General features: G+C 37.3%; 1 protein-coding gene and 1 pseudogene across 1 annotated transcript; one reads left to right on the top strand and one right to left on the bottom strand.

The window, feature by feature from the left end:
• Positions 1-9,072: 9,072 nt before the first annotated feature.
• CSRNP3 (cysteine and serine rich nuclear protein 3) lies at positions 9,073-194,760 on the bottom strand. The gene is made up of 7 exons (XM_033412594.2): positions 194,664-194,760; positions 186,428-186,598; positions 160,638-160,726; positions 87,843-88,013; positions 36,872-37,131; positions 22,042-22,338; positions 9,073-20,021 (listed from the first exon to the last, which is right to left on the bottom strand). The coding sequence occupies exons 4-7, from the start codon at positions 87,988-87,990 to the stop codon at positions 18,984-18,986; spliced, it is 1,743 nt and encodes a 580-aa protein (XP_033268485.1). The 5' UTR covers positions 87,991-88,013; positions 160,638-160,726; positions 186,428-186,598; positions 194,664-194,760; the 3' UTR covers positions 9,073-18,983.
• On the top strand, positions 112,130-112,914 carry LOC101288026 (40S ribosomal protein S4-like; annotated as a pseudogene).
• Positions 194,761-246,030: the final 51,270 nt, after the last annotated feature.

Genomic DNA, 246,030 nt, shown 5'->3' with positions numbered 1-246,030 from the left:
AAAGTATTTTTGTTGGGAGTCAACTAAGACAATAGGAAGTAACATGCAATTCTATTTCTGCCCATCTGACTTATTTTGGTCACTGCAATTGTAGTGGAAGTGACATGTTACTTCCAGTCAAAAATCCTTAAGAAAGAGTGAACGATTAACCACCTTCCTCCCACTGCCTGCAATGTTTCAGATGCTGGAAGTTTCCATCAGTCTCAATACTTGTGTGAGGACGGCTTGGAGCAGAGTGCCCCTCTCATTTAAGATGGACCTGATGTGAGACCAGGTTTCAAACCATTGAGATTTAGAGCTTGTTTGCCCCTAAACATAAGTTCAAATCTCTTGACTAACACAGTGGATATAGTAAAATAAAAAGAAAAGAGTGAAAAATCTAATGAGAATGAATAATTTCAATGTAAACTGTTAATCTCAAGAGTATCCTATCTCTTGCTGGTCAGCTTAAATTAAAAAAAAATCAGTTTAATAGTGTGATTACTTCCATGCCAATATCATTTGTCTTGCAAGCAAAATTTACTAGTCTTGGTTTAAAGGAAAAAATTAGTCTTGTAGTAGCAACTGAATTTTTCTACTCAGACTTCTTGACAGCAGAGTGCATATGAAGATATCTGACCATACCTATATATAGATTTTAAATTTTTAAATAAAATATTCCTGTCCTTACGTTTAAATTAAAAAAACACGTACACAACCTGTGGGAAAGGTGGATGATATATATAGCACCTAATGTGCTAAGTTAGCACATTATTTGACATTTTAAAGATTATTTGGGGGGAAATCCTGGGGAACATTGTGGAAGACATATATTTTATTTTTATTATTTTAGATACAATTGTTTAACTTTACTAGTTCATTCACAATTCAACATAGTTGATTCTGAATGATTTTTGGATGTTACAAAATGCCAAATAGATTTTTAAAGTATTAATACTTGCCACAAAGTTATAGTCCAAACAATAGAATAAAAAAGAAATTCAAGATTGCTTTGAACAATGAGTCTCCTTATTGTAAGCATATAGTCTTCAAAAAATGCAGCTCATTTATATATATCAATCCTGATGTGTGTGTGTGTGTGTGTGCTTGTGTGTACCTCATCCATCACCTCAAGTAGTTTTTGAAATTAGATGTAACTATAAAAGTTTAAAGAATTAAAACATTTAAAGCAATCATATTACTTTATAAATCACAAATCCTATCATTGGACTCTACCAACCACTGGGGATAATTAATATAAAGATCAAAGAATAAGTCTGGTGGATTTTATAAATGCCATGGCTGAAATTTCCCTTCTTTTACTTTGATATTCAGAAAATAAAATCTACTTTAGCAACTTTTTTTTTTTTTTTTTTAACGCAGGAGACTTAGAAGTTAAGCAGGACGCCTCGGTGTTATGTATGTCCTCCCACTTGTCTTCAGAATGGGATCTAGGACGTTCTGCCTGTCGGCCAGTAAGGGGAGCCATCACGAAGTAATTATGAACACATTTCCATGACAACCTTTCCTCCTAGAATGAAAGTTTGTGAGGGTTTTTCTAATGTACGTCTTGCTCTTCCGCGAATTTTCTAGGTCATCACTGACCATGCTTTGTCTGTGCGCTCGCAGGCTGTCATAGCAGTGGGCCAGCAGATAGTAAATGCTGTGGAAAAGCTCAGACGCTGTGCTGTTTCTTTGGAGTCCTTTTTTCCCCATGTCCCACGCTTTTTGAAAAAGCCTCTATAACATAGGATCCAGGCCAAAGGCTCTGATCTGAGTCCTGCTGTTGCTTTAATGTGTGCCCCTACTCAGGTCTCTTTATTAACTCCTCTCACCCCTCCAATAATAAATGTAAATTACATGTTTCTTTCAAGTCCACCTACCCACTTCTTTCAGGAAAAGCCATTTGTTTCCATGCACCTGGAGCTAATTCTCACTTCTCGCATCTTATCCACTGAGCCAACCTCCTGCCCTGCCGCCTCCCCCCCAGACTCCCCTAGATGCCATTTTACCTCTTCTGGTGGCCTGAGCACCTCTGTTTTCAGGCTGGCCCAGAATGAAAGAATTCAAACACTGAGTTTTCCCAGGGATGGTATTTCTCTGCATTGTTAGTGATACCTCAAGAGACGAGGTATAGCGTTTGGGTGTGGCACCTAGCCAAGCATAGACGTTTCAGGAGAAGTCAATAATGCATATTACAAACATGTTTTGGTGATCAAACGCAGCCTCCCAGCTATAGGTCTCCCCTAGAAAAGTGAGGCAATTATCTCAATCAGTCAAGTGAAAAGGTCCATTTATGCTTCAATTCTCTGGCTAATTCAGGCAAAAGTAAAATTTTCATCTGAATGATCTCAGTAATTGGCTTGCTGCTTTGCTTTACCAGTGAAAGCTTGACAAAGAGGCAGAGGCTGTTCCATACCGATAGGGAGGTGCTGATCATCGAGAACTCGTGCATACAAAACGGCTATGAGAAAGCGCGTTAGCAGCGGAGACTTGGTTGAGAAATTTCAACAAAGGCAGCTCTTAACCATAGATTATTAGGTGAACCTTAGAATTCAGTCTTTCTTTCCTTCTTTCCCTTCCCTTGTCCACCGTTACTCCTCTTCTAGTGTTTCTGGTCTAGAGCAAGTGTACCTCTACGTGCAAATCAGGGAATCTCTGCATTACCCTTCAATCCTTCCTCTCCCTTCCTCTGCATTCAGCCTTTGACATATGTTTTGAACAGGTTGCCCCCTCGATGTTCCCATGGCCCTTGTCTTGGTTCAGGTGAGCGTTGGTACTTGGCTTGAGGATACACTCATTTAATGGTGATTTATGGAGGCTCTTCCATGTCCAGCCACCATGCTAGGTACTGCAAATACAATGATGAGCAAGGCAGAACTGCTTCCATCGATCACGGCTACTCTTTTTTTTTAAATAAATTTATTTATTTTATTTATTTACTTTTGGTTGCGTTGGGTCTTCGTTGCTGTGAGCGGGCTTTCTCTAGTTGCGGTGAGTGGGGCCTACTCTTCGTTGCGGTGCATGGGCTTCTCATTGCGGTGGCTTCTGTTGTTGCGGAGCACGGGTTCTAGGGGCGCGGGCTGCAGTAGTTGTGGCGTGTGGGCTCAGTAGTTGTGGCTCACGGGCTCTAGAGCGCGGGATCAGTAGTTGTGGTGCACAGACTTATTTGTTCCGCGTCATGTGAGATCTTCCCGGACCAGGGCTCAAACCTGTGTCTCCTGCATTGGCAGGCAATTCTTAACCACTGCACCACCAGGGAAGCCCCCGATCATGGCTACTCTTAATCGGTTTCTCTGCTTCCTGTCTTGTACACCTCTCTTAATCCATTCTATTTTGCTGTCAGACGTACCCTTTTAAAACTCTGAGTGGAATAAAACTCGCCACTGCTTAATAGCCAAAGTCCTAAATATGACATACAAAGACCTTGATGATTTGATGATATTATATATGGAGGACAGATACTTCCTGGCCCAAGGTGGCAGTCCAATGGGGATGGTAGAACTCTAAAACAATAGAGGACAGGTAGTGGCACATAACTGCTAAAAACCGGGAGGTTGCAATTATCATAATTAGTGGCAGAGTCAGAGTGGCAGTGAAGGGTCCTGAGACAAAAAATAGGTGGGCAGCCAACACAAGTACTACTCAGTTTATACCATCACAAGAAATTAGGATGGATGTCTAGGAGCCTGAAGGCAATCACCCCAATAAAAGATCAAATATCTCTTGCCCATTTTCTAGACCTGGGTTAGTTTTCAGACTCAGGCTGATTGACCCAAGAGGAGGCCAGATCCCTAGGAGGAAGGACCCAGCTATATCATACAAGTATACATGGTAATGGTTCCCCCAGTCCTCCTGAAAAGGGACCTACAACCATTTACTCAGATGCCTGTGCACCAGGGAAAGGGGACTATCCCAACATTTAAGGACTATTTGACACTGGATTAGACTTGACAATGACCTGGAGAACTGAAGCCTCACTATGAGCCCCCTGTTCAAGAGGGGGCCTATAAGAACCAGGAAATAAACAGTGACCTAGTTAAGGTCCGGCTTAAGTCCACTGGGTCTGTAGACCCATCCAGTGGCCAGTTCCCCTGTCTCCGACTACATAATTGAGATTGGCGTATTTGGTATGTATGCAATCCCCACATAGGACCTTTGGCTTGTGGGATAAAGGCTATAATAGTGAGGAAGGCCAAGAGGAAATCTCTGAAACCGTTCCTGTGCCCTCCCCCTAATCAAGGTAAAATTAAAAAACAAGTTTGCATTCCAGGGAGGATAGTGGAAATTAGTGGTACCCTTAAAGACCTAAGGATGCAGGGGTGGAGGTCCCATCACATCTCCATTTAAGTCACCTGAGCCCCTGCAGAATGCAGATGAATCCTGGAGAATGAGAGTATTTTACTGCAAATTCAACCAAGTGGTAACCACAATTGCAGTTGCTGTGCCAGATGTAATATCTTTGCTAGAGAAGGCTAACCAACCTCAGGTACATGGGTGAGACCATTGATTTGGCAAATGTATTCCTTTCGATTCCAATTAGAAAAGAGGATTGAAATTATTTGCCTTCACATGGAATGGGTGACAATATGTATTTAGTTTTGTACTCTGTCATAATACAGTACAAAGAAATCTTGACTCTCTGGATATCCTGCAGAATACCACCCCATTTATGATACTATGCTAATCAGGCCAGATGAGTAATAAATGGTCATCATGAATGCTGAAGGCCTTGGTAAAACACAGGAGCTCTAAAGGGCAGGAGATAAACACTCTGAAGATTCAGAAGCCTGCCACATCAGTATAATCGTTGGGGACCCTGTGGTCTGGGGCATTCCAGGACATCTCCTTCACAGTAGAGATAAATGATTGCACTTCCCACCATGAAGAGGGATAAGTACTGGTGTAGGCAGAAGAACTCGGCCAGCTGACAGCAGCCAGCCTCAGCCATTGGCTACTCCAGTGCTGCCGTGATAGGCACACGAATTGGGTGGCAGTGGGAGATAGGAAGGCTAGGCCCATGAGCATGGCCTCCAACTTACCAAGGTTGATGAAGCTACAACTACTGCCGAATCTATAGAAGGCCAGCAACAGAGCCTCATGCTGGGCCCTCGATATGGCACTGTTCTTCCGAAATCTAACCAGACACTTGCTGGCAAATTGATTACATTGGACTTTCTTACATCCTGGATGGAGAGAGGTTGCTTTTTGCTATTGTTGTTGTTTGTTTGCTTTTAATTAAAAAAATATATATTCTAAGTCTGATTTTGCCTTTCTTAGCTGCAGGGCTTACAGTATATATGATCTGCCCATATGGGGTCCCATTTAACATCGTATCAGAGCCGTGAACTCACTTATAGGAAAGGAGGTATGGAGTGGGCCCATGACCACAAGATCCACTGGTCATATCATGGACTCAGTAGCCGCCAGCCTGACAGAGTGTTGACTGACCTGCTAAAGTTTGGAGGTGATACTCTATAGCAGGGGTCCCCAACCCCCGGGTCGCAGGCCACTTCCGGCCTGTGGCCTGTTAGGAACAGGGCTGCCCAGCAGGAGGTGAGTGCTGGGCGAGCGAGTGAAGCTTCATCTGCTGCTCCCCATGGCTCGCGTTACTGACAGAACACCCCTTGGACCCCACCTCACCCCCCCTGTCAGTGGAAAAACTGTCTTTCACGAAACAGGTCCCTGGTGCCAAAAAGGTTGGTGACCGCTGCTCTATAGGATGGGGTACCGTGCTTCAGGATGCAGTATACACATTGGATCAAAAACCTTTATATACTATTACATCCCCAGGAGAAAGAACACACGGGTCTAGGAACCCAAGTGTTCCTTCCATGGGGTGAAGGAAGTGGCCCCACTTAACATGACCCACTGGGGAAAACTGTGCATCCTATTCCACAACTCTATAGGCTCTTCTGGGTTAAAGGCCCTAGTTCCCAAAGGAGGCACACTTTGTTTTGTTTGTTTGTTTTTTGTGGTACGCGGGCCTCTCACTGTTGTGGCCTCTCCCGTTGCGGAGCAACAGGCTCCGGACGCACAGGCTCAGCGGCCATGGCTCACGGGCGCAGCCGCTCCGCGGCATGTGGGATCTTCCCGGACCGGGGCACGAACCCGTGTCCCCTGCACCGGCAGGCGGACTCTCAACCACTGCGCCACCAGGGAAGCCCTAAGAGTCGTCATCTTGATCATCAGGAAGAGATGGGTCTACTATTACACGATGGGGGCCAGGAAGGAGTATCAGTGCACTAAGATGCCTCTTGGGTCTGAGTCATACCACCAAGTAAGCCACTGAGATTAGCAGAAGTGGTTGCTGAAGATGAGGAGAATGTAGAAATTATAGTGAACTGGGGAGATGATGAATATCAGTGGTGGTACTAAGGCCAATTGCAGTGGCAAGAGCTGTAGTTTATTCTACTAACGAAGCTCTTCTAAGTATTCCTGAATCCTGGAGGGCCTGCTCCTTGAAATTCAAATGAAGAAGTGGGTCTGAATTATGGACTGTGGAAGACACAGAGCCGTGCCACCTTCAAGGATTCCCCTTCAAGGAAGGACTTTCCCAGCTTCTGAGAGTGTTCCTAGCAAACAGCCTCCAGTCTTTGGCTCTTTTTGGACATTTCTTCTATTACAGAGTACCAACTCGCCCCAGAGCACTCCCATCCCAGGGGACCACATCCAATAACTGACTGTGGGATGACTATAAAAGCCCAGCCATTTTCAGCCCCCAGGCTTGGAGGAGCCCTTTATGCTTCAGAGCACCCAGGTGGGAATGGCTGGTCGGGGCTTTGTTGCATCTGTTTTGTAGCTTGAGTTCTCCCTCTTCCTCACCTGCGTCCTCCTCCAGCTTCCATGAGTATTGGTCCCTGACGAAAATCCTGCTTGCTAAACTCCGTCTCAGCACCGCTGCCTGAGAGCACAACCTGCAACCCCAGCCTTTGAAAGGTTCAGTCCTCTCCTCTGTACATTTCTCATTCTCTCTCTCTGGTTTCCTCTTAAAACACCCATTCATTCCCAATCTCACATCTTCATCTAAGCTCTAGATTCATATTTCCTTCTGTCCATTTGGTATTTTCACTGAGTATTCCAGCCACAATTCAATGTCCAAAATGAACACACCTCTTCCTCCTTGTAACATCGTCATTTCTGTTAACGATATAGCCATTCTCTTAAGTCCTTCCCTGTACTCCACCTGTCGTATTTTAAGCTCATCATCTTTTTGCTGCTCTTAATCTCTCACACCTAAGTAGGCTTTCAAATAAGCAACATTTTCTTTGTCATCATCATCAGGACCCCTATCTTTGTTCGTCTGGAGGGGATCTGCCTGTCTTGCTCAGCTCTGCCCCCTTGTAATCTAGCAAAGTGTCCTAAACAGAGTAGGTCCTTGACAATGATTTTCTGAGTGAGTAATGACTGCAATACCTACAAGGATGATTTTTACTCTGGTGTTCCCATCTTCCCAAACTGTCTGTGTCCTGCAACCACAGTGATTCCACTCTGCTAAACATCACTCTTCTTTGGTTGAACTTCCTCTTCTAATCCCTTCAAGATTTCCCTGTTTCCCTAAGGATACAAGTCAGACTCTCTAGACTGGTCTTCAAAGCTTTGCAATATCTGAATCGATTCTCCTCACCTGATGCTCGTTTGTTCCTGAATGTAAATCATCTGCTCTTAGCAACTTCCTTCTACCCTACACAGAAGTGGGTGATTTGGTCCTGACTCAGCCCTTCCTCAAGCTGTTCCACAACGTGGAACCTAGAATGTCCCCTACCAGCCGAATTTCTTCCTCCTCCTGAATCTGACACCCTCTCCACACTTTCAGCCACCCATCCTTCCCTCATCTGAACTCCTACAAATGCACCACTCAGTTTTGTACTGCACATCCGTCAGTAAACATACTTTAAGCATCTACTATGGTCTGGGCGCTAAGCTGGATGCCAAGGACATGGCGAGTAAGAAGACACATTTTCTGTTCTCAGGGAGTTCTGTAGAGGGACTAGGTACCTAAATAAGTGCAGTGAGACCTGAAGGGAGGGGTGCTAATAAACGTCTGCATTAGGCATAAAAGAGCAGGTAATCAATCTTCAGGAAAATCAGAAGGGCAACATAAAGGAAGGGGCATTTGTGTTTTCTCTTGAAAAATAAGAAGTCATTATAATTGTGTTGTCAGGATGGGGTGTGGAGTGTATACTCTGGGCAAAAAGGGAGGCAGGAAAAAAATAGGGTCGTAGGCAAAGTCTAAGTGGTCTGTCTGTGGGCAAGGGAAGCAAAGAGAGAGCCTGATGAGCAAAATGGCTGGGGAGGTTTGCTGTACCCAGATCTTAGGTGATCTCGTGGGGGCATTCCAAAGAGTTTGGGTGTTATCTTGTTGGCAATGAGGAAGGAAGCGTACAGAAGAGTTGTTAAGTGAGCAACACGATCCAATTTGCCTTTGGGGATGATCACACAATCACATATTATTATTTAACTTTCAAAAATGTAGACCAGTGTCCAGATGTAAGAAAAACAAGTTGTTTGAAGACAGTGACCTGCACATAGTAGGAGATTAGGAAGGATCCATTTTCTTTTCTCTTCATTCTACTGCCAATAAAAAGGAGTTTGGTTACCTTAAGTCGGCATTATCAAATAGGTAGGCATATATATGTACTTATGTGTACATATATATTCTAAACCCCAAATCACACAGATTCTGCTTTAAGCAAAGCAAAACACAAATACTACTGAACAGGTGAATTGCAGGATACTACTTGCAAAGGATTGGATTTGTCTTGGTAAAAATATCCTCCCCAGTTTCCTTGGGATAAGATGCTCCTCTCTGGCCCTCATCTTTGTTTACATGTCATTACGTGATGACAGGGTTGAAAGGTTGAGGAGGAAACATTTTATTAAGCATGTCCACTTAGAGACCAATCATAATAAAGTTAGCACATCTTTGAGATGATAAGGTAATGAGCCATTTCACAGGAACTGGCTTCACACACAACTTTTCAGGAATGTATCTTTTGTACCAGGGGAGGGAGGTATTCTTGTGTGTGTGTGACGGCTCAGAAGGTAAAAACAAAGGATTTACACAAAATGCAACAAAAATGCAACAGTAGATACAACTTAGAAACCGGTTTTACTCTGCTGCAAACAAATGGACAAGATATTGTACAATATATAATAAAAAGTACAGCATAATACAAGTGCCACTAATAAAAGAAACTTAAGGATCAGACTTAAAAATGCTTATTTGTAATAGATATATATATATATACACACTGCAATAAAAAGCCACAATAAATACACGAATTTCCATGTCATTCATAATAAATACTGAAAATATAAATACAGAAGACTACAGCTAATATGAATAAATTATTACAACATAAGGTCCAGGTTAAGTTCTGTTGAATATTATTGTAGCTTATTTTATATACCCTTTGGCATCTTTGATGTTGTAACTTATACACAAGAGAAATCAATCTAGAAACTGCGTGACATAGAACATGACAACTTAGTGTAAAGTGAAGTTATGTATGAACTGTAGTTTGATTCTCTTCCCTTTAAACCTTTCTAAATGATTATATTGAACATAACAGTAATAAAACATCTATTGAAATACTGTTGAAATTGAGTAAAACTCATAATAGGAATCAACTAAAAGATAAAACCAATCACAATGTTGAAAATGTTACGGTGGATTGACCTCACTGGTTTTAGATTACTTTTTTTTGGCCAGCGAAATCCAAAAGACACAAAACAAAACAAAACAACCCCCCCCCCACAAATACTCTCAAAAGACTTCCCTTGTGTAAAAACCATTCCCAATGTCCGAATGGTTCAATGTAGACTGAAAGATAACACCCAAGTGCTTTGGATCATTTGATCTACCATTACATTCAGCTCACTAGATTTCACCAGAATTTGCAAATGTACCAAATTTCTATGGCAGCTGGAAAGTGGGCACACAGTTGATGTCTAAGACTATGATGGAGATAAAGATACTGCAAAAGGTGACATCTGTCTATGCAACCAATTATACATATACATTTTAAATGGGGAGAATGCATTTTTGACCAATGTCAAATGACCTTTTCCTATCAAATTGTTATACCCTGTGACACTGAGGGAAACACATTGAAATAACAAAGTGCATTTTCTGCATTAACAGGCATTAACCAGTACATATGTATTAATAGTTCTATCTTAAGAGGCTATTACACCAGAAATGCAATAAACTAAAATGAAAGCAGATCAACTTTACTAAGACACAATAAAGGCTGAGGTTCTCAGGAACGGAGTTGTAATCTACAGGTTTTTTTTTTTTTTTTTAAACTATTTCTGTACTGTAAATGTCTAGCGTTTATTTTACATCAAACACTTTTGAAACATGTTTCACAAACTACGCCTCGGACTTATTTCCAAAGAGGTGTCTAGAGTCAATTAAAACATGGGCCAAATGATTCAACATTCTTTACATAAGCATTCTATAGCTTTTTTTTTTTTTTTAAAGCAAAAAAGGTTATTTCCCCTAATGTTATTTGTGGGGAGCAACAACGCACTGATGTGGCTGTCATTTCACAAGAGCATCTGAGTTGGGGGGCATAAGCAACTGTACCTAGATTGGAAAAAATCCCATGGAGAAAGGAAACATCGATTTTGAGGGTGTTCTTCATTTTCCGGTTAGTTCTGACTCTGAGTTGGAGGCAACTCTGAACAAACAGAAGAAGCTCTCTGCAGGGGGTGCTTGGGTCAAGTGATGTAATCAGGAAAAAATCACCACCCTCCCGGATTCCTTTCGTTTTCAGGCCTTGTCAAGATGACAAATATTTAAATCATTTTGCTGATCCCTGAGAAGGCAAGCAGCCACTGTTTTAACAACATGGGGACAAAGGCTGGGATCAAATGGTAGCTGAGTAATTTTCTGGAGTCGTTTCATTCCACACCAGACTCGCCACAACCAGTCACTTCCCCAGAAAAAGTGGAAAAATTTGAGATTCTCATTTGTCATTTTTAGGGTATAGAAAGATGAATAAGAAGGTACTTATTTAGAAGCAAGAAGGTGGAAAATGCTCACTTTTTGTAATTGTAACTTCTCAGAAAATTGAACAGTTAAAAAGTTGAGTCACTCGATCCTAGTGTTGATGTCTGTCACCGGGGATCTGAAACAGTCACTTTCCCTGACATCATAGCAATGGTAAAACAGAAGAGAAAATAAAAACGAACAAACAAAAACTACAGCCATATTTGTTGAGAGCAGGTCACGTTACTGAACACTGTCCCAATACCCACATCTTTATTTTTAAAACTCTGATTTCTTAGGAGACTTATGGAATCATCAAATGTAACAAACATCAAAGGTAGGGGAAACCTAACTTTCCAATTCTCCCAGTACAATGGCTCAAATCACCACAACTGTTGCCAGGTGCCTAACTCACAAAGATTGGCCAAGATATTTTCGTACTGTGAGAAAAACCTAGGAGGACTGGATTGTGTTGCCAAGGAAACTGCCTTCCCTAGAGATGTTAAGAATAGATGGGTGTCTATCCTGTAGAGCATGCCTGAGTGACTGTCCTCCCTGGAGGTAGATGGATGAGCCAGATGACCTCTGGAGATCTCTTCTAGTCTCAGGGCTATAAAATTTGAAGAATACAGAAGAATCTCAAACTTTCCATTATTCACACACAGTTGGCCATTGTGAGTATCTTTGAAAAGATGAAACTATTCTGAGATACCCGTTTGGCATGACTAGTGCCTAATGAATCAAGATTCAGACAGTAACCTTTGGCGGTGGACCCTATTTGATTATGGTACAAAGGAAATGACTTTGCCAACTACTAAAATTTAAAATCAATTATATTCAGATATAATTTGGCTATCATTAAACCATCCAAGGATCAACACTAGATTAAAAACAAAACCAACAAATCTCAGGCAATTTATTTTCTAGGTTTAAGTATTTAGATTTTTCCTCTTCAGGAGAATTCAGATTTGGATTTTATTTTATTTCTTCCTTCTCTTTCATATTTAAGTATCATTTCAAAATGGTATATAGATCTTTGAATTTTTTTAAAAGATGGGCACTTTATATATGGCTAAGGAGGAAAGCTTGGTGGCCAACATAAAAAGGAAGAGCAAAACAAAATTGGATAAATTATGCTACAAAGTTAGAAATTTCAACCTTATTTTTTTTTAATAAATTTATTTTATTTGTTTACTTTTGGCTGTGTTGGGTCTTCGTTGCTGCATGCGGGCTTTCTCTAGTTGCAGCCAGTGGGGGCCACTCTTCACTGTGGTGTGCGGGCTTCTCACTGTGATGGCTTCTCTTGTTGCGGAGCACAGGCTCTAGGCATGCGGGCTTCAGTAGTTGTGGCACGTGGGCTCAGTAGTTGTGGCTTGAGGGCTCTAGAGTGCAGGCTCAGTAGTTGTGGTGCACGGGCTTTGTTGCTCCACGTCATGTGGGATCTTCCCAGACCAGGGCTTGAACCCGTGTCCCTGGCATTGGCAGGCGGATTCTTAACCACTGCGTCACCAGGGAAGCCCCTCAACCGTATTTTTTATAGGTTCCCTATTTAGAGACAACAGCAAAATCATATTAGGAGGCCACATCCCTGACAAGGTCGTTTCAGGTCTTACCCAGTGTGGCAGGAGGGCTTGATGAAGATCTCTGCTGATAGAAGCTCCCAGACAATTTTTAAAGAGATATTTTCTATATCAATTTCCTTCCTAATACTCATCAATAAATAACTTTTAAGATACTGCTAAGCCAGATAAAAATATTGGGAGAAAGCCACAAGAGAAAGGAGAGGAATACCTAGCAAAGCAGTATTCCAAAATTGCAACTAAAACCATTCAAACAAGGTCACATAAATTAACTTAGACAAAGGCAAGGCTAATTTCTACCATAAATTTGTCTTTTCCTAAATGCTTCTAATCAATATACATTATCTTAAAAATATTTAAGTGGCCTCACACATGTCACTAAAATGAGAGTCATTGAACTGACTTGACTATCACCATGGTAACAAGAAATGCAAAGAAAGGAATGCCACCATTGGCATGTTGAATACAAATATTGTCCAAAATACATTCTATCATACTCTTTTGAAACTTCACTTCTGCCAGAAACTTTTATGAGATGAAATAAAATGACACACCAGAGTTGGCTTTTCTTGAATTATAAGCAAGTGTCGAGTATCAAGTGAAAACAACTACCTTGTATAGTGGTATATTTATCACAAGTGAGAGAAAGTAGTCAACAACCTGACTTAAATCTTTGAGATTCATTTTCCATGAATGTAACAAGTACCTGTATTTACTAAAATCCCAGGCTATAAGTTAGATTACAAAAATTGCATATAATAGATGAACTGGTTTAGGCTTTGAATCTGGTTGTATAGACCTTCCTGCTTCCCATCATTCTGTCTGAATCACCACTGTCAGGATACAGAAATCAAGGCATTATTACACTTACTATCCAGACAGCACAAAGTTAGACTAACACCAGGACTGCTCACCAGGTAAAACCCAGTTCATATCAAACTTTTGAATTTGAATTTCTGGTAAGAAAGAAAAAAACCAAAACACTTGCATTGGTTAGAAAGGGGGAGGGGAGCCTCATGCTCCCCTTTCTATGAGAGGAGTTGAAATAAAACTTAGAAGTGACTGTTTTAAACAGTCACATTGAATATACAGATTTGGCAGGTAAAATATTAAAGAGCTCTTTTATTTCCGTATTCATTACTTTTGACAAGAGTCTATCAGTCTTTTTAATATAAAATGTGTTTAAATCTTTAAAACAGTTTCTTTAGCATGCTGTAGCTCTGTGTTTTTATTTTTTTTAAGCATCAGATGATTTTTAGATCGGAAGGTGAAATTGATGGGGATAGTAGGTCACAGATGGGAACACCAACTGGGCTGTGAGTGTCCACATTGTAATTGACCCTTCTAGGTTTTGGGCTGCCATTTATGAATCTAGTTTTTCCAGTATAATAAAATTCTAGTTTGTCAGCTCTGTTGAAACTTTATGGTTCCTAGGAGACACCACCACTTACTAAGCTTATATTCTATCCTCAACCCCCCGACATGTCTATAATTCTAGTGAGTTTTCAAATTGCTGATATTCAGTTAAATTGTCAATTACATTCTTTAATGCTACAGAAAACATCTGATGAGCTGCGCTGTCTGTGCAAAGCTGTGGCATTTGGCTTAGGCATTTAAGTCACTCAAGTTAGCAGATCTCAGAAAGAATAATGTAATCAGTAGTTGCAAATTTGTGTTAGAACTAAGAGTGATCAAGGCTTTAAGCTTTTGGTGTTGGTTGTGGTAAGAATACATAGATTTGTTCCAGTTTTGAATTACAGTTAAGTCTTGCCTAAGAAAGCATGAAGGTACTTCCCATTTAAGGTTGGTATTTCATACACTGACTACAATAATATACTCTAAACTGTCTTGGAGACAAGGAGCAGATGCCATTTTAAAGAGAAAGATTAAGTCTGTATTTGGAGAAATGGAAGGCTCATGGCACCTTTTAAAAAGGCTTTCTCAACTTCTGAGGATGTTAATTTTCTACCTACTAATTCAATGGTTTGTATCCCTGGCTAAAAGTGAGGGCGCTGAACGACCAATGTGTTTTCTACAAGCTGCAAGGCAATGCCTTTGGAACTAGGAACTCAGGCTTAGCTATTTTGATAGGCTGTTTATAAACAGAAGGAAGAGTGATGGTGTTCTACATTGTTGTTTCAAAGGTTTCCTGAAATGTTTCCTGGGTTATGTGTGAGTCAACCTGCCTTTGAAACTGTCGGGTAGGAGTTTGTTGGTATAAATTTAGCATCACTTACATAGGTCTAACAGGGAAGAAGCAATTATCTGACAATCTCTTTTTCATTGGATTACAGTTCTTCTAGCTGAGTCCAGATTTAATTCATAAATTTCAGATGGGGAGAGAGGGGAGAAGGAGGGTCCATTGAGTTCCATTAATTTAGGCAAAAGAAGTTCTCTCTTTAGTCGCAGTTTGAATGTAATTAGACAAGAATTGATGTCATTATTTCTAATATCACTTTATAAAATCACAGATTAAAACGATTAGAATGGGGCTTGATTATTTCATTCCATTTTTCATCATTATCATAATCCCTTAGAATTTGTAGTGTTTTCCCCCTCTTTTTTAACCACCTGGGACAGTTCCTCTAACATAGTAGGTGTTCAATAAATATTTGTTAAAAGAAAGAAGTGATACTTAGTACATTCTAAATATCAAGAACAAAGGATTTTAACTTGTACAACAATCTCAGAAGTTTAAATAAAGAATCAGTGATATATGTTTATAGAAAATAAATCATATATTTTCCTGTTTAATGATAACCAAACCAGAATGTTGCCTAGAAGTCATCTGTTGGAGTATAAAAATTTAAAGAGCACAATCACTTATAATCCTCTTTTTTCTTGATTAATTTGCGGCCAGTGTTTCTGTAATTCAGCTTTTATTGGGGGAGGTATTGCTGGGCCATATACGATTGTGAAGATTTTAATAATAAAATTTAATTAGTAAGTATTAATTTCACATTTTATATGTGATTGGCACTCTGGGAAAAATATAGTTTCATCACAAAGAAAAGACTGGCTTTCAAAAAGTAACCATATTCTTCAATTAACCAAAAGACATGAGACAAATGGATTTTACTAACGTCTTTATAATCAATGATCAAGAGATGGGAAAAACTTAATTCTCTTTCATTGACTCCTTTCTCCCAGAAGAAACCTAAAATGACAAAGGAAATGCAAGCTGCTCCAGCCACTTGACTTGCAAATCAATTTGGCCTGGATTATAAACTGGGAATTAAGCCCTAATAAAAAGTACAGGGCTGGTGCTAAAACAACAGGGACCAAAGCACGAAGCTTTGCCATTGACAGTGAATGACTAAAAAGCTGTGTGTCAAAAAAGACTATAATTTGGTTAGCTATACTACGGGGGCAATACAACAGCTGCAGGTCAGGTTACTGTGTCTTGGTATAAAGATCTGAAGAATCCACTGGCTGCATCCAGCTTGATCCCCATTTAAAAACCTTAGAAAAACTGTAGCGCTTTCCTGGCATGTGGGCAGTTTTTGTTGAATAGAAGGTCTATTAATGGAAAAAAAAAAGTCCATTGGCACACAGTGCTCTCTCAGCTTTTCTGGGAAAGGAAGTGATAATGAAATGATTCCCTCATTAGTATTACTTGCAACTTTGAACCAATATTTTTAAACTATAGCTTTAAAAATTATCTTTATTTTTAAACCACATTTTTAGATCATAAAACCCAACCAGATGCTAGGGTGGGAAAAATTCAGTACTCATTACTGGCCATTGCCTAAAATCTGTCACTCGCCAATGTGTGGTATACACCTACTATGTATGTGTGTGTGTGTGTACGTGTGTGTGTGTGTGTGTGTGTGCATGCATGTGCAACGTCCCGGGGTGATTTAATAGGTAATCTGTGTGTGTAGTTTGTGGGAGACGTTTAGGGGTTAGGTTATGCATATGAACATTTGGAATAGAAGCTGTTGTGGCTGGAAGGTTAATCCTTCTGTGTAGCAGTGACTTTCCACCCCAGTTGGACAGATAGGGGCAAAAGCTCTGTTTTTGTTTGTTTGTTTGCCTGTTTCTAGGTTAAACATCTTTTTGGAAATGAAGCTACAAAACAGAGACCCAGCCAAACATAAACAAGTAGGTGTCAACCTTCTTGTGAAAATAAAGTTGAACTAAATTAAATATCTATCATTTCAGAATCTGGACTGGCATTCTACCCTTCAACTCTGCCCAGCCAGAGTCACCTCTGCCCCACTCTGCCACACTGTGTTCCAAGAATAAGCTGAATACTTCACACGTAGCTGCTTCCAAGGCTTGTAATGGCCCAGCCAATATGGCACACGTGATTCTTTCACGTGCTCAAATGAAGGAACAATAGCCTCCTGTCATTTTCTCTTTGGGCCTGTGCTCTTTAGATTATATAATAGGGGGAAAATTTGGAGATCAAGCACTAAAAACTGTAACTTTGTAGACAACATGGGATATACTATCAAGATTTGAGCAAAACCCCAATCTGATTAGCCCAAAGGGCTTGTCATTCAAAAGGAACATCCCTGCCCTCATTACTGCTACCTCCATAAGGACCAACCCAAAGCTGCTGTACTGTTAATACTAATGGTTCTAGTTTGGCCCAGTGGTGGGGTAGAGTAGGGGCAGGAACCAACTGCACAGTGGAAGAGCTGCCAAGTAAACATGTTTTCCCCAAATCAAGTCTTAGTAGAAACTTTTCCATTGGAGGACTTTCTCTAGATCAAACATTTTTTAAGTTCAGTGAAATAAAATAGTATTTTTTAAGGACTTGAGATCTACAATATATTTATATCCATATTTCCAAACATCCAAGTCTAAAAGACATAAAAAATAAGTAGCAATGCAGTCACTGAATAGCAAGGCATGTCCACATTTCAAAGAGGCATAAAATGTGAAATGATATAATAGAAGGTCAAAAATATGAAACAGATTTAGCATAGTCATATTGCATTGGAAAAAAAAAAAAGTAGAACACACTATTTAGTTACCTAAATTAATTTACAGGAAAACGGGATCTTAGAAGTCCTCCGACGAACCAAGCGCAGATAATCTAAAGGTGGGGAGTGCATGTTTTATTTCTATCTGTCCCCTTTAATAAGAGAACATGAGGTAATTAGAAAGTATTCAATGCATTCTGGACTGTTCTGCTAATTGTCCCAGGCAAGAGAAATCAAAATGCTTCAGAAAAGTAAGGCCTAGTTGAGTATTTGGGTAGAGGCCCCCCCTTCAATCAGCTAGTCACTAAATGGAAATTTCATTATACGCTCATTGTGTAGAGATGGATTGATCACGCTGTAGAAAAAGGCTGGTTGCTGAGGTTCTGTCTCTTCCGTGTTTTCTCGGCCTCCTCTGCTTTTACCGAGTTAGGTCTTGAGAGTGGTGAAGGAAAACAGGTCATTTTTCCTTCATAAAGTATCACTGGGTGATTCCTCTATTTAATTATATGAACCTTATAATAGTTACAGATTAAAAAATGTTTTTTTTTAAATTTTTCATCTCAAAGAGTTCTTAGTCCCCACCCCTCACAAGGTACCATGAAGGGGCACTAAAGTGCATTTTGATGCAGGGGAGTAGAGTTTGAAGGTGCTGTCCAAGCTAAGAACCAAGATGATGCTGTTTAAAAAAGAAAGGCAATTCCTTCTACCTCCATCTCTGGAGTCAACTGAGGGAGGGCAAAGAACTAGACCCTCACCAGAGGATTGTCCTAACTGTTAACTTTAGAGAAAACTGTGTAAGGACCTGCACATATAGACTCATTTATTTGTCCAAAATAGCAAAAATAGGCCTATTTCACCCTTAAGAAAGTATTTGCAAATTTGATCAGACACGATCATAAAAATGTGAATGGATTCCAGAGGCAATCCATGTGGGCATGCTCGGTGGTACTAACTATGTGTCTTCAGCTTAAAAGAACATGCTGCTGTTCGTTTTCATCAAAACATGACTTCTAACTACCATAAATAAAATACGCATGGAACAATTAAATCTTTTTCTTACAATAATTACTTTTACATTAAAAAGTCACCATCATCTTCAGATATATCGAAAATTAGGACTCTAAATCTTATTATTTCCCAGTCTTAGTTAACAATCTTGCACAGGCCCGATAATCCAAAACTTGGAGCTCTGATCTACACAGCTTGGCAGGTTTCACACAGTTTCACAGGTAGGCAACTGTGAGATATGCTTTTTTAAAATTAGCATTTTCTATCAAAACAGTCTGAAATCGTTTAAAACCCTCATAGAGACTGCATTTGTGCAACGGCACAGTCACGTAGCTAGAAGGGAGAAAACAAAATACAGTCTGGAAGATTCACCACGGTCCAAGTTTTCTTGGTCCTCAGCTGAAACCACGATGAGCCCAGGAAATCCAATTAAATACAGTGCTTTACACAGGAGAAGAGTTGGTCCAAGAATAACTTAAGCTACTAAACAGGGACAGTCTCCACCACGGGCGATTTGATGCACTCTTCGTGCAATCTGCTCTTTTCTGCGAGGCTCAAAGAATCTTCAGCAGGATGCTCTGAAATGTGACTGTCCCCATTCAATGCAGAGCCAAACCCTTCCTGGGAGGGGCCTTTCAAGTATGAGTGAAATTCCACTTGAGGATGATTGGACCTGTGTTCGGGATATAAGCTATTGCAGGGCACACCGCTGTCGTTTTCCGAAGAGGAGCAGCAAACGATGACAGAGGGGTTGGCAGCTGGGTAGTGGGAGGCGCCGTACGCCTCTTCCGCTTGTCGGGCATAGTCCACGAATTGCTCCGGGGTCATGGTGTAAGGCACCAGCGAGAGGGCACCGCTTTTCACAGTCTCTCTTTCCGAGTAGTTCTCGGGGATCTGGTTGGGATTTCCTGGAATGTGGCTGTCTATTTGGTAGTAGAGGGTAGAAGAGTTGGCATAAAAGGGAGCGCTTTTCGCGTGGCTTTCGTGGACGGCCGTGCCATCGGAGTAACAAAGGACGGAAGGAAGAGGGACCCCTTCGGCATGGGGACCCAAAGCTTCCACGAAACTGTCCCCTTTCTCGTCGTCGTCCTCCTCTTCCTCCTCGTCGTCCTCGTCTTCCTCCTCGTCTGACTCGCTGGGGGCCAAGCTTTGGGTGCTGGAGTCCGTGACTCCGCTGCAGAAGCTGCTACCGTCCTCCTCTTCCTCTCCTTGGCAATCTAATTCCTCCGCCGACTGCAGGTGCAGCACTGCAGCCTGGGGTTCCGTTTCAATCTCAAAATTGTCTGCGATGGAATATCCGACGGAGTGAGCCACAGGGCCCATGGAACTACTGTGGGCACTTATCTCCCCGTGGCAGCCGTTCAGCGTGGGGATTTGCTGCTCTCGGTTTCTCTCCAGTTCAAGTTTCATTATTGTGTGCAAAAAGTGAGTCCGGACACGGATAGGATTAAATTCAATTCTACCTGCTGTGTTACTACATCCTTCTTTAGTGCAGCCACATGGGAAAGACATTCGATCCACCTTGGAGGGAAGAACACGGATTAGCCCCCTGGAACTCTTACAAATCAAATAAAAATCCAGTACCTCAGGGCAAAGCCTTTGAAATCTGGGATGACTTAAACCCACTTACGCCAGAACAAACGACAGTCAAACTGCAGACAGAAACAAAAAGGGAAGTGAAGGCTTAGAACATGAGTTAACCTAATTTTAAACCCATACTCAAAATAAAAATGAGTTACGGTGTGTAGTTTTGTTCATTTATCCCTCCTGTGCTTTCTTTACTTCTGTCGCCATTCTCCGTTTCCCTCTTCTCTCCATCCCATTAATTTTGCTCCCATTTTTTTCAATGCTTCTGTCCTTTCCCCAAGCTCCCTTTTTTTCTGCTGCATGCCAGCTCACAGGCTCAGTTTGAAACAAACTTACTGCCCTCATCCCCACCTGCTATTTTTAGTCTAAATGACATGACATTCCTCATTCTAGCCAGGAGTTTTTTTTTGCTTATTATAAAATGAACTTCTCTGCCCAAGGTGTCCAGATTGACACCACCTTAGTATCAAGCAGTGTGATAACTCACTCTCATTGGTGTACCTTCTCATTCTTTTGGATCCTTGGTAGGTGACGCACGTATGCAACTGCAGGCTGCGATGCGTACGCACATTCATGACGGTGACTGGTGGATTTCTGTTTAGTTGCTGGCTCCCCGGCCTTCCCTACCCCTCCCTTAGACTACAAGCTTCTGGAGAGAAGGAGATGTTCATTTAATCAATATCCCATGATTATTCGAGTGGTTGGACTCTGTAGATAGAGTGATTAGGTTCAGCAAGTGTTGTTGGACTGAGCTCTTTACTCAGGTGATGAGTGGAATTCTGGGCAATCTAAGGGACTCCGAAGATATTTGCTGGCTTAGATTCCACCTTTATGCAGACCAGAGCACAGGCAACCAGAAAGAACTTGCCCTTCTTTCCACCTTATCCAAGCATGGGGTATTTCCCATGCAAGAGAGGAGAAAGTGGGTTCTAGCACAGTCATCCCGGTCCCCACAAAAAGTAGTAGCAGATGTCGAGCCAGAATCTATAGCTACTTTCTTACCTGTGATTCCACTTTCTGTGAATCTACCTCAAGCAACTGTTCAGCTGATAAGAACTGTCCTCTCCTTTTGTCTGCCTGAGAGGCTCTTATTGAAAAAGTTCAGTTTCTGCATACAATAAAAACCCCTAACTAACCATGGCGCACCAATGATATAGATGGATAGGAACCTGAGAGGCATCTAGTTCAGGGGTTGGTAAGCTCTTTTTTTGTAAAAAGGCCAGAGAATAATTATTTTAGCCTTTGTGGGCCATACAGTCTCTGCGACAACTACTCAAGCTCTGCTGTAGAAGTATGAAAGCAGTTATAGGCAACATGTAAACACACACAAAAAATACATGGCTGTGCTTCAATAAAACTTTACTTACAAAAACAGGGTGGCAGGCTAGATTTGACCTGTGAGTTATCATTTCCCAACCCCTGACCTAGCCCAGCCCATTCATTTTAGAAGTGGGAAAACTGAACCCAGTAAGTTTACCTGACTTGCCAATTTCACATCGTGGCAAAAGGCAGAGCCAGGAGGAAAACTCAGTTTTCTTAAGTCCCAGTCTAGTAATTTTCCCACTAATCTACACTACCTGTAAGCAATCATCATTTTATACCCCATGGATGGATCAGAGAATACAAACTTTAAATGTCAGGGATGTCATGATCTCCCTGAATGCTTGTAAGAAGACAAAATAAGTTTGCATAATAAATGAATCCAAGAGCAAACAATTTCAACTGACAACTGCAGCTTGGATTGCCTTTCACACTATACCATATATATATAAATATTACATACACCCCTAAATGTCATTGAATTAGTATTTCTCTCTTCTTGAATCATGTGTCTTGCCTTACCCCAGAATTTTCCTCCACGTGTGGGAAACTTCATTACATGGAACACAACTGCCTCTTTAGGGGTTGGTGTATAATGTCATGCCTTCGGATTCCTTGAAATCCCAATCCTTACCTGACACTTAATGCCTGCCAGGCTGCAGGTACACGTTTCTGGATCACAGAACACCCGGCAGTCACAGCCACAGTCCTCTCGAGATAGGCGGATGGCTCGTAGCTCATGCTTTTCCTCCACATCAATCTTTTTCACCCCAGAGGCCCGCAGCAGTGCTCTCCGTTTTTTTGTTGGCAGGGGTTGGAGAAAGAAGTACTCGTCTACCTCGGTGTTGTCTAAATCGATATCATCATCAGAAATGTCATCCACTGTAAGAGTGCTAGCTTCTTCAGATTCCACGGTGCCATTCTTCGTCATCTAGAAATACAAAGCAGCAAAAAAGAGACTTAGCATGGACAGGGTCTAAAATCCCTACTTCTGCACTTGGTAAGAATGAAGCTATTATATAACATTATGTCCCCATAATCCATAAGTGTTTGTGGATAGGTGTGGGAGATTAAGAGGCATAAACTTCCAGTTACAAAATAAATGATTCATAGGGATGAAGAAAATGTTTGTGAGTCAAATCATTTCCTTTTACTTTTCTCTTTAGAGAAATTACAGGAAGGAAAATGAATGCATCAAAATGATAGGCTTTTAAATGGACACAAGACTTGTTAATTGGAACTCTTAACCTCTTAATGTTAGGAGGTATAGTTGCTGGAGCTTTCAGCCTGCGCGATGTGAAAAAGGCCAGAGGTTACAGATGCCCATCAGTGAGAGCTATTGTTAGACTCAGTTTGTGATGGGCAGATTTGATGTTGGAATAAATGTGTCCTGTTCAGAGGTGATAGCATCTTAGCGGAAGCTACTGCCACCTAAATAAGCAAACATGTCCTTGAAATAACAATCCTGTCTTTTGGGCTCCAGAGAAACTATGTACTAGGAAGTAAAGTTTTGCTGTCCTGTGCTGTTGGGATTACAAACACGGTTTCCCTACAGAATGTTCCATGAACGAGAGCTTGATGTGACGCACTTAGTCAGGTCACTGTGCTCTCAGTAAGACAAGGAGCAGAGGGCAGCGTGGCAGGCTCTTGCCAACAGGCAACCCAAACAATGAACTCCTCCCTCGAAGGAGTTCATAGGAAACTGCCCAGAGCAATACCTTCCACATAATAGCACCTGTGGACGACTGTGTCTCATACCCATAACTTTTCTGCTTCTGTGTATATTTCTTTTCTAAATTAATTTCATCCATCGGGAAACCCTGAGTCAGTATTTCACTTCTTACTGCCATATCACCACATAATATATTTACTTCATAAAAAAACATTTAGAAAGAGACATTTCCTCTGAATATAAGCAAGAGCTATATTCTGGGAAGCAGCACAGGAATAAATGAAGAAACTCAGAGATTATTCAAGGAAGTTCTAGATAGGGAAGCTATTTGGATTCTTTAACTTTTATATGTATCACTTCATGAACTTCATTAACTGCAATTATTACTATGCCTTTTGATCTTAATAACAATTCAGTTATTACACAGTTAAAATACCCTGGTGACACCAGACATCAGTTTCTTATCTTCCTAGGAAAAATCCTATATTTAGATAAGAATATTTATTACTGACCAAAAATCCCAACCTGGACAACTCTGAATGTACTGAAAAACAAACAGAAGACTGATTTTTGCCCTCAGGTAGAGGAAACAACACAGTAGCAAGTGTATATTAAAATATATTGCAAAGGGTCCCTGAAATGCATTGTCAAAAGCTACTAATTTATGTATTTTTTTAATATTTCAGAGCTTAAATCTGTGTTCCTATAAAGTTGGGCATTTCCTTTTATTGGGTTTTGTTTCTTGGTGTGATCTGTAATTTATTTCCTTCCTTGGAATTTCTTTATAAATGTATTGGTTAAGCTGTTTTCATTTTTCTGTGATGTCCACTAACAGTAACTGGTAACATCACAAAAACAACAAAAAACTTCATTTCATATCAACAGGGTTTGATTTTTTAAAAAATAATGGTTGCTGTCATATAATACATGAAATCTAAAAATCAACAAAAAGTAAGACTTCAGCAAACATTTAAAAACATGACAATTTTTAAGGCAACATGACTAACCAAATGGCATCTAAGAATGAAAAAGAAACAACTGTATCTCAAATAAACTACAGATGATGCTTATTCCAATACCGTATGATCCCACTCCTGGGTATATATCTGGAGAAAACTCTAATTCGAAAAGATACATGCACCCCAGTGTTCACAGCAGCACTATTTACAATAGCCAAGACATGGAAGCGACCTAAGTGTCATCGACAGATGAATTGATAAAGAAGATATATATAAACACACACACACACACATATATATACATACACATATATGTGATGAAATATTACTCAGCCATGAAAAAGGATGAAATAATGCCATTTGTAGCAATGTGGATAGACCTAGAGATTATCATACTAAGTGAAGTCAAAGACAAACATCATATGAAATTGCTTATATGTGGAATCTAAAACATGATACAAATGAACTTATTTACAAAAGAGAAACAGACTCACAGACAGAAAGGAAATTTATGATTACCAAAGGGGAAAGGGGAGGGGAGGGATAAATTAGGAGTTTGGGATTAAAATATACACACTACTATATACAAAATAGATAACCAACAAGGACCTACTATATAGCACAGGGAACTATACTCAATATCTTGTAATAACCTATAATGGAAAAGAATCTGAAAAAGATATATCTATATATACATATATATATATGAAGATATATATACATATTCAGTTACATATATATATGTATGTGTGTGTGTGTATATATATATATATATATAAACTGAATCACTTTGCTGTATACCTGAAACTAACACATTGTAAATCAACCATATTTCAATAAAAATTAAAAAAATACAATAAAACAATTCTTCACTCATAAAAAAACAAATATAAGAGCCCTTAGAAATAAAATCTGCATTTCTTATTCCCACACTTAAATTACAATAAACAGTTTCATTTTTAAATAAAAATTCAATTAAGAATCTAAAAGTCCTTGATACACAGCTAGCTACATACTGTTCTTACTCTTGTTCAAGAACCCACAAGGGCCCTAATTTAGATTTTCAAAAAAATCTCACATTATCATTGAAGTGATCTGGCAAGGTTTTCTCCTCATCTATCCAATATCATCTCTGCCATTTCTAGTGAAGACTGGAAATATTCTAGTTCAACCCGGTTAATTGGCTTATCTCTTTGTCCTCACGGTTTCTGGTTTGGTTACATAACCACTGACAGATACTATTCTCTGCTGTCCCCTTGGAAGTCCTTCCCCAGCCCTCTCCTCCAGGATATGCCCATTTGCCCCTTTAAAACGCAGACCAAACCTATCGAGTTTAAATGCTCCTTTAAATCAGAGTATTACATACGTTATTTTCAAATGCATTTTTCTATATTAGAGCAACGGGGCAATAAGTCAATGAGCTCTCTATTTCTGTCCATCAACTCATGTTCATCATGCTTTCAAGATCTTGTACAACAAACTCTAGGGAGTCTTCCATGATTTCCTCATCTGTTTTTGCTGACTCCTTTACCCCACTGGCCCATCTTCACAAGAATATTTATTTTGTACATTTTGTCTCTTTGACATGAGTGATACCTATAAATGTCTTCTTCCTATCTCAAAATAGAATCATTGAATTTTCAGATGTTAGTTCATCAAATACAGCCTCCTTATTTTATGCATTACTGAGGCTCAGATTAATTGTGTCCCCTCCAAGACATGCTTATAGAACCTAATTCCCTGACCCCTATTTTAGCATGCTTTTCCCTGTGTAAAACAGATAGATTCCAAGTTTTCAATGGTACCTAATGCAGTACAGGGACTGTAATGTGGAGTTAAACCTCAATGTGTCTAACAAGCTATTTTGTTTACAAAATAAATACATACAGAGTAACCAGCATATTCAAAGGAATGCTCTCTTTTGAAGTAGATTCCTTAGAAGCCAGTCTGGGATTTGGACCATTTCTATCTCAGTGTTCTTTTCCCAAAGAACACTGCCTTTCCAAGAGCTCAAACAAAGCTTGCCAAAAATGTGGTTTAAGGAGACCACCAAAGGATCCTGACCTTCAAGCCTGCTTGTGTGTGTGTGTGTGTGTGTGTGTGTGTGTGTGTGTGTGTGAGAGAGAGAGAGAGAGAGAGAGAGAGAGAAAGAGAAAAGAAGAGAGATTGGAGCTGGAGGTGAAAGAAAGGTGAGAGAATCAGACATGAGACGATAATAGTAACAGTTCTGAATCTGTGTGTCACTGCTGCAAGCACTTTACCTGCGTTTACTCATTGACCATCACAAAAATCTCATGAAGTAGATATTAGCATTCTACCCATTTAACTGATGGGGAAACTGAGGCACAGGAATGCTAAATAACTTGTCCAAGATCATAAGCAGTGAGGTGTGTACCACATCAGAATCCTAAATATTTAACTCTACAGCTTGGGTTCTTAACTGTCTTGATAATTATATAGACATACTTTTTATATATTGAATATATATTCAGTAATCTTTTGTGCTTATTTTACACTAGGCTCTAAGTGTGTTGGTGCACAAGACATGGGTCTTGAAATCAATGGATTAGAGTAAAGAGAAGAGGAATCTAGTAATTTCAATCCAATTTGTAAGGATTTCCTAGCTGAGCTTGAACACAAGGCATTGAAACCATGCAGGAGGGCCACCTTGAGGTGGGGCTGGTGATGGGGTGAGGAGGGTAGACTTTCACACCTAAGCTTGAATCTGAAGGTGGAGTAGCAGTTAGCTGAACAGGTGGAGGCAGAAGGTATTCCCCACTGAGCAACAACAGCTTCAAAGGCCTGAGATGGGACAGAGCATGCATTCATTGGTTTGCAAATTGGCCAGACTGGCTGAACTTTTGTGGCATCCCTTCCTGTCTTGATCCAGAAGCAAAAAACAAAAAAGTAAATAAACATTAGGTTTTCAGAAAGTAGCATCTCCCTTCCCCTGCCTTAGCCATTTTACAGGTGAAAAGTAATGACTTAACTCATAATTTGATTTAGTGATCCTTATCTTATTTTATATTTATCTCACATATATGTGCATTTATTTATACTGTATTGGAAGTATCTTAAGGTGTGTGTGTGTGTGTGTGTGTGTGTGTGTGTGTACTTGCTTTGTTCCAACGATGCTACTTAAGATAGGACTTAGTTCTTGAGCCACTGTGTAAACTTGTCCAGACTCACTCTACAAATGAAAGGACTATAACTTTTCTTAAACAGAATTGAAACATCTTACTTTTGCAAATCTGTCTGATATGTACTGTTACGTATGAGTAAACAGTTCCCAAAGCGCAACAGAGTAAAACCTTTGCCCATCTAAATACATTTGCGGGATGGGACACATTACACATTACTGTCAGAATCGGCGGAGTGATTCTCAGACTATCCTGAATCAAGTACCAGGTCAGGCGGGGGAGTGAGTGAGTGGGGGGGGAGGGGATTATCAACTCAGCATTCAATCTTTTGTGGGTTTTTTTGGCTATAGCATGTAGTGGATATATTCCACTGTAAATTCCTACAAGATGAACTTTTTGATGAATTAAGTGCTTGAAGAAACTAATTTAGTGCAAAATGATTATGGAGAGGGAAACACTGAAAATGTGGATGGACTATAATGCTGAAAACAAAACAAAACAAAATAAAACCCACAGAAATAAAAACACTTCCCTTCAGTGGTTAAAAGGTGTTCTTAGTAATAAAATCTCCTGGTTATTACAAAGTTCTTAACACATGTAACAATGACAGTGGAAACAAGAATGTGAAAGAATAATTCAATTCCACAAACACTGATTCCTGCCTATTATAATGATGATGATCTGTATAATGAGTGGGCCAAGCTATCATATACTGAAAACCAGGTACTGAACTCCCTCCATACTTTATATAAATTATCTCACCTGATTTGCAAACAATCTTAGGAAGTATTTTTACAGTTGAGAAAACTGGAGCTTTTGTTTTTGGTTTTGCTTTGCAACAGTGCTTTTTTCTTTTTTTAAAAATTGATCTTTATTGGAGTATAATTGCCTCACAATACCGTGTTAGTTTCTGTTGTACACCAAAGTGAATCAGCCACATGCATACATATGTCCCCATATCCCCTCCCCTTTGAGCCTCCCTCCCATTCTCCCTATCCCACACCCCTAGGCCATCGCAAAGCATGGAGCTGACCTCCCTGTGCTATGCTGCTGCTTCCCACTAGCTAACTATTTTACATTCGGTAGTGTATATATGTCGATGCTACTGTCACTTGGCCCCAGCTTCCCCCTCCCACCCCATGTCCTCAAGTCCATTCTCTATATGCCTTAGAATATGGTATTTGGAGAAAACTGGAGCCTTGAGAAGATAATTTGCCAAAGTCTAGTTACATAGATAATTAGTGATTGCACTGAGAATCAAACTCAGGTCTATTTGACTCCAAAGCTTGAGCCAGGCTCACGAGACCAGTTTGGAGTGAAAATTCTTAGAGTAACAGGAAACCTGTATGGAAGAAAAGGATATGGTTGCAGCCACGCTCTAAGAGCTGATCTCAGCACTGCAGGGCAGGAGGCAAAGAGCAGACAAGCTTCCTTATAATTAGCTCATTCAGAAATAAAAAAATATATGACTCATATACAGAGAACAGGAGCTCAAAAAAGAAGACAGGAAGCCAGCTGAAGATATGACATTCTCACCAGTTAGCATTTCCTTTGAGTTTTTATTTTGTGGGCTTGCGGAGGTGTTCTTTCTAATAGATATGCCAGCAAAAGAAGCTGGTCCAAGTGACAGCTACCACTGTTGAAATAATGTTACTTTTGATTTCCTCAGCTGACTTTTAACTCTTTTACCCTGGCCTGCGTTTAATCAGCATAGTATGCTGCCTAATTTTGTAGTAATATATTAGTGTTGGTAATTGGTTTTATGTATACCTCCCTCATTCATTCTACTGTGAATACATTGAGAACAAGGACCATATCTGTCTTGCTCATAATTCTGTCTCCAGCACTGTGTTAACTGCAACCTCATACTAATTGATGAATAAATATTTTTGAATGAATGAATGAATATCCTTAATCACTATGCTATGCTGCCAGCCGCTGTATTAGGTATCAGGGTTTACACATGTATAACAGTGCTTCCATCTAAGTAGCTTCTAGTCTGCTGGGGAGATGACCATGTAACAAATATGATACAGTGTGGTAAGTTAAATAAAATATATGAGCAAGTTATAGAAGCAGTGGGAAGGAGGAAATGATTGACAAATAAAATGGGAGGGGAGGTACAAAGACACAAAGTAGAATTATTTACTTCTTATTCTGATTCCACAGTCTCTATCAAGGAGAAAAACCTTTAAACAAGAAATGGGAAAACAGCTAGGAAGGATTTCATGTAAAAACAAGAGGTGGGAGAGAGTGAAAGAGTACTCAGCTGTTTTATGTAAGAATACCCAGGCCCAGGGTATTCATGTTTTAGAGCAATGAAAAAGCTTAAAGTTATGATTGCTCAGTCAAATATCTGTGAAGAGTCATAGGGAAAGGAATTAAAAGGTAATCAAAATGCAAGTGAATTATTATTTTAAAAAGTGCTAATTCTAGGGCTTCCCTGGTGGTGCAGTGGTTGAGAGTCTGCCTGCCAATGCAGGGGTCACGGGTTCGTGCCCCGGTGCGGGAAGATCCCACATGCCACGGAGCGGCTGGGCCCGTGAGCCATGGCTGCTGAGCCTGTGCGTCCGGAGCCTGTGCTCCGCAATGGGAGAGGCCACAACAGTGAGATGCCCGTGTATCGCAAGAAAAAAAGAAAACTAAAAAAAATAAATAAATAAAAATAAAAAGTGCTAATTCTAGATAAAATTCCAGAAAAGATGATTTAAACAGATGGTCTGTACATGTGAAAAGAGGGAACAGTGACTGTTGCCTGGGCCCACTAGGGAGAAAATGTCCATTTGTCAAATTAAAGCCCATGAAGAATCTTAACCTCTAAAACAGACAAAAGCAAGAGTGAGGCACCCAGAGCCCTGACCCCACGGAACATAATTAGAAAACCAGTGATCTAGTCTTGAGATTCTCTGACAAAATTTCTTATGTTCTGTACATGGAAGGATGGAATACAAGATGATTAATGAGGGTATGGTTGAATGCATGGATTTTTAGTTAGTTGAAACGTTGAAAATGTTTCAAAGAACAGCGATGCTCGGCTCCTTTGCACCACCAATGAGGGATGTGGCACCTACACATCCTATCGGCAGCAGTGACCCACCTGGCAAGGAATCTCCAGGGAGGTCGCTGTGGGGTGGTGACAGGAAAGTCTCCCCCTTTTCCTCTTGAGGGCCACTACTCTGAGAGGGTATCCTGAACTTGGCCCTGTCTTGTTAAATATAGTTTTTAAATAATATATTGGATGGATAACTAAAAGGCAGACTAATCACATCTTCAGATGACAAGATTAGGTTCATTAAAATAGAAAACAAAACTTTATTGATCCTTCTCTGTACACCATGTCTAGCGCTGAAGAGGATTCTTGTCCAGGAGATGTTAAAATGTTTTAATTTATGTAATGATGCAGACCTGATTTACCTGGGTTTTATGTGTTTGTTTGCTTGTTTTTTGTTTGTTGTTGTTTTACTTACCACCAGCATAATATGAACAAAAAAATTGATTAAGGTCCAGAAAGCTACTGTACCTTTAGTGTATACTGTGGATAGAGTATCCACAACTTGGGAGAATGTAATGTAACATACTGAACAAATCTCACTAGGAGTACAATGTCCAGATCAAGTACCATATTTTGAGGTGGACATAAATAAATAGCATTATATCCACAAGAAGGTAACCAAGGCCATAAAGTGTCTGAAAAACAGCAGCATTAGTGAAAAGAACTAGGGATGTTTAATCTTATAGAACAGAGACACATGGAGCCCATCCATATAGCCTATTATCAAATAGTTGTGTGTCCATCAACACTGCTTTCAAACACTTGGGAGTTTGGAGAACTGGGACAAGATTTATTCTACGTCCTTAGAGGCCAGAATTAGGGTCAAAAGGTATAATTAGATGATAGCAGTTTGATCAACAGAAAGAAGAGCTTTCTAACAATTTACAGCTACAAAATGGAATTGGCTTTCTCAAAAAGCAGTGTGCTTTTATATATAGTAGTGTATATATGTTAATCCCAACCTCCTAATTTATCCCTCCCCCCTTTTCCTCTTTGGTAACCATAATCAACTATGCTACAATAAAATTTTTTAAAAATCAGTGTGCTTTGGGTTGCCAGAGATGTATAGTAAGGGGCTGGATATACAAATCTGCATATGTATTTGATGAAAGGAATTCCTGGTTACATGCTACGAGCTGGATAGATAACCTGGTCATTAAGGTCTCTGGCAAACTGAAGTAAAACATTCATATCATTTTGACATTCAGTCAAATCTTATAGTATAATTCTTTGGCTCATTAGTTGTTAATTGCAGGTGGCAAATTGGAACCAGATTAATCATGTCCTTGAAATGTTAGGTTGTTTTGTCAGCTAGTAAATATTTCAACAACCTGAATTTACAATGAGTCTTTGGTTTACATATGGCCCCAAAAGTCACCAGAAAAGATGATAATATCAACAATAAGACATATAAATTTTTCATACATTCCTTTATCCTCCCTTCTGGTTCAGACAAACTTTGTCTCTTTTAGCAGCAGCTAATAAGCTAAATGAATCCAAGAGTGTGGCTGATAAATATTTAACAACTGGGTCTCTGAAAAAAAAAGGGAGGGGTGTTTCTAATTTGTTGTCGAATTTGTTTGTCTAATTGTGCTGTTAGTTTTGTGTTTGGCAAGTCGCACGGTGTGAATACTCCCATCGTGGGTGATTTTGAGCTACCACGGGGAAGAGATGAGACAATCCTCTTTAGTGAAGAATTTTTACAAGCTGGCTACAGCACACCGCTGCATGAACCTCATATTTTAACCAGGAGAATCAGTTCAACAGATTTCTCCTCAATGAGAAGATCAATGTTTACTGTACAGGAAGAATGTAGAGATGTGATTACATATGCTTAAGTTTTCCATTTAAATGAAAATGCCAGCAATATTTTGAAAGAACCTATTCTTAAATATATTGCATTTGCTCAGGGCTGAAGCCCAGTCTCTCAGGATGCATCACTTTGGTTAGGTGTGTCTTCTCTGTTCTTGTCAAAATAGGCTGTACATGTGACATGGCAAATGGAAATCAGAGTTTTGCATTCAGTGTTGGAGCAGGCCTCCACTGAGGGTTGCATTCTGGAAGCACTGGTGCTACGTATGCTCCTGAGTAATCTCTACAGAGGCTGACAAAGAAGTTCTGTAGGAATAAGTGGAGCTTAAGACTACCAAGATCAGCAGATTCTGACCCGTCTGATAAGAACTGTGGTATAAGGAAATAGTTAAAACCACATCCCCAAATTTTGAAACTATAGGTTAGAGATATTCGGTGTCAACCACCTCTCACAAACCTCTAATCCCTCCTATCTCCTAGGTATTTAAGAACTTTACCTGTAGGTTAGTTAAATCACAAGACTCTTAAGAGGATACAAGGGGCAGGGCTGGGGGTGAAGAGGAAGAATTATAATATTGTACAGGTAAATTTCTAAATGAATAACACACAGTCATAAATCTAAGATTTGGGGCGAAGGATATTTAGATAGAGATATTTTCAAGGTTGCTCCTTAAAGGAAGAGTCACCATCTGGTAACTTTTTTTTATGAAGAAAGACAGCAAACAACCAAGCATTAGTCAAGGGACACATGAGAAAACTGTATAACTTTGGAAAGCCTCTGGAAATGGTACAAGAGTAGAGAAAGGCTTGATCTTAGAAAGGAGAGGAAAAACAATCAATGTTGAAAAAACATTGAGAAAGGGAGTCCAGTGAAAGCTGTGAAAACTAAGGTACATTTCCTACACCAAGGTAGTAGAATCCAGTAAGATATAACCCCAGAGGCAATTCGAATGCCAAGGCTCTTTTGAAACATATAAATAGCCCCCTAATGCATTTTATAGACCCATGTGAAATGGGAATAAAGTCTAATGTAATTGTTCAACAATGTGGTGCAGATGATGAAATCTAAGTACTTAATTTGGAAAAAAGTATAGTATTAAGATGACTGCATTGATTACTGTGAAGAGTACAACATGTCTGAATGGGCTTGACAGGGAAAAAGTACTGTGCGCTGTAATTTAGAAATCTAAAGCTAGTTATTTCTTCTAGAAACATGCACTTTATTCAATAAGCTTTCTCTATTAATTTTTTCTAGGCAATGTTTGGAACACCAATGCCAACAACAAAAAAGACACACTTGAACCCCCCAAATAAAATTGGATTTGTTCTACAAATCTAATTGCATATATTATTTCTTAATATATTTAACTCATAATTTGATTAAGAGATGAATCACTAAATAAGAAGACATTTTACAATGAAGAGCTAAATTTCTATCTTATTTTGTTTCCAAAGAAACATCAAGAAACATCAAGATGCGTGTCTGTGTTCTTTTTACTAACCTTTCACTATGAAGGCCCCATGGGAGGAGGTGTTGTTGTATAAATGGGCTCACTATTTAGAACCTAGAGAGACACCCTGGAAAGACGCACAGGTAGAATGGAAAGAGAAACTTCTTACTCTTCTGGGGCTGTTGATTCTGAAGTAAGTAGGAAGGAAACTACCCAGTTCCAAGTCCAATGAGTTTCCTAGCAAGGGCTTAGGAAAAAGTTTGGTGCTGAGAGCTTTGGAAAGTGTTTTTTGTCAGATGCTGCCTTCTCTTTCCTTACTCAATGGGCAGCTCGCTGTCACCCACAGAGGGCCACCTCCAGGCAAAACCAAAGTGGCAAAGTTTGTCTTTAATAATCCTCCCTTTCCTCTTTGGACCCCTCTCTCAGCTACTGACCCTCTCTTGCTGCTCCAGCCAAAAAATGGAATCAATTTACTCACATTTCGTTGCTTATGCCAGAGGTATATTTCAAAACAAACGTCACATTAAAAGTGAAATTTCAAGTATCAGAGTGAAATTTTTGGATAGGTAATGTTTTTGGATAGCTAATGTTAGATTTGGGGTAGTTAAACCTTAGACAAGCATAGTCAATGATATTTAAAAACTCATAAAAGTTAATATACTAGAGGAATCACAATTAAAATATATGTTTTCCTTCATTAATTTCCCTCAGCTTTTTTTAGCCAGTGAGTCCACATTGCCGTGATCTTTCATTCGTTTTATGTGACATGTGTTTCCGAGTTTTTGAATACTTTCAGTATAGGGAGGCTTAGATCAGATCACCTTAGAATCCCATTATCTTTTTGCTTGATATTCATTTGGAAGGAGTGATGATGTCCTAATGCCTTTTGTTTATATCTTCACCAAAAGGGAAAGCTGCATGTTTTCGGTTATCAATGACAAACCAAGACATGACACCCACTCGGATGAATGTCTTCCCAACTTCCAAAACTAAGCACAATGACAAAAGTAAATCAATAATAGAAGCCTCTTTTTTGCTTCTTCTTTAGCTTGTTAAAAATAAAAGGGTAGAAGTAACTGAATACAAATTATAGTATCAGAATATATCATTGCCTGGTATGGAGGAAGGACCCTGCAAGTGTGTAGCTCCCCTTAATAGTCATGGAATGTACAATGTGCTTCAAAGGTCACCACAATAAATCTTCTCTCAGATAGAATTACAGTCCCCCAGCTGTTAAAAAACCACTGCACACAGTACCAAACCCCAGAAAGGGACAACTCCCTATAGGTACAGAGATTGTCTTTCCCAATGCCTATAGGGAATAATCAATTAATTTTAGAATAGTAAGGAACAGGATAACAAAACCAGTTTTCTATTGAGTGAGCCAGTTACTTAACATCTTTGTGCTTCTTCTTCTTTGGCTGTACACATGGTCTCATAATTTACCTACCAGTGGGGTTTTGTTAGGGTTAAATAATGTTTATAAAATGCCTGGCAAATAAAAATCACTTAATGAAGAGCAGCCATCACTATTGTTCTGCCAATATTTGAATCTGGAGAATGACTTCACCCTTTGGGTAGGGGGTAGAGTTGGTTTGCAGCGGGTTAGAAAGGCAGAGGGTGGATTTCAGAAGCAAATCTGAGCATTATCATTAAATTAGGCTACATGCAAAGCAATCATGGAGAACAACAGTAACAGTGTCTGGCTACCAAAAAATCTGAAGAGACTTTCATTGAAATCTGTCAAAAATACCACCAAAGAAAATATAAGGCACACTTTAGGCTAGGTTGTGTCTAGCTTCATTTAAGCAACTGCCTTCTTGTAAATTGGGAACAAAGCACATGCATACATTGCAAAATACATAAAAACAAGGTGTTTTGAAACACACATCACACCTCTGCCAACTGACTTCATACTGGAAACTAAAGGTACAGGTAACACAGATGTGCTTATGGTGCTTCTGCTATTTAACCAGTGATCCCTTATGTTTAGCACTCTGGATTTCCTAAGAAAGATTTCCTTTTTCATTAGATAATGATGGGAGAGCACTTTCTACATGTTGATAGGCTGATGGCTCAATACAAACATAAAGAGTGTCTCCGGTTGAGGAAAAGGTTTTCTGAGCTGTGTTTCTCTCCACTTAATCTCTAAGGTGGCACAACAATAGTTATCTCCACCTGGACCTCTCCCAGACATCACTTTGATAACTCAAAAGCCTCTCAAAAGCAGTATCTCCAAAAATGATCTCATTATATAACCACCATGGCACTGCCCGCCCGCACCCCCCGGCCTGAACCTGCTTCTCTTCCTGGATTCCTTGTCATATCCTTGTTATTGAGAAAAGTAATATCACCCACAACCCATTTAGTTTTGCAAGCCAGAAATTCAGGAGTCATTCTTGACAGTCCCCCTCTTTCCCTTCCTAATCCAACCCATCATCAAGGACTGTCGATTTTATTTCCTAAATTACTCCCTCTGTCCATCTCTCTTCCTCTCTCTACCATCAGTCTAATCTAACCTACCATCATCTCTCTCCTGGACCACTGTAACAGCCTCTTACCTGGTCTGACTCCATAAGCTCCCCCAACATGGCTGCCCCTGCCCCGAAACTATCCTCACATCATAGCATGAACTGAATCACATTACCCTGCCACCCCCAACCCCATGCTTAGGACTCCTGTATGACTTCTGATGGCATCAGGATGAAGAGGAAACAAATGCCTCAACCAGACTTACAAAGCCCAACCACCACCACCACCCCCCGCATTATTCTACTTTCTTCAACTCTGCTCCAGCCATGCTAGCTCTGTGTGCTCACCGTGATTCCTCCTGCCATGAGGCAGCTCCAGCTCTCCCTGCCGCCTGAACCACTCTCGCCAACACTTCCTGTCTATCTGTGCAGATTTCAGTTCAACCATCACTTCCTTGAGGAAACCTTCCTTGACCTCTGGACCACATCAATTCCCTGTTACTTACTTTCATAGCACCTTGCAACTCCCCTTCACAGCACTTCACGAAGATGTGGTTTTATTTTGTCTACATGATTAATATTTATCTTTCCTATTGATACGTAAGTCCCAGGAGAAAAGGAATCACATCTATGTTTCATACTACATAGTCCCAGCCCAAGCACAGGGTCTAGGATCTAAAGAAATATTCATAGGATGAATAAGTAAACCATGTCAGGTAAGTTTTCCACCCTGTTTTCAGGCGACCATACTGTTTTTGCTTTTAAAAAGCTTCAGCAGACAGTCTGTTGTGGAAAATGCCCAGTTTAATCTGTGGATCTAAATATGAAAATGGTTAATGCAACCAAAGTGAGGTAAGGATGGGGGTTTGGCAAAAAAAAAAAGTGAGCGTCTAAGGTTTTTTTTTACCTTTAGCTTTAAAGAATTCAGTTTTTCCTCCCTGAGGTGTTCTCTCAGCATCTCGCGGTGGAGCCTCTCCTGCTCTCTGGCAAATTCGCCCAGGGTGTACTGGCGCACGCTGTTGTGACGGCTAGACATGCCCAGGGTGCTGCCGCCTTGGCTGGGCACGCTCGTGAAGCCCTGCCTCCTGGTGAAGTAGTACACGGTGACACAACTGAAATGTACATTCTTCGTCCTCAGCCGCTTCTCCCTTTTAAGGATGGAGGAAGCTGAAAGGGAAAGAGACAGTTCAGTGAACAGCCAGGGCAGCAGTCTTCAGAAGAGGCGAAGAATTAGAAATTGCCACTCGATGATCTTCAATCTATGGTCAACCTTTTCTGGCTGGGAGACACTAAAAATGTGGTCTCTCAGAGTTGGCACCGATTTCTCTTTCCTTTCCTCTATTTTCTTCCAGCTGTGGCAGAGTAGACTTTTAAGTCCTTCTATAATGGTAGTCTAAGCAAACTTTTAGGAAAGTTGCCAGTAGTCTGTGGATCAGTGGCACAATTTAATTTCTCATTTCCCCTAACTTTTTAAGTTTTACTTTTATGGTTTTCACATGAGCCGTAGCATACTATAATCAGAAAAGACACATACTACAAACGCTTTGGCTCTTATTTTGATATGGAAGGCATCTGGCATGAAAAACATGTCTGTTTCTAAATTTTAGAAAATTCCAAAAAGCAGTAAAAATGTACACCAAAAAAGGCTCAAAGGCACCATTTAGGTATTTTTATAACCTAAATCTAACCAAGCTTTCATTTGATGAAAACTCGAATAAATAACATTACAGACAGTGGGATTTTAATCCAAGTATACATTGAGAAAATTGAAAACGTCATGAGATATATCAGAACCTTTATTACTAGTTACAGGGAAATCAAGAGGCACAGAGCACCATGGAAGGCTGAGATACACATTGTATTTGAGGGAAAAGAGAGCTACACATTATAATCCTGACCTTTTGGAGTTGGAAGACACGCTAGACATCATCTAGCCCAGTCTTTTTCTTTTGTAGTGAAGTAACCCAGTCTTACAGAATTGGAGCTATTTCTTTCATGAAGAAAGAAATGAATGAAACAGACAGAAAGAAACAATGGACTCCTTGGACGTAAAAAAATACACATATGAGCTAACATTTATGGACTATGCAGAGAACTTTACATGAATTATCTCATCTTATCCTTATAACTCCTTGTGTTGAAATTACCCATGTCTCCATTTGAGGAAACCAATCCACCAAAGGTTAAATAACATGGCCAAGGTCACATAACTAGTGGTGAAACTGGGATTCATTATTCAAGAGCCCAGTCTTTTAACCATCATTTCACAGTAGAGAGCTGAGGTCATGCTAAGGGAGCTGAACAACGCTAAGATTTGGTGTCACATTGCTTCTGGTAGATGTCAACTGCTGCAGACTCCAAAGATGACTTTTTTTGGGGGGGGGGGTTGTATATCTCTTTTTAAAAAATGTTTCATTTTTATACACTTTTTAAAGGTTTCTTCCCATTTACAGTTATTTCAAAATATTGGCTATATTCCCTGCGTTGTACAATACATCCTTGCACCCATTTTACACTCAATAGTTTATACCTCCCACTCTCCCATCCTTTTATTGTCCCTCCCCCCTTCCCCACTGGCAACCACTGGTTTGTTCTCTATATTTGTGAGTCTGCTTCTTTTATATTATATTCACTAATTTGCTGTATTTTTTAGATTCCACATACAAGTGAGATCATATGGTATTTGTCTTTCTCTGTCTGACTTATTTCACTTAGCATAACGCCCTCCAAGTCCATCCATGTTGCTGCAAATGGCAACATTTTGTTCTTTTTTATGGCTGACTAGTATTCCATCATATATATATACCACAGCTTTTTATCCATTCATCTGTTGATGGACACTTAGGATGTTTCCATACCTTGGCTATTATAAATAAAGCTGCTATAAACATTGGGGTGCATGTATCTTTACGAATTAGTGTTTTTGGTTTTTTTGGATATATACCCAGTTCATATGGTAGTTCTATTTTTAGTTTTTTTTTTTGAGAAACTTCCGTACTGTTTTCCATAGTAGCTGCACCAATTTACATTCCCACCAAAAGTGTACAAGGGTTCCCTTTTCTCCACATCCTCCCAAAATTTGTTATTTGTAGACCAAAGATGATTTCTATTTGGAAGGCTGTATAAGCAATGAAGGAAAAGTGAATACAGCATCACTTTGGATTTATATAAGAATATTCTTTCAAGGGGTTCAAGTTCATTTATCTCATTTTCCCCCCATAAAACTCTCAAGCCAAATACAGAGAGGTGCTATGATGCATCTCATTTCAAGGATTCACTTATTCGATAAATATAAACCAAGGGCCTACTATATGCCAGGCACTTTCTAAATGATTGGACATACTGGTGAAAAAAACAGATGGTGATCCCTGCCTGTACGGAACTTCCACTTCCAGTGATGAGAAACTCAGACAGAAGAAACAGACTCAAAGATTACAGAGCAAGAGAGGAGGACATTTGGGCAAGAATTTAGCTTTCCCAACTTTCTCTCCTCTTTATTGCTTTACCTCTCCAGAAGAGATTGCCAGGAAGCAAATGCTTTCAAGCATGTACATAGTTCTCCCATTTATTTATGTACACGTTCACAGCAAAATACTTGTACTCCTGGCAGCAGTGACAATTTTCAACTTAGATTTAGAAGCTCTGATCTGCTTCATAACTGTATGTTTAAATCATCTCAAAACAGAGAAGAATTTGTCAAAATGTAAAAGATCACTGTAAAAAGCAAAATTCTATAATCTGCCCAGTAATCTGCTACCCTATCTGACAGCCTCATCCGTCACCACCTTACAGCAGGCTAGAGACTCTGCTTTTTGGGTGATAACTTTCAACCTAATTTACTCTTAGTATCATACAAATGATGCCCTGAAGACATTATCTTTCAAGGCCATAATTTACAAATGAAATAAAAACATTTTAATGTACTCATTTAAAATAATTACTATAAACACCTCTGATAATTTTATTACTTATTTTTTAGACAATTCATAGTACTCTAGACAAATTTCCTTTTAAAAAAATTTACTTAGATTTTGTACCTGTATTTTTAGATTATAAGAATTCTTCATGGACTTCCCTGGAGCAGTGATTAAGAATCTGCCTACCAATGCAGGGGACATGGGTTTAAGCCCTGGTCCAGGAAGATCCCACATGCCACGGAGCAAATAAGGCTGGGCGCCACAACTACTGAGCCCACATGCCACAACTTATGAAGTCCGCACACCTAGAGCCCATGCTCCACAACAAGAGAAGCCACCACAATGAGAAGCCTGCGCACCGAACTGAAGAGTAGCCCCGGCTCGCCGCAACTAGAGAAAGCCTGCGCGCAGCAACGAAAACCCAACGCAGCCAAAAATAAATTTATTTAAAAAAAAAATTCTTCAACCTTCTGGATGAATCTATTGTACCATCCTTTCACAAAAAGCCAGATTACACTTTCCCCAAAAGACAGTTAAGAGATGTTTTTCCAAGGCTTGGAAGAAGACAATAGTTGCAGAGAGCAGAAGCCCTTTACCTGGGCTCTTGGCATTTCTAACACTGTCAAAGTGCACTAAGATTAGTGCTTCCTCCTATCCACTAGGGTTTATAATTCAAACATGTGCTTATACTTGTTTTAGCACTTGCATGTTATAAATAGCACTGTAGAAACAATGATCAAAAAGCCTATGGGATATATTTAAGAGGAAGGCTTTGAAATGCCACAAGATCAGCCTTATGAAGGATATATATTTTTTTTGTGTGTGGTACATGGGCCTCTCACTGTTGTGGCCTCTCCCGCTGCGGAGCACAGGCTCCGGACGCGCAGGCTCAGCCGCCATGGCTCACGGGCCCAGCCGCTCCGCGGCATGTGGGATCTTCCCGGACCGGGGCACGAACCCGTGTCCCCTGCATCGGCAGGCGGACTCTCAACCGCTGCGCCACCCGGGAAGCCCATGAAGGATATTTTAAGTGTGGCTTTCCTAAACTTAGGAGCCACTCACGTCTCTCTTCTGATGATTGAATTGGAGTCCCAGAATGGGCTCTTGTGGGCTATCTCCTGTCTCCAGGCCCCGATCTGACTAACATCACAGAATGAAGTTATCAAAAAGGAGTCTGTGTTCTTCAAGCCTGGGAAAAACAGATTAAATTCACTCAGCACAACTGCCTTAGGGAATCCCGAACCTCCCTGATATATCTACCTAGTAATTTGTGCCCTTTACAGAATGATTGAACTCAACTTTGTGTCTCTACAGAGTTCAGGGGTTCATTTTACTACCGTGAGGTCAAGAGCAAGAAGAAAGAAGAAGGAGAAGGTGGCTTTCATTACTGCTTTGAAAAAGAACTAGTCTGTTTTCATACACAAAGCTAAGTTTTTGTTGCCTCTCAGCTCCTCTTCTTTTATCCCATTCACCATTACCATCCTGAAGCAGAAGTGTCTAAATGCAACAGTACTATATATCCTGCCCAGGACACAGCTTTTGGGACCACCATTATGGTGGTCCAACAGGACATACTGGTGTTGCTGTAAAATGATCACATATTATGGAGATAATATTGACCCTTGTAAATTAAAGGAATAAAAAGCACAGAGTAACTGACATTAGCCATCTGAAGAAGCTACCCAACCTTAAAAAATGCTTTTAAAAATAAGTGAAGAAGAGAGTTGAGAAACTGTCTAATTCACAATGGCAGGGTCAGAATGTAAGTAGATAAAATAAAGTAAGCTGTACCATACATTATAATAAAGAGTTCATGATCAGAGTGGATTAAAAATGGAAGCCACTTGGGATTAGCAGATGCAAACTACTATATATAGAATGGATAAACAACAAGGTCCTACTGTAGAACACAGGGAACTATATTCAGTATCCTGCGATAAACCATAATGGAAAAGAATATGAAAAGGAATATATATATATATATATGTATAACTGAATCACTTTGTTGTATAGCAGAAATTAACACAGCATTGTAAATCAACTACACTTCAATAAAATAACTCAAGAAAAAATGGAAGCCATAGTGCAGCCACTCTGGGGCCAATGCTTGAGCAGCAATCTAGTTACCCTCCTAAGGCACACCTGGCTCATTTAGTGTCAACAGCTATCAGCAAAGCCCTGGTATAGCTGGAAAGGCAGAAAGCAGTAAACAGAACTATGTATTTTGGCACTAAAGTTGGCACGTGGAGGTTGAGAGTTTATGGTCCAGTCTGATGCTAAACAAGGGGTAAATTGTGGAAAATATTAACTCTACCACTTGGGTCTGAAGTTAATAGCATACTTCTATGCGCTATGCTCAAAAGGAAAATACCAGGTGATTTGTAAGTCAATATTTTGAGTCTATTTTTCATTTATTTGGAGGAAATTCCGTAGAAGCAAAGTAAGATTGCTGAAATTAATTTGTTTATCTTGGTAAATCCTGGGCAATAAAAACTTGTGTTTTTGCATCATACAGACCAAATTAGTCAGGGGCTCTGAAAGTATGCATGTTGTTTCTTACCTTTTGAAGAACAAATCAAGATCAAATCAGTTACGAAATCATGCATGAAAACTAGCTTTCAAACAGAAAATCCAGTTTCATCAGAAAATATTTTGCATAGAAATTAGCATAACAGCTTAGATATTAAATCAATTTCCAATGTTTAAAATTATTAAGACTAAAAAAAATGTCCTCAGTCTTCACAAGTGACTTCTGAAAATTTCCTGTGATCATATTTTCACATCTTCTCCAGCTTGACGTGATTGTCAAGGTTGGCCCCTCTTGATCATGGTGTCACACACACGGTCTCAAATCTTAACCACAAGTAAGGAGTGAAAATGGATCTAGTAACCAAGAAACATAGGAGTAGTTCCTTTGAATATGAAGGCAATTTTGCTATCAAAAGCAATCCCTCCTTGTTCTAATGGTCCCCTTTTATTCCTTTAGGTCACATTCTCAAGTTTCTCAAATATATTTGCCCCAGTTGTGTTTATTTTGTTACTTTGCTCAAGTAAGGTACTTAGGGCCGCAGTAAATCATTTTAGTGGGAGCAATTCCAAAAGACTGATAAGAAGGAAATATCTTAAGGCATGGGTAAATGAGAGGCAAAATGAAAGTAAAGACTAATTGGGAATATTTTCCTTCCAATCATGAACAAAATCCAAATTACCCTAAGTATGTAACATAAAGTGATGGCCAAATCAATGTTATGGTATTTTATACTCAGTATGTTACTTTATACTCAGTTATGAAGGATATAACGCAGGCAAAAACAATCACAAAGGAAAGAAAGAGACTTTCCCAAACACTGAACATGTTAGAGACAATATTGGGGTATTCCCAATATTTTGGAATTGAAGTGCTTTGCATTTCCCAAAATTTCATCAGAACTGAGACAGTAAGTGTAAGAAAATGTCAGAATCCATCAGAGCAAACCAGCGGCTTGTTTTTCTTTTACTACTGACTTTATTTCTATGAAAGCAGCATTCAAAAGCAAAAATCAAGGAAGAGTAGCTCCGACTTGAAGTGATGCTCAAGTTATCAAGTCTCAATTTGTATTTGGTTTCCTACAGTGTGAATGATAGCTCTAAATGCTTTTCAAATTGTAGCGCATCTGTCTCTCCAGCTCCTAAATGCCATTCTTCCCCATCTCGAACCAACCAACCAATTTATGTATTAGTAAAGCAGCAAATAGACTGGAGAATATAAAATATGATAGACATACATAAGAACCAGTCGTCTTCATTCTGATGTCAGTCCTTCTGTAGAGGACTAGGTTTATAATTTGTAGACAAGATTAGGTAGTTTAACCGTAAGTATTTTCCATCCTATAACAAGATGAAAATATTCACCAATGGATTACTTTTGAGACCAATAATGTCTTTTGTTCATTGCAGCTTCTGAGTGAAATAATTCAAGATGAGACCCTTTTGGTTAAATCCTTAGTTTATAAAAACAAAACAAAAAACCCTCTCACATAAGACTGTGTGATAATACATTTTCTATCAAGATATGTAAAAATATTGTATATGCATTTAAGCAAAAAAAAATTAACAAGAAGAGAAATAATATAAAAAGATGACCCTTGAGGCTAAAGCTTTGTTTTGGATCATGAATATTCATGTCACGTCGTCATCCACTGAGTCTGTCAGCTACGTCCACACAAGCAAGCACGAGATCTGCGTGGAGGGAACCAGCTCTCTCCTGAGTCTCTCCTGACAGCTACAGCCCAGGCCACTCAGCACACTGCAATTATAGGGGTGGTTTAATAGTGTAATCATCTACTTGCAATCCTCAGCTTGAAAAAAAATAAGGTTTATTGCCCAGGATTTTGATGTAAATTCAGAAAGCGGCATATAAAAATTAAGTGCAAGCTTCGACCTTCCAGCTTTGATGTCATAAATAATTAAGATGATTAACTCACAAGGAGTGGTTGGTCATTTCTCAGAACTAGCTGTTTTTCATTCACACATTTTTATTTATTAAAGGTGCCCCCTGCACTTTCCCCCTAATTCTTGTGAGTAATCTAAAAAAATAGGGAGGAGGTCATTTTGTTCTCATACTTGTTAGGACAAAAGGAATAAATACAATAGTTTGGAGTTATAAACTTGAAATTAAAAAATTGGGAGAAACTAGTAAGGACCTAGTGTATAGCACAGGGAACTCTACTCAATATTCTGTAATAACCTATATGGAAAAAGAATCTGAAAAAGAATGGATATATGTATATGTATAACTGATTCACTTTTCTGTATTCCTGAAACTAATACAACATTGTAAATCAACTATACTCCAATAAAATTGTTTTAAAAATGGAAAGAACAAAATTTTAAAAAGAAATCATGTTCTCTCTTTTATATAATCTTAATATATAGTTGACTTAGCACTGACCCTCTCCTGCTTACATTAAACGGCTGTTCCACTGAAAATGTGATGTGACTTAGAAAGCGCTAGCCATCAGCATCAAATGCAGTTAATACTGGGGATGGTGAATTGTTAAACTAAAACAAATTTAGATTAAACCGTAGATTAAAATAGCACCACTAACTGAGCGATCTACCGAGTTTCATTCTAATTTTCCTTTTTCATCAATTCATCCATCAAATAGTACTAGGCATCATGAATCTTGGAGTTTTAATTCTATATTTGACATGAAGTCTTCCTTCTGGTCTTTATATGATAAATTGTGTGTTTATATGATACATCACTTAAAGTTTGCACATTAAAATCCTTAAGCAAAATATTCGAAAGACAGTATAATATTAAAGTGTTTTGCTAAATCTGGGCCCTGCATTCTGTTCAGTTCTGCCCCAAACAGACTGGAAGTTGGGAAATTTCTTTCCTGTTCCATATATTCAACTCGCCATCTGACCTTATTACTAGTGAGAACAATTTCACAGAATTGTGATCAACATTATTATCACCTCTTTTCTCTGTTCACACTATGTATATTCTTTTAGATAACATTAAAATTTTACAAGGAACCTAAGATTTCAACAGAGCTGATATTAACATTTACATATGGAACATTCATTATTACTGAGGTCTTTACTGTCTTCTCATTTTTAAAGAATGCTTCTTTATTATAAGCATACAGTATTACTAATGAATTAGAGAAAACATTATCCTATCCTGATACCTGGAAAATAGTAAATTGTTAGATAATGTACTTAAATCAAAATCTGAATTCTAAACTTGCTGATCTCCATTATACAGATTAGATTAATGGGCACCTTCATTTCTCAGTCATTAGTATTTTCAGAATTATGTTTATCTACCTCACAGGAATATTATCAGAAATAATTACCTTTGTTAAAAGCCTTAGGAATCACAGATGGAAAGCATTACATATGCAGACTACTATCTTGGTATTGCTGTTAAACCAAGCAAAAAGTGTGTTTTTTTATTATCAGTGAGAAAATAAGTACCACCTACTTCCCAGCTTGTTCCTTTAATCTCTCATATGTGCAATTAAACCCTAAAACTTCATGCTTAAGAAATACATTTCTCTGCTACTAAAGTAATTTCCAAAATGTATAAACTTAAACTCTCACTTTATTAAAATCTCAACATGGATACCATCTTAAGACTATACCGTTTCTTTAATTGGGAAAAAAAGGTAGTCATTACTAAACATAAATATTCGCAGTTCTGGCTGCAGTCCAAGTTGTAAGCACTTTCCTCTGCTGTCTCAGCAATTCTCCCGATGTCAAAGACACATTAAAATAAATGGGAACCATATGGCTCCGCAGCAGAATACCCACGCTCTTACAACGGAGAGGGCAATGCAATTCATTACCACCATTGGAGAAATATTTGGGGGATATAGAATATCTCAATGCAAAATAAAGCTGCATGAGGCAGGTCATTTGATTAAAATGCTCACACAGTGACAGAAGGAGACATTTGCTATTCTTTGGCTCTACTAACCTGTTTTGCTGCTTTTTACATTTTCTCAGTACCACCATGAGCCTCTCCTGTTAGAAGGATTAAACAGCACTTCCCACCTGCTCAATGACTTTCCCACACAGTATCTCATCTGATCCAACAATATAGCCCCATCAAGCCTCACATATCTCGACAATCCAGGTCAGAACATCACTGAACAATAATAACAACAAAACAAAGCAAAATCCTCTAAAACAACAAGAGCAACAAAACTCTTCTAAGAGCAAGTCATTCTGCAGAACAACACTGGGTCAAAGATAGTACACTTGAACTTTGAACTTTCCCAGGAAGGATGAAATCTGGAATCACCTTTTTCTTTTTTACCCTTAGGCCTAAAAAGTCTTTATTATACTTACCCCCAATAAAAATTCAAATCGTTAAAAACATAAAAGGAAGAAATTCATCAATGCTGTATTATTGGCTCCATATGTTAGAAATGCTAAATTTCAAAAAGAGATCCAGGGCTGCAGAGTTGGGATTAAAGCAGAGGCTGGGAAGGCAGCTGGGAGGGGGGCAGCTGGGGTTACTGAGGTGCCTTCTGTTTCCTGGTTGTCAATGAGTGATTTGGGAGGCTTGTAAATGTCAAAAAAAAAAAAAAAAAGAAAAGAAAAACTTTATGATTTTTCTACAAACATATATATTTTTTGATTGAGCATATTCTTCAAGTTCTCATAATCTCCTCCTTGTCTGTTTTAACACTTTTTAAAACTTCGAATAAGGAAATCTCTGAAGTATCATGTCTGGCATAAAATTACTACCCAATATCTAACAATACTAGAAAAATAAATTGAGACTCAGCTCAAATGTCAACTTTAGGAAGACTTTCATAGAATCCTTAAGATGAGGTAAATGCTCTTTCTACACATTTCCAGAACATCGCTGCCTTGATACAGATGAGTGTGCGTTTCTCCTCCACTGTCTGGTAAGGACCTAGGGGGCAACGACTGCATTTTGCTCCCTGGGGAACCCTCAGCGTACAGCACAGAGCTGGGCATGGAGGACTCACTTGATAAATGTCTGCGTCACTAAATTCGATGAATGAATAACTGAACTATGGGCTAAATAAGTAAACATATACATTTCCTAAATATATTTTCCTTAATTTTAAATGATAACATGACATTTGACAGTTTTCCCCTAAAGCCTCATGGTCAGTGTCTTCCTTCCTCACTAATTTCTATTCACTTTATTTTCTAGAGACACCTTTCAATAAAAACCATTATATACTGAAGAGGGGACACATTGCCCTCATGGCTTGAGGGTACACATAACTTTTGTATTAACAAACCATTTGAAATATGCTATATTTTACATTTCACTAGACCTAACATAAAAAAAAAACCCTGGCACCATAATAAACCTCTAAATAATCCATTAATAATGAGTTGGTAAACCCATCTCTAAAAAGCAAGTAGCTGGCCAGGGAAAGAGTTATCTGAATATTATAAAACGGTTTTGAAGGAGAAATCCTGTTGATAAAATATCACTAATTGGACGGAGCTTCCCTGGTGGCGCAGCGGTTGAGAGTCCGCCTGCCGATGCAGGGGACACGGGTTCGTGCCCCGGTCTGGGAAGATCCCATATGCCGCGGAGCAGCTGGGCCCATGAGCCATGGCCGCTGAGCCTGTGCATCCGGAGACTGTGCTCCGCAATGGGAGAGGCCACAACAGTGAGAGGCCCGCGTACCCAAAAAAAAAAATATATATATATATATATATATATATCTCACTAACTGATATTGACCTCTGGCAAAAACAGGATTGAAATTCGTGCCTTTAGCAGTTCATTAGTGATAGATCTATAAAACAATTCTGTCTCTTAGTATTTAAATTATCTTCACCTTAAAGTAGTTACTTACCTTAAAATATCATATTGCACAAGATTTATAACTTCCTATGAAATTTTATAATAACATCCATATTCTAAGTCATCTAATTTTTCTCTTTTTGTTGATAGTGGTGATTAAACATAAGTAAAAACCATGGTTGATGAGCTCCTGAGAAAAGTTGCAGAAGCAAGCAAGGAGGATTTAAATTTTTTTTTGTGTGTGTGGTACGTGGGCCTCTCACTGTTGTGGCCTCTCCCGTTGCGGAGCACAGGCCCCGGACGCGCAGGCCCAGTGGCCATGGCTCATGGGCCCAGCTGCTCCACGGCATCTGGGATCTTCCCGGATCGGGGCACGAACCTGTGTCCCCTGCATCGGCAGGCGGACTCTCAACCACTGCACCACCAGGGAAGGCCGGATTTAAATTTTTATTGAAATATGAAAGAAGATAGAATTGATACAATATGGGCTAGAATGTAAATTGAATGAAGGCAGAGATTTGTCTTCTCTGGGACGATTTTACCTTGACACTAAAGAGTTATCTTGTTAACGTTTTGCAGATGGGGGCAAAAACATGAGTTTCTGGATCAGAAACAAACTACTTCATTGTTCACAGTACAGCAAGCAGCATGAGCATCTTGTTCATGTTGGTACTCCTTGTCCCCCAGATTCTATGGGGGCAATGTGGAGGGGTCAAATAGATGCTACATGCATAGTAGGTTTGCATTGTACCAAAAGCATAGTAAGTTTGGGAACCCACTGTTTTTTTAGTAAGCAGTAAGCAAGCCTGCTCTTCGTCTGGAAGGAAGGAGATATTACTTCATCCTTCAGGGCTGCTTGCTACAAATGCAACACTGAGAAATGGCCCAGGTATAGAGGGGACAGGGCAGTGCATTCTTGGCAAGGGTCTCCCAACAGATTTTTTATTTATTTTGTTCATTCATATATCCCAAGCACCTAGAATAGTGTGGGGATATATTTAATACATAGTTTTTTAATGAATGAGTGGAATTTATTGATAGGGTTCTCCTTTTATTAAACTCTGTAATTCTTGCAAAATAAAAATTTCATAAGCACCTACATCATAACTATTTATTACTTAGTATGTGAAAGCAATATTCAAAACACATAAAGAAACAATTTTCCCTATAAAGAGTCTATGAACTAAAGAGTTTCCTAGAGAATGCTTCGTGAGGTATTTTTATTCCTGTAAAGTATAGCATTGTTCCTCTCGGTCTCTTCATAGCTCACAGATACCTCCCTTTGCAAACATCTTGCCAAAGGTGAGAATAAGTCCAAAGTTCTTGGGAATGATTTTGGCAGCCCCCAGGAGTGGTACCAGTTACGATTTGCTATCACATCTATGGGGCATGTAAGGGAATACAGGTGTCCCTCAGTATCCATGGGAAATTGGTTCTAGGACCCCCCATGGAAACAAAGCCCATGGATACTCAAGTCCCTTATATAAATTAGTATAATATTTGCACATAACCTATGTACATCCTCCTGTATACTTTAAATCATCTCAAGCTTACTTATAATAGCTAATACAATGTAAATGCTATGTAGATTATTGCAAATACAATGTAAATATTATATAAATAGTTGCCAGAGTGTGGCAAATTCGTGTTTCTCTTTTTGAAACTTTCTGGAATTTTTTTCTGAATATTTTTGATCATTCATTGGTTTAATCCACAGATGCAGAATCCATGGATATGGGGGGCCAACTGTGTGTATCCATATATATTCTCAGGTACCTCTGGAGGTATAGAAACAGTCCTCCTTTTGGGATCTATGTTTTCCCTTTCCTATGCTACTCTTATGACATATGGGTTGTTACAAGAAATATTTTTTCCAAAGCTAAATGTGACCTCAGGTTCGGGCTATGTAAGGGAGAAGCAAAGGTGTAAAAAGGTTTCTTTTCCTTCTACATTTTAGGATTTTATATTCCTTGGGATGGAAGAGAAAAAATGAGCGGAATGAGTATACTGTGTTTATTAAAAGCAGGATTCAGCCTCTTCTATCTTCAAGAGCACCACTTCTCAATGATTTCTATGTTTCTTTTATTGTCTGGCGTGAACTCAAACTTGGAATCTTGGTTCTCAGCATCTTCCACTAACCAGTTCCCTGACCTCCCTCTCATGTATATGTGGTCTTCAATGTTGCTAAGTCCAAGTTTTAAGTGACTTACACAAGCAAAATACTCATCTCCAACCCCTGCCACAGACCAATTCATTCACCAAAGGGAGCTGGTGCTGGGAGTTGGCAAAAGAAAAAATGTGAGAAGCAGAATCAATTTGAGGTAGACCCTGCCTTGACCCCCAGACTTCTGGCCTTTGATCAAGAATTCAGTAGGGATAACGTAGGATGTTTTTTGAGTATGTGAATAATCTTGGAAGAGTTAAGGGACTATTATTGTTTCCAGATGGTAATGGATATAATTACTTTCCATCAACAGAAGAAGTTACCCCTTTTTCTTTTACAAGTCATTGAAATTAAGAAAGACTAGAGGAGGCCATAGGTAGCTTTGAGCAAAGAACTCTTTGGGGAGGGGAGGTCTGGGTACAAGGATCCAGGGTGCCCCAGGGCAGCTTAGGCATATTAGGGAAAGATAAACCAGGACTTGGTGAACTGTTGCTGTTACCTAGTTTAAAATTTCATGCAATCTGTTACTACAATCTATTGCTACACATTTCGATAATCTATACATAAAGTAAGGATGTTGGTACATATGCCAATTTTAATGATAAAGGTGTGTAATCACAAAGTTTGGAAACTTACTATTACATAAGAGGTGAAATTGTAAAAGACAAACTTGGATAATTTTAAAATGTTGCTTCTATTATTGAAGTTTTATTTGTGTATTCACCGTGTGCCAAGGACCTTTCTTATTGCTTTATAGGTAGTAATTCATTGAATCCTCACACCAATACAAGCATGGTTTGAATAGGTACAACTGTTCAATTTTGTGGCTGAAACTGAGGTCCAGAGAGGTGAAGTGGTTTACGAAAACCTTACAGCCGGTAGCAGGGAAGCCTGATCTGAATTCAGACAGTGTCAGTCCATAGCTCAAGCTGTTAATCTTGACAATATCCTGCCTCCCTTCCTTAGTTCCGGAATGGGCTAATACTCTTTTTTCTTCCTTCTTATATTCCATGAAAACCTGCTCTCAGGACTCAGAAAAAATCTAGAATTAGGGCAATGATAATCTAGCCGCATTATTAAGAAACCAGGAAGAGAGAAAGCAAGTTGTTTGTGTTTTAGAATCCGTTAGAAGCAACATAGGTAGTAAACCATTGTAAGCCTCTGCTGTTTTATCACCAGAATGCTAGTAGCCTTGAGCTATAAATCCTAACGACACAGGCTTTGGAGTCAGACACACCAGCAGGTTCATTGCTAACTTAGGTCAGTTACTTAACCCCTGTTTCCTTATCTCGAATCTCCCAGGGCCACTGTGACAAAGTAGAGGTTATAACCATGAACTCTGGAGCCAAAGCACTTAGTTCAAATCCTGGGTCTGCCATTTACTGGCTGTGTGACCTTGGACGAGTTACTTACTCCCTCTATGACTCATGTATAAAATAGTTTTAATAATAAAACCTACTGCATAGTGTTGTTACAAGGATTAAACAAATTAACATTTGTCAAGCATTAAACAAAGCTTGGCGCATAGTAAGTACTATATGTTTGTTAAATAAAAATAAAGAAATTAATAAATCATTCATATAATTTGAATTCACATAAATCATTTATATAGAGCAGTAGAGCGTCTGAAATGGAGTGATCGACGTTTGTTAACTATTCATTGGCAGGGACTAGTCCTGTATGACAAGTGTTTTACAATGAAAATGCTTTGTTCTGTACTTTAAATGTAGAATATTCTGAACTTTAAACATATTTCTTTTCATTTCTGGTACATTTTGGCCATTGAGTATCTGACATATATATATCTGACATAGCTGACATACATATTTTGGGAATTATGCAAAGTCCTAGGGCTGTAACTGAATAAAAGACAAAAGGTACCCCTAAGGGACATTTAGTCTAAGGAGGATATTTTAATCTTGATTTCGTGGAGGAGACAATGGAGGCTCAGAGTGGTTTTCATCCAAGGTCACAAGCTGGCAAACGAGCCTCACGTTCAGCTCCATCTGGCTTCTCGCTGGTGCCCTTTGCATTGCCCTGTTCTGCTCTTTCTCCTCAGGTGTCAACATACCTGCTTTGCCATTCTCAGTTTTGCTCTTTCCTTGCTGTGGGTATTGCAACTCCTGTCTATACTTCAAAATTATAGGATTTAAAGAACACTTTTCTTTTTACTTGTTCCCTTCAACATGAATTGATTTACATTAATCCGTCTATTCATTTCTTTACTCACCCATATTTATCACCATTTATCTGTGGCCAGATCACGAAGATATGAAGATACAGTCAGTCCTCATTATTCATGGATTCTGTATTTGTGAATTTGCCTACTTGCTGAAACTTATTTGTAACCTCCAATCAATACTCATGGCACGTTCATGGTCATTCACAGACATGCCCAGAGCAGTGAAAAGTTTGAGTAGCCTCATGTTCTCAGCTGAGACTGAACAAGGGGACTGCCTGCCTCTCTGTTTCAGCTCTCCTAGTGTAAACATGCATCCTTCTCGTAGTATGTTTAGTGCCACAGGATTTGCACTTTGGGGCTTCTTGTTGGTCATTTTGCTGTTTAAAATGGCCCCAAAGCGTAGCACTGAAATGTTCTCTAGTATTCCTAAGTGCAAGCTGTGATGTGCCTTACAGAGAAAATATACACGTGTTAGATGAGCTTTGTGCGGGCGTGAGTCACAGTGCTTTTGGCCATGAGTTTAATGTTAATCAATCAACAATAAATATTAAATAAGGTGTTTTGAAATAGAAACACACTAAACAAGGTATATATTGATCAGTGAATGAAAATCTTAGGACTAGAGGCTCCTAGAAACCTAGCCCTGTATTTCTCCTAGGAGCAGTGGTTCAGTATTTGCTCATTTGGTGTTTGCTGCAACTTTATAGAACACAACTACCATGAATAATGAGAATCAGCTGTATTTCTTCTTTGTTCATGGGCCATTTTCTAACAATTGACGGCTGAGCAAAGTTAATAAATAGAAAAGTGACAAAAATGGTATTTAAATGATTAAAATATATAAAAAGTGTTCAAACTCACTAATAATCAAATAAGTAAAAATCAAAACAATAACAAAATCCAATTTTCTCCCATTTAATTAGCAAATAATACAAAATTCTAATAATCTTAAATTGTGGCAACAGTACAAAGAGATGAGCACTTTTCTATACTACTGATTGGTATATAAATTATTGCAACATTTTCAGAAAGCAATTTCTCAATGTATACCAAGAACCTTAGAAAATCTTCATCTTGTTTTGAATAAAAATAATTCTGAATCTAGAAATTGATCTTAAAAAATTAAGAAATTTAAAAAATTATTTATGTCCAAACATGTTCAAGTTATGCATACTGCCAAACTGAAAACCCCTAAATGCTCAACACTATGGAAACGGTTGAGTTAAAACAAGCCTCTGTCCATATGAAGGGATAGTTCTGTAGCCAACAAGATTAATAAGATTGTGCAGATGTTTTAATAATACCAGAAAATGCCTGATATAGTGTTCAGTAAAAAACAGTAGCAGATTAGAAAAAAATGCTTAACAATACATAGCAGCTATATAATAATACATGAAAGAAATACTGGGAAAATATACAACAATGCTAATATTGATCATTTTGGAGTGATAGGGTTATAGTTTTTAAAAATCCATTTCTTTATGCTGTTTTGAATTTTCCAACTCTTCTACAATGAACATCACAAAAAGCTGAAAACTTAGAAAATCTCCGTTGTGCCCTTTAAGAACACTTCTATAGCTTTCTGAACATAAGACAATAAAATTGTTTAGTGCATTCATGAAGTGGCATTACTATAAATGAGTCATCTTATACCCCAGCACTTATGACCATATGTTTCACATTTTCTAAATTCCATTAAATATAAGCACAAGTACTTATACATAGAATTTCATATAGTATGTTTAAGAGCCTAAACTACTCCATAATGGTTATGAATATGTTATTCCTTGCCTGTCTCATCACAACCAGCTGTGAGTACTAATTTGGAGCCAGTGAGGATGAGCCTGGAAATATATTAATAACTTCATCTCCATTAGCATGCCAGGTATACAATTAGTCTGTTCTTCCTCACAGGGCATACCGACATCCACTGGAGAGTAGCGTTTCTGCCAGATCTCTCTATAAAGACCCAGACAGTTTAAAGCAGCCTCATTCTTGGTTCTGAATTCACATTCCATTTCCCTGTTAGAACTGAAGCTTTTCTAGCAGAGCCCTGGTCTCTTTTAGTTCTTTCCTCCTACTCAGGACTTGGTCTTATTCCTTCAATTCCAAGTTATTTTATGAGTTAGTGCTATATGGCCTTGTTGAATCTACTTAGAATCTTAGCTCTGTCACCTACCTATTTCCTTGATCCCACAATGTCTTCTGCCATACTTCTTTTCACCATATCAGACGTTTTAGCTAAAAACAAAAAATTGGCCTAGACCAGAACCATATGCCATGATACCTGTGGTATCGTGAACAGGACTGCTGATTTTCTTGCATAGGGGTCAACCCTACTGCCCAGTCACTGCCCTCAATCCCAATCTACCAATCATAAACCACATCTCTGTGTGCTCTGCTCCAGCACTGGTAAAAACCAGAAGAATTTGTAGGTAATGAGTCAACTGATGCTTAATTCTCTAATTATTTAAAAAATAATACAAGTGTAGGAGAATTAGCATGATGGAATTTTGGAATGGGTGGAAAAAATATCCATAGAGTCTAAGTTTTGCTAGAATTCAAATATACATGTGACTTACATATATTGGTTTGGCCAAAAAGTTTGTTCGGCGTTGTCCGTAACATCTTATGGAAAACCCAAACGAACTTTTTGGCTAACCCAATACAAGTAACATAGATGTATGTTTTTATAGTCATATATCCATTTGTGATTAGTATCTGGTTGATTTGCTAATTTGATTCTAGCGAAGCCAAGGTTGTACATGGTAACAGTAATCACCTGTCCTGTCTTGTACATCAATGCTGTCAGTTATGAGAACTAAATGGAAGAGATGAACTTGAGTAAGGCAAATACATCAACATTACTGGGAAAGCATCTCAAGACATGTCTTATCAATGAACTTAGAATGGTTTTCCTCATACACTGATCTCTAAAAACACACAGATCATCTTCTTATGTTATTCACTCCTTCAAGGAGTTCCTCACATATACGCTCCTAATTTATGCACGCAATTATGTAGGCATGCATTCATACTCATTCACTGAAGAAACATATATTAAGCACCTATAACCCTGGCAGTTTCTAAGTGGCTTCTGCATAAATTGCCAATCTGCTGACAAAACGAGTGCGCCACTGGCCACAGCCGATAAAGACAAGGAAGTTCATTTGACCCAACGGAAGACATTGTTTTTCTTAATGTCTATAGGAATACTATTAAAACAGTGTCAGGTGTTTACATAGATTCAGGAAACTGAGTTACAACAAAAACCAAGTTTCTTTAGTCTGCCACTCCCATGCTGTGTTTGAATGTTTGGGAGCAGAAACTGGAGGGAGCTAAATGGTTCTGCATAATGAAAGGATGTGCCTTGCAGCTCTCAGGGGAGCAATTCAGGGGGAAAAGAGAGGAGTATGGAGTGAGGAAGAGTAGAGCCAGGGAGAGGAGCAAGGTTACACATTTTGTTATACAATGATTACCTATGACTCTGAAACAGATTTTCATTTCTACAGAATCATGTCATTCTCATCTGCAATCCTGGTGAACTGCACTGGACCATGGCCACAACATCGAGATGACTACTGTCATCTGTCACAAAATCTAGACCAGTCCCGACCAGTCTCACCATTAAGTGAGATACTGTGTGCAGACAAGATAATACTGTCTCATATGTAAATAGTATAATATATATAGTATAGTATAATAAATAGTATAATAAATAAGATTAAGGATTCAAAATCCTGTCCTGGGTGTACCAATATTCTATGATGCCATGTTTCTACCTGCGTACAAATCACTCACTTGCACTTTCTCACTTGCTCTCTTTCTTTCTGCTTCAATGAACGCCAACCTCCTTGTTAAAGCCAACAATTATCCCAGAGAGTAAAGTCTCAGATGTGCCTCTGAGAATGAGGGTTAGGGTTTCTGAAGACTTTGGAATTTAGTTTCTATTTAAAATTCCTTCTTTTCCTGGGAGGAAAATAGAGGCAGGCTTTTACCAACCTGGATGAATCAAATTACCCCGTGTGGTACTGGGGTACATTTTTGATATCTATATATAGAGAGAAAAGAGTAAGAGTTTCTCCCAGTTCCACCCACTCACCTCCACTGTGATCACAGTAAGCTTTTCAAACAGAAAGCAAGAGGATGACCTCACAGGTGCCCCGGGGGCCCAGCCTGGCTGCACTGCTTTGGCAGCTCTCCCACTCATCAGATCCGCTGCCGAGGGCTTCTCAGTGTGGATGGTAATTCATAGGGGAGAGCAATCAGCTCCCTCTGCAGAGAACACCCAGACGGAGCTCCAGGCAGCTCCTCCCTCAGTTCCAGCCTCAGTGCCGGGAAGGCTCTGCTCGGGACTGCACTGGCCAAACCCACCAGTCTGCTGGGCCGGGAAGGCACCAGGCACTGTGAACATGCTGGGGGACACCAAGATGAACAACCCATGATTTCTTCCTAGACAAAAGGACAATATAATAAGGAACACAGAAGCATCTAAAATAGCAAGGCAAACACATCGGTGCTAGAATGGCTTTCGTCTACAGGTTGTGTTGGCATTGTTTCCAGACACTAGAGTGCAATTATTATCACCTAACAGGTAAGTTTCTTCATGTTGTTGAGAGCAAGGAGCATGCTTCATAGTCTTTATCTTCTCAGCCTCTAGCACAGAGCCTTGCACACTTCCTTGTGTAATCTAGGTCTCTGCTCACGTGCCTTTTCCTCAGGGAGGCCCATCCCTCATTCTCCATTCCTTTCCCTCCTTTATTTTTTGTCAGAGTCCACATCACCGCCTGATGTGATACATTTGTCTGTTTGTTTTCATTATGACCATCAGAATATAAACTTACAAGGCCCTTATCAGACTTTTCCCCACTGTATCTTCAGTGCCTGGAACATTGCAGAATAGGTGCTCAATACATATTTTATAAATAATATTTCACAACAAATAAATACTTGTAGAATGAACGAATTGCTTTAATACTGTAACAGATGTAGGGAATGCTATGAAAACTCAATGGAGAAATTAATCTTGGCTGCTGAAGGATCAGGAAAGGTTTAATGGAGCAGGGCCTTGAAAGTGTGGGTAGGATTTCAACGGTACTGAAAAGAACCCCAAGGGTGCCAGGGACAGAACACATTCAGGGATCCACAAAGAGTGGATGGTTGCAGTTCTGTTCATACTTCAGTTACTAGTTAAATTTAACAGATATTTACTGAGCACCTTACTATGTGCCAGGCACTATTCTCAGCACTGAAGAAACGAACAGAGGAATTAGACACAAGCCCTAGAATCCAACATACAATAGAATAGACCAGCTTGGTTTTAAACTCAAATCTTGTGATCAGGAGACCGGATTTTAGTCTGTTCCCAGTGGGGAGTCTTGGAAAGCTTGTAAGCTGGGGGATTGAAGTTATTATGTGGAAAACAAAGAAAGGCATTAGAATGTTGAATAAAGCAAGACTAAAGAAGCTTCAATTATCAGAAGAGATTTCTTTCTTTTTGTAATTAAAAAGTAAATATTTCCTGGTCAATTTCATAAGAAATCTTAGAAAAATAACAAGATCAAAATACAGTCGATGCCAGAAAGCTGAGGCTTGATGACAGACCATTACATTCTTCCTTAAAGATAGAAACTCAAGGACTTCCCTGGTGGTACAGTGGTTAAGAATCCACCTGCCAATGCAGGGGATGCGTGTTCGAGCCCTGGTCTGGGAAGATCTCACATGCTGCAGAGCAACTAAGTCCGTGCACCACAACTACTGAGCCTGTGCTCTAAAGCCCGTGAGCCACAACTACTGAGCCTGCGTGCCACAACTACTGAAGCCCGTGTGCCTAGAGCCTGTGCTGGCAACAAGAGGAGCCACTGCAATGAGAAGCCCGCGCACCACAACGAAGAGTAGCCCCCGCTCGCCACAACTAGAGAAAGCCGGCGCAGAGCAACAAAGACCCAACACAGCCAAAAATAAAATCAATAAATAAAATAAATTTATTAAAAAAAAATAGAAACTCAAAACCTGCTGACTCTGGGAGGTTAATGATCTATATTCCAACATAGTTACAGGTGATTTAAGTGATAGAAAGAAACAATAAAAGACAGTCCTGGCTGCCTTCTTTTTAACAATATTATTGCATTATTAGTCCTTTGGAGTTGAGCATCCCTAGGTTTCAATCAGCTGAAATGGTATTTATCAGGTAACGACGGAGATGAAGGCTTTCAGAGACAAGAAACCAGCTTCACCATTCCATCAGCATTTGGTTCACTCGGGTGGTCCTTTTGCTAAGTTTAAGGTGACAGGAACATTTGCATTAAGTATGACATGAAAGAATGGTCAAATATCACAGAATGTATCAAAAAAGGGAAGGAAAATAACATTTTTCACACATCTACCACAGTGCTCAATGTTTTTCAGGTTTTATATCATTAATTCTCGGCACAGCCCTACAGACAAGATAAAGGGCTTCTACTCTGCAGATAGGAAATGGAAATTGACAGCTGCTAAGTCGCTTGGTCCATGTGGTTCAGCTAGACTGGAGAGTGCAAATTCTGGTAAACACAGAAGCAAAGTAAAAATGTGGGTGAATCACGGGGTATGCCACAATTATATTTATTGGAACTATGCCATGAGGAGATATTCATTTAATCCAAGGTTTTTTTGTGAATCACAATGAAATATTCTGCTGGAGAATTTATTAAAACACAAATGGGTTTGATTTGTTGATTTCCTAGATTTAGATTTTTAAAATGTAAATGTAAGACTCTAAACTCCCATTGCAGGGAGAGACTGTTGAAGAGAGAGAAAACAACATTTGGTTCTTCTTATTTCACTTTTTTTTTTTCTTAATAGGATGTCAGACTTGTGACATTGATAAGAAAATAAAAAGAACATTTTCTCACTAAATTCAGAATTAGTACCTAGGCAGTATTCTAAGCACTTATACAATGCTTAATGGTTTTCTATCAACATTAGTGTGAGGATGGTCATATTTCATTATTGTTTCTAGGTTTGGCCACACAGCACAGGAAGTGTGAAAATATTGCAAACAATTCTTGAGTCAAATGCTTTAAATGCCAATAGTATTTGAACCCAACACTTTGAAATAGGTTCATACATATTTTATTGCAGGGGTCAACAAACCTTTCTCTGGAAAGGGCCAGATAGTAAAAATTTTGGTTTTGTGGGCCATTCCATCCCCCGCAACTATTCCACTCGCCATTACAGTGCGAAGGCAGCCACAGACAATGTGCGATGTGTAAATGGACCAGGGCGGTTGTACGCCAGTAAAACTTTACTTACGAAAGCTGGTGACAGGAGAGGCTTGGCTTGCAATGGCTGTAGTTTGCTGAACTCTGAATTATAAAATAGATTATTGCTGTAAAAATATCATTTAAAACAAGACATATTCTGATTGTCTAATTACCAGTTTGTGTAACTTATCTGTTTCCAATTCTGCTTCTTCTATTGGATTGAGGTATTTCAGAGCATGGAGTGCATCTAGCTTTTCCTTAATATCCCTGATATATTAAGGGCAGGACAGCTGGGCAGTTGCCAAGCGTTCCTATTAGGGCGTCCGTAACGGGATATTAGAATATCACTGGAATAAATAAAATATATGTGCCAATATAGCTGGATTTCCAAAGGAGACTGGCAACTTGTAAATTGGTCTCGTTCCCAACAAAGTATATAAAAAAGCCTTCACTGTCACCAGTCATCTTTGTTGAGGATATGCATGGCACACACACCAAGCTTCTCCTTGTAAGGACAGGAATGAGCCACATCCCTGCACGTGTGCTGCCCCCAGCACCTCGTCAGTTACCTGAAGTCATGGTCACCGGGAGATGAAATTCTGAAAGCACCTGATGCATGGCATAACTACTGTTTACCAGGAACACGTGATTTATTTTATCATTTAAATTTCAAACTCTCTTATATGCCTCCTCAGAAGTTATCTAGTTCAGAAAATTGCAGCAGCAAGGCAATTACGTTTAAGTTATAATGTTACAAAATGTTTAGTACAGGTAATAAATCTCTCATTTTGAACATAATGAAAAAGGTATACAAATAATTGAAAACCCTGGCCCTAGTAAGAGAATGTGGAACAAACGATTAGCCTCCCTGGGGCATCCACCTGTTCCTGTGTGTCCTGGGGTAGGCTTTCAATAAATGTTTGTTGAATGAATGAAGGCAATAGGCCTTTGCTCCACCAGTTTTGAAGAACTGAAGAGCTGACTCTGAACATGTTGAATATTAGCAATTTTATGATAAGAGAAATAAAAGAATTTCTGATAAAATTCCCACTAGAGGATAGCTGTACAAAGTCAATGTTTCCTGAAATGGTGTTGAAATTCACCATGAGGGAGATATCCATGTACAGGGTAAATATAAAATGTCTACCTTGTCTTTCATCTGATATCTGGGAAAAAAAAAGAGATGCAGTGTGAGAGCAGTTTTGGAGAGGATACTGGAGACCCAGGCTGCAGAAACTGTTGGCATCTAGCTGAAGGGACAACGCCCCATGGCAGGCTCTCACAGGTACCTGAAACGTGTCCACCACTCACTACAGATAATGCCCCGGGGAGATTGTGGGCTAACGAACAGGAGAAAATATGGTGGATTTCAAAGTGATTAAGGAGGAGGAATTACAAATGGGTAAAGCAAGAAAGGCAACAAAGCCGGGTGAATCAACACTGAAGGAAAAGGAGTCAGATAAAGCACCAGAAGAAATAAAACTCGCAATTCTAAATGTCATCTTAGTAAAAAGAGAAAAGACCAATCCAAAATATGTATGCATGATTAATACATTGTTCACTAGAATTTAATTTTTCAGGCAGAAAAGGAAACAAAAAGGAGCTTTCAAAAATTTCTTCAAAAATCAAAGAACAGGAACCCTCAGATGGTGCCCCCCCAGGTCTTATTTTAGTCTATATACAGATACGATGATTAAGCTTTTGTACAGTCTGTTGAGACTCTTTGAAAGAAAGCTTGTTTCAAACAATCAAACTCACCTGCGTACAAAAGAAAACGCTGCAACCTTTCTTTTAAGTGGTTGAGAACCGAACCACAGGAAATCAGCTCAGCGTCCTCTAGATCTGAGAGAAGGAAGAGTTTGCTGAATACACCAGGCAGGGCGTCCGGGATTAAAAGAGGGAATCAATGAATGGTAGAGTGCAAAATCAAGATAAATAAAGATGAAAACTTTTAAACGGAAGAAAGAGAGGGTGACTGAATAGGATTAATGCTCAGCTGATGCTTCAGGTTTTCACAAGCACAGAAATCTGATGGTTCTGGAGCTTACTGATTTGGTTTCTAAATCAAACAGGTAGAGACATCTTCATTTCTCACTTGGTAGACTAAATCACGGCGATCTGGAGGGAGAAGATTACACCCTACCTCTGACTCTGCCCTCTCTCCTGACTTGACAGGTAACCAAATGGCCTTATGATGCTTCAGCCGCTTCACAGAGCTAGACAGATCATAAGCGCACTCCTGAATTCAAAGCATTTTGGAGAAAAGTCATGGGAGCTTTACCTCTGTGAATGAGATGTACGAACCGGGGAAAGAGAAAGCATAGCTACTCCAAGTGAAATGGATATGGGAGCGTTCCAGGGTCATGGAATCTGCTGTTGTTGCACGTTATTTAATGAGTCAGCAGGAGGCAAACAGTGAGCACACACGGTAGTCCTCTATCTGTCCCTGGGCCCCCAAGCAGGAAGGAGGGAGGCATGTCAGAACAACTCGGTGAGGGCCTGAAGGAGCAGACTATGCCTCTAGCAGGGTCACATGTGATCTGTGAAAATGTTCTCAGGCTTTAATGCGTATCAAACTCTAATGTGTATTCATAAAGTTGAACAGGTTGAGGCTAAAAACTACCCATTCTCTTTTTCAAGAATTCTACAATGGCTCCAAGAAAGGGCACCAAAAGCATGGTTTGCATGTGGTTCAAGCAATCAGTACAATGTGAAGGGAGAAGAGGGGTTTCAAAAAGGAGAGACTATCAGTGAATTCTTTTAAAAGAGGGAGAAAACGCTATTTCTTGCAGATGGCCACAAATCATTTCTCAGTAAAGGTAGGCTATGCCTACTTCAAGGGTCTAGAATGAAAGAGAATAGAACTCAGGGAAGCTACCTGTGGCTATCATAGCATAGAAAGAGCAGCTAGTGCAAAAGGGCTTGCAGGGGAAATGGCAGAGGATTTCAGGCAATGGAAAGCAAAACAAACTAGCCCGGCTTGGACAATAGAGAAATCAAGAAAATGAAAGGGAAATAATTGCACCTGCTGAAGAGAGGCGATGGGTAGGCTTACATCAGAGGTAGAGGTCTCCTCAGGGTAGAAGGAGAAGATCGAGGGGAACATCCAGCCTAGTTAAATGGCTCCCACAAGCTCTCAATGTTGTCAACTAGTGGATGAGAAGAAGAGTCTTTAAGAGAATAGTTGAGATAACCAGCAGGGAGTAAAAGAGAAGAGTCAAATAAGGGGTGAAGGGGTTCAAAGGAAGCCATGAAGAACCTCTTCTCTAAAGTGCGTGAAAGCCTAAAGCCAGAATAAGCAACACATATCACACCAGAAACAAGGAAGCCAGAGATGCAGCCTGTGCAATGGTGAGGGGAGTGCCACTGGAGAAAGAAAAAAAGAATCAGTTCGTTGTGTTCGTGGGGAAGTGGGATGTGACTGGGGGTGTGGAAAACTAGAGGCAGGAGTAGGGATTTTCTCTGGTTTGGGGACAAATGTAAGTAACTTTAATCTTATGTTTAAAAGCATGGCAGAATCAAGAGCTTTCACACTGGGAGAGATTGGTCCACACTGGGGTGAAGTCACTTGGCCACTGGGTACAAAGAGGAGAGACCAGGGGTAGTGAAAGGTGGTGGCAGAAGGCACAAAGGAAGTGCACACCATAGCAGTGGAGCAAAACAGGAAGTCTTTGGATGTGTGCAGCTCTCACATATGATTTGGACAGGAAATATCGAGTGTTGGTAATACGTGAAAACTTTGAAGGGGAAAAGATGACATTTATGTGCCTGAAATATACCAATCCGTACACACTGTAAGGATTAACTTAATCATTAACAAGCTTTTGAGTTAGTTACTACTGAATCCTGCCTTTGGTCCTTTGCCCTTTCCTTTTGCCTGGAATATTCTTATAACAGATATCCATGTTGCTCCCTCCCTTTCTTATTATGAGTCTCTGCTTAAGTTTCACATTCTTGGAATGGTCTTTTCTTCCCCTCTTTTGTCTCACTCTCTCCTCTTCCCTGTTTTATTTTTCTTTAGAGTGCTTACAACTACATGATATGTGTATTCATTACCTGCCTTCCCACTAAAATGTTGGTTCCTTGAGAGCAGGGTAACGTCTGTCTTAGTCAGGGCCGTGTCCTCATGGCCTAGAACTGTGGCCGGCACATAGGAGGTGCTCCGTAAATATTTCTTGAATAAAAGAAAGGATCATTGGCCCCATGTTACAGGTGAGAAAATGAACTCAGAAGTTTAGTAACTTGGCTAGGACACAAACCAAATGGTGGAGTCAGGATTTGAAATTGGATTTTTGGACTGTCACGTAGTTTCAATGACTCTGTGCGACTTCTTTAAAAACAGAACGTGACAAGTATGTCTGAATGGCAGTGTGACACAGTGTTGGCTTCAGAGCCAGACTGGGATTTCGATCCTGACTCAGCCACTATTTAGTTTCCCACCTTCTTCCAGCTTTATAACCTCTCTTGCCTGTTTCCTCTTTGTAAAATGAGAATATCTACCTCACTGGGTTGTGGAGATTAACAAGTATAACGTCTGGCACCTAAGCGATTCCTAGTGAATGGTAGGTGAGACAACTGGAGTGGACAGAATAAACAAAGGAATGAGATGTTAGGAAGGAGGAGGAAATAGGGAGAGGCTGGGGGAGGAAAGGTGAGAATCTTGGTGTGTTTGGCTTTCCTTGAGGGTTGTAGGATGGAAAGAAGGCTTCTTAGTTAAGAAGAGGAAACCAGGGGCTTCCCTGGTGGCACAGTGGTTGAGAGTCCGCCTGCTAATGCAGGGGACACGGGTTTGAGCCCTGGTCTGGGAGGATCCCACATGCCGCAGAGCAACTGGGCCCGTGAACCACAACTACTGAGCCTGCGCGTCCGGAGCCTGTGCTCTGCAACAAGAGAGGCCGCGATAGTGAGAGCCCCACACACCGCGATGAAGAGTGGCCCCCGCTCGCCACAACTAGAGAAAGCCCTCGCACAGAAACGAAGACCCAACACAGCCAAAATAAATAAATTAATTAATAAACTCCTACCCCCAACATCTTCTAAAAAAAAAAAAAGAAGAGGAGACCAGGCAGCATTTGTGAAGAGGGAGGACCTCTAAGGGGAAATTTATGAGGCACCAGTTTGACAATGGATGAGAACAGCTAGCCAGCAAGGGACTCTGTAGGTACTATGGTACCTCGGAATGGATGAACCTTCACAAAGTTGCAGTGATACAGGATGAATAAGTCTGGAGAGCTAACGTACAGCATGATGACTCTATTAATAATACTGTATTGTAGACTGGAAATTTGTTAAAAGAGTAGATTTTAGGTGCTGTAACCACACACACACACACACACACACACACACACACACGGTAACTATATGAGGAGATGGAAATGTTAATTAGCTTCATTATAGTGATCATTTCACTATATATGTATACCAAAAGATCATGTCATATACCTTACATATATACAATTTTTATTTAAAAATTTAAAAAACAAAATGAAAGGTGTATCTTGACCCTTCAAGGGAAAAGCGAGAAAATCAAGGTGAAATTTTAAAAATGTATCCTGGGCTTCCCTGGTGGCGCAGTGGTTAAGAATCCACCTGCCAATGTAGGAGACACAGGTTCAAGCCCTGGTCCAGGAAGATCCCACATGCCGCGGAGCAACTAAGCCCGTGTGCCACAACTAGTGAACCTGCGTGCCACAACTACTGAAGCCTGCATGCCTAGAGCCTGTGCTCTGCAACAAGAGAAGCCAGGGCAATGAGAAGCCCACGCAAGGGAGAGTAGCCCCCGCTCGCCACAACTAGAGAAAGCCTGCGCACAGCAACAAAGACCCAACACAGCCAAAAATAAATAAATAAAATGAATAAATTCATTAAAAAAAATAAATAAAATAAAAATGTATCCTACATTGAATGTATACTTTAACATGATGATTTTATTTTATGTGAATTTCACCTCAATGGAAAAAAAAAATACACGGAGTAAAAAAAAATGGGTGAACCCCCAGAACATTTGTAGTAATTTAAATCCCTGAAAGTGAGAAAATTGTGAGCTTACATCAAAGGAAAAAAAACAAGAAAGACTGCCTTTGGAGGCCGGTTTAGGAAGAAGAAAGGACTGGCTTGATGGAAGCCCTCTATGTGATTCTGCAGAGCTGGCACGGAAGCCTTTGTTCATTCCCTCAGGAGGTCCCACAGAACCAGGCTGGGGCATATATACTCAGAATCCCAATACAGTTTTGATAAAGATTATTGTACCCTTTAGCTTCTGAATATATATGGAAAAGCTTAAGAAAAATAAAATATTTAATAAAATTTCTTTATTAAAAAGCCAAAATTATATAAAATAGAAACGATTCCCCTCCCCCCCCCCAAATTCCAGGATGGCTTTCCTGAATCATCTTTAGGGTCCAGGATGAAAGAAGAAACAAGATAACTGGGCTGGAGTAAGAGTGCAGGGTAGCTAGAACTCTTCTGCTATTGTTTGTAAGGAATGGGGATTGGCAAGAGGAAGCTCCAGAGAGGAATGGAGAAATGAGGCTGACAGACTTCCTGTGGAATCCCGGGAAAAGCCAGAGAAGGAGAGCATTGCGTTTGTGGAGAAAAGGAGACAGGAAGAGTCACTTCACTTGAGGTTGCTCTAAAAACGGAAAGGAAGAGTGTTAGAAAAAGTAATGGTAGGAGACAAAAAGCCAAGACAACAGCCACCTGAAAGAGAAATCAAAAGTAGGAATCAGAAGGGAGGGAGAGAGACAATCAGTGACCGCACACCATCACAATATCTGACGGCTGAAGGCTCTGATGGGCAGGGTTGTCAAAGAACAAATACATGAAACATCATACAAAAGCCTGGTATGTCAAAAGGCTTGGGCATGGAGACTCTTCAGAAAAGTGAGGGACAAGTGGATTTAAAGACAGTAGGTCTGGGTTGGAGGAGAAGAAAGTGGGATGTACAGGTGTAGATTAGCATAGAGACTGGTAGTTCTATCGCCAATATCTTGACTTTTTCTCTGCTAATATTTTCAATCTAGTCACCCAGCCTCCCTGGCAGTTAAGTGGGGTCATGAAGAGACTAGGTTCTGACCCATGGGTATGAGTAAAAATCATATGTGCAATTTCCGGGTCTTGTTTTTAAGAGAAGTGTCTTTCTCCCCACCATTCTTTTCTTACCCCCTACCCACGAGTGAGAATGTGAACATGGTGGCAGGAGACCAAATAGCCAACCTGGAAGTTGTATGTGAAGTATCAAAGGTCAACAAGATAGAAGTAACCTGAGTTCCCACAACCAGGGAGCTGCCATACGGGCAGTGGGCTTCTTATGCTTAGACCCTATGTTTAGAGATAAACTTTATTTTCTTTAAGCTACATAATAACCTTAATCATAAGCTATATTCTATAATGTAGCTAAAGCGGCTATTACTTTGTTACATCAGCCAAACTAATACATAGATACTAAAGAAAAGCTATTTAAATATATGCCTCTCTTTAGTATACTATTTTTAAAATACATATTTTGATTCTTACAAAAATATACAGACCCAGAACTAACCCATCAAAGATCTATAAAGCCAGATGAGAATTAAGGAGGCTTAGCTGGATAATAACATGGTGGAAAATACACGTATGAAAGAAGGGAAATAGGCTACTAGAATTAAAAATATTGATTTGCCAAGAAATAAGAACTTTTTGAATTCAATTGGAGACATACTCTCTTTTCTGACTGCCACAGTAACTTCAGAAATTATTTTTCAATGTGGAAAATATGGCAGAAATATATACAGTAAGATGCCTATTAGAAAGGAGACATTTCAGAATACAATAGAAAGACCAGCACAAAGAGGAAAGTTCTACCTGACCTTCAAGATCTGTAAGAGTAGGGGAGATTGTTAAATGATCTGAAGAAAATTCCCTACGTGGTAAAGCTGATGTCTCCAAAGAGCAAAATAAACATTCGAATCCCCTGTGAGAACATTTAATAGCACACCTAGGTAGAAATATCAAATGAGAAGTCAAAATAAGAAGAGGCAAGGAGTAAATGAGGCTAAGGCAATAGGGAAGCAAGATAAATCCTGTGTGGGTGTGTGTGCGCACGTGTGCACACTTTCAAGCATGCATAAAGACAAAATGTGTTGAGACTATTTAAAATAGATTGTTTTTCAATGGTACAAACTATTAAGAACAAGAAAAGATAGAGAATTTGATGAGAACATATGTTAAATTCTCTTTAATAAAGAAATGTTATTATTTTCAACTAAATAAAAACAAAACAGCTCAAATATCCCCTCATCTGTAAGACCTTCTTGGTCCATACCCCTTTCAACAGAAATATTCTGCTCTGTGCTGCTTCACACACTTTTCCTTACTTTTACCGATTCATTTTATGCTCTACTGAAAACTGCTTGCATCTTCTTTTCCCATCACTACAACTGGGAGTTCCTTGAGGGCCAAACCATGTTTTATTTCCTAGTGTCTTCCATTCTTAGCATATTGAATAAAAGAATACTTGAGGACAATTTTGCCTGCTGGGAGGAAAGGGAGATGAAAAGCCAGAAAAGAGCTGGCATCAATGGTATTTCAAAAAAAGGATTGAAGAAGGCAAGTGGAACACAAATAAAAATATTTTGGTAGGACGCCTGCAGTAAAAGCTGCCAAGAACAGCTGTGGTTGGAAAAGACTCAGCGTAACACCCAGGACTACAATGATCCACAATTGCTTACCAAGGACTGGTATTTGTTTAGTTTGGCTTCTGATTTCCAGCTTAAGATGTATCATAATGGGACCATACCCTTCCGTTCTTTCAAACATTGGGGAAATAAAGTAAGAAAACTGAGGTTACTATATAGTGGTCATTGCTCTCCTAAAAGTGTAAGTTTGAAGAAAAGCAGACTAGAAAGAGGTCAGCTAAAGAACTGATCATTACATATATTATACTATATATATAATATATATATAATTATATATAATACAATTATATAATATAATCATTATATATGAATCATTTTATATATATATGTATATATATACATATATATCACATACACACATGAAAGAGAAGATAAAATTAAGGGATGGTAAACAAAGCTTGAGGCCATTTAAGCCATAGGCAACACTGACATTTTGTTGTAGAAAAGGAATTATAATGTAACATCCTTCAGGTAAACTCCTTCTATGAAAATATGTGAGCATTCACTGAATGAAAAAGCACCTTACAAATACCAAACGTAAGATATCAGCCACCACATTTATGGGATACCAATACTACCCACTGTGAGCATATATCACAGAATATAATGGAAAATGAGTCACAATATATCAAGGGTGTGCTTGCAGTATTTTGCAAATTCTATAGCAATATTATTATTATTATTTTATTTTTATTTTTATTTTTTTTGCGATACGCGGGCCTCTCCCGTTGTGGAGCACAGGCTCCGGACGCACAAGCTCAGCGGCCATGGCTCACGGGCCCAGCCGCTCCGCAGCATGTGGGATCTTCCCAGACCGGGGCACGAACCTGTGTCCCCTGCATCGGCAGGCGGACTCTCAACCACTGCGCCACCAGGGAAACTCTCTATAGCAATATTTAAATAAAAGTCTTTTCTGCTTTATTATCCTTCTAAATAATTCTTAAAATAAACATTTATGTAGTATTGATTTGAACAGAGTAATCTATTTGGAAGCGACAGAGGCAACTATGAGATACTAATAAGTGCTGAATGGTCTACCTTATCAACCCCATTGGACATACCCTTATTTCTGAATAAATCATATTTGAGGATCTAGAATAATGTTTTTTCAATGTTTTCAACACTGAGGATCCCTTTTAATATCAATATTACCATTCCCCACATTATCTTTTAATTGCGAAATACACACCAAAAAAGCCACTTTGTACTTGTAATCAGTTTAAGTGAATACATTTCATTCAACTACGACAGCATAGATTTCAAAAAAAAACAAAGAAAATTAAAAATATTTATTAACTTTACAAGGTTTCATTCTTTTTTGAACAGTAGATGACCAGATACCTTAGATAATTTTTAGAAGGTTATAAGCTCTGGCTGGATCAAATTGATCAAAAAGAAAAACTAAAAATTTAAAGTGCTTATATGCTTTATCCAATAACATTTATAGAAAATGATGTATCAAGTAATTATTAACTAAATACAAAGCTGCTTTAATTCTACTTTTTAAAAATTTTGCAATTAAATATTTTTGCTTAGGTGATATATAAAATCTCTAAAAATAAGAGAAGAAAAAAGGTTGCATTTCCTGTGGGTGCCCACTTCAGATACATGCCCTTCATCTGAGAATTTTTCTTTGATTTCCAAGCCTTGCTCTTACTAAGCATCTACTCCTCCAACCAGAGTAGTAAGTTTAGTCTTATTAATAATCAAATGAACGACTTCACTAGTAAGTTTAAAAGAATTCTTTAAACTCTTTTTCCTTGGAACTTCTAAGTCCTTCTGACTTAGGTGGTTGTATAAGCAATTCAGTAACTTCATCAGATTGAGCGAGTAGAGAAACAGCACAGGTCAAAATTACCTACACCAGCATATTTGCCAGTGAATAAACTCTAGGATACAAGGCAAGCATTTCTGAGCCTCCAACTCTCCTCTTTTTGATAATGCTTTACATTGTGTGTACAGAACTTTATAACTGATTTGTAAAAAAACTTATTGGGGTAGAGTTGCTTCACAGTGTTGTGCTACTTTCTACTGTACAGCAAAGTGAATCAGCCACATGTATACACATATCCTCTCCCTTCTGGATTCCATCTAGGTCACCACAGAGTATTGAGTAGAGTTCCCGTGCTATACAGCAGGCTCTCACTAGTTATCTATTCCATACATAGCAGTGTATACATGTCAATCTCAATCTCCCAATTCATCTCACGCCCCCTTCTCCCCCTTGGTGTCCATACGTTTGTTCTCTACATCTGTGTCTCTGTTTCTGCTTTGCAAGAAAGCAGGAATAGAGAAAGGTTCATCTGCACCATTTTTCTAGATTTCACATATATGCATTAATATATGATATTTGTTTTTCTCTTTATGACTTACTTCACTCTGTATGAGAGTTTCTAGGCCCATCCGTGTCTCTACAAATGACCCAATTTCGTTCCTTTTAATGGCTGAGTAATATTCCACTGTGTATATGTACCACATCTTCTTTATCCATTCCTCTGTTGATGGACATTTAGGTTGCTTCCATATCCTGGCTTTTGTAAATAGTGCTGCAGTGAACACTGGGGTGCATGAGTCTTTTTTAATTATGGTTTTCTCAGGGTATATGCCCAGTAGTGGGATTGCTAGGTCATATTGTAGTTCTATTTTTAGTTTTTTAAGGAAACTCCATACTGTTCTCCAGAGTGGCTGTATCAATTTACATTCCCACCAAGGGCAAGAGGGTTCCCTTTTCTCCACACCTTCTCCAGCATTTACTGTTTGTAGACTTTTTGATGATGGCCCTTCTGACTGGTGTAAGGAGATACCTCATAGTAGTTTTGATTTGCATTTCTCTAATAATTAGTGGTGTTGAGCATCTTTTCATGTGCCTCTTGGCCATCTGTATGTCTTCCTTGGAGAAATGTCTATTTAGGTATTCTGTCAATTTTTCGATTGGGTTGTTTATTTGATATTGAGCTGCATGATCTGTTTGTATATTTTGGAGATTAATCCCTTGTCAGTTGCTTTGTTTGCAAATATTTTCTCCCATTCTGAGGGTTGTCTTTTCGTCTTGTCTATGGTTTCCTTTGCTGTGCAAAAGCTTTTAAGTTTAATTAGGTCCCATTTGTTTATTTTTCTTTTTATTTTCATTACTCTGGGAGGTGGGTCAAAAAAGATCTTGCTGTGATTTATGTCAAAGAGTGTTCTTCCTATGTTTTCCTCTAAGAGTTTTATACTGTCCGGTCTTAAATTTAGGTCTTTAATCCACTTTGAGTTTATTTTCATGTATGGAGTTAGGGAGTGTTCTAATTTCATTCTTTTACATGTAGCTGTTCAGTTTTCCCAGCACCACTTATTGAAGAGACTGTCTTTTCTCCATTGTATATTCTTGCCTCCTTTGTCATAGATTAGGTGACCATATGTGTGTGGGTTTATCTCTGGGCTCTTATCTTGTTCCATTGAACTATATTTCCGTTTTTGTGCCAGTATCATACTGTCTTGACTACTGCAGCTTTGTAGTATAGTCTGAAGTCAGGAAGCCTGATTCCTCCAGCTCTATTTTTCTGTCTCAAGATTGCTTTGGCTATTCAGGGTCTTTTGTGTTTCCATACAAATTAAAACATTTTTCTTCTTCTAATTCTGTGAAAAATGCCATGGTAATTTGATAGGGATTGCACTGAATCTGTAGATTACTTTGGGTAGTATAGTCATTTTCAAAATATTGAGTCTTCCAATCCAAGAACATGGTATATATCTCTCCATCTGTTGTGTCATCTTTGATTTCTTTCATCAGTATCTTATAGTTTTCTCAGTACAGGTCTTTTGCCTCCTTAGGTAGGTTTATTCCTAGGTATTTTATTCTTTTTGTTGCAATGGTAAATGGGATTGCTTCCTTAGTTTCTCTTTCTGATCTTTCATTGTTAGTGTATAGGAATGCAAGAGATTTCTGTGCATTAATTTAGTATCCTGAAACTTTACCAAATTCATTGATTAACTCTAGTAGTTTTCTGGTGGCATCTTTAGGATTTTCTATGTATAGTATCATGTCATCTGCAAACAGTGACAGTTTTACTTCTTTTCCAATTTAGATCCCTTTTATTTCTTTTTCTTCTCTAACTGCCATGGCTAGGACTTCCAAAACTATGTTGAATAATAGCGGTGAGAGTGGACATCCTTGTCTTGTGCCTGATCTTAGAGGAAATGGTTTCAGTTTTTCACCATTGAGAATGATGTTTGCTGTGGGTTTGTCATATATGGCCTTTATTATGTTGAGGTAGGTTCCCTCTATGCCTACTTTCTGGAGAGTTTTTATCATAAAAGGGGGTTGAATTTTGTCAAAAAGCTTTTTCTGCATCTATTGAGATGATCATATGAGGTTTTTTTTGTTTTGTTTTGCGGTACCCAGGCCTCTCACCATTGTGGCCTCTCCTGTTGCGGAGCACAGGCTCCGGACACGCAGTCTCAGTGGCCATGGCTCACGGGCCTAGCCGTTCCGCGGCACGTGGGATCTTCCCGGACCAGGACACGAACCCGTGTCCCCGGCATCAGCAGGCGGACTCTCAAACACAGCACCACCAGGGAAGCCCGATCATATGGCTTTAAAAAGATAAGGTCTCTCATTGTTTTTGACACTTTCTTGATTTTGCCAGCAGCCATGAGGTACACTATAGGGGGAAAATCACATGTGGCCCCAACCAACTAACTCACCAAGAAGCACTCTTTACTCCCTAGGCTCACTCCTAATGTAATGAAATATTTTGTGGTAGCAAAAAGGGTCAGTTGTAATCTTCAGATTGTGTGAATCTGACTTGAAAGGAGTTTAGGTAAGTAGAAAAAAAATACCTCGTAATTTTTCACTTCACAACTCAGTAAGTGGAAAATTAGGACACAGAAGAGGGGATTTTCCTACAATCCCTCATCTACTCTGCATTCTTTTAGGAATAATTTTAGGTAAAATTATAAATTATATATTATATAAACTAGATATATATATAATTATATAATAAATATATATAAATATATAATATTTATATAATATATTATAATAAAAATATATAATAAATATAAAATTATATAAACTAGAGCTTCGGCTCTAGTTCTCTTTTTGTTGCTCTTTTGCTTGATTTCATTGGAGCTCTTCTTTAATTCATATATGTAGAACACTACTGGGGCTCCACAAACCTTCTCTTAGAAACCAAGTCACTCACTATGCCGGCTGTGATTGACAGCTTTATGGCTTTAAAGCCCTGATATTAACCATCCCCAAAGAAAGAATGTGAAGGGTGGGTCTAAATGAAAAGGAATGTGTTCCTAACATATTACGGCACTTTTGAACAGCCTCCCAAACTCATACCACATAAATAACAACATTCACAAGGATAATCCACCATAATCCTACTGTATACTTCTTTTTCCACCTCTAATACATTACCAAATCATTCTTTAAGCCCAACTCAAAATTTGGGTCTCCTAATAAACCTTTTATAATTAACCTCAGAGCATTTCCCATCCCTGTGAAGGCTATTATTTCTAGCACTCCATAATCCTTCCACATATATAATTTTCTCTGCATGGGCTGTACACAGGGCAAAGAGGGGAATGGATAGCAAACATGTCCTGATGCTGGCTTCACAATTATATGAAATGGTGTAATCTGTGTAAATGTCAATTTGTTTAGTTCTTGGTTCATACTGTCTTTCTGCTGCTATTGCCCCTAAATAACAAAGGTGCCTAACTTTGTGAATTTCAGAGTCCAATTAAATGAAAGAACTGTTTGGGTGCTGTTAGTAAATATTCGCTAACACTGATGACAATGAGAGCTATGTTAATAAGATAACACACTTCAATTTCCAAGAGGGGGAAAAAGACACTCTTAGTTTTTCAAGCATCTGCTTAAAGATAGCATAGCAAATGACCTATCACAACTGTGCTGAAAACTCACAGATGGAACATTTTTGTTGGTATATCATATGGGACTATGATCTGTGTACAAAGATCATTGAGCACCACACACTTTGAACTCTGTTTTTCTGTTGCTGTGGAACATTTTCATTTATTTGTCCTCTAGCCCATTTCTGTAGAATTGGAGAATAGACAGTGTAGCTATATGATCAGAATTGGGGGTAGCCTGTGTCAGCAGAGGAGAAGGAAGCTGATGCAGTTGTCAGTCTGGAATTGTGCCTGATATTCACACTCAAATTCTAACTGAGCTAACTGACCACAAATCAGACAAAAGCTTACAGCATAAAAAGACCTGAAATGGTTGAGAAACATAAGAGAAAAGCCGGATTATTTTTTTTAATATTTAAATATCTATAAATTATTGCCCAGATTATTTTTTCATTTTAGTGTAATGAGTGGCTTTCCCCTCTATTTCTTACAGTTTTAAGAATTTGTAATGAGTCAATATTTATTAAAATTAACAAAATACCATTTTCTCAGTTAAGAAACACTAAAATTTTATACTCAGGGCATTCAAAAGGATAAAGGAAAAGTGCAAAATAATTTTTAAATGCACAAAAAACTGCTGGGTTTAACAATAATCATAGAGCTAACCAAGTAGTTAACAACTGGCTCTCCATAAAAATACATTTATTTATATAAAGAATGCATAGCCCATGATTTACAAATAATAAAATATAAATATTCTTTATTGTAATTCTATTTAATCAATTGATTCTCACAGAATCAATTATTAATTGACTTTTGCCTAATTTTTGTATCTATCACCAACTTCTGGTTGCAACTGATAGATGAGTGTAGTTAGATATGAATACTGATTGATATTTTCATTTAAGTAAATGGGTAAAAGGAAAATGAAATATCAAAAACATGTTGAAACTTCACTCATTCATCAATGACATGAATGACTTCTCTCCTAAGTAGAATAATAATTTTTGATGACTAGAAGAATATTCACGTTTTTGTGCTATTCACAATGTAAAAGGTACAGAAATGATATAATTTTAATTTGCATTTTTCACATTTTTTCCATCGCTCTTCCATTGCACAATCTACAAAACAATAAATGCATAGCCCTGATGTGTGGTATTTGCCAATTTCTGTGGAGTAAATAACTCCATCATGGCTGGCAAGTAAATATAATTTTATTTCAATATAATATTTATGGGAATAACTCAAAGTACAAAATAAACATACAAGCAAAAGCAAAACAGCTCTTATGATAACCATCAAAACAGTGTAAAACAGTATTGTTAGAATTTCACTGTTTTGATGATTATGGTGACATTTTTAAGATTATTTAAAAATCAAAATGGAGTAACTATGATTCAGGCATCCAAAATGGAGCCGGGTTACCATTGTAGATGTGGTTTCAGACCCATTCCTGCATCACTGAGAACTTGAATTTTCTCTAAACTGTATCAAACTGAAGGACACCACCAGCCATTTTCAAAACAATATCTGCTAGCAGCTGCTAGCTGCAACCTTGTAGTTTCAAAGTCCCACCTCCACCTTTGCAACTATGTAATCATTTCAGACGCCAAACAAATCCTTGCTTAACAAGCACCCTTAGTTCTTGCCAGCTCCAGTCCTAATTACTGACAAACAACTTATGGAACCTTGTAGTTTTTTTGCCGTTGTAAGCCTTCCCCATTTTGTAGTCCTAGCAAACACAATTCAAGTGCTTCTTAAATCTGTTGTCTCCCAGGCTGCAGTCTTAACAAACCCCAAATAAATTCCTCTTTATTTCAATCAGGTCTCCATTTCTGAAAATTTGGTTACCATTACAAGCAATATTTTCACCCATATGTCCTCAAAACTTTGGACAAATGAATGCAGCTTATATAATACTCTGACATATACTCCTTTACACATGCATAGTTCTATTATTCAAGAATTCTAAGGTAATTGATTTTGCTACTCTATACAAAACACAAATTTGAAAATTGGAGAACTAAACGATTACCAAGAATAACCACAAAAATAATATTTAAAAAATCTTTGCATGTGGCAAATTTGTATTTAATATTTTGGCATGCATCTTGTGGTTTTTTAAGTATTACACAGACAATATAAAGGTAGTCTTTATTAAAAGCAAGGGCATATATGATAAATTATAAATGTTTTTACTTTTTAGGCAATACTAATAAAAGCTGTACAATGAAGACTTTCTTGAATTAATGATTTTATTTTATACTTAGAAAATTAAATCACACCCACATAGATTTCTGCAAGGGTTAAATTCAAGCCTAGATTAAGAAGCAAATCAGAGAAGAAAAAGATTTCATTGAGCATGTCCTTTGAGGCTTCCATAGAAAGGGAAAGGTGCATGGTTAAGAGTGGAGGCACTGGAAGGAAGCTGGCCAGGGTTTGAATGTGGTTCTGCCACTTATTAAAAACAGGACCCTGAGGGCTTCCCTGGTGGCGCAGTGGTTGAGAGTCCGCCTGCCGATGCAGGGGACACGGGTTCGTGCCCCGGTCCCGGAAGATCCCACATGCCGTGGAGCGGCTGGGCCCGTGAGCCATGGCCACTGAGCCTGCGCGTCCGGAGCCTGTGCTCCGCAACGGGAGAGGCCACAACAGTGAGAGGCCCGCATACCGCAAAAAAAAGAAAAAAACAGGACCCTGAAAAACGTCACTAACCTTCTCTGAGTTCCAGTTCCTTCATGTGAAAAATTAGGATTAAAAGTAATAGGCATTAACTGTATAAATGCATGTAAAGTATAGCAGTAAACATCATTTTTTTAAATCTCGCATTTCTTTTACCATTTGAAAGGAAACCCACCCTTCTTGCCAGGTTGCAATGGACTCTGCCTCTTAACTGGAAACTTTAAGAGATGCTAACTGGAACAGTAGCAATTGGTTTTTTAATACACATTCTTATTTATTACTTGTCTGCTGTCTGTGCTTCGGCCCTGAGCCAAGCACACGCCTCTACCCTATGATGCTTTTCCTGCTTACTACCCTTTTCCTTTCCTAATCCCATATTCTGAGTATATAAGTATACATTTTCAGTGCAATCGACTGCATTATCTTCTTTCTCCCTCCCTTCCTCTCCCCTCCTTCCTTCCCTCTCTGACTTTTAAGCCTCAAGTTACTATCCATTTCTTCTAGTAAATTGTCCTTGATAAATGTTATAGAAAATTTTCCAGAAATACCTGTGCCAACACTTATTTCTCTGTCCTGGTATTTACACAAAAGTCACACTCTCTTGATGTTCTGATGGTATCTAGAATTCAGGAGAATAAGTCCAAAAGACATCAAACACCTGCTGTGACTATTTCCCGTAAATCCTATCCTAGAGTGCACTCATAAAAGCTCTCACGTTTCCATTAAGATGGTCTACAAGAGAGCTCTGCAAATGGCTGATGCTAATGAGATCATAGATATTTTTAAAGCCTGATGTGGTCAATCAACGGGGAGGCAGCTGACAAGACACCCTCTTCTCTGCAGCTCTGAAGCACTTCCTGCGGGGAAGTGGGCCTGGCTGGGAGGTGCCACAATGCCCAGCCTTACACCCTCAGTCATAACAACGTCAGCAACTCTTCTTCCCTGTTCCTTTTACTCTAAAAAGAAAATGTCATTCAGAAAAAGACTAAGTGCTTCAGCTTCAGAAAAACCTAAGAGGACAAAATTCTGACTATCTGCCCTGCAATTTAAACACAAAGGAAAGAGTTAGTCAGCCAATACAGCTTATTTACTTTGAACCCAACCCATGTAATATTTACTGAGTGTCTCTCATTTGAAATGGAATCTATGTGCTATTTTATTAATTAACAGTAGATTATACTATATTTCCTAAACAGTTAGGAGATGTTTTCAGAAATCTGAGAAGTGATGCTCGAATGAGAAAGACTGTTAATGCTGTTTTCAACAATAATTATGGGAAACAATATGATATAATAATACAGAAGTACAGGTTCCAGAGTCACACTGACATAAAGACTAAAAGCTGGCCCCACTACATATTAGCTTTGTGATTCTGAGCAGCTTCTTAAAATCAGCATCAGATGCTTCATAGGTTATGCTAATTAAGATAACATACATAAAATGTAAGTGCAGTCCCTCGCACTGAGTGTTTAATGAAAGTTCAATAAATGGCAGCTAGTACTGCTATGACTATTATTCTGAACCCTTATGACTTTTTAGGACTAATGCCAGCAAGAGTGGAGAATATACTTTGGAAATTCTTACTTCCATAGCTGTTGTGTTGAATCTCATGATATCCTCTGAATAATGTTCCAATGCCTAGGCCAGGAGTAGCAAACAGGTAGTTAGTAAACTGAATACAACCTCAAGAAGAATTTCATTGGATTAGACAGGTTTATTGTTATTATTGTTACCATTAAGTCTAATTCCTTTTAGGGAGGTATACTCTAGATCCGCCATACCTTCATGTCATACACCTGGATGCTTTCTCACAGTTCTATGACTTGCCTGGTTCTGAAGATATTTGGATTTGCATCTCTAATCTATATCTTTTCCAGACTTCTCTCCCAGCCTACCAAAACCACAGCTATCATATGTCTCCTTTCCTCTGGAGAGTTATTCTCTGCATAGGTAGTTTTCCAAAATAACTGTTAATAAAATTTGTGTTGTCCCTCATTGGAACCATTATCATCATCATAGCTAACACTTCTTGGGCACTTACTAAATATGAAGTACAATGTAAAGCATTTTGCCTATATCGCCCATTTAAGCCACCATTAAACTTATAATGTAGATACTATTTTTTATTGGTATTTATAGATGAGGAAACTAAACATCAGAGATACTACCTTACTTGCCCCTGAGTAGACAATCTTTGATGAGAATATAAGCAATTTGAGTATAGACATTACATTTTTAACTACTAGATAGACTACATAGGCCACCTATATGTGGAATTTTTTTTTTTTTTTTTTTTTTTTTTTCGGTACGCGGACCTCTCACTGCCATGGCCTCTCCCATTGCGGAGCACAGGCTCCGCGCCCACGGCTCACGGGCCCAGCCGCTCCGTGGCACGTGGGATCTTCCCGGACCGGGGCATGAACCCGCGTCCCCTGCATCGGCAGGCGGACTCTCAACCACTGCGCCACCAGGGAAGCCCTGTGGATTTCAATAGACATTCCAAAGGAATCATCCCAAAGCGATTACATTAATGGTGGGAATTCCAATTATGTGGTAGAAGATATTTTAGGACAGAAAAGCCTCTTAAAGTATACTGCCTAAATGCCTGTACATTCTGTGGACAAGTAGGGTTGACCCTATCAATATTAAAACACAATTAGCACATAAATGAGACAAATGTAGATATTTAGTTTTATAAATAACATTCCATGGCTTCAAATGACTATGCATTTTAAACATATTCCAGATAAATCATTCCTTCCAATGCATCATTCTTTTGCAGCTTTCTTTAGAAATTTTTAGCTAGAATATTCCTTTGTGGTAATGAGATGTTCTGGAGTGTTCACTTATACATCTCAGATAAAGACAGCTTTGAAGATAATTTTTAAAATTGTAAGTACATGAATATTCTATTTATTCTCCAACATTTCACTGTCAACAGAACAACATACACAACTCCTTATTCCAACCATCATTACTTAATTTTACTCAGTCCTTATGAAACTGTCTTTTTTACAGTTCTAATGTACTATTCTTTGAGTGCATTATCCGTTTAATCAAGACAGCCCAAAATGTCACCAATTAAAATAACCCACATGATTGTCTTCTTTTTGAGGGGTGGAACCTACAAACTAAAAGCACCAGATGGAATATTCTATTGGACTTGTATATAGGTACACTAATAGTACACAAGCATAAACACTGAAAGCACAAAGATGTCCTCAAATACAATACTATAAATAACTCAAGCAAAAAAGACTACCAGAGGCATATTATATTTGGAGGGAAAAAGGATTATCTGAATCTTATGCAATTTAAAATACCTTAAAATCAATCTATTTTCACATTTTTCAAATGAAAAAACATGATATAATCACGGTCAGAGCTACTTGTAACAGAACTAAAACTAGATTGAGAATCTTCTGACTCCTTGGTTGTGGCTTTTTCAGTTACAACAAATTGAAGGAATTTGCAGTAGAGTCTCATTCTCACAAATTCACCTGATGCACTAGGGAAAGCAAAATCATAGCAAACCTAAATATTTTTCTTTTACAATAGCTCCCACACACAAGCAGCTACTTTACTGATAAATAAAGAAACAATGTTCTATATTAACACCATAGAAGAGGCAAAAATGTTATGTGGGATTTACTGTATATACACTATAACAGTGTATAGTGTTAATATTTTGCATACTTATTTTAGATTGCTCCTTTTAAAATATAAGTGAAAGTGAGAAAGTACAGCTAAAGCAGCCACCACCCCTTCTTATATCCTTTCTCTCTAGAGGAACCAATCCCCACATTGTTGTGTATCAGCCCTTCCTATGTATATTTTTACTTCCATAAAATAGAGTGTTGTCTGTGTGTTTTAATTATGTAAGTACTGTCTTATTTGCAACTTGTGTATTTCACTCAACAGTGTATATATATATACACACACACACACACACGTACGTTGTATACATATATATAAACCTGACTCTTCAGGTCAATCTGTTATCCAATATTTATTAAGTGCCTACTAGATACTAGGCATACAAAGACTGAGTTCCTGCCTTTGATGAGCTTACACTCATTCCTTTAAAACTCATTTTGACGGCTCTGCTTAAAGGTAGAATGTAAGGACATGCAGATAAGGACAAATAGGAAGGTAGCATTCACAGTGAAGGCAAGGTGATCTGTTGAATATGAGGTAGGAGGTGGAGGGACTTGATGAGTCTGATGAACACTCTGCTCTTTGAGATAGAAAAGAAAATGACCGTGGGCACCTTAGGAGGATGTTTTGTGGCAGTAACAGGCAGCTGAGTTTGAAAACATACAGTTTCGTCATTTTCTCCAAAACTTCCTTAAAGTGTTCGGATGTTTTGAATAAAAAGGAAATATGGAGTGAAGGATATGGGAGGAAAATGGTTGAGTCCAAGACTCCAAAAAAAAAAAAAAGCTGAAATAATGGAGCAAATGTAAAGGGTGGAGTGGAAAGATATGTAAAGACAAGACATGGGTGTTATGTTGGGGGAAAACAGGATGAGGTAAAAAAAATGGGTAGGGGGAGAAAGGAAGTGGAAGGAAAACAGGTTATGGTCTGAGTTTGGAACACTGAAATTTGATATTTCGGTGATAGAGCTGTACTAGTTTATAGAACTATCCTGGGTGAAGCTGTGGACGTAAGCAGCTATATGGAGTGGAGGTAAAGGACGTGAATGGAATGGAAGACTCCAGAATAGAGGTGGTCAAGGAAACATGAGGCTAATGGTTCAATGAGTTCAACATGGCTACTGACATCATGGCTTGGTGGGCAAAACTGAGATGGAAAGAAGTTAGAAAACCATTGCCAAAGGTTTTGAATGTTGGTGACATACCAGGAGATTCAGGCAAAGAGGATGAGTATCATGAGAGACGTGGTAAAGTGTTCATGGAGAAAGAAATATTTGATATGAGCCTTGTAGCAGGTACATAACTTTATAGTTAGAGATTGAGAGGCAGAGTAGAAGACATTTCAACCTGAAGGATGGTCTAAGTAAGGTCAGAGGAGGCAGCAATGGTTGACTATTTCTGATTTATCATACTGGATCTCTCAGATCTCTCAGATGAAATGATCTGAAAATAATTCCACTGTATCAGCCAATGGCTTTTATAGTACATTCAAGTGAGTATTTTCCAAATGGACCACTAACTCCTATCTATTTCCTCCACTCGTAATTGTGCCAACTACTTAAACTCCCACATTTCCACTAAACTAAACTTAATACTTAATAACTCAACTGGTCCATGTCTGGTGTTCAGATAGGGACATGACCTAGTATAATAGATCTGCAACTGGTTCCAGGTCTGATCTCACAAGGCCAGGCTATTTGGTTCTTTTCCAACATAAGGAGCTGCAGAGTCAGAGTCTGGAGATGTCTTAATTTAATAGCTCATCAGAGGTGCCTTGACCTACGCTGCTTATCTTTTCCCACTTGGTGTCTGCTCTAACTTAAGATGCTATTTTGATCCTTGTTCTTAGAACCATATTATTACAGGGTAGTAAGGAGCTTTTGAGGGTCATGTGGTCCTAAGTCCTGCTCAAAGACTTCCCTAAAATTTCTATGTTCAGTTTCTGCCTTAACACTCCTCCATTGTTTGAAAAATCACTGATCTAGGGATAGATTGCTATGTTTGTCTTTGCTATAGTAAGTTCTCAAATTAATACCACAATGCTGAGTAGACATGATCTGTCACTGTATCTCTGAGGTGTATTTATTACTTGTAGTCTATCATTTTGACATGTCTGAAAGCACCTACCACAGAGACTGTAACATAAGATACACTATATTTGTCAAAACTGAATCTAGATTTTCAATGCATTTTAACTGCTCGGTAAAGAGAATAGATATGTTTCGGTCATACTTCCACTACAAAGTTTCATGTCAAGATCTGATTTCTTTTGATTTTTTGTCTCTAATCCCACTATGAAATGTGCAGTCATTGTGAGGGAAATGACATTGGAGGAAGACTGTGACTTGGGTGCACATGGCAGCGTATTTATGCCTGTTTATTCAGAGAGAAAAGAGAGGGAAGTAAGAAAGAAAGGAAGGAAGGAGGGAGGAAAACATTAAAATCTCAGCCATTGGATAAATTAATAATATATCTCTGAATGTTAATTTCTACTTTTATAAAATGGGTACAATAATGGCTCCTAATCACACAACAACTTTAGGATATCAAATGAACCCAAGAATGTGAAAGTGTAAATTAGAAACTCTTATCCCTATATAAGACATACACTACCTGTTTTCGTGTGCAATTTAGAATACCTATCATTTTGCCTTTTGATATTTCCACTTCCTAAATACTATATATTTATCTGTAGAAACACTCTGTTTCAGGAAAAATGTGTTCCTTTCATCATACAGCTTCTCATTACTCGTGTGAAGCGCCAGGAACCTTGAGAGGGCAGAAAAAAAAAATCATTCCAGCTTCTCTGTAGCTCTCCTTTTGACAGCACTCAAGTACAGGCTGATTGGCTATAGAGGCACAGGGATTTGATGAAACAAAGTGTTCCACAGCAATACAGAATCCAGCTACTTCTATCTCAAGGGAAGCATAAGATATGACCTTGGTTCATTGCTGGTAAGTATGCTAGTTGCCTAGCAAAACTCAAAAGTCCAAGGTAAAAGCCATATGCCTTTACTGATTTATATTTCGAAGCTTTTACTATCATAATGTGATGTGCTGCAAGTTGAATAGCTTATAGAAAGCTTAGGATAGATGGAATTTTCTACTACCATAGCTGCTGACTTGTACCACACAGTTTCATCAATTCCTATATTTGCAATGATAACAAAATGTTATGTTATACAATATGTTAATGCTTATAAAGCACTGAGTGCATCTGACATTTTAAACTTGAAAGATGAGCTCATGACGAGTGAGATTTAAATAACTGTATCTTAAAAGATCTCAGTGTGAAGCTAAATTTGGTTTCCTAATACTACACAAATTTGATAGTCATCAAAAATCCTTTTTTACTCTAAGGTAACTACTTTTTTTCTTGAAAGTAGAAAAATATATTAAAGAAATAAGATTCATCAATAACAATATTTCTAAAAATGTATGTTCATAGATTCATATGCAGATAAGATCACTGTACTTTAGCTGAAAAAATAAATAAAACATTTTATAAAAATTTGTGCATCAATTTGGGGCTAGCAAATAATCTGAAATACATTTCTAGAAACAAGAAATCTTTTAAACTATTTCTTTTACATTGGTTAACATGTTCAGATCTTTTATAAAGCAAATATTTGAGGGAGAATTTTTGATTTTGGGGGTTTTTTTCTCTCACTTTTTCTTTTTTTCCTTCTCCATAATGTGAATATGGTGAACTAAACAGACTATTAAATCAAAAAGGCACTTTTTATTAAATCAATCATTTAATTATCTTTAAAAATCATGAAAAATCTCCACCAGATTTCATTTAATACAAAGTTAAATCAGCAATTTCATAAACTAACCATTGCCAACTACCACTGATAATAAATAATGAGTTGAAAATTTCAATAAATTCTTGGGCATCACAAAATATTTCTATTTTCTTCAACAGGAAAAATAACATCTGTTGGACATAACTCATAAAAACCCTTTACTAGTTAGCTGAAGTATTGCATGATTTAGCTGATCATGCCATTTGCTTACATAAACACAATCAGAACTACAGTTATCATTTTAGTTTAAATTTAAAATTTCTTTGTTGTGGGATGTATAAATATTAACTGAAATAAAAATTAATAAATATGAAAATTAATCTATCATTCTAATACTTCAACAAATCAAATCGTTTTCAGTTTTTAAAGCACCTTACCATTCTTTGCCATTATGATACAGAGACTTTCCCTGACAGTGTAGGTAAAATTTTGTGTTCTGCTTTTCTTAACATTATCTCCTGTCTTCATACCTATCATGTAAATTAATTAATTGTATAAGCTACCATAACTTAATGCATCATTTCCCCACTCTTAGACATGTTACCTTCCTCTTCCCTGCCCCAGTTCCCATTTTTTGTTATTTCCCTCAAGAACCAACATTTTCAGTTATGCACTTTTCCCCATGTTTTTGATGTTTCCCCCTTCAGATAAATTCTCTGAAGTACAGACTTATAGATATGAATATCATTATGGCTCTTATATTTCCAAAGTGCTAAACAGACACTTTTATAAATTTCATTGCCATCAAAAGCAATATGGATGTATGCAAAATTTGTACTGCGACCTTCACCAGCACTTAGGTATTAGTATTTTCTGTTGAAGGGAGGAACACTAATTTCAAGGAGATGAAATTTCCATGATTTCATACTAATGAAATCTCATTAGTATTATTTTAATCTGTGTTATTACTACTGGTGTTAAATGCTTCAAAATATTTGCTAATCATATTTCCTATCATGTAGATTATGTTTGGGGGTGTGTATCTTAATTTATATAAAAATTTATGTGTTTTTTTATTCGCTATTCAGACAGTAACGCTTTACCATATTAACTATTAACTGCAAATATTTTTTTTCCAATATAGATTATTTTACTTTGGGATTTTTGGGGATCAGGTATGTTTAATATTTTTATATAAATATGTTAAGTATTTTGCAATGTAACTTTTTTATGTTACTTCAACACTCAGACAACAATCCTACCAAATATGAAACTTCCCCTGGGATTTGATTTTTAAAAATATTTGTCTACTTAATCCATCTGAAATGTATTTTGGCAATGTTGTGAGATGTGTTATCTAAATTTTTCTTTTTCAAACTCTAATACCAAAACCATTTATTAAATACTCCTTTTCCCATTGTTTTATAATGCCCTATTCATATACACTTGTGTGTGTGTGTATATATATATATATATATATATATATATATATATATAAAAAATTCTTATCTATACTATGTTGAGATTTTCTCTATTTTCCTAGATCTAACATGGTACCGAAAATGTTAAACTATATAATTTTCTACTATTATTTGATATCTGGAGTGGCTTTTCAACATTTATGGCTTCTTTTAAAAAACATCCCTTTATTCTCATTAGCTTATTTTTCCAAATGGATTTTTATTATTCCATCACCTTCTAAGAAAATCCAGTTGAGGGTTTTATTGAGATTATCCTTTTATATTCATAAATTAATGTGGAAAGCTTTAACAGATTTACCTTTATAAATGTTTACCAGAAACATAACCTGTCTCTTCATTAATTCCAGTATTCTTTTCTAACTCACAATAAATCACATTTTAAAGATATGTCCAATATTACATAACTAAAGGGCAGAGTGAGATAATGGAAAAGGTGAAGGCTATGGGGTGGAACACATAAATATATGGACATATATATACGTGTGTGTGTGTGTGTATATATGTATGTCTAGGCTTTAATCCTGTGTGATCTTGGGCAAGATGTTTAGCCTCTTTGATCCTCAGTCATTTCCTTCGTAAACTGAAAGTAATGGTACTTCCAGGATTGCTATAAAGAATAGGAATAATGTATATAAAACTACTGAATCACAGCATGTACCCAGTAAATGTTAGCTATGAGAATAATTTTTAATATAACATGCGCTTAGTAGTTGACATTTTATAAAGTTCCTTCATATGTATTATCTCACTTGCTCTTTGATCTTCACAGAACCCTGTCAGATGATGATGTTGTTGTTATTATCACTGTTAATATTAAGGCCAAATAGGTAAACATATATCTTCTTTTGAATCAAAACACAAGCTCATTTCACATCATAATGATATATGTAAATGTATTTGAAGATCACCTACATCACACAATAACCTTGTCCCTGAATATTTGATGATTTTTTCCTGTTATAATAAGTGTAGTTGCCCTTTCATTATATTTTCTATTAATTTTGCTTGCTTAAAGGAATGCTGTCGATTTTGTATGTTTGTTTTGTGTTCAATAGTTTTACTGAGTTCCTTATTACCTCTTAAAAATATGGTTAATTCTCTTGGTTTTCTGCGTTGTCACATTTCCAAAATAAATTTTATGTTATGGAATCACATATTAATAAAATCAGCTACTTAACTGAAAAATAAAAAAACTAAGACTAGTTATCTATCATATCATAATATATTAAAATCTTCCTGTTGTAAATATAAATTCAAGATTATTTAGCTATTAATAGTCAGTTTCCTTTAGCCTGTAGATTGTATTTCCTTACAAAATCTTCCTGTCAGTCCTTCAAACCTCACCTTGTCTGACAGGAAGGAGTGATGTTACAGTGTGGCAGAAAAAGGAAAAAGAGAAAGCATACACCTTTTTTTCCTTTGTGGGCTTTAAATATTATTCTTAAGGATAAGAGAATAAAGGGATGAGTGAAAAAGAGGTATACTCTGCACTCGCACACTTGGGAGAGTTTTGCTGCTTTTTCATTTCTTAACGCATGGTTGGCTATGCTCTTTCCCACTGAACCTAGAACTTCCACTGCCAAATACATCCTCCCCACTTTATGTTTTCCTCCTAGAATATCATTTCAGCTATGGGAGGATACATATTTTTGTGCCTGGACTTGTCCTTCCCCATCTACTGTTGGAGTAGGGTGCTTCCTTTGAAAAGTAATAATAATAAAATGTCATTTTTTCCATTGAATCAGTTGGTTAACACTATCAAATAATCCACTCCCAAAAGCATTCTAAATAAAGGAACCCACTGATGCCTCAGAAATATTTCATTTTTACTTAATCATGTTTTGTTTTTAGCTCAACTGTAAAAACAAAAACAAACTAGTAATAAAAGTTAAAAAATGACCAAGATGATACAATTATTTTCACTGTAGAAGCAGACAATCGGTTTCAGGTATAGTTTCCATACTTACGGGGAAAATGATTAGAAGTGGATGGATTGACACTGTCCCCACTGTCAGCACTTTCACTGCTGGAAACTTCATCATCTGATTCCCGCACAGAGGAGCAGGGGGAGGAGCCGTCAACTTCTTCAAACTTCCTCTTTAAAATTCCACTCATCGCTGCAGCGCTGTCACATGTACCTGTAGCAGGAACGGGAGCAACGAAGCATTGAAATATCTGACCGCTGATGTGCAGCCAAGGTCCCGGAGTCATTTTTATGTGGCTTTTTATACATGAGCTGAGCTTTCCCTTGAAAGGATCACTAAGCAGTTTTTTAAAAAACATTTACAAATTAACAAAAATTAAATTAAATATGAGCAGTTGACCATTTGCTTACCAAAATGTATCAACTTTTTTAGACATAGTTCATTTTAATGCAATACCTTTATTCCTTTTTGTTGGCAAATTGAGAAAATCCACCTAAGTCCATAAGATTCTGTATCGAAAATAAACACCAATGTTCCCCAAAGTCCTAAATGATTGCTGGAAGGAACACATGTAAATATGCAAAAACTTCGTACTCAAGTTTTAAAATGTAAGAAACCTAATTAGCTGAGCACTATATGAAATCAGGTCTAAATTTTAGGTAGTTTCCATTGAAATATTACAATAAGGTGAAGTATGTCCCTATGACACCTGGTTGCTGAAGCTGCTGCTACTGTTTCGGAAACCTCCTAAGGCTAGTTAGTTGGGACGTAGCACTAGTTGGGTGGGAAGAGTGAGGTGTGGGTAGTGGATACGGTTTCTCCTAAATCCTTTCTCTAGGATGAATGGGTTTTCCCCTTTCCTTGAGCTGCCCTTTCTCTACCTTCCCCATTTACCTTGACATATACACAGTCAGCTGAAGGGCATAAACTTTCCTTGCAGTGTAAGAATATTTTCAGGAATAACTTATATATAAATTAGCTTAGATATATGTGATGGTCTTACATTGTTAAATTAATTTAACTTAGCTGAAAGTATTGCTAAATTGATTCCATGCATTCTATCTTCCATCTCATTATGTCAGCTGATTTTAGCTCTCTTTTGAGTTCTTAGTTACATTATCTAGGCACTGCCCTCAGAAATCTCTGTAATAACGCCTTCTCCGTGCAGATCACAGAGCAGGCAGCCTGACCAGATCCCCTTAGCTGGGCGAGTTTTCCAAATTTTAATTCAGTAGTTTTCAAGGTCTGCTACTGGGATTAGCAGCATAAGCATCACCTGGGAGGGAAATGCAAATTCTCTCTCTCTTTTTTTTTTTTTGCGGTACGCGGGCCTCTCACTGCTGTGGCCTCTCCCGTTGCGGAGCACAGGCTCCGGACGCGCAGGCTCAGCGGCCATGGCTCACGGGCCCAGCCGCTCCACGGCACGTGGGATCTTCCCAGAACCGGGGCACGAACCCGTGTCCCCTGCATCGGCAGGCGGACTCTCAACCACTGCACCACCAGGTAAGCCCCTAAATGCAAATTCTCAAGCCTCGTTCCAGATCTACTGAATCAGAAACTCCCAGAGGGTAGGGCCTAGCACTCTGCTTTATGAAGCCCTCCAGGTGATTCTGATACATCCTCAAATTGGAGGGCCATTTGTCTAATTTCTAGTCTGTTCTCCAGTAGCTCCTTCCTTGGACTTTTCCTTCCTTGGACTTTTCCTTCCTTGGGTGTGTCCACACACCAGCCCTAGAGAGTTATATAACCCAGCACTCAATTCCTAGTCAAAATCTTCTTGGTCCGTCACTGGTGTGAATTCTATAAGTACAGTATTAGATGTCTGTTAAGTATCATTAATTTCAACTTACTCTACTCATCTATTCACGTGTTTAGTAACTGGTATGCATATGCTTGCCTCCTTGGGCGGAGTAGGGGATACAAAAAGGAGTAGAATGTGTTACCTGCTCCCAAGGAGCAAGCATCCACTATGCTGGGCTGCATGGAATTGAGAATAACCTGCAAATTCATGTTCTACTGCCTTGTTTTACTAATTTATGTCTTTTTCACGACTTACATTAACAATAGAGATAACTGATAGCAATAAGACGACACTACACTGTCTATTCTTTTGAGAATAAAATCTCTACTCTGACTGATTTCACCACTATTCAGATTAGCTTATTATTTTCTCCATCTTAAAGAGTGTGAAATGCATAAGATGTTCATGCATATCTGAGAGGGTGGAGAGAAAAACAGATATTTTAAGTAAAGTTCCTGAAAGAAAAGTAGGACAGGATATAAATTTTAAAATTGTTCACTTCAAACAAGATGCAAAGTAATTCATGAGGGAGAGACACCAAGACAAAATAATACAAAAAGGAAATCCATGTTTAAAAAGTACATTTTTATAATAAGATATTGCAATGGGAACAGTTAAAAACCATGTCCTTAAGCTCTACTTTCCCATCTGACCTCCCCCAGCTTCCTTAAGAAAGGCAGATTTCTCAAGGATACCCAACAGGCCCAAAGGAAACTATATTCAAACATGGCAAAATGTGGTACGTGGTACTCTTCTCTTCCTTTCTCACCTCCTCAAGCACGAGAGGGGAAATTTTTGGAGGGATGATGAGGGAATTCAAAAGTCTCTTTTCCCTTTGTTATTACATTTGTACTGGCAAGACTTGAAGCAATGGAGTTGAAGGTTGGCTGTAATTTCTGTCTACATCTTTGAGACTGAAAGAGCCTAAGCTATTCCCAGGTCAAAGGGACAAAGGAACTGACTGTTTAAGGTGGGATTAGTATCTATGCTGGAAATTAAACATTCAAATAATTACAAGTGGGCATAACTTTAACTTATACCCATGAAACTGGTTAAGTGCTAAATTGCTTTGCAGCAACCAAGCGAAACACCTGTCTAGTTTCACAGCCTTTAAAAAACATTGTGAGCATAACAAGATGTCCTAACGAATTATGAGGGCCAAACGACCTATTGCTTACAAGTATATAAACCTTGATCAAGACCTAATAGTGGAATGGTAATGGGAGCATGTGGTTTTCGCCTACAGCATCTATACTAGCTCACTAGGAAAGAAAAGAATATAAGAATTTAGGGAAAAAAAATAAAAATAAAAGAAAGAAAAAAAAAAAGAAAAACAAAGAGATCCTTAAACAAATACTAAAAAAAAAAAAAAAGAATTTAGGGAAAAGACCCTGTTAATAAAGGAGTTGTATATACTTGGTTTGCTTGTACCCTGTATTGGTTCTCTCAGAATTTGAGGACAATAGGTGGCTAGCTAGGTATAGATGCAAGTGAGCAGAATCAATGCTTGTCCTGTGGCTGCCATAGCTCCTTAAATAGTCATTTAATAATATATTTTTGTTCCCAAAGACGAGGCATAATTAAACTTGGTAGGTATGAAGCCAGTGAAAAAGTGGTCAACATTTCAAGTTGGCAAACAGCATCAAAGCTCAAAGAACAGAAGATAAACCTGAACAGGCATTAATTTACTCTAAATATGATAAGCTGAGACTCTAAGTCTCGTTATCAGCCATTTAAACACAGCTACCATTTTCCAATTCAAGAAACACATGTTAGTCAAGGGTATCACCATTTCTCATTTGGACTGGGACAGCCACATCCTAATTATTCTCTCCCATCCACTACTCTTTGCTTTCAATGGGTTTTCCAGGTTGGAGGAACAACGATAAATTTAAATTGCAAATGTGATCATGGTCAGCAGCTTAAAACTCTTAAGTGGCTTTGGATTACCTTAGGATAAAGTTCAAAATCCTCAAAATGGCTTATAAAGTCCTTAACAATATACTCTGGCTAACTCTGGCTAACTTCATCTTCTTTTTGAGCCATTGGCCTTTTTGCCAATATTTCAGCACTAATAATAATTCAGTTTCTCTAACCTGCTTTTTCTCTCTGGACTCTAAGCCTTTTGATGTATGCATGATTCTTTCCGATCTACTTTTTGATTTCTTTTCCCACAGCACTTATCACCTCCTAAATCCACATTATTTATTTATGTATTTTTAGCTTTATTAATTATTTTTTTTGTGGTATGCGGGCCTCTCACTGCTGGAAGATACCAGGGCAGGGATCTCTGAACTGATGTTCCAAGGGTCTAGAACAATGCTTTATATCTAATAGAGGCTCAGTAAATATGTGTTTGATGAATGAATGAAACCCTTCTATTTCCATACTTTAATTATTTTGTCAGTGTCTATTTTCTCTGATAGACTAAAAGCCCCGTAAGCAGAATCATGTACATCTCATTCACCACTCTATCTCTCCTATCAAAATATCTGGCATATTTGATTAGATGAGAATTAAAATGAGATGAAATTGACCTCAAAGCGTCATATAATTTTTTTTTTTTTGCTTGCAAGCAACCCAAAAGCCAATTCTAGCTAACTTAAGCACAAAGACATCTGTTGGAAAAATACTGAACTAGTTCCAGCAATCTAAGATAGAGCTGAAATGAAAAATTGAGGAACTGCAGGAATAAGGACAGCTTCTGGGATTATGGTTGTAGAAATTCCATGATCCTTTTTTTTAGAGCACCACAGTTACCAGGTTTAAGCCCAACAACTTCTACGTCTCACAGTTCAAGTTTAATGTTCCAAAGCATGAGCAACCTTTTAGCCCGTTTTGGGTCAGGTGTCAGCCCTGCGACCATTCGACTACGTGGCCAGTAGACAAGGAGCCAGCCAATTTGCTATCACCTCAGAGAACCTCACTCAGTAAGTTCAACTGCATTTCAAAGCCAATATTCTTCCCTTGTCTAACACTGATTTATCTAATTTTTTCACTTATTAATAGAGTCCGTTGTTGGGGAAGCTAGTAAAGTAGTCTTGTTCTGGCTTCAGAGGCGACTGGATAATGATGCTAAAGCTGACTGCATGCCTAACTGCTGAGCTACACCCAGGCCAGAATCAATAATAAACCCCTAGATAAGATAGAGCGTAAGTCATGGGACTTCTTTCACCTTGAGGGTCTGGCCAGCCTCTGGGGATCAAGAACATTCCAAAACTTATGAGTTAAGACCAAGGCATTTATGACAACAACCAGAGCTGCAAACCTGCAAGTAGGCTGATTGTTAGCGGCCTGCGGCCTGGTGCTAAAAGCTGGGCTCCTTCGAGTGGCAAACTGAAGTCTCACCCGAGGGGTGGACGCACGGCCCGGGACCTCCTCAACTGGGACTCCAGATTGCTGTTCAAGGGACTTCCCAGCGCCGCTTGGACCTGGATGTAGGTGCTTCCCCAATTCGGTGATGTATATACCTCTGCCTTTACTATTCTTTCTTAGTTATACTATTCTTTTCTTAATTAGTATACTGTTATTTGTTAATTCAATAAACTCTCTCTAAATTCTTGTTTAACTGAGTGTAGAGAGGTTATTTTGCGAGCGAATCCTACAAACCTTGAAACCGAAAGTAAGGCTTTCGACAAAACATCCATGAATTCAACACTTGGCCGGCTTCTCAGTTTGGGATTCCTCTTTCCCTACACCTAAGTGCCCTTTCTATTGCCAAATTCAATTAAGAACCACTTTATTTTATTTTATTTTTTATTTATTTTTATTTATTTATTTTGCGGTACGCGGGCCTCTCACTGCTGTGGCCTCTCCCGTTGCGGAGCACAGGCTCCGGACGCGCAGGCTCAGCGGCCATGGCTCATGGGCCCAGCAGCTCCGCGGCATGTGGGATTCTTCCGGACCGGGGCACGAACCCGTGTCCCCTGCATCGGCAGGCGGACTCTCAACCACTGCGCCACCAGGGAAGCCCTGAACTACTTTATTTTAAAACTCTAATAAACATCTTGTAATTTTGGATACCTGTTATTCTTAATTATCATATACTATTTATTTCATATTTGTGTTAGATGTAAGAAGTCTCTGGACACATTTAAAGAAAGAGTAGTAGAAAAGTATAAATGTTTCCATTTCTCCTCAAAAAGATACTGATCAACTACACTAGATTTTCTATGGTTATAAGTAAATACAATTATTTTATTTAATATAATTCTGGAAAAAGTGTTGGAAACCAGAAGGCTGCAGGGTGAAGATAAGTAAGACACTGGATAAAAATGTACATTTTAATGCCTCTGGAAGAACTACTGAAGCTAAACTTTGGGTATTTGTTAGGACCTGGTTCATATCCCTCTCTTTTGACTGCCTAAAAATTTCATAGCTTTCCCAGGTAACCCATTGAGTTCTTACTATCCCATTTATATTCATCTAATGTTTAATCCTTTTTTCTTCTTACATTCTGTCCCTATTTCCCAATGTTTTGCTCTGCATTATAGGGAAATGACCACAGGAAAAATGCCTTAAGAGCATCATCAATCTCCTAGTTCTGAAGAGCAAGTTGTCTGATTTGGAGAAGAATCATTTTAGGGTTGCCAGATTTAGCAAATTAAAATATTTAGCAAATTAAAACAGGACACCCAGTTAAATTTGAATTTTAGATAAAAAAATAAATAGCATTTGAGATATCATTTTACTTATTATTTGTTGCTTATCTGAAATTTAAATTTAACTGGGCAGCCTGCATCTCTTCTCACAACCCTAACTGGTGCTCTTGGTGAGAAAGTAGAATGACTATAAAATCAACAAAACATCTACATAAAAAAATGCCACCTACCAACTGGAAATACCATACGTGAATATTCCTGTCCTTTACCAATCAGACAAAACCCAGTAAATAAAATATGTAAGGTTATTAGGGTGAATCAAGAGTTTATCAAACTATTGAAAAAAAGGTGAGGAGGTGGGAGACGGTTAATAGGCTTAGGGCAGGCATGGCCTGTCACTGACACAGGAAAAAACGAATTTAAAAGGAAGTAATTCTGGCATGGCAAGAATTTCCTTATATGGTAATGAGGAGGTCTTTTTGGTGAGATGCTGTTTCTTCCCTGGCCTGATAAAAGAAAGGGTGGTGAGCTGTGAGTTCCTGGTTCATTTGACCTGGCAGGTCCTTAATTCCAATGGAGGCTGCTTAAACCGGGAGCTTTACATGGTCCTCTCTCAGGAACAAGGGCGGTGTCTAGAGCCCCTCTGTTCACTTTTACCTGGGAGTCTGCGTATATCCTTTGCATTGCTTGCTTGCTAGTTTTGTAGTTGATCAAAATGAGAGCAACCTTTAACTGCAAAGGTCATTAACAAACACCCTTCTGCCTTGGTGATATGGCATACATCAAAGGAGCATGTTAACTGCATTATAACCTGACATGAAGGACGTTTCTTCATGATTTGTCAAAGAACAAAATCATCTATTTTACATCTTCATCAAATTCTTCCAGCAAGCACAAAAAGCTAAGAAACCATGACTGTTCTCTCCCAACGACTTTGATAAGCTCAGGCTGTTCGCCTTGAACAGGAAACACCAGTGTCAGGATTAAGTTGCATAGAAAAAGAAGCTTATTCTTCTTTACTTTCATGCAGAATGGAAAACAATTTTGATGTTTCTTCTGGTTGCTTCACCAAATTCAAATGATGAGATGAGAAGTACTGCAAACAAGTTGATGAAAATACTGGTGTGTGGCTCATCTGTGATAGCAGGTGGGAGAAGTTGAGTTGGCAAAAGCAAGATTATTCACAATGTCACACTTCATCAACCAGATTGTCTACAGGGCTAGAGAGAGGATGAAGAGGACAGTTGCTCAATTGATGGTGTGTAGGTTTTATTCCAATACTCAACAAAAGAGAGCTTGGCTAAAAAAACATCATACTGTGTTATTTTTATTTTCTGGTGGGAAATCATTAGTTATCCAGATGTGTTCCTAACTATCAGGATACAATTTTAAACGAGTTAATTTATATTCAATCCTTTTCCTCCTCAAATTTTTTACACCATGAATTTGAGTAATCTTTGTTCTGCCCTAACACTCACACTGCTACTGCCCTTACACTGTTATGTTAATCAAACACTGACTATTGGCTAAAGTTTCTGCTAAATAAGATAATCATTATCTTAAGAAGTTGGCATCAGATTTCAATGCCTTGAACACTTATCACGCCACAGGTCTCAGAATGCTTATGCATTTCTCTTAAAAAAAAAAGGGATAACTTCTTTCACAATACTAGGGCTATTTCTGCCTTAACCCATTTGGCAAGAAATTAACCTATCTGCCGCCAAGAAGATAGGGATTTGGCAATTAATTCACAAGATAAAATCCTGCAAGGTGTTTCCATGGGGCACCACCAATGTGAAAAATGCTACTGGTGGCTTGCCAATTCAAGAAGTACAAGTTAGCCAAATACACTTCTCTTGTCTAGGTGTCTGCTTAAGCCAAAAATGCTGGGAGCACTCTTGTCTAATGAATATTTTTTTGGAGAAATGATTGTAGGGTTCCCCAATTATGTATGAATTCCTTGTGCCGGAGTTGCCCATGACCTTGAGTTAGAGGTCTGAGTTACTTTATGTGCTTTGGATTTCGACAGTTTTGCAGCTTGATGATTTGCAGTTTGAGAATTTGATTAAAGAAATGAGTGCTTATCCCTGAAAACAGTGCACAAATGCACGTCATTTACCCATGGATTCTCCATCAAAGGTAGGTGCCTCTAACTGTCCATACCTCTTCCCTCACTGTGTGCAAACTGCAATGGCTAAATTGATTTATGCCCTGCTGACAAAGGGATGGAAGGCTACTCCACTTACTAATGGTAAAGGGGTTCTTTATGAATGTCTGGCTGGGGAGACCCCAAGAAGCTTTCCATATTACCTGTCATTGGGATTAGGATCCATATAAGATACCCAGAACTTGGTTTTTAATGCCTCTTAACCCTAAACATTGTTCATTACTTGTTATTTGTCAACATGATATAGCAGAATACATGTGAACTGAAAGCCAAAAGTCCTTCCCCAACGTTAACTTTCAGGACGTGTTTTCAGTTAGCAAGAGCACAGAGACCCAACCAAGAACATGATAAGGCTTTTAAAACTGTTGAAAATTGATCAAGTGTCTGTTGTCAGCCTATTTTTCCTACCCCAACGACAAAAGTACCAACGAAAAATTTATTTGATGTGCTTGCTATTACGACTAAAGCGGAGTATTTAGCCTAGTTTCCTGGAAGATTGGCAAGACTTACCACATTAAGGAAAAAAAAAAGACCACACAGACATGGAAGAATTTAGAATTACTACTGCAGCACTGGAAGATAACGTATTTTTTTCTCCTTAGCACTTAAGAAGTTTCTCTTCAGTCTTTTAGAAAGTTTCTGACTAAATAATAAAGTAGTCAGTGTAGCTCAAAAGGTATGTAAGAAATATGACATCCTTTTCCTTCAGAAGAATCATTAGAATAGTCTGAAGTGAAAGGATATTTAAAAACACTTCCCTCATACAGTACTCTAAAGTGGACATCAGAATAAAATATGGTCAAGCTTTAGGACTATACCCATCTAAGCACTGGGATCCTGCCAAAGATACTGTGCAAAAAAATAAAGAAGATTTTAAAAATTAGAGTACGTAGAAGAAAGTACTTTGGATGTTCTTTAAAATGATTACTACCTTAGGCAAGATATAGATTTCTACTATCTAAGGCAGAGAACAATAGTTATTCAACCTTCAGCTGACATCACATTAAGCAGCAATTAGTAAAAATAATTTAGAGAGTAAGATTAATACTTGGATTGTCAAGTCTCAGTGAAGGTTCTACTGGCATAAATTAAAACTGGTTCACAATAGAAAAAAATCACACCACGCTCATACAATCTTTTAAAACTTGGAAACCCACTATTTAGAAAAGTTTCATCATTCAAACAAGTTTCACAAAAGCAGAGTCATGATATTCCTCCCCAACCAATTTATCCGACACTTGTTACCAATGTATAGTTATCACTTCTAGGTATGCTACTATTATAATAATTTTTAAGTAAAAAAATGTAGATATATTTTCTAAATTTCTTCTGAAAAACCTTGTGGCTATATCAATTGATGTAATATTCCTAGACATCATTCTGATACACAGGAAGTGTAAAATAGCAGTAAGTCCATGAATAGAGATCGTTTCATGATTCAAACAAATTAGCACTTTTAAGTCATGAGGTAGAACTGGACTCATGCTCCACAACAGCACTGGCTCAGCAAACATTTCTTGGGCACCTAACATGAGCCAGGCTCCCTCTGTAATTGAAAGGTCCATAGTCTATGGATAAGATAGGAACGGTGGTGAATAGAATGAACAACTAATGCCTTAATTGTACAAAGTCAACATGGAAAAGAAAAAATAGTAGGCAAAGGCCCAAAGATGAAACATTTTAAAGCAACAAGTGATATAAAACAAGAGAGCTCAGAAAATCACATATTACTACATCCTATGTGAGGATTTTGTGGTTATTATGCTTCTGGTTGGTAAGATTTAAGCTATCTATGAAGCCACATATAGTTTGAATTTGGTGACTGCCTTCTCTACTTGTCCCATCTGATTATAAGATATCAGCTGCTTAGTACCTCCTAGGTATGACCTCCAATAAACTCTTAGTGGCTTTCTATTTTTGGAAAACACGTCTTTTCCTCATCCATTGAAGTCTAAGATGTTTTATCAAGATTATCTTTAACTATAGGCTTAAGCTGAACTTGTCTTATCAGCACCAGGGAATCAACCCCTGTGGGATGAAAAATAGCAATATTAGTTATCACTTAAAATGATCTTATTTTGTGCCAGGCATGCATCATGCCATTTCATTTTCATAAAAACCCTTTGATATAGAGACAGTTATCCCCACTTTGCAGATGAAGATGAGACTTAGAGTTTTCAAGTACCCTGTCCAAGGCCACATGGATTGTAAGTTGCAGACCATGTCTTAGAAGTGACACCAGGGTTGGAACATGAAGGTAAGCTCCAAACCACTGTCCTATTCAGTCTTTTCACACTCCATGATACAGCTTGAACTCACACACTCAATAAACTACATAATAAAAGCACTTACTTATCAAGAAAACAATATACAGTACTTTCCTGGTTTTTCAATTGTTCATGAATTGCCCTAAGTTTACAATGTTTTATTGTATTAAACAAAGTTACCCAGGTTCGTTAAAGTAGTTCTCAGGCCTTTTTAAATATTAATGGGCAAAAAAAGACCAGAATATGGAGCTTTTCCCCAATAGTTTGGACTATTCTAATTCTTACAGAATGAGAAGCAATATTCCTTCAGCTTTTCAAAGGTCTTCAAAGTGTAAGAGACCACCTATTAGCTGTTACGGTATTAGCCACCTCGTGTATCTTTACACATGCATTATACTAGTGAATTTTAAAAGAAATGGGGATTGATGGCTCTGTTGTCTTACTTTTCTTGTATGTGATTGGGGAGAATGTTAGGTGTGCACACGTGTACGTGCATGCATGCACACACACGCGCACACACACACACGACTAAATGCATTTCTAAATGAATATGTGGATTCGTAAGCTTGCATGGAAATAAGAGATTGCCTGAGTGACAACTCTTCCTAACTAGCATGGTGATGGTGTATCACAAAGCCCCAGGATTTAAGAATGAAATAGACACAATTCCTGAAATTGGCAAGAATAGGTATATGACACCAATGTTTAGTCAAACACCACCAAAACAATTGGTCTGCGTGTTTTCTTTGGTATACCTGTTAGAGATTCCTCATTTCCTTATTAGACAAAGTAATTTCAAATTTCTGTTGGTGGTTTACTATGACAGATTCTCATTGTAGCAACAAGAACCAATTTCTCATTTATCTAGAGCTCAAACATGATTTTCAATATCCTGAACATAAGAAAACTAAAACAAATTCTATTTTCTATGTTTCTATGCTCAGTATACTACATATACGTACGTGTCAGAAGTTCAGTACATAGGAGAAGTATAGAGGGATGTTATCTCTCTCTCTTTGCCCACTGAAGTCTAAATGATTTAGAAGTTAATGTAAAATAAAGTGCACAAACTTGATTTTCGAATTACTCTCAGATAAGGAATAATTGTTAACTATTAAAATAAATATTAACATGAGAAAAGAAGGAGTAAATTTATAAAAAGCATATAAAGTATATAAAAAACATATAAAACTATATGCAAAAAGCATATTAATAGGAACACCATTTAGTGTTGGTGTACAGTTGGCGAACAGTGTTATCATTTGCAATAAGTCAATGTAACGATGGAAATAATGATTCTTATGCCATGAAGAAAAGCTAAATGGATTTCTACTTTGCTCAATAAGGCAGAATGGCATGCACTGTATTTTGCTTCCATGAAAGCAATTAACACATTTTAAAAAACTGGCCATTTAAGTCATAAACTTTACCTGTTTGGAAAATTGGTTAATTTAGTACAGATTATTTTCCAACTGTCCTAGACAAAGTATTACTATAATGTTGCCATGTGTCTAATACTATGGAATAAAAATAAGACCTTTAAAATCATTTTGTAATTTTATCGTCCTTATACTCTTCAATAAAACTGATACAATTCTATTTAAATTTTAGAATAGGCGATAAAAATGCAATCATATGTTTTGTTTCCTAAGAAATGCCAGGTTAAAATGAAGAAATGTGATTGTTTTGAATACTCAATTATTTTGAATATTTTCCTGCTATATGTTATAAGTTATTTTCTTCTTTTTTCTATTTCATAGGCACCAGAAGTTCAGGAGGACACATATAGTGATAATACAACCTAAAACCTACACATGCGATTTTGAGATGACAACAGTTATTTGTAGATTTTAGACTATGTTCCATACTGCTAGACTGAGTACGACATGTTTGCCCTAACATCTTTTCCAAGCTTACAATATGGTCTCTAGTTTCAAGTGATGACAAAGACAGACTGGTAATCAGAAAGCAGGAAATTAATTTTTGAAAAATCCTTAAAGATTCCTTTGAAGTCTGATGTAACATCACCTCTTCAAGTACACTAACTGCACTTCCTTCAATGATTTGTTTTTACATTATTCTATTTACTCTTTAACTTTCTAAATTTAATTCGAATTGCATTTACACAAATGCATTTTTCTATATACACCCAACTATCCAGACCATGAACTTACTAGGTACACGCTGCTGAGATTTGAATGGAAGCAGTATGGCTCGAGCAAATGCAAAAAAGACTTCAAAGTTCTGAGTGAATTTGCATAGAGACATAAATTCTCCAGGATATTCAAAGCCATAAATTTGCTGCAGGACATATATAGCTCTCTCGTGGCTCACGGAAGCACAACAATTCTCTTTATTTCACATTTGTCTATTACCACGTTTTCTCCAAGAATCTTCACAGGCTCTCCTTCTTTGCCCGCACTGTTTTTATTTCTATATTCAGAATGTGCTGACGGGTAGCGGTTGCATTTACAAAGTTAATAGTATTGGACAAGCTAAATGAATTTTAAACCCAGTTCTCTCCTCCTCCCTGTGCCCTGCCTAGACACACGCAGAGGTTGGGAGGTATAAACTATGGGCACTACCTGAGTTAAAAATGAAATAAAGAGTTTTTGCTTTTCAAAATTGTTGGATTAAATATGGTTGACCGTAAGAAAGATTTTATTTGGCTGTTTGAAATATATGTGTGTATGTATACATACAAAATATATATAATTTATAGTATGCATAACAATATATACATATATAAATATATGTAAACATAGGTATTTCATAACCTATGTATATATATATTTATATATAATTTATATATATATATAAATTATATACATATGTATAAAACAAAAGTAAACAAACACGTTGTTTGGACCAGAGGACAGAGGACAGCATTTTCCATTCAACATAAAAAGGAAACAATTGACTTAAAATATACCCCCTTAAGCTTCAGTCATTACTAAAAGTTTCAAAAGAGAATTTAGAAGACAATGGCAGTTTATTTGTTTTTTAAAAACTCATACCAAAATATGAATTTCTTTTCCTAAATTAATCTCGGGATCCTGGATAAATGTCACAATGTCCCCATAGAGTGATAAAGGGTGAGAATCTGGCCCTGGATGACTACTATGAAGTGATTTCATAAATATTTCAAGTAATTGTCTTTCACTTTTTTAAATCACTGTTTTAAATGGCCATCCTCCTGTTTTGGTCTGCCTTCCATGCTCCCCCCCACCCCCCATTTAAAAATAAAAGATATTGTTGCCAAACTGCCAAGCCTTAATCATTATAATAAAATAAACACCCCCTTTTCAATGCAAAAGAAAGTTTATCTAAACATGTACTAGCTCTTTGTACGTAAGCTGCATAAAATTCACTCCAAAATATCTTATGCAAATATGAAAGCATAAAGCAGTTATTTCATGACTAAACATTATTTTGCCTCTTCATCTTTCCAATTTATTTTCATACACGTACAACCTATAATGTAGACAGATGCACACGATGCAAATTAAAATAACATTTTTCCCATCAGCATTGTAACTGCTGAATTGATATATTTTAAAATTTTAATGATATAGACAAACAGTCTGATCACGATGCTTTAAGTTTATTTAAAAATATGCTTTGGAAATAAAAAAGCAATATGAACAATAAAAGTGAGTACACATTTGTTTGGTTCAGGTCAGACTTTTCTATGATGTGATCACACATTTTACAAAAGTGTGAAATTTCGTGCATGGAAAAAGAAGACTTTTGTCCTGCCTGTGACATTTATGAGGATCACTTCACAATCCAGATTTAACTGAAAGGAAAAGTCATAGGAAGTTGAACATGTTGAGTTCAAAATAGCATTGTCTAAAAAGTTCCAAAGAAAATTAATAACAATTATGAAAATTAAAGTATTTAAAGGATGGGACCCCCAAATAAATTATTTCTTTGATAAGATGTTTAACGATGAAATATAGAAAGAAGAATCTCAAAACTGAAACCCTCTCTTAAAATGAAATGAAAATATAACTTATTAAAACTGTCCTTATGATATCATGTGGGGTATGAACAAAAGAACTCCATTATTTAGTTCCAGATACCTCATTTAAAATACATTTCTTAAAAATGTGAAAATCCTCAAAAAGTTGAAAGTCTTGATATTCAGCTAGATGTTTCAACGCAGACACCTCTCTGCAATCAAAAACTTTCCTCAAAATGGAATTATTAAGAAGCTCCAAACCAGTTTTTTCTCTCATGACATTATTCCATTGGAACAAAACACCTACGTTTCAAATTGACACAACATTAAGAAGATTTAATAAACTAGTTAAGGGAAGCTGAAAATCGAGAACACCCTGCCAATTTCCACAATGAGTTAAAATAGCCAATCCTCATCAGTGTCTTTTATAGAAATAAAATCAGGCGCATCATGAAATCTGTCACCGTACCTGCGTTTACTTTAAACGACTACGGCACACACGCTGTTAAGATCTTCACTCTGAGAAATAAAGCACACTTCATGTAACTGCTGCAAAACACTGCTGCAGAGGAGCCCAGTGCATTTTTTTTTTCGGGCAACCGATCCAGCCTTTCCACCAGCCCTGTGACCTCTGAACTCCCTTCTGCCCCCCTCCTCTCGCTTCTGCAGTCAAAGCCTCGGAGCTGGTCTCATTTGCATAAGGCTCAGGCAGCCCTCCAGCAGCTGAAACGGAATGCTGGGTAAGGAATTGTGGAACTGCGGTTCTGCCAGAATACCTGAATCGCCCGAGAGCTGGAATACGCGATGGGGAGTGGGCACCAACTGCGCCGGGCTGTCCGCATCACACCCTCCCGCCTCCCCACCCCACCCCCGCGTCTATTAATGGATAAGTGTTTTTTAACTCTTTGTTTTGGAGTGCTGCTTTCCCCCCTCCCCACCAAAAAGAAGCTGTCAGCAGCGACAGTGGTAACCAAGGAAACTCAAATAGTCAAATACTTCATTTAAATACATGTGGAAGGCCAATTTAAAATTTTCATTAACTTCCCTTGTTTTTGAAACATAGCTATTTTTTTTTCCCTTCGAATACATAGTACACGCATAATCAGGGACATAGGGTATTTCTTTTTGTTGTGGTTTAAACAGCATCTTACAGGCATACAATTATTTGAGTCACTATACAAATACATGAAGTCACCGGTAATTCTATAAAATGTTAAATGTACTCTAGTGCCTTAGAGAAGATCATCCTAAATGGTGTCCAAGAAATTAATTGTAAAGAATTTAGGTCCCACGATGCCTTTAAAACAATACAGCAGTAAAAATGCAAAGTTAAACTATGTGTTTTAATGTAAAGATTCATGCAGCAGTAATGCTTGTATGTCTTTGACAGAGATGTTCAGTGTTGTGCTATTATTTGCTAGAGTTATTTCTTCCTTGTCTTCCTACACACAGCAATCTCTCTATTTAAAACATAAACTCTCTTGCTCATAAACCTAAGAAGTGGTTATTTTCTAGATACAGAAGGTCATGTGTGTACATATTTTTATAAATACCCATGAAGGCACATATTCTTCTTTTCTAAATGGTGAGTCAATGGAAATATGCATCATAACATAATTAATCAATTCTTCTTTTTTAAATTAAGCTAATTTGTTTTCTCCACTAATGAGTGAATATTTATGAAATAAAAGGTTTAATGCAATAATATTTTCCATCTATCAAAAGAAATATAACATGCAAAATGAAAGGCACACAACAGATTACTATAGATATATACTATATTATAGTTAAATATAAAATGCATTATTCTGAGAGATAGCATTATTAACATTTCAAAATTTTCTTGGTTTTAACATTTTTTATTTAAATAATTAAATATACTAAACCTCTTGCAGTGCACTGAAAGACATCAATAAATTTTGAAGGATATATCATCCAAATCATAAGACACAAACTATTGCAATACAGGATTTTTTAATACCGGAAACATTAATGTGAAGCTTTTTATTTGAGCTATTTGTTAGTAGTATTCTGCTTTATGTTCTTTCTGAATCATAGAAGATTAGAAATTATTGAATGATTTTTAACCCATAAATTTTTAAATAGAATAAATAACTTTTCAGTTTACTATAATCATATAAACGTTTCTCTATCACATCTGACTACATCAGCCATTTAATTGAATTGGGTCAATTCAAGTGCATCCTTCATATTACACACTGTAAATATCTTGCAAAGTTTTTGTTTAAGGCAAAACACACATCAGACCATCCTAATTTAAATCCAATCAAACACAAGGAAGTGTAGGAGTAATTTATAAAATCACTGACCTGTTCAAATAGCTGTAGTCTTAGTCCTTGCACTCTTTATTCATTAGAATCCAAAATAAATTGATTATCATTTTATAATGTGTGTCAGCATCACCGAAGGCACTGTTCTTCCTGGTTCAGCGGAATCTTCTGAAATTTGCCAGCCCTGTGTTTTATTGCTGGTACCGTATGCTTTATTGTTCAGCGACAAGAGCTTCACTCTGCACAAAGACTCATTACCTACTGCTTGCTGCACGGCATCAGCCTCACTGAGGCTGCCTATATGTGATCACATGGGAGTTTTGTCTGAGAAAGCCAGGCATGCCACTGACTTCACTGTGTGTATGGATATTTTTATCAGCTGAGGTCTGCTAGGAGGAAGGAATAACAGATTAGGAAGCTGCTCTAAGTCATTAATGCAGCACAACTTATGGAAATCCCTTCACAAGATTTTTTTTTATTATAGAAAGCGTTTGAGCAGGCATTCAGAAGAAGTTCACTAGATTTTATTTTAATAAGAGGCTGGATAATAATTTAAGGAAGGGGAACTAGCAAAGAGCTATTTCCTACCTTCTGTTTTCTGAAAGTACTGTTGTACAAATGTTATTCAAGAGCCTTGCTTAACTGAATGATTTGACAGTATGTTTTAACCTTTAGATTGCTGGTGTTTATTTTTATTGGAGGAGGTTGCTCTCTAAAAGGATAAGTGGCTGTTTCCCTAAAAATCTCCTCAATGAAAATCTCAATCACTAATAGATACAATATATGAATAAAAATAAGATATAATATATGAATAAAAATATGGATGTTCTAATTATTTTTGATGAAGTAGATGAGAGGGTGAGTCTCTTTTATTGATGTATATAAGTGAGGTAGATGATTAATTTATCTTCTCAAAAGATGACACATCCCTAGAACAGCTGACTTAAAAGAACAATGAAGACTTCAATTTAAAGATCTAAAGGACATGTGGTTCATATTAATTCTTAAAATCTCAGTAACTTATTTTAGACCGCTTACCTCAATAAAGCATATGGTTTACCTTATCTGATTTCAGTGTTAACAAGTAGTTTCAGAGCTGAGTACTCAACATTTACAGGAATTTTCTGCTATGTAAATATTGAATTAATACATATACATACACACACATAGGTATAGTCAGATTATCTTTCTAAAATACATTTAAAAATAATTACCTAAAATTATTTCTCAAAATTTGAAAATGGATTGTGTATTTCCAAATGAAAAAGCTATTTAATAATTGGAAGTTGATGAAAAAAATAAACTTCTTATCTCTTTAATAATCTAAATTGAATTTGTAACTGAAAGCTTGTTGCTTGTTAATCTCAATGGAAATCCTATGACAAGTACAGGCAATGTGCAACAAAGAGCACAGAAAGAAAAGTCAGAAGCATCATAAATGAAGATCAGAAAATAAATTTTCTGTACAGTTATATAGTACATTTTAATAGTGTTTGTAAGTAATACAGTAATCTTAAAAATAGTAAATCTATATACCTGCTTAAACCTTCCATTAATGAGAAGTTATTTTTTGGAAATAATTATAACAAAATTTTTTGTGTCAATGGAAATTTTTAAAAATAATTTAAAGCCAGAATAGGCACATGTGGCTAAATATTTTAGCCAGTCTCTAAATACAATGATTTAACATCATGCTTTATAATATTTTTTGTAGTGGTAGCATTGATTTAGAATGTTTCATGACTTAAATAAATGCCTTTTCATGGATTTTTCTTAACATTGAAAAAATATTCAGATATGTTTTAAATGCCACCATTTTAATGCATTTGTTCCAAAATGCTCAAGTTCCTTTTTCCCCCTGCACACAAGAGCTACACTAAAGCTGCAAAACCTTGGGGCATTAAGAGGAAAAGGAAAACAGAGTGTTTCTGGCTTACAGTGTACCTCTGGGTTCTTAAAGATATGTACCTTCTAGCTAATATCTTTGATGATGTCATCATGTTAATGTACAAGGAAATAAACAAAAGGCAGCCATTTTTCTCTTACTGCATCACTTCAAAAACAGTGAAATAAAATGGTTGCCAAATGGAAGGAAAGAATCAGTAGAAAACTGTTACTTCCAAATTCTTGGGATAGGGAGGGGCAATGGGTGTGAAATTAGAAATAAAAATCCATATATGTGAATTTTGTATGAATGTATGTAAAGAAATAATTTACAGTAAGAAAGAACTATAAATAAATACAAGGGATATAGAAATAGCTAGCAATTAAAACAAATTAGTAAAATAATGTCTCCAATGGAAAGACTATAGTCTGTAAACAATGTATTAAATGTAAAAGCTTACTAAATTCATTAATGTTGAAAAAGGTATTTAAAGGTGGACAACATAGTTGGAAAGACCTAGAAAGAGACAAAATGATCATGAAACAGTAATAAGCTTCCCAGGTCTACTATTATCTTAAATGACCTTGGTGAGTTATTTTATCATCTTATGCCTTATTTGTCAAGTCTGCAAAACAGGAACAGAAAAATTTTTGGAAAGCATGCCATGGAAATATATAGCAATATTTTTATACTTCAGTTCCCTAAATTGGTTTTATTCAAGCATTGTCCACTAATATTAGTAAAATGAGAAAAAATGATGTAAAATTCTAATGATTATTTAAAAGAATTTTTAAATGCATTATCCTAATAGCCAAGACAAACAGATATAATAAGTAGATAGGACTTTTGGAAACAAGAGGCAGTTTTTTCCTAATACATACAGAAAAAAAATAGAAATGAATTTAGTAAGTAATCTGAAACAAATCTCATAAAATTGCCTCAGAATTAAAACAAATTATAAAATATACCCATCCTTCCAATCAAAATTCTGGAACTCTGTCAGCGACATGACAAGAGAATTGCAGTAGAGTTTCTGATTCTCACATTACACAATGAACAACAGTGCCTCTGCTTATACAACAGTTTCATCAGCCAAGAGTTCTTTAAATTTGAAATTAACAGAGAAACACAAGATCACAGCTTAAAGAAGGAAATTCCATTCAAGATTAAAAGGACGTTTTAATTTACTTTGTATATTAAAAGCTGCGAATTCAAAAAGATATGTCAATTCTTATTATTGACTCTTAGTAGCTTGGCTTTTCTCTAATGACAAAGGGGCATAATAGAATCATTTTGTCTGCCCCCCTTTTCTCCAAAATAACTAAAGCTTGTCAGAAGTAATCCAGAATGTTTGCTATCCAGCTCCTGCAGTAATCTGGGCATAGACATGCTAAATGGATGGTCTCTTGAAATTTCTACTGCATGAAGGAAGATGGAAAAGATTAACTGATACCATCACCTGTGTTTTCTAGAACTGTATTAGTAGGCATATATATATATTAATATATATTATATTTTAATATATATTAATATATAATATATATTAATATATATATATATCAGTACCTCCTGTTGGATTTACCCTCGATAAGCCTGGATTTTCTTGCTACCTTTATCCTTCTTTACAGTATGTTCAGAGAAGTCATTAAGTTGGCCATGTCAGCCTCAAAATCCAGGACTAATTCAATTCAATTCAGCAAACATTTATTGAGAGTTTACTGTGTACCAAGCTCTGAGACAGTTGCTAGGGATATAAAAAATGAAATATACATTGTACCCAAGAAGATTGTAGTCTATCTAGGTTAAAAAAAAAAAAGTGCTGAGCAAGTTACGGGAGGGTGGTAAAGTAGAGATAATGTTTTCTAAAGTTTGAATATTATATCTATATATTACATATAATGGCTACATATTCCTACGCTATCCTTCTCATCAAGAGGTTGAATCCAATTTCACTTGCCTTTACTCTAAGTTAGTCTTAAAGATTTGCTTAATCCAATAGAGGCTGCAGAGGTGATGTTTTAGAAATTCCAAGGTTAGGTCCTAAGAAACTTTAAAGCTTCTACTTGGGCCTCTTGGAGCCTCTTGAGTCTTCCAGGAGCCTTGAGTTGCCAGGTAAGAGGATTAATTACCCTAAGACTGCCTTGGAGAAGCCACATATAAGCACTTTGCTCAAACAGTCCAAACCGAGCTCAGGGTTCCGGCCATTCCTGATGCCTAACATGTATGTAAAGCCACCTTGGACCCTCCAAACCTACCCATCCACCAAACGGATATCATGAAGTGACCCTAGTTGTCACTATGTGGAGAAGCGCTCAGCTGAGTTTTTCTCAAATTCTTGTCCTACAGAATTCATAAGATGTAATAAAATGGTTGCTGTTTTAGACACTAAGTGTTGTGGTAGTTACTCAGCAATTGATAACTGGAACTTATTTACATGTGTATGACAGAGACAACATAATAAACCTAAAAGTACATGAAAGGACTGTCTGATACATATATTCAGTGAAATGGATGAATTTAATGGATGCATTAAAAGAAAATACAACTTAGGAGGGCAGAGAAAGAAGCAAAAAAAAATTCAGGGTGTGTCCAAAGCACATAAGGACTGATTTATCTAAGAAGATTGTATTGCAGGAATGGGGTTTCTGAACTAATAGGGAAGAGATTGCCTCACTAGCCAGGAGAAAAGGAAATTCCCAGTAATGGTACTTTGGGAAAAGCCCAGAAACATGGGCATGAGCTTTACTAACTACAATGAGAGGACTTTGAGGAAGTGTTTTGGGTGACAGGAGATTTAGGCATGTGTTGGGAGGTTGAAGGAGAAAAGGAAGTCTGGTGCCCCTTCTTGGAGTGCAATGAAGCTTGAAGTGAGGAGATTTTTGCAATATATGAGATGTTGGGAAGTGACCAAGGCATAGGAAAAGCGGTATAGTCAAAGTGATGAATAAAGGAAGCAACTTTGGCAGTTGAGGTGTGTCTAGACTCGTAGAGCACCAAGGCAGCACGGAGGTTGAGGAAGAGGAGTTAAGAAGATATGATGAAAGCCTGAACTAAAGGTGACAATTGAGGAATGAGGAGAAAGGAATTCGTCAAAAAGAAAGAAGGAATTTTATATTGGTTGGATAAGCCAAGCCCTGATCTCATTTATAGCCTTAAAAGTCAATGGTTTTATGATTCAGTTACCAATTATATATGACAACTAGAGAGCATTTAACTAGTTAATTAGACAGATTTCATAATTGTACGGGTATTTTGATTTGTATTGGCCTCAGTTTGTCTACTTTCAAATATTGTGAAAATTTGTTAATATCAAATATTGTTAATGTTGTGTTTGGGAAGCTGCAAAAGACTATAAAACAACAAGACCTTCCTTAAATACAGTACATAGAGGAGACCATTTATATTTCTTTCTGCTGTCTGATTCCTAAGTTGGGAAAAGACAAACATGTCTTAATTCTGCAAAGATTAAAAAGATAGATAATTTTGGATAATGCAAACTAAGACAAAACACACCCCACCCCGCAAAACCACACACCATTACCTATCGAAGTAAACAAGCCTATTGGAGTTTTATTTTTCTGATTCTTCATTCTATCTGGATATTAGACTACCAAAGTAGCAGATGTTAAGTTAAGCAGCCAGTGAATGGCCACTCAGAATGATGCAGGTTAAATGGTAGGAATAGCTCTATAACTGCTGCTGCTGCATATACAATATGTACATAAATCATCTGAACGTGGCTGTAAAGAAGTCTTTATGCAAAGTGACCCAGAGAAGAAAGTATCTAGGTTTCCCCCCCACCCTTCATTCTCTTTATCACCACAAAGGCAACAGAAAACAGCATTTATAAAGAGAAAAGAGTAAATGAGGCAAACCTCCTCTCTGAGAACACAAAGGATACATTTATTTCTTAGTGACCATCAGAGTTGATTATAATGATTTCTTCTTATTAATGAATTAGATGTCTAACCAGAGACCAAAAATATGGCGTCAAACAGCATATGCAAAAGCAAACGTGAACTGAGCAGGTAAAAAAGAAAAAAATAATAATTTAATAGGACCAGTGGCTTTTCCATGTCAATGGGAAGGTTACATCATAACTAGAAGGGCTATGACACTGCTTTGGGGTTCAAGGCACAAGAAAGAGTTTCCTATATTTTATTTCACCAATACAAGTCTATAGATACTTGGCTAATAGATTGAATCTACTTTGATTTGTGTAACAGACACATACAGAAACAGTTTTGGCATATTATTTACCTGAGTTTGTTCATTCATTCATTCACTCACACATTTATTCATTTTACATTCACTGAATACTATATGCTCAGGATCTGGTTTGGTGCTCTGACAGGTTAAAGAGATGAATAAGTCACAGTCTTCAAGCTAAGTGGCTTTCCATCTAGAGGTAGGGACCTATATAAAGAGATAGATACAGCATAATGGGATACATTCTCTAACTGAAAATTATATAAGAAATTTATATAAATAAAAAATTATATAAAGACGGGAGTGAATAAACTATATAAAAATAGCTAACAGTTATGAAACACTTAACCAAGACTGAAGTGTTTTACTTTACGTGTATTAATTGATTCACATAACCATTGCAACAAGCCTATGAGGTAATTACTTTTACTATCTCCATTTCATTGATGAGACAACTAAGGCATAGACTGGTTAAGTGACTTGCCAAGGTGACAGAGTCAGTATCCAAATCCAGGTAGTATGGCTTTAATGCAGTGTGGCTCTACTGGTATCATGTTACTTAAGGTAGTCACAGTGGGCTTCATAGAGGAGGTGACACGGAAAATAAATCTTAAGGGATGAGTAGGAGTTCTTTTGTGGAAAAGGAAAAGAGTATTCTGGGAAGAAGAGCTATAATACATACAGATTCTGAGGCATGACTAATGTATATGTGAAAGAAACTAAAAATTTCACTGTGAAAATGGTAACGTTATTTGATCTTGATATGGGATTGTGCATTTGTAATGCTGGGTTGTTTGGAGTTCAACTAAGAATCAATTTGTACTTATAGGGGATGTTTAAGTGGCTTGACTACAACTGTGTTTTATTAGGTAACTCAGGAGAATGAATAGAGGGTCTAGAAGAAAGGAGACCAAATGAGACAGTTGAAATATCCTAGAAAAAAGTTATAAAGCTCTGAATGAAAACAGTGGCAGCCCTGGGGATGGAGAGGAAAGATATTAAGGAAATAAATCAACAGATACTTAAGTGGGAGTGAGGGGGAACCCTGAATCTAGGATTTTTAATTTAGGAGACAGTATGGATGAAGATACCAGTAACCATGGATAGACATATAGGAGGAACTCTTTTCGTGCCTAGTGCAGCTATGGCTCATGGTCTCAAGGAGCACCTGAATTGTGTAGAAACTCCAAAGCATTGGATAAACTGACTAGTGTGTTTGCTCCTTGTCCATCTACAAGTCCCCACAAGCTGAAGGAATGTTTCCCCCTAATCATTTTCCTAAGGAAGAGACATAAGTATGCCTTAACAGAAGATGAAGTAAAGAAGATGTGCATGCAGGGTTTCATTAAGATTGATGGCAAGGTTCACACTGATATAACCTACCCTGATGGTTTTATGGATGTCATCAGTATTGACAAGACTGGAGAGAACTTTCGTCTGATCCATGACAACAAGGATCGCTTTGCTATTCATCATATTACACCTGAGGAGGCCAAGTATAAGTTGTGCAACATGAGAAAGATCTTTGTGGGCACAAAAGGAATCCCTCATCTGGTGACCCATGGTGCTCGCACCATCAGCTACCCTGATCCCCTCGTCAAGGTAAATGACACCATTCAAATTGATTTGGAGACTGGCAAGATTACTGATTTTGTCAAATTTGACACTGGTAACCTGAGCATGGTGACTGGAGATGCTAACCTGGGAAGAATTGGTGTGATCACCAACCAGAAAAGACATTCTGTTTCTTTTGATATAGTTCATGTGAAAGATGCCAATGGCAACAGCTTTGCCATCTGGCTCTCCAACATTTTTGTTATTGGCAAAAACAACAAACCATGGATCTCTCTTCCCCAGGGAAGGGGTATCTGCCTTACCATTGCTGAGAAGAGAGACAAGAGACTGGCGGCCAAACAGAGCACTGGATAAAATGATCTCTAGATGACATGATTGGGAAAGTCTTTGTACTTAATTAAAGATAATAATACATTAAAAAAGAAAGGAAGAGGGTTTCCCTGGTGGTGCAGTGGTTGAGAGTCCGCCTGCCGATGCAGGGGACACGGGTTCGTGCCCCGGTTCGGGAAGATCCCACGTGCCGCGGAGCGGCTGGGCCCGTGAGCCATGGCCGCTGAGCCTGCGCGTCTGGAGCCTGTGCTCCGCAACGGGAGAGGCCACAACAGTGAGAGGCCCGCGTACCGCAAAAAAAATAAAAAAATAAAAATAAATAAAAAATAAAAGAATAAAAATAAAAAAGGAAAGAAAGAAAGAAATACAAGAGGAATATCAGATATGGAGCCACTCAGCGGTAAATATTGAATGCCTACCATGCACCTGGCAAAAGTACATGGTTCTAAGAACACAAAGATTCCTTCTTGACCTCTGAGTGCCCAATGCCTGGCAGAGGAGCTCATAGACAAAATCGATTACCTAGATAAACAATTCCCTCCATCACAGCTAACTTTTAAGAGAACAGAATTTCTGTCAGTGGCCTGATTAAAGGTAAAGAAAGAAAAACAACTTCACAATCAAACTTCAAATCTGGAATACCATCAATTGAACTTAATTGTGGTACTCAGATAAGGAAACTATTATTAAAGTGTTCTATGCAGATTAAAATCATGATCCAGATCACAAAATCCACCTCTGTGCTTTATATTAAACATACGACATGAAGAAATACAAGAAACAAATGAGATTTCTCCTTTAGGCAAATTTTTTAATGAGCTTAATCCCGTGGCTTGCTATTAACGCTAGTGACTGGTTTCTTTGAAATGAAGCATGCATTTTCTTCCTTGTTCATATAGTCGGCTTCCTGTTTAGTATTCACTATTCATGTCTGTTTTATCAAAGAGCACTATTACATGAAACCATGATCCAAGCATGTTTGGCTCTGATTTTTATCTCTGGAGGGAAGGAAATTATACACCCTTATAATACTGGTATATGATTGTTATGTACACATGCGATCATAGTGCATATGTGTTCCTTCGTATTGGAAGGTGGTGTTATTTAATTCGGTCGTTAGGCTAAAGAACCTTGTCTTAGTCACATGTGTCTTAGTTTAGAACATCAACATGCCATTGAAGAAAAGCCATTAGCCTTGTAAATAAACAGTAAAAACAAGTTTTGATCACAGTCTCATTTAAACTCTAGATATTCTAAGAATTTCTTATGAGGGATTAAGAATAGAGAGAACAGTAAATACATTTTATCTGAATACTATAACTCCTGATAACTTTAGCCGACAACTGGGGATACCACAGCTATTGCTACTCTTTCGAAGCCAAAGCAAGATTTGGATCTTTGCCTCTTTAATTACTGATAGTTATCTATGGAACATGCAATTATGACGGCTGAGACAAAATTGGGCATTATATTGCTACTGTTTCCCAGCCATTCACAGTGAGGTGACTTTAAGGTTGTCTACATATGCTTATTACATTTTATTTATACAGTATTTCTTTGACCTAGGACACCTATGGCTACATTATTCCATTTTCCCTTTATTTTAATTTACTATATTCTATGGCCACTGTGGAACCAGGTGGCAGCAATAAATTTATGGTTTAATGGGCTACGAGAAGAATGAGGTTTTTAAATACAAAGCTATTTCAAGAAATCACACAATAATTAAAACTTTAGGGTCTTCCCTGGTGCCACAGTGGTTGAGAGTCTGCCTGCCGATGCAGGGGACACGGGTTCGTGCCCCGGTCCGGGAAGATCCCACATGCCACGGAGTGGCTGGGCCCGTGAGCCATGGCCGCTGAGCCTGCGCGTCCGGAGCCTGTGCTCCGCAACGGGAGAGGCCACAGCAGTGAGAGGCCCGTGTACCGTAAACAAACAAACAAAAAAACCAACTTTAAATTACCTAAATATACTTAATATATATTTATCAATGTAGTAGAATATCAGATAGCCATTGAAATCAGTATTTTGACTATGTAAAAACAATACATATGCTTAAAAAATAATTAGTGAAGAAATTTCCCAGAAATATAAAGAAACATGATTACAACTAATATGTATAGAAGAAGACTGGAGAGGAATTAAAGGAATTAAGGGACTATGTGTGAGTTTAAAGCAATATACACACTACGGGCTCAATATTTTAAGTATCTATAAGCATAAAATAATTAGAAAAGTAGAATCAAAATCATAAAAAATAGTTATCTTTTGGACGTTAGGTAATAGGTGATTTTGATTTTTGACTTTGGCTTTTTCTATATTTTACAAGTGTTCTGTTTCCTGTTACTGATACAATGTAAAATTAATAACATTAGAACTTTTGTATTAAAATTAATTATGCTAACTTAATTTAATGGTAAGAAAGGCATTTAAAAATAAGGATATATATATTTTTAACATCTTTATTGGAGTATAATAGCTTTACAATGGTGTGTTAGTTTCTGCTTTATAACAAAGTGAATCAGTTATACATATACATATGTCCTCATATCTCTTCCCTCTTGCATCTCCCTCCCTCCCACCTTCCCTATCCCACCCCTCTAGGTGGTCACAAAGCACCCAGCTGATCTCCCTGTGCTATGCGGCTGCTTGCCACTAGCTATCTATTTTACGTTTGGTAGTGTATATATGTCCACGCCACTCTCTCACTTTGTCCCAGCTTACCCTTCCCCCTCCCTGTATCCTCAAGTCCATTCTCTAGTAGGTCTGCATCTTTATTCCCGTCTTGCCCCTAGGTTCTTCAAATAAGGATATTGTTCAAACAATTTCAACTGCTGTAAGTTTAAGCCTTTAGATATGAAGGAAATTGAACTCTGCCTCCACACTCCACCCTTAGGCTGGATTGGACACGATGCCATCCTGTCTACCAGTTTTGTTAAAGATGTGATTTCTTTTGATTGATGAACAGATTCCTTTTCAACATTTTCTTTAAGGAACTACATACTGCACTGCTTTTCTAAATTCACTTTTGAGGTACTACAAAGAGATTCACATATCTACTCCCATGCCTTCTCTCAGTGGCAGTGGACGAGAAGGGGTGACTGGAGGTGGCACAAGAAGGTCTCAGTGAGTAGAGTAACCCTATTTCTGACCCAGCTGCTGAGCCCTACATTATGATAAATTACTTTACTTGCCTGGAGGAGAGAGATTGTATTTTCACAAAATTGCTAAGGGCACTAGAGCTAAGAGATACATGTTTAAACTGGAAGAAGACCTTGAGAATTAAAAAAAAAAAATCTACAGCTGGGCATTATGTAGTTCCGGTTGAAATTTAACAGCAGAAAAATTGGAAAGCCTGAGGTAAAAACATCTAATTGGGAAAATATTGATGCATTCATACTAAATTTTCCTTATGCTTGGAGAGTGCCTGCAAAGCAAATGTCCAGGAGTGGAACTCTTGCTTTCTTGCTATCCCAGAGAGAAATGATGCTGAAACTTCTGAACCTAAATATACTATTGTCAGTTTTGTTATAGTTATTAATTGTATACTGGAAAAGAACCAATCATATCATAGTTGGAGAGTGTTTCCCAGGCAACAATTTGAGGGGCAACTTTTAATCTGTAATGACCCCTACATCTTTAGCTATAAATAGAAGAGTCTGGAATAGAAGCCCATTCTCACTCCACAGGCCAGTATTAACTGTGAGATGGTCCTCTGATTTCTTATACTCCTATTTCCTCCATCAATCAACTCTTGCCTCCCCTTTAAGACTTAGCTCAAAATTGCCCTCCCTTTAAAACCTATCTCCATATCCTTTGCACATGGAGAGAAAAGGCCATTCCTTTCTCTCTCTTTCATGTGTCTTTGTTTAGCACTCTACTATCCACTTTATAACATCATACTGTATTAATGTGTCTACATTTCTAGAAAGATACCAATAAACTGGGATCTCAAAGATAAAGGCTCCACATTATTCATATTTATATCTTTAGTGCCTACCACAAGCCTTTCACACCGGAGATGCTCAATGCTGTTGCACAAGTTCTTGCAAAAATGTTTTTAGAATATAGACATAAGGTGTACACAGCTTTTAGATAGCTGTCTTTATAACGTTTGATAATGCTGGCAACATGCAGGTTGTTATTCAGAGGACAGAATTATTGTTTAACACCAGCTTCCAGTTTGTGTTTTCTGAGCTCGTCTCAATAAAAAACAAATGAAAAGCTGGAGATATTGTACACACTTCCTCCTCCCACCCATCACAACAGGGTTATGAGAATTGGATCAGACAGGATACCTTACAATTTTTCTCCTCTTGTAGCTGTTCCACAGCTGGTAACACATTTTCAGCCTTGTTAAAAATTCCTCCAACTGATAAAATGTCTTGGACCTTTTCCTCAAGTACCAATCATCATTACTACCCTCTTTGCCAACAACTTTTCTCCCTTTCCTCCTTTTCTTCCAAATACAGAAGAGATGTGCTTCAACTGTTCCCATGTCCAAGAGCAGTGCCTGTGATTTTGCACGTACTTATTTGTCTAACATAGTCTCTTTGAAGTCAGAGGTAGGTTTCTTTTAGAGTACAGACACTTGCACGTAAGAGGTATTCAGGCTTTGCTAATGGGCCTTCACAAACATTTCACATTTTGGATCAACATGTCTGCCAATACGTAAGCTATTTTAAGAATGCTATTTCTGTAAACAGAAGCTTTCTACCAATTCATGACATGTGTTAAATAAAAGTATGCTAGATAGACTAAAATGTCCACACACTAATATTACATATAGAAGAGCTTTGTATTTATATTTTTTCAGCATTAAGTTCACTAGACTTTAATGGCCATTAACATAAGAAATACTTATTGAGACACTGACTGATGATGAGAACACCCTCCTGCATCAAATCTACAGCAGATGGACCAGAAGGAAAAAGGGTTTACAAAGTAGAGATTTCTTACTCAGTTTTTGTCTATCACAACTGTCTATTCTTTCCTCTTGAGGCAAGGGACATACTGTGCTATGGAAAATAGTAAGATTTCAGTTTAATTGTGGTGAATTTCATAGGACAAAAGAGAATATAATGTGGCCTGTATTGCAAGAATTTTGTAAATATTGGTGTTAAATTTATAGAAGAGAGAATAAATGTAATTTTATGATATTTGCAGAGAGAATGAAACCCAAATGAACAGTTCATTTTCGGTTTCGGTGAATATATTGCCAAGATTGAAATGACTTTTTGTTGAATATCAAGAGCACAGAATAAACAGAAGAATCATCGCTGAATTGGAAACGTAAGAAATCATTCTTGGAGAGGAAGAAAAAAACATTTCAACCATTCTCCCTTTATGAGTCCAATTTCATATGGCCTTTGGGAGGGTTTTGCTGGGTAACTTGAATTTATTCAATCTTTTGATGGACTTGAATTTTCTCCTGAGGTGTTTTAAATATACTTTTCATCCTTAAGTAGCCATGCAAGGAAGAAGTTTTACTGGTGGGAAAAGTAAGGCATAAATATTTCAAGTAGCCACTTTCTTAGCTTAGACTAGTGCTCTTTTCAATCAAACACTCTGGCTTTTTATTATTTAACTGCAGAAATGTATTTGACAAGTGGTAGCCCTTAGTAACTACTATAAGGAATTAAAGTCTTTCCTTTTATATGTTCGATAAATGGATAGTGTTTAAGGGGATGTTTCCTGTTCCTAAATGCACTGTGTGAAAGTGGACAGCTATAACTAAATATAAAAATAATAGCATTTTTTACCCCTCAAAGGTTTAAGCTTCAGTGAGCCAAATCATATCATAAACACCAGTGAAATAAACAGTTTAGAGATTAAAGGCAAATCACTAACAGAGTAGATCTGCAAGCCAAGCACATAACGGGAAAAAGTCTGGTTTGCCATACGGACCTGCATTTCATATCTGATCAAGTAGTTAACCAAATTATACACAGATATTTTGAGCTTTGCTTTTGCGGTACGTGGGCCTCTCACTATTGTGACCTCTCCCATTGCGGAGCACAGGCTCCGGATGCGCAGGCTCAGCGGCCATGGCTCACGGGCCCAGCCGCTCTGCAGCATGTGTGATCTTCCCGGACCAGGGCACGAACCTGTGTTCCCTGCATCAGCAGGTGGACTCTCAACTACTGCGCCACCAGGGAAGCGCTGAGCTTTGCTTTTAAATAGTACTTTATCACCTGATTACTGTGTTGCTTTTCTTATCAAAAACAGAGTGATTTGAATAACTCAAGCTCAGCATGGTAGCCTGGCTTCCGGTGGTTTGGGTAGACACTGTCACAGGAGATGCAGAGGCTGCGGGGCATGAATGGAATCACTCAGTGAGAACCACATGGCTTAAGGGTAGAGAGAAAAGATAGCATAGAGCTTGGGTTGGCTATAGAATAACATGATAGATGAAGATGCAGGAAAAGAGATGGGCATATAAGGATTGTTCACAGGTATTATGAAAAGTATGGTTGAGGTGAGTGCTAAAAAGCAGTCGTAACTCCCTGATTCTCTTACTACATAGACCAGTACCATGGGTCATTTTCAAAAAAGCTTTACAGAAGTCACTAAGCAACTTCCTCTGCTCCTGGGAGTATATGTATACTATATAAAATTGACACTCCTATTAAAAATATATTTTTAGGGGAGAAGTCCATTGATCCCATCATTTAACAAGAGGAAATTTTCAGATAAAATAATAGTTTGTGAGCTCTCTAAGACAAGAAATAGGACCTAACTATAACCTTTTGTCCTTGGATAAGGATGAATAAAAAATGATATTAGGTTTGAAAAAGTATCACATGCAGAGTAATTTCATAATATGGGACAAACAGGAGACTAGAAAGATGGCTTAAAATGCAAATTTAACATTTTTCCTATTCTTAGAGATCTCAATTTAGTTATATTCCCTTAAATTCTAATGTGTCAAAACTAAATGGTGACAATAGAACCTGATTTTGCTCATTAGTACAACTATTAGTTCTATTATACATCCCTTTTCTTTACTTGTAAATAACTGGGACTCCTTCCAGAGAACAGTCTGCTAATAAATTACGTTTTGTTCATTTTTTAAAAAAAATGTCAGCTTCCCAACATTTATCCTGGTCTAATGCATTTAAATGTTGTTCAGATAGAAAGCCTAAAGTAAGATACTTAATGAAAAGCATGTTCAGCTGCAACCATATCCTGTTCCTCCTAGCCTTTACCTATGAGGAGTTTGATACCATTTAGAACAAGTGATCTTAAAGGTACACCTCTATCAATAGAGATCAACAGTTAAACTGACTATTTTTATTGATGTTTCTGTCACCTTCACAGACCATGCACTGCTTTGTTTGGGGATTTTTTTTCTGGTACCAGAGTGATTTATTGAAGAAAGTGGCAAAGAACCAAAATTTTGTATTTGTTGAAAAATAATGCAGTTGGAAAGAAGAAACAAAAACTCCCATTTTCCAATTCTCATATCCCATGAATTGATTAATAGGCAAAATATTTTGCTTTTTTTTTTCCCTTTGCATATGTCCTCTCTCTCTCTCTCTCTCTCTCTCTTTTTCTCCCCCAAAGCTCCTGACACATCATTTTACTGCAAGTTTGTGCTGTACTTTACATCTGTTAGACAAGTTTCTAGATTAGAGGCGGCAGCCTGGGAGTGTGTAAATGTGCCTAGTTTCTATTACTTTGAATGTATAGATATGTTCTCTGTCACTGGGCATTATAACGCTATCATCAGTCACTTCAGAGTATTCTTTTCAGCAATCTATGCCTTACTAGAAGATTACTATAACGATGATCATGCCAAGATGAATATCATTATAGGTCATCACATGTATAGCTCCCTTTGGAGATGGAAAGATTTATTGGGGGGCTAAAGAACATTAGATAACTGGGTGTTTGCAAAATTAATTTTCACAATAGATTAATAGGTAAAATAGACACTTTCACAAACATGCTGTTACTTTTTTTTATTTTGGTGCTTATTTATTTGTTGACTTATAACTGGCACGTAACATTGTGAAAGTTTAAAGTGTACAACGTGTTGGTTTGATATATTTATATATTGTAATATGATTACCACTGTCATGCTGTTACTTTTTAAGTAAACAAGGGAGAGCTGATGCTTTGGCTGATTGGGGTGAATTTATGTATATTCATGTAAATATTCTTGTATGTATATTTAAGCCATGATGAAAATAAACCTCAAGTTGGTCATCTGTACTGTTCTGTGCTTTCAGATAACTCTTCATTAGCAATTATAAATTTAAATACTTTTCAGGTCCGGGCTGGCAATATATTCGTATGAGCAGGTATAAGACAGTAGCAACTGTGACAATGGCAGTGAATGAGTAGTGTGAGTAGTGTATACCCAAGCGTGTTAAAATTCAAGCTCTTAAAACTCACCATACTGGCTAAATAAAATAACTGAGGGTTGTCATATATGCTACTCTATAATAATTTTTCCCCTTTAACTTTTAAACTTTCCTGTGGTTCCTATTTTCTTTTTACATTGTTAGTAGCTTTAAAAAAAATCTGTATTAATGACTTATACTTGTATAGTATTTATTCTTAAAACACCTTACTGATATACAAAACTATTCCAGCTGAAAAAAGGGAAAAACAGAACAATTTTAATAAGAATATTAACTCTTTCTGACTATATGGACTCCATTTAGTGAACTGGAAATTAACTGAATAAGAAGTCAGCTTCCATTTTCTTTACACCTCTAAACATAACATCAAACTTGAATAAATGTGGGCTCAGATAGTAAGAGAATTAAATGCAAGGCCCTAAAGGCAGAGGTTTCTAGGAATGCGCTTATAATAGAGTTTCACCTGGGATTCAATTAAATATTTAGTGAGAGTGGCTGAAAGAAAGGTTCTGTGCTGAAAGCTGTGGGGAAGACAGAGATGAATACGACACAGTTTTTGTCCTCTAGAATGTCATGATCGATGGCAGCTAACACATTTCACTTAGAGTATGAGGTGTATGTGGTGAGGACGAGCCCCCACCTCTTTCTCCTCCAGCCCCTACAAAACTGTTTATATTTGCACAATCCTATCATCCTTTCCCCGTTTTGTAGGATGAAGCATCTTTTTTCCTGTTCAAGGCCAATACCTCTGCATGTGCCCTTGATCCCATCTTCTCCCTCTCTCTTCTCAAGAATTGTACTATAAATCAGTGGTCAACAAGTTTTTTCTGTAATAAACCAGATAATACATATTTTAGGCTTTTGCAAGACATATGGTCTCTGTTGCAACTATTCAACCCTGTTGTTGCAATGCAAAAGCAGCTGTAGATGGTATGTAAACAAATTGATTTGTCTGCGTTCCAATAAAATTTTATGTATGGGCGCTGAAATTTGAATTTCATGAAATCGTTATGGGTCATGAAACGTTCTTTTTATTTTTTCAATCGTTAAAAAACGTTAAACCGTTATTTGAGGGTCATACAAAAAGAAGTAGTAGGCCACATTTGGCTCTCAGCCATAGTTTGCTAACCTTTGCTATGAATAATTGCCATTTTTCCATACCTTCAGCCATTCCTTTTCTACCTTCTTCCCTTTAGCCTATAATCACACTAAGGAGAATATAAAAAATATTTAACAATGACCCTGACTGCTGACTCTATTCTGAATAGATTGGAATAGATTCCACCATGGAATCAGAATAGGTAAATCTGCCTATCGGATCTAGTAGGAGTCATAAGCAACTAGTGAATAATTGCAATGTGTATAGGTGCAATGTGTATTGCACCTTCTCATTTCATTTGAAAAATGAAACAAAGCACTTTTTGCACTGCCATCTTGATATTACTCCACTTCTCTCTTTATATCCAATAATTTGGAAAATTATTGTAATTTGTCATCTCTCATCTATTCTTCCATAAGGCATCTGCTTCCATCATTCCTTTAGAACTGACCTTTCCAGAAGAAACTATCCCTTTAAAATTTTTCAGCCCTTTTTAAGTGTTCTATTTCTGTCACTTGCATCAAACTCCCCTAGGCATCTTCCACTTTTCCGACTTTTGATTCTTGGTTGCCATGGCAGGTTCATCTTCATCCAGCCCTCTTTCCTGCAGCCATTCCCACCTGGTGTTCCCCAGCATTCTCCACCCACTGCTCCCTGTTCCCCGTTCTTGCCTTGGCAGTCTGATCCATTCTCAGGGTTTGATTTTCACTTTTATGCAGATGACCTCTATGTTTGCATCTCCAGCCTTGATCTCTCTTTAGACTTCAGACTCATTTTGTTACTTGGATTTCCCTGAGGCATCTCAAAGTCACTGTGTCAGACAATGAACCTGAAGTCATCCCCACCAGACCTGCTTCTCTCGCATGTCCCATATCTTAGTCCAGCAACACCATCCCTGTTGCAGAAGCCAAGAAACTTGGAATCACTCTCAGTGCTGTCCTGCCCTTACTCCTATTTCCACCTAATTAAGTCCTGACTCCTCCGCCAAATATTTCTTAGTTCTGCCCATTTAGCTGCATCCCTACTACTGCTGTCTTTGCCCAGGCATTTTCACTGAGCTGGACCACTGTGCTGGTCTAGTCCCTGGTCTCCCTCTTTACACCTGGCACTGGGTGGGCAATCGCAAACAGAAGTGTAATCAAGGAACACCCCCCCTCCCCCCCCCCACCCCGTTAAACTCCTGCATGACTCACTATCAGGATACTTAGCATGGTCCCAAGAGTCTCCACCATATGGACTCTTCTTCCTGCCTCAGTCTTACCTTCTATCAAATGCTATATGTTTTTTTTTTTCCATCCCACTAATAGGGCACTGAACATAAAATGCAACTATACACCTCCATGTATTTGCAATGCTATTTCTATCACCTAAAATACCTCCTCTTTTCTTCTCTGGCTATTCCTACTCATCTGTTAAGATTCAGCTTCTGGGCATGGGGTGGGAGGGCGAAGCTGGGGCGAAGTGAGAGTAGCATCGACATATATACACTACCGAATGTAAAATAGTTGGCTGGTGGGAAGCAGCAGCATAGCACAGGGAGATGAGCTCGGTGCTTTGTGATGACCTAGAGGGCTGGGATAGGGAGGGTGGGAGGGAGGCTCAAGAGGGAGGGGAGATGGGGACACGTGTATGCATACGGCTGATTCGCTTTGTTGTGCAACAGAAACTAACATGGTATTGTGAAGCAATTATAATCCAATAAAGATCTATTAAAAAATTAAAAATAAATAAATAAATGAATTTAATTAGAATGAAAAAAAAAAGATTCAGCCTCTGAATTCATAAAACTGCTCTAAGAGCCTTTCCTCATTGTTTCCATTTTATTTTCCAATTTGTATTGAAAGTACAACTTCTCTCCTGTAACTATCCCAGCTTCACCATTAATAAGTAAGCAAGGGATGATGAGTCACTGCCACTCCAGGTCCTACTCCAGCATCTGGTAAACAGGTCTAGGTGAAGAGTACTTGGCAAGGCATGGGACTCAGAGTGCCTGGGTTCCGGACTCAGCAGCACAGCTTACTTGCTCTATGGTTTTGGTCTTATACTTTCTAAGCGTCCTATTTAAAATGGGAAACCATTCATGAAAAAATACTTTTGGGACATCGACTATGTTTCAGGCACTTTTCTAGGCACAGAAAAAATTCTCACCTTCGAGGAACTTCATTCTAGTGGACATAGGAGAAGAAGGGGAGAAAGAAAATAAATAGGTAACAAGAAAATAACTAAATAAAATATACACTGTATCATGTGGTAAGTGCACAAGGGATAGGGAGTGAAGTCCTAGGATGGAGAAGGAGGTGGGCAAATTTTACAGAGTGATTAGAAAAAGCCTCACTGAGAAGTGATTTTTGAGCAAAGACCTGAAGGAGGTGAAGAAGTGAGCCATGAGAGCATCTGCAGTGAAGAGAATTCCAGAAAAAAAGAAATGGCAAACACAAAGGATATGGCCCGTTCCAGAAATAACAAGGAGGTGAGAATGTTGGAAAAGAGTGAGCAAGGGAGGGAGAGAGGAGGAGACGAGGGCAGAGACATGTGTGAGGTGATTGAGGCATAAGAAGAGCACCAGATAGTCCTGTCATTTGTAGCCCCTTGTAAGGACTTTGAGTGAAACAGAAAGTCTCTGGAGGGTCTTGAGCAGAAAAGTGAACAATACGAATAAGGTTAAGATGACTCTGAAAAAAAAAAAAAAAAAAGAGGGCTTCCCTAGTGGCGCAGTGGTTGAGAGTCCGCCTGCCGATGCAGGGGACGTGGGTTTGTGCCCCAGTCCGGGAGGATCCCACGTGCCGCGTAGCTGCTGGGCCCGTGAGCTATGGCCGCTGAGCCTGCGCGTCCAGAGCCTGTGCTCCGCAACGGGAGAGGCCACAACAGTGAGAGGCCCGCGTATCGCAAAAAATAAAAAAAAAGATGACTCTGGCTGCTGTGTTGAAAATACACTGTGTGAGAGTAAGGGTAGAAAGAAAGAGGGGCCAGTTAGGAAGCTGTTAACAATAAACCAGATGAAAAATGATGGGGACCTGAATCAGGTGAAGGTGATAAGACATGGTTTATTCTGAATATATTTTGGAGTAGAGTCAAAAAAGACTTGCTTGATTTGGGATTAGGGAAAACAGAGGCGACAACCTGGACTCCAAGGATTCTCACCTGTGCAATTATAAGGAGGGCGTTAGTGTTTTATGCCTGGAAAGCCTGCAAACGTTTTCCAAGGGATAAATAAGAATAAGAGTTTAGGTTAGGTCAAATTAACTTTGAGATGTCTATTATATATTTAAGTGGAGAAGTCAGATAGGTAGTTTTACCTATCTATCTATATGTATGAGTTGAAATTTATGGAAGGACTTTAAGCTAAAGATAAACATTTTCCAGTGAACAAATAATATGCAAAGCCTCTAGATTGCAGATAAAGGAGAGAGGCAGTCTGAGGACTGAGTCCTGTGCACCCCAATGTTTAGTGACTGGGGAAATGAGGAATAACCAACAAAGGACACTGAGAAGAGCCAGCAAACATGGCAAGAGGAAAACGAGGAGTGTAGTTTCTTGGCAGCAAAGTAAAGTTTAAAAAAAAAATAAAATAAAATAGGGCGGCACACAGGAGGGAGTAATCAACTCTCTCCAAAGCTAGTGATGGGTCAGGTAAGCGGAAGGCTGAGAACTTACAATCATATTTAGAAACTCAAAGGGCACTGTGACCTTGATGAGCAGCTTTGATGAAGTGGTAGGGGCAATGCCAGACCACAGAGTGTAAAGAGCTCTCTCAAGGAGTTTTGCTAAGTGAGTGGACAGAAATGAGGCATAGATGAAAGGTGATGTGGGAGAAAAGAGACTCCACTTTTAAAGAAAAAAAGCATACTTACAAGCTGATAGAAGTGATATAGTAGAGGGAGATATTGATGATATAGGAGAGAAGAGTAAATACCAGAGCAATATCTTTGGATAGGCAACAAAGAATGAGATCTTGTGTACAAGTTGAGTGTCTGGCCTTGATAGCAACACAAACAGTTCATCCATAGTGACAAACAGAAGGCTGAGATATGGAGGAGAGCCTACAACATTTCTCTTCTGCTTCTATTTTCTCAGTGAAATAGTGAACAAGATCATAAGCTGATCACAGAGATGGGGGGAGGAGGTGTTGGAGTTTTGTTATAAGAAGAAAAAGAATGTCTTCTGGATGGGAAGGGACTTAGTGGACCTCGATAATAAGATAGGATTAGTGACTGCCACCTAGACTCAGTTGAAATTAGTGGTTATGAATTGAAATAGAAATAAATCAGTATAGTTGTACATTTTTCTTCAGTCATGTTCAGCTGGAAACCGGTCTGAAATAGGCAATGTAAGGTTGAACCTGAGGTGGGGTCATGCCAGGAATGTATTATAAAGCAGGAGAGATGGGCAAAGGGAGTTGAGGGTAAATTTCAGGAAGTGATTACAATGATGGGCCATGGAATCTAGTTTATTTTGGGAAGAAAGGAAGACATGAGTGGAAAGGTGGTGGGATCCATGCATCGTAGGTCCCAATGGGGTTGAAGGATTATAAGAATCATATTACTAGGGGGAGGAAGCAAGTAAGATAGGAGGTAGTTAGAGAATGGAGATCATGGAAGGGTTACAATTATTGGTTATGAACAGTTGTATGGTATGTACACAGGAGGAAAGTAAAAGATAAAGCTATTGGAGAAGGTAGTCAGAAACCTACCACTGAAAGGCTTATTTACATGGATATAGATATAACCAAGAATTAGGTTATGAAGGTATGATGTTAGGGAGAGTAACAGTAAGACAAAAGCTAAAATTTTCAGGGAAGTGATATGGGGGTTGTAGATGGCTGTGTACAGAGATAATGATAATTTGTACCTTTCAGGTTACAGAGGATTAAAGAAGATATGAGTGTACTAGTCCATGGTGAACTCAATAAATATTAACTTTCATTATCCTACCAAGTCCATAGCTGACAACTATGTTGCAAACACCAAAGCATATCTCACCTTAACACTGGTTGATGCAGGATTAGTATTATACTAGAACAGATGCTTTGTTTTCTGTCCAGATTACTGTTGGGAGACGGCTGCAGGAGTCTGAAGGGAATGGGCTTAAGGGCACCAGGAAGTAGAATTCCTGTGATGAGACGATTTTGGTATATAATACACTTATATTAATCAGAAATTCCATAAAATCATGATTTACCTATTTGAAGAAAAACTGGTAGCTTTTTTCTCTTTTAATTAAATTTCCATTTGAGCCACTCTGCCCAACATGCTTATAAACGAAAAATGTAGGGCAAGAGAATCGGTCAGAGATTGTGTCAGAACACTGGCCTTCCCAGCAATGTGAGTTCTCAGTATTCTGGAGGACGGTGCTCATAAAGTCTTCACAAATCAAGGACGTAGGCTCTCTTGTTGTTTATCATTATGTCATGAGAATAGGCTAGATTCTTCATTGAAAATAAATGTGAATGCTTTTCCACACTTTTTCTATTTATTGAATTTCTGTATTTCTTTGGCAGCTCTTAAAAAGCCCTCTGAAGATTTCTTTCCATGTATCTGTCTCATTTGAGAACAGGTTGACATTACGGCTTTAACTTGGAGTTCTGAGCTGTTCTTTTTGGAATAATCTACATATTTTTGTTTTGTTACCAGATCCAGAGTGGTGACCCAATATTTTATGATATACCCATAAAGTTTGCAGATCAGTGAACATTATTTTTACTTTGTTATGAAGAGCTACTGTTTAGATTTCTCTGGGAATACAATTTTGTCCTGCTCCCAGCTTTTCTATTTTAGCAATGAACAACCAGAATTAGAAAGAAATCGTTATTATCAAGATCTGCAGGGGCTTTTGAAACTGACTTCTGCCATTGCTGGATACACATGAGAGTTTTTAATGTGTAATTTCTCTATCTCCACTTGTGATTTAGCACTCAGGGATAACAGAGAAAGAGAAAGCTGAGTGGTAGCGAGACAAACAGCAGGAGTTCCCACCATTCACTTGGGTATTGGGGGAGACTAAAAGATTTGGGGGGAAATAGATAAAGCATTATGGAAATAAGGTGCAATGGATCCTTCATTTTCTCTTAGTGGGAACTTTTTAAATGTCTGTTTCAACATCCTTTTACAGAGTTCACACTTGGGTAGGGAGAACACATAAGTGTGCCTTTCCTAGGGTTCTGAGTGGAGATGAAATGATTAGGGGTATTAGCCTGATCTAGCGAGTGTGAAACAGAAGCTTCAACACTCTGTGGGGGAATGACCTTGGAATTACATTTAAAGCTCAGGCAGATTTGGAATCAAAGAATGAGAACACAGGAAGGGACTGTGAAAGCTGTCTAGCTCTGGAAGCAGATGATAGAAAAAGGTAGGAGAAGGTGGATCTGAAAGAGCAACTTCAGGGGCAAAAAAAAAAAAAAAAGAGTCTTCTTCAGCAGGTGAGGTGGAGAAAGTGAGATTATGTGATAAAACTAAAAATGCAGAGAAACTATGTTTGAGGAAAAGCTGACCACTGTCATTTTATCAAATAGCTGTTCTTGTCAGAGGCCTGAATCCAGTGCAGAGCGACTGATGAGAAAAGATTATTCACCTATGGAGTGATGGTGCCTCCTAAGACATAGTTGGTGAACGTGTGCTGGAGATGGAGAGAGAAAGTAGGACAGCGAGGAATGCGGAAGATGCAGAATAGTTGGGCCAAACTTCTCCAGTGAAAATGTATCTACGTTAGCCTAAATATAGAAACTTAAAGAATTTGTGCCCTGACAGTGTTCTAGAAAGCAAAGATGGATGAATCTTCATTTCTACTCAGCAAGTGAAGCCTTTTTTGGCTTGCTCTGTTGTCAACAGGAAAAATGTAAACACATTTTAGTTCGCATTTATGTGAAACATAAAGCAAGTTAGAAAAGCTAGAATATATTTGTCCCAGGAAGACAATGACTTTTAGCTAATTCTAAACCACTGGTACTTAATTGAGCTGTTAATACCATTCCCACTCTATTCAAAATAAATTGTCCACTCTGTTCCCCTGATTTTTCTTTTTCCCACAGGATCACATCATAATTCATCCACAGGCTCACTGATGTATTGAATTGCCCTCTAAAATAAGGCCTTACTGACAATAATATTCTACAATATCAAAGGCACATTTTGCCTTCTTTTATATTGATATTTTTACATTGAAAAAGTGACAACCATTTCTGGTACTTCCCCGATTTAATAGGGCTCTGAGATGAAGACTTCATAAAAATGCAGTGTCTATTAGCTCAGATTATAAATAGAATCATCTTCACAATATGAAACACCAGCTCAAAATTATTCCTTCAGGCAATCTCAGTATAACTAAGAGCAGATTAAGTAGACAGATTCAAAGAATTCAAGAATTCAAAAGAAGTTTCCCTTAAGTAAGCCATAAAACTCTTCACTACTATATATACACAGTGTGTATGTATATATATATATATATATATATATATATATCCTCAGTAAAATATATATAACCTCAGTAAAACAATTACCAAAACAAGTTGAAAGGATAAGGAAAGTTAGTAGTGGGAAAATATTTTTAAAAGCTAATTCCCTTTTTATTTAGACTGGAATAGAAATTCCTAAAGGAGTAGTTTTGAAAAATGCCATGAATATGGGTTGTATTAATTTTTGACATAATTCTGTCTAAACCTTCTATTTAAAGACTATCCTGTCCACAATAGATTCTTCATAGGAATATTGAGATACCATGATTAAATATGCTACTCTAATGTCACGTAAAAAAAAAAATGACGCTACTAGTAGGTTTTATGTGCTTGCTCGTGTTTACGCTTCTCAATTTTTAGGACGTAATGATTTCCAAACAATTTAGATGCCCTGTGCTTGAAAATAATAAATGTTATGACCTAGTGAAGCTCTTATGTTTTATGTCACAACACTTAAAGTCTTGTTTGCCATCTTTGTGGTAAGTCAAAGACACTTGGTTATAAATAAATGATGTGAAAATAACATTTCCTGTGTAAATCTAGTTATAAGATAAATATAGCTATATGGAATAGTTTGGATAATTCAAATTCAAATGTATTTATTGGGCACTTTGCCATGTGTCAGGCAGTAATGTCACTTAATCCTCAGAGTACCTTGAAGGGTATGCGTTACTAATCCCAGTTTGCATCTGAGGAGGAGTGAAGTAGTTCTTAATGTCAGACTATTAATAAATGGCAGAAATGGGACTCCAATCACGTCTTCATACCCCATGACTATGTTTTACCCATGATACTTCAGGAAAAGCAAAATTCTGTGATTAATTAATACCAGTGCATATTTTGAGGGAATTTTCACTTCATTATTGCTTAAGTAGGCTTTCTCCATGGGTCTGAACACCAAAATAATAAGGCAATTGTTGAGGACATAATTTAGCAAACCAAAAAGTTAGCTTGTGCAGGAGCAGGGTTGAGCAGAAAGTTTTGAGTTCCACATTACACTTTTCTAGGTATTTGTGTGCTTCACCATGAGTGTGAATTATTTTCACAATAAAAACAAAATAAATTACAATTTAAAATACTTTAAATTGTTTAAAAACAATGTGTACTACCATCTTTTATCACTTTGGTAAAATGGTATGCTAAAAAATAAAGTGTATAGATCCACCCAAACGTTGATAGTGGGTACCTCTGGGTTGTTATTGTAACAGGTTTTAACATTTTTCTTAATTGTCTTCTTAATAGTTTTTTAAAAATGGTTTTCTGCACACCTGGATCTTGTTTTTCTTATCATTATCATGACTTACTTTTATAGTCAAGAAAAAAATCCACAAAAAGAAATATACTTTCCATTTTGAAAATAATGATCTGCACATGTACTCTTATTTCCTGGGTAAAACTTGGGTACTCTCTGGAATATTTCAGTCAAACCTAAAAGGAGAAATCATTGAGAAACTGGGCATATTTTGAATTCTATGCAGATACTTAATAGAAAAAAGAAATACCAACTGCCAATATACAGATGAAAAGATGCTCAACCTCTTTAATAATCAGGGAAATGCAAATTAAAATCCAGAGGCACCAATAAAGCACACACACACACCTCAAATTGGCAGATTTCAAGACTGATGATATTCAGTGTTGGCAAAGGGCTATGATAGCAAGCTTTGGCCTACTTCGTTGCGGAGCAGTTTTTTTTCCCAGTAATTTGGCACTATCTGTCAAAATTTTTGAATGCCCAATGCTTTTGACCAGTAATTCTATGTCTAGGAACATATTCTCTGGAAATACATAGGTGCTTATTGTAGCACTATTTGTAACAGTGAAAAATTGAAAAGAATTTCACATGTCCTTCCATAGGGAAATAGTTAAATGAGTTATTGACACATTCATAACATGGGATGCTCTGCAGATGTAAAAATGAGTGTGGCTCCTACGTATGTTCCAAAGCAGAGAACACCAAGATAATGTTTTTACTGTACACAGAAAAAGTCTTGAAAAAAGACATAGTCAGCTTTGACCATGCTTACCATTAGGAGAAGGGAGATAAAGAAGAAACTTTCAGTTTTACTTAATATATTTAATATTATTTGAAAAGATTTTCACAATGTTTACTAATATACTTCAAATTTTTAAAAAATCAGAATATGGCTAATGTAATCCCAGATGCCTATCCAATGAATTGAATTCTGTACTTTAAGTCAGTTAGAATTCCAACTTTGACAAAAGGACAAATAATTCACTTTCTGCTTTGTAATGTTTTCCAGGGTCTCAAACTATAAATGGGTTTCTGTATTGTAAGCTCCTTCTCTTCTCCCACCTTCCCCTGGGAGGAAAGACAGGTATGTATCAGAAAAAGCAATCCGGCTGCACCTTGTTATTTGAGGAAAATCCTCTGAACTCGTTCAAATGTGCTTCTACCTTTCTTAAAAGGCTACTAATTTAAAATACATTTTAAGCCAAAATAATACTGCTAGGAAACAATTCTGAATTTATGTGGTGAAGAAACTGCTTAGAATGAATCTGATACAAAGAAAATGTTGCATTAGGTTTTTGGGTAATATTTTTATGCAGGGTACCAGCATTGCAAAACACAGACTTGTGAAGTAGGGAAGAGCAGGAAGTCAGACAGACCTTGGTTGAGTCCATGTCTTTCACTTCACCTTGTGAGTTATGTCAAGATACTTAACATCTCTAAGCTTTGGTTTCCTCATCTATAAAATGGGGTTAGTTGTAATATCTTACTACGTAAATGGAAAAGCCTACCATATTATTGGCATCCAATACATATTATTTTTATTTTGGTTTTGCCATCTAAAAATTGGCATTGCCATCTGCCTCTGCAAGGATTAAGTCACTAGCTGCTGCAACCTCTGACCGTCAACACACCCTGGAAGGAATTCAGGGTGGAGATCAGGAATGAGGCACTCTGTGCTCTGGGAAAAACTGGCAGAACAGGCCTTCAGATATTTAGATATTTTCAGGAGAAGATTTTATGAGCCCAAATTCTTGTATCTCCTCATATCTAGAAAAGCACTAAAATCATGAATGGAGACATCTGCTCCTCGTGACAAGCCTCTGCTGACATGTGTGCTTGACTAAAATCATATACAACACTGACCTTTGCCTTACTTCTCTGGAGCAGTTCCTCAGAGCTAGCTGAGAGGCTGTCTCCTGGGCTACAGTCCTCATTTTGCCCCAAATAAAACTTAACTCACAACTCTCATTGTGCATTTTTTTTTTCAGTCAACAGTTCAGAATTACACAGTATTTAGCAAGTCGCCCAAGGTAGTTTATTTTTTAAATATTGCTTTTCACTTGAAATCACCAATTATAGATTCCTGGTTCCATTCATTTCTTTAAGATTAATAACGTTCATTTTTTAATTTAAAAAGTAATAAGGGTATACATTTTAAACTTATACAGTGCTATATGTCAATTATATCTCAATAAAACTGCGAGAAAAAAGTAATAAGGGTAAATTATGCTAAATGTAAGAAATACAGAAAATAAAACATCTCCTTCACCTAATCAGTCAATTAGAAAATATTTATTAAGCACCTCTTTAATGTGCCAGAACCCATCCTAGGTGCTAGGCACACAGAATAAATAAGATAGATATGGTCACTATCCTCATGGCCCCTGGTTAAGAATTAATAACCTAGAAATAAGTGACAGTAAGCCCACATACCTATCCACATGCCACCCACTTCTACTCTGAATCTTGGACTCTGAACTATTTATAATGAGACTGTCATGCAGTGTCAAAACAGTATATTAAAATTTTCCCAATATGCTCACCTCCCTTATGTATTAGACCCTACCCCGTCTCGTTTACTCAAGGACACTGAGCCAGCAATTCTCTCCTTCTGCCACGTCATTGTGTCATTAATTGTTCACCTTCCACTGGATCCTTCTCATATAAATATGCTGTTGTCTCTCCCAGTTAAGAAAATGACAACCTTCTCCCAACACCACTTCCCATCCAGTTATTGCCCCCCTTCTTTGCTCCCCTTTGTAGCAAAACTCCTTGAAATAACTATCTACACATACACTAAATCTTCTCCACCCATACTCTCTTAAATCCACTTAAGTCAGGCTTTAATTCCACTGACCCACTAAAGCAGCTCTCATCAAGACCAGCGGTGATCTCCGTATCATTAAAGGCAATCTGCCTTTTCTTGGCCTATCAGAAGCAGTTGACACAACCAATCACTTCCTTCTCTTGATGCATCCTTTGTCTTTTCTCCTACTTCACTGTTTTAGTCCTTCTCAGTCTCCTTTTCTGGTAGTCCTCTTCTCCCCAACCTCTTGATTAAATTGGAGAGGGTCAGGTCTCAATTTTTGGATCTTTTCTCTATTTACATTTACTGCCTTTGTGATCTCATGCTCTCTCGTGGTTTCACATATCATCTCCCTGCTGAAGCTATATATTTTGTCCAGGCTGTTCTCCTAACTCCATGCTGCAATACCTAGCTGCATCCTCACTATCTCTGCTTGAATGTATAATGGATATTTTAAACTTTTTATCCTCACCTGAACTTCTGATTTCCCCTACTCAGTCCTGTTATACGTGGCCTTCTCCATCTCCACTGATCATACTTTGATCCCAGTTGCTCTGTTATGTTTGTCTTCTCTCTTTTTCTAGCACTTCACAACCTGTCAGTAAGTCCCATTGCAACTACCTACAAAACATCCAAAATTAGACCACTTCTTACACCTCCACTGCTATCACCCTGGTCCAAACTTCATTAGAGGTCTCCCTTCTGCCTTTTTTCTCTTTTACAGTTTTTAATACAGCAGCCTGGCAGATCCTTTTAAATGTCTAAGTCAGATCATGGCACCTTCTTCCCAAAACCTTTCAAGGGCTCTTCCATTTACTCAGAGTAATAAAGTTTTTCACTAGTGAAAAAGGTCTGTATAAACAAGACCCCTTTACTTCTTTGACTTTATCACCTACAACTCTTTTCTTAGTCATTCTTCTTAATCATTCACGCCATCCCTGGCCTCACTGCTGTCTTTTAAGTGGAGTCACTCCCACCTAAGGGCCCCCATTCTGGTTGTCCCCTCTGCCTGGATCACTATTGCCCCTGGTAACCCTTGACTACCTCCTCCACTTCTTCCAATTCTTTCCTTCTCTCAGTAAACTGTCCACCTTATTTAATACTACAATCTGCCCACCCTCCTACTCTGCACTTCAGATCTTACTTCCCCAGTTCTATTTTTCTTTTTTCCTTATCACTTTCTAACCTACTATATGATATTCTGGATAGTTTACATATACAGAATCTATATTATATATAGATTATCATATATATGATATATATATTATATATATTACATGATATATACACAGAACATAATATTACATTAATTGCTAATTGTCTATCTTCTGTTGCTAGGAAGTAAATTCTTGTAAGGAAGGTATCTTCATCTCGTTTGTTGATGTGTTCAAGGCCCTAGAATAGTGTCTTGCACATAAAATAGAAACTTAATCAATATTTATTGAACGAATGATTTAAAACCACTGATTTTATTGCAACTTCAAAATAAGTTAAATCCTACTATTTTAATCAACTTCTACCTTCATTAGAACATCAACAAATCCTGAATAAGAAGGAAATAATTGAGCTTGATGACTGAGAAGTCTTCTCCTCTATCCGTGGTAAATCAGCTTTTTTATTAACAGATAGAAAATAACATATTTGACCTTTTAAAGCTATAACTAAATGATAATGGAGATGTGGTAATAGTCACATACCAGTTTCAAATTCTGATTAAAATATAATTGAAATGTTCACAATATTTTACTTAAATCATTTCAAATAACTTCTATTTCTATCTTTCCTAACTAAATGTACTTTTAAGTTGCATGCCCTTTGCTACAAATATTTTCTTCTATTAAAAAAAAAAAGCAAATCAGTTAGATAAAAATTCCAGTAGTAAAAAGAATAAGGGCAGCTAGAGACAAGGGCAGCTCTAGCTCTCAGTCCAGGGAGATGCTGGGCATAGTTAAGGAAGATGGATGAAACAACCTGGTCTAGTAAAGGTAGAAAATCCCAAAGCCTCAAATTAAATGTGAGTCGATTGATGTTTCAGCCAATTCAGGAAGCCAGATAACTGTCACCCTCAGCGTGTTCAGGAGAGGGACACAACCACATAACATATCTCAACTACTAGTAAGAGCTAACTAATTGTTTGATCTGTTTCAGAGGAGTTTGAGAATCTACTGCTGCTTACAAAAGCAAAGATCCTCGGTAAATTCAGAAAAATGTCATTCAGATTTACTCCTGGATACTCCATAAAGACTTGTCACCAGAAATCTTGAAGATTATGAATATTCCTGAATAATCATGTTTATTCCAACGTAAAACTTTACTACTAAGAGAGAATACTATGATCAGTTGGAATTAGAATATGCAAGATAAATGTCCACTGATTGGCATTTCTTATCAAAAGTCCTAAAATTCATTTCTAAGAATTTATGCAGAGAGAACAATCATAAATGTATTTAAGCACTTAACTCTAAGGATCACTATGAATAGTGGAAAAATATAAGCAATCTCACTGTTTGGAAATAGAGGATTACTATAGAGATAGAGATTACTATGTAATCTGATATACCTATGGTGTAATACTATTCAGTCATTAAAATTATGAGGTCATTGGATAACTGCTGATATGAGAAGAGATTCATAATATATTGACAACTGAAAAAAGGAGTTAATGACACATAATGAATTGCTTGAGTATTTTTGTTTAAGTATTACATGTTTATATACATATATACTTACATGCATATACATATACTGTATTTCACTATATATATTTCACAATATAAATCTCACATATATTATATATATACACATATAATATATATATATATATTTTTTCACTAATGCTGACAAGATCAACACCAAATGGTAATAGGGAGTTTTAAGAGATTCATGAGTCCTAGGAAAGTATATGCAAAAAGTTGTGTGTATCGGCTTTTTATTTTTTCCCAGAAAGCTTCATCTAATTTTCAAAGGTCTGGTAGTCAACACTTTTACTTTCTCCACGTCACTCACTTGCACAGAACAGTCCCATCAGTGATATTCTGCATTCAGCAAACTAATTTTCCAGGGGAGGAACTAGAGTGTCAGGAGTGTTGGGATGAAGTTATCAGAAGTTCTGGAAAGGAATAGGCAATTTAAAAAGTATCTTTGAAAATTCTAATCACTGCTCCAAGGCTGTGATAGCTATGTTGGGAAACTATCAGCAAGGACACTGGAGTGGTGAACAGATTTCCACTGAGAGCCTGCATTCTAGAAGATATGTGAAAAGTCGTTGGTAGAGAATAAGGCAAAAGGGCTTTTCCTTTATGAACGTCTATAATCTCCAATATGTGAATTACACAATAAGTAAAAGAACATGACAACCTTTTCTCACGGTCTAAACAAATCCATTTGGTAGAGAGGATGTAATTACGTAGCAGGTAATCAGGTAGAAAGAGGCCAGAAGCTCTAGACAGGGACTGAGCCGAAATTTGAACTCTGAACATTAACTGATCCTTCAGATGAATATTCAAGTAAAAGAAGTTGATTGTTTGATGGAATATAAAATACTGACTCCAAATTCAAGCAGTCAGAGCAATACAAGAGGTTATAATGCAACATTTTCTTTGGAAAGGCATGCTTTTCAGAGAAAACCTTGCCATATAGAAATATTTGATTTTTTAAAATATATGCAAAATGTTCCTGTGATGTTATTTCTAGATGCATAAATTATACAAATTATACAGAAACTATGTTAAAGATAAATACAGAATGACTACAAACTACCAACCACAGAAATGGATTATCCTTTCCAGGCAGGCCAGGCAGCTAAATTCTCCCTCTAATTTACCAGAATCCAGAGTTCAGGCTTTAGAGATTTAGACTACATATGTAATTCAGAATGCAGCCAGAATCCTGCAGGGACAAGCCAGCAGGGATTCCTGTGGAAAACAAAGAACTGGTGCAATAAAACTGGAAAGATCAATGAGGTGTCTTGTGGAATAGGAGGGGAAAGTCTACATGTGTCTCCAGGGCTTAGTGAGCAGAGAATGATGAAGAGAAGCTGACTTCACAGTTAAGCACTGGAAGGAGCTAAAGAAGAGAATGCCTTGCCCAGCAGTAGAGCAAAGGACAAGTTCATAGGTATTAATTATGTTTCCCATAGAATAAACATAATTTTAAATTCAAACATAGAGGCTTTCTTGGTACTGGGTAAAAGAATGCCAAATAGAGGATGAGATAAATTTTATAAGCTTCTTTCTCAGAAAGAATATCAACTTATCCAACACTGTTTACACTAGTAGAAATGTTAAACACTGGGCTACCAACTAAAATTAAAACACTAGCAGTACACTGAATTTAACAATAAAGACAGGGAGTAATTTGCCAAGGCAAGCCACTGAAGCAAATAATATAAACAAGTTCAACAGCCTATTCAATGCATTTTAGAGCAGAAAAAGAGAGAGAACTGGTTGCCTGCCAGCACCTTGCCTCAGTGAGACGATGCACTCTGCTCTCCAGGAATAGTAATAGGCTAGAGGTTTGGGCCAGAGAGTATTGTAATTTCATGTTGTTTCATTGGGGATGGACTACAGGTCAATTACTTCTAGCATTTCATCTTTTAGGTTTATTGGCATATTACCAGCAACTCTGGAGATCTCTCAAGTTCAAGAATTAGGCGTCACCTGTGGATTTATTCTGATTCCCAGAACCTCTAGTTTTAAGTCAAGAAATTTCCTTACAGTTTGCTCTGGCACAGCCACTAACAGACACCCTTAACCAAGAATCAGTCTCACATGAAAACAAAAGAAGCCCAAGCATGTATTAAATTAATTTTTAAAATTTATGCCATTTTTATATCAACAATCACTCCTGTTATTGCTGATTTCTTCCTTATTATTAACCATACCTCTAGAAGGTAACCAGTTGATTGCAAATATAAATCCACATTCATTCAAGCAAGAAGGTTATATAAAGAAAGCTGTGGAAAAGAAATTTAAAAATCATCATCAAAATGCATTTATTAAATATCTTGTTATCCATTAGCCATACAAGTCACACTATAAATTAGATTAAGAAACAAAGCTTTTGTCTCCTTGGAGTTCTCAAAGACAGCTAAAAGGATCTATGTAAAAATGTTAAAAATACACATTCATTTGGGAAAAATAACCAAATATTGGACAAATCAGTGAGGCTTTTATATCATGTCAGGTGAAACGTCACATAGGAGTGAGGGGAAAAGTGGGTTTGTACATGACAAGGAAGAAGATCAAGTTGATTAACCATAAAAATTCAGTGTCCTAGTTGGGCAGGGTGAAGGGAAAAGCAAATTATTGTCTATTCCTGTTTCTCTATTAAGGGAGGCATGGTAGACCTAACACAAAAGCACAGAGTAAAAACAATGCATATTGATCTATCAGTTTTAATGAAAAAACTTAGAGAAAATGCTGTAAGTAATCAAAACATCCCACTGTATTATAATAAACATAAAGATAGCATGGAGTTGCATACAAAGAGTTGCATGAATTTTAAAGATAAAGGACAAAACTCAAAGAAAATTTAAGCCTATCTTGGTTGCTTAAATATCACTTCACCTTCCCAACCTGCTACCCCATGATAGTTCATATTTCCTAAAATCCATCATTAAGAATAGTTCTTCACCAAATGTGGGGAAAATTCTAAATATATTTGGGTGATTTTGAAGTAAGAAGTGATAGAAATTTATACATAACGGTTTTTGCTATTTGAAAATTGGTTAAGGCAGGTACCTAGCAATGGCAACAGATGCTAGATCTTTCATAAATGAGGTGTGTGTCCCTAAAATAGCATTCACAAATGTATTGTCACATTCCAGAAAATATGTCAAGATTCAGTGAAAGAGAAGCCATTTCATTATTCTTTAATGAAGGGGAGGGGGACACTTCAACTGAAGCAAGAGACTATTTCTATTCCTGGAGAGGTTATGAAAAAAATGGGAGAAATGTCAAGGCAAAATACTAAGGAGGATGTCATTGAAAATGTCAATGATCCATTTCAAAAACAATTCCATGAAATAGCTCTTTAAGACCATATGAAAATAATGGAAGACTAGACATGCTCCCGTCTTCCCCAAGAGTTATGGAGGAAGAGATGGAATGGAAGTGGGGGCAGTGGGTAAGTGGTGTAGAACACAAAATTAGTTAACTCCTTTATGGAGATAGGAGAAAGAAGAGGCAGCTAATACAATCTTCAAAGAAGCAAGAATACCAGGGGAAGGGATGAAGGTAATGCTGGAAATTAGAATCCCAGGGCCTTAAAATGGCCTGTCCCACTTTTCTCCTACTGTTTTGGGGGAAATAGCACAGTTAGAGGCAAGATAGTATATAATGATAATAATAATAATAAAATAAATTAAACAGTGCACCATGGGAATCTCAAATAGGAAGAGCTTAATTAACTAGGTTTCTCTCAGGGGTATTTGTACTTATAGACATTCCTATAGTGTAGAATGAAAGATTTTGCCCCTTTAAGGAATTGTAGTCACTACTGAACTGCTAAGGGATCCGGTTGAAGCAGAGCTGGTTCTTGCTAATGATGCTAAAGATAAAGGCTGGGTTTGTCTTCCGCTTTATCCACAAACAATCTAGTTTTGTTTTTCTTACCCCTCCTCAGGAGCCAAAGGGAAAAAAGCTCCATAGTTTCCTCAAAGCAGAAGCTATTTCTTCTTCACTTAGGATTCTCAGTGCCTGTGCACGTGGTAGATAATAAATGTTTCCTGAACTGAACAAATCAAAAAGAAAAAGGGAAGGCAAACAGCAGTTCTAGGTCATAAATTTAATTAAGGTGAGGGAAGGAAACCCTAAGATCAATGAGAAGAGAAGAAAATAGAAAGGGGAGGATGGAGAAAAGGAAAAGCAAGCAAAAGAAGTAAGGAAACATTAAGAGGATACAGAAAGAAAAGGAAGTACTGAGTGAGTAATATAATATTTCGTTGAGTTACCATAAGTGAAATGTGAAAGAAAATTATGAGCTCTTTGAGAGGAGATGTTACATTCTGAACAATTGCTAATAATTCATAACAAATGAGTTTAAAGTTAGTGATAAATTTTTTCTCACATGTACACTTATAATACTGATAAAAGATATTCATTGATGACAAAAACTCTTTCAGCTACTCCTCATATAACATTTTTGTGAAAGAGCAGATAAATATCATTCATTATATGTCTAGGATCCAGGGATACTGTCATTTGGAAAATTTAAGGTGAGGTTTCTGATGTAAAGAGCCTTTGGGTCCCCTGTTGTTCAGTCTCTGAATATCTTTACCATGTGGTCAACAAATCCCAAAAGCTCAGTATTCACGAGGTCACGGCTGGTAAACCCACTGGCACTCAGTAAGTAGCTTCTTTCCCCCTTGTTTTGTCCCTTTGCCATAAACACGAAAAAGCAGCATGGCACTGAATGTGTCAGTAACTGTCGAGTTTGTTATCCACCATCCTTGTCTCCTGACACTTGAAGACATTGATTTATCTTCTGTCCTGGGGCAACAAAGACAATAAAGTGATGTGAAGAGTAGAAATCTGGACTGCTGTGGATAGTTCTTTTGGGGAACCCATTGAGATAGAGAGAGGAAAGGGAAGGCAGAGCTTCCTGCTTGTTTGTTTTATAGATCCTTTTTTCAATTTCCCTTTGGAGACTACCATACACCTGATGCAATATGGAAACAATGGCTATATCCAGTGCAACATATGGTCTCTTTGCAGATCTTAATTAATACATATTGATTAATATTAATGCATATTATTTATTCATCTACTTAATTGAAAACACAATTCAAAATCTTGGTCTCCTGTGATATAACATTTAATGTGTTCTATGACTGACACACAGGAAAGAATTACCTATAGTGGATCATGACTAAATATCACTTTTGGAAGAATGAGCAGATTCCACCAGAATCTATTTCTGTGCCAGTGTCTCTGTGGCAGAAGCAGAGCACAATCTTATATACATTTCTGTTTAGTGTGTTGCATTGAAGGGTTTAACACATGTTTAACACACACTCTAGAAATTCTGAGTAATTTCGTAAAGGTGAGGTCAGTAAACACCCAGAATAATATAGCCTTAAAGACAGTTATTATCTATTCGACACCTAACAAAACCAATACTTTAAATGACAAAGCATGGTTTTTATGTGGTCACTGGATATTGACATGTTCATTGATGGGGGGAATCATGTGAAATCGTATTCAGCTGAAATTTATGGAGACGTTGAGGAAACCTTAGTCAGTTCATTCTTAGGGAAGAAGTAAAAAGCATGCCCAGATTCACTTTGAAGAAATCTGTTTAATCATGATCAATAATTAATAAACAAGAGAAATCTGAGGTCAAATGAATTTACATTTTAAAACTTTGAGTCTGCACGTCCTGGACTAACTTTAAAACAATAACAACAATAAAACTACTACTGTTTGTCAAGCAACCAGAATATTCGACACTTTATATTTAAACTGGCAAATGCACAGAAAGTTTGTGTCGGCATATCTAATTAAAATGAATTTTGAGAGCATATTATTGGTTCACAAATGTGCACATTACCCTGGAGTTCAAAACCAGATTGTCTTTTCCATCTTTAGTGTTAACCTAAGAAAATCCTTTTGAAAGAAAATCAGGGATCTGTGAATGAATGAACCTCTGATTTCACATGTAAACTTCTGTGTGCATTTTTATAAGGAGAAGAGTCATAGTTTCATGGGAAACAGAAACTTTCGAATGTTACCAATTCTGGTGATGTCAAGAATGACTAACTATACCATTAAATCAACTGTGTAAATATATATCATCCTGTCAGCTTCTCCTGTGGGTTTTATAACGACAGCCTCACCACACGTAATTCAATGCCTTTCATCTAGTGGGTTCTCAGTATATGTTTGCTATTGATAATGATGACAATAGTCCAAGCCATGATCTCATTTTCCAAACTGCCATCCTCTCTTTATTCTCAAGTTCCCCTTAGGCCAGCCAGGTTTTAATTCCCTCTCATCTTGGCAATAAACCTGTCATTGTGATCAGATCAGACATAACATTTTCCAAGGCTAGCACACAAATTCCTTCTTCTGCGTGCAAGCTTGCCTCATTCTTGATCCTATCCTTGATGACAAGAAGGTCATCTTGTATATCATCTGTCCATTTGTAGACCAAATGGTCTACAAGGACAGGTCATCTAAATTTTGCCAAGTTTATTTTGTAACCCACTGCCTAGTTCATGATTAAGACAGAGATGACAAATTTTTCATCTCAACAGCAGGAGGAATATGCTTTTTCTTGCCTTCCAAAACAGGTTATTATAGAATTTTAAAATGTGAGTCAAAGAAGAAATAGCTAACGCATTGAGAATAGACCTGGTCCACAGCATAAAAGTTTTCATGAAGCTCCACATATGCTTCTCTTCTTAAGTCTATGAGAAATATGTACCTAAATATTTGTTCTTCTTCTTCCTAAGAATGAGTTAGATTTTAACAATTTTAGCTATACCTCTAACAATGCATTTTATTCATTTAAATAAGAAAAAAAGCAACAAAAATCTTGTAAACATAATCAAATGAATGTTTACAATCTGGACCATATATATACCACTGTTCTTAAGCTATGCCTAAGGTATAAATATAGGAAAATTGTTTCTTTTTTTTTTTTTAATTTACTTATTTATCCTTGGCTGAGTTGGGTCTTCGTTGCAGTGCACGGGCTTCTCATCTTGGTGGCCCCTCTTGTTGTGGAGCACGAGCTCTAGGCACGCAGGCCTCAGTAGCTGGGGCACACAGACTCAGTAGTTGTGGCTCCTGGGCTCTAGAGCGCAGGCTCAGTAGTTGTGGCACACGGGCTTAGTTGCTCCACGGCATGCGGGATCCTCCCGGACCAGGGCTCGAACCCATGTCCCCTGCATTGGTAGGCGGATTCTTAACCACTGTGCCACCAGGGAAGCCCAGGAAAATTGTTTCTTAACTGATAATTTTTTTATAGAAAATTGCAATGTTTTGGATGTCAATAGTTTAGCTTTTTACTATATGTCATGTATGCTTGCTCTAATTATTTAAATGTTACAGGAGTATGGGTTTAATATCTAAGAAACCCATCATGATCCCACCCCATAAAAGAGAGCTACAATTACCAGTTTGGCATACATTAGCAATATAGTCATGTATTATCATTTTAATAATATAATTATTCACACAAACACAAAAATATTTTGCCACTTTCTTTTTTTACTTAATAATATTTACTTGATATATTTCCATATCCCGTGCATTAGAACTACCTCATTCTTTTATTAAAGAGCTATATAATATTCCATTATGTATTTACTATAATTTATTAAACCAATACATTATTGACAGGTATTTGGAAGGTTTCCTATTTTTCACGCTTCATCAATTTATCAGTGAACATCTTTTACGCACCGATATGAGTGTTTCTGTAGAGTAACTTCAGCGAGATAGAAGATTCAAAGGAATTAATGTTTTAGTAAATATTACCTAATACCCTCAGAAAACACCGTAAAGAATTTACATGTCTACTGATAGTAAATAAGAGAATCTGTTCTGCACACTTGCTAATGTTTTTAAAATCATGCAAAAACAATTTTTTAAAGCTGGGGTTACAAACCCAGATGACTTCAGGGCCAGAGAGATAACAAAATATGTGAAATAGCACAGAATAAGAAAATGGAAAGTAGTGGAAATTCAGCAAATTTAATGTTTTAAAAAGCCAACTCTGAAAACTGAAGATATATGTTTTCTGGCTGCCAGTTTTCAGCCCTGTCTTAATGGAATATGTTTGTTTTAATTCTTTACTTTTAAATCATAGATAGTTCTTTACTAAATAAACCAGTACAATTTGTGATAAGATCATTTCACCACACGTTATTTTTACTGTATTTTCTTTCTTTACATTTTTTTTCAAGTTTTACAGTTATGAGAAGAATTAATTGTCTCCTAGATCTAGGATTCATTTTATGTGGTATTGACTTCATCAACATAAATCTTCCTAACAGACACGTTGAAAACAATAAAAAGCATAGTCATATTTTGCCCATTCATAAATACAATTTAAAAATTCTTGTCAACTTGGTGTAAAGTTTTCACATTTACATATGTTCACTTTAATACTCATTATTCATATATCAGTAATAGAGGGAAAGAAAAGGAAATACACTGCTTGTTCTGAACATAAGCAATATTCTGCTAAGATTTATATTTGACCTAGTGAAACATCCTTGAGAAGAAAAAAGAAATCCCATTATTTTAGTCTGACAAAAAACAGAAGAGGAAAATTTTAGTTTCCTTTTGATAATGGTGGTTATCTTGCGGTCTGTGGGAAAGGGTGAAGGCCAGGGAGAAAATTGGTTCTGCTCTCATTTTTCTAGTCCCACTGCATCAATAAACCTCTGGAGTTTCAACATAGAGCACATAATGTGAGCGTGAGGCAGCTTGGCCTCTGTCAGCACTTTGCTATGCCCTTTAACCTTACTGATTTTCAAGTAGACGTGGCTAAATAAGGGATTCGCATTGTTACGGGATGAATCAAAAAGTAGATTTCAAAGCAGAATGAGTTTCCCAATCAGTCTCACATGAGGGTGATGCTGATTAAAAGGAGAGTTTGGAAACACTCATGTCATTATAATTACACTTTTGTGTTTCTGACTGTTACTTATGCTGTATTTATTGCTTTAGAAATCTAGAAAGTAGAATACCTAGAGATAAAATTAAGCATAAAATTGCAGCCATTTTTCCAACACTTCCCATTTATATTTAACAGAAAGGCTGAAGCTACCATCTCTGCTGGCTGTAAAAGAAACTAGTTATATGATGTTGACAACTGGAAATCAAACCTGTGTTGAAGAAACTTCCCTAAATGTTTGTCTTCAAGATATACCATATTATCCTGTTCTGAAAAATCATTTTGGAGACTAAAAGAACTTTAAAACTAAGGGATTTTTTTAGGTGTTCTGAAATAGGTTCCATCTGTTAGTTTTAATTTTTTCTTAATATATGAGGCCATGTGAGAAATACCGCATACCACATATTCATTTCTTTTGATTCTTACAGGTAATCATGAGTGAGATAAAAATAACAGTTTCAGGAAATGTATGCCTTAGAGTGGGGCATAATTGTCCAAGAGTAACACAAATTTTTAGATGTTTATTTTTGGCTTGATGTTAAAAACCTAAAAAACCAACTAAATTAGAATCAGCTCTACTTAAAATGAAGCAGGGGCAGGAAAACATAAAGTTATAACATTTTGTAAGAAAAAAAAATCCAAGAGGGCCTCCTTATTCATCATGTTCATAAAGATTTTTTAAAAACTAATTAGAAGAGAAAAATTCCTTTCCAACATCTGATGTTATATTTAGATATATACTTTCAAATTTTCCCTGAAAACACCACCAAAACACAGCTTGTGGGCTTCCCTGGTGGCGCAGTGGTTGAGCGTCCGCCTGCCGATGCGGGGGACGCGGGTTCGTGCCCCGGTCCGGGAGGATCCCGCGTGCTGCGGAGCGGCTGGGCCCGTGAGCCATGGCCGCTGAGCCTGCGCGTCCGGAGCCTGTGCTCAACGGCGGGAGAGGCCACAGCAGTGAGAGGCCCGCGTACCGCAAAAAAAAAAAACAAAACACAGCTTGTAAATATTTTATTATTCATTCATTTGTGTACCATTTGTCCTTATACAAACCAGGAAGATGACATGCCTTTACATTTTCCCTACATTCTTTGTCTGAAATTACAGAAAACTAGAAATGTGATTTTATTAAAATTAGGAGAGTCATTCACTATAAGGTAATCAAACATTTGAATGGAATTTTCTCTCGGGTTTAGACTTCTGGTCCTTCTATCCATTAGTATTAATACTGATTGGCAGATATCCCAGTGCATATGTAAACTGGGCAACTCCTTGAAAAGGGAATTTTTAAAGGACTTTCAAGTTCTGAGCTTGTAGAATTGGGATGCACAAACACACTCTATCCTCAAAATTTCATTAGCTTTGAAAAGTTATGCTCCCTTTTATAAATCCTCATAGATCTTTTTGTCTAAGACAATGTTGCATTTTAAGTACCTTTGGGAAACTATAAGCATGTATGTTAAAACTTCATTTCCTCATGATTTAAAACCATTTGCAATAATGAAAGTTACTTTAATATGAATTTTTTTCTCTATTGCTTTCTATTTTTCTCTCTCAAATTCCCTCTAACTCTCATACACATCAAGTTTAGTAAACAAGAGAGAGAGGATTTTCCACCTTAATCTACATTTTTAATCACTTCACAACCAACTTCATAAATGTGGATAAGAGTTTGTTAAAATTTTACTTTCAGTTAAGTTCAACAGAGAGTCCCTATATGGATAAAAAGGATATGGATAAAAATATGGATAAAAAGGCATATTCCTTGCCCTTGCAAAACTTCAGAGCAATGGTCTTCAAGCATGGTAAACTATACATTCCCACCAGCAAAAACAAGTTTCTGCATGCACTGCAATCCTATATATGTATGTATATGCATTTATATATAATATAATGTATTATTGTACAAATATATTATCTCAATTGTATGAATACTTAAACATAGAAATTAGAAATGAGGAACAAACAGAAATAGAGATACTAATATTTTTACTTTGCTTCTCAAAAGATCTTCTTGTTCACCCCATAGGTTATACTTTGGAGCTCACTGGTCTTGAGGGGAGGATAACACGTAAATAGATAATTTGAAAAAAAAAAAGCTGTTGATAATCTGATAGTAAACATAAGGAGCTAGAACATGGAAAAAGCTCTGAAAAAAACTTTTCTGCTTGAGGAGTCACTAGATCTAATCCTTTCAGTATAAAGAGGAACTAGTGAAGCAACAAAAAGAGAGGAGAGGATGAACAGAACAGCATTCCAACCAGAAAAAGCATCTATGTCAAGGCACAAAGGTATGGAACCAAGGGGGTGAGTATAAGAGTTCAGGATGATGAAATGTAGAATCAAGGCTGAGCACGGTGAGCGAAGATGCTGAAGAAGAATGCAAAAAGCAGGTACTTGAGACAAGTGGCTTGGATCTTATCAATGTATGGGACATTGCTGAAGAAATGCAGGAGGGTGAATGAAGGTCATGGTCAGACATTTGTTTTAGATTGAGCCTCCGGGAGGCTGTATTGAGAATGGATTTGAAGGGACACAAGAGGAATCAGAGAAACTCATCAACAGGCTATCAAGTTATCCAGCTGAGAGATGAAGAGCAGCAGAATTAAAGCGGTGGTAGTGACAGTGCAGCTCTCAGGAGGGGATGAGAAGTAGCATGAAGAAAAGACTTAGTCAAATTTGGTCGTGGTTTTCTGGAAATGACTGATGAGTGAGAAGCTTCCTGACTTACATGACTGGCTATTTTTAAATGAGATGGTCAACACAGTAGCAGGAAAAAGTTTGAGACATAGAGGAGATAAACAAATATTTTAAGATTTACATGAAAATTATGAACATTTAGTGTCCATCAACAGATGAATGTATAAAGATATGGTATATATATACAATGGAATACTACTTCAGCCATAAAAAAGAATGAAATTTTGCCATTCACAACAACATGGATGGACTTGGAGGGCATTTGCTAGATGAAATAAATCAGACAGATATTACTTATATGTAAAATCTAAAAAATAAAAAAACTAGTGAATATAACAAAAAAGAAATAGACTCACAGATATAGAGAGGAGACTAGTGGTTACCAGTGGGGAGAGGGAAGGAGGGAAGGGCAATATAGGGGTAGGGGATTAATAGACATATTATGCATAAAATAAATAAGCTACAAGGATATATTGTACAGGGAATATAACCAACATTTTATAATGACTAAAATTGGAAAATAACCTTTAAAAATTGTGAATGACTATGTTGTACTCCTGAAACTTATATAGTATTGTACATCAACTATACCTCAATAGAAAAAAACACTATGAACATTTAGAAATTAAAAATACAAATCACTTCCCATTCTACTTTTTAAAAAAAATCTGTTTTCAAATGCTATTTATAATATTTACCTTATTATACAATAATTTAAAATATTTTATTTAATTTCTCTGTCTTTGGTTTACTTTAATGCTCCTTTTATATATTTAATTTATATTTTCTCCACTTTTTCATGTCTATTTTTCTCATCTAACATATGATGAGTATTTTTCTTGTCATTAAAATTTCTCGTAAATGAAATTTCAGTGGATGTGTCATATTATATCTTCTGGATGTACCACAATTTTTAAAACAATTCTCCTATTATAGAACACGCTTATTATTTTCAATGATTCAAACAATTATATGTAATTCTATGATATATTTGCTTTTGTCTGGAAATTTATTGTTTAAGAAAGCATAAGCATATGAAAGTTTAACATATTTTGCTACTAATGTATTTCCATCAACAGTATATGTCAGTGAAACAGATATGCAATAAAAAAATCTGTGCTGGTTTGATAGACATAAAATTATAACACTTTATTCCCATTTCTTTGAGTACTGTTAAAGATGAAGTTTTTTATGTTTATCAGCTGCTTATATTTCATTTTTATGCATGTTGTTCTATTATTTTAGCCCATTTTTCTATTGGAGTCCTATTGATGTTCATATTAATTGGTGAATTTCCTTAAATAATAAGGCTAATCACCCTTCACTGTCATCTATGAAATAAATAATGTTTTAAGTAGTTGGCTATTTATTTTTTTATGTAGTTTATGATTTCCTATCCCTTCATATTCCATATTTTAAATTATCTTTTTTTGTAATAATAAGATGTATTTCAGGAAATTTGGAGACTACTGAAAAACACCAGAAAAGCAATTAATTAAATTTACACCCAACCACACAGACCTAATCACTTCTATTATACGTACGTGTGTATATGTGCATACACCCATACACATATGCATTTATATAATCATCCTTTCTTACATGCATATACATCATTTAAGAGCATAAATGACATCATACTGTACAAGCTGTTTTATAGCCTACTTTTTCACTTATTGGTATATTTCAGATGTCACCAATAATAAAACATGCTGTGGAACACCTTTATTTTAACCATCTCAGGATATTACTTTACATGGATATTTAATAATTTATTTAATTACTTCATTATTTTCAGACATGCAGATGTTTCCCATTTTCATTATTTTAAATATTATATTTAAGGATTTTTTTGATGTGGACCATTTTTAAAGTCTTTATTAATTTGTTACAATATTGCTTCTGATTTTTGTTTTGGTTTTTTGGCCACAAGGCATGTGGGATCTTAGCTCCCTGACCAGGATTGAACCTGCACCCCCTGCACTGGAAGGCAAAGTCTTCACCACTGGACCGCCAGGGATGTCCCTAAATATTATCTTAATAAACGTCTTTGTATACATAGTTTTGTGTTCATAATTGATTGTTTCATTAAGGTTTGTAAATATTTGGAGTTCCTAAGAATATGTAAGGAGTACGATTATTTGACACATAATGACAAATGGTCTTTGAGAAAAGTTGAAACAATTTACTTGTCCACCTTTGCAGTATGATACAGTTCATTTCTCCACATCTTCACCAATAATAATCCACTTTTGTGTTTACAATGTACCAGACTTTATCTTATTCTACTTAATTGATAAAGTATCTGAACATTAGAAAGTTTGCTTAAATCCTCACAGATAAGTAAAGAATGAACTCAAAGTTCAGTCCGACCTTAAAATGATGCTCTCTGTCAGTATGCTACATTATTTCCCAAAGTTTTTATGTTTTTATGACCATTACACATCAAATGTTTTTGATTACTTGTTATTTTAACATTATTTTTTAAATTTAGAGCTGACCAGAACACCTTTTGTAAAAAGTTCCCACAAGGCCTTGCTAATTACCTTAATGAAGTTTATATTTTCTTAATGATATCTAACAATTCTCCATATTTTAATAATGTTGACTGTTTGTATCTTATATATACAGTGAATATTTTTCAAGATTTTTTAATTTAAGTTTAATTTGGAGCATTTAAAAAATATATGTCAGGGCTTCCCTGGTGGCGCAGTGGTTGAGAATCTGCCTGCCAATGCAGGGGACACGGGTTCGAGCCCTGGTCTGGGAAGATCCCACATGCCGCGGAGCAACTAGACCCGTGAGCCACAACTACTGAGCCTACGCGTCTGGAGCCTGTGCTCTGCAACAAGAGAGGCCGCCACAGTGAGAGGCCTGCGCACCGCAATGAAGAGTGGCCCCCACTCGCCGCAACTAGAGAAAGCCCTCACACAGAAATGAAGACCCAACACAGCCAAAAATATTAAATAAATACATAAATAAAAATTTTAAAAAAATCCTTTAAAAAAAATTAAAATAAAATAAAAAATATATGTCAATGATTTCCAATCAAAACCCCAGAAGAATTGGGATTTTTTAAAGATATTGACAAGCTGATTTTAAAATGCATAGGACAAAGCAATTTTGAAAAAGAAGAGGGCACACACAATCTGATCTCAAGACTTACTACAGAGTTACAGGAATCAAGACTGTGATAATGGGAAAAATTACAAATACATACATCAGTGGGACAAAATAGAGAGGCCAGAAATAGATCCACACAAATATGATTGATTTTTGACAAAAGTGCAGAGGCAATTTAAAGGAGAAGAGAGAGTCTTCAAGAAAAATAGTGATGAAACAGTTGGATGTCTGTATGCAAAATATTGAATCTCAGTCTCTTACCTTATACAAAAATTTACTCAAAATTGATCATACACCTAAATGTAAAACATGACATTATAAAATATTTAGAAGAAAAATAGGTGAAATCTTTATGACCTTGGGATAGGCAAAGAGCTCTTAGATACAACACCAAAATCCTAATTCATAAAAGAAAAAAATTCATAAATGTGACTTCATCAAAGTTAAAAACTCTTACTCTGTAAAAGAAAAAAGTCAAGAATACAAAAAACGAGCCACAAAGGAGAAAATATTTGCAAATTCCACATCTCCCAAAGGATTTTTATCCAGAATATTTAAAAAGAACTCTCAAAACTAAACAATAAAAAGAACTCAATAAAAAAAATTAGGCAAAAAAATATATATATATACAAAGAACTCTTTTAAAACTCAACAATAAGAAAAAAAAGATTAAAAAATGGGGCAAAGACCTGAACAGACACCTCACCAAAGATATACAGATGGCAAATAGCATATGAAAAGATGTTCCACATCATATATCATCAGGAAAACACAAATTTTAAAAATGAGATACCACTATACACCTATTAGAATGGCCAAAATCCAAAACACTGACAATACCAAATGCTGGCAAGGATGTGGAGCAATAGGAACTCTTCATTGCTCCTGGGAATGCAGAATGGTACAGGCACTTTGGAAGACAGTTTGGCAGTTTCTTACAAAACTAAACATACTCTTACATATGACTTAACAATTATTTACCCAAAGGGGTTGGAAACTTATGTCCATGAAAAAATCTGCAAGTGAATGTTTCTAGGAACTTTATTCATAATTACCAAAACTTAGATATCCTTTAGTAGGTGAATGGATAAAAAAGTGTGGTACATCCAGACAATGGAATATTTTTTAGTGATCAAAATAAATGTGGCTTTTCAGCCACAAAAAGACAGGGAGGAAACGTAAATGCATATTATCAAGTGAAAGAAGACAACCTGAGAAGGCTATGTACTATACTCTTCCAAGTATATGACATTCTGGAAAAGGCAAAAACTATGCAGACAGTAAAAAATCAGTGGTTGCCAGGGATTGAGGGTGGGAAGGAAAGATAAGTAGGTGGGGCACAAAGGACTTGGAGGGTAGTGAAAATATTTTGTATTATACTACAGTGATGGATACATGTCGTTATACATTTACCCAAACCCATACAATGTACAACACCAAGAATGAAACCTAATGTAAACCATGGACTTTGGGCGATGTGTCAATGTAGGTTCATCAGGTATGACAAAGCTACCACTCTGGTGAAGGATGTTGATAATGGGGGAAGCTATGCATGTGTATAGGGTGGGGAATATATGGAAAATCTCTGTACCTCCCTCTCAATTTTGCTGTGAACCTAAAACTGCTCTAAATAATTAAGACTTTTAAAAAAATTGGACAAAATATTTGAACACTTCACAAAAGTATATATGTATATAGATGGTGAATAAGCACAAGTAAAAATGCTCAATATTATTATTTATTAAGGACACACAAATTAAAAACCACAACAATTAGAATGGCTAGAATAAAATAAATTAAATTAAAACTGGAAGGCTTCCCTGGTGGCGCAGTGGTTGAGAATCTGCCTGCCAATGCAGGGGACACGGGTTCAAGCCCTGGTCTGGGAAGATCCCACATGCCGCAGAGCAACTGGGCCCGTGAGCCACAACTGCTGAGCCTGCGTGTCTAGAGCCTGTGCTCCGCAACAAGAGAGGCCGCGACAGTGAGAGGCCCGTGCACCGCGATGAAGAGTGGCCCCACTTGCCGCAACTAGAGAAAGCCCTCGCACAGAAACGAAGACCCAACACAGCCAAAACTAAATTAATTAATTAATTAATTAAAAAAAAAACTGGCAATACCAAATACTGGTAAATGTGTGGAGCAGTGTGAATGTTCATACATTACTGATGGAAACACAAGATGATATAAGCCATTTTGGAATACATTTTTGTAGTGTCTTAGAAAGTTATAAACTTAACATGTGACACACAATCCCACCAAAGCAGTTACCCATGATAAACGAAAACTTAGCTTCTCACAAAAAATTCTACTTGGATCCTTATAGCAGCTTTATTCAAAACATCAAAAGCTAAACAACCCAAATGTCCTTTAATGGATAAACAAACTGTGATACATCTATACAATGGAATACTACTTAGTAATAATAAGGAAAACACTACTGAAATATGCAACAACATAAATCTATCTCAAATGCATTTTAATTAAGGGAAAGAGGCCGGATGCAAAAGATTACATTCTGTATGTTTCCACTGATATGACATTCTGGAAAAGGCAAAACTATAGTGACCTATACAGATCAGTTGCCAGGGATTAGGATGGGCAAGGGCCAACAAGGGGCACCTCAAGGGAATTTTGGGGGTGATGAAACTGTTCTGTATCTTTTTTTCTTTTTTTTTTTTTTTTTTGCGGTACGCGGGCCTCTCACTGTTGTGGCCTCTCCCGTTGCGGAGCACAGGCTCCGGACGCGCAGGCTCAGCAGCCATGGCTCACAGGCCCAGCCGCTCCGCGGCATGTGGGATCTTCCCGGACCGGGGCACGAACCCGCGTCCCCTGCATCGGCAGGCGGACTCTCAACCACTGCGCCACCAGAGAAGCTCTGTTCTGTATCTTGATTGTGGTGAAGTACATGACTCTGTGCAATTGTCAAATCTCATGAAACTGTACACCAAGAAGAGTAAATTTTATTGTTTATAAATATAAAAATGAATAAATCATTTTTCTTTTGCTTTCTTGCATTGCTTAAGTGCTTTCCTAAACCCAAGGCACATAAATACCTGTGAGCTATTGAATTTACTGAATGTTCAATAATAATTTAAACATTTGAAAATATTTAAAGTAATTTTAAATCTTTTAAAATACTTTAAATCTATCCGCAATTTACTTCAGTATAGTATGATGTATAGATCTCACCTTATCTTTCCCCACGTAGTTAAAGAATTGTTCTAGTACCTTCTTCTAAGTAAGCCATTGTCCTTCCCTGCTTCTCCCCATTCAAAGTGCCTTCTTTATCAGACACGAATTAATTATGTGTACTTGGGGTTGTTAACAGCCTTTCATTGGAAGGCCTCCCCCATTGACTGACGATTATTTCTTTGTTGCATGTTATGATCACATGTATATCGTGTCTGTTTTTGTACTGTGTATTTCCATTGCTCTGATGATTTGGTTTTGTGTCTGTCCTTACTAGGCATTGATATCCTGTAGACATAGACATGTGTGTGTAATGTGCAATTCTGTAGTTTAATCAAAGAACAGGGTTGGAGTCACTGCCATCTATGTCATTCATAGTCTTAAGAGTGGCTTTGCTTGATCAGGGAGAGCCAGGAGGGTGGATGAGCAGTAAGCTGAGGGTGGGTCTCTAGGGAGCACTATCATGTGAGCACGAGTGAAATATCAAGACCTTTCGTGGGCAAGCTGTTTGGCCCCGGCAGTGTTTATTGCTTTCAGTCAGCTGATTTCGCTCATTTATATTACCTATGGCTGCCTATTGGTATTTGAGTTGTGATTCCTGACTTTGTGAAAGAACAGAGAAAGAAGAGCCTGTGAAAGGGGACTTTATAAAAGCGTCTCCAAGGTATGAGGCAAACCAAGAGGGAGGGGTGTCACAGCAGCCCAGGGAGTGAAAGAAGAAAAATGAAGTTAACAGTGTCAAATACCCCTGAGAGAACCAGTCAAGATAAGGGCTGCAGGTCATCTGAGACTTTAGAGAGAGCATGCTCTGTTAAATGGGGTTAGAAATCAGATCTTACTGTGCTGAGGAGTGGCTGAACCTTGGAGGCTGGAGATAACCGCAGCTATGGAGAGTCTGAATGAGCTGGGGAGTAGAGAAATTGGATGGCAGCAGCAAGTGAAATCTAGTGAAGGGAGAGGCCAGCTTGCTTCTGTTTGCTGATTTATTTTTTGGATAGAAGTTTGAAGAGCATGTACAGGTTGAAGAAAAAGGGCCAGCAAAGAAGAAAAAGTTGAAGATAAAGGACATAAGGGAAATTAATGGCAAAAGCCTCAGCATCAGTGATAGGGAATAAAATCAAATCCACGCTTTGCCTTGAATAGCAGGAAGGACTCCTGATCCCTTAAGATTGGAGGAAAGAAAGAATGGTGATAGATGTTGCTGTTTGGTGCTGGAGGGAATTGCAAGGATGCACAAGTAGTTTCCGCAAAATGACCTTACTTTTCTTGTCAAAACAGCAGGTGCACTGAGAGTGAAGGGGAGAGATTGCATGGCTTGTGTGGGGTGATATGGTTTTGAAATGGTGGCTGACCACAGTCAGTGTGAAAGGATTAGCGAATGCTACTGAGGGGCTGACTCAGATTAGAAAACCATCTATCTGCAGAGTGGTATAATTTGCTCCTGTAGCACTCATGTGCCTGTATGTAAGGAAAGAGATTTCCCCTATGGATTCAGGTTTGCATGTACACTGTATAAAGGACAGACTAAGAAATGTGGAGGGTGAGCTGCTGGTGTCCAAGCCGAATTCCAAGTTAAGACTTGGGGAACATGGAAGTATCCATGAATTCAAGAAAAAAAAAGTGAGAGGAAAAGGGTTTATTCATTTGCAACTCCTAACAATCTTATGTTTTTACCTTATTTTTCCTTTTCCCTAATTTTCTCACTCATTCTGTTAGACACATTTTAGATACAAGGCCAGGTATAAGCAAATAAAAGGGAACTAAAAACAAATACAGATGGTCAGAAGTGAGTTTCACTTTAACAAAGGGGGCTGGAATTTAAAGGGTCTCAGTTGAGTTTTAATGGAGAACAAGATGCTGTAGGTGGTTGGGAGGTTGTTGATAGGGAGTGGATGCTTATTGAGGTTGTGACGGTTAGGATTTGATCAGTGGTTCTCATCTGGGGATGAGACAAAGGGACATTGGGCAATGTCTGGAGACATTTTTGGTTTTCACGACTTGTGGGGTGGAGTACTACTGGCGACTACTGCCCGGGAGGCTGCTAAACATCCTACAGTGCACAGGACAGCCCCTCAACAAAAAATTATGCCATCGAAGTGTCAGTAGTGCTGAGGTTGAGAAACCTGGATTAGACAGATCATGTATAAGAATGATGGAAAAGGAGAATGGTAGGAAGTCATTTGGAGAACCACTGAAGAAAGGTGGAGAGGGAGGAACAACCCAGAACATGGGCATGCCAGGTGATGTGAGATTCAAAGATGTACGTTTGTGTGTGGTGGTTTGTGAGAGGATGCAAGAGTCATTATTTGGAAGAGTCCATGGGGAACTGGATTTGTGGTACAAATCTGCAAAATATTCCTGGGTTTAAATTTTGTAAAGCACATATACGGAAGATGAAAGTGAGCGAATTTAAGGGAAAGCATTTGCTATTTTCTACTTGCTTTTGAAAAGTCATGTTTTAGTTACCCTTAAACGAGAGTTTCTAGTTCTTTCTTTCAAAGTCTCTAGATAAATCTAACAAAGATTAATGTTGGTTTGGGAGGAATCTATCTCTGACACAGTGACATTAATAAGAAGTCTTTGTTTTTCCCATAATCTTCTACTAGTCCTCTGCAACTCTTATTTTTTCTTTTCTTTTGGTTTTCCCAAAACAGACAATACTATTGTGCTGGTTGCCTCTATTTGGTCAGCTTCACAGAGCTGACCATCTCTTCTGTCTACAATACAGCATGTTATATACACCCACTGCCTTGGTTTAATTAAGATAGGTCTTCTAAACAATCGTGACCTTTACTTTGTACTTCTTTTACTACTTCAATACTGGCCATTTATTTCCTTTAGATGATAATACTATTTATAATACCTGTCTTTTGGAAGATTAAAGGAATTGTAATACTTAATAGGTTTTGAAACCTCTTAATCTAAATTTTGTTCTTTTGGATGGCTAGATATTCCTTTCACATTGACTTATTAACAACGAAAAAACTGATTTAACTACTTTTCTGCACATCAAGTTGGCTAAACTTTTCAATTTTATCCAGTAAAGTCAAGACTGAATGGCTTTTAAGACAATGTCAATTTATGTGATGAGTTCATCTATAGTGCAGACTCCAAAAAATGGGCAGGGTTATCTGGCCTGTAAACAACTCCAGAATCTTGTGCTCAGCACCTAATGTTTCACAGAAAAATTCCAACCAGATTACCACCAAAAGAAACCTGATGACTCATTTGTTGAAGATCACAAATAGATTGATTTATTTTAATTTCCAAATCTCCACACTTCTTCTAATAAATCAAATGTACAACGAAACACGTCTTTTAAAAAATTAGTGTACTATGTGAATGAGGTGGTGTTTAAATAATTTCCTTCTGTCTTCAATCCCAGTACTCCGTACTCTCCCAAAATGATAATAAGACTGATGATAGAACAATAAAAAAATTATATAGAGTCTTCTAGCACCATGAATCATCTATATATATTATCATAGAGATCCTTAACTATTAGGTTTATAAGATTTATTCAATTCTAAAAAATGGATTGATTTTCCCCCATACACAGATGGATAGTTACAGTCTTTATCCTTTAGTAAGTGAATGGATGAATCCATGTTCAGTTGTATATTTCTTTATTGCAAACACTTTGACAGTATTTCATGTACATGTAGTAAATGTATTATCATTTAAAAAAGTCTTTTCTTTCCAGCGAAACTGAAATACATACTAGTTATTTTACGTACATTAAAATGATATTTACCTTAGCAAATGATGATTTAGAAAACTTACCATCAGATGCTATATTTCACTATACTTGCTTTTAGTTGGCACGATGTGGGGTAAAGTGACATCTATCTCCTTTTTACAAATTATGTAGTACTAGGTTATTAGGCGCTTTAAAAATTCTACCCCTCCTTACTTTCTATGTTCTTTACCTGTTTTCTTTTTCTCCATAGCACCATCACCATCTAATGTAACATATAATTAACTTTGTTTTTTATTGATTGTATATTTCCACCCTTTAGAATGTAATTTCCACTAAGGCAAAGATATTGGTGTATTTTATTCACTGCTGTTGCCCCATGCACATAGCAGGCAATTGATAAATATTTGTTGAATGATTGTAGTTCTTATATAAATTAATTTAACCACTTTAATGGAATAATTAAGAAAGGGGTGTCTTCACTGACTTTTCAAAAAGATGTTTACTATTTTTAATTACTTGACTTGCTTTAACTTCTTAAGACATGACCTTTCTAAAAGCTCTTTGTGAGAAGCAGAGTGCTATGCGATTCCATTTCCAACAGAGTTTGGACTCCCACTCCACTGCAAATCTCTTTACTTATCCAGCTATTTGCATATGGATTCCTTAGGGGTTTATATCATTCAAACCTACATTACAAGCATTGCAAATCTACTTGCCTTTCTAGGTCATTGGGGAAATGATTTAATTCTCTGGTGAGCTTAATAAAGTTGCCTGTACAGGAATAAGAAAAACCAAGTAGGCAATGCTCACCTTTGTTCTTTTCATGTGTTTGCATAACTATTTTCTACAACATTAAATTTGCAGTTGTGGCAAAAAAGAGACTTTTCTTTCTTAGAATCTCATATTACTTACTTGTGGAGTACTTGAAGAGCTACTTTAATAAAAGGTCATTTGAGTGTGGGTTGTAACGGAGCATCATTCCCATTGGTACTAACTCTCAGTATTGTAGGCTAATAAAAGCCATAATGTGAAAATATGAATAATCCCCAAATAATTCCCATTGTGCTTTAGAATTCATTACATGCCCTTTTAAATCTAGCCTGTCTTTTTAATTATGTGTTGCTTGTGTTAATAATAAAATTAATTTCCGAGAAACATATTGGTTCGGCAATTCTCGAGAACAAGAACCATATCTTATTCATTTTGAAACAACCAAAGCAGCACTCAGCCATTGTCTTGCATATGGTAAGTCCTAAATAAATTTTGAATGAATATATCCTTGGATGAGTGAGGAAAACAAGTAGATATTGAAGGCAAGCCTGACCAAGGCAATAAAAATAAAACGATCGTTACAGAGAACAGAGTAGTGGTTACCAGAGAGGAAGGGGCTGGGAGGCGGTTGGAGGCGTGGGGAATGGGTAAGGAAGGTCAACTCTATGGTAACAGACAGAAACTAAATTTTTTATGGTGAGCATGCTGTGTTGTACACAGAAGCAGAAATATAATGTTGTACACATGCATCTTACATAATGTTATACACATGCATCTTACATAATGTTATAAACCAATGTTATCTCAATAAAGATAAATAAATAAACATACAAAACAAATAAAAATAAATAAATAAGAATCATTAATACATTTCATTTAAAATCATGAATATTTGATATTGGGTCCCATAATATAAAGAAGTCAGAAATCATTCACTTTCTCAAGCTATCCCATTAGAATGAGCCATTTTAACCTACGTTGTAACTCAAACTTCCAAATGAATATTTTACATTTGTTTACTATTATAAAAAGCTGTTTAATCAGAGTAGGCTTATTTTGCTTTTCTTTTCTAGACATATGATTCTAACAACTTAGAAAAGTTTCTCAAATATCTTTTTGTTCATTCATATCAACTGTCATTTTATTGAGGTCACATTTTCTGACAAGAGTAAAATTTCTTTCACTGTACTTGGGAAAGTTGGGGAGTGGGATTCTAAGAATTTTAGAAGGATTCCTGATCAGCTATCCTTCTAAACTATATGTATATATGTGTATGTTGTAACCAAAGATACAAAAGAAATAAAAAATTTGCTAAATAGGTGTACATTCCTTAAGAAATCAAAAATAAAATTTTATAGGAATGCCTAACATTTATATTTATGCTAACAGTGTTACCCTTTAAAAAAGAAGAAAATTTTAATAACCAATGGATTCTCTACTAAAACAATATTTTCTTGTAACCATCCCAATTGAATGAAATAATACATTTCTGGTATAAATGAATTTCTAAAAATTTTGAAAAGATCTTTTAAAAAATATGTATTTTATATAAGAGCATTTTTCCTTATTATCCAATTACACATTAGCAATAACAACACGGAGCAGTGACACAGTTATATCTCAGATCTGTAAAAGCATGAAAATAATAATGTATGCTAACCTTGAGATCTTATGAACGCCAGTATCTTCCTGAAGAATCTATGCCTCTGAAAACATCTTTTCAGTCTGTTGATATCTCCTTATTTTTTCCTTATAAAAGAAAATATGTTTCAATATGTTACATAACGTTATATTTTCAAAGAGTAAAGCTGATGACAGGGTGTAAATATAATGTGACACAGAGGAAAATCAATAGGAATCTTGGAATATAAATAAGGCATTAAATTTAGAACTGAATGATCATACTGTATATAAATTAGTGCAGAAAGAACATTCATCTTAGAAAAATGTAGTAAATTTCTAATCATTCATACATGTTCATTCATTTATTTACCTATTATTCAATCAACAACTGTTACTATGGATAAGAAATTAAAGGCATTTTATCTTATCAATCAGCATTACACTAGATTTAAATAACTTTCTAGTCTCCAGGAGATTCGTATCTTCAAGACACAAAAATAAACAGGAAAATCAAAATATTGTAGCTAGATAGTTGATGAAAATCACAATGAATATTTATTATGATTAGTGCAATAATTTAAAGAGATGATAAAATCCTGGCAGTAATTACGTGCTTTTATTTCCCCAGACTAAAATATGTATAATTACTTTTCCTAAAGATTAATAAACTTTCCATTCTAATATGTTAAGATAAATCATTATGTCCATATACAAGTGTAACAATTTTCCTTAAACATGATGTAGAGAAACTTGTGAAGTGTGGTTCATTTATTGTGTTTCCACAATAGCCAGAAATGAACTATTACTGATCATAGCCAATAACAATAGCTAATGTAGAAATACTGTAAATGGGTAATTGAATGAAGAAATAGACTGAGCAAACAATTTATGCTGATGGCATTCAAACAAGCTTAAAACATCAAAAATCCCTAAGAAAAAAATTGTCTCAGGACAATTGTGTCTCCAGGAGCTTCTTTCTCCATTTAAACTTTACGTGTGTCTACACGGATACGCACGGTTACTTGGCAGAACAAACTAGAATACCTGCAGTACTCACAACACCACTATTTGAGTGGGACTGCAGTCCCATGGGTGGCCTTAGCAGTGACAAGTGACATCTGGGACTGATTTGTGGACACATACAACTATCTCAGGTACTATGAAAAATATTCAAGAGGGTGACATTTATGGAAGACTTGGAATATGTATACTAATGTAAATGTAACATCATTTGTCCTCACAAATCTTTTGTTGTGCTCATCTAAAGAACCTCAGTTTCTGATTATGAGTTCTGTGAAAAACAAAATTGACATAAACCTATATTATCATTTTAAAATGTGCACCTAACACTTATGGTTTATATCTAGTCTTTACTAATACCTGGGTTCAATTGAGAAATTCCCTGAGAACCAGTTTTCATTTTTAGAAATTTCTGCAATGTCACAGGGCTGGAGCGAAAGGTGAACACCACCTCTCCTAGTTCCAGGCCCTATGGCTTCCCGGTTGCCCACGTACATTACTGCAAATCAACTTACAAATCCCAGCAGCCATTCAGAGTGGCAAGTAAGGGTCAAGGCTCTCTCCTGTGTTTGTCAACATTTTCTCTAAAGGGCACCTTTAGCAGGTCAATGAGGCACAGACAGACTCTTGCTGGCATGTTTTAATCAATAGCCATGCTAGACTTCACTGAGGTCATTGAAGGTCACATCTCAGTGGTGGCCTTGGCTGAGCTATAAGATCAGCTTGTGTTGTTTATAGTGGATGATTCAGTGGTTAGATATAACGAATTTTAACTTGTTTAAAACACTCTTAACTGTTGCCATCTCTAAAAAAATAACTTTCTTGCAAATGTGGGGATTTTGAGAATACACTTGTTCCTCCAAGGATCACGGAGTTTGAGACCCCCAAGCTGATCACTTCTGCAAGTCTGGAAGCCTGCTTCATCTCAGTTTCAGTATGTCAAAAGGAAACAGTCTATGAACACAAATGAAGAAAGGTGAATTAGCTGTTCAGGTTTTCTAAGGCGATAATACGACTTGTAAGTTCAGGGCAATAGTTTAGTTATATTTGCAATTGCATCTCGAAATACAGTATCGCATAATTAATATGCCTGCAACCAGCAAAAGCATCTTTCACTCTGAAGGACAACTTCCGGACAGAAGCAAAGGGCCTAGGGCAAAGGAATCTAGCAGGAAAGACCAATCTGCCATGTACAGTTTGGCCCTATTTTTTTTTTAGAGTTTTTTTTTTTTTGCGGTACATGGGCCTCTCACTGCTGTGGCCTCTCCCGCTGCGGAACACAGGCCCTGGACGCGCAGGACCAGCAGCCATGGCTCACAGGCCCAGCAGCTCCGTGGCACGTGGGATCCTCCCGGACCGGGGCACGAACCTGTGTCCCCTGCATTGGCAGGCGGGCTCCCAACCACTGCGCCACCAGGGAAGCCCTGGCCCTATTTTTTTAAGAGAATAAAACACCACTGACAATCACATTGATTCTATTTAGAATGATTTCTTAAGTAACAATACCACTTCAATTTTGTACCTTCATACACCTGATAAAGTGCGGTTATCAAAATATATGCAGCCCTTAATCCACTCTTTAACAAACAACAAAATAATTAATTTCCATTTTTTCCTAATATGTGTTGAACTATAATGAAGAGTATCACATGACCAAAAAAGTTTCTAAAATGATGATAGCACTTAGTCATTCTATTTCAGTAAAAGTGGGGACAAGAGTTATCAAAAGAAATTAAATCAGTCCTAGTTAGGCTATTTACATATCAGGTGGTCACCATGGGATTTTTCCACTCAATCAGCTGTGCTCCAAAGTGTGCAAACAATTCTCTGAAAGAGTTCAGATAGATCTCTATTTAAAGACATGGGAAAAGACATAACTATAATTACTAGGAATTTGCAAGAACTATAAGAAAATTTGGGTGAAAATTTAGGTAAAAATTTAAAAAACCTAAAGGAGTAGATAATTTCCCAGAAAATTGTAAATTAGCAAGACTGACCCAAGAAAAGGTGCAAACCTGACTAGACAGATGATCATAAAAGAGACTGAAAAGATGTTTCAGATTCTACCATCGCAAGAGCAATGTATCAGTAAGGTATGGGGAAGCCTTAAAGAATCTTTGTGACGAAAAGTCTCCGATAAACCGTACACTTCATCAACAAAATTTTCTTGACCTCTACACATTTTTCTGTTGTCCCACTCATGTTCACATTTCCCCACTTACTGAATTTAGGGTCCATTATTCATCATTGTAATCTCTTCCTCACATATACACTCACCATGAAGGACTTCTTCTCTCTTTTTCAAATCAATGTGATCAAAAAAAAAAAAAATCAGCTCGTTAAACTCAACTCTCTTCCTACTATGAACCTGCCTCTAGTAGCTGAACGGATGATAATGACTAGAGAAAATGTAGGCTATTGCAAGTGGGTCCCCAGTAGTCGTGCCTGACAATCTAATATCACATTTCCCTTATTAATTCATAATTCAACTCTATGATACCATGAAAAGGCACCTTTACTTCTTTTCAACTGTCCAACATTTCTTCTCATCTTTTCCATCTCGGTTTATGATATTGCTTCTAAGAAAACTGATAGAACTCCAGGGCCTGGAACTTCTTTCCTTCTTCGTACTACATTCCATGTACTCCTGATATTTGTACCCATATAGTCTGTCTTCAATCCTGTTATGATGGAGAAACTGTTCTTTCTCCCACCTAAGGTCATCTCCTTCTCTTAAGCTTTGGATTCTAATTTCCTCTCACCAATTCTAGGTCTTTGCTACTTTAACGATCCCCTCTTTCTTCTGCATCATCATTTCCCCCCTATTTTACTCTATTATTCCCTTTGTCTGCAAATATGTTGTAATATCTCCAAACTTAAAAATAAATTCCCTTTCTATCATTTCCCCATCTCACTATCACTTTATTTCTCCACTCCGTTTTGTAGCAACTTCCCAAGAGAAGGTATTCTCCATTTCTCAGACGTAATTCTATATTGAACTCCCCAAAATTAGACTGTGGAACTGGTCCACAGTTCCACTGAAATAGCATTTATCAAGGTCATCAGTGAATTTGAATATTACCAAATCCAATGGTAAATTTTCAGTCCTTATCTTCAATATTTCAAGAGATTTTGACTCAGATTTTCAGTTCAGTCTTGAGCTATTTCTTTACCTGGCTTGCAACATACCATGCACAGAGTAGGGTTTTCTCCTACCTCATTTACTGCCCTTCCTCAACCTTCCTGCCTGATTTCTTCCATTCTTCCTAACCTCTAAATCCTCTCATGGATTGAGGTCTGAGACTTTTCTATCTGACCCTTTCCTAAGAAAGCAGATCTGGTCCTAAGTCTTTAAATACCACCATTTATTTGTGATTCTCAAATTTAGATATGTAGCCTGAACCTCTTCTCAGAATTTTAGATTTTTATACACACTGCCTACTCTAATCTACAGCTCCACTTAAATGGCTAATAGGCTTTTCAAATTTTAACATGTCAAAAAATAATTAAAAAATGAAAGAAAGATGGAAGGAAGGAAGAGAAAGAAAGAAAGAAAGAAAGAGAGAGAGAGAGAGAAAGAAAGAAAGAGAAAGAAAGAGAAAGATAACCAATCTCAGGCTTCCTCCTCTTACTTCAGTCTTACCCATTTTAGTAAATGACATCACCATTTACCCAATGACTCATATTAAAAACCTAACTCTTTGAGAAATGGCTAATTCTAGGATTGGGACAGGGTAAATACAAGATGAACCTGAATCATCTTACAGTAATGAAAAGTAAGAAAGGGAAAGAAAAAGGATAGGCACATGAGAAGTCTATGTCATGTGAGAAGGACAGAAGGACTGACCTGAAAGAACTCTCAATGGTCAAAGTTGGACTAATTTAAGCAATAAAAATTAATGACAGTATTAGATTATAACCCAAAGAATAAAATGAATATCTGTGAGTCTATAATGATATAAATAAATGACTAAATAAATAAATAGGAGAGAAGGAACAAATCTTCCTTACATTAAATTCTGTGATATGATATTTACGACTTCACATAAAAATGCATGTGTGTCTGCATAAAAGAGAATTATTCAAGGAAACCAATTTTGAAGCACAGAATAGTTTTTGGACATTGGGTCCACATTTTTTTTCAAGCAGAAACCAACTTTTAAATATAAAATTGATTGCAGGCCTCCTTAATTTCACAAGGAAAATACAGAATTGCTGCTAGAATTGATCAGATTCCCAAGATATGCATAAATTCTTACAGATGGTCCTAGGAACATAGCTAAATTGCAGACTGTGTTAGTCAGTGTACTTTCATGCTCAGCTGCAGAAAATAGAAATTAAACTTAAAAAAAGAAAAAGCAACATCCACTGACAGAAGTAAAAGAGGAAGATCTTTACAGAATTGTTCCCTCCACTTTCAGTTAATGAAGCAGTCTACAGTATCTATTTTAATTGTTTTGATTCTCCTGCATGGAAACCACACAGTCACTATTCTGCAGGGTAGGAATGCCCAAATAATGTCTTGAAGGGTTGCTGGCACTGCCCTGACAACTTCCATTCTCTTAAAAGAAATGAGAAAAAACCACATATTTGTTACTTAAGAATATGTTCTTCTCTGCCACTGTAAGATGTAAGGAGCCTCACCAAAATTTCCCTGTAGAAAGTGCCCAGCACCTAATTACTACTTAATGTGTTTATATGCTTTCTCCACATTTCAGGAATATTGCATGTAGTGGCAGACAGAAATGGGGTATATATAATTATGTATTTAATCTGACCCCAAATTAGTCTGCTTGCAACACCAAGGAGCTCACTGGCTAATGTCAAGTATGTGTGGATGAAGAAAAGAAAAAGTCTAGGGCTTCCCTGGTGGCGCAGTGGTTGAGAGTCCGCCTGCCAATGCAGAGGACACGGGTTCGTGCCCCAGTCCGGGAAGATCCCACATGCCACGGAGCGGCTGGGCCCGTGAGCCATGGCTGCTGAGCCTCTGTGTCTGGAGCCTGTGCTCTGCAACAGGAGAGGCCACAAAAAGTCTAGATATCATATGAGGAAATTTTGTTACAGAAGTCTATCTATTGATAGACTTCATGATAGATGACTTAATAATAAAGTGATTTTACCATAAAGTGAATAATGACTGAACACTGAGTGAAGATTTTTACAGATATGAGTAGAGAAATGAAGATTCAATGCAGTTCGAGAGAAATATTAGTGGCATGACAATGTAATAAAAAGTGTTTAGGCTCTGGAGTACCAAAAAACAGAGGTTGACATCTTTTGATGTTTTCATCTTTCTTCTGTGACTTTGGGCAAATTACATAATATCAGTTTCTTCATCTATTGAATGGGCTTATGAACTCTGATTTTGCATTTTGTAGGGAAGTCAGTAGGCAAGGCAGTCAGGAAATGCAATTTTCAGAGGAAGGGCAGAGACTGAACATAAATGGGCACATAGTTGACACACTAAGACAATCCTCATGAAGACATGAGCTATTTCACCATCTGAGCTGTTAGAGCCAGGGTTGGAAAAGACTGCTCCTTGTCTTCAAGAATATAGTGCTAGAGGGGGTACCTTCAAGATGACGGAGTAGTAAGACGTGGAGATCACCTTTCTCCCCACAAATACATCAAAAATACATCTACAGGGCTTCCCTGGTGGCGCAGTTGTTGAGAGTCTGCCTGACGATGCAGGGGACACAGGTTCGTGCCCCGGTCCGGGAAGATCCCACATGCCGCGGAGCGGCTGGGCCCGTGAGCCATGGCTGCTGAGCCTGTGCATCCGGAGCCTGTGCTCCACAACGGGAGAGGCCACAACAGTGAGAGGCCCGCGTACCCAAAAAAAAAAAAAAGAAAATACGCCTACATGTGGAACAACTGTTACAGAACACCTACTGAATGCGGCCAGAAGACCTCAGACTTCCCAAAAGGCAAGAAAATCCCCACGTACCTGGGTAGGGCAAAAGAAAAAAGATAAAACAGAGACAAAAGAATAGGGACTGGACCTGCACCTCTGGGAGGGAGCTGTGAAGGAGGAAAAGTTTCCACACACTAGGAAGTCCCTTCACTGGTGGAGACAGAGGGTGGATGGGGGGGAGCCATGGAGGAGAGCGCAGCTACAGGGGTGCGGAGGGCAAAGAGGAGAGATCCCTGCACAGAGGATCAGTGCCAAGCAGCACTCACCAGCCTGAGAGGCTTGTCTGCTCACCTGCAGGTGTGGGTGGGGCCTGGGAGCTGAGGCTCGGGCTTCAGAGGTCAGATTCCAGGGAGAGAACTGGGGTTGGCTGTGTGAACACAGCCTGAAGAGGGCTAGTGTGCCACAGCTAGCTGGGAGGGAGTCCGGGAAAAACTCTGGACCTGCCTAAGAGGCAAGAGACCATTGTTTTGTGGTGCACGAGGAGAGGGGATTCCTTCCCTGTCTGCCCACAGAAGGTAGAGCACCACCTAAATGAGCTCCAGAGATGGGTGTGAGCCATGTCTATCAGCTCAGACCCCAGAGATGGGCATGAACTGCTAACACTGCTGCTGCAGCCACCAAGAATCCATGTGCAAGCACAGGTCACTATCCACACCCCTGCCCCCAGGAGCCTGTGCAGCCCGCCACTGCCAGGGTCCAGTGATACAGGGACAACTTCCCCAGGAGAACACAGGGCACGCCTCAGGCTGTTACAACGTCACACTGGCCTCTGCCGCTGCAGGCTCGCCCCACATTCCAAATATAACTACCGTACCCCTCCCTCCCCCTAGCCTGAGTGAGCCAGAGCCCCTTAATCAGCCACTGCTTTAACCCTGTCCTGTCTGGGCAGGAACAGAAGCCTGGGGGCAACCTACATGCAGAGGTGGGGACAAAACCAAAGCTGAACCCTGGGAGCTGTGCAAAGAAAGAAGAGAAAGGGAAATTTCTCCCAGCAGCCTCAGGAGCAGCAGATTAAATCCCCACAGTCAACTTGATGTACTCTGCATCTGTGGAATACCTGAATAGACAACGAATCAACCCAAAATTGAGGCAGTGGACTTCGGGAGCAACTGTAGACTTGGGGTTTGCTGTCTGTGACTGACTTGTATCTGATTTTTATGTTTATCTTAGTATAGCTTTTAGTACTTATTATCATTGGTAGATTTGTTTATTGGTTTTGTTGCTCTCTTTTTTTATTACTTTTTAATTTTTTTAATTTTAATAATTAAAAAAATTTTTAATTTAATTATTTTATTTTATTATTTTAAAAAATTTTGTTTTTCTCCCTTTTCTTCTGAGCCATGTGGCTGACAGGGTCTTGGTGCTCTGGCCTGGTGTCAGGCCTGAGCCTCTGAGGTGGGAGAGCCAAGTTCAGGACATTGGACCACCAGAGACCTCCTGGCCCCACGTAATAATAATCGGCGAGAGCTCTCCCAGAGATCTCCATCTCAACGCTAAGACCCAGATCCACCCAACGGCCAGCAAGCTCCAGTGCTGGATGCCCATGCCAAACAAGTAGCAAAACAGGAACACAACCTCATCCATTAGCAGAGAGGCTACCTAAAATCATACTAAGTTAACAGACACCCCAAAACACACCACCAGAGGCAGCCTTGCCCGTCAAAAGACAAGATGCAGACCCACCTACCAGAACACATGCACCAGACCCTCCACCAGGAAGCCTACACAACCCACTGAACCAACCTTACCCACTGGAGGCAGACACCAAAAACAATGGGAATTAGGAAACTGCAGCCTGTGAAAAGGAGACCCCAAACAGAGTAAGTAAAACAAAATGAGAAGACAGAGAAATATGCGTCAGATGCAGGAGCAAAGTAAAAACCCACCAGACCAAATAAATGAAGAGGAAATAGGCAGTCTACCTGAAAAAGAATTCAGAGTAATGGGAGTGGAGATGATCCAAAATCTTAGAAATAGAATGGAGAAATTATAAGAAACGTTTAACAAGGACCTAGAAGAACTAAAGAGCGAACAAACAATGATGAACAACACAACAAATGAAATTAAATATTCTCTAGAAGGAATAAATAGCAGAATAACTGAAGCAGAAGAATGGATAAGTGACCTGGAAGATAAAATAGTGGAAATAACTACTGTAGAGCAGAATAAAGAAAAAAGAATGAAAAGAATTGAGGACAGTCTCAGAGACCTCAAGGACAACATTAAATGCACCAACATTCGATTGGGGTCCCAGAAGAAGAAGAGAAAAGGAAAGGGTCTGAGAAATGTTTGAAGAGATTATAATTAAAAATTTCCCTAACATGGTAAATGAAATAGTCAATCAAGTCTAGGAAGGGCCGAGAGTCCCATACAGGATAAATCCAAGGAGAAGCAAGCCAAGACACATATTAATCAAACTATCAAAAATTAAATACAAAGAAAAAATATTAAAGGCAGCAAGGGAAAAGCAACAAATAACATACAGGGGAATCCCCATAAGGTTAACAGCTGATCTTTCAGCAGAAACTCTGCAAGCCAGAAGGGAGTGACAGGACATGTTTAAAGTGATGAAAGGGAAAAACCTACAACCAAGATTACTCTGCCCAGCAAGGATCTCATTCAGATTCGACAGAGAAATTAAAACTTTTACAGACAACCAAATTTAAGAGAATTCAGCCCTACAAAACCAGCTTTACAACAAATGCTAAAGGAACTTCTCCAGTCAGGAAACACAAGAGAAGAAAAAGACATAAAAAAACAAACCCAAAACAATTAACATATGGTAATAGGAATATACATATCGATAATTACCTTAATTGTAAATGGATTAAATTCTCTAACCAAAAGACACAGACTGGCTGAATGCATACAAAAATAAGATCTGTATATATGCTGTCTACAAGAGATCCACTTCAGACCTAGAGACACATACAGACTGAAAGTGAAGGGATGGAAAAAGATTTTCCATGCAAATGGAAATCAAAAGAAAGCTGGAGTAGCAATTCTTATATCAGACTAAATAGACTTTAAAATAAAGACTATAACAAGAGACAAAGAGGACACTACATAATGATCAAGGGATCAATACAACAAGAAGATATAACAACTGTAAATATTTATGCACCCAAAATAGGAGCACCTCAATACATAAGGCAAATGCTAACAGCCATAAGAGGGGAAATTGACAGTAACACAATAATAGTAGGGGACTTTAACACCCCACTTTCACCAATGGACTGATCAGCCAAAATGAAAATAAATAAGGAAACACAAGCTTTAAATGACACATTAAACAAGATGGACTTAACTGATATTTATAGGACATTCCATCCAAAGACAATAGAATACACTTTCTTCTCAAGTGCTCATGGAACATTCTGCAGGATAAATCATATCTTGGGTCACAAATCAAGCCTTGGTAAATTTAAGAAATTTGAAATCGTATCAAGTAACTTTTCCAATCACAACGCTATAAGAATAGATATCAATTACAGGAAAAAAACTGTAAAAAATACAAACACATGGAGGCTAAACAATATGCTACTAAATAACCAAGATCACTGAAGAAATCAAAGAGGAAATCAAAAAATACCTAGAAACAAATGACAATGAAAACACGATGGCCCAAAACCTATGGGATGCAGCAAAAGCAGTTCAAAGAGGGAACTTTATAGCAATACCTTACTACCTCAAGAAACAAGAAAAATCTCAAATAAAAAACCTAACCTTACACCTAAAGCAATTAGAGAAACAAGAACAAAAAAACCCAAAGTTAGCAGAAGGAAAGAAATCATTAAGATCAGAAGATCAGAAAAAAATGAACAATAAATGAAGGAAACAATAGCAAAGATCAATAAAACTAAAACTGGTTCTTTCAGAAGATAAACAAAATTGATAAACCACTAGCCAGGCTCATGAAGAAAAAAAAGGGAGAAGACTCAAACCAACACAACCAGTAATGAAAAAGGAGAAATAACAACTGACACTGCAGAAATATAAAGGATCATGAGCTATTGCTACAAGAAACTATACGCCAATAAAATGGACAACATGGAAAAAATGGACAAATTCTTAGAAAAGCACAACCTTCTGAGACTGAACCAGGAAAAAATAGAAAATATAAACAGACCAATCACAAGCACTGAAATTAAAACTGTGATTTAAAATCTTCCAGCAAACAAAAGCCCAGGACCAGCTGGCTTCACAGGCAAATTTTATCAAGAATTTAGACAAGAGCTAACACCTATCCTTCTCAAACTCTTCCAAAAAATAGCACAGGGAGGAAATGCTCCCAAACTCATTCTACAAGGCCACCATCACCCTGATAACAAAACCAGAAAAAGATGTCACAAAAAAAGAAAACTACAGGCCAATATCACTGATGAACATAGATGCAAAATTCCTCAACAAAATACTAGCAAACAGAATCCAACAGCACATTAAAATGATCCTACACTATGTTCAAGTGGGGTTATCCCAGGAATGCAAGGATTCTTCAAAATATGCAAATCAAGCAATGTGATATACCATATTAACAAACTGAAGGATAAAAACCATGTGATCATCTCAATAGATGCAGAAAAAGCTTCTGACAAAATTCAACACCCATTTATTATAAAAACTCTCCAGAAAGTAGGCATAGGGGGAACTTAACATAATAAAGGCCATATATGACAAACCCACAGCCAACATCATTCTCAATGGTGAAAAGCTGAAATAATTTCCTCTAAAATCAGGAACAGGACAAGGATGCCCACTCTCACCACTATTATTCAACATAGTTTTGGAAGCTTTAGCCACAGCATTCAGAGGAGAAAAAGAAATAAAAGGGATCTAAATAGGAAAAGAAGAAGTAAAACTGTCACTGTTTGCAGATGACATGATACTATACATAGAGAATCCTAAAGATGCTACTAGAAAACTACTAGACCTAATCAATGAATTTGGTAAACTGGCAGGATATGAAATTAATGCACAGAAATCTCTTGCATTCCTATACACTAATGATGAAAAATCTGAAAGAGAAATTAAGGAAACACTCCCATTTATCATTGCAACAAGAAGAATAAAATACCTAGGAATAAACCTACCCAAGGAAAAACTATAAGACACTGTTGCAGAAAACTATAAGACACTGATGAAAGAAATTAAAGATGATACAAACAGATGGAGAGATATACCATGTTCTTGGATTGGAAGAATCAACATTGTGAAAATTACTAATACTACCCAAAGCAATCTACAGATTCAGTGCAATTCCTATCAAACTACCAATGGCATTTTTCCCCGAACTAGAACAAAAAATTTCACAATTTGTATGGAAACACAAAAGACCCCGAATAGCCAATGCAATATTGAGAAAGAAAAACAGAGCTGGAGGAATCAGGCTCCCTGACTTCAGACTATACTACAAAGCTAAAGTAATCAAGACAGTATGGTACTGGCACAAAAACAGAAATATAGATCAATGGAACAGGATAGAAAGCCCAGAGATAAACCCACACACATATGGTCACCTTATTTTTGATAAAGGAGGCAAGAATATACACTGTAGAAAAGACAGCATCTTCAATAAGTGGTGCTGGGAAAACTGGACAGCTACATGTCAAAGAATGAAATTAGAACATTCCCTAACACCATACACAAAAATAAACTCAAAATGGATTAAAGACTTAATTGTAAGGCCAGATACTATAAAACTCTTAGAGGAAAACATAGGAAGAACACTCTTTGACATAAATCACAGTAAGATCCTTTTTGACCCACCTCCTAGAGAAAGGGAATAAAAACAAAAATAAACAAATGGAACCTAATGAAACTTAAAAGCTTTTGCACAGCAAAGGAAACTATAAACCAGGCGAAAAGACAACCCTCAGAATGGGAGAAAATATTTTCAAACGAAGCAACTGACAAAGGATTAATCTCCAAAATTTACAAGCAGGTCATGCAGCTCAATAGCAAAAAAACAAGCAAAACAATCCAAAAATGGGCAGAAGACCTAAATAGACATTTCTCCGAAGAAAATATACAGATTGTCAACAAACACATGAAAGGATGCTCAACATCACTAATCATTAGAGAAATGCAAATCAAAACTACAGTGAGGTATCACCTCACACTGTTCAGAATGGCCATCATCAAAAAATCTAAAAACAATAAATGCTGGAGAGGGTGTGGAGAAAAGGGAACCCTCTTGCACTGTTTGTGGGAATGTAAATTGATACAGCCACTATGGAGAACCGTATGGAGGTTGCTTAAACAACTAAAAATAGAACTACCATATCACCCAGCAATCTCACTACTGGGCATATACCCTGAGATAACCGTAATTCAAAAAGAGTCATGTACCACAATGTTCACTGCAGCTCTATTTACAATAGCCAGGACATGGAAGCAAGCTAAGTGTCCTCTGACAGATGAATGGATAAAGAACATGTGGCCCATATATACAATGGAATATTACTCAGCCATAAAAAGAAACGAAATTGAGTTATTTGTCGTGAGGTGGATGGACCTAGAGACTGTCATAGAGTGAAGTACGTCAGAAAGAGAAAAATAAATACCGTATGCTAACACATATATATGGAATCTTAAAAAAAAAAAAAGGTTCTGAATAACCTAGCAGCAGGAAAGGAATAAAGACGCAGATGTAAAGAATGGACTTGAGGACATAGGGAGGGGGAAGGGTAAGCTGAGACGAAGTGAGAGAGTGGCATTGACATATATATACTACCAAATGTAAAATAGATAGCTAGTGGGAAGCAGCAGCATAGCACAGGAAGATCAGCTTGGTGCTTTGTGACCACCTAGAGGGGTGGGATAGGGAAGGTGGGAGGGAGACGCAAGAAGGAGGGGATATGGGGATATATGTATACATATAGCTGATTCACTTTGTTATACAGCAGAAACTAACACAGCAATGTAAAGCAATTATACTCCAATAAAGATGTTTAAAAAACAATTAAAGCATTAAAATCCGAAAAAAATATATATATAGTGCTAGGAAGATGTGTATGTCTATGTGTAGGCACATATCTTCCATAGATCTTAAGGGAAACCCAATACCCCATATGCAGTGGGAGAAAATGAGGCCCTCCCATAGTGAGAACAGAGCCAAGTCATTGGGGTTGGAGGAAGCGCTGAGGTTGGTATTTGACCTCCAGATCCCTTTTTGCCTTTCTCAGTTACTTGAACTAAGATTGCTCTTTTTTGTTTAAGCTAGATTGTGTAGGGCTTCTTCACTTGAGTAAAAAGTCTTCACCAACATAATCGTGACCATTAACTGACTATTTTACAGAAGTGCTAGGACATATGCCAAGTATTACCAGTAAAAGAAACGCAATTAAAGAACGGGTATAGTTATTTATTACCAGTAAGGGAAATTAAGTCAATGTGGTTGTGTTGAGAGGTCCTGTTTTACCGTCATACTGAATGAATTCTCTCCCTCTTTTATCTTACATAGAGAATTTAAATACTAAAAAATTAAAAAAAAAGAAATCTAAAAAGGTAATTTCTCCCAGCCTTTTAAGATAGAGGAACCAGTTGATTTCTTTGTTTCATGCCTGGTAATCAGACTACAAAATGAATGCAGATCAATGCCAGATGGAGGCTATCAAAACAAAAATTGGCCACAAAGAAACAAAAATGTGTTTAAAGTTAATCTGCAGCTACAATATGTGGGATGCTGAACAGAGCAGTCTTGTTCCCTTTTATCGTACCTCAATGTTGAAGAAAGATTTTTTTTAATAAAGTGGATGATTTATCCTTTAACCCATTTGCAAAATAGGTAAAGACTCAACAAACCACTATACCTATTTATTTGTACTAAACACTAGTGTTTCTAGCTTTTCCTTCTTTCACATTAAGCAATATCTATACTTTATCTTTTTACTACTCCCCAGTTAAGTGGAAAAAAGTATAGCGCTTTTTTGGCCCATTTTTTTCTTATTACCATATGTGTGTGTGTGTGTGTGTGTTTGCGTGAATTTGAAATGCATTGTGAAACATTTTATTGTGTTTATTTATTTTTGTAGCCTTTGATCAATGTCTCCATGTTTCCCCCACCCTCCAGCCTCTGGAAACCATCAGTCTATTCTTGTTCTATGAGTTTGTTTGTTTTTTAATATCACATATAAGTGAGATCATACAGTATTTGTCTTTCTCTGTCTGACTTATTTCACTTAGCATTAATGCCCAAAATTCCATCCACGTTGTCACAAACGGCAGGATTTTCTTCTTTTTATGGCTGAATAACATCCATTGTATATATACACCACAACTTCTATATTCATTCATCCATCAATGGACATAGGTTGGTTATTGTAAATAATGCTGCAATGAACATAAGGGGTGCATATTTGTCTTTGAGATAGTGATTTTATTTCCTCTGGGCATTTGCCCAGATGTGGGAATATGGTTTTAATTTTTTGAGGAACCTCATATTGTTTTCCATAGTGGCTGCACAGGGGTTCCTTATTCTCCACGTTCTTGCCAACATTTGTTATCTCTTGTCTGTTTGATAGTAGCTATTCTAACAAGTGTGAGGTAATTTCTCATTGCTGTTTTGATCTGCATTTCCCTGATGATTACTGAAGTTGAGCACCTTTTCATGAACTTGTTGGTCATTGTACGTCTACTTTGAAAAAATTCTATTCAGCTCCTTTGCCCATTTTTTTAATGGATAATTTATTTATTATTTTCATGAATTCCTTATATATTTTGAATATTAACTCATCAGATATATTATTTGCAAATACTTTCTCTATTCCATGGATTGTTTTTTCATTTTGTTGATTGTTTTATTTGCTATGCAGAGCTTTTCAGCTTGATGTAGTATTACTTGTTGATTTTTCCTTTTGTTGCTTGTGCTTTTAGTGTCATTTCCAGAAACCCACTGCCAAGACCAATGTCAAGGAGATTTTCCCATATATTTTCCTTGAGGAGTTTTGCAGTTTTCAGCCTTACAATTAAGTCTTTAATCCTTTTCAAGTTAATTTTTGTGAATGGTGTATGATAGAGGTCCAGTTTCATTATTTTTATATGAATGTACAGTTTTTCCAATACCATTTATTGAAGAGACTCTCCTTTCTTCATTGAGTGTTTTTGACTCCCTTGTAAAGTATTAGTTGCTCAAACATGCCTGAGTTTATTTTAGGGGTATTTAATCTGTTCCAGTGATCTACGGTCTGTTTTTATGCCAGTACCACACTGTTTTAATTACTATAGTTTTGTAATACAGTTTGAAATAAGGAAGAGTGATGCCTTCAACTTTGTTCTCTCTCAATGAAACATATTTTTAAGTGGATTTTAAAATAACCTTGAACATTTTTAAGGACCTCTTAATACACCCACATTTCCAGACTAAATTATATTCTCATGTGAAATTAAAGAATATTTTATGATAAAACAGAGTCAAAAGCAATAATAGTTTTATATTAGAAAAAATAGTTTTCACTTCATCATATTAAAAGTTTGAAGAAAAATAGGATTATCTTGATATATTCCAGTAAAGAATTTGATGTAACTTTACGTTCATTATTAATTAAAAACCTTTAATGGAAGGATACCTCCCTAATATAGGATAAAGGATATCCTACAGTCAAATTAAAGGTGAAAACCTGGAAACATTTCCATTAAAAGAAAAAAACCCTATGCCTTTCTTAGTACCAAAAAATAATCTGTTAGAACATATACAGAAAAGTCTCATTCGTAACAGGTACAAAAATATTTTACAAACTTAGGGACTCAAGAAAAATTCACTGCAAGAAGAAAAGCATAAAACTCTACTGTGGGTAAAATGACAGTTAAATATGGAAAGATTATCTGGCATTCCTGGAATGGAATTATAAGGTGTCAATTTGCCTTATGGCCCAAATTAACCTATAAATTTAATGTAAATCCAATGGCATAGCAGTGGTTTTTTGGTAGCTTGACAATATTCTTATAAAATTCAAATAATAATTATGTGAGAATAGCTAATAGAGTCTTTAAAGAGTATGGTAGTGTATTGTGTTTCTCTTCATAGCAGTGGGTTAGAGAAAATTAGGAACTCCTATGTGACATAAAACTTACTACAGAGTCATAATGTAACAGTGTTGTTGGTTTAGGTATAACCATCTAGATGATGAAATAGAAAGAAAACTACAGACACTGATCCTACTACAAATACTGAATAAGAATTTGGTTCAAGATAAGAACAGAACTTCAAATTGATAGAAACTATTATATTATTCAGTATATGATTTTAGGAAAACTGGAAATTTACCTCTTTCATAGAGTATGCCAACATAATTTTCAATTGGTCTAATGATCTAAATTTTTAATGGAAATTTATGAAAGTTCTTGAGGAGGTTATTTGTGTGCAATTAATCTTGGGAACTGAGGTCTCCCTAAATATCTCCTAAAAGTCAAATCCATGATACATTTGACCACAATGACATATTTCTATGGCAAACATAAACAGAGTTAAAAGACCAATGACAAAATAGGAATGATATTATTGCTTATAGGTTAATCAAAAATCCTTAATATAAAACAATGAAAAAGAAAATCATAATAAAAAAAGAACCAAAATAGACAATTTATACACACAAAAAAGGGCAAATAAATAAATATATAAATAATTAGCTTCCTACTATTCAGAGAAATTCAAGTTAAAGCATTAAGAGAATATCAGTTTTTCTCAGTGCTTTGTGACCACCTAGAGGAGTGGGATAGGGAGGATGGGAGGGAGACACAAGAGGGAGGAGATATGGGGATATATGTATATGTATAGCTGATTCGCTTTGTTATAAAGAAGAAACTAACACACCATTGTAAAGCAGTTATAATCCAATAAAGATGTTAAAAAAAAAGAGAGAATATCAGTTTTTACCTATCAAATTGGCCAGGTGTATATGTATGTATGTACGTATGTAAGTATGCACAGAGACAGAGAGAGAGAATGCCTAGTAAGGCTGGAAAGATGTTAGAGGAAAAGGCACTCAGTTACTTCAATTACTAGAAGTGAGCACATAACCTGGTAAAATTTTCTGGAGGGCAATTAAAATGTACCCTTTGAACTATGATTTCCAACTTCAGGGGAAAATTTATAAACATATTATAACAGCAGTAATTATATTAGTGAAAAATTCTAGAAAGCTATTGTAATAAATGGACACAATAAATCCTGTTAAGCTAAAATATATTCATATAAATTGAGAAAATATATAGATTTTGGGAAATATTGAGAAATACATAGATAATTAAAATTACCCATAATGCCACTATTCAGAGAAAACTTAAGGTTTTCTAAAGAAAATATGTGTTTCTCATTTTGTTTCTGGATCTTATTACATTCATACCTCATGTGTAAGATTTTACAAATGGAATGAAACTGCAATATAATTTTGCAATTAATGTGAATTATTTATTAATGTGAATATATTTTTATGTCAATAGATACATGTGTTTAGCTCTTTTTAATGGCCACATGGGAATCTGCTATATGGGTTTTCCATAGATTATTTAACCAATTGCATAGCATATAGTTTCTTTATAATTTTTCACCATAACAAAAAATACTGCAAAAATTAAAGCTAAAACTTTTTAAATATTTAACTTTTTAAAGTAATAAATAAATGTTAAATATATTGATTCAAAATATTTCAATGTTCTAATCTTAGAATATTGAATTCTGATTTATTAATAAATTTAAAACTATGTAGGAAGTTTGGAGAGTGATTTCATTTATACTGACAATATTATATGCATACATTGGAAACCATGAACATGTGATATAAAAACATTTTTCCTATGGGTCTGTACCTGTTGAAGGAGACCCTAATTGTATCCAGCAATCTTAATTAATTTCTATACAATTAGTTAGCCTATTTCACTTCACTCATGTCATGTTTAAGATGACAGAAATCATTTGATCAATTAAGACATGTACTTTTTAGAAAAAAGTCATGGACATACCAATCAAAAATAAATTTATTTAGGACCTAGTGTTATAAGAATCAAATAAAATAATTTGTTTAAAACATCTAGCACAATGCCTGGCAAGTGATAAAATGTTTAATAAAGCTTGCTATTATGATTATTAACATTAAGTAATGTGGGGGAAATATAAGACACAGCCTTTGCCATCAAGGAACTTAAAATATTGTAATTATAAATTTCAACCATTTCCATATTCTAGCTGCAAAGCTAGCGAATACTAAAAATGTAAGAGCTGTTTTATTGAAAATAACAATGCTTATTTAGGTTGCTTATCCTGAATTCCATTCATTCTTTTTTTCATCAAAATATTTATCTCATATTGAGGGGACTTTTAAAATATATACGCTTCTTTATTAGTGTCCATAAATTTTAGTTAAGTTTACTCCCTCAGTTTTCTTTTGCAGCTTATCCAGCTTTATGCATATTTTTATTTTTATTTTTATTTTTTTGCAGTACACGGGCCTCTCACTGTTGTGGCCTCTCCCGTTGCGGGGCACAGGCTCTGGACGTGCAGGCTCAGCGTCCATGGCTCGCAGGCCCAGCAGCTCCGCGGCATGTGGGATCTTCCCGGACTGGGGCACGAGCCCGTGTCCCCTGCATCGGCAGGCGGACTCTCAACCACTGCGCCACCAGGGAAGCTCTATGCATATTTTTTAAAAAATCTAGGTCAAATATATGATATATATCTTACGGAGCCATGATGTTAGCATAGCATTTAATTTTAGTACTGATTAATGACCACTATAATTGTCAGCCTAGTCATCAATTTTTTTGGTAAATAAAAAATTCTAAAAGTGTGCGTGTGTGTGTGTCTAGAATTGTATATGTATCTGAAATATGTACTACTCTCTTCAAGCCAACATGATGGTTGTCATAGAAACAGCAAACAACAGAAAGTCAGAGCTGACATAGCAAGAAGATAAGGGACAACATCTTTGGAGAAATTATAAAATAGAACAGGCTAAAAAGTTAGAAAAATTAACTATGTTTAAAATTAATAGTCCTTATTTCTTCCAAACAAGTTTCCTCAAAGATGGAATTAAATACCCCAAATGCTGGCATTGTTAAGATTCAAAATATATACATTTTTTGAAATGTATAAATCGTGGGCATCAGAGCAAAGTTTAAAATGAAATATATTAAGTATTCTTAATTGTGAATATTTAAAAGTACTTTTATTAATATGATTTAAAACTAAAATATATACATTTTTATATCCACTAACATTATCATTCAATCATGGCGTAAAAATATATAGCACTGAGTGCATTTCAGTCTCCACAATATCACAATTAATGGGACCCACTATTGTATTTCAGCCAGAAATATCTAGTGCTTTTAGCACTTGGTGCAGCAATCTTCACCAGCTTTCACAGTACTTTGGAAATTGTTTTATTGGAATTTGGTTTGAGGTTTTTATTTTTGTTTTTGTTTTTTGCCATGCTAAGACCACTGCAGATATCCATTAAGGATCTTAAAGTGATTTAATAGTTCATTATATAAAGCGAGTTTCATAACATTTCATTCAAATTTCTAGAATTGTAAATTACATAAATCAGTCTTCATTACTGCTCCATTGGTATAATATTTGTGAGATTAGATAAAGCCAAATGCAAAAAATTGAGTGTCCATTTCAATTTTATTTATTTTTTTTCTCTTTTTTTTTTTAAACATCCTTATTGGAGTATAATTGCTTTACAGTGGCGTGTTAGTTTCTGCTTTATAAAAAAGTGAATCAGCTATACATATACATATATACTTTCCTACCTGAAAATTAAACACCATTCAAAGAAAATGCCTTTCTAGTTTCTATATGCTGACCTTTGGTTGAAAATCAAATATTTATGTTTTGTTATATTTATTATGACTGCTCTTTCTTCATTACATTTAAAAACAGTACTTTTAACCTTAATCTAATTCCCAATGGAATTCAGTAAATTTCAGACACTTAACTATTCTAGTTCATGCCTGATCACTGTAGCCGAACGTATAGAACATATGGTACAATAATTCTGTGGCCCTAAAACATTCCCGGTTTACTCCCAAATTCTTTAGACAAAAAAAGAAGTAATATTTTCAGAGTACAAACAAGTATTTTCCAGAGTGAAATGGTTAAATATTGCAGCCAATTCAGAAATAGCACCAACTGGCTTTTTTTTTTTTTTTTTAGCAGAACCAGGTTTAATTCTTTTTTGCATTCACATGCACACAAGTATACTTCCCTCGAGCTGTCAGAAAGCATCAGATTGCCTGATTTGCATGATGAATTTTAAAATCTTTTGAGAAACACAAGGACAGTTGCTTCAGGCACTATGATTTTATCATCACCATCATAAACAACAAGTATAATGCCAGTCAGCCTCTGGTATTCAAACCAAAGCCAAAAGATTATGGGACTTTGAAAATGCTGAGCAGAATTTTAATCACCTAAATTCATTTGGATCCATTTTTCAAGTCACACTATTTTGCAACTGGGTAATCATCTCCTTATTGCCCATGACCACTTCTAGATGACCCCAAATAAAGATATGAATGATTCTTATCAAGAAGTATATAAAATGCAAATACTCTAAGAAATATTTGTAAACAAATTACATTGTCAGGTGAAAATATTCTGATCACTAATGTAAAGGTGGTGTCTTTAATATTTAATAGCAGGTCTACTTCTTGTACTCTTTATGAAATTCAGCTACAAGATCAGTTCCATCTATAGACATCCTGAGGAAATAAGAGCTGTGGAAAAATGGAAGATTTTCTATAAAGTATTTTGGATCTCATGCTAATAGGGCCTTATCCCTTGAATAATGTAAGAAATAGTACCATTAACACCACCAGAACTATCTTCATAATTAGTTTTTTATAGTACCTAACTGAGAGTTAAAACCACAAGCAATGTGTTGTTTTTCTAGATTCACTACGATATCAATATATAAAATTTTATTTGAAACTCCGTCTAATCGTGCTTTTACATTTAAAGCCAAATTTAAGTTTTTCAGGGCTTAAAACAAACAAGCAAACATAAAAGCCAATTCTTTACCTAGCCAGTAAAATGGAATATAATTACTGCCTTCAGTCAGAAGCTGTGACTGAGTCTCACTGAAATGCAAGTTAAGTGGGTTTCTGAAGTCTTGAATTATTGAACAAGTAAAAGTAATGTAGGGTCCTGGAGTTCAAGGGATGGAAGGATATCATTATTATTTTTTTTTTTTCAGTGAATCCAGGATGACTATTCACCCTTCTGGCAAAAGTGGAATATACAAAGGTTTTACTTCTAAAGTAAATGAAATAACCTTCTATTCGTTAGCTGCCAGTGAAGATGCACACCGCAGACTGCATCTCACCTACTTTTCATCGTAACATTTTCACATTATCACAAGTAGCATTATGTCACCATGACAAACCAATTTCATTCATGTAAATGTAAAACAACATGTTTGCTGTAAGATATTTTCATCAATGTCAGGGACACACAAGCAAAATCTCAACAGTCTGCCCTGTCACTTACAGCAGGAGGAAGAGAAATGGTTCATTCACACTCAAATCGAATTCTCTGTCCACTACTTCTTTATGCTCATTGAATTTATTCATCAACTCGTCACTGGCATTGTATTACAGCCAGAAGATATGCACACTTTCAATAGAAACCAACTGAAGAAAAAGGCAACAGATATGAGATGCCGAAAGATGGGCTCATTCTGTTTCTAAGAGGAGCTGGCACAAAAGATACAGCCATGTCTTTCACTTGATGATTTGGGTCCCTCTACTTAGTAGTCAGTGATATAACAGACCCATCAGAGAGCAGCACAGTCTAGTAGAAAGGCCAATCCTCTAGGGATCTACAATAAAGTTCTCTGCCACTAGCTCACATTTGGATTCTTGTCAAGTAACTCTCCCTGGGCTGTGGTCTCCACATCGGTAAAATAAGGGTCAATCTAGATGTTCTCAAAGGCTCTACTAGTTCTAACATTCTTTGAATTCAAAATGAGGGTTGACTCTACTATTTTTTTTCTTACTCATACATAAGATCATTGGACCCTCTAAAGAAATTCAAATGCATTTTCTTCCTCAATTTGCCCAATTTTATACAATAATAAGCGTTTGTACTGGAGATCAGGCTGAGAATAACACACGGTAACAGGAAATCCCCCTGTTACCGTCACATTTCCATCTGTTTTTTTTTTACTCCTCCTCCCCACCATTTATCCCAAATCATTTTTATCCTCACACATTCAGTTACAAGGTGCTCAATGATGCATACCATTGTTTCCTTACAGAGGAGTACCGGTAAATATTTCCCTCAAAACCCTTGAATACTTGCAACGAAAAGTAGCTGAAAGAGCTAATCAAACTTCGTCACCGCTTTCACTAGCCTGCTGTCTCCTCTGTACACAACAGACATCTCCTCCTCCATAGACTCATGCCATGGTGATGAAGCAGGAAAGTTATGACCAGATAGCAAAATAGTTATCAAATAGTTTATTATATCAAAATAAAACCACTCTCCACTCAAACTTTTACCCTCCAGGGAACTGTTCAGGTGCTCATAACAAGTGCCTGACCTATCATTTTTCAAACCCCTGTACACTACTAGAACATTACTTTCATCTGGAAAGTATTTTGATCTGCAATTGTAAGACCTGATGGTGTTTAAATGAACATTATAGGTACTTTGTGAGCTCACAAGCTATAGAAATCAATAGGCACCTTGCATAGAGAAGGCCTGCAATTGATTTTTCCAGGAGAGAGTCAATTTGTAACTTTAGGAGAAGCATAGACAGGAGGAAGGAGGTTTAAGCATGCTGAAGGTTTAAAAACAAATCACAGGTGTGTGGAAAATGCTGCACTGCACTAGAGTAGGAAGACCTCAAAGAAACAGGGTCTAGATTGATGGTGTTTTTCGGGAGTGGCTAAAGGGGTAACAGTTGAGAAGTACTAGGAGCTCCTGCCGTGCTCTAGGGCTTGGAGAAGGAACACTCTCAAGGTACACAGAAAAGGAATTTAATAGTGTTCCTGAGGCTCTTGAATTTATACGTGCACTGTTGCTTTTCTAAGGATAAGGGCATCCAGTAGACTCATTCTCTCCAGTTTAAAAAAAAGTCGTCTGAAATTATAAAAATAATGTATTTCATTCTTGAAATTTGCCAGAAGAGTAGATCTTATGTTCTCACCACCACCGCCACCGCCAAAAACGAAAAAAAGGTAACTGTGAGGTGATGGAAATGTTCATTAGCTTGAATGTGATAATAATTTCACAATGCATACATAAGTCAAAACATCATGTTGTGCACATTAAATATATACAATTTTTATTTATCAAAAAAGTGTAAAAATTGTCTGAAAATTAATCTGTTCACTCAATAAAGAAGTCTAAGCAACATTCAATATTCAGTGCTCTTCTAGGCACCGTGGGTGACAGCAAGGTGTGTGCCTACCACAAGGCTACAGTCACTTAGAGAAAGAGGCAGAAGGCTATAGATAAATTTCAAACAAAACTTATCCCGCAAATCCATTGATTGACAGTAACTGTCCTATGTAACTAGAGAATCTTGTTCTCAAAACAGCTATTGTTTCCTCCCTTCTCCCAAGTGTTCCTTTATCTTCTCCTTACTTTTTAATATTTTCTACAAGTTCATTAAAAATAAGTTCTACTTTAGTCAAGAGATAAATAACAGAAGCTAAACATTCCTATAAAGTTACACCTATTTTTATTCTAAATCCTTCTAATGGTGATGAGGGAGAATTCATGAATACCAAACAAACTTCTGAATTCTTGGCGGTCAGGGAGACAAAGGTTAAAAATGGAGAGGAAGGGGGTTCCCTGGTGGTGCAGTGGTTGAGAGTCCGCCTGCCAATGCAGGGGACACGGGTTCGTGCCCCGGTCCGGGAGGATCCCACATGCCGCGGAGCAGCTGGGCCCGTGAGCCATGGCCGCTGAGCCTGCGCGTCCAGAGCCTGTGCTCCGCAACGGGAGAGGCCACAACAGTGAGAGGCCCACGTACCGCAAAAAAAAAAAAAAAATGGAGAGGAAGGTTAAAAATGGAATTAGAGGTATCACAGAGCCACATTGTATAAACTTCAGTGTGAATTTTAAAAGGCTGTTTTGGTGAGCTAAAAAAACCCCAAACACAAATGCCCCAGGGGTTTTTATTAACCTTGTTTAGTTTTGCTTTGAATGATGTTAACTCTTCTAAAACATAGTTTGAAAATCACGAGTCTCCTAATGACTGGTGTTGAGTGGACATGGAAATGTTGGAAAGGATTTGCCTAATCTTCATATGAGCATCTGTTACAAAGAATGCAACTTTAAATGGCTACAATTTTAAGTTTGAACATATCACCTTAAGTTAAATGATGTTGTTCACATGAACTGCTTAGGAGAAGTATATATGTGTAGAAAGCTGTATTTACTGTAGTGCATGAACCCGGCCTTGGGTCTGAGGTTTACCAGTATCTAAACAACTACAGAATTTTAGGGTTTTCAAGGCTTTTATTTCAGAGCAGCATTCTTTTAAAAACAAACACCGTTTTCTCACCTGGGAAGTGAATGTTTTGTACTCAGCACTGCAAGTATTCCACAACTCACTGACTAGTATTAGATGTTCAAAAGAGCTCAGATGATTTAATTTCGAAAAGATGAATCTATTTCAGAAAACTGAAGACACATAGGAAATTATTTTCAATTGCTATTTGCTTAACTTTGGACTCATTTCTGCCTCTCATACTCACTCTGTAGAAAGAAACAGGAGTAAACTACTGAGACTTAATTAACCAAAATGGTATCATGTTTTGCAAATTAAGTCTGTTATCATAAACAGCTTAGGGGCAGATATAAGCCATCAGATAAAAACTCCAAGAATCGACCATACAACACAATTTAGAGTACAACCTGAAGTACAGCCTCAGATACTCACCAGTGAAATGATTAGAAGTGGACAGATAGACACTATCAACACTGGTGGCACTGTCACAGCTAAAAACTTCATCATCAGATTCCTGCACAGAGGAGCAGGGTGCGGAGCCCTCAATTTCTTCCAACTTCTCCTTTAAAATTCCACTCATCGCTGCAGCGCTGTCACATGTACCTGTAGTAGGAACGGGAGCAACAGAGCATTGAAATATCTGACCACTGATTGCACAGTCAAGGTCTCCAAATTGTTTTGGGGGGTTGTAATTTTTTGAACCACGTCTGCCAAAGTGTCATATCCATGCAGAAATCATTCTTTACACAATGTTTGAAAGCACTGAAAACAGTTCTACCTTGATTCATTGCTATTTGCATTCTTATTCTGACAACAGTATTTTATAAGAAAAAGTCAAAATTAAGAATGTGAATTCAGAGGGCTGCATAAGGAAATATGGCTCAGTGTTTTGAGTCAAATACATTTATTTGATTTGTTCTGGTAAATCACGTACTGTCACTGACAGAGCAGGGGTTCAGAACGAAATAGATCACTCACTTGCATGCTGTCATACCCGGAGCATACTGATTAGGGCATGTCTATGTTGCTTGGGAATTCTTTTTTCTCAGGTACAAAGGCATCTACTTTCCCGGGGCTCTCTGTCCATTAAAAATCAAATTGGTTGCTAGGAATGGCTATACCTACAGAATTTAGATGCCTTATAATGTTTCCAGTCAGTTCAGCAGAGCTACAGGGAATTCTTGAGTCCTATACCACAGAGGTTGGCAGACTAGATTTAATATAGGGTAAATCACAGTCCTAAATCTTTTGCTGGATAAAATATTAATTTAAGTCTCTTCACTCTTGTATCAACATGGTCAGTGAAAGCCAGTCAGAGGTAGCCTGATGCATTTTTTAAAATTTGTTAATGTCAATTTAGATGAGTCATTAGACCTCTGAGAGTAATAATTTCTTCATAGCCATAAAGTAACTCTTAAGGTAATCAGCGGTTGCAAACACAAATTCTTACAATGGCAGTTAACCTCAATGAATAAAGAGGGTCAGATATAATAAAATCATGAAGTCATCTCAGTCTTCTCATTTGTCTACTGTTATTTGTAACAAAGGTATCAAGAAATACTTTTCTACCCGAAGGAAAATGATAGCATAGGAACAATAATAAGTGGTCTCACAACCAAAGAGACAGTGGGTAGTAAGCAGTGTGAACTATGGCAAACTGGAGATGTACACCCAGGCCAAAGTGGGAAGCTACTACTCAGTCCAGGTCATTTCAGCTCCATGCTTTCCCAATTTAACACACTCCAAAATCTGGCCAATGCCGCATTCACATTCAGAAGCAATCCTTTACATCGTTAGCTTTCACATGCCCCATCCTCCTTTCCCTTATTAATTTTGCTTACAAAGGAGTGTTTTTTAGATTACATTGTAATTTAAAACCCCTCTTGGATTGGCTCTATAAAATAAACAAAGAATGGTTCAGATCTGTGACTTGGAAGGATCAACAGACAAAGGAATCAAAACATTCTCTTCCCCACTAGCCCAACACAATACCTGAAATGCCTTTACTAGAGATACATAAGTTGGGAGAACAAACTTATTTTACAAAAGACACCTGCACGATACATGTGCAAAGAGAGGTAGTATACTACCCAAGAGAGGTAGTATCTTAAGCCATCAAAACTTAGCATGGCAGTCCTATCTGTAATAAGGAACCAATCTGATTAGTGTGACTTTCTTAAGAAGTCTGGCCACTTTCATTGTGCCTCTCAGTGACTTCATGGAGTCCCTCAGTTTCGGTAGCTATGCTTCTGTGGGGCATATGTGCTCCAGGTCCTTCTGCTGACTGGCTTCCTCTGTTCTGTACTTTCTGCTTCCTAGTATCCTTAACTGGCATATCGTTTTACTTCTGAAAGAACATCCTCTACCGTATTGTATCCTGAAAGCCTCAACGCTAAACAACAATTGTCTTGTTCTTTTAATATATCCTAGTTCAGATTGTTGAGTAAGGGAATCTGTGTCTTCGTTCAGATATTTGTGCCATTCTATAGAAAAGAGATTTGTTTTCTTTGTTTTCTTTGTTTACTTTGTTAAGGGGCCACTTATTATTTATTCAATAAACATCTCTTGAGCTTCTAGCATGAACCAGTGACTATTATAGTGACTATCGCTAGAGAGCAATAAAGTAACAACACAGAAAAAAAATTCCTTCCTCTAACGATGCTCACTTTCTGGGTGTTGATGGGGGAAGGGGTAAACAAATAATAAACAGATAAGTAAATTAAATATATAATATGTCCTGTAGAGTTAAATACTATGAAGAAAGATAAGTAGTCAAGTGGTATAGTGACTAAGAGATTGGCTGATAGAGAACATTACATTTTTAATTACTTGGTGAGCTAATGTTACAGTGAGGAAGGTAAGGGAGCCAGCGATTTTGACATCTGGAGGAAGATTAGGCCAGGGCAAAGGAGCGGTGAGTGTCGAGGTCCTGGGTTCGGCATAGTAGGCAATGAGGTTAGACAGGTATTGGGAGCTAGATTGTGTAGAGCCTATAAGGACTTTGGATACTACTCTACATGAGATGAAGGGCGTAAGTAGTGGAATGATAATATCTCACTTGTCCTTTAAAAGGACCACTCATTCTGGACTTCCCTGGTGGTCCAATGGTTAAGACTCTGTGCTTCCACTGCAAGGGGCATACATTCAATCCCTGGTCGAGGAACTAAGATACCACATGCCGTGCTGCACGGCCAAAAAAAAAAAAAAAAAAGACCACAAATTTGCCTATTATTTCATTAAAAAAAAAAAGAAAGAAAAAGAGGGCCTACGGTAAAGGAAAGGTAGATTTGATGGGGAATGGAAAAGTCCTAGAATTAAGGAGGACTTAGCAGCTCAGATAAACAGTTAAAATCAGAACCTGACCAGTCGGAGGGTTGAAGAGGTTTCTTTGGTGGGGAAAGAATTTAGAACGAAGTTAGAAGGGGAAGGAAGGTCAAAGTGCTTCCCAAAGTAATGTGGTTACTTAATTTTACCTACAACCATCTCTGGTCTCTAAATTTACCAAATATTTGATGATGGTGGGAGCCACCTTTCCTGTTAGGTTTTAAATAGGACCAATTCTGATATATCCTACCACTTTGTGGTACTGCTTTGGCAAGTAAAATTAACAATGAAGAAGAAGGCTTTCCTTTATTACTCTAAGGAATACTTCTTTTAATTTGGTAGAGAAGAGGCATTATACGGATGGTGACCATTATCAAAGATTTACTTACTGATGGGAATATGGAGGCAAAGAGTTAATAACTATTTTATCCACCACCCTCCCTAAAGTTACTCATTCAAGATTTTTTTTAAAGTAAAATCCATAACTACTACTTGCTACTGCAAGGGTTATAGGATTCTGGCTTGGAGTTGACCTTGTTTGAAAGCAATCGGTTGAAGAGTCTCTCTTATCTTCAAGCGACTTATGGAGAGTTTAAAAGAATTGCAGAAAACCTCCTAAAAACTGAGAGCTGTTGATGGATTTTTTTAAATGTTGATGTACCCTGTTTAATCGTTATAGGAAGCTATTTGCAAGTTTTTCCTTAACTGGTATGAAATCGATGTAAATAATTTGTGTGGATTTGCTCACATTTATACTTTTAATTCTGATGACCTTGAAGAAACTTGCACAGAGTCATTAAAGAGAGAATGAACTGTGTAATTAGCTGAGTAAACACAAAGAAAGGGTGGGAAAAAATGTCCAAAAGCATAAGAAATATTTGGAGAGAGAGAGGAAAAATAGATTCATCCTACTTTGTGTCTGCCAGTTTGATTCTACTGTAGTATGCTCTGGCTGTAGTACTAAAATTGCAATGTTACAATTATTTCCATGGCAACAGACAGTGAGATCATGCAGAAGTTAAATTGTGAGAGAGATTAAGATGCTACCCCCATTCAGATGTCTGCAGTAATAGGTGGGAAGGGAGAACAGAGTTATTATGAATGTCCTTGATTGAGTTTGTCCCAGCCACATAGTCCAGGGAGAGCAATCCTAAACAATATTGTCACCCTGTAACACAGAATGCTCTTTTGAGAGTACATGGCTGGATGAAACTGTTAGCAAGCAGACAGAAGTATGGATGACTTGATTTATATTTTCTAGCACCTAAAAGATTATGATATTTGTTAAAAGTCAAAAGTTTTAGAATTCTAATTCAGGGCCCCTTAACAAGGTCCTATGTGTCCCAGGTCCAGAAAAAAAAAAGGAGTCGACTTAGGTTCTCTTTATCTATCTAATAGTATTCTTATTAATCCTATATCCAAAAATTCCTTTTGAAAAGTATATAAAATAATACAATTTTCTTAATACTGCTCCTAATATGAAAATAGTCATAATTTTATCAAATAGCAGAGTCATATTTTGAATTAAAATATTCAAAACGACAGTTGAATGTTTTTATACAAACCAAGACACTCAAAAGACAAAAGATTACTAGCATTTAGGAGTAGGGGAAGAAAATAAATTATTAATTTTTATGTTCAATTTATGATATAATGAGAAATAACTGCATTGAGACAGGTCACTAAAAGAATCTAAAGGTAAAAATATAATTTGACATTTTGAGGTCAGAACTACCATGAATGTTGGGTACATTGCCCTTTCTATAAATGGAAATTATTTTTCTAAAAATAGTAGTTCAGAGTTTATATGGATCTCCCCCAAGAACTTAAGTATTTGTTGTTATTAGGCAAGTTTTACAGAATAAAGTATCCAATGATTGATTTTATGATTATATGACACCAGAGAGTCTAAATATACTAAATAGTAAATCTTCACAACCATATATATATTTTTAAGTTCCCCTTATTCCCCCACTATAAGGACACTTCTATAGAGCTGGGATACAACCATGGGCTTGGGTTGATTACTAAGGTTAATTGACAAAGACTAGAACAAGAACAAGGACAGATTGTTGGATCCAGAGACAGATGCAGAATAAAGGTGAATAAAAGTGCAATGGCCCTGGGGATTGAATGGCCCCGGGGATATGAAAGTAGGACATGGGAGAAAGAGTTTGTAAAGAATGGGAGAAAATCCCCAAAGGAGAAATGGACAATTTGGTGACTTGAGAGATCTGGGCAGTGATATTTATCAAGAGTTAAGTCACAGAAGATGAAGAGGTAGAAGAAATTAGCCTGGGTTGTAGTATCTATGGAGAAATGCTAGTTTCAAAGATTATGAAATTTGGTACATCTCCCTTTGGGTTGAGAGGGAAATGGGATGAATTGCTTTAATCTGAACTTGTGGTGATGTCTGGATCCCCCAATTAAAAACACATCAGTTAATTTAAAATTTAGAACCTGAGAGCCTGGAGCTGGAAAAAGCTTAGGAGAAAAAAGCAGTCTGCACTGTTACCACAAATTTGCCTTCAGGTATAGGGAAAGTGGTGATGTGTCCTACAGTAGGACTTAGACTAGGCTAATCATTAAAATTTTCTGGGGAAATTTTTTTAAAAGTAAGAGAGTTCCAGGAACTACCAGTCACTGGTATGGTGAAAAAGGTGAAGCCAGTTGCTTGAAAACCTGGTTTCACCATTTCCTTAAATAGTTCTTTCATGAGTTACTTAATTTCTCTGAGCCAAAGTTTTCCCACCTGTTAAATGGGGCTAGTAGTAGCTGTTTTACAGTGTTAGAATGTGCACTGTAGGTATTTCTATGTCCTCCATTGGTATGTATTATGAATTCCAGATGCTTGGCATTATAGCTAAAACAAAACAAAAACAATACACTAAAGTCTTGACTAAGAGTGCAATTTAGTCAGTTCAGTATAGAGGGGGGCTATAAATAGAAGTAAGCGACCAGAGCATGCCATTTCTCTTTAAGGCATGGAATAAATGGCAACAGGACAGAAAACTAGGGGAGATACTACAAAGTCTTCTTTTGAGGATACCCTTGTTCTTTGGATGGATGGGCATGACCAGACAGCATCAGGGTATGTTCCCTCCCTTGTCATGTGAACCTGTCTTGCCAAAAGGCCACTTCACACTCCAGAAGGAGTACTAATTGATTAACACTATATATGCAACTTTGTAACCTATAATTCCTCCACTTATAACATGAGCATGTTCCCTTCTCATTAAATAATTTTCTAAACCACTTGTTTTTATTTGATTTTCATTTTTGTGTTTAAGGCTACACAGCATTTCATTGAATAGCTATGCAATAATATTTAACTACAATTCTAAGAGAGATGCTTGGTTTCTTTTAAAATATTTATTATAAATCTCCATATAATTAACATTTTCTTTCATATATCTTTGTGTACATCTCTGATTATATCTCTAGGATGAATTCCTAGATGTGGAATTACCAGGCTTTCAGTACACATTGCCAAGTTACCTGGCAGAAAGGTTCTACCAATTTATGTCTTTAATGGGGCAGTAGGATGTCATTTCACTATACCCTTGTCATTACTGCAACGTTGCTGTTTTTTTAAAATTTTGTAAATTTTTCATATATTCAGTAAGAGTAAGAGCTAACACACATCATGCTTACTATATGCCAGGCACTGTTCTGGCATTTTACATATGTATTATGTTGGATTCTAAGGTGGTATACAAGATTGCCCACCTTCTGGTGTGCGCTCTTTGTATAAACCCAGGATTGTGAATATGGTGAAATATCACTCCGTTATGTTCACATTATATGGCAAAGGGAATCTGCATATATAATGGAGGTCCCAAATCAGTGACCTGGTAGATTATCCAGGTGGGCCTGAATTAATCACATAAAACTTTAAATCTAGAGGACAGAAATTAAGGGTGAGAAGGATTCCACACAAGAGAGATTCTCTGTGGTTGACTTTGAAGATGGAAGGGGTCACATGACAAGGAATGTGTGCAGCCTCTAGGAGCTGAGAGTGGCTCCAGCTGCAGCAAGGAGGAAACAGGGACCCTAGTCCTAGAAGCACAAGGAACTGAATTCTGCCAACAGGTATGAGCTTTGAGATAGATTTTCCCCCAGAGTGACCAGACAAGAATTCAGCTGTGCTGACCCTGGTTTCAGCCTTGTGGCTAAGAATTTAGCCACACTCGGCAGAACTTCTGACCTACAGTACTATATGATAATACGTGGGCATTGTTTAAATTGCTAAATTTGCGGTAGTTTGTTGCAAGGCAATCCAACATATATCAACTTATTTAATCTTTGTTGTATGCATAGGAGGTAGGCATTATTATTAATGTCATTTTCAGATTAAAAATTGAAGCACAGAGAAGTTAGATGATGAGCCAAGGTCATAAAGCTAATTAGTCTTACAGGCAGCACCCGAACCTGGGCATTCTGGCACTTGAAATCATATTTTAATCATCACACTCTTCCTTGACTCCTGATGGTATCTTACTGCTTAAATTGTTTTTGCAATTTTACTATCTCATACAGTACTAATTTAGCCAGCTGATATCCAATGAGTTAACTGCAGTTAATATGAAAAAAAAAAGTAATTTTTTAATCCCCTAATGAGGAATAGTATTTAGGAAGCCATTAAAAACCCTGGGGATTATTTTGCTCCTTCCATTCTTAGTTTATTAACAGAAAAGGATGACTAACAGTAACAACTGAAATTGCACACAATTCCTGACTATGTCTTAAATTCTGTAGTGAAAAATGTTCTACATGGATCTATCAGTCTTTACAATATCACCCAGGTAGATAATAACTGAATTTCACAGAAAGGGAAACTGAGGCTCAGATAGCTTAAGTAACTTGCCCACATTTACACAGGCAGTAAGATAGCATGTTTGGGAGTTGAACTATAGACTGTATAGCTGCAAAGTTTATTATGCATTCCATCGATCATCATGCATTTCATCAATCACTATGCTGTACTAAAGAACTAATAGGTTAGCCAAAGTTACAATACCCAATTTGTACTAGAGTATGCATTTCTAGAAGCAGATGTGCTGACTGGCTGACTGAATCCTTCATTTAAGGGGTATATATGTACACCCACAGTACAGTCCCCACACACATGAGCATATTTAAGATATAATAGCTATTAGCAGTTGTTCTTTCTCTAAAGACTCCCCAGACATTACATCATGGCGTGACGTTCCTTTCTTTTTTCAGTAAGTTCTACCTTGCTGTGGCAGACTGGGACTTCCACCTGTCCTGTATTATCTGCTTGCCTTTACCTTGAGACATATTAAACCCCAGTAAAATGGGTACATTAACTCTCAGTACACACCCTTAGATTCTTTGTAGCTGATTCAGCATTGTCATCTGCCAAACACGATGACTTAAAATTGTTCACCACAACACAAGATAAATGGCAGAAAGTGGACCTGGAGCAGAAGAAAAATATTGCTGAACAATTTAAACTTTAATCAAATGTTGCTGAATAACTTTGACTCAAGAAAGTGGGGAGTTATTGAGAGAGGGAATATGTATCAGATTGGTAAAATACTTATTACTATATTTTCTTAAACAAACATTATTTAACATTTATATTACATGTTAATATAAAAATTAATTACATTAATTTTCAATTAGTCCATTGATTTACTATATGATGATGATCTGTGTGTGTGTGCCTGTGTGTGCGTGTGATCAGAAACAGAAGAGTAGTATAATAGAACAGCACAGTGCAGGGAGTCATGAAATGGGGACTGCATACAGATGAAATCCCCTGTTAAAGTCAGAGAGGTCAAAAGGAGTTTGCATAATAAAAAGTCTGCAATACAAAATTTTGCATGGCTTAATGACATTTATGTGACACGAACATTATCACACTGAAAAGTGTTAACAAAGCAGCACATGAAAGAAAGGGACTATCTTTAGCGTGTAATGAGTGTCTGTCACTGGGGAAGGTGCAAGAAAAGGGTAAGAATAATCTGACAAGATTATTCACTTATTTATGCAGTCAGAAAAACAATTTTGATACAATTTTGATATATAAAATGTATCAGGCATTATGGTAGATGTTGATGATACAAGACAAAGGAAACCCCCTGCCACAGAATTATAATTGAGTTGATAAAAGGTTATAGGGAGGTCCTAGAAGTGACTGGAAGGACCACACTAAGAAGTAATGGCAGGGAGCACAGGATAGGACTGAGGTGGCCCTGAGGCTGCTAGCTATGGCCCTGCCCATAGTGTGTGAAGATCTCTGAATATAGAAGCTTACAATGGAGTCCCTAAGTGCAGTTTCCCATTTGACCCTCAGTCCTATAGGGGACTTCAGTGGGCAGGTTGGGAGAGTCAGCTTGGGGCCCCTTACTGATTTAGACATCACAGTGGTCAAACAACCTAAGGTTTGAGTTTTATGAACTACAAAAAAGGAATTTTGAGACAGCGAAGCAAGAAGTTTTAAAATCACTTTTGAAAACTTTTCCCAGAATCTTTCTGCCTTAATATGCTGACAGCATCAAAACCAGTATTACTGAGTAATGACTGATGACATTGTTGATTTTCCCTGGCTAGCTTAACCTGAGATAGAAAAGGAAATGAAAATCTTTGTAAATACATTCAGAAGTCCTGTTTAGGAAATTACTTGTTTCATTTATTAAGTATGTTGTGATATATCCACAATACGACAGCAGCTAACTCTAACAACACTTACTAGAAAACAAAACTAAAATGCATTTTTGACCCTGACAGCAAACTCACAGAAAGTCAAGGAGATTATGACAGTAAGACAAAGTGATCAGGCTGACAGGAAACCAAAAGCAGGACTAAAGTGAAGAGTTCTGTGCAACTCTAAAATTCCTGTGTTGTCACGCACTGGGGACCATCTGGCCACACCATGTTTTTCCACCTTCTTCCAAAGTCCTCCTAAACTCTGCTTTCCATCCATCCAGTATTTAATGCATTATATCCAATATTTAATACAAACTCATAGCGTTTGGCTGTTCTTATTTTACATAATGTTCAGTTTCCCACTAAAACAATTATTGTGGGAACCCTTCTCTGTGCCTTACTTTGTTCATAGGTAAAATAAGCAGTCAAGGAAGGGATTATCTCTATAGGCCAGCTCCACACTTCTAGAATAATGGAAGACTAAAATACTGAAAGGGAATAAGAAAATTAAATGAGTGTTTGCTAAAGGACTTCGTAGTCAATATCGTTTAAAGATATAAAAATTTACATAAGAACTACTTTTACCTGGTGATTTAATATTGTTACAAATGTGCATGTGAGTCAGGAGAAATATAGAAATGTGTTGTGTGTACTACCTTTTGTTGTTGTACTGGAAGATAATGTGTTAAGCTCCTGATCTCACTAAAGTACAAAGACTCTTTGGAAATAAATCACATGACTACTATCTTTTGGCCATGAGACTAAAATGAATGGATGGCAAAGTTGATCTCCCATCAAGTAGTCTTCTTGTTAAAGTGTGATCCTTAGAAGTGGCATTGACATTTACCAAGGTCATCGTAATTGTATGAATTAAATGCTTGAAAAGTTATACTGAGTCTGTATTCTCAAAGCATGCACATTCAACAATTTTCAGGTCAAACTACTTAGTCTATTTGTCACCAACTGAGATCTAAACAGTTGACTAAGGAATCAAATGATTTGCCCAACTGAGTTCACTGAGATATGTGAAACACCCAAATGTGATCGTTAGCTTGATAAGCAAATCCATTCCCTGCTCCTTGATTTACGAAATGGTAATTAAAGAGTAATAATGCTGCTTTGGACCAACTCCCTTTGTACAGCTATATAAGCCCTATACTATACTATCAGGTATTCGGTATATACTAAGTCAAAAATAAATTCTGATCAAGAATATATTTGAGTTATGGCCTACCATAGTACAAATGTTAACATGATTTTTCATTTGCTTGAATTACCTTAAGTACATAGCACAGTTTGAACATTGTGAAACCTGACCCGAACTCTCTTAACCTGGAATTTCCATTTCTTTTAAATCCCACCCTTCCGTTTCCAACAATGTGGGGTTATTTGCCAAACCAGCATATTTTCATTATAGCTATAAAATTGTCTACCTATATTATAGAGGAAACTATTAATATTTCATTTTCCTGAATACATTTTGTGAGACTGAAGAGACCTGTGTAAACTCCCCTACGAATCTGGCAAGCTGCTTTTAGCTAATAAAGAAGCATGAAACAGTAAAGAACCACTACTAACAAACTACTTAAAAATTATCTGTAGTTAGGGTAAGTCCATGCACTGCATCATTTTAAGGAACTTGAAACATACTTGGTAATTTTGATTATGCCTGAAATGAATTATTTATACAGGTTGCATAATCCATTTACTAGTCTATCTGATTTGCTGTTAGCGCGCTCTTTAATGTCATCTGTGTTTACAATGAAAGTGCTGCCACTGAAGTGCTTTGCTCGTGTTAATTGATAAAAGCTAAATACTTCCCATTATCCTAATTCTTTGAAAAATAACATACTGACATATCAAATTAATTTAACTTTAAATAATGTATTGCCTAGATATTAAATATATGAAAACATGGTTTAAGCTTGTAGTACTTTATTTGCTCCATTGCTAACAATAAATCTAATACACTAAGTTAATATTATGAAAATAAGATATTATATGTCAAAAGCATTTAAACAAATGGTAAAGAGAAGATAGAGTTAGGACTCTCATTTGAATTATAATAAAATAGGAAAGATGTGACAGCTTTATGCTGATTTTCCCTCTCACCAAATAGCTGAGAGAAAAAAAACTATAATGAAAATGTTGTAATTTAAAAAATTGCCTAGAGTAAAATACAATGGTAGTAGTGATTTTTATTTTTTATAAAGAAAAGCCACAGAAAATGAATTTTTATTTCCAAACAAAAGCAAAGGGTTTCAAATAAAACAAAAAGTACATATGTGTATTTATAATAATTTCTATTAAATTTCAAATATATTACCTTAATACTAATAAAAAACAGTTTTAGGTTGTTGCAATATATAATTTTTTATATGTTAGATTACAAAGGTAAGGAAATGACTACATTAATAAAAGATAGTCTGGACATTAAGTAAAAAACAGTCTTAATCTGTCAAAATATGTATTTAATCCTCTTCACTATCCATAGACTGAACATATATCTCAAGCTTTTCTTTTTATGACTAAAATGACTAATACATTAAAAAAAAGTTTCTTAATTTATTGTCTTGCTCAGTATCCTACTAACCATTACAAACATAAAGAGAAAAAAGGAAGAAAGTATTGTGCACAGGAGACAAAGTTGGATGCAGTGGTCTCCATTAAAAACCTACGTTTGAATCTTAATGTTTGCACTAAAGGAAAAACAAATGGTCTTGCTTTGGCATCTCTCATAGAGCAGCCTTACATGGTTCTCATTTGCCTTGTTTCATCCTTCACTTGGACAGGAACCTCTTAACTGTTTTCTTTCATACTTTTTTTTCTCTTGCTTCCACCCCAGCACGCGCGCCTGTGCACACACTCTCTCTCTCTCTCTCACACACACACACACACACACACACACACTCTTTTTCATGCAGTCTCTTCAGTAAAGGCTACCATAGTTATCTCATACAGACGTCTGCCCATGGATGATAGGAAATGCTGATTGAGAAAGGTTTTATCTACTTTTCATCCAAAATATGTGAGCCATTAAGGAAATTATAGAAAGCAGCAACAATATACTCTGGTTTTATTCAGAACCTTTCCCTTGCCAATTATTAAAAGGATGATATTTTTAGCCAAAGAAAGCAAAATGCATCTGCAGCAGCTGGTTTCCAAGGAAACAGAATAATTTAAAACCATGTGGAACTCTGCTCTCTAATTTTCATCAATTCCCCTTCATTCTTGGAGGTAGATTTACTTGGAATTTATAATTTTCAAAAACTATAACTGCCTTAATTTATTTTCTTTAACACATTTCAGGCGAAGAATATCTGGTCTTACATATCACCTTAAATTCCAGTCTAAGGAATGGATTAATTTCTACCATCATTTTGTTTTGAAAACAAGATCAGAAGAATCCATGAATAATTAGAAACATGGCAATATTTTAGTATCATCAGATTTTTGAAATCCAGAAATAGTTCAAAATAAATCATGCAAGAGTATTTGCTTGGGTCAATATGACACTTAAGTGTGTAAACATAACTATGTTCAGCACATTTAGGAAATTAAAGAGAGTTCTCCATTCATTTAGATAATCTTTACCCAATATTCAGTAGTTTTTTTCCCCCTCTTTTTTCAATTTTGCAAGAACTGTTATGTTTTTGTCTGTTCTTCAAAGACAAAATCCATCTCCTTTCTCAAACAAAAACAAAAAGCAAACACAAGACCAAAAAAATCCTTAGAAATTGTACATGTTCGTTCCTATTAGTTTGTGAATCATTCAAAAGGAGTATTTTTAAAATATATGAACAAGTCATTTACATCATTGAAAGACTGTTTTATTATTATAATCAACAAGTATTAATTGATGGTCAATGTCTTCAAGTCAGTAATGACCTTTTTTAAAATAAGCTCCATTTTAATGAGTTTCCCCATCCTTAATTGACCTATATTTATGAATTAAAATCACTATAATATTAAATGGACTTGGAGTAAAATTATTTTTCATGTCTTTACTGTAAGTGTGTCATTGAGTTTATACATTTACCCTTATTATTTACCCTCTTATAAATAAAAGACAATATTAAGAGAGAGAAGCAACTGGTAAAGTAAAACCTTAACTTTTGAGCTGTTAAAAAATATTGTCCTAGGGATATTACCAACAATATAAATACTGTGATGGAATTCTTATCTAGATATATTTGATTGATAAAGGAAACTACCAATGAAACTTGCCTAATAAGATGCTATTTTTTACAGCAGTGTTTAATCCTTCATAAACAGGTTTCTAAGCTTTGAAAATGGAAACGGCTCCATACATGTTGATAAATAAAGACAGTTGTTTAATTATCATATGAGCTTACAATTCATTAAACAAAATGATATAGCTACTCAATAGCATGAGGTTTATCAAGAGGAGTTAAAAAATGCATATAAATCATTCATGCTAAATTAGTGCTAAAAGAGTCTACAACCTGCAAAAATTATTTTCCTAAACCATTTCTTGTGTTGTAACTATTAAACACCATGTGAAATTTTATACTGTATATTCAGAGAAAGCTCCATTTTCTCAGGACCTGTGAATTTTACCGAGCTTTCTTCAACCTTCCTTTGATTTCCAATAACATAAACTTGAATAAAAACAAACGATAAAAGACACATGATGACTCATCTTATCCATTAACTTTGCTTCTGTAACACTTGCTAGAAAGTTATCCAGGATAAGACATGCCTCTGGTGTTTTTATCAGCTAAGGATTTTGCAGGGAGAGAGAACAGCTCATTGCAAAGCTTCCTCAAGTAATGAGAGGGACACACTTTCAAGGAAATGTCTTATAGAATAATTTCTATATCATAAAATTGTCTCAGTAGGAATTGAGAAGCATTCTCTTTTGAAGAAAAATAATTTTTTTCCTTCTCTTTTGCTCTTACCTGTAAATATGGTTTCTGTACTTCGGCTCCGTCAGAACAGACTGAAGAGTTCTCTCCTCCCTAGTCTACCCATCAAGCAGCAGCCAACCAATAACAAAAGCCAGATCCTGGCATTCTCTAGCTCATGCTCCCTGTCTGCTTTCATCCCTCGTTCCCTCCCACCCCCACTCTTTTAGGAGACAAATCCTTGCAGCTGGAGAGAGGCAGGGAGAGGAGAAAAAGAACATGGAGAGGAAAGGAATAAAGAGATGAAAGATATTTCAAAGAATAGCTCCAAACTATGGAAAATATCTGCAGGGGAACTCGGCTGAAGTAAAAATGTCTTGCTTTGGCTGTAGGAAAATAGGGTTAATCAATGCTTTACCCACCTGAAATCAAAGCAAAATAACGTAAAGCTTAGGTACCTTGCTTATTTTTCAGTTCCCACTGATTTTTTTTCAGTGAAAAAAATGATCTTCTTATTGTACATTTTGATATGTAGATAGAAGAGGTTGAGACTGAACATCAAGATAACATTATGCACATTCAGTTTGCAAAGAGATAAAATTAAAATGAATCAAGACCCTTTATATTGATGCATAATACTATTTGCATTTCAACCTCTGTTGGGCACTGTTTTCATTTAAAACCAGTTTCAGAGCCTAGTCAGTATGAAAAAGATATTTCATCCGGAGTATTAGAATATTTAAATATTTAAAAGTTATGTGGCTTGCATTTCTTCATATTTCTTAAATACTGGCATCAATTTCTCTATGTGAATGATGGAACTTGTTAAAAATTAAAAAGGAGTCAGCCATTCGGTTGCCATGTCTCAAAGTGACTAATTGAATTCCAATATTATTCTAATAACCTTGGGCAAAATCATTTCAATTCTGAACTAAGAGGCATAAAAAGGACAACTGAGGAAAATATCCTTAGACTTCTTTAAGGCAACAAAGCAAATGTGTCCACAGCTTAAAGGAAGCTGGTCTAGGACTGACGAAGAATTTAAACCATATACAGATTGAATTCTTACAAAATATAATACAGATCATGGCTCTTTATGATAAAAAGTGCTATTAATTGAGCTTTCACTAGGTGAGGGTCTGAAAAAGTTTCCGTGGGAGGGTATAAATTAAACAATGAATGTTTTCTCCACCGTACAGATATTTATAGGCTTTGCTATTCAATTTCTTAAATCAGTAATGTGTCCTCATGGAAATAAGACCAAAGGGAGAAAAAAAGAGAAGTGACAAGAAAGTATTCTTCAACTCCAAGAACAACTGGAATGAGGGCAAATCACTGGTAGTCCAGAAATAACTATGGAAAGTTTTTAGGGGTGTAAATCTTGTTAGGAAGGGAGTGGCTGTCAATTAAAATTGACTTTAGATAGAAGTGTACTGATTTTACTTTGTGTGCTCGGTTATTTGGGGTAGCTCTGCTGGAGATAAAGAGAAGGTTAAATTATCCCTGATTCCCACTTCAAGTCCTCTCCTGCGGAGGATGCTTTCCAAGCTTCTGTGGTCCTACTGCTAGGAATAGCTGGGGGAATCCCTAGGTTAGCATTTCTTAATGTGGGATTTGGGGCCCATCTGCATCAGAAAGGAATTGGGACGATTTTGAGGAGTGGTAGTCCAGATGCATCCACAATTATGTAGTTCAGAAACAAGAAGCCCCGTGCAAGGAGCCAGATCGTCAAAGATAAAAGACCTTCAAATATATTAATGTTTAAGCTGAAGGATCAGTGGAAATATTTCATGTCTCTGGTCTCATAAGCATATCAAGGGATTAAAAATATAAAAAATCATTTTTTTATTCCAACCTTCACTAAGGAAGTCATTAAAGGATTCCTAAATTGCCTTTTGAAATTGAGATTTAGAAGCATCAAGTCAAAAGGTAATAAAGAGTATGAAGACTACCGCAGAGCTAACTGATCCACAGGAAAAAGCAGATCAGGAAGACTTGTCAATCACCCAAATGCTTACAAGAACTCAAGGGTAAAATTTGGTGCAACTGGCCCAAGTATTTTACATGTTGCTATAAATTACCCTGGTGCCAGGAGACCATCAGTGTGGTCTCTACCCATCTGAGAACACCATGATAATCATTGGACAGTAAGAGATGCTCAAAAGTATTTAATAAAAAAACTTAGGGACCGATGCAACTAACTTCATTAGCTGCTTGTGGAATATTAACAATGTAATTCTAAAAGTATGAATTCACAAATATTTATTGAGTATTTTTTTCATGAAAAATACTGTCCTTGGTATTAAAATGCAGTAAAGAAGACCAAGTCTCTGACTTTATGGAGCTCCTACGCTAATTGAGGCAAATTATATCTTTTATATATACATGTATGGTCTATACCGTAGAACTGGAGTGTTGAAGTAGGCAATGTGTAGAGACCCAAATTAAACAACAGATGTACTTCCTGCCCTTGAGATGCACCCTTGAGATGCGTCCCAGCAGAATGCATGACAAAGAGGAGGATCATGGATTATAGCAATAACTGGAATAACTATGGGAACAAAGGTGACAACATATTTTTGTGAGAAAAAAATGTGCCTTGTGATCTCTTTGTTAAAGAGCTTTAAGAGTCTAAATTTTTATGTGGGTAAGTGATAATTTTAAAAAATTATTTCCAAAACTATCACAAAATATAGAAGAGGACTGTGAAAAATGATGTATCAAAAATAAATAATTTGCTTAGTGATAAGATGCTCTGGATAAAAATAAAATTGATAACATGGTTTCCTCAGGAATTCATGCTGAAAACAACTGCAAATAAGGTTGTTAGTTTTACAACAATTAAGCGAAGTTAATAAAATGTTCTTAAGGAACAGTAAAATAACTTGTGATCTGATTCCATCCACATTTCCTGGAGAGTTCCATAATAAACAAAACTATGAAAACTTTACAGGTCAGCATTAATGAACAATAAGGTAGTAGTAGGTGATTTTCATTAGGGGTAGATATAAAGTTATAATTTAAGAACAAGTAATTTAAATTTAAAATATGGTGATGTTGGAACATCAGCTGCAACTCAGGAGGAGATTGATATCATTTTGGTTACTAAAGACATTAGTTCTTGTTGCCAAAAATGCCACAAACCTACCTGTCTTCTAGAAGCATAATAAATGAGAAATTTTTAAAAGAAGTGTGCATTTATTTTATACAAAATTGCAGTTTTTCTACACTTGAAATGCCACAGTAATTACTGGTTATCACATATCAAGAAAGACATAAAATAAACAGAAAGTAGATGGAGAAAGGCAAGTCAAGTGATCATTGGAATTAATAGGTTTCAAATGAGTTTGACCATGAGATTTGGTAACTTGAAACCTGTAAGAAAAAAATGGAAAAAGGACACAATCCAAGCCTTTAAAATATTGATTGTGGATAATGTAAAGAGAACTTCGTCACCAAACTGTAAGGCAGCTTGAGCACTTGAGAGGGAGATCATTTCATGATCAATAAAAACAAGTAATTGTTTCCACTTCCTTTCCTCCCAAACATTCCACATTTTAATTACCCAACATGCATAGGAAATTCATGATTTAGACTGGATTGGTTTCAAAATGATTTAAGGTTTATTTTTAAGATTTGAAAAATTTGGAGGAAGTGTATTTTATTTAATATTTAAATATGCAGAGCACAGCACAGTGATTGGCAAATAATAAGTGTTCAATAAATGTGGAAAAGTATAAACCCACAGCAAGAGAGGACTGGAGTTGGGAGAAAATGTTGAGAAGAAAGAAGAAAACAAAAAGGAATGAAAGAGAGAGCATGTGCAAATCATGATAAATAATGATAAATTGATCTTGTCTTAGTGTTGGCTATCCTTTAGAATTTTATAGAATAAGCATTTCAAACTCTATGAGCAACGCCAACTTCTGGAACAAAGAGATGAAGTAAAGATCCTAGAAATAAACAAGAAGTAACAACCTCGTGAACCAGACCTGAAACCACTATCTCCTTTGGGATTCATCTAGCTAATGATTCTCTGTCCTGAATGTTCTGAGAAGAATAAAAGTAGAGGAAAGCAAAATAGTGCCAAACTCCTTAGTAGGAAACAATTTGGCAGGTGATAGTGAGAGAGAGCCCAACTAACATGGAAATATGCAATGCATTTCTAAGATCCCTGCTGATTTTTTGGTTAGGTATCAGAGCCAAGAAGTTGAAAGGATGCTTGCATTTACGGCTGGTGAAGACTACAGAGAAAGCCTTTACTAAAGTGTGAGTTGGCTTTCCCCCAAACATTACATTACCCTTGAATGGAAAATTGATCGGATGACATATGGTGATAACATCTGCCACCCATGGATAAAGTCGTAGTGCCATGTGGGTGGTAATGGAAGCTGTAATAGTGAGGGTGGAGAATTTAATGACAGTATGTAACACTGAGGAAAGTAACAGCAATCTGAAAGAAAGGAACAATTGCTGTAAATCTTAGTGAAGGGTACTATAGGACTATACATCCTATTCTTCTGTAGTCATCTCAGAGGGAATGATGGAAATGAAACATGCTTTGTCATTTTATTCCCTCCAAGTTGATCTCCGCTGTAACTCCCAGGGAGGCATTTCTCCCAGATAGTGTTTGGGTAGGCACTCTTTCCTTATCAGTACATAGATATTTATTACAAATCTGGCATGATCACAGGAAGAAATTGTACCAATTCAGGGTTATTTATATATTTAAAAGACAAAGGTGAGGGCCAACACATTACCTCTAAAGGTTTCTTAAAAATATATTATTTAAATATGAATTTCTCGAAAGCAAAAGAAAACAAGTAGCAAAATAATTAATAACGTTTCATAAATGATATATGTTCATTTGTTTTGTCCTACTCATACAGGAAGATGTAGTACCTACAGCTGCACCTTGCAAACAGAAGAGTTTTATTTGCAAAAAAGCAAAAAGAACAAGAAAAATCTTGCCATGGTTATATGATAATGTGAGGTTTGGCCAAAGTTTCCCATGGAATTCAAATATTTGAAATGGTAGCAGGTGCCTTGAGAGACTTGGCCAGTAAAACATTTTCAGGTGAATTTTCTGTTTCTCAAAATGGCCTTAAAAATCCTAATAGGGTTTTTAAAAGTGTTCTTGATTAGTTCAAAGGTAGTTCTATGTTTCCTTAAATTTCGAAGAATAACATTTGGTTTTCCTCTTTCCTAAAGCAATAGAATCCAGCAGCTGGTTCACAGAGCAGCTCTGACACTCAGCATACCCTAAACTGACTCCTTAGGGCAATCCATGAGGGGAATGGAACGCCAGGGCCATTTGTTTTCACCCAGTTTAAACTTTTTTATTCATTCTAAACCAGTCCAGGTGAAATCACTGCATTTCCTTACCACTCACACACACAGAATTCTGAAGTGTTTTCACTCTCCCAGTTTTTCTCCCTGTCTCCATTTGCAGGAACAAAAATGACATCAAGATTTTAAGTTTTTATCTTACCAAAGAGGATGCTGTAACGTTGAGACTGGAGGGGAGGCGGCAGGGCACAATCGTTAAGAGAATGACACAGCCGTTGAGAAAAACAGGACATGACGAAGACGCGTTAGAACCTACTAGGCTCAAGATGGCGGAAGATTTGACTTCCCTAAACCCTGACCCTCATTATGCGCTCATTGCAATATATTAGCATATGCTAAACGACACACCCACAAGCACCATGACAGTTCCAAGGCTGACCAAAAAAAGGCCAAAATTTGGGTGGTGGGGCTTCCCTGCTGGCGCAGTGGCTGAGAGTCCGCCTGCCGATGCAGGGGACACGGGTTTCTGCCCCGGTCCGGGAGGATCCCACGTGCCGCGGAGCGGCTGGGCCCGTGAGCCATGGCCTCTGAGCCTGCGCGTCTGGAGCCTGTGCTCCGCAACGGGAGAGGCCACGACAGTGAGAGGCCCGCGAACCGCCAAAAAAAAAAAAAAAAAAAAAATTGGGTGGTGGCCCAATTCCTGGAAATCCCCGCCCCTTCTCCAAACTAGTTAGAATATTCCTCCCACTCATTAGCATATGAAAATACCCAGCCCATAAAAATTAACCACCCCATATTTCCCACTCTTGCCTTCTGAAACAGACTGCATTCTGCCTATGGAATGTGTATCTATCTAAATAAACTCGCTTTCACTTTACTACAGCTCGCTCTTTAATTCTTTCCTGCGCAAAGCCAGGGACCCTCACTTGGCAGCTCCTCCCAGGAACTCACGCGAGATCACACCCCTTTCTCCTGCTACGACGTGAGTACTATTATTTTTGTTATTATTATTTTCTGATAAAGATCAGTCTGCAGTTGTGAACTTATTTGAAGCAAAGGATTAAGAATAAACGTAAGTTCGGGTTTCCCTAGTGGCGCAGTGGTTGAAAGTCCGCCTGCCAATGCAGGGGTCGTGGGTTCGTGCCCTGGCCGGGAAGATCCCATATGCTGCGGAGCGGCTAGGCCCGTAAGCCATGGCCGCTGAGCCTGTGCGTCCGGAGCCTGTGCCCCGCAACGGGAGAGGCCACAGCAGTGAGAGGCCAGCGTACCGCAAAAAAAAAAAAAAAAAAGTAAACGTAAGTATATAAAAGGCTAAAAATGAATACTATTTTTGTCACCTAAGTATTTGAAGCAAATAGCATTCAGAGGCATATATAATTAGCTTTGAAATGTCTCAGCATCCTACCTTTGTTTTGTGAATTTCAGGAAAAATTCTTCTGGATTAAGGTACATACACTCGCTTCAAGAGGAATAACAGAAGTTAAAATGTTTAAAGGCCTCTCAGATAAAAGAACTAGATATACCAGAGAAATCTTAGAGAAAACAGGAATAAAGGTAACTGTTGTCTCGTTGTGAAGATAAAAACACACCTTAAAATCATGGCAACAGGGTATAAATAAGCAAAGTCCTAGGCCATTATCAGTCTCCTGACCCTCCACCTGACATGGATCCCAGACTAACCTCTTGGTTCTCTTTGCTTTTGCCATACTCATCTGGTTCAAACAATTATAAAAAGGGGTCTTTATCCTGCCTCTAACTTCTAGGCCTTTCCTTAAGGTAGGTTACCAAATGACTGTGCATGTTAAATATGGGCATTTTATGAGATCCTTAGTTCTAGATTCCTTCCTTTTCCCATTCCCTTCACTTCCACTAGGAGGGTCCTGATATAATAAATCTGCCCATAGTTAGACAACACTCCTCATTTTTCTTTATTAATGTTTCTATCTGTGCACTTTCTTCCAACCAAAACAGGATCTTGGATTGGAAATTCTGAGAGTTCCTCTGGAAAACCTGATTAAAAAAAATCTTTTTTCTTCAGTCTGCCAAGGCACACATTTTATGAGCTTCCTAGATAATTAGGCCTGAGAAATAACTTTTTTGGCAAAGAGTAAATTGGTCTCAGGCCAATACTGGGCCTCTAGGAAAGGTTGCTTAAAAAGGAAATTCCAAGAGAGTTATAATGTCGGAGTGGCCTGTGACCAAATAGGCATGTTCCCCTTTTAAACGCCATTACTAGCATCGAAAAATATGTATTTTTCTACAGATGAAAACACTATTATGTCATGGTTTCCTCCTGTTTTAAGGCTTTGGGCTCAAATTATGGAAGGAGGAAAAAACTCCATTTTCATGAGATGTTGCCCAGTGTATTCCATCCTCTACTTTAAATTCTGATGTGTGAAACAAACATTCATACCCGGATAGCTCCCTAGTTACCACGCAGGTGCAGCTGCCAAACATAGCACGATTGTAACCGGTTTTGACACCAGCCATTTGTGCTTGAAGAAACGTCTGATTTTTTGCTTCCCTCACATGGTTTCCCACTCCTGTAGCAAGCAGGGGCTTTTATTGCAACACTCGTTTGGGGTCAAACTACATACATTTTTGGGAACCCACCAACACAAATGTTAATGATATGCAGATCTGGCCTTTCCTAAGATGGCATTGCATCAGCCAAACTTCATTTCCTGGGGACGTTGCTAAGACAATTCATAACTCTTGCCAAAATTCATTAATGTGCTGAGTAGACCTGACGTTATCATATGGGTGTTTGTCAAGAGCCAAAACTCTGTACATACATATTGATCATCTCCTTTTGGTGTGTTTTTCCTGACTACTAATTTCCATAAAAATAGAAAGTTTGAGGAGTCTCAACAATGTGTATTCCCTTTCAACAATATCCATCACAATATTTTTATGTAGTTTCTCACTTGAAAGTCAAATAACTCACCATTCCCTAGAAATAGCCTCATGATTTAAGGCAGACTCTGCTTCCTCTGCTGGTCTTGGGTCCTCAGTTGTTATAGGTCATAAAATCTACCTCTGTGAAAAACAGATTTCTTTTCAAAAGTTGGCAAACTGGACACTTCCACCTCCATGTGTCTCACAAGCTGCATACCTGTCCTGGCTGATCACTTGCTGTGGCTTTTGTTTGTTTTCTGGAATTTCAAGTTTATCAGTACTTTGTAATTCTGGAATATTCTCTCATTTCCATGCAGTCATACATTTTATTTCCTCTGCTCTCTTCCATTGAAAAACATGGCAAAATTCCACTCAGCCGTAGAGCCTCAGACCAAATATTGCCTGGTTTACAGCCTTTCCCATTTCTTTCAGGGAGACTTGGGCAGTCTGTTTTCCCTCTGTCCTCATCTCCATTATAGAAATGCTCTTTTGTGTGGTATTTGTTTCATGCCTGATTCATGCAAGGTGGGCATGTATGGCTGTCAAATATTTTTTGAATTTGACCCACTGGGGAAAAAAAAAAAAGACTTTTGTTAAAACAAGTATCCTACTTATGCCTAGATTCCAACGTAGAAAAAAACAACCACCACACAACAATAAAGTGCCTCCTTTTTATTTTTTGAAAAAGTAATTTTATTTATTTATTTTTCTTTATGATCTAGCTTTTTTTTTTTAACATCTTTATTGGGGTATAATTGCTTTACAATGGTGTGTTTTATTTTTTTATTATTTTTTTTTACATCTTTATTGGAGTATAATTGCTTTACAATGGTGTGTTAGTTTCTGCTTTATAACAAAAGTGCCTCCTTTTAAGAAAATCTGGGAAGTGGAATAACGTACACATTTTCTATCGATAGGCATCATCGTGTTTGTTATGGACTGAAAGTCTGTGTCTCCCCCAGATTCATGTGTTGAAATTTTAACCATTTAATTCAGTAGATGGGGCCTTTGAAAGGTGATTAGGTCATGAGGGTGGAGCCCTTATGAATGGGATTATTTCCCTAATAAAAGAGGCCTCAGAGAGCTCTCTTGTTCCTTCCACCAGGAAGCAGGCTCTCAGCAGACAACGAATCTGCTTGTGTCTTGATCTTGGACTTCCCAGCCGCCAGAACTGTGAGAAATAATATTTTGTTGTTGTTTATAAGCCACCCAGTCTGTAGTATTCGGTTATACTAGTCTGAATGTACTAAGACAAAAGCTTACACTATAACATATATTAACCTTCAGGTAATATTTTTAAAATTATAGGCCAAAAATATTACTAATGCAAACACTGGACATTCCAGATGAATGAGGTTAGCCAAAAATTTTACAACCAACTAAATATGTAATGAAGATAAGCTAAAAGTAATGAAAAATTTAAAGTAATAAATAACTTCAAATAAAAATCTCAGACAACTCGACATACTTATAACAAAATCTTCACAAAGACTGAAGAAGTTTCAAATGTCTTTATGTTTATGTGCAGTAGGATTGCAAAACTGCCAAGTGTTTTGAGGTAAATAGAACTTTTAGAAACTTAAAATTACTGAGCAGATGGATTCTCAAAGCGCCCAGGAAAAGGACAAACATTCCTAACATTGCCTATGGTCCAACACAGTCTGGCCTCTAATACTTCACAGATTTCATTAGATTTCATACCAGTTTCTCCTGGCTAGAGGTGTCTCAGCCATTTTGGATTTCCTTTAATTTCCTCTGCCTCACAGTCTTGTCCTCTGTCTATGAATACTTTAACCTCTAACGGCTTTTCCACTACACGCACCGATTTAAAGCTCGCTAATACTTCAGAAAGAAGCTCAAATCTAACTTTGTCAGAGATGTTTTCTCTTACCCTGTCAGATTATATCTTGTTCCCCATGGTAGTTTTGTTCTAATGTCCTGTATTTGCACTTCTGAGTACCTATTACTGTTTGTGTTTATATATTTGTATGATGATTTAGTTAGTATCTGTCTCCCTAATTAGACTGTAAGCTCCATGAGGTCAGGAGAGGTGTTTGATTTGCTCATCATTCAATCCCCAACATCTAGTACAATGTAATTAAAGCATGGGCTCCAGATCCAGACCCTGATTCCAGTCCTGGCTCTATGATGTAAATTTCCCTAAGCTTTAGTTTCTTCTTCTGTATAATGGGTTTAATAATAATACCTTCTTTGTAGGGTTTTTTTGTATATATTTAAAGAGACAATATTTATATTTATTTATACATATGCATATTTAGTACAGTGCATGTAACATTAGTAAATAAATGCTAGATATTTTTAAAATAAATATTTGCTGAAAGGATATGTAATAAAAATCGATATAGAGACCGGTACATATTAGTAGTGTGCCGATTTTAGTTTATGGATACTCAACGTAAGAAACTCTTGATAACTCAGTTCTGAGTTTGAAATCTGACCCTTGGGTGTATATAAAAAGGAGAACCCATAGAAGTTTCTATCATTTTCCCACCAGATGGAAGGAAACAGGTTAGCATGTAGCTTAGCCCTGGAAGCTTCTTAAAGGCAGAAACTAGGGAATTCTCTGGCAGTCTAGTGGTTAAGACTCTGTACTTCCACTGCAGGGGGCACGGGTTCAATCCCTGGTCGGGAAATAAGATCCCACATGCTGCGCAGCCAAAAGAAAAAAAAAATCCTATTAAAAGCAGAAACTTGGGCTTCCCTGGTGGTGCAGTGGTTGAGAGTCCACCTGCCGATGCAGGGCACACGGGTTCGTGCCCCGGTCCAGGAAGATCCCACATGCCGCGGAGCGGCTAGGCCCGTGAGCCGTGGCCGCTGAGCCTGCGCGTCCGGAGCCTGTGCTCCGCAACGGGAGAGGCCACAACAGTGAGAGGCCCGCATACTGCAAAAAAAAAAAAAAAGCAGAAACCTTTATTTATCATCAGGTCTTCATTGTTTAGCACTGTGCCAGATGTGTAAAAAGGTGTTCCAAAATATAATTGAATAAATAGCACTACTTCATATCAACTTACATTCGGGTCCAAGACCAAATGTATAGTTTTATTTCTGTCGGTTTATCTTGATTTATAGGAAATGGGAAATTTGTTCAATGAGGGTAGGTCGGTAAAAGGGGTTATTGTATCGACTACTTCAATAACTTAAAACAAATCCTCCTAAACTTTGAACTGATGAAACAGAGTCTAAATGCTTACATTCTTTTCAAAGTTCACAGAAAGGCAGAAACTAGTAAACCACATGAATCAGATACAATGGGCAGCAAACTGCATATAAGGTGTACATTGAATATAATACTGTATTCTGAAAACAGATTTTCTTTTTCCAGAAGTGAGAATAAACACAGCTAATAGGAAGAACTTAATAACAGAAGTGTACACTTAATCACACAAGCAGTATCTGGTGCATATTAAGCAGTCCATGAAGACGCATTGAGTAAAGGAACAGAATGTGTTTATTTTGACCTCTCTTTTAAAATGTTTAGGTCTTGATGTTACAGCAGTAGTGAACAGTAACACAGCTTGAGCAAGTACAGCCCTAAAGAGTAAAACAGCGTGAGCACAGTTTGCACAGTACCCAAGGTAAAAGCAGACACGTTTAGCACAGAAAGCATAGTTGAAAGTCGCCACCTACTAACTTCTTCTGGAATCATTCAGACAAGCCCACTTAGGGAAAAAAGAAAGAAAAAGAAAGAAAGAAAATGTCTGGCATTAGAAGTGCAAGGCTTGCAAATAAAGATTAACCAATTCCCACCTAGCTGGGTTTTTCCCTTATTGTTCTTATAGGCGGGAGACTGAGAAACAAAGAACTGAATTTTGTACGTATACAAAATCATGTACATGTACACACATACACCAAGCACACATATTTGTTTCTGTGCTAAGTCAAGATCAGTGGTGTTTTCTATTTAGTAATATGCCTGAGAAAGAAACCATTTCTGATAAAGGTAATACAAGGATCGATACAGCATTCCTTGAACACAGTATCTTTTTGAGGAAACTTAAATAGTGTGTTTGAGGGAGTGGGGAGCATGTATCCTAGTGAGAAGGGATAGAAGTTTTCTTGCTTTATTCCTTCACTTGCTGGGTAGGTGCAGGCAAAGCTATGAGGCTTGACCAGGCTATCTAAACAGCTCTGTCACAGAAAAGCAACCACTTTCCTATTACTACTTGACTATTATGGAAAGTGTATAGAGAGTGAGCTGTTGGAGCATCACGTCATTATTTTCTTTCAAAAGCCAAACAACGTATTCCATAAGCACATGGTGGATATCAACAGAAACTGAAATCATATATTCATAACCCAACAGGATTTATTTCATTTTGGGCCTAATGACTTCATTAGTTTGCCAGGTAGGAAAGAATTAAAAGAGAGAAGGAATAAAATCAGAGGAAGACAAAAATTATAAGAATGTATAGTGCTTAGAATAAACAGATCAAAAGCATATTGATATTCCATTGTATATATGTACCACATCTTCTTTATCCATTCATCTGTCGATGGACACTTAGCCATGAAAAGAAACGAAACTGAGTTTTTTGTAGTGAGGTGGATGGACCTAGAGACTGTCATACAGAGTGAAGTAAGTCAGAAAGAGAAAAACAAATACCGTATGCTAACACATATACATGGAATCTAAAAAAAAAAAAAAAATGGTTCTGACGAACCTAGGGACAAGACAGGCTTGGTGCTTTGTGTCCACCTAGAGGAGTGGGATAGGGAGTGTGGGAGGGAGCAAGACGCAAGAGGGGGAGGATATGGGGATATATGTATGCATATAGCTGATACACTTTGTTGTGCAGCAGAAACTAACACAACATTGTAAAGCAATTATACTCCAATAAAGATGTTAAAAAAAAAGCATATTGATAAAACCATATGGAAATACTAGCAGGAAGCATGGTTTCCTCATAATTGTGCAGTTCAATAAAATCTGTTTAATCGTTTTACAGAGTTAAACATGTATTATTTACTCATTCATTCAACTGACGTGAAGAATCATGGATTATATTTCTGAAAAAGAGGAAGTTTCATTTGTAAAACAGAAAATAAACTCCTGGTGCTTTTACGGACCAGGAACTTTAAAAGCATGATCTCTTTTAATTCCAATGACACATCAAGGTAGATATCATGACCTCCAATTTACAGGTGGAAAAATGAGATCAGAGAAATTAAATAAATAGCATGAACTAACCCAGTAAGGAATAAGAACACAGAAACATCTGGTCTCAAGAATATATCACTAACGTCTTTGAAAACCTTGAAACCTATAAAGTCTCTTGCCAGTAAATGACATACACACAATATTTTGTACACAATATGTGTCCGCTGATCCCCCCCAGCTCCACACACAGTCAGATAAGAAACTGTGCCATTTCAGGCTTCATAGGAGTGAATACTCACATCGAGTAAGTCACCATTTTTCTTCCTTAGAATTGAAAAGTTAGTGGTAAATACACATATTCATATCAAATACTTGGATAAAGATGGCTTACTCTAAGATTGTTCTTTTTGAAGTTTGAACAATTATTTCAAAGGAAAATATTAAAATGGTTTAAGTAAGATTTGGTAATGTCATACCCATTAATATAAAACATGGGAAAAATACATTAAGGTTCACCTCTTTTTTCAACATATTAGGATCTCAAGCCTATAGTGTCGATGTTCGACTATATGGAACTTAATAAATAATATAATACTATTATGCCGTTTAAGTGATTATATATTCACAGTAACAGATGTATTTATTGACATGAAAAGAATTCATAATATGTACTTTATGAGTCCACTCTTTAGTGCCTGTATATGTTTGTGTATAAGAAGAATTTTAGAAGGATGTATCAAAACGTTTGTAATTTTATTTTTGAAAGCAAGGTCACGTCATGTAGGGTTTTTCCTTTTTCCTTTTGCTTATTTGCATTTTACAATTTCTATATAGTAAATATACACTATATACAATTACATAGTAAGTTAGCATAGTACATCATCACTCAAATGTCAAAACTTCACGGATATTAAAAATCATTTGGTTAAAGCCAGAAGTTCCTTTTATGACTTGGAATCATTTCAACACACAGATACTCCATCAGGTTGGAGGAGAGAGAAGATTTTTTTGCCAGGAAACTGAAGGCATCTTTCCTGCTACTGTGCTCTGCTAAAAAAAAACCTTAATCCTGACTCAAGAGTGGGGTGACATCTAGTGAAATGTTTCTGCAGACAATTGCCGGGTTATCTCCTCTATGGCTCCCTCTCCTGCCTCTTTTCTCTCAGTACACAGTCCTCAATAACTGTTCTTTTACAAAGCATGCATGTTTCCTTAATATAGAGAAGGAAATATTTGAGTCATTCATATGCATATAAAAGATTCCTCATTTTGTGGACCTTGGCAAGAGAGAGCTGTTCAGTTTGCCATGTAAATAACACACACTCTTTTTTGTGGAAAACAATGGTAGAGCTTCAGACTTTGGATCATGATTCATCTAGCTTCTCATCTGTTAGTAGTTAATAAGATGACTCCATATTTGCTAAGGCTTAGGATAGGCAGGAAGTCAGCGTCTATAGTCAATCAGCAGGTCACAGACCAACTCTCCCGCCACCAACAAGCTTCAGTTTTGGAGAACAGACAACTGTCCCTGTGGAGTGCCCACAGAGGCAAAACCAAGTACCTTAATCCTTGGGTTCAAGACAGATAAATTAGTGATCAGTACTGAAGTTCAAGACTGGACTAGCAGGACCTGCAACTGAATGCTAAGCTATAGATTAGTGAGATGGAAACTGTTGTCTAAAGTCAGGATTGGTCCTAAAGAACTGGGTAGAAAGTGGCCAAGTGAGAAAAATATTGCAGGCAGAGCTTGGCATTATATGAAATAGTCCTCTGTAATGCTCTTACATAATTGTCTAGTCCCTTTACACCTTAATTTAAAAATTATCAGGATCCGAGTTAAAGGCTTTCCATGGGATAAGTTATTGATATAAGTTTGAGATCATGACTCTTCTGGGTTTTAGAGAAACTTAAACAACCTTGGCCAGCCATAAGCTGAGATTTGAGCACTAGATATTGTGTGGCATCATTCTTGTACTAAAAAAAATTGAGATCCGCTAAAGTACAAAATTCAGAGGGTAGAATGGGGCCGGGAAGTGGTAAAAGAGGAAAGGGTTGGAGTCACATGACAAAGCTTGCTCGTCATCCTAAAGAAGTGTTATCACATGTTATCGATATTTGCCCTAAAACATGAGGTTGGCTGAAGATCCTATAACACTGGAGATTCAGATTCAGATTCTAGTCAATAAATATCAAAAGAGTAAAATAAACAACTTGCACACTTGCATAAAAATAGACAGTAAACCATCATACTTAAAAATCTGGAAATTAAATAAAATTGCCTTAAAGCAAACTGAAGGTACCAGTATGTACCCATTAAACTAGCAAAAGCAATAAAGATCCATTGGTGACAGGTTAGGGTAAAAAAGGTACACATATATTTTAAGTGACATTGTAAATTGGTTCAGATTTCTGCAGAGCCATTTGTGAAAAAAGCTATACAATGCTTGCTTTCTTTTGACCTAGTAATTGTACTTTGGGGAATATACTCCCAGAAAATAGTCTAAAGGCAAACAAGTAATTTTTTCCAAGTTGTTCATACAAAGCTGTTTATGAAAAGGAAACTTTGAAAATAACTCAAATGTCCAACAGTAAGCGATAGTCCAAGGAAACTAGTGTCTAATACCATAGAATGCTAGCTGGCCTGTTAAGTTGTATGGACTACCTTAATAGAGGCCCATCTTTTTTTTTTTTTTTTTTTTTTTTTTTTAAACATCTTTATTGGAGCATAATTGCTTTACAATGGTATGTTAGTTTCAGCTTCACAACAAAATGAATCAGTTATATATATACATATGTTCCCATATCTCTTCCTGCTTGCGTCACCCTCCCTCCCACCCTCCCTATCCCACCCCTCCAGGCGGTCACAAAGCACCGAGCTGATCTCCCTGTGCTATGCGGCTGCTTCCCACTAGCTATCTACCTTACGTTTGGTAGTGTATACATGTCCATGAGGCCCATCTTTATAGCAAATAATTAAGTGAAGTAAGAACAAGATCTATATGTGAAATTTGGTTAGAATCATATAAATACATATGGATGTGCATGAAGGGCCATCAGAAGAGGCTCAAGTGAGAGGAGGGAGTGAATTCAGATTTCTTGATATATTGAGGACTTCTGTATTTCCATAATTCCAAGATATTTACATAATTCATATCTTTTAATCTCAGATCAATCTTATGAGGCAGATATTATTTATCCAATTCCTACTCAAGAAAGCAGTTGAGTAGCTTGTCCACAGTCACGTTGATGGACAAGTGACAAAGTTGGAATTTGAATACTGTCTGGGATTTCAAAATCCATGGCTTTTCAGTATATCATGTAGAACACATTCTTCTGAAGTTCTTTTTAAAAAACACTAATCTCATCACATGACCCTCCAAGGTGGATTGATTGGTTGAATAATTTTGGAAACGTGTTAAAATATATCCTCCTAATGTTAATTGGTATAAGCTTTTCAATTTTTGGAGTAATTAAGCCAGTTTGCATTTACTTAAGACAGCATCTCCCAATCTAGTAAATTCTCTGTGTGTGTGTGTGTGTGTGTGTTTACATTGGTACATGAGTGTATGGGCAACTGCTAACAAACCATAGAACCCTAGGTCTGCAGAACACAGTTTCGGAAATACAGACTTAAAAGTTTTGTGTTCACTAGATATATCCTTTTGATGTTAAGTATTAAAACTTAAAATATTAAAATTTATAAAAGTTGGTTATCTCTACTGTGCAAATCTCTATCTGTAGGTTCTCAGAGGATTAAATGTAAATTAGGGAATTACTCAGAGCTTAAAGGGAAATAAATGTATGTATCCATATTTTCTCTCTTCCTTAAAGTGATAAGTGACAACTCTAAATATTGGCACAGAAAATTACTAAGGAATCCTTTAACAGAAGCAAGTTTGTGGCAATTTGTCCTAGTTATCCTGTAGATAAGGATAATAAGAATTTCGATGTTCTGAAGGTCCAAATATTAACTGTCAGAGTGGACATTTAGGAAGAAGTAGAAGGTGAGGATTCTGAGTCCATAACGTGGCATGTACTGGAAACAACACTGACCCAGCACCTTGGGAGATGTTGATGAACTTAAATAAACTAACACTAGGAGCTGTAACCCTCTGAGGTCAAGTCTAGTCAGGAATAAACTTTTCACCACTGAGTGTCATTCAGAGTATTGATGTTTTTCCCAAACCCATCACTTTAAGGCCTGTGCCAGTGGCCATACTAGAGCATTCAGCCTCCCTCTCTGCCCCTGACCTTGTGTTTAAGAATTGCTTTGACAACCAGCCGGCTCTTAAACTAAACCATCACAGACATCACAGATAGATGGCTGGCTGGGATATTTGGTTAAATCCATAATCTCCAACAGCCTTTCATGGCTCTATAACTTCTTGTATTGCAAATAAACATATGTTCTAGGTAAAACAAGTGATTTGTTTTGCAAATGTAACTTTAAGACAGGTTTCAAAGGACTATTCTCCTCCCTGCCAGCCAGAGTTCAGCCTCCTATGCAGAATTCTGGTGCTCTCTGGAATGCTTTTACATTTTCTGTTAGGTGGACTCTACTACAACCTTGTCCCTGAGCATGTCCAGCAAGTGGTGCTTTGTTCTGTCAATGTCCTAATCTCCTCTACTGCTTTGAGGCCCCAGAGAACTAAAAGGACTTTAGTCTTATTGACACAAGCCACTTTATCTGGAAACTGCTGTGCTGGCCAGGGAAATAGACACTGAGAGGGAATCATGAACTCGATCAGCTTTGGCACTTAAGATGCAATTAACTAAGGCTCTCGGTTCCCTCTTCTGTAGTCAGCGCATCACTATGGAACTGAGATGGATTTGTCCCTCCTCTTTAGTTACTGATGCTGGACATCCTGGGATGCATGACAAGGACTGATATGAGCACTTAGAGGAAAACTTACCTACTTCTGGATCCCTTGTTATTTCCACCATGTATCAGTACCACTGGAGGTGGTACTTATCTCAGTGGAGCTGCACTGGGATAAGATATCTGTATGCCCACCTCCCAGATCAATTCAATCAGAATTCTTTGTTGGGCACTGGTTTTTTTTTGTTTTTTTGTTTTTTAAGTTTCCTGGGTGATCTGGGCTGAGGAACACTGATGTAGAGTCTTTTTATTAAACATTTGATATTGATATTGATATTGATTGATATTGATATTGAACATTTATTAAACAAATGTTTAATAAAAAGTCTTTTTATTAAACATTTACAAATCCTAAAGCATTCATGAAAATAATAATCTAATAGAAGTAATATAAAATATATCAATTTCCTTGCATTAGCGAAACTTTAACTGTAATTCAGAGACTGCTATGTTATTCTACACAAAAGAACTTGGAGTTATTTTAAAAATGCAGTGAAGACAAATTAAGCATTATTACTCTACATTGAATCTCAGATGTTGGGCCATATCACCTACTCAAACAAAGCCTTGTTGTCACTTTCTAATCCACAAAACAAATGCCTTCTTGCTTCCATGATCAAAGATATAAAACAGTTTCCGGACACTCCATCCCCACAGAGTACATGCTTGCAAACTTCCTTCCTGACTTGTTTAGAAAATATCTCTATCAAGTCACCAACACTTATGGTTGATAAACTGAAGTTTCTGTCTAAGATCCAGGATGGTCTTAAGGCAAGTTTTCATATTAGTCTGAACTTTAGTTTCCTCAGCTATGAAACGAAAGTTTGGTCTAAGCACATTCTGCGACCTGGTAGCTCATGGACTAATTTTGGCCTGAGGATACGTTTTTTTGGACAAAAAGTACTTTTTTTGTGTGCATCAGTTGCCAGCATTTAAAAGAGAGGATGTTACTGGACAGCTACATGTAAAAAAAAGAAACTAGAAAATTTTCTCACACCATATACAAATATAAACTCAAAATGGACTAAAGACTTAAATGTAAGACCTGAAACCATAAAATTCCAATAAGAAAACATAGGCAGTATAGTCTTTGACATCAGTCTTAGCAATATTTATTGGATCTGTCTCATCAGCGAAGGCAATAAAAGCAAAAATCAACAAATGGGACCTTGGGACCTAATTAAACCAAAGCTTCTTCACAGTGAAGGAAACCATCAATAAAGCGAAAGGGAATTTCCTCCATTTCTACTAAATGGAAGAAGATATTTACAAATGATATGTCTGATAAGGGGTTAATATCCAAAACATGTAAAGAACTCATACAACCCAATATCAAACAAACCACCCAATTAATAAGTGGCAGAGGACCTGAATAGGTATTTTTCCAAAGAAGACACACAGATGGCCAACAGGCACATGAAAAGATGCTCAACATCACTAATCATCAGGGAAATGCAAATCAAAACCACAATGAAATATTACCTTCCACCTGTCAGAATGGTTATTGTCAAAAGGACAAGAACTAATAAGTCTTGGTAAGGTTATGGAGAAAAGGGAACCAATGTATATTGGTACAGCCACTATGGAAAACAGTATGAAGTTTCCTCAAAAAACTAAAAATAGAACTAACCATACAACTTAGCAATTCCACTCCTGGGTATTTATCCAAAAAGTCAAAACAGTAATTTGAAAAGATATATGTACTTCTGTGTTCATAGCAGCATTATTTATAATAGCCAAACTATGGAAGCAACCTAAGTGTCCATCAATAAATAAATGGATAAAGAAGATGCGGTGTATGTGTACATATATAAAATAGAATATTACTTTGTCATAAAAAAGAATGAAATCTTGCCATTTGTGACAACATGGATGGACCTGGAGGGTATTACGCTTACTGAAATAAGTCAGACAGAGAAAGACAAATACTGTATGTTTTCACATATATGCAGAATCTGAAAAACAAAACAAGGAACAAATATAACAAAACAGAAACAGACTCACAGATACAGAGAACAAACTAGTGGTTATCATAGGGGAAGGCGGTGGGGGAAGGGACAAAATAGATGAAGGGGATTAAGAGGTACAAACTGCCAATTATAAAATAAATAAGCAACAGGGATATCATGTACAGCACAAGGAATATAGCCAATATTTTATAAAAACCTTTTACGGTATGTAATCTACAAAAATATTGAATCACTGTGTTGTACCCCTGAAACTAATACAATATTGTAGGTCAACTATACTTCAATTTTTTTTAAGTTTAAAAAAATAAAATTAAAATTGGGATGTTTATATAAAAATCCATTTTTGAATTTTCTTGAAGGAACTGGCAGAGCTGGCCTACATTCTCTCTTGGCAATAACTGCCTGGATCTGAGTATGCACTGCCTCCTTTGGACGGGGCTTGTGTTTTCCAAGACAACACAGTCCTTGGCAAGCCCACTGCACCCACTGCCCAGCTCCAGGGGGCACTGGAGATTGTAACCTAATAGTCTCTTAGGTCCCTTTCAGCTCTGAAATCCTATGATTCTTCTTTTCCTAAAAGACCAACCCATAGAGGAGAGGATGAGAGGTGGGTGGAAAGGAATAGAACAAGATGAGGAGAAAGGGGACTCTTTTCTTCCACTTCCTGATTGAGTGTGGATGTATAATTTCTCTAGAATAAACAGACTTCATCACTTCAAAAATTTTATCCATAATTTCAGAGGGGCTGGAGGGTGATAAAAACATACAAACACCACTGTTGTGTTTACCAGGTGACGTAGAACTGAGAGGAACATCAAGGCAGAAAGGTAGCTACTGAATTTCACTTTTGTTGTTATTTTTTTTTTATTTTTATATTTTGCGGTACGCGGGCCTCTCACCGCTGCGGCCCCTCCAGCTGCGGAGCACAGGCTTCAGACGCACAGGCTCAGCGGCCATGGCTCACGGGCCTAGCCACTCCGCGGCATGTGGGATCTTCCCGCACCGGGGCACGAACCCGCGTTCTCTGCATCGGCAGGCGGACTCCCAACCACTGCGCCACCAGGGAAGCCCTACTTTTTTGTTATTTTAAAGCATAGTTTCCTTTCAGATTATGAAAATAATATTAATTTTAGAATCTGGAAAATTCAGAAATCTAGAAAGCAATACCAGATTGACATTCATTCAATTGAAATCTACAGGAGGATAAAATATTTTATTTCAATTGATTATAACAAGGATTAATTGTGCACCTATGTTTGTATTAGGTACTACAAGGGATACAAAGACAAACCAAAGAAATAATACTGAACTTTAGGAAGCACATAATCTACAAGGAGGAAAGAATAAAAATACACACACCACTGATGCATTGCAATAAGATACAACCGGTAGAAGAAAAATACCAAATATAATTATTTCAAGGTCTATATTTCAGAGAAAGTTGCCAATGAAAGAATATAAAGACTTTTTTTATTTTCCAGAACAAAGAAAAAAGAAAATATTTTCAAATTTTCATTGAGTTATAACCAATTCAAAAAATAAAGAATTAAAATGGAATAATTACCTATCAATGTAATGCATATACATGATTATATTTAGTCAAAAATATTTCAAGGCAAAAACTTTTAAAGTATTGCAAAAACAAGTAGAAAATAGAGCCCATCCCTAATTACTTTTGTAGTAGAAGAAATGCAGTTAGATTTCACAGCTTACTAAATGAACATTATACTTTGACCCTGACTTCATGAGACCTAGAACTGAAAGTAATTACCATAATTTAAAATACCTCTGTTTGAAAGATTTTCATTCTTATATAGGTCATAAACCAACCAGAACAGGTTTTCAGTATGTTGTGAATAATAATTGAGAGAAAACTTGTCATGTCCAGACATATACTGGTAGGAAAAAAAAACCCGAAACTGTCTCCTGATTTAATTTAAAAATAATTGGTTCATTTTTCAAAGGACCTTAATTCTGAAAATGTTTTGCCATAGCATTTTTGTGAATGTAAAACCTAATGATACCTTAGATAACAAGCTCCCTAATGAAATTACCAACAATTAGATGCTACATATATTGCTTTCAAATCTACAATGTTATTAAATTATCATTGCTTTGCAAATTAATACTTGCTTTCATTTTGTAGAATGACCAAGGGGAAAATAGTTTCAAAATGAGTATAAAACAGTAACTATGAATCACCAAAATCTGTAGCTTTTTTTTCCCTAAAGTCATTTTCTCCTACATGAAAAATATGGTTTATAAGAATAAGAAAACATTTCCCCCAGCTTTTTATAGTTTTAAAGACTGATATGTTTACCACAGGCTCTTTATTTGTCTAGAAAATTTAGTGGAAACAGCATACAGTCCACTGGATAAAGCATGTATAATAAATGTGATTGTGCAAATTTTCTGCTGATTTATCAAATGTACAGTTGTCAACTAGATCAATTCATTTGATGGATCAACATTTTCATTACTAAGGAAAAAACATACACCTCTGAGCTGTATAGTATTCTCTGCAGACCAAAAACCATGGTTGTCATGGCAACTGCAGACCTTGCAGCGTCTGTCATGACCCAGTAGCAGTATAATGGAAAACATCTGCTGGGAAATCACAGACTAGCACAAGGTCTTTGGGAGGAAGTATTTGTGAGAACTTAACCTTAAAAGATTTCCTCAATTCTGATCTCAGGCTCCCCCAATACAGTATTTAAAATGGTGCTATTCTTGCCAATCTCTGCAGCACATAACTTAAGGGAAACACAGAGAGAATGCATGAGGTTTTATTCATTGTCAATAATACAACTTTTAAGAAATTAATTTAGTTTTTAAATAGGAAATTATTATAAAGCCCCTCCCCACCAAAAAATGGGGCAGGTAATTTTCATGATTTGACCTCAACCAGTAGTCTCCAACTTAAGTGTGCATCAGAATTACATTCAGGGGTCCTTACAGCACAGAGTGCTCAGCCCCACCCCAAAGTTTCTGATTCAGTGGGTTGGGATGCGGTCTGAGAATTCGTATTTCTAAAGTTTCCAAGTCATGCTGCTGCTGCTGGTCTGGGATCCTCACTTTGAGAACCACAGATCTAAACTAAGAACCTCAAAGAACTCTAAAAGCTTGTTAGCAAATTGAATCTTGAGAGGAATAAGAAAAATGTCAGTTCTTATTACAAAGCTCACTTCAGTGATATAGACTGCAGTGGTTTCCATACTGGGTCCTGCATGAGAAATCACTTAAAAAATACAAAAGTCTGGGTCCTACTCTTAGAGATTTGGTTTTAGCTGCTCTCGGATGGAATCCAGTGTCTGGATATTTTTAACAAGCATCCCAAGTTAATTCTGATATAAGCCTGTTTTTCTACTTTGCTTGGGAATCACTGATTCAAGACAAATTGTCCCTTTGTTGTGTAAAGTGGTGACCTGTAAAGCTTGTTTTAAAACTCTGATCATTGCCCCAGTAGGTCTGGATGGGACTCAGGAATTGAAATTTTATCAAGCATCACCAGGACTTGGTGAAGGTGATGACCAACATCAGTCTTCAAAGTGAATTGTTCAAGACGTCTATTGAAGATGGGGAAAGAAAAAACTAAAAATATTTTATTAATTTAATTTAATTTAATTTTAATTTGAAAGCTAAGAAAGGCATTAGGCTTTACTCATACTCTGGCCCTCACAGTGAGCCCATCAGCAGGGGCAGTCATGGGTCACCTACTGAGGTAGGGAAAGTGGGTCTTTAGAATGGAGGAGGGGTTGACAGAAACATTCTCATTCAAACGTTATTACAACACAAAGCATTTCACTGGGACTCATTTAGGTGGATGTATGGATTTTCCCCCCTGATTTTCACTGGCCTAAGCCTTCAGAAAATGGACTAGTGGCTTAAAAAGAATTGTGAGGGCTTCCCTGGTGGCGCAGTGGTTGAGAGTCCGCCTGCCGATGCAGGGGACACGGGTTCGTGACCCGGTCCGGGAAGATCCCGCATGCCCCGGAGCGGCTGGGGCCGTGAGCCATGGCCGCTGGGCCTGCGCGTCCGGAGCCTGTGCGCCGCAGCGGGAGAGGCCACAACAGTGAGAGGCCCGCGTACCGCAAAAAAAAAAAAAACAAAAAACAAACAAACAAAAAAAGAATTGTGATTGATTGAAGACACTGCAAGTAATGCAACCACAAGTAAGCCACCTGAAAATGACACAGCTGACACATTTCCTACTCTTTTTTTTTTTTTTTTGCGGTATGCGGGCCTCTCAGTGTCGTGGCCTCTCCCGTTGCGGAGCACAGGCTCCGGACGCACAGGCTCAGCGGCCATGGCTCACGGGCCCAGCCGCTCCGCGGCATGTGGGATCCTCCTGGACCGGGGCACGAACCTGTGTCCCCTGCATCGGCAGGCAGACTCTCAACCACTGCACCACCAGGGAAGCCCACATTTCCGACTCTTAATGCAAGCTGTTTCTCAACCTAATTAAGAGGAATAGTCTACTAAGATCCAAGAAGTTGATCAATAAAAAGAACTCTTTTCTGAAATAAATGCAGGCTATGGAAAGAACATTTTGAAAATGGATGTTTCCATCATTACATAATTTTGTTGCTAAAAATCTGCACACTTAAAAACATGGAAAACAAATTTTCTACCCTGATAAAAAATTTTCAAAAGTGGTTCAGTGGGTTTTGAACCATTATTTAAAGATATAATTAACACTTGATTAGTTTACAAGAAAAACTGATGGACTTCAGGGAAGATTAAATCTTGATTGAATTTCAACAAAAATCTTTAATGGACAACATAGAGAAATGAGTGGGATGATTTGAGAAGAAAAGTAAAAAAAAAAAAAAAAGATGTTTTTTTTGTCTGGATCTGCATCCTTTTTTTGTCAGCTAAGATGGGCTACTAAACCCAAGTGTCTAAGTAAACTGAACTTAAACTCATATCTGCAAATTCCTATATTATAAAGCGTTAGGCTAAAATATTTTTATAAATAATGAGGCACATGAAATGTTAGTTTTGTCCCCTATAACATAATATATATATATTTTTAAAAAGCATTTTGTTCCCCTTCATATTAAAATAGTTATTAAAATAATGTTTATGGCTTCCTCAGTTCATTTTTTAAAAATTCTGTTGCATCCTTTGTAATGTATGGAATATAGACATATATTTATTTATAACATAAATAAATAAACACCCATAAACTGAGGATATGTGTTTGAAAATATCTTACTGACTTGAGTATGCAGATTAAAAAAGTTTGCAGATCTGACTTTTGGAAACTGGATTAGAGAGAATACTCTTCCTTTGACCTCTAGTCAATAAGTTAGAAATTCTTCCTTTTCTCATCTATGAATTAGAAATCTGTACCAACTGATGATAATGAAGTGGAATTAGTTATCTGGGTATTGTAAGCATTGTCTTAATGCTACCTGTTATAGATGTTAAAAACTTTGGTAATTATTAAGCAATTATTGGGTTAAAAGTAACTGACATTTATTATTCTTTTTGTGAGTAAATAGTGTTTAGTGTCAAAAAAGGTTTTGGCATTATAGTTGAATGGATATTAATCAGGATCTTGAAAGTCCTAGAAATAAAATGAATATTTTAACTAAATTATAGTAACCATCCTTGGGAAACTGGTGAAAGAGCCATCAAGGAAAAAAAAAGTCATTTGCTTTTGTCTATTATACACTGAATAGACTTAAAGCAAAATACATTATAAATACTTTTTAAATGGTTACAAAAATTTCATAGCACATGCTCCCCCCAGATGGAATGCACAATCTAGGTGGGTGGAAAGACATAAAAGTGTATACTGTGTATCTTTTTACTTGAAGGGAAAGAATATCACCCATCTGGGTCTTTGAGTGTTTCCTCTACACTAGTTGAAGGTGCACACTGTGGGTAGTGGGAAATTCTCACCACTTCCGAGGGACAGATAGCACTGGCAACAAAGAAATGCTTTGAAAGAGTTTATGTCATAATGACCAGAATGAAACTCCAGCACCAACTCTAGATAGGCATATTCATTTTCTATTGCTGTGTAACAGATGACCAGTGTCTATGTGTCCAAAGTCCGAACACCACATTACTGTATTTTCTGCTCAATCAAGGTGTCAGCCAGAGCTGGAGTCTCATCTGAGGCCCGGGAATCTCCTCTTCCAGGCTTATATGGTTGTTGATAAGAATTCATTCCCTTGTGTTGATAGAACTTATTGCGGCTCATTCTTCAAGGTCAGCAGAATGGCTCTCTTAGATACCACCTCTTTTTAAAGGGCTCACCTTGGTTAGATCAGATCCAGGAACGATAACTCCGTTCTTTATTAACTCACAGTGAACTGATGGGTAACGTAATTGCTGGAGCGCTCTGCCATGACCAGTCCTGTCCACACTCATGGGGAGGGGATTGTGTAGGATGTGTACACCAAGGAGATGCTAATAATGGAGACCGTCTTAGAATTCTGTCTTCCACAGCAGGCATGGATACAGTCTTTAGTCACTAAGTTTTTGGGAATCATTTATTCACGCATTCTTTGGCTTATATTCAGTATTATTCTTTCAGCTATGCACTGTATTCATGTTTGTGGCTTATAATCAGAAACCTAGTTTAGAATAACCTTGGTCTTTAACAGTTTCGACTAGTGTTTTTTTTTTTAACATCTTTATTGGAGTATAATTGCTTTACAATGATGTGTTAGTTTCTGCTTTATAACAAAGTGAATCAGCTATGCATATACATATACATATATCCCCATATCTCCTCCCTCTTGTGTCTCCCTCCCATCCTCCCTATCCCACCCCTCTAGGTGGTCACAAAGCACTGAGCTTTTTTTTTGTTTGTTTTGTTTTGTTTTGTTTTGTTTTGCGGTACGCGGGCCTCTCACTGTTGTGGTCTCTCCTGTTGCGGAGCACAGCCTCCAGACGTGCAGGCTCAGCGGCCATGGCTCACGGGCCCAGCCACTCCGCGGCATGTGGGATCTTCCCGGACCGGGGCACGAACCCGTGTCCCCTGCATCGGCAGGCGGACTCTCAACCACTGCGCCACCAGGGAAGCCCAGCACTGAGCTTTTTTAATCAAAGACCCAACCTTATACTTCTTGGCAGAGAGGCTTTAATGAAAATTAAATCATAAAGCTGATGATTTTTGAATGAGATGAGGAAGACTTTTGTTCCTGGCCGCCGAGAGTAATGGGCCGAAGTTTAGAGGACAGTGAACCTCTGGGGGTCAGGGAGCTCCATGATACCTCCTTCTAATCACACCCTTCCCCTCCACCTCCATCAGGGGGAATTATTGCTCTGTTTTCTGTCATTATAGTTTTGCCCTTTATAGAATTTTATATGAAGGGGATCATGTAGTAGATAGTCTTTCTTCAGTAGATAGTCCTGCTTCACTTAGCATAAATGATTATGAGATTCATCCATGTTGTTGCATGCATTAGTTCATTCTCTTATTGCTGAGTGGTATTCCATTCTATGGATATACCACAATTTGTTTATTCACCAGTTGGTGGAAATTTGGGTTGTTTTCTGCTGGGGCTATTAAGAATAAAGCTTCGGGACTTCCTTGGTGGCACAGTGGTTAAAAATCTGCCTGCTGGGCTTCCCTGGTGGCACAGTGGTTGAGAGTCTGCCTGCCAATGCAGGGGACACGGGTTCGTGCCCCGGTCCAGGAAGATCCCACATGCCGCGGAGCGGCTGGGCCCATGAGCCATGGCCGCTGAGCCTGTGCGTCCGGAGCCTGTGCTTCGCAACGGGAGAGGCCACAACAGTGAGAGGCCCGCGTACCGCAAAAAAAAAAAAAAAAAAATCTGCCTGCTGATGCAGGGGATAAGGGTTCAATCCTTGGGCCAGGAAGATCCCACATGCCACAGAGCAACTAAACCCCTGCGCCACAACTACTGAGCCTGTGCTCTAGAGCCCACGAGCCACAACTACTGAGCCTGTGTGCCACAACTACTGAAGCCCACACGCCCAGAGCCAGTGCTCTGCAACAAGAGAAGTCATGCAATGAGAAGCCCATGCACCGCAATGAAGAGTAGCCCCAGCTCACCGCAACTAGAGAAAGCCCGTGAGCAGGAACGAAGACCCAACGCAGCCAAAAAAATAAAAAAGAATAAAGCTTCAATAAATGTACACATACAAGTTAAAATATCTAGTAATGGAATTGCTGGATTTTATGGTAAATGTATATTTAACCTGGAAAGAAATTCTTAAATTGCTTTCCAAAGTGACACCAAGGTATTTTGCACACTCATATGTAAGGCACTAGTGTATGAGAGTTGCCTTATTATCCTCACCAACACTTGATATTGTCAGCCTTTCCTTGTTTTTTGTTTTGTTTTGCTTTGCTTTGTCTAAAGTATCTTTTCCTTTATTCCTCATTTTCTTCTTTCTTTATATTTTTATAAAAGAATATTTTTATAATTTTGTTTTATCTCCATATTGGCTTATTAGCAATACCTTATTATTTTATATTTAAGAGGTTTCAAGGAGTAAAGTATACCTCTTTAATGTATATTATAAAGTAATATTATACCATTTTATACCATTTTATGTTTAGTATAAAAATGTAAAATTAGTTTATTTCCATTTTTCTCTATTTTTGTAAAATATTTTACTTCTACATATGCTTAAACCCTTCAACGTTATTTTTGCACTGATTATCTTTTAAAGAACTTAAAAATGAGAAAATATATTTTTTATATTTACCTAAATATTTAACATTTCTGGTGTTCTTCATTTTTTGGTGAAGATTCAAATTTCCCTCTAACATAATTTTCCTTGTACTTGATGAACTCCCTTCAATATTTCTGGTGGTGAAGGTATACTGGTGATGAATTCTCTAAGCTTTTGTTTTTCTAAAAAGATTTTTAATTCACCTCTATTTTTGAAAAATAGTTTTGCTGAATATAGAATTCTAGGATGAAAGGATTTTTTTCCCTTTTTAAGTATTTAAAATATTGCTTTATTGTGTTTCTGACCAGAATCTGCCATCATTCTTTTCTTTTGACTTTTGTATTCAGTTTGTCTTTATTCTCTGGCTATTTTCAAGACTTTCTTTTTATGACTTGGTTTTCAAAAATTTGATTATAATATGCCTTATATGGTTTTCTTTTATTCTGTTTGGGGTTGTTAAGCATCTTTGAACTATTGTTTTATAAGTTTTATTAAACTTGGAAAACTTCAAACATTATATCCTCAAATATTTTTTCTGTTCCTACCACCCTCCTTGAGGGACACCAATTACACATAAATTTGGCCAAGTGATGTTGTCCCGCAGGTCACAGATTCTCTGTTCATCTTTTTGTTTTCTTCTTTTTAATCTTCATGACTTTTAACCTATCACAGCTCCAGTTAGCCAGTCCCCGTACCATGGAAGCACTTGGTAGCTTTGATCTGTCTGCTTCTGCCAACTGTGTTGACAAAGAAGCAAATAAAACTTCTCTGCAGAAGAAAGAATAATGAAGTCTATTCACTGAGAGAAATAAAATTGAGAAACAGAGAAAGCATGCTTTCTGAACTCTTGATATTTTTCTATTTCTGGATTTAAGTTCCTTTCTGAGGCTTTATTAATTCTTACCCTTGTAGTAACAGGCTTAATTCTTGCCCACAGTTTTGTTCTTGGTTTCTGAGAAATGCCCAGTTTCTTTATAATAAATCATCTTTATCTTCCTTAAGCTGGCTGAATTTAGTTTTCAACAACAATCCTAAAACACGGACTATTTTTTGTTTCAGCAGAGGAAAAGTTTTTTCAAAATGAATTATATGGAACCTCAATATATATAGAAACAAAAATAGAGGTGGTCTAGTGTTTTGGGTGTTGAAGGGCTCTCTGAAGATCCAGTTACTTAGCATTCCTCCCCTTTATCATGGCACTTCATTTACCTCTACATGACTGTAGGGTTTCCTGGAACACAATTTGACAACCACTGTCCTATAGGACCACTCTAGATACTCACCATTTTCCATATATGCTTTTTGCTTCCTCATATCTGTGTTTTAGCCAATTCTGTTCCTTTGTTCTATTACATTCTTTTCCTTAACATTTTCTTTATCTATGCTTTGATCATTCCTCAGGGTCTATGTTGCTTAAATGGTCAACCATTCTGGCAGCCTTAATCATTCTTCTGTCTTCTGAACTCTTATTCTATTTAATAACTCAAGGCATTTACACTCTTTGTATTATAATATAAGCTATTTATTTAAGTTTCAACTATATTATATAAATTCTGTGAGTGCACATACCCTCTGCACTCACATGGAGCCTATTGTGGTACCTTATACTTGGTAGATACTTGATAAATATTTGTTAGATAATTTTCACCTTTTAATTACCCTCCTGGATTTCTTTGTTTTTTAAATTAATTTATTACTTTATTTTTGGCTGTATTGGGTCTTCGTTGCTGCATGCAGACTTTCTCTTGTTGCAGCGAGCTGGGGCTACTCTTTGTTGCGGTGCGTGGCCTTCTCACTGCGGTGGCTTCTCTTGTTGTGGAGCATGGGCTGTAAGCACGTGGGCTTCAGTAGTTGTGGCACATGGGTTCAGTAGTTGTGGCTCACAGGCTTTAGAGAGCAGGATCAGTAGTTGTGGCGCATGGGCTTAGTTGCTCTGCGGCATGTGGGATCTTCCCGGACCCCAGGGCTCGAAGCTGTGTCTCCTGCATTGGCAGATGGATTCTTAACCGCTATACCACCAGGGAAGCCCTCTCCCAGATTTCTTTAGTAGAGTTTTAGCATTACTTTCAACACTACTCAATCTGACACACAAATAATCAACTGAATGCAGTGACTGATCCATATAAACCTTAATGACTAAAAAGCCAGTATTAATCGAATATTTTTTAAATGGGTAAATTTCAGTTAAATTTGAGATAGGAAGTATGAAAATAAAACTTCTTATAAACATAAACATGGTGGAAAAGAAATTTTATTTTAATTTTTTTGTTCTATTGACAGAGATATGTAGGTATAGAGAAATTGTAATCATTTTCAAACTGTACTCTGCAAAGTCTTAGGAGTTCATTGAAGCCCCTTTAAGTATCACAATTGTTGGTGGATAGTTATGTATAGAAAGAGATAGAAGTGAGGAGAAGCCAAGATTTGGTGTTGTTTAAACAAATTGTCCCTTGTTTATTTTTTTTAAGTTTGAAAATCAACTAATTCCTCAGAGAAAAGTGAACCAAAATGATTCCAGTTAGATGTTATCAAATCTTTGTCATACTTTCTCCACAAAGGAAATAACTGCATGCTTATTTAAGTACTTGGAAGGAAAACTTCTAGAGAACAGTGTTGATTTTATACATTTACATAGACTGCACAGCTATTGTTCTAAAAGACTATCAGACTTTGATGCTCTGAAAATTTTGCATGAAGCCATTACTCCATCACATCAATAGGGGAGGGAGAATAGAACTAATATTGAGTAAAATTACTGTACACCAGCCAACGTGTTCAATTTAATTTTTAAAAATTTTTACAATATAATGCATGGTCAACTTTCAAAATTTTTGCATTTGTTACGTTGTGGAGTCAGGATTCAATTGAATGCACTTATTGAGATTAACAATGAGTAAAAATAATCCAGCATATTAAAATTCTTATGTTAATTTTTTCTTGGAATCCAAAGATTTTTTATATATTCTAAGTTTATTCTTTTTAAAGAACAAAGTAGCCTCAGCCTGATTTTTATTGTTAGAAGAAATGAAACAAAATCTCGATATACAGCAATAACTACTTCTTCCTAATGGGGGTTTTATAAATCACACGTGTCAAGTATAAATCATTTAATATCAACACAGCTCTTGAAGTAAGAGCAGGACAGATTTTGTATGTGATAGCAGTTTTGTGGTTGTTTGGTAATATGTATCCAAGTTTCTGCTGCAGCCATTTCTTTTCTTTTGTTAATCAACTATCAAAAATACTAAATGGGGAGGGGGGTAGTGGAGGGAAGAACTGGGAGTTTGGGATTAGCAGATGTAAACTGTTATATATAGAATGGATAAGCAACAAGATTCTACTGTATAGCACAGGGAACTACATTCAATATCCTGTGATAAACTGTAATGGAAAAGAGTAGTAAAAAAAGAATGTCTATATGTGTATAACTGAGTCACTTTGCTGTACAGCAGAGATGGACACAACATTGCAAATTAACTATACTTCAATAAAAAAAAAATTAAAAAAATACTAAATGGATGATATAGTATCCTGTGAGAGATGGTCTCTTCAATCATGTAGAAACAAGCATGATAAAATAAAATATCTATAGATTTAGCATAATGTAGCATAACTGCCAATGATAAGTCCACGGATTCAAAATAGTGATAACTAAATTACTATAAAGTCACATCTTTTATAAAAATGTATTGTAATAATAATCTTTGCATTGTTCTGCCATGAACAGCAAATACTAAAGCTTTCCAAATCCCTTATACATCAACTTCCCAACCTATCTGCAACTTTCAAATATACTTGTCAAATATTAAAGATTAAGAAGGCAGTATTAGTAGTAGTAATACCAGGTGTGGAATTATGCTTTGCATTGGGAAAGAAATATGATAGATATAGTCTTTTCTCCAAGAGTTTGTAACCTAAAACATTCAATATGAGATCTGAGATAACGTCACCATTACACTAACACACACTTAATGTAGTAGCTTCTTCAGAAGCTCAGTTTTTAACTGCGAGTTGCTTAGTTTTCACCATATTAAGTACTTAATGGAAAAGCACTCTATAAATGGGCTTTCATAAACAACTTAAAGTTGCTTGTGAAGTATTTGGGGGACAGGGAAAGCAAGTACATTTTGCTGGACAGAAAGTATATGGCCTTTATCACATTCTTAATTAGTGTGTGTTACCCCCAAAAGTTTTAGAACTATTAATATAGGAAATCAATTTGAGTACTATTTTATTGTTAATGGGAATTACTGTTGTTTTTGTATAATGTTGCTATAACAAAAATCTGCTGAAATGCAATTTAACGATATGGATTTAGGCCTCGCTCTCTGTTTAGGTTGATGTTATTCAGAATTTAGTGGATATTTACAGTTATCTTGAGCAATCTAGTTAAAATCAGGAGACACTTGCTCAACTGCCTTCAGGTGCTATAAAGTTATTAAAAATATGTAAGAAGCAAGTATGTCGAATACTACAGAGGAGCGGGAATGATATAAAACCAGAGTATATGCCTCTCGTAAAGGTAGTCAAAATTCGCCGTTTCTTTTAATACCATGCGGCTGAAGAAAACACGAATTTGTGAGCCCTGAATGGTTAAGAATCAGAGTCACGTAAATGCACTGTTGGCGTCCCTGATGCTAATCCACGCTTCCTATGGTTCTATTGATTATGCAGAGTGAATTCAGCTCACATTCGCCAAAATTTTAAAGAGTAAATAGTTATAAAATGGTTAAATCATACTAATTCTGGTCTGGGTACGCCTGCCATTTTAATACCAATTTAGATTGCCTCAAATTTGATAAGATTGAATATTGTCTGCAAACCAAAAACTTTACCCTCTTATGTTAAGTGTTTGGGACCTCCAATTAAACTGACAAGTGACAGATTAGCAAGAAGAAAGAAACCAGATTTAATTACATGTGTATACAAGGGAGTTCACAAAGAAATGTGACTTAAGGAGGCGAATTTGGGGCTTATATACCATCTTAAGAGGGAGTTGGGGGGAGCAGAGTGGCACTTCTGGGAGAACAAATGACTCCTTAGAAGGGGATTAAAAAGGCCACTTATGGAAAAACAAATGACTTTTTAAAAGATAAATGGGCTTTAGGAGAATAGATGGGAGATAGGATGGTTTTGTAGCAATGTCTGCTTGGGTGCAGTACTGACTACTGGTCTCCAAGAGGAAATTAGCATTGCCCGCGGGAGGTGATTTGTGACAGCTGGGTTCTTTTGGGGAGGCTCTGCTTTTAGGCAGATAAGGGATTTCAGCAACTCAAAGGTCTTCAGCTCAAAATAATTTTTTATGCCACAGTGGTTTATTCTGGATCCCTTTAATATAAAGCAACAAGCTATGAATATATTTTTTTAAAAAAAAGACAGCGTGCATTGTGAAAAGTCAACATCTAAGGCTCCTTAGATTGCCTGTATCAGATTCTTATTGAAGTTCATATTTTTGCTTAGTGTAATGAGTTAGAACCACAAGTCAACAGTTTAATAAGCTTAGGGAAAAACACATTTTTTTTTTTTCTTAAGGAGACACTTCTGAATTGCTAAATCACAGATCACAGACAGGTGAGCCGAGATAAAATAATTAGAGTAAATCAGTGGTTTATCCTTCTACTCTTTAAAGATCAGAGACTTTACAATGGTTTTCTGAACTCACATGACCATCACCAATGGTGATTTAGTAGTTTTGTTTTAATTAATACTGTTTCCAAAAAGCTGAATCTGAGCAGAGGAATCTGGATTCTAATAGGGAAGTAGTTTTCTTCAAGAGTGTACACTTTTTAAAAAGATAAAAATAAAATTTGTTCTATTTTTCACTGACTATACAACAAACCATAGATGTTCCAGAGTAAACCACTCACACCTACAAGCACCTTCCCTCTTCAGATTTGCTTCTTCCTCATCCTTCCCAGGGTCCTTTTCTTCTTACCTTCACAGCCCTTCCTTCCTCTGTAGAAGGATGGGGATGAGGTGGGATTTGTTTTACTTTCTAGAAATATCTCTATTACCCATTGGCAGAAATTTAGAATCACAGAGCACCCATAGATGAGAGATATGGGAACAGCTGCTTTGAAAACAATGAAAATGAGAGAAATGGATGCAGGTGATTTTTAAGAAGTTAGATTAGTCCTTTTCAATCATTAACAAGCATACAAATCTCCTGGGGATTTTGTTAAACTGGATATTTTGGGACTGGGAACTGAGATTTGGCATTTCTAATAAGCTCCCAGTGAAGCTAATGCTTCCATGGACCACTCCTTGCCACAGTATCAAGGAGTTGGGCTGTTACCTTTATGAAAGCACACTTTCCTTGAAGTTTCTGGAAAACACGGAAGAATTAAACTGCTTCTTATTGTTTTTCTTGCTGCTTTATTATCTTTTTGCATGTACTCAAGGCAGGACTGGACCACATGTTGCCAGGATTTATATAGCATTTATGAAATCTGGTTTCTCTGAGGTGATAATGTATCTCATAGTGGAGCATATATCATGAGGTATCTGTATGATAATCAGAAGATAAAACAACTTTGCTTAGATTCTCTCAACAGGATAATAGTATTGACTTAAAAAACAGCAACAACAACAATCCCAAAGACCATTTGTTAAATACCTATTTTGTTTCAGGCACTGTACCAGGTCCTGGGGACCCAAAGTTGACGATTACATCATCCCTGCTGGTAAAGATCTAAACTTCATCATGATCAGTGCTGCAGCAGGGTATGTGTAAATGACAGGGGGAAACAGATGGAAACATAACTTGCATGTGGGGAAGACCACAAGGCCATAGAGAAGAGGTGAGACTGGAGTTAAGGCTTGAATGACAGGTAAGGTTTTAGGGGGGAGAGGACATTCTCTGCAGAGAAAACAGCAGGTGCAAATGCGGGGAGGCACTTGCCCTTGCAGCATGGCTTTTGATGGGGATGTTATGCTCTCCATCAGACAAATTCATTACGGAATAAATACAGTCAGAGCTGTGGTGAAAAATACTCTATTATTCACAGCAACTAATAATTGAAATAAGAAGCAAGTACTTTTTTTTTTTTTAAAGTGCTTGAAAAGGCAAGTGGACATTAAATGTTTTATAATTACCCTCACCACTGCCTTTTTAAGGGAAGCTATTGTCAAGGAAAGAAAAAAAAGGAAAGAATGTGTTTTGCACCATTTGTTATAGAGGTTGCCATGGAAAAGCTGACCTTCCATGCAGGGCTCAAGGATGGGAAGTTACTAGAGCATGCATCAGAAGCCACGTCTGCGTTCAGGCACAAGACCAGTTCCACTATGGAATTAAAGACGATCTCTTTTGACTACGTAATTTTTAGGATATCATCACATGCAGGGTAAGCCTTTTAAGAGACCAGCTTTATAGAGTCTGCTTTTTTGTTTGTTTGTTTTGTTTTGTTTTGTTTTGTCTTATCAGCCAAAATAACTGATAGACATTTATTAGGGGAACACTGAAAGCAAAACAGTGGAGTGCAAGCTTCAGATATGACTAACATTAAATACATCGTTTGTTATATACATATTTACTTTGCAATATTTCATGCTGAGCAGTTTTCTAGGCTTTGAAACTAAAATGACAAACAAGACAGACATGAACCTGACTCCAAGAAGCTTATATTTTAGTGGAAGCATCACTAAGCAACAGGGAGTGCTATTTCATCAGCAGTTTTCAAAGTGTGTTCCATGGACCCTCTGGGGCCCCCAGTACTCTCTCAGTGGGTCCATGAGATCAAAATGCTTTTCATAATACCACTAAGACATTATCTGCTTTCTTTCCCACTTTGTTGACATTTGCATAGATGATGCAGAAGCAATAATGGTAAAACTGCTGGTGCTTTAGCACAAAGACCATCAGTGGCACCCTACTGTCCTCCATTTCTAGTAATTTTATTCTTCCTGCCACAAACACGTGGGAAAAAGAAAGATAGAAAAAGCCAGTTTCACTTAAGAATGTTAATGAAGCAGTAAAAATTAATTTTATTAAATCTTGACCCTTAAGTACATGTCTTTTAAATACTCGGTGTGATTAGAGAGACAGATCTAGGACTTTAGCTAGCAGACAGAGTAGGAAATCCTTACTTTTCATCCTCCTATAAAAACAGATTGCTATTCATGAATAAAAATAGCCCTGGGAGGGCTCAAGCATTCAATTAAGATCCTACAGCAACTCAGTGGAGGGAAGAGAAAGAGAGTATGACGGCACAGAAAGGATTGCCGAGGAGACTGGATTGGCTGAAACATCTGGAGAAAGCGGGAAACAGAAAAGAAGGTCAGGGGCTCTCAGAATCAGCATCGACACCAACCACGTGGCGGGCGCATCGAGATCCTCAGTGACCTGCTGCACAGAGGACACCGGCAGCCTTTGTCCCCGAGGAGCTCAACAGCTCCGGTGACAGCTGCGAACTCTGCAGCTTTCCCAGCAGAGGACCCCAAAGTCTTCACCTCCGCTCTGCAGAGGGCACTGGCAGCTTTTGTCACTGCTGTAATCTGGTATAGTGCCTGGAACAGAATAGATGTTTAATAAATGGTATTTGGGATTGTTGTTTGCTTGCTTTTTAAGTCAACAGAGTATTGCCGACCAGGAGAACTCACCCAAGCTTCAGTGTCTAGAATTTGTATTGGGTTCCCTTTACATAGGCATGAATGACTGAGTCACGGGCCATATGATGGAACTAAATCTATACCCACCCTCCTCTTCCTGGATATTGGGCTTCTGTCACATGGCTCAAAGCCCCAACCCTCTAATTACATGGTTGGTCCTGAGTCATCTCAGCATAAACTCTCTAGGGCCCCCCTATGAGTAGGGAACTAGTAAGTCACAAGTATAAAGTGTCAGGGACCACCACCGTGAATAACAAAAATACCCTTATCACTTGGAAAATTCCAAGGATTTAGAGGCTACTTCCCAGAAACTGAAGACAAAGACCAGCTAAATTCTTCACTATACAACAGGGACCAACCCGTAGGCATTGAAATATAGAGACTTGAACATGCGTGTGTTGCATGAGTAAAGACTTCTGGTCTGTGTGGCTTGACTCCAAGGTATTTTGAAACATAAAAATGAATGCTAAGCTATGGACAGAAGTTTGGGGACATTTTATGAAGCATCTTTGAAAGTAGCCTAAGAATTTTATCTTTTTAATAATAGAAAATCTCTTCCTAATACCGGATGTATTTCCATATATTCCATACCTGAATTACTTCTGTTTGGTGAGACTATAGCATCTAAAAAGATTCTAACAGGGAGAATGGCCCTTGACCATGTTTCTGAAGATCTACCTCATACTTTAAACTGTTTCCAATTGGTCCAAGAAAAGTCACTGAGAAACTAGCAGTTTAACAAAACTAACAAGGGCCATCCTGATGCAGTTATTTAGCTGAGTACCTATTTAGCTTCATCCCTGGATTCTCTATCTGCTCTGGTCTCTGTTAGAGAGCTACCCATTTTTTTTCCTGACTCAATTTTTTCTCTAGGATTCCAGATTCCTGGCTCCTCCCTGAAACCTTTTTCTGTGCCTCAACTTAATGGCCCTGCTGACCTGTTAACTTACCTATATGTTACCTCCCGGGATGGCGACACAGCCAGAGGCCTAATTATACATCCCTGTGATCAGTGTGTCCATGCCAGGACAAGGCGCTACCTCTCAGCTCTTTTAGCCTTGCACTCCTTTCCTGCAGTGCTTGAATGTTTCTTGGACAAGAGCTCTTCATTCCATTCCAGCTCTCAGCTCTCAGTCATGGGGTGGGATTCCTGCCCTTGCACACTGCTTGGGCAGGCACAGTGCATTGTACAGGATGGGCACACTGATTCTGTCACATTATATCCACAAGTACTACTTCTGCTGAAGTCATTGACTACTATACTGATTTACCCCTTTCTAAAAAAACCATGGATCCTCAGGACTGTGGTATACAATAAACCAACTAGTATCTGGTCTGGCTTACAAGAGCTTCTCAACATGGTTAAATGCTAGGTGCTAAGTGAGAAATGTGGATAAATGAAAGGAGCCCTGACTTCATAAAGCTGACAGTCAAGTGGGTAGCTTATAACTTTTTTGAATGTAAACACTATCAGTTAATTTTTAAACATATCCCTAATTACATATGGCTACTTAGTAATTACTAATCTAATAGTATATTAGTATATTGTGTATATTATAAAATATATATAAACCAGAAAATCAGAAGGATAAATTACATAATCTTTTTCTAGACTTGATAATGCCTAATGTTTTTTGGACAACTCTTTATTAGATATGATTTTTTTTATCAGGTAAGATTCATTGCTTTTACCTGATTATATGGCTGAAGGAGAGGTCTAAATCGTAATAGCAGAAGTGTCATTTTCTTGTTATTATATAAATTCCACAGTTTCTTGCAGAGATCTTTTAAAGCTATTTAGGCAAAAAATCCAGAATAATTCTCTCACTTTTACACATTGGCCCCAACCTATGGTAAGTCAGGTCTATATTCTCCAATCCTTTATGTGCACAAGACGGGTTCCTATCCCAAAGGCAACCATCCAAAGTAGCCTGGAATAGAAATCTCTAAGCACAGGTAAGTCATGAGGGGAGCTAGATTCCTTCTCTGGAATTTAAGCCAGGAAACAGAGAGAGAATCTGCAGGAGAAGACCATGTGGGAACAGAAGGCAAGAAGATACCCAGGAGACCATATTGAGGCAGGGCCATGAGAGCCATGAGTGAAGTGAAGACATGAAGGAGAAGAAGAAGCTACAAATGAGATGCGCGAGCTGGGTGGGGGCTGGTGGGAGCAGAGATAAGTCTCCATCATTGCCCAAGAAGGATGTGCTCGGTTAATGAGGTGACCAAATAAATGAACCCTAATGCTGTGTGGATAATTCTACCTCACTTTGTTCAATTTCACTGCATCTCAACCATTCAACTCTTCCCGAGTTTCTGTGGGGTTCTTGCCTTCCTGATTTCCACACATATCCCTTTATTAAACTTATACAGTGTGAGGTAGTCTGAGTTTCTGTTTCTGACCAACAGACAGCACCACCCACTGATCCAGGGCCATTTGTTAATGATTTGATTACTGATTAGTAAAAAGGGAGAGATGGTGGGGGTAGGAGGAGTCTTTTTTGTTTTTTATGAGTTTAAGAGGCATGTTCCAGAACTAAGGCTAGGGGATATACTCAGAACCTTTTTATTCACTTAATTTAGAAAAAATTCATATAAGTGGGGCAAACAGAATGAACATCACACACTGCAAAAGGCTGATATGCTTCCTCGTCTCCTTGACATTCAACTGTGATCAACCTGAATGAAGCCATTCAGGAAATATCCATTCTTGTTGGGAAGATATCATGAAAGTAGGCAAACAAGTGAAAGAACAGATTGGTACGTCCTTTAAAATTCCTATTAGTAATATTCTATTATTAATAACCCATGCTTGTGGCCAAAACAAAATCATCCAGATGAGTGTAATATAAAAGTTTCCAGCCCAACCTCTTGGCCCTATTTCTATTGATACTTGCCAGAAGTAATGAGTAACGGTTTCATGTTTATCCTTCCAGAATATTTCTTTTTGTATATACATTTTTATACAAATAAACTCATTCTAAACATGTTATTCTTTTTTTTTTTTTTTTTTTTTTTTTTTTTTTTGCGGTACACAGGCCTCTCACTGTTGTGGCCTCTCCCGTTGCGGAGCACAGGCTCCGGACGTGCAGGCTCAGCGGCCATGGCCCACGGGCCCAGCTGCTCCGCGGCATGTGGGATCTTCCCGGACCGGGGCACAAACCCGTGTACCCTGCATCAGCATGCGGACTCTCAACCACTGCACCACAGCAACTATCCATTTCTGTTAATATAAATCTGCCTCATTCTATCAACAGTTGCGTTGTATTATATTAAGTAGTTGTCACATTATTTAACCAGAACTCTATTGACAAGCATTAAGTTATTTTCAGTTCTTTGCTCTTATAACTAATGCAGAAGCGAACATTCTTCTTTTTGTGTCATTGTGTATTTGAGTAAATATACTTAAAGGATAAACACCTACCAATGGATTTGCTGGGTAAAGGAGATATGTTAATTTAAAACGTCATAAATATTGTGAAATTGCCATCCCAAAATGTTATTTCAATTTACAAGAATCTTGTAAAAAAAAATGCCTGTTTTCCCACACCCATGTTAGACGGAATATTATCAAATTTTTTCATCTTTGCCAATATAATGGTTAAAAATGTACTGTTTTGATTTGCATTTTTAAGCGCTAGTGATGCCAAACATCAGATATTTATTGGTTATTTGAATTTTATTTTCTGTGAATTCTTTTTTTAAAAAATTAATTCTTTGTCATTTGTGTTGAAAATATTGTTCCACTTTATTATTTTTCCTGTTGATTTATTTATTGAATGTTATCCTGAATACACATGTCTTTTAAAAAATATTTATACATGTTCAAGAGAATCAGTCATTTGCTTTGGACTTTGCGGATTTTTGTATACTTGGAAAGTCATTTTCTACTCAAGGATAATAAAAAAAATGACGTGTTTTTCTATATTTTTATGTTTTTATTTTAATATTTAAATTTTGGTAAATTTAGAATTTATTTTGTTATAAGGAGGGAGATTGGGATTCACTTCTCTTTCAGATGACTATACAGCTGCCCAACTATATGCATTAAATAATCCATATTTTCCCAACTGATATGAAATATCATCTATCATATCTTAAATCCTATACATATTTAAATCTATTTCTGGATTTGAATGAATATAATTGCATTGATATATCTATTCCTGTGCCAGTACAAGCGATTTAAGTTTCTATAGCTTTGAAAATGCCTTAATATTTGGTAGGAGGTTAATTCTTTTTCTTTCAAGGCCAACTTGAAAATATGTGTCAAAAATGACAAAGTTAACTGCAATCTTTGGCCCAGCAATTTAACTTCTAGAATTTTTAACTAAGAAAATAATAAAATGTATATATAATTTTAAAATGTATGATCCAAATTTCCCCAGGTCTAACCAGAATATAGGACAAGTTGAAACACAGTAAGAGTTATTACTAGGGTGACCAACCCTTCTCCTGGGACTGAGGGATTTCCCAGGACATGGGACTTTCAGTGCTAAAACCAGGAAATTCTCAAGTAAACTAGATGGTTGGTCACCTTAGCTACCCAAATATTTCTAGTTTTTGTTCTTCCTGTTCTACATGGTCTCCAGCCTTACAAATATTTCTAGGAGGTCCCAATTTTCACAAATTTGTGTTTTGCATAAATACATATATGTGCTCATATTTACTCCCGCTGGCACTGCCACTGTTCCACGTGGCAGTCCCCAACTGTTGCTGTTCTATTCTGTGCTACTTCATAGTTAGAGTTTCCTGCTTCTCTGTTGGGTATAGTGAACATCACTGTCTCTCTGCTTAGTATAGCATTACCTACCTGGTGATAAGATATCTCTCAAGCTGTAAGTCTCTGGTTTCTCTGACTCTATTGCTGCCACTCTTCGGCCAAGAGCACAGACTCCAAGAGACGGATTGCCAGACTTCTAATCCTGAGACATTAGGAAGGCTACCCAGAGGACATAATGTCAGACCCAGATTGTCTAGGGAACAAATAATTTCCATGTTTCCCATTAGCTAACTGGAAGAGCTCCTCTCACTTGTTCATAGCAGGAAGCCAAGCTTCTCCCCAGGACTGGGTCTACTCTGCCTCTAAGCTGCTGAGTTAACATGGCCTGTAAACCCAGATGATTACCCAGGGGTGACACGATCTCAGACTCTGAAGTTTGGACTCACTGCCAATTTACATGTATGAATGTGTACCCTGCCACTTTTCACCAGTGAGCTTGGCGTAAGAAATGAATGACAACAGGAGACTTGAATTACTCCTCTGTGTTGAGCTAAAGTGGGACCAGAAGAAAAGTAGTAGAGCGAGACTGAGCAATAAGCATTGGGAGGGTTGCTACCCAGGAGGGCAACACAGGAACTGAGGCAGAGAGACTCACGTGGCCACAGCAACACGGCAGGTGGGCGAGGCATGTGCTTCAGTGATATCAGTAATTGTTATCCCAGTGACTAAGTACTAAACACAATGATAACTTCAAACAGAAATGCATACAATTGCTAGTTTTTAACCATTCTCTGTAGCCTATTTGGACTTATATTTTTTAGCAATGAAAAGCAAGAATCAGCAATACATTATCAATCCAATTTTAAACTCTAAAGCAGGTGAGTTTCATCATAGGGCATACTATTAATATGTGTCTCATAAAATATTTTACATTTTGGAGATGTAATGAAGGTATCCAACTGGTTTAAATTTATTTAAAGGACTTAATTATTTTAGAGCACTTTTAGGTTCACAGAAAAATTGAGAGGAAGGGACAGGAATTTCCCATATATCTCCTGCCCCTACACATGCACAGCCTCCCTCATTATCAATGTCCTCCACCAGAGTGGTACATTTGTTACAATTGATTCACCTACATGACACATCATCATCACCCAAGTCCATAGTTTACATTATAGTTCACCCTTGGTGTTTTACGTTCTGTGGGTTTGGACAAATGTAAAATGACATGTGTCTGTCATTAGAGTGAACTCAGAGACTTGAAGCAGAAAAGACTCTCTTCTGCTGGCCTTGAAGAAACAAGCCATCATGGGTCTACTGCTAAAAGAAACTGAATTCTACCAATGACCACATGAGCTTTAAAGAGGACCTCAGGCATCAGGTGAGACCTCAGCCCTGGCCAATACCTTGACTACAGCCTTGTGATGTCCTAAGAAGAGGATCCAGGTAAGCGGTCCCCAAACTCCTGATCCATAGAAACTGGGAGATAATAAACATGTCTGAACCACCATGTTGTGGTTATTACTCAGAAATTGAAAACTAATATGCTATCATAAAAGTATCTGAAAATTGGCTTCCCTGGTGGCGCAGTAGTTGAGAGGCAGCCTGCCGATTCAGGGGACACGGGTTCGTGCCCCGGTCCGGGAAGATCCCACCTGCCGCGGAGCGGCTGGGCCCGTGAGCCATGGCCGCTGAGCCTGCGCGTACGGAGCCTGTGCTCTGCAACGGGAGAGGCCACAACAGTGAGAGGCCCGCGTACCGCAAAAAAAAAAAAAAAAAAAAAAAAAAAAAAATATATATATATATATATATGTATGTATATCTGAAAGTTATTTGGTGGAGATGACAAATAGATATTCCATTTGTTGGTTTTAGAATGACTGAATTGAAACACCTTAGGAAAATCTATATATGATTTATATATTGATTATAGAGTAGATTCTGGTATATTTCCAGATGTTGCTAAAGGCCTATGATTAAGCTTATGTTTCTGGATTTTTTTTTTTTAGCCAGGCCCCTATTGAGTCTTGTCCCAAACTGTCTATACTGATATGCCTGCTTCTTGTTTCATAGAGGACTTAGTATCATTCTGATTTTGTTCAGAGCATGGTCTTTATAGTGTTTATCAGCTGATTTCCAAGGAAGTCTTTGCTTCCTGTTAGTATGCCTTGGAAAAGGCTGACTGCCCACTTTATAAATTAACCCAACAATGGCTGTACAATACTATAATTGTATGGTACTAATCAGAGCCCTTTGGATCAGATTTACTTTGTGGACTCGTTTTCTTGGGCTAATTTTTCCCTGCTGCAATTGGAAGTTGTTGTGTATGGTGGCAGGAAGACTTTCGTTTTGTAGGAAGAGTAACTTACTGTGTGGTTTTGGAGCTGAAAATAAATATTCCACACATGTGGATACATGACATTTCCTGTGTTACTTTGTTAAAAGCCCTAGCCACAGTAGCTCAGGGAGATTATGGTCTAATTATTTTATTCCTGATATGACTTCCACAAATGTAGCTTTATTAATTTTAATACATGACGAAGTATTTCATGAATCAGAGAAAGAAGTTAAGACATGAGCTGAGTTGGATAACTAAATGTTACTGTGCTCATGAAAATATGGATAAACACTTTCAAGACTCTCTCAAGTACTTACAGTAATAATGAAGAAGTATTTGAAACTTTGTATTTATATGAATGCTTGGACACTTTGTTCATTAAGTTTTATATGAGTCTCTGAAATGCTTTCCATTAACCTTTTCTTTAGTTTCATAATTTATTCATGTTGGTTTAATTTTTGAACTAAGAGGTCTTCTATATGCAAGGAAAGAAATATTTTCTTAATACACGTTTCACAAACTTTTTTTCTTGAAGAGGTATATTCAAATGCAAATTCATAGTTTTTCCAGGAATGTTTCCTAGAAAAAATTGGCTACTTTTTCTTTTAACACCTAAAATAGAAGGAAAATAAGCAGAAAATGTTTTTGCAAGGCTAACTCCTTCTACTCCATCAAAAACTA

This window comes from Orcinus orca, chromosome 7, assembly GCF_937001465.1.
Source record: "Orcinus orca chromosome 7, mOrcOrc1.1, whole genome shotgun sequence".
NCBI classification, from domain to species: Eukaryota; Metazoa; Chordata; class Mammalia; order Artiodactyla; family Delphinidae; genus Orcinus; species Orcinus orca.
The sequence above is the reverse complement of the archived record's forward strand: the minus strand, read 5'-3'. Positions and strand labels throughout refer to the sequence as shown.

Bases quoted from the DNA above. Each gene is read 5' to 3' on its own strand.
- CSRNP3 (XM_033412594.2), bottom strand. From the start codon at position 87,990: ATGAGTGGAATTTTAAAGAGGAAGTTTGAAGAAGTTGACGGCTCCTCC. The intron at 37,132-87,842 runs GTAAGTATGGAA...TTTCCCTTTCAG, and splicing joins CACTTCTAATCATTTTCCCC to CTTCCTCCATCCTTAAAAGG. The intron at 20,022-22,041 runs GTAAGGATTGGG...CTTCCCTCCAAG, and splicing joins TGGCAGGCATTAAGTGTCAG to GTGGATCGAATGTCTTTCCC.